The sequence below is a fragment of the Drosophila novamexicana genome, unplaced genomic scaffold, assembly GCF_003285875.2.
Source record: "Drosophila novamexicana strain 15010-1031.04,08,12 unplaced genomic scaffold, DnovRS2.1 tig00000108-arrow-pilon, whole genome shotgun sequence".
In the NCBI taxonomy this organism is placed as follows: domain Eukaryota; kingdom Metazoa; phylum Arthropoda; class Insecta; order Diptera; family Drosophilidae; genus Drosophila; species Drosophila novamexicana.
Window position 1 is genome coordinate 550,456 of NW_020824772.1, and position 226,864 is coordinate 777,319.

At 41.9% G+C, this 226,864-nt stretch overlaps 28 protein-coding genes and 1 long non-coding RNA gene across 53 annotated transcripts; 15 read left to right on the plus strand and 14 right to left on the minus strand.

Moving 5' to 3' along the window:
• The first annotated feature begins 4,391 nt into the window (after positions 1-4,391).
• LOC115771858 (insulin-like growth factor-binding protein complex acid labile subunit) lies at positions 4,392-11,155 on the plus strand. 2 transcript variants are annotated; one of them, XR_004018985.1, is made up of 3 exons: positions 4,392-6,082; positions 6,177-6,251; positions 11,016-11,155. XR_004018985.1 is itself a non-coding variant. In XM_030717738.1 (2 exons), the coding sequence occupies exons 1-2, from the start codon at positions 4,451-4,453 to the stop codon at positions 6,189-6,191; spliced, it is 1,647 nt and encodes a 548-aa protein (XP_030573598.1). In that variant the 5' UTR covers positions 4,392-4,450; the 3' UTR covers positions 6,192-6,316. The 2 variants fall into 2 exon arrangements, 1 of the variants encoding a protein (XP_030573598.1); XM_030717738.1 differs by lacking the exon at positions 11,016-11,155 and having other exon boundaries at positions 6,177-6,316.
• Positions 11,156-18,995: 7,840 nt separating this feature from the next.
• On the plus strand, positions 18,996-22,328 carry LOC115771901 (DNA polymerase iota). Of its 3 annotated transcripts, none has more exons than XM_030717787.1 (3): positions 18,996-19,065; positions 19,988-20,952; positions 21,011-22,328. In XM_030717787.1, exons 2-3 carry the CDS (start codon positions 19,996-19,998, stop codon positions 22,304-22,306), a joined length of 2,253 nt encoding a protein of 750 aa, XP_030573647.1. In that variant the 5' UTR covers positions 18,996-19,065; positions 19,988-19,995; the 3' UTR covers positions 22,307-22,328. The 3 variants fall into 3 exon arrangements, with proteins under 3 accessions (XP_030573647.1, XP_030573649.1, XP_030573648.1); XM_030717789.1 differs by lacking the exon at positions 18,996-19,065 and adding an exon at positions 19,255-19,260; XM_030717788.1 differs by lacking the exon at positions 18,996-19,065 and adding an exon at positions 19,281-19,425.
• Positions 22,329-22,931: 603 nt separating this feature from the next.
• On the minus strand, positions 22,932-25,791 carry LOC115771903 (transcriptional adapter 2B). 3 transcript variants are annotated; one of them, XM_030717790.1, is made up of 4 exons: positions 25,586-25,788; positions 24,116-24,988; positions 23,727-23,806; positions 22,932-23,656 (listed from the first exon to the last, which is right to left on the minus strand). In XM_030717790.1, the coding sequence occupies exons 1-4, from the start codon at positions 25,697-25,699 to the stop codon at positions 22,984-22,986; spliced, it is 1,740 nt and encodes a 579-aa protein (XP_030573650.1). In that variant the 5' UTR covers positions 25,700-25,788; the 3' UTR covers positions 22,932-22,983. The 3 variants fall into 3 exon arrangements, with proteins under 3 accessions (XP_030573650.1, XP_030573651.1, XP_030573652.1); XM_030717791.1 differs by lacking the exon at positions 25,586-25,788 and adding an exon at positions 25,044-25,126; XM_030717792.1 differs by having other exon boundaries at positions 23,462-23,656; positions 23,727-23,876; positions 25,586-25,791.
• A 440-nt stretch (positions 25,792-26,231) lies between these two features.
• On the minus strand, positions 26,232-29,109 carry LOC115772063 (CUE domain-containing protein 2). 2 transcript variants are annotated; one of them, XM_030718008.1, is made up of 5 exons: positions 29,009-29,109; positions 28,518-28,898; positions 28,192-28,447; positions 27,817-27,983; positions 26,232-27,758 (listed from the first exon to the last, which is right to left on the minus strand). In XM_030718008.1, the coding sequence occupies exons 2-5, from the start codon at positions 28,829-28,831 to the stop codon at positions 27,572-27,574; spliced, it is 924 nt and encodes a 307-aa protein (XP_030573868.1). In that variant the 5' UTR covers positions 28,832-28,898; positions 29,009-29,109; the 3' UTR covers positions 26,232-27,571. The 2 variants fall into 2 exon arrangements, with proteins under 2 accessions (XP_030573868.1, XP_030573869.1); XM_030718009.1 differs by having other exon boundaries at positions 28,518-28,947; positions 29,009-29,108.
• Positions 29,110-31,230: 2,121 nt separating this feature from the next.
• LOC115772050 (elongation of very long chain fatty acids protein 7) lies at positions 31,231-37,545 on the plus strand. 4 transcript variants are annotated; one of them, XM_030717990.1, is made up of 4 exons: positions 31,231-31,391; positions 36,030-36,103; positions 36,171-36,361; positions 36,431-37,545. In XM_030717990.1, exons 2-4 carry the CDS (start codon positions 36,046-36,048, stop codon positions 37,157-37,159), a joined length of 978 nt encoding a protein of 325 aa, XP_030573850.1. In that variant the 5' UTR covers positions 31,231-31,391; positions 36,030-36,045; the 3' UTR covers positions 37,160-37,545. The 4 variants fall into 4 exon arrangements, with proteins under 4 accessions (XP_030573850.1, XP_030573853.1, XP_030573851.1 ...); XM_030717993.1 differs by having other exon boundaries at positions 31,235-31,275; XM_030717991.1 differs by lacking the exon at positions 31,231-31,391 and adding an exon at positions 34,563-34,877.
• Positions 37,546-40,147: 2,602 nt separating this feature from the next.
• LOC115772102 (elongation of very long chain fatty acids protein AAEL008004) lies at positions 40,148-44,907 on the minus strand. Its single transcript, XM_030718067.1, has 4 exons — positions 44,867-44,907; positions 41,958-42,200; positions 41,306-41,871; positions 40,148-41,240 (listed from the first exon to the last, which is right to left on the minus strand). The coding sequence occupies exons 2-4, from the start codon at positions 42,016-42,018 to the stop codon at positions 40,968-40,970; spliced, it is 900 nt and encodes a 299-aa protein (XP_030573927.1). The 5' UTR covers positions 42,019-42,200; positions 44,867-44,907; the 3' UTR covers positions 40,148-40,967.
• Positions 44,908-53,787: 8,880 nt separating this feature from the next.
• Positions 53,788-65,023, plus strand: LOC115772075 (elongation of very long chain fatty acids protein 1). The gene is made up of 6 exons (XM_030718026.1): positions 53,788-54,280; positions 57,107-57,297; positions 57,372-57,452; positions 59,173-59,335; positions 59,406-59,542; positions 64,210-65,023. Exons 1-6 carry the CDS (start codon positions 54,121-54,123, stop codon positions 64,510-64,512), a joined length of 1,035 nt encoding a protein of 344 aa, XP_030573886.1. The 5' UTR covers positions 53,788-54,120; the 3' UTR covers positions 64,513-65,023.
• A 1,781-nt stretch (positions 65,024-66,804) lies between these two features.
• Positions 66,805-109,425, plus strand: LOC115757662 (dedicator of cytokinesis protein 3). The gene is made up of 13 exons (XM_030697979.1): positions 66,805-66,838; positions 88,197-88,438; positions 88,495-88,643; positions 100,732-100,852; positions 100,922-101,159; positions 101,216-102,955; positions 103,025-103,845; positions 103,907-104,016; positions 104,166-104,183; positions 104,995-105,201; positions 105,261-105,435; positions 105,726-105,947; positions 106,014-109,425. Exons 1-13 carry the CDS (start codon positions 66,805-66,807, stop codon positions 107,952-107,954), a joined length of 6,018 nt encoding a protein of 2,005 aa, XP_030553839.1. The 3' UTR covers positions 107,955-109,425.
• Positions 90,580-93,855, minus strand: LOC115757665 (innexin inx3). The gene is made up of 5 exons (XM_030697982.1): positions 93,622-93,855; positions 91,734-91,942; positions 91,213-91,673; positions 90,999-91,152; positions 90,580-90,933 (listed from the first exon to the last, which is right to left on the minus strand). The coding sequence occupies exons 1-5, from the start codon at positions 93,782-93,784 to the stop codon at positions 90,736-90,738; spliced, it is 1,185 nt and encodes a 394-aa protein (XP_030553842.1). The 5' UTR covers positions 93,785-93,855; the 3' UTR covers positions 90,580-90,735.
• Positions 109,426-109,537: 112 nt separating the features above from the next.
• On the minus strand, positions 109,538-111,778 carry LOC115757664 (replication protein A 70 kDa DNA-binding subunit). Its single transcript, XM_030697981.1, has 4 exons — positions 111,633-111,778; positions 111,327-111,571; positions 110,032-111,268; positions 109,538-109,939 (listed from the first exon to the last, which is right to left on the minus strand). The coding sequence occupies exons 1-4, from the start codon at positions 111,669-111,671 to the stop codon at positions 109,628-109,630; spliced, it is 1,833 nt and encodes a 610-aa protein (XP_030553841.1). The 5' UTR covers positions 111,672-111,778; the 3' UTR covers positions 109,538-109,627.
• A 120-nt stretch (positions 111,779-111,898) lies between these two features.
• LOC115757663 (F-box only protein 11) lies at positions 111,899-118,066 on the plus strand. Its single transcript, XM_030697980.1, has 4 exons — positions 111,899-114,767; positions 115,359-115,539; positions 115,736-116,810; positions 116,877-118,066. The coding sequence occupies exons 1-4, from the start codon at positions 112,650-112,652 to the stop codon at positions 117,004-117,006; spliced, it is 3,504 nt and encodes a 1,167-aa protein (XP_030553840.1). The 5' UTR covers positions 111,899-112,649; the 3' UTR covers positions 117,007-118,066.
• Positions 118,067-119,012: 946 nt separating this feature from the next.
• Positions 119,013-121,081, minus strand: LOC115772079 (L-asparaginase 1). Its single transcript, XM_030718032.1, has 3 exons — positions 120,893-121,081; positions 120,614-120,837; positions 119,013-120,556 (listed from the first exon to the last, which is right to left on the minus strand). The coding sequence occupies exons 1-3, from the start codon at positions 120,990-120,992 to the stop codon at positions 119,096-119,098; spliced, it is 1,785 nt and encodes a 594-aa protein (XP_030573892.1). The 5' UTR covers positions 120,993-121,081; the 3' UTR covers positions 119,013-119,095.
• A 413-nt stretch (positions 121,082-121,494) lies between these two features.
• Positions 121,495-123,721, plus strand: LOC115771793 (glycosaminoglycan xylosylkinase homolog). The gene is made up of 4 exons (XM_030717663.1): positions 121,495-122,472; positions 122,534-123,111; positions 123,171-123,371; positions 123,438-123,721. The coding sequence occupies exons 1-4, from the start codon at positions 122,194-122,196 to the stop codon at positions 123,643-123,645; spliced, it is 1,266 nt and encodes a 421-aa protein (XP_030573523.1). The 5' UTR covers positions 121,495-122,193; the 3' UTR covers positions 123,646-123,721.
• A 141-nt stretch (positions 123,722-123,862) lies between these two features.
• On the minus strand, positions 123,863-127,345 carry LOC115771792 (exosome component 10). Its single transcript, XM_030717662.1, has 5 exons — positions 126,907-127,345; positions 126,669-126,850; positions 125,191-126,598; positions 124,159-125,085; positions 123,863-124,094 (listed from the first exon to the last, which is right to left on the minus strand). The coding sequence occupies exons 1-5, from the start codon at positions 127,021-127,023 to the stop codon at positions 124,014-124,016; spliced, it is 2,715 nt and encodes a 904-aa protein (XP_030573522.1). The 5' UTR covers positions 127,024-127,345; the 3' UTR covers positions 123,863-124,013.
• A 745-nt stretch (positions 127,346-128,090) lies between these two features.
• LOC115771979 (S1 RNA-binding domain-containing protein 1) lies at positions 128,091-133,046 on the plus strand. Its single transcript, XM_030717899.1, has 11 exons — positions 128,091-128,336; positions 128,404-128,757; positions 128,820-129,251; positions 129,318-129,676; positions 129,731-130,013; positions 130,077-130,276; positions 130,334-130,523; positions 130,586-130,816; positions 132,115-132,247; positions 132,309-132,438; positions 132,511-133,046. The coding sequence occupies exons 1-11, from the start codon at positions 128,173-128,175 to the stop codon at positions 132,729-132,731; spliced, it is 2,697 nt and encodes an 898-aa protein (XP_030573759.1). The 5' UTR covers positions 128,091-128,172; the 3' UTR covers positions 132,732-133,046.
• Positions 130,835-132,122, minus strand: LOC115771980. Its single transcript, XM_030717900.1, has 2 exons — positions 131,457-132,122; positions 130,835-131,403 (listed from the first exon to the last, which is right to left on the minus strand). The coding sequence occupies exons 1-2, from the start codon at positions 132,032-132,034 to the stop codon at positions 130,899-130,901; spliced, it is 1,083 nt and encodes a 360-aa protein (XP_030573760.1). The 5' UTR covers positions 132,035-132,122; the 3' UTR covers positions 130,835-130,898.
• A 1,232-nt stretch (positions 133,047-134,278) lies between the features above and the next one.
• Positions 134,279-151,601, minus strand: LOC115771656 (AF4/FMR2 family member 4). 6 transcript variants are annotated; one of them, XR_004018973.1, is made up of 15 exons: positions 151,523-151,601; positions 150,676-151,333; positions 141,910-141,976; positions 141,800-141,853; positions 140,974-141,740; positions 139,688-140,875; positions 137,606-138,540; positions 137,159-137,545; positions 136,928-137,097; positions 136,770-136,867; positions 136,427-136,702; positions 136,227-136,364; positions 135,961-136,169; positions 134,548-134,909; positions 134,279-134,347 (listed from the first exon to the last, which is right to left on the minus strand). XR_004018973.1 is itself a non-coding variant. In XM_030717465.1 (15 exons), the coding sequence occupies exons 2-15, from the start codon at positions 150,817-150,819 to the stop codon at positions 134,834-134,836; spliced, it is 4,146 nt and encodes a 1,381-aa protein (XP_030573325.1). In that variant the 5' UTR covers positions 150,820-151,333; positions 151,523-151,601; the 3' UTR covers positions 134,446-134,833. The 6 variants fall into 6 exon arrangements, 5 of the variants coding, with proteins under 5 accessions (XP_030573324.1, XP_030573325.1, XP_030573323.1 ...); XM_030717465.1 differs by lacking the exon at positions 134,279-134,347 and having other exon boundaries at positions 134,446-134,909; positions 137,606-138,038; positions 138,402-138,540; XM_030717464.1 differs by lacking the exon at positions 134,548-134,909.
• Positions 151,602-152,671: 1,070 nt separating this feature from the next.
• Positions 152,672-153,168, plus strand: LOC115771647 (homeobox protein MOX-2). Its single transcript, XM_030717451.1, has one exon. It carries the CDS (start codon positions 152,701-152,703, stop codon positions 153,166-153,168), a length of 468 nt encoding a protein of 155 aa, XP_030573311.1. The 5' UTR covers positions 152,672-152,700.
• A 43-nt stretch (positions 153,169-153,211) lies between these two features.
• LOC115772118 (MKI67 FHA domain-interacting nucleolar phosphoprotein) lies at positions 153,212-154,551 on the minus strand. Its single transcript, XM_030718092.1, has 3 exons — positions 154,379-154,551; positions 153,975-154,319; positions 153,212-153,911 (listed from the first exon to the last, which is right to left on the minus strand). Exons 1-3 carry the CDS (start codon positions 154,472-154,474, stop codon positions 153,252-153,254), a joined length of 1,101 nt encoding a protein of 366 aa, XP_030573952.1. The 5' UTR covers positions 154,475-154,551; the 3' UTR covers positions 153,212-153,251.
• A 363-nt stretch (positions 154,552-154,914) lies between these two features.
• Positions 154,915-156,274, plus strand: LOC115772120 (diphthine methyl ester synthase). The gene is made up of 2 exons (XM_030718095.1): positions 154,915-155,244; positions 155,371-156,274. The coding sequence occupies exons 1-2, from the start codon at positions 155,110-155,112 to the stop codon at positions 156,079-156,081; spliced, it is 846 nt and encodes a 281-aa protein (XP_030573955.1). The 5' UTR covers positions 154,915-155,109; the 3' UTR covers positions 156,082-156,274.
• A 358-nt stretch (positions 156,275-156,632) lies between these two features.
• Positions 156,633-157,921, minus strand: LOC115772119 (COP9 signalosome complex subunit 6). Its single transcript, XM_030718094.1, has 2 exons — positions 157,420-157,921; positions 156,633-157,360 (listed from the first exon to the last, which is right to left on the minus strand). The coding sequence occupies exons 1-2, from the start codon at positions 157,795-157,797 to the stop codon at positions 156,716-156,718; spliced, it is 1,023 nt and encodes a 340-aa protein (XP_030573954.1). The 5' UTR covers positions 157,798-157,921; the 3' UTR covers positions 156,633-156,715.
• A 320-nt stretch (positions 157,922-158,241) lies between these two features.
• On the plus strand, positions 158,242-171,178 carry LOC115772117 (adenomatous polyposis coli protein). 3 transcript variants are annotated; one of them, XR_004019019.1, is made up of 5 exons: positions 158,242-158,572; positions 162,115-166,112; positions 166,532-166,685; positions 166,743-171,084; positions 171,151-171,171. XR_004019019.1 is itself a non-coding variant. In XM_030718090.1 (4 exons), the coding sequence occupies exons 2-4, from the start codon at positions 162,184-162,186 to the stop codon at positions 170,202-170,204; spliced, it is 7,545 nt and encodes a 2,514-aa protein (XP_030573950.1). In that variant the 5' UTR covers positions 158,242-158,572; positions 162,115-162,183; the 3' UTR covers positions 170,205-171,178. The 3 variants fall into 3 exon arrangements, 2 of the variants coding, with proteins under 2 accessions (XP_030573950.1, XP_030573951.1); XM_030718090.1 differs by having other exon boundaries at positions 166,743-171,178; XM_030718091.1 differs by lacking the exons at positions 166,532-166,685; positions 166,743-171,084; positions 171,151-171,171 and adding an exon at positions 166,410-166,522.
• Positions 171,179-171,340: 162 nt separating this feature from the next.
• Positions 171,341-172,717, plus strand: LOC115771652 (solute carrier family 41 member 1-like). The gene has a single exon (XM_030717457.1). The coding sequence runs from the start codon at positions 171,341-171,343 to the stop codon at positions 172,715-172,717; it is 1,377 nt and encodes a 458-aa protein (XP_030573317.1).
• Positions 172,718-173,018: 301 nt separating this feature from the next.
• LOC115772128 (neural Wiskott-Aldrich syndrome protein) lies at positions 173,019-180,391 on the plus strand. Of its 3 annotated transcripts, none has more exons than XM_030718108.1 (7): positions 173,019-173,048; positions 173,857-174,021; positions 178,325-178,552; positions 178,609-179,277; positions 179,348-179,527; positions 179,585-179,773; positions 179,833-180,391. In XM_030718108.1, exons 2-7 carry the CDS (start codon positions 173,881-173,883, stop codon positions 180,085-180,087), a joined length of 1,662 nt encoding a protein of 553 aa, XP_030573968.1. In that variant the 5' UTR covers positions 173,019-173,048; positions 173,857-173,880; the 3' UTR covers positions 180,088-180,391. The 3 variants fall into 3 exon arrangements, with proteins under 3 accessions (XP_030573968.1, XP_030573966.1, XP_030573967.1); XM_030718107.1 differs by lacking the exon at positions 173,019-173,048 and adding an exon at positions 173,675-173,693; XM_030718106.1 differs by lacking the exon at positions 173,019-173,048 and having other exon boundaries at positions 173,129-174,021.
• Positions 180,392-181,513: 1,122 nt separating this feature from the next.
• Positions 181,514-185,710, minus strand: LOC115771851. Its single transcript, XM_030717733.1, has 5 exons — positions 185,629-185,710; positions 185,351-185,553; positions 185,142-185,288; positions 184,853-185,079; positions 181,514-184,790 (listed from the first exon to the last, which is right to left on the minus strand). Exons 2-5 carry the CDS (start codon positions 185,525-185,527, stop codon positions 181,640-181,642), a joined length of 3,702 nt encoding a protein of 1,233 aa, XP_030573593.1. The 5' UTR covers positions 185,528-185,553; positions 185,629-185,710; the 3' UTR covers positions 181,514-181,639.
• A 423-nt stretch (positions 185,711-186,133) lies between these two features.
• LOC115771615 (DDB1- and CUL4-associated factor 10 homolog) lies at positions 186,134-188,455 on the plus strand. Of its 3 annotated transcripts, none has more exons than XM_030717390.1 (4): positions 186,140-186,214; positions 186,274-186,634; positions 186,695-187,064; positions 187,130-188,455. In XM_030717390.1, the coding sequence occupies exons 2-4, from the start codon at positions 186,330-186,332 to the stop codon at positions 188,321-188,323; spliced, it is 1,869 nt and encodes a 622-aa protein (XP_030573250.1). In that variant the 5' UTR covers positions 186,140-186,214; positions 186,274-186,329; the 3' UTR covers positions 188,324-188,455. The 3 variants fall into 3 exon arrangements, with proteins under 3 accessions (XP_030573249.1, XP_030573250.1, XP_030573251.1); XM_030717391.1 differs by having other exon boundaries at positions 186,142-186,214; positions 186,281-186,634; XM_030717389.1 differs by having other exon boundaries at positions 186,134-186,634.
• A 25-nt stretch (positions 188,456-188,480) lies between these two features.
• On the minus strand, positions 188,481-194,463 carry LOC115771614 (pre-mRNA-processing factor 39). Of its 3 annotated transcripts, none has more exons than XM_030717386.1 (8): positions 194,402-194,463; positions 194,036-194,121; positions 192,875-193,787; positions 192,576-192,811; positions 192,381-192,506; positions 190,443-190,717; positions 189,102-190,379; positions 188,481-189,040 (listed from the first exon to the last, which is right to left on the minus strand). In XM_030717386.1, exons 1-8 carry the CDS (start codon positions 194,442-194,444, stop codon positions 188,719-188,721), a joined length of 3,279 nt encoding a protein of 1,092 aa, XP_030573246.1. In that variant the 5' UTR covers positions 194,445-194,463; the 3' UTR covers positions 188,481-188,718. The 3 variants fall into 3 exon arrangements, with proteins under 3 accessions (XP_030573246.1, XP_030573248.1, XP_030573247.1); XM_030717388.1 differs by lacking the exon at positions 194,402-194,463 and adding an exon at positions 194,200-194,335 and having other exon boundaries at positions 188,482-189,040; XM_030717387.1 differs by having other exon boundaries at positions 188,483-189,037.
• A 185-nt stretch (positions 194,464-194,648) lies between these two features.
• LOC115772129 (serendipity locus protein H-1) lies at positions 194,649-197,912 on the plus strand. Its single transcript, XM_030718109.1, has 3 exons — positions 194,649-195,875; positions 195,940-197,147; positions 197,212-197,912. Exons 1-3 carry the CDS (start codon positions 194,851-194,853, stop codon positions 197,613-197,615), a joined length of 2,637 nt encoding a protein of 878 aa, XP_030573969.1. The 5' UTR covers positions 194,649-194,850; the 3' UTR covers positions 197,616-197,912.
• Positions 197,913-206,424: 8,512 nt separating this feature from the next.
• On the minus strand, positions 206,425-207,368 carry LOC115772023. Of its 3 annotated transcripts, none has more exons than XR_004019011.1 (4): positions 207,289-207,368; positions 207,069-207,233; positions 206,759-206,850; positions 206,425-206,690 (listed from the first exon to the last, which is right to left on the minus strand). It is a non-coding gene; the product is annotated as an uncharacterized LOC115772023 (long non-coding RNA). The 3 variants fall into 3 exon arrangements; XR_004019012.1 differs by having other exon boundaries at positions 206,759-206,854; XR_004019010.1 differs by having other exon boundaries at positions 206,759-207,010.
• Positions 207,369-226,864: the final 19,496 nt, after the last annotated feature.

Below are 226,864 nucleotides of genomic sequence, written 5' to 3' on the forward strand. Positions count from 1 at the left end.
CATGCTGCCTGCTGTCATTGGTCATTGGCGTAACGCGCGGGCAGCTGCTGCTGCTGCTGCTGCTGCTGCTGCTGCTGTTGCTGCTGCGTCGTCATGCTCTCTTAACTGATTTTCCAGTCTATGGGCTAAAAGGAGCAGCAGCCAGGCTGTATTCAGCTCAGCTTCAAGTTGACGATTTCATAATTCAATTTACAAGATAAGGCGTACAAACCAACCAACCAGCCAACCAGCCAGGCGACCAGCAACAGAAACAACAATAACAACAACAACAAAGCATTTTGGGGAGTGTTGTGCGCAGCAAACAAAACAAAAACACAACAATCAAAACATTAAAAAAACCTTTAAATTAATTATGCATCAGCGATTGCGTTTAAATAAAACACATATCAGTCAAATCTATTTATCAGAGATTTTCACATATTATTTCTTCTATTTTTTTTTTTTTGCTTTTCTTTTTTCACATTTGTTGTTGTCAGCAGGAACGGCGGCAGCTGTTGCAAGTTACCCATACGCCCTGTTGCACATATATGTAATACGATATATATCACAAAATGATGCGCGCTTAATAAGTCAGAAATGAGGTGCTAATTTAACTAAGATCTGATCAGAAAAAAAACACACATGATTTATAAGAACTACTCTGGCTTTTAATGTTGGCATTGAGACATAAAAGTGTGATTTCAGAGATCGAACCAATATATCATTAGGCAGCCATAGAAATGAAAGGAATGAACAGAGAGAACGTAGATCTTGAAAGATCTTTTCCTTTACAAGACATCGCACGCATCCGACTATCATATCATATATATCCTATATAAAGACACAATTGACCCAAAAACGAGTTTTTTTTATGAAAATATGGTTCAGCACAAAAGATTAACGATTGCGTATTACATTTTTTTCCAACCTTGCCTAAAGGTTTTTTAGTTCTTTCTTATTATTATTATCAAAGAAGACCTTAACAATTTCCACATAAAAAGTGCGAGTTCTTTTGTTAACTGTGCAAATACGCGAGATCCTTTAATTCCGTGCATAATTTCAAATCAGACAAGCGTTAAAAACATTTCATTATAACGCTACACAATCGGAATATTTAATGATTTAATCGGCCAACGAAATCAGCCACAACAGCAACAACAAAAAAGAGTCTGAAAGGCAACAACAACAACAACAAGAACTGCACAGGCAACACCTAAGCAGAAGCAGGAGCTGATGTTGAGGCTGCAGCCAACTGCAGACAACGTGGCTCGATTAACTGCTTCAAATTCACAGATTTTAAATTTAAAACGTAGCCACAGAGCGCAGAACATGTAAAAAACCCACAGAGAGATACACCTTACGCCCCTCTAACCCCCTCGCACCCCTTGCCAGTCAGATATAATGGCGCGAGTTTCATGTTTACAAAAAAGATTATGCAGCGCCCAACAAACGTGCTGAAGAGCTCTGGAGCTGTGTAGTTCAGTTCTTTAGCTGGAGTTCTAATTAAACAATTCGTAGAATTTCGCGTTAATTGCGAGAAAACGAGTTGAACGTGCAACAGCGTGGCAGCAACAGCAAATGCGAATGGGGCATGCGGCTTGGAGCCATTGCATTTTTGTGATTTTTTATTTTTTTTTTTTTTATGTTGTTTTTGGTGAACTGCACCTGAGAGACAGAGCTGTGACACGTCTTAAGCGCAGTGAGAAAGCTCTGAATTTTGATTAGCTGCCATTATGCCTATGATATGCCATAATTATGTGGGCAGCGGCTCTAGCTGACCCGCATCTAGCAAAGAATTCATCAAGCTCTATAATTAAACCACACGTGACAAGCCAGGCACAGCGGTAGCGGGCGCGGGAGCACTGACGGGGGACAACTAGCGAGAACTGAGGATCGCAAGCGGAGAAAACTCAATTCAAATAATCGGCAAACAAGATCGACAGATGTTCAACAAAAACCCAGAGCATGGACAACAGCACAACAATGAAGACGACAACGACTACGTCTCGGAGGCAGGAATGAAGGAGGACTGCAGAGGTCAATGGGGTGCACCGACCGTTGTCCAGATCGATCGAGCCAAAAGCCAAACCAGTCGCACGTTTCGCTGAGCAAATAACGCCCCATTTGTTGCCAAAATACTAAACTAAAGCCCTTAATCTAAACCACTTTGGGCAATGAAAGGGTACAAGCAGGAGCAGCGGCAAAGGCAGCGGCAGATCGGTCTGAGCGATCGACATTCGACAAAAGCCACGCATATTTCGCATAGCCCAGGCACACCTTTTCACAAAAGCCTCAAAAAGAGAAACGCACCAAAAAGGGAATAACCACAGCGCAACCACAAGCACCACTCAAATAAGTAAAAGTGCTCTAGACGGGAGTGCCTGACTTCAATATACCCTATACCACATTCTATTTTCCTTCTATGCGTACAGAGTAAAAAGAAACACACTTCTGTCAGTCAAGAGCACACAACGATGTCGGCTATGCTTCTTCTTCCGTTAGTTTACAAAGTATTACTAAAATAAACAAATTACTCAAATACCTTCGGTGCTCATTGTCCGATCTTCATAATATTTTCAGTGAGTCAATCTGGTATCCAATGTATGCAAGTACAGATGGCCAAGCTATACCATTTCGCGGGTAGGGAGAACCTGCATACCAAGGTTGGTATATGACTTATGCTTAAAACATCTAGTTTGAAACCCGATATTGTAATAAAAGCGTGATTTATCAAATAAAAACTATAAACACTTTTAAGTCCCTAGACGGGCGAACAATGGAACATGGCTAAATCGACTCAGCTTGTCGTCCTGATCAAGACAATATATACTTTATGGAGTCGCAGATTTGTCTTTCTGCATGTTACATACATACATTAGCAAAAAAAACCTATATACCCTTTTTAGCCAATGGGCTCAGCGTATTAAAAAGCATAGAATATGAGTATGAGGCACACACAAATGTACTCATGTGTGTGCGTGTGTGTGAGAGTGAATGTGTGTATGGGCATTGTTGGAGTACCCAAAACCCGCACGCAGTCAACGTCAACGCAACGCTACCGTCGATCATCATTCTCGTCATTGCGGCTCTCGTCATCAGTCCAGGCAGACGGACAGAGACTGAGGGACAGACTGAGAGACACTCGACGGGGCAAACGGGGCTGCGCTTGCGCGCTTATCAGCGGCGATTAATCTGCATCGCTGTTGCTGATAACGCCCTGGCGACCCTGTCGAGCTTGTAGCCCAGTGTCGAACGCATTTGTACCTCAGCAGCAGCAGCGGCAGCGGCGGCAGCCACAGCTGAAGCCTCATCATTGTTAGCCGTGCGCAGTGGCAGCCAACACTCATGTTGAAATTATGATGGCTTCTAAGTTGCGCCCCGACTCCGTTCAGGGATGGCAATGTCATGTGCACGCATGCACACACACACACACACACATGCACATACACACACATACTTATGTGGGCATATGGGCAGCTCGATCGTATCGTGGCTTAGATGTCATCTTGATGATCTATTGACGATATGTCGGCTCACAAAAGCGCAGATTTGTTCGTTCTTTTTTTAATCAGATGCTGTCAACATTTGTAAAACTTGTATCTATTAACATATTTATATATATATTATTATATATACTGACTGAAAGACTGACAGACTGATTGATGCGCTTCACAATTTTTGCAAATTCAATTGCTCTTGGGTGGACGAAGTTGCGGATTGAAATTTTAAAGAATCTTTATGAAAATTAATTTCAGAAGCGTTTTCAACTTTTTCTGTAGAAAATTCAAATCAAAGATTTCGTGAGCGACGTTTTAAGTTTTTTCCGAATGGCCTTAAACTAATTCTCAGCCCCCGACAGACGGACATGGCTAGATCGACTCGGCTATTGGTGCTGATCAAGAATATATATACTTTATGGCCTGTTACATATATTTGGATTTTGCACAAATACAATATACCCTTATACCCATTTTTAATGGGTTCAGGGTATAATTATTGTAGTAGTACATCTTAAACTTGCTTAACTTTTGAAGCATACAATATGAAAATTGATTCATTTTACTAATATCTTACACGCCGGATCTATATAGTTGGTCGCGAGTGCATTTCTTTTATTCAGCTGACAAATACCAAAAGAAAACAAAAAAATTAAATAAAATGTTCAATTCAACATTGTTGCTGACGAGCCATTTGGGTGTTCGAAGAGCTTCCCAGAGGGGAAATAATACACACGCTTGTTGTCCGGCTTATCTGGGTAAGCATATAAGTAAATGGTAAATCATCAGCCCGTCCCTCGCTCCCCGCCCTCTCTCTTACTCCATCAACACAGCTGCGCCTGGCGATAAGCCCGCAGCAGCCGTCGTCGTCCAGGTCGATCGTGACTTTAGTGCATTTAGCGCGTTTTCAAGCGTCGGTTGTAGCGCAGAATATAAATATATATAGTATCGGAAGTATCGGAAGCATTGCAGTGATGTATAAGCTATGTCTTCTGCTGCTGCTGGGAGCACAGTGCCTGCTATCAGCGCCCGTCTACGATGAAAACGAACGCCTGAATTTGAGCGCCAGCTGCCCGGACACCGTCTGTCATCTGTGGGAGCTGCAGAGCGACTATCAGCGACCACTGCGCTACGCGGGCGGCCAAGTGCCGCAATTGCAGCAACTGCTGCTGGGCAACAGTCGCATGCGTGTGCTGCCCGTGGAGCTGCTGCGACAGGCGCCCAATCTGCGCAGCCTGCTGGTGCAGAACTGCAGCGTTTACCATGTGAACAAGGAGGATTTCCAAGCGACGCCGCAGCTGAGGGAACTGCTGCTGCAGCGCAATCACATAGCACGGCTGAAGGAGCAACAGTTTGGGACACTGCAGCAGCTGCAGGTGCTTCAACTTGACCACAATATCATACAGGTTGTGCACGCCAATGCCTTTGAGGGTCTGGCGCAGTTGCAGCTACTGGGACTGCAGGGCAATGGGATCACGCAACTGATGGAGGGTGCTTTTGGAGCACTCACAAATCTCAGGCACCTCGATCTGAGTGACAATGAGATTAGACAGATCAATGGACAGACCTTTGCCGGCAATGGCAAATTACAAACGCTGCTGCTGAGTGGCAATCAGCTGGCACAGTTTGAGCCCAATTCCTTGGCAGCACTGTCCCAGTTGCGTCTGCTCGATCTGAGCAACTGTGGCCAGTTGGAAGAGCTGCATTTGCTGGGCGCTCAAAGGCTGCTGCTGGAGGGCAGCGGTGTGCGGCGCCTGATCATCGACGGCGGCGTTATCAATCTTCAGGCGGGCAAAAATACGCTGACTCAGTTGAGCATTGGCGATAAGAGCGCCGTCATCGAACTGGACCTGCATGGGAATCAGCTGAGCGGCAATGCGACATGGTCGCTCCTGCAGGGCATGTGGAATCTACAGCGTCTGGATCTGGCCAAAAACCAAATTGAATCGCTGTCTAGTGCGGACAGCCTGAGCCTGCTGCTGCCCAGTCTCACCCATCTGAACCTGGCCCACAATCAGCTACGCAGTCTGCCACCAGACACGGCGCTGCTGCCGACGCATCTGCTCCAGCTGGACATATCCTACAATCATATGCTCGCGGTGAGCGCACAAAACTTTGCAGCCCTGCCGCGCCTACAGCGTCTGCATATGGAGGGCAATCGCTTGCATCAGTTCGACCACGAAATCTTCCATCGCCAGCATCCGCATCTGCAGGAGCTGGGCATCTGCGATACCGAGGGCAGCTACAGCTTTATGCACAAGATGCTGCTCTACCTGAGCGATCGTGGCGTCCACCTGCCCGTGCACTGCCTGCACAAGCCGGACAGCAACATGGACGCCAGAGCAACGCTGGATGAGCTAGCGCAGCCGGATGCGGCACAGGCTCAAACAAGAGCGGGTGTCACCGGCATTCATCCATATTGGACGACACGTGATGTCTTGGCTTTCCTCACCCTGTTGGTGGTGTTCATCATCTTGCTGATGCAACTCTATCGCATCCTGGAGGAGGAAGGCTGGCTGCGACGCATGCAGCACTGGATCATGGGCAGGCAGCCAGCCGTGCCCAATGGCACCAGACCCGGGCGCCTCGACGAGCAGGACTCTCAAGTATGAATTGGCGTTTGATTATTTTTATTTTATTATTTTTTCTTTTTTGTTTTTGTTTTTTTTTTTTGTTTCGACTTTTGCACCCATCCAACAGAGCTCAAGTGATTAAATGTGAGAGCAAACATGCACTTAGAGAAATCTTTAGCACAAATCAATTGGCCAACACAAGGTAAATTTTTTTAAAAACATTTTTTGTTTTAAGAATAAAAATAAATAGAAAAATGTATAAAAAAAGAACAAAAATGCGCAAAAAGATATATGAATAATTGTAAATATAATTATATATTATATTATATTATAAACTATATGAACTATGTATGTAGGGAAAAAAGCTCTTTTATTATCACGACCAAAACTTTTCATGCTGGACTTTTTAGTTTTACATTTCCATTTTCGCACTGTGTACAAGCTTTATGCAAGCTGTAAATATTTTATTAAAATTTATCAACAGCAGCTTAAAAATTTCATAAAAGCCCTAAAATTATTTAAGTTATTTATTATTTCAAACATATTTTACGTGTGTTTAAGCTTTATTGCAGTCTCATGCTGTAAAGTAAAAAAAAAAAGAACAGAATTTTTGTAAGCTCAGAAACGTATTTTATTGAACTTTTGTATGCATTTTTCTACAGTGTATTTACAAAATTTCCAAGGCTCATATCTTAGTTTTATTTCTACTTTCGCACAGTGTATGATCCTTTTTAAATATGCAAGAAAAATTGTTTACACTTTAATGTAAAATCCCATTTTATTTTAGATTTATTTTGACTTTTTCGCTCAGTGTATTAACATTGCTGTTATCGGCAAGGATTTGCAATATATTTTTCAACTTTTCGCACTTATCCAAGTTTTCTGCACAGTGTATAAACTTTATTGCAGCCACATGTTGCAGAGCAGCATGTTGCCAAGCATTTCAAGCAGCATGAACTAAACGACAATTGCTGACAATTTAGCGCTAGTTAAAGTTGCATGCTGACATTGTTGTTGCCATTGCTGTTGTACTTGTTGTTGTTTGTGTAGATGTTGTTGCTGCTGCTGTGGCTGTTGTTCTTGTTGCATATTGGCATCTAGGTTTGCATATGAAATGTTGCCCCGGCACACACAAGGCAGTCGCAGAGACAAGATGCATTTGCCAGATTCGTACAAAATACGAATTTAAGTTCAAAATAATTGCACGGCATGAGGCAGAGGACAAGTCGTGTGTGCAACATGTGACTGCCTCGCGGTGGCAGCCAGTTGTTGGTGCCTCCGCCTGACCAATAACGACAACACATCCCAACACAGGAACAACTTGAACAACGACTTTTCCGCCTCCGTTGTCGCCTGCACTTGCGCGACGCTGTCTCGGACCGCCCCCTTCTGGCCAGATTTGCCTACGACATGTTTTGGGTGGAAATTGTGACCATGTTTAGAGGGTTCTGCTGGGGAACGGGCCACGGGCCACGGGCCACGGGTGCTGGGGTTCGGACTTGGGTGCCAGCGCGCACTCGCACTCAAGATTTTGATATGCCATCGCAATTTCTGAGAAATTGTATTTTGATTTATTTATAATGTTACAGCGACATGCACACATAGCACAAAATGGGACAGAGGGTTTTTGGCCAGAGGGGCGCATTGGTGGCAGCATTGCACGGCCTTGCCTCATTGCATTTGTTGTTGTTATTGTTGTAGCTGCATATTCAATTTGGATTTATTGTTTTTGTGGATGTTGTGAAATCATTTCGATTAAATTAGAAATATGCAAATTATGTGCAGCGCATTAATTATGCAAACACCCCCTACGCTTAAACACCCCCCCCCCCCCCCCCCTACCAACACACACACGCACCCACTCGCCTAATCAAGTGTAAAGTTTAGAGCGAGACAGCATTGAAATTGGCATAAGCTTCCACGCGTTTTCCTAGCGTTTTTCGCACGCTCTGTGCTAGCGTTTAGGGACGCGCGCAAAACGCGCGGCAATTAAAAAATCTTCACACCAGCGCGTTTCTTGTGGGCGTTCAAAAGTAAAGCGCGCGCGGCTTTTTCTGTATGAAAAATATTTCAACGATTTGTAAGCACAGAAGAAATAAAATCGAAAGGCAGCGATTGCAATAGTGCCACAAGCGACCAGCAACGTGCAACGTGCAACTCGCAACAAAAAACAGAGCAAGCAATGAAATTCAACGGGCGGAGGGGGCGGTCAGCGCAACAATTTACCAATCGTTCACGCGTCCAGGAGCGTCCAGTTCACAGAGCATTATTGCGTGCCACTAGAGTAGAGCCCGCAACCCGCAGCAATGCTACTCCCCGCCGCCGCCGGCTCACCCCTTTTGCCGTTTTCGGGGTGGGCGTTGCCGCGGAGGCTGTGCAAAGTGTAAATTTATGATCATGCGATTTTTATCGAATGTGAATGTGAAAAAGAGTACAACGTTTTTTGCACTTTATAAAAGAGGCAGCACACACACACACACACATACATAGAGGAGACACACAATCACAATCACATTTCGTGCCACATTTGGCGGCGCAACCACAACCAAATCCAGGCACCGCCGTTGGCCTGAACGCATTATTAATACTCGCACGCCGTCTGTCATGTTTTGTATTTAGTCAATTTTTACTTGGATTTTTTTATTGAATGGTTTTTCTTTATGTTTTTTGTATGTATTTTTTGTATTTTTATTTTTTCAATTTTTTTTATGTATTTTATTTGGCTTAGCTCGCATCGCCGCCTCCTGCTTGTGGCTCGCTTCATAAATCATGGCGCGCGTTCTTTTTTTTTTTTTGTTTTGTTGTTGTTTTCGGCTGCGTTTATCAAATTTTCGCACACTTGGCTTTGGCTGGAAAATGTGATTTTCCAAGCGTTTTATGAGACACGCCCAAAAGACAAAGTGCAACAGCAGCCGCCGGCAGCTCCCAGACATTTTGGGCCCGGGCGGCACGACGATGACACGGCGCGACCCCACGCCGACGAACGGCTAGAGCGTCAGTCAGTCAAGCAGTCAATCAGTCAGGCAGTCAGTTAGTCAGTTAGTCATTTAGTCAGCTCACACGTGGCTGGGGCTCCATTAATGCGATTATTTCAGTGCACTTTTGGCAGTCGCAAAGTTTATGGAATTATTTCCAAGTCAGTGAATGGCATACGTCCAGGGAGGGGGGCGGATGGTAAAGGGGGCTGGGTGCCGCATTAAAGACATTTTAATGGTTTGGCAGCCTCAGTAGAGACAATGGCCAATCACAAGCGATTTCCCACTGCTTGCAACATGTATCAATAATTTTTCTGTTCATTCTGCCACATATATTTCACACCATGCTTAGGCTCGAATTTGTTGTTCTAATCCTTGACAGCGTCGCTGTCTCATTAGCGCCCCACCTTCCTCTCCCGCATCCCGGCCAAGCCGCAGCAAAGTGCGCTAAGCGCTGCGTGTTGCACGTTAATCGCATTATTTACAGCAAACAGGATCAGCGGCATGACTTTTGCGTCTGAGCGGACAGGGGCCAAACTGCTTATAGCCCCTGCCCACCCCCCTTCCCACTCAAAAGTCAAGGCGACAAACACTCCCACGGGGATATCAGTGACATATGTAAAGTGTAAGCTCACCCAAGGACGTGCGACATGCGGGGGTTGAGCTACTGTCAAAGCGGCGGCGCGTGCCAGCGTGCGGTTCGTGTAATGAATATCCGCTTAGCTGGTGCTGCCCAGGATGCTGCAATAACGGGGTTGCAAGTGCGCCCAAACGTGCACCAGCCCAACAGACAGCAGCCACCCTGGCCGCTGGCCGCTGGCTGTGCCAGCCGTGCCGGGCGTGCTATGGGAAATTGATCGGGGTGACGTCCAAAATATGCCAACGTTCAGTTTCTGGCACTATTCAGAGCTGATTGACTTGCCAGCCCAGCCAGGCACAACAAAAAGGGCAATCTCTAAAACGATTTTGGTAGTGTGAGAAAAAAAAACACATTAAGAAATACTTTAAAAAATATTAATGCCGTGATTGAGTGTGCTTGACTGGGAAATGCCTGATATCGAGGCATAAATTTGGGGTTAAATACTATTATTATTGATTTTATTACATATACAACAATCATATATACCAATCCATCATATAAACAGCATTTAACATATACTGCCAGATCTGTAGGCGACCCATATCGTACAACAATTTTTGGTGTATTTATTTAATTTTTTTTAATTTCCATTAATTTAATTTAATTTTCGACCTAATACGTTTCTTATGAAATAATCAAAATATAGTCTATTTCTAAGATATAGTCAAAATCGCATCTGCTAAGATCTAAACTTCTAATACTAAACTTCTAATACTCTATATACTACTTACTAATATATAGTACAAATAGTTCCCATAGAAATTATTTAATTTTGTATAAAAAAAACACAGTTGTGCTTGCTCCAATACTCTAAGAATCCAATGCACATGGTTCTCCAAAATTTTAAAAACTACTCGATCTTGCTTTGTTTGGAAATTTATAGATTTTTATATCCCGAACTCATTGAAATTGACTAAAATGGGTATAATGTATTTGTGCAAATGTATATATCAGAGAGAAGGAAGCTTCTTCGACCCCACAATTTATATATACTTTCTCGATCAGTATCAATCGCCAAAGTAGTATGAGCGCGTCAAGCTCAGAACCTATAAGAGCTAGAACCTTTAGCTAGAAATTTTGAACCTAGGTCTGCCCAGTACCCGCGCAGTATGAGTTTGTTTTTGATAATCGATAACTTCCCCATTCCCAAGCAATCGATAAACAACGAAATCCTGTTTTTTCCACCAATGACAACTTGAACAGAATAACATTCCTTGTCTTAACTCTCGTTCCAGCGCGGAAAAATGTATGCTGCTAAATTTATTCCCCTTTTTGATCTTTTTAAAGTATATTTAAAGTACATTTTAATCAAAATGTTACCATTAAATTTCTGATTAATTTTACTTCACAGCTCTATTTCGTGATGTATCCTTCGTCGCAGTTCCTATGTAACCTTTACACTGTCGAATGTAGTTCACAATAGATAACAATTCGTGTGAATCAAGTTAGGTATATATATGTAGTGCACTCAATGATAACTTATCCATAACTAAAACTTACCTAAAATTAAATCAAATAAGCTTAAATTATTATCACGGTTCGACTCGAAGTTTCAAGGTTATTTAGGTTTGATCCTGATTTTCCAAAATTAAATTAAAATCATAAAATAATTAACTTATGTTTGCAGGATTTATACTAATAAAAAAGGGCTTACTTATTAATTATTCAACTGGTTCGTTTCCTTGTGCTTGCACTGTTTCGGTTCGAACCCGCTTTGCAGCTTGTTTTTCACAAGCTGCGCTCAGCTAATTCCTGGAGCTCAAAGAACCTTGTTGCAGTTGAACTTTTAACCCACCCGCAAAGGTAAGTCTGGCGCTTAGCTGCTTGCCTCAGTTCTGTGTTATATGATATTTTTTTCAGGTACTTTTCAACAAATTAAAGCTCATTGTTCGCCCTTGCCGCTTTTGGTGGCAGCGCAATGTCTCAGATTACAGTTCCAGTTGCAGCGCGCAGCCTCAGCATGCGATTCCCCTCAAGGTCCTGGCCAAGGACCGATCGCCCGCCCGCGTTGGCTTTGTCAGTTTTCGCATCTTTTTTATTTTTATATGTTTTTTTTTTTGTTTTTCGTAAAGCGAGTCACGTGCCACAATGACGACACTTCTGACATATCCGGCGGACCACACGCCGTCGTCAACCCCCGCTCCCCCACCCATCTCCCTTCCATTCCATCGCCCCATACTCGCTCGAAGCTGCGGGCAAGTGTCAGAGCAAAAATTAGCGCATCACGTGCGCCTGTGCCGCAATATCCTTTAACTGGCTGCGTTTGCTATCCTTATCCTTATCGCTATCGATTTCGTTTAATATGTTAATCTGTGCCGACAGCGTAGCCGTCGCCGTCCTCGTCACTGCCCCAGCTACCCCCCTCCACCGCGCCAACACGCTGTTCATTAGCTGACAACAATAGGAGTTTCTTTTTATTGGAGCACTCCGCGTTGGTAGTCCATTAAAATAGCCATACTCTTGTCCTGGCGTCCACTTAATGGCCGCCACTTTCGGGAATTTTATTTAAAACAAGTAAGAGGGCTTTTGTCGGAAGTGATTGACTAACAGATACTCTGTCACAGACCCACTAGCTGTCTTCTCTGCATTCTCGATTAACTGCGGCTCTTATTGTTCGATCTTTAAGATATTTTCAGGGCTTCAAATGGAGTATAAAAGCATGCGCAAGGGTCTAGCCCTCCCATTTTCAAATTGTGTTAAATACCCATGTCGCAAAAGCAATACTATTCGTTATATAGAAAACTGAAGAAGATGTCGTATAAAAAACTGCTAAGCTTGTTCTACGCACGATATACGAGAATATACATTTCAAGTCTCTAGCTTATGTAGTTTCCGGGATCGACGCGGTTTGACAGCCAGACTGACAAATATAGCTAGATGGAGTCAGTCCTCATTCTGATCAGAAATATATGCATCAATATTTACATTTAATGCTTTCTTCCGCCTGTTACATACATTTGCACATAACTAATATGCTCCTTTTACCCGTTTTCAATGGGTACAGGGTGTAAAATAGGAAAAGAACCAAAAACGAAATCAAATAAAAATAAAAATCAACGAGAAAGGCTTTAAATGCACCTCGCTTAAGAGACTGGGCAGCAATCGGAACGCATTAACCTGGGGAAAAACTAATTACTGGCATATCTCTGGCACTGTCTCGCTCACTCTCCCTGCGCCACCTTCTCTCTTTCTCTCTCTCTCACACACACACTCACGCTGTGTTTAATGCCTCCGTTAATTACCTTCGCTTGGGGATTTTCACCGCTTACTTGGAATTTTATGGCATTTCTGTTGAAAACGCGTGAAAAGTTCTCAAGTAGGCAAATGAATATTTGTTTTCCCAATAACGAGAGAGACAGTCGCTGTTGCTAAGGCTGTTGCCAGTGCCGTTTAAATACTCTGTGCCTTAAACAAATTTTTAAGTAGGGACTCATTATTTAATTTTTTTGACTTACTTGTAGGGCAATTGAGTTGAAACTATAGCTAACCCAAGTAACTTAGCTTAACTAAAATCAAATGTAATAAGGTTAATTACCAGGATTATTTGGTTCGCTACTCGAACCATCTCAAAGGTTTCATAGGTACGGTTTTATAGCTAACTCAATAACAAATATATAGTACTGTCTTCTGAGGCCTTCGGCTATGTACAATATCCTTATGTACATATGTATGTATATCCTTTGTGCACAGCCGAAAACCTCAAGCAAATATTTCACAGTTGGAAAAATGTTTTTTTTTTTATCCATCATAGAAAAAGTATCTAGAAATAAAAAATATTACTTGCAAATCAACAAATAGTAAATAAAAATAGAAAACTATGTATATAATATATATTAAATGGAATGGTATATATGATATAAATATACAAATCACATTACATTAGCAGAACTTATTTTTTCTATGCATACTTAAAATATTCTATTTAGTGCATTATTTATAAATTTAAATAATAATTAACTTTTACTTTTTAGAAATTTGTAATGAAAATATTTATTGATTGTCATGGCGAAAATGAAAAGGATAAGCCTCATTTTTATAGTAAAATTGTTTTCCAGGCCCGAATTTCCCCATTGTAGAAAACAAAAGCAAATTTTAATAGGGTAATTCTAAATGTGTTGATAATTTCTTAAGGTTTTGTTAAATTTTCCTAAAAGTATAGAAAATAAATATAAAAAGAATGTAAAAACAGTTCTACGCTTGAACAACATGCATACTCTTATATTGTAAAACATCTCTTTTTGAGCAAGAAAAATAGGCCAAATTTTTTATGTTCTTAGGAAAAGAGATTTTTCTTTTTTGGTTTATTTCAAGCAACCAGCTTGAGTTGAATAAATATTAAAAAATGATTTGTTATAAAATCTGTGGAATATAATGCCAGGGTGATTAACGATTAATGGCAGCTGCAGGAGGGCGTTGTTTAGTGAACAGCCAATCCCCTGCCAAATGCAAAATAGGCGCAAAAATCACAGCAACAACTGTGGTCAGGCCGCTCTCATAATGGGCAACAAGTTTTTTGTTGTTGTTGGCCGTTACAACTGGCGAGGCCAATGCGAAAGGATTGCATGTGATTGGATCTTTTCGCTGGCACTGGCCCAAGCCCAGGCTCTGGCACTGGCACTGGCACTTGCAGCAGCAGCGGCAACAAGAGCAACAACAACGAATGGAGCCCGAATTGATGCAGATGCAACGTGATGCTTGTTGGTAATAAAATTGGTGCTTAAACGAATCCACTCACAGCCATTTAGCAATATCAGACATGGCTGTAAAATTAACAGAGCAACACACAACGAACGATGCTCCAAACAACCAGCGAGGGAACGGCCCCAAGTATATCCGTGCCTGATGTTGTTGCTGCCATGTGCAATTATTTCTTTGTTGTTGCTGTTGCAATTGCCTTTTGGCCGCGCTCGCTGCGCGTTAATAATGCAGGAGGAGCTGGGGCAGCGGTTGGGCGCGCGCTTGCAAGCCAGAAAAAAAAAATGGCAGACTGGTTCCGCAAGCCCGAGCCCGAGCCCGGCCAGAGCAGACCCAAGCCAGGCCAGGCCAGCCATTGCGTCTGCAGCATCAGGCACTTAGCAACACCCACTTTAAGATCACGACAACGATGACAACAACAATAACAAGCAAGCGTTATCTAGTAGGATAGTGCTTGACCAAGAAATACCCTATAAAAGCGTCTGATGGGAGACACAGCTACTACATATCATATTATAGCAGGTGCATGAGAATAATCTGTGAGATTTACTTAAAGAGAACAGTTAATAAATCGATAGCTATCGATTTGTGCAGAGTTATCGAAAAATAAATTTAAGTGTATGGCAAACGAAAAAGTGCACAGTAAAGAAAAACGTAGCATAAGCCTAGAGTAAGTACCTTAAATTTGGAGACACTTTCTCATCTAGTATCGATGATTTATCCTACTGGGATCGATAGTTATCGCTTTTCGTGAAGCCGTGCAGAGGTATAGTAAATCTAAAATGAACATGGACTTGCCAAACAAGAATCTATACGTCAAATATATGTTTCGAGTCGGAGTTCTTAAAAAGTTGAAACATCTTTATCTGTTATGCAAACTGCAGGTATTCAGATACACATGGATAAATTTTAAAAAATACAGGGTATAACCCGTGCCAGTGCAATATGCAGCTTTCTATGTCAAATTTATTTTTTTTTTGTGTCCCAAGCCCAGCACCATGAAAACGTTTCGCTCCCAGCCCCCCTCAGCCAAGTCTGCCCAGTGCTAACTGCAGAAAAATTTATGACAAAAGCTCATGAGCTTTTGATGAACCAAACGGCGCAGTTTTATAAACACTAATCCTCTTGAAAACGACTAAAAAGGGTATGATGATTAAACGCAGCACCTCGAATGGCTGTCGGAAGTTTGGTCTGTTTCAATTTATCCATAACTTATCCCCTTTCGAGGAAATCGATAAAAATCGTTATCGAAATCCTTTTGTTTGAGCATATCTGGAAACATTTCAAAGCGAGATACAATACAACTGATATGTAGAGTCTACATCCTGTAGTATGCACAGATACCTCTCCCTGTTTTCCCCAAAAATTGTACATCTTTCCAGGTATTTACACACATTTAGATGTGTGTGTCTTTTGTGTATGTGTATGGCAATACGAATGTGTATAATGGCGGCTTAGCACTGGGTGCAGAGTATCTCTGTAGCCGAGCATACTAGACTGGAGTGCATTTACTTGTTTTATTGAGTTTTTTAAAATTCTGACAAGCGTTTTTGGGGGAGCTCTTTTTGGTCATGTGGATTGCAGTCTGAGCCGTGCACGATCGCATTAATTTATTAATTTAATGGCAAAAACGTTATGCGGCCCGCGGAGGAGAAGGGTAGAGTGTGGTAGAATGGTCGAGGGGGCGGGAGGGAGGTGGCATATTTTGAAGAACAAGTGGGAGGATGCGGAGTACCTTCAGGCGAGCAGCGCATACACACGGGGCGTTTCTAACAATTTTATGCCAGATGAGCGCCTAAATGATCGCGATCAGTTACCTGCCCCAGCCCCATCCATCCAGCAGCTGGAGCCGGGCACCAAGACCAGACACTGAGGCCCGGCAAACGTGCGTCCACTTAAACCGCAGACAATCTTCATTATGGACACTGCAGGGCACACAGCTGCAGCAGCTCCGATTCGAGATACACCCGAAGATGCTGATGGAGTCGCAGTCGCAGTCGCTGCTGCAGCGGCTGCTGCGGCTGCTGCTCATGTTGTTGTTGCTGTTGCTGTTGCCGCTGCCAGGTGAGGTGTTTATTAAGGTGTAATGCAATTTTTCATATTTCCTTTTATTTAACTCGCGCAGCGCGCGTGGGCGGAGCAACTGGAAAATTGCAATAATATGTTTGTGTATCTTTTCCTTTGGCCAGCAACAAAATGGATACACAATGCAGGCCACGGAAAAGCGGCGGCGGGAAAGCCGGCAACACGGCAAACGGGCGAAACGGCGCAAAAAGTGTGGCAACATGTTTGAGGTTTTCGCTTTTCCGACATAAATAATGGTCATAAATTGAGCATGGCCGGAGCTAAAAATTCAGTATTTATAGCCAAATGATAAAAATAAGATTTATTAACATTTTGCTGCCCCGCACTAGCCGCACACACACACACACACACACACACACGCAGTTCTCTTGCGATTTTCACACACCCCGAAAAAAAAACCAAGAACATTACAAACGGCTGTGAATGACTGCTCAATACTCTGTTCAAGTACTAAAGGCGAACCCAGGAAGCACATCACGACTCGCAATTTCGAAATTCTAAATATGTGTAAATAAATCCAATAGTTGCAGCACGAGCTATTAAGGCTTTCAGATCGAGTCTATCTTAAAGACGTATTATTTTAATCCAAACCAGGATAAAAATTTAAGGTATTTCGGGTTTAGGTTCAGCTTTTGAAGGCTGAAAAGCAAGATATTTATTTGAATTTAAATTTGAAGGAAATTTGAGCATATGAATTGTGGCTTTACAACTGCAGCCCGACTGATGTGACTTTCAAACTGTGTGCACAGACGAACTTGTGAACGTAGCCTGATCTTAAGATGCGGTCTTCAAGCTTTTGGCTGTAAACGTTACTAATATCAGTTCCAAAATTGATTTAGATATCGATTCTTATCAACGGGTAGCCCTTGGAAAACTTCGGATTTCTACAGACACGCCTAACCTTCCCTCTTGCATCTGTGAACAGGGTATTCAAATGAGCAGAGAGAATGCGGCGCTGATGCCGGGCAAGAACATCCGTTCCGCTTCGCCGTGTGGCTGATCCTGCACCCAAAGTGCACGTATAAATATTTAATTCTTTTTTTTTTAATAATTTTTGCGTTTCAGTTAACGCTTGGCTGGAAAGTTGGCGAGCAACCAACTAATTAGTTTATTTTTTTCAAATTTTTTTTTTTTTGGCTACATTGTAAATGTGCCAAGTAGCTGAGCTATTCCTTGGCTCTGGCCTTGTTTTAGAGCTCTTGGACAGCTATCAAACTGTGGACGCGCCTTTTATGGCGTTTCACAATTAGTGCAACGCAGCGCCTGCGGCAGCGGCTGTGCCACAAACAAGATTTCAATAAGAAAATCAGAAAATCAAGCAAATGTAGCAGCCAAAAGCCAAACAACAGCAACAACAACAACAACTGCGACGCACACGCAGCCTGATTTTAATCAAATTCACAGCATTGTTTGCCTGTCAAGCAGCAGGCAAAGGGCGATTATCACAGGCGCAGGACGAGCACGCCGGCGAGGACGAGCACGAGGACGAGGACGAGGACGACTAAGAAGGCGCGACGATAGCGCAAAGGCCTGCATATTGTTGGAGTTGCTGTTGCTGGCTTGTTGGGGCAAATTCCAAGCGCATTTCATACAGCACCACAGGCAAAAAAAGAAAAGAATGCTCTAGTCGGCAGTGCCCGACTAGCAGATACCCTAAACATAGCACCTTATATTACTCTATGCATATGCACATATATATATGTACACAAAACTAACACTTTATAGCACTTGGTCCCACAATATGTATGGGTAATGCATTTTTGATTACCTTCGGTGCTTATAGTCCGATCTTTAAGGAATTTGCAGGGCTTAAAACTGAAATTGTTTCTTATGTTCTTTCTCTTCAAATGGATATTTATCGAAATTATGAGTAAGGTATAAGAGAATATTTATTTCAAATATCACACCTTTAAACAGGCGACTCTGCTCGTCATTTTGATCTAGTATCATATCAGCCTCCATCTGCTTGTTACACACACTTGCCCACAGTCTTCATACTCTCGTTACCCATTCTCAATGGATTTAGGGTATTTAAATAATAATAACAGCAACCAGCCATAAGGCTGCTCCATATTGTTGCAACAAAGGCAACGGCATCGGCATCGCGCGTGACCACAGCTGCCCCCAAGCGCTGCGGAGCCCACCCACTTATCGGAGCATTGCTTTATGGCATTTTTTGCTGCTGACCGACAAACAACGCGCCTTCATCATGTAAAATAATGGAAAACTCATGAATATCATTAAGAAACAAAAAAAAAAATAAAACACCACGAACAGGCATTAAATTGTTGTAATAACAATGAAAATGCGATGAGCCGCAGATAGAGGCTTAAATTTAGATTAACCGCATTTTCAAATGTGTAACGGCGCCAGGTCAACGCTGACGTCACATGCTTTTTATATTTTTAAGTCAGCTGGCAGTCTTAGGGTGCTGCCAGATCAGTAAAAACACAACATCACATATCGCCAAACGGTCACACTCTTAACTATTGCACACAGTGAGTTCGATACGTTTGTGTGTGGAGGCATTCGATAGAACTTATCGCTACAAAATATTCGCAAACGTTGTCGAAAGTGTTGTCGATGCGTTTCGCAGCGATTAGTTTATTGTTTGTTAAAAGGTAAATAAATGCAATAAATGTTTTTTTCGTGGAAATTTTTACGCTTCTAAACATCATAACAAATAAATTGTGTGTAGTGTGCAAGCAGAACGGTTCAAATATATGATCAACTATTAACATTGAGTGACAATTTTCTCTTGCCCAGCTCGATTTACTGTATAATTTGTGCGTCATCATTGTCTTGGCTAGTGTATTGTAAATATGTGCAATATTGTTGACGAACTAAACAATTTGCCGGTGCACTGTACATCTTGTTTCGCATGTGTTTGTTTGATTAGAAAGTCGGCTGCCGATATTGTGGGTGTGAATACCGTGCGGGACGCGAGGCGCAAGCAACAGCAGCTACGAAAATTTCTCATCGTACGTCAAGGCGAACTCCGCGCTAAATAAAAAATCATAATATAATCAGCGCTCGCCGACACCCGCTGGCCTAGAGCTATGCTTTTTCCCTCTCTCTCTCTCTCTCCCTGTTTCTCTCTCTTTTGCTATCTGCCGCCTGACGGCTGCTACGCGCTCAGTGACGAAATATTCTGCTCGACGACGACGCGTCGGCACGCGTAGCTCTTTGTAAAGGTCACGGGCGGACACAGGAGGCGGGCGGCAGTTGTTGTTGCGCTTTGTTTTGTTTTGCGGCGGAAAGAACGCGAAAATACGATGATACAAAAAATGTTTGTCGGGTGAAAGCTACCGCTTAATGCTCTGTTTTTATTTTAATAACAGCTGACTCTAAGACTGTTACCGTAATGCCGTGCAACTCAAGATTTGACTAGGAAATAACAGTTTTAGCCATTTGTGGACGTGGATAGAGACATTATCTGATGCGGAGTATATGTATATGCCAAGTTTTAAACGAACTCCATATACTCTCTTTTTCATTCAAGCAACAGAGTATTAAATTCGCTTTTTGTTTTGTTGTTGTCAGGCGGCAAGATGGATTTCGCCAGCGTACTAAATAAGAGCGAACCACACCAGCGCACCATTATCCACCTGGACATGGACTATTTCTATGCTCAGGTGGAGGAGCTGCGGGAGCCCACACTGCGCAACCGCCCGTTGGCCGTTCAGCAAAAGAATTGTGTGGTCACCTGCAACTATGTGGCACGGGCGAAAGGAGTTACCAAGCTGATGGGTATCACAGAGGCGCAACGACTGTGCTCGGATCTGGTGTTGGTTAATGGCGAGGACCTGGCACCATATCGCCTAATGTCCCAAAAGATATTCGATCTGCTGCTCAACTACACGCCAGATGTGGAGAAGCTGGGATTTGATGAGAACTTTATGGATGTGACGGCGCTGGTGGATTTGCGGCAGGCTCATGCAGCCGAGGCACAGCGTAAGCCACCGATTGGACACATTTACCCGGCGGATGGCACAGCACTGACCGCATGCAGCTGTGGCTGCGCCCAGCGTCTGGCCATAGGCACGCGCATAGCCCAGGAGATACGTGACGAGCTGCATCTGCGGCTGGGCATCACCTGTTGTGCAGGCATTGCCTATAATAAGCTGCTGGCCAAGCTCGTGGGCAGTCGCCACAAGCCCAATCAGCAGACTGTACTAGTGTCCACCTATGCGGAACAGTTTATGCGGGAACTTAACGATTTGCATAGCGTCACAGGCATTGGCCAGAAAACGCAAACACTGCTGTTGGAGGCGGGCGTTTCCACTGTGGAGCAGCTGCAGCAATGCGACATGGAGTTTATGCGTAAGAAGTTCGGCTTCGAGACGGCAACCAAACTGCGCGATTTGGCATTGGGGCGCGATGGCAGCTCCGTGCGTGCAACGGGCAAACCCAAGACGATAAGCGTCGAGGATGCCTGCAAGACCATCTCGGTGCACACGGATGTGACGGACAAATTTCGCATGCTGCTCAAGCGGCTGATGGAGCAGGCAAGCAGCAACGTCTAAGTGAAAACAATTAGAAACTCATTCGTTTATCCATTTACAGGTGGCCGAAGACGGTCGTATACCTATTGCCATCAAGGTAGTTCTGCGCAAATTTGATTCCCAGAAGAAAACCAGCCATCGCGAAACCAAACAAGCTAACATATTGCCCTCCCTCTTCAAGACCTCGGTATGCCCTGGTGAGACAGGTGTTTGCAAAGTTCAGCTGGCGGATGGCGCATTAGATAAGCTACTTAAGATCATAATGCGTCTTTTTGAGCGCATTGTGGATCTGAAGAAACCCTTCAACATCACATTGATTGGCCTGGCCTTCTCCAAGTTTCAGGAACGCAAAGTTGGCTCCTCGTCTATAGCAAATTTTCTAATTAAAAAAGCTGACCTGGAGGTCCAGTCCATTACATCTCTAACGAACACGAGTCTCACTAGTCCCACGTCGGAGAGCAGTCCGACAGCAATGAGCGGCGATGAAGCCGCCTTTCGTTCGTCACCCACAACATTCAAACCAAGTGATCAGTTTTATAGGCGACGCGCGACCACAGCGTCACCGGTGCCCATGCTCTTGGACAATGGCTCCGAATCGGCGGCAACCAATTCGGATTTTAGTGATTTCTCTGAAACCGAAGTGGAGCCTTCGCCGAAAAAGAGTCGCATTGGACGTGTGCTGGTCAATAAGCGCAGTCGCCTGGCAGTAGATGCGGCGGACACGGCCGCCGATGTGGCTTCGCCGAGCAAACTACGCGTATGCGATCTGCGGCTAAATTCACGCGACAGTGAAAAGGATTTTCCCATGAGCCCCATAGCCGCGTCCACATCTGGAGCAGCTGCAGCGCCACGCTTTCGCACGATTCAGCCACCCAATACGCTGCTCAACCGCATCGATGGTAGCCTGCGTTTTATACCCACACGCACGGCAAGTCGCATGAGCTCCAATGCCAGTTCAACGGCATCATCGCCGCTGCCCTCGCCCATGGATGATACGGTTAGTGCGCCTAGCACGCCCACCATGGCGCCAGCGTTACAGGTGGCCGCACCAGCGCCCAGTGTTGCTGACAGTGGCGCGACAACAGAGGCAGCCACTGGTGATTCACTCGCAAATCTTGCCTGCCCCGCCGGTGTAGATGCGCAGGTGTTTAAGGAGCTACCCGTTGAGCTGCAGAATGAATTGATTGCCTCGTGGCGTAGTTCGTTGGTGGTAGCTGCAGCCAATGCCGTGGAGCAGGCAACAACAAGCAGTGGCAGTAGTTCAGCCAACACCGGCAGCAGTAGCGGCGGCGCCAGTGGCGCCGGCAGCACCACACAAAAGAATACCCTATATCGTTATTTCCTGAGGAACAAGTGATGTCGTGTAGATGCGTTCAACGCAAATTCTGCCTATTTTAGATTAAAAACGAACAACTTATGCATATATAATACTTTATATTTTTATAGGTTTGTGGTATTAGCATGTATTTTAAATGTAAATGTCTATAGATGAGCTGTTGATGAAATTCCCAATTTGCATTATTCAGTACATTTATTAATTCATATACACTTCATTAAATACTCACATATGTGGCCACATACATAATTGTTAAGGTGCCCTACTTAAGCTTACATTTTTAAACCTTGTTCTTTAACCATACAAACAATGCTGAACTGGAACTTTTGTATGAGCTCTCACATTTTACATTTATCGCATATTCGTTAAAAATACAAAAACAAGCGTATTCTTTGTTTAAGAAATTATGGGAATCTGTCCGCTTGACTTGATACAAGTTAAATTTAAATACAAATAGGAGTTTTGTAGTTTACCTCAAAATGGCAACAACGAAATTTGTACAAAAAAAAATTATTTATATATCAAACAATATAAAATTTGTTTAGGGCGACCTATTATCATACATTTTAACTATATAACTACATAATAAAATAAAGATTAATTTCAAGTCTTTGAAGCAGTGAATTGATTCTGTGTGTGTGTGTGTTTTCAGGGAAATGGCAACAACAGCAATAACGACGACAGTAACATCGCAAAGTTCAGTGGCTCAGCCAGCCGCATTTGATAAAAAACTTGCGCAACGAGATTTCCATGGGACTACCCAAAGATGGAGCACCGCTTAGGCATACCGTTTTCAGGGAAAGATACGTTGTGGGCGTAATGTTGTGCTTTTTGCAAACATCCAGCTCGTTGTGCGTGAGCAAATTGCTGCCCAACGGCTCTGGTAGACGCTTCAACTCATCCAACTGGCTGCGCAGTATGTAGCTCATACTGGGCGGCTGCTGCTGCTGTTGCTGCTCCTCTGTCGCACTATTGCTGCCGGCGGCGGCCTCGTTTAGCTGCGACGGCATTTTTGCGCCGCTTTGCAGCAGCTGCTGCTGATGTTGTGGGTTGCCCTTCGCTGCTGCTGTCGAGTGTGGCAGGTTCGCCTGGGCTGCCGTCATCGTAGCCGTGGAAGTCACTGCCGTCGCTGTTATTGCCGAGTCCAACGTCATCCCCTGACCCATGCCCGTGTTCAGCCCCATCGCCGCCGCCGTCGCCGTCGTCATTGTCGTCGGCAGCATCGTTGTCGTAGCTGCCGACGATGTCCGATAGCTATCCAAGTAGCTTCTGCTGGGCAATAATGCGCCGGAGCAGGTCGGGTCGCCGATGTGGTGCATGCTTCTTGGTGCGATTGAACTTGAACTTGCCTCGGCGCCGCTTAACGGTTCGCTGTAAAATACCAAGCATTAAATTTATATACATATATATGTGAATTATTTCATGGAATAGGCAGACTTACGCCTTTCTGGGATTCGCTTGAGGGGAGTGCAAGGAAGAGCTTAGCGGCCGATGACTTCCATTGTAGGGATGTGTGTTGTCCTGTGGTTAAACATTGTCTTATACAACCATTCAAACGCTGCGAGTTGGGCGCGTTGATAATACAAAGGAGCTGAATATCGTGAAAGTGAGACAAGAGACAAGGAGAACAGTTTCATTGCGTTGCGATTCAACTAACATAGCTAAGAACCAGAGCTAGAAAACAATTAAGCTACTTATTAATCGACTGTCGATCGATAAAACTACAATTTCCAGTTGCCATATTGTTTTCCAGCTCTAGCAGACACGATATTCAACTCGCCATGCATTCAAATTTGGGGGGACACGAAACAAAGAACATGGCCAACTTACTGTCTTCCCATGGCCATACGGTCCCGTTGAACGATGTGTAGCCACCGCCGCATGCTGCTCAAAGTGCCGGCAATCATCGATCTTGGTGATGCCATTATAGCGATAGCGATACAGCTCCGACTGTCTTATGCGGAGCTCCTTCTCGCGCTCCAGTGAGCCCAGCAGGCGTTCGTACTCATTGCAGGAGTAGAACTGTGCAAAGACACGAAAACGATCACGGAATTCCTTCTGCTCTTTGCTCAAGCCCGGATGCAATGCATAGTTGCGATTGCGAAAGAAATTGGACACTAGTTGATAGTCACGCACCATGCGTTTTCGGCGTGCACGCTCCCGAAGGCGACGTGTATAGATATCAACGTGCGCCAGCTTTAGCATGACATCAACTTCCACATCCTCTGAGCTGAATGTAATAGTAGAGATCAACTGTTCAGCAGTTGGATCATATTCGCGTTCAAAGCTATCACGATTGGGCATATAGCCCAGTTGAAGCGCTTCCTCGTTGCTTATCTCTAGCGGTGGCAGGCGGGCAAGTGCATTGGCGCCCAAGGGCCCAGTATCATCCTCCGTATGATCGATCAGAATAGGTCGTTGCAATTGCGCAGGCGTCCATGTGGCCTTGCCAATGGTGCCGTTAACAAACTTATTTACATACTCCTCTTTGGCATCTTCAGCGGACTTGGTTTCAATATGTTTGCTAATGTCCTCCCAGTTTCCAAAGCCATACTGTTCAATGGCATCCAGCAGACGAATCTCCTCGCGTGCCGTCCAGGCGCCTTTGCCGCGGAACACGCTCAATATGGCAGTGCCGGTGTCCATGAACTGATATGCGTGATTGTTTTGATGGGCGCCAATCTCTGCACCAGTAGCGAAGCACTAGAAGAAAAAATGCAATTAAGAACGTTGTCGTCTGTTGCTGACTGCCAAATACTCTGTTCATAATGTTAAAACAATTGGTTATGAGGTTGGTTATTCTAAGTAATCCACGAGTCGCCGAACTTTTGACTGTGACTAATAAATATCGATCTCGAAATATAAAATAATCAGTAGAATACCTGCCAAATCTGGTGACTCTGGTTGGAAAACTATTAGATATCGATTTTTTGTATCGAAAGTCTAACATTATTTCAAACGAATCTACGGAAGCATATATTCCGAGTTTCAAGTCTAGCTTGAAATGGACACCAAACCAATATATTACACTATGTGAACAGAGTATAAAAACATATTCAAACACATACACATACATATACATATATATTTTAACATTTTCGTTGCTGCATATACAAAAAACAGCTGTTCAAAAACAACATTGTGAAATCGCCCGGCTATATGTACAGTTTTAGATGCGTCAGCACAAACACACATACGGGGGCCAGCTCTTTTCGCGATGTCTGTGTCAGTGTGCGTCAATAATGTACATGTAGGTGTGGTAGCGTACACACACACACATATACATGTTCTTATACTTACTTGCAGGCACAGATCGAAATTTTCGCACTCAGCACAATGCACACGTATGCCCTGGATATCATCCTGGCAATTAGTGCAATTGTACTTTGTGAACAAGTCCGCAATTGTGGTCATTCCGACTTTAAATAGCGCTTTTTCTTGAATAAATGAATATGCGAAAAACGCACTATGCGACAGACGCCATCTTGGCCCAAGAACAGAGTTGCCATATCGCTCAAAACATGCAAGCACCCTTGTTTTGTTGGTGTGACCAGCGCAACAATAAGCGACTAGCTTGCGCGCGTAAATTAAAATATCATTTATTTTTGGTTACAATATAATATATATTTATTAAATTTCAAAATTTTAATTCGAGAGTTGCCTTTTTCTTGTAATAATCAATTTGTTGTTACGCTAATATCACAAAAATAATATATAAAACTAAAATATGAGAAATTGTTGCATAATATCAAACCGAAACCAATGAAATATATAAATACAAATTTATACATATGCATATAAATACCGATAAGTCTGTGTTTAAGCTAAAAACGAAAATAACGTAAAAATGGTAAGCAATTAGCTGAATATAAATACAACGGTGGTTACGGGAAGGAACACTTATTAAATTATACAAATTTAAATAGCGATTAAAAAGCAATTAAAGTTTGTAATGCAAATGCGTTGAATGATATACCGATGCTTAAATCTATAAAATAAGGAAATAGGAATTGCGCTGGGCTTTTAACGTCTTTTAGGAATTACAATGAAGCTTGCTAAGATAAGGTTATATTAAGATTGATTAATATTGGTTAGTTTTATACGTTGAATATGTTTTATAATATTGCTGTGTCCTTCCGAGCAGCAGCCGCTTTGGTGTGAGTGGGTTCTCAGGACGAGGACTAGTTTTTGTTTGGTTACTGTTGCTAGTTTGCTTAGACAAAAACAAAAAAAAAAAAAAAAAACTAACAAAAAAAGGATAAAATCACGATATGAGAACTTTAACATAAATCTTATGGCAAGATGTTGTACAGCTGCGTTTTAAAAACGTACACTTTACATAAACACTTCAATTCGAATACCTAAAATCATCTAAATAAGTCTATTTGAGCGCCAAATTCGTGTTGAGAGTCGCGCCTGCTTGTGGGAGAGCACACGGCTAGAAATATATTCATTTTATTATCATATATATTTGATTGATGCTTATCGAGATTCACAAGCGAGCAAGTATCTGGCAGTTGGTCGCAAAATTTGTCACAGTTCACAGTTGTCTCTATTCGATATTGATTGCGATTTTGTGGCGTAAGGAACTAAGAAATACGATCCACTCACTTACAGGCGCGACGGCAAGCATTGTCATGTGCGACAGGCAACAGCCCCAAATAAAATAGAGCCGCCTCCTTGTCACCGCAACGAAACTCATAAGTAGTTGTTGATTATAATGCCCTGGTCGGGGCGAACATAAAGAAATGCAAGAGCTTTACCTAAAACATAACTATTAACTAATTTGGTATGTAAAGTCTTTGTGTCTTTAGCCACAATTTGATTATGATAAAAATTCCATGGCGTACAGTAACCGGCTAAGCAAACTAACAACAGCAACAACAAATAACTACCAGTTAACTCACATGGGGATTCCTTGATTATTATCAACGGATCACACTTTGCGGCTGCTATATTGCTCGGCTCTTGTTGTTGTCCTGTTGTATCGTCTGTTACGTTCTGTTGTGTGGGTATTGGCAAGGAAGCATCTAAACGTTGGCTAAGCATGGCTACAACTGGCGCTAAGGCCAGACGGGGATTGTGATTGGGGCTGGGAGCGATGTTGGCTTGGTTTTGAGTCACACGAATATGCAGCTCTGTGCATAAGTTGTGCTCGGAAACATTCTGATCGCATTGGCTGCGGCTGCATCGTTCAATTCTATATGTCGTTGGTGCGGTATTATTAGGTGGTTGTGGGCTAAGTTGCTTCTTGATAAAATACTTGTGGGTTTTGTTCATCTTTAGTTACGGTTGAATCTGCTTCTTGGGTTTTTTTAACTCAGCATCTTCGTCACGCTTAACTTCAGTGTAACGCTCGCCCTTAAGAGATACAATCTTATTATCACGATAGCGCACAAGCTTGCGCGGCTCCATTTTGGGAACCACCGGCTTATACTCGCGCTGAGTGGCATTCTTGTCCACATAGGAGTACCTAAGGATCAACAGTTACGTAAGTGCAACATCACATTTAATTTTGTTACAATATTTACCTTGCTATTATGCGATTCTTCAGCTCATTGTCATCAACCACGATATTCTTCTTCATGCCCACAGTATAACTTTTGTCGGTCAGGCTCTGATTGGTCTCCTGGCGATGCAATAGAATTTGAGTAGCGCTGTCAATGTCGCCCTTGGATATTGCAATGCAATGCTTTATCTGCAAACATATTATATAATTGTACCCATTATACAATACTACTAAGCGACGCTTGATCCGATAAAGGCGTTATTCACCTACACAATTTATATTGTGTAAATTCGTTTCACATAGCCCCAAAAGGAGCTACATGAATCATATGTCCGACATACAATAGAACACGGGGCATTGGGAATTACTCTCCCATTTAAATACAATTCGAGCTCACCTCCACGTAGGCGGTGTCGGGAAACATCTCCTGCAGCACCTCAGCCTCATCCAAAAAGTAATCGCAATTGGAGCTAGAGCTGTCAGTGGAGCCTCCATCACTAGTCTCAGACAAGTGCTGAGAACGCTTGCTGCTGCCGCCACCATTGACTCCGCTGCTGCTGCTGTTATTCGAAGATAGTTCGTCCTTTTCGGAGATGGAAGAGTTGCGTGCACGCAGTTTGGACTCTGGTATAATGCTGGACAAGCTTAGGGCGCTGCAAGGCGACACACCATATATAGAGAATAAGGCAAATGAAAATGATTGAATAAAATGTTATGACTTACTGGAGCGATAAATTGACCGTGTTGTGGTTGCCTTGATTCTTTTCCATATCGGTTAGCTCGTTGGCCAGCTTGTATATCCATTCGCAAATGACGCCCTGATCAATGGTGGGGAACTCTTCAAAGTATGCGCCCATCATCTCGACAAAGCCCTCCACATCAAAGCAAGGATCCTGCGAAGCTTCCTCCAGTATAGATATGATATAGGAGAGTACAATCTCATCCACAACGCTAAAGTCGGCACCTGGTATGTGCGCACTGACGAACTGGACAAGACTCCGCTTCACCATCTCGTGTTGCTTTTCCAAATTTGTCATGGTTGCACTATTGTTTAGCTGTTTGTTTTGTTGATTTAATTTTTTTTCTTTGCTGTTCGGCAAATTTCTGTGAAGTATATATGTGTGAGTGTGTGTGTGCTATTGGTCAGCCGAGCCTAGTGGTATTTAATGCAAAATGTGTCGCTTAGTAAATTTGGTGTAAAACATTAATATCACCTGGACTTTAAGACAAACTTGAAAACCGAATACGGTTTAAATAGCGTATTTTTTGCTTGCTGCGCCTTTCTTTTGCTGCTTCTTCTTCTTCTTATTTTCAATCAATAATACTTTTGCAGCGCAATTGTGATGAATATTATCGTTATCGATAGAAAAATACCATACATAAAAAGTATCAGTATAATACCGTATATGCGTGCAAAATTTGAATTAAAATACAACAGCTATTGCAAATACCAAGGAACTTTTTGCGCTTGTTGATACGCTTTTGATAAATAAAAAGTCTCATATTCATGGCTATACTCCTTGCCGCTTTCGTCATGAAAGCTGATAAAAATATAAAACGTAGCCATTAGAGATATTGAACAGAACATATTATATATTTATATATATGATCTATACGTTGCACTGCAATGCAGTAAGTTGTGTAGAGAAATGTACAGAATATTATATTAAATATATAAGCTCGTTAAGAATAGACCGTATTGTATTTTGTATATTACAACGATATCAAGTTCGTAATTGATAATCATTTAAGAAAAAAAGTAAATCACATGCTACCCATGCGGATTTATTTCATTTAGGAGAAAACGTTTCAGATAATGAAAAGTTTCCGCAACTGGTCTACGACGGCTAACTAAATTCAATTTGGCAAATATCGATATGTTTTCCAATCATTTCCAATTTGGGCCGATAGGTATTAGCGGCAACAGTTATAAAGCCCACTATTTTGATATATTTCACAGCACTGATAACAAGGGCTAGTATTCAAATGTCTTAAAACACAAGTGAGCTTTGTCGCATGTCAGTTTAAATATATTTAACAATTATGGACTATTATGGGACACAAAACGTTCAATATAATGAGAAACCTTATTGACAAGCTGTAAAAATTACATAATAGCTGCACTCCACGTCGGCTTTCACTCAGCACATATATGATTACAATTGTTAGCTTGTTACTTGCAGGTAGAAAACTAAACCAGGTCAACGTTTTAACAAAGTCAAGGCATCGTTCTGATAAGCTCACATTAGCCGGAGCTAGCAAAATCTCGGCCAAGGAGCTGCTAAACCTGCCGCTGAACTATGTATTCGTATCAGTATTAGTTGCTCGTAGCGGTAAACTCTATCATATTAAACGATTGTAGTATTTATATTGAAGTTCAAGGTCTCAATCGCTGCTAGACAAAAGAGAATCGAGAGAATCACTAATTAAAAACCACACGAAGCGCATACCAATGATAAACATACTAAATATGTAAATGCAATTCGGTTGTGAAATATGTATTTTAAGACTAAAGACCCGGAAGACTGGTGAGCCGGTATTGGGACAATTGAATTGCCTATTTGGACTGGAGCAAATATTGGTCCATGTAGTTAGCAGTTGGGTTTTGGGAAAGCTCTGACTGTTCGATGGGCCATTTTTCCCATAAATGAAATGTGTTAACTGGTTTCGCATTTGCGTAATTTCACATAAAATACCGTAATGGAGCAGCAACATGTCATAAGAGCTGCCTTTTTAGTTCGTGCACTGACATTACAATTTGTTGCCGTGACAATGATAATAAATCAATTAAGTGGAAGCTATTTTTACGCTTCTTAGCGTTTGTGTAGATATTGTTTTTGTATATTTCGACGGGCTTTTATTTTGGATTTTGGATTTACCGGGCGATATCATCTCGATGTACAGCGCGTGACTCTTTAAAAGAGGTTAATAAACTTTTTAAAAATAAACAACAAACATTTTGCACAAAATGGCAATTCAGAAGAAAAAAAAACAGTTTTGCTTTCTTTTGGCCCGCTTAGCATTCGCATTAATTGCTTCAAACTTGACCTTACCACCAAAAATAATAAAAATGAAAAACGCAAATATAAAAAAAATAAAATAACCCTCCGCAACTCAAATCGGCAATTAACGCGACTTCGACTTGCATCAAGCCGAACAACAAAGAAACGGCAAATGGATTGACCAAGACCAAGCCGAAACCAAAGCGACAGGCCTGGGCCTGGGCTTTTGCTTTGACTGTGTGCGTGTGTGCCTGTGTCTGTGTCTGTGCCTGTGTCTCTGTCGCTGGGCCTGGCTCCACGTTCTGGCCGCTGCCAGCGCTGGCCGCGCAGCGTCGTCAGCGACGTCAACGCTTCGGCCGGCGGTTGAGCGCGCATATTTTGTTTATTTATACAGCCGAGCGTGTAGAACTCCGTATTAGTGTCTTCTTGGCGTTCGCCGTTGACGGTTTTCTCGTATCTATTTTCCCAGCATATCCAGTGTGAGTTTCTGACAGCAGCTCAGTGCTTCGTGGTGCAGTGCGTGTGAGTGTGTGCGTGCGTGTGTGTTTGTGTCCAACGGGATCATCGCAGGCAGTCAAAAAGACCAAACAAACAGGTACGGAAGTGTCTCACTTGAGTTATCGACAATAGACCAGTGTGAAAGTGAAACCTATCGATAACACATGCATAAATTAGTATTGGCCAATTGTGTGCAGCTTTTGACAGCTGGGCAGCGTCCCCAAAGCAAACAGTGTGGGCAGTGCCAAACTGGCTGCTAAATCATTCTGTCAAACTAACCTGCATTGCTGTGCACACAAAGCTGGTGATATTTGCACCGACCTGGGCTCCAGTTGGTCGACGGGGCACAGCTTGGCTGCCTTGACTAATTTGTCGTTAGTTGCAATTTTGTTGCTCTTTGCTAATGCTTCTTTATTGGTGCTTGGCTCTGGCTGTCTGATTTTTTTCTAGTTGACCTTAACCCAATGCAATGCACATAGATTAAGTGCTGAAAACTTGTCTGAGGAGCTGCTGTGCTGCTGCTTGGCTGCAGTTGCAGCTACTTGTGCTGCTGTTGCTGCAATTTTGCCAGTCAGCCAAGGCCAAGACTGACAACTTTGAGGCGGCCAAAACTAAACGCTTTGAACTTGTAATCAATAAATGGCGATTGCATTGCAGCTGCACCAAGATCAAATCTAACCAGCTACTCCGCTGCCTTCGCTCACTGCCCCGCACACACCCAACTTCATGGCTAGGCCCAAATATGGAGCATTCGCTTTCGAGCCAAATCACGTGCAATAGTCACAAAAGCTATTGACAACATGAAAAGGCCCGAATAGTCAAAATCCAATTAACGCTGCAAATATTTACTAACTAATTAAACAGTGCCTCTTTGCCGAAGACGAACCTGTTGAAAACGCAGCGTGTCGACTAAACTTTGGCCCGACAGTCAAATTAATTCGTAGTCAGTAAATACATAAATTTGGCTATATAATATATGACCGCGTGTCTGCAAAACTAAATAATTAACCTCTGCACTATCCCCAACTAACGCACAAATACACAAAACGCTTTTTGCAAAGCAATTTATGTATTTGGTTTTATTGTTGTACAATGGAGCATGTGCTCTACGAGCCTCATTTCCATACGGTGTACTCACCGTACCGTGCCTCGTAGAACCGTAGACCGTTGGCTACTACTACAATAAGGAAATCTATTAAGTCCAAGTTGAGCCAAAAAAAAAACGGCAACAAAACACATTAATATAGCTCATAATAGGTTTAGCCAAACTTGAAAATTAATGTGCAATGTATTAATGTATATATATATATATATATATATATATATATATATATATATATATATATATATATATATATATATATATATATATATATATATATAATTTTTTTCATGTGTGCATATATGTTTGTATATATTTGTGCATATGTGCAGAAATACTACAGAAGAAAAGTGAAATATATGTCCAAATAGTTTTATTTTTTGAAAGACTTCGTTTCGTTTTACTTTAAGAATTTCAGTTTCAATTTTTTAATTAAAGTTTCCAAAGGTACTTAAAAAAAAAAATAATATATATTCAAAATGAGATACTGCAGAACTTTATCTACAGCTTTGGATGAGTCATAGAACAGCAGAGGACGTCTCAGTATATACTATCCAACTGGCATTTGCGCACTTGCATCTTGTTGTTCTCTCTGTGTATATATAGTGCTATATAGAAAAGTCTGTGTCTACGAGCGATTGTTTGATTTGACTTAGCATATATGCGTGTGAAAATCTCGTTACAATGTATGCGCACACCAAACATCCGTGCCGGGGCTTAGATCTGGTGCTTTTTGGTGGTACTTTGAGTCTGAGCTTGGGGGTCACACGGCATTTGTGTGAAAAACGACAGAGGGAAAATTATACAGACAAAAAAAATCAACACATTTGTCGCCCATTGCCCTGTAATTATTTGCCCAGTGCAATTATCTAAGTGCAACTAGCGAGCTGCAGATGCAGCTGCACTAAAGATCATTTATTGCGGCGTGTGAAAAAAAAAAAAACGAAAGAATAGCTTTACCCAGATGTATTTGTATATATACGAATCAGTGCCAGCCAAACTGTGCTTGTGCGACCTTAGTTCACTTGGCTCGGTTTGTTTTTGTCAGCTGTGGCTCATATTTTTTTGTTTTTGCTGCTTCTGATTTCCCCACAATAATTAGATGTCAAGCATTTGGAGTAGCTTCAGTCTGGACACTATTTTTGACACGAGTTGTCGATGCTGCTGTAATGAAAAAACGAAAGAAAAAACATAAAATAAAAATCGAACTCAGCGATTCTGACAACGCAGCGATTTTATTGTTGTTTTAGAAAAGCAACCATTCGAGACAAATACACGCTGTTAAAGGCTACGAAATTCGCAAAATCAATTATGCATACAAATCAATTTTGCGCTGCCTGCGCTGCTGTTTTCTTCCCCGCTCCCCTACTCATCCATTATTGCTTTCATTTGTTTATATATTTATTTATTTATATATTTGAGCAGTTGGTTTTTTTTTTGTTGCTCTCAACTAATGAGGCGGAAGAGCCTAGGCATATTGACAGCTCAGACTGCACGGCCAGCGGCCTTTTGGCTTACAAAACGATGGCAAACTGTAGCAGCTCATAAGGTGCGCTTCCCAAACTGGGCAACTGGACAAGGGCAGGTGCAGTAGGTGTCAGCTGTCCAGCTGTCCAGCTGCCGAGCTGTCGAGCTGGCCGACTGTCCGTCGTTTCGCGTCACATTTTTGGTCATGATAATGCCGCGCAGCCCATTTTCCTGTCTCCAGTGTCAATCTGCTGCTGACGCTAGCAGCTCGGCCCAGCCTGGGCTTGCATACAAATCAGTTACGGCGGGGCTCAGCAGATTTGCCAGCGTCACTGGTACGCTTCGCTTCGTTCCAGGCACGGTCCGGTCCACCATAGCTGGCCTTTGGGGCTGTGAATTGTCTGGGCTGCAAATGTGGCACAGTCGTTGGCATTGCAGCGTTCGTGTAAGATCAGTTTGATAGAGTCATCAAATGTCCACAGGTGACAACAGTTTTGCAACTGTCACAGTTAGCCAGCTCTTCAGATGCTGATGCATATTGTCACAGATATATATATATAACAAGCATACGCCAGGTGTGCTGTACGAGTTTTTGGAGTTCGCGTGTCGCCCATGTGCATAAGAATTCGTTATTAGAGCAGACTTTTTGATTGATCAGCTAGGCTTTGGATAAAACGTTTAACAAAAACAACAAAAATACTAATAATTATAGTATCCCTATAGAAGTTTTACAAATTAATAAACACCAAGTTCAGTTCAATAATCGCGGAGGCCCGAGGCTGTTGAAATTCCAGCCGACAAACTGGAAATTTCCAAGAACTTACACAAAATACAAAACCAAAATTAAAAATACATAATCCAAAAACAAAATACTGGATTCAACGGCGGCCCTAGCGAGGCCGTCAACCGGAAGTGTTGGCTATGTTACGGTTCTAGGCACTAGATCAAATACGTTTACTCAAGTTAAACATAAAACAAGTTACCCAACGGGGCTCACACAAAACGAAACGTAAAGTAATTGCAAATTAATGCCTCTTAATCATTTTCTAAGCACATTCAGTTAAATAGATATGTTTGATGTGCACACAAAACAGAAACCCCCTCCCTAGCTCCAACCAAAAAAATGTGTGCTCAAATTTGTTCCGCGTGCAATTTAAATAGCAAAAAGGAATAAATCTGTATATATAATATTTAAATAAGCGAGCCATAAGCGAGTTATACAAGCAGCAGATGTTGCTATGTAAATGCTTAGAACATTGCTTTTATGTGTCGCGGTATCCGTGTGTGCGTGTGTGTGTGTGTGTGTGTGTGTGTGTGTGGGAGCCTGCGCCATCTTGAATACTAAAATCTCACATGTGTGTAGCTACACTTGGCATCTGCAAGATGAATGCCAAAGTTATACGACTTTAGTGCCAAGGCGAAAAATTCAAATCTAGCCTTGTAGAATGCCACTACACACACACACACACACACACACACACACACACACACGCACACACGAGCACACACTAATACCACAGCACAGCTTGATCAGGTCTTTCAGCCACCAAACCGCTAAAACCAAAAGCCATCAAGAAGCCGCGCGTTTTAATTATGCGAATTCTCTTATTATTGATTTTTTTTTAGTTTCATTTTAGTTTTTGTTTTTTTGTTTTTTTGTTTTTTTTTTGTTATATAGCAACTACTTGTTGCACCGGCTTGGCATTGATCAATTGAGACATTTGTATAAGTGCTTGCTGCAGCCTCTGTGTGGAAGTTGCTGGCGTCATTTATTGCTCATACGGTTTTGGGCTTGCGTCGAACACCCGCCGCCGGCAGCGGCCCCTTTTGCATATGGGATAAGCATTTTCTTTTCATTAAATAAAATATTTGCGTGCTTAACTGCATTCCTATGCCGCGCACGCTCACCTGGCGAGCATAATCAAGCACCCGGCTCCAGGCAACAGCAATAGCAACAGCTCCAACCCGTCTCCGTCTCGGAGCTAAGCCGGACGTGCGCGGCCTGTCTAAGCAGCGGTCAGCTTAGAATATTTCATTCAATAATTTGGCAACACGCTCTACAGACGTCAAGCGCCCAATTCATTAAAAAAAAAAAAAACAAAACGAAAAAACACGCTCGAGCTAACGAAAATTTCTAAATGTTTTGCGATCTCTTTTTTATTGCAGTCGAAGCTAAACTAAAATGACGACCTACATGAAGATATTCGAGGAGCGCATCTCCGGCCTGGCCAAGGGTGTGGGTAAGTGTAGCCAACTTGATCTACATATTGTTCAATTTGTATTAAGCATATAACTTTATGGGGACAGATGAAACTGTGGATAGCTGGTTTCTGATGAGCTCACCGGCTCCCGTTGTGGCTGTCGTTCTGGTTTATTTGGCATTTGTGCTTAAGATTGGGCCGGAGTACATGAAGAATCGCAAGCCAATGGATCTGAAGCGTATTATGGTCTTGTACAATGCCTTTCAGGTTTGCTACTCCATTTGGATGTGTCGCACGGTAAGTACACGTGGCGTATACTTAACAGAGACAGATTTTGAATTATATAAAACACTCTCTTGTCCACAGTCCATCAAGGAGAGCAATGTCATGGCATCGATATTATCAAAGAAATGCGAAATAAATCGCACACGCGAACAGAATTTGGCACTTTATTCGGGCGCCTGGTTCTATTTCTTTTCGAAGATCATTGATCTGCTGGACACCACGTTCTTTGTGCTGCGCAAGAAGAACAATCAGGTCTCGTTCCTGCATGTCTATCATCATACGATCACAGTGCTCTTCTCCTGGGGCTATCTGAAGTATGCGCCCGGCGAACAGGGCGTCATCATTGGCATTCTCAACTCTGGTGTGCATATCATTATGTACTTCTATTATATGGTCGCTGCGATGGGACCCCAATATCAGAAATATCTGTGGTGGAAGAAGTACATGACCAGCATTCAGCTGATTCAGTTCGTTCTCATCCTTGGCTATATGTTGACCGTCGGCGCCAAGGGCTGCAATATGCCAAAGACACTAACCTTCTTCTTTGTGGGCAACACGATCATCTTCCTCTATTTATTCGGCAATTTCTATCGCAAGACCTACAACAAGAACAAGAGCGTCGATGCCAATGGTCATGCCATACGCAATGGTGGCAGGAGCCTGAACCTGGCGCAGTCGGCGCTGCGCGCTGCCGGCGGCATGGGCTGCATGCCGATGCCCTCCAAGAACAACAACAACAACAGCAGCAGCGACTTCAAGCCCTACATCGATCTGAACAACAACAATGTGAAGCCCCTAAAGGTGGAATGAGCCATTTGGCTGTGCACGGGGCTTGGTGGGGTTTCTTTGTTTTTAGTTTAACTTTACGTTTTGTTTAGAGCAGGGCTTAAGTCTAGTGTTAAATGTTTAAACCATAACCCTAACTGTATATGAAATGATTCTGAATAATGAGCTTCTTAAATGTAGAATGTATAAAGTTTATGCCAAACAGCAGAAGATTACATCCAAATACCTAGGCGTGTAAGTGTTAGTGTGCGAGTGTGCGTGTGCCTGAGTGTGTGTATGTGTGTGAGTGTGTGCGTGTCTGTGCATTGCCCTTAGTATTGAAATGCAAGAAACTTATTGTTAATTTTTTATTCGAAATTTGATTGTTTCCAATTATATGATTTCTGAACAAAATAAAAAATCCAAATTTATTTCAACTTTTTTAAAAACTAAAGGAAAAAAATCAATTTGATTTTTTATTACTATCTCTAATGTGTTCTATGCGTTCTAAGCCATTTTGGCCTTCGAGTTCTTTCTAATCACCTGACAAACCAGTTGTCTTTCAATATATATATATGTATAATATATATTTATGATGGCCGCAGGGTTCCCCCAAGCCCCTGAAATTTGAGACTGAAAGACTGAACTGAAAATTAGCTCGTGTCAAGCGATATACTAAATTTATGCAGATCCCAACTGCTGAGTTTCTATTATTGCAGTGATTAATACCCAGACAAATCACAGGCCTTCGACTCGAAATCGACTCGCGTGCCTTATAATTATGCAATTGTTTCTTATTTTATTCGTATTTTTTTTAATCTGTCATAAAAACAGGTTCATCCAGCGATTCGCTGAGACATTATGGCGACTCTTAAGAATCACCAATTCAAAGGAAATTAAAAATTCAAATTCCTTTTATTTCATCCGATACTCAGCTACACATGGGGGCAAAGGGTATATTATTATTATTATAGCCCGATATATGTATGATGTTTAAATAGTTTCTTATTTAAAACTTTGTGCTCGAAGCGGCAAAGAGCTGTTCTGGCATGCTGTCCGATGCGAGTCCATGCCGACTAGTTATTCCAGAAATTAAAACGCGAGGGACTTAACAGAGTCGCGCACCCTTGTTCAGGCAGTATATTATACCATTAATCACCACATATGCAAATGAATTTAGAATGTTTCTCAACGAGTCGTGTCTTCCAGAGATCAAGCATACATCGATGTGTCTATCTGTCTTTTTGGTAATCTTTATATATAGATTGACAATTTGAAGGTGGAATATTTTATGCGGTTGTTATTAGAACCTGAACCTATTGAAAATTAGTGAAACGGGTATAATTGTGTTATGCTAATTGATGTAACCGCAGCAGGAGACTTCTCCATGCCCATAAAGCATATATTTGCTCTGTGTCATCGGCCGAGTCAATGAAGCTATGTCCCTCTGGCCTTAAGACAGTATACGAGCTAGAGATCTGCAATTTTGAGCGAGGGTCCTACTGTTTCACGAAAAGATCGAGATTATATTGGAACATGGAAACCTTGCCCCGTGTCCACAAAAACGATAACATCGATACTGATATCTCATTTTTTTTTACCATATCCTGAAGCTTATAGCAGCTAGGGACTCCAAATTTGGATACCTTCCACCGTTCCCTACAATATTGAAATACAATCATTTTTTAAGATATACTATAGCTTTAGTCTTTCCTATTAACGCTTATCTGATTGACACACTTAAGCTCTTCAAATCTTATCAAGATTTCAGTTGCCTGGGACTGTAAGAATTATTTATATTTTGGATTCTCAGTTTTTGTTTAATGGAATCGCCTGATTTTCATTTAAAAGCAAAGGGTCAGCAGGTCACCAGCATTTGGAATATATTGAAAAATTTGAATTCGCGTCTCATAAAAGCTGGCATACTTTGAGGCACAATTGAAAATTTATGGAAATGAGTGCGAAAATGAAATGTAAAAATGACAAGTCTTTTTATTTGTGCTCTATAACGATTTGGCAAATATATTTAATAAAATATGGCTTCACTATTATATTAATCTCGCTCAAGATTGTTTTTAATTTTTGTGGAAGATCTAAACGCAAATGTAGCCTTCAAATCTGATTCATAATTGATTCCAATTTGAAGCTATTTACTGATGAAAATCATATATAATAACAATAAATTTAAATACTCACAAAAGGCAAATTTCTCTTGCACCCGATTAATAGTCATTGAATATAATTTTCAATTAGACCAAAAGCTTTTCAATTTATAATTTGAAAAAAAAAAAAATAAATATCATCATGAATTGTTTGGGCGACCCCAAATCACGACCCTGCGCTGAAATCTGCGATAATCTAAACAAAATCAAAAGCAGACCGAAGATCGAAGAGACAAAGAGTCAAATGCGCAGACGCTAAGAGTTTGTGGTCAAGATCAAGGCCGAAAGCAGAACCGGCTCAAATGCTACTGTTGGCAGCTCTTGATGCTCAGAGATGCTGCTCGCTGCCCGTCAATTATGCTTTTAGCTTCCGCTTTGGGTTTTAAGGTTCCGTTTTTCAAACAAATTGATCAATAAAAGGTTGTGTGAAAAACCCATGGCCTGTGCGCATCAAATACTATATATGTTTATACTTATGTGTATAATATATATATATATATATATATATATATAAATATTCTCATCTTAACGGCTGTCATCCTCAAGGTGAGCTTGAAATTGGTTTATGTATAATGCCTTTTGACTGCCTTGCCGGGTTCTTAACAATGGCAATATCTGTTCTGCAATTATAATAAAATTCATGAGCTTGATAAATCTGCATGGCAAGCATCGATCGAGCTCTGGGACCTGTTCTGGCACGCCCAAAGCATTTGTCCAAACTTTTTTGTCCATGTCTTAGATAAAGATTTAATGCTTCCGGTACACTCAGCTATATCCGTATGATTTAGATAAAATTGCAATTCATGGAGCACCAGAAATTCTACGCAATGCTTAAAAATAATTCAAAAATTCTTGGTGTTTGTTTTCTTTTTTGAAAAATATGACGTATATTTCTTTGTATTTGTGGTTTCTTTTCGTTTATGCCTAAGTACTTTACATGCCAATATCTATGTATATATATAAGTGTATACTTTATTTGTATAAAATCTAAAGGCACATTTGCTTATGCCAAATGCGTATCTTAACTTATTTACACAACTAATTCCGGTTTCTTCTTATTCTTCTTCTTCTTGTATTCCTAGGGGTTTGCTTAACTTAAATCAAGGTTTTTGTTTTTTGGGCCGTAAAACATACAACTTCTTTCATTTGTGTCAAACACACATCAAACGAAGCGATGGCTGCGAAAAGCATTTAAATGTTTGCCTATTAACTCGAACCTCAACTTCTCAATATTTTCATTTGTTTTCTTCTTGTTGTTTTTTCAGTTTTTTCTTTTTTTTTGGCGACGGCGGCGGATTACTTAACAAATTAGTCAACAAAGTTGTGCATAGAACAACGCCCGCTCCATAAACTTAAGATTTAGATGGTTTAATTCCCACACTCGAAAATGAAATGTTTTGCCTGAATTTTAGAAAGTTGCCATCAAATGTGAATCGTTCTTAAATTTAGAAAATTGCAATGTTGCACATTTTCTGCAATTTTTCTAAATATAGGAAAATGAAGAACTTAGTAAAATAATTATTTTATGACGACTTTCTAAACTTTAGATAAACCATTTTTTCAGTGCATATATAAATTTTGTATGTGAGTTCCCATTACGTATTTGTGTGTTTGTGTGTGTGTGTGTGTGTGTGTGTGTGTGTGTGTGTGTGTCTGTGGTATTTTTGGAGGGGTTGGAGGGGTTAGCTGCTCTACAGCACCTTCTTTTGCTGTGCTGTATTTGTGGCTATGGCGGCATTTAGATTCTTGGCACAGCTGTCGTTGTTGTTGTTGGTAATGCTCTCCTTGTCGGCCTTGGCCTTGGCCGCTGCCTGCTTCTTCTTGTAGGACTTCTGGTAGAAGTCATTGAACAGGAAGTAGAAGAACACGGCATTGGGCAGCGTAAAGCAAACGGACCATCTCGGATAGCCGCAGTCGGTGTAGAGCAGTTGGGTTTGATGTATGAAAGCACAGCAGAATTGAATCTAAGTGGAAATAAATGGGCACGATTACATATATATACATATACACTGATCTATTTTGCACTTACCATTTGCAGATTGGTGATGTGCTTCTTCCACCACAGATACTTTTGCATTTTGGGTCCAAATGCAGACAGGAAATAGTACGAGTACATGATGATATGCACAAACGAGTTGATCCAGCCAATGAAGGTGCCATGACCGCCAGGATAATACTTGGATGTGCCCCAGCTGATCATGGGCATGACTGTGTGATGATACACATGCAGGAATGTCACCTGACGATCGTTCTTACGCAGCACAAAGAAGATCGTGTCCAGCAGCTCGGTGATCTTGGCCAGATAATAAACATAGACAACACGCGCCTCTCTGTACGCTTTCGGCGTGCGTGACCAGTCGACTGGCTGGCAGCGCCAGCTGTAATACTGCCAAATGACCACGCCCTCGTAGACCATCCAGACGCTGAGCACCACCTGAAAGAAATTGTAGACGAGCAGCGTGCGCTCCAGCTTGAAGGGCTTGCGATCCCGCATAAAACGTGGACCCCACGACAGCACAAAGTACAGATAGAAGGCCAGAATGGTCAGCAGCGGCAACGGCGATTTGATCAGGAACCAGTCATTGGTACGCGGATCTATATAAGAAAAGATAAAATATAATCAAAGAAGGTTACGTGCTTGAATCCTGCTGTCAATTCCTGTTGCCAAAAATGACACTTACCGGCCAGCTCGATGAACAGAAAGTTCCAATAGTCCGTTTGTGTTGCGTTAACGGCCGCCATTTTTAAATTTTGTGTGTCAACTTCCTCTGCTGGTTATCGTGTTTTAAAACAAACCTTTGGTGGGTTACCGGTGGGAAGAGGGGGGAGGAAGAAGTTGTTGCTGTGTGTGAAATTTAAAAATCTGCTAAGCGCGCAAGCGTCTAACACAAAATGCTCGAAGCGAACGAGTTTTGTCCAATGTTCTGCAATGGGTAGGGAGAATTCATATTGAAAATAAGTTAAGAAAAAGTGTGCGTTTTTCAAGTTCATAAATATTTAAAAATATGTTAATGGTTAATACGAAGAAGAAGAAGCAGCAGCAGCAGCAGCGACCAGTTACTTTGCCATTAACAAGATCTTTTGGGTCTTTTTGTTTTGCAGCGGCTGCTGCTGCTGTTGCTGTTGCCGAGCGGGCATGAGTTGGCCAAAAGCAAAAAAAAAACACGATAGCAGTTGACTTCTTAGTTGCGGCACGCTCAAGCGGCTAAAGATGCAAATTGAGATACAGGTACAGATACAGATACAGATACAGTGTGCTGTGTGCTGTGTGATGTGTGATGTCAACGCTTAGGGCGTGGCTATTAGACAAACGCAATGTTGGCACCAAAAACTAAAAATTAAAACACGAAAGAGTTGCTAGCTTCGACATGCCGAAGATTAAATACCCTTGAAGACAAATGGCTTAAAGCTTGAAAGATATGCGAGGAGAATTGTGAAGCTCGTATTTGTTGACGTTAACGTTGACCTTACGTTAAACTAACTCGTTAAACAGTTATATATTTGTAAAACTAAAAATTTTATCGATTCTTTCGAAAGAGTTATTATAAGGTAGCCATAGGTTGATAAGCATGGATCATATTTGTGGAGCATGGAACACATTCACATTTTCAACCAAATTTCCCTGTGGAAGTTCTATGATATCTGATCAATAGATACAAAAAGGCGGACCTATTTTTCCTGAGGGTCTATTTCCCATAGAAACAAACAGAAATACAGATGGACATATCGAATCGGCTGTTGTTGCGGATCAAGAATATATATACTCTATGCGCTCGGAGATCTTTCCTTTCAAATTTTCTTTCCTACAAATTTCATGACGAAACTAAAAAACCCTCTACGAGTGTATATAAAATATGCTCTGTATATGAAAATAAACCCTGGGCTGCTGAAAGCTGTCGCCGTTTACTTTGGGCTGTTGTTGTGCCTGCTTGGGTGTGTGTGTGTGTGTCTGTCATTGCTGTGCAATGCAAAATTATCATGTAACCGAGTAAAAGTAAATTATATTCATTATTATGAATTAAACAAGCGTAGAAAACAAGTTGCTTCACAAGATCACAAGTAATTGGGCGACGCAGCACAAATTTTGGGCATCCACAAGCTCACGTGTGGCACAGTGGCACGAAACGAGCGAAGCAGTAACAAATTGTACGTTAAATAATTAACAAAATGCAGCAACAACAAAAACCCCTCTAATAACTGTAAACTAGCTGATACAAGTGGCTACTTGAACTCCGCAAAGGCCACAATTTATCAAGCGGCTATTAAGTGGCTCGGTCTTTTGGCCATTTCCGTGACTGCGTTTTTTAGTTAGCACCAATATTCTGGGCAACTTCATCTATTTGGCTCGATCAAAATAAAATATATTTATTGTATGTTGAAGGGCAAAGCTTGACTCTAACAAGCCGCAAGCCTTAAGCCAACTGGTTTGGCTCATTTCCTGCACTGGCCGCTTGTTTGATTTTTGTTGCTGCAACAATAAACGCAGAACGAACCAGAAAATGAGCTGTGACCAAAAAAAAAAAAACCAAAAAACAAACACCTTAAAAAATAGAGGTGCTAAAAGGCCCGTGTTTGGAACGAAAAAAAAAAACCGTACTTTCGGCCCAAAAACTATGCCGCACAGAATCGGGTTTTCAAATTATCAATTTTAAGACTGACAAAAGTCAAATAAACAAATAGACGCGCAAATGAACCATCAAATTTGCGCTTGGCTAATGAACAAATGATGCCTAAGACCTTGCCATATTTGTTGGTTTTTTCGTTCGGGCCAGCCCATTCTGACCAATAGCCAGACGGCGAGACCTGTGCCTTGGTGGGAATCCACAGGCGGTTGTGTTAGCCAAAGACAAGGCATACAAATCGCTTTGCCTTGCGTTGCGCCTCCGATCATCTAGAGATTTGCGTGTGTGTGTGTGTGTGTGGTTCGCCGCATTTCCACTTGGTTAGTCATTTGTTAAAATGGGATTGAAGCTTAGCAGGGGCAGGCGGCTTCTTCTAACTGGGGCCTTGGCTACGCCTAAGGTGTGCAGCAAATTGTGTCAACAATTGCCAAATCGAAGCGACAACATTTCGTAAGAACCATGCGTCATATTTGTGGCTTAATTAGTGAGAGCTGTGTTGGGGGGTGGGGGTCAACTAAAAGTTGAATGACCTTGGTGACAACCTTTTGACACGCGTGTGCCGTTAAATTTTTGCATATGATTTACATAATAATTAGGTAAGCGCGCAACTCTAAAAAGCGCCCAGCTCCCAGTGGTGCCCCGCTGCGGCTACTTGATAAACGCATGCACTGCAGTTCCACACGAGTTCTAAAAATCTTAAAATCTTCTTTATATATATTTAAGCACTGACAAATCGGAGCACAAGCACCTGTCGCAATCGTCGCAGTTGACAGTTGCCTTCTCCAAGATTTACACTTAATTTACAGCAGCAGCAGCAGCAGCAACAACCACAACAACAGCAACAACAACAACAGTGACTGCTCTTAATGCTAACACCATGACAACTGTTTTTTCTTCTTTTTTTGTTTTTTTTTTTTTTTTAGTTTTAGTTATTTTGTATAATTATTGGTATATTAAGGGAGAGAGACCTCTGCTGGCATCCGCTACCCACGAGACTTGTACGCGTACTGAACTGCTACGCCGATTTGTGTGCTGCTATGTATAAAAATTTCGTCTATAGCTTTTGAATTTTGTTTTCGAAACTGGCCCTTGCCCCCTCCCGCTAACCAACTAGTTGTTGTTGTTGGCTTAGTGGTGGTGGTTTCTTCTTGGCTAGCTGCTGCTGCTGCTGCTGGCAATTGTTGTTGTTGTTGTTGCTGCTGTTGATGCTGCTGCTGCTGCTGTTAGTTGTCTCATCTGCTGCTTAAAGGTTCTTTTGTGTTGCCTCATTTGCTTGGAAGCTGCGTTTCATTGCGTTGTCTGGTCTTGTTTTTTTTTTTGTTTCTATTGATCGCATAATGACAACAGCCTTTTGGCAACAGCTCAGCTGGCATTTAGTTTACTGCTGGCTCTAGAGTGTTGTCAGGTTTGCCGGTTATTTCAAATAGTTGTTGACTGAATTTTAATTGATTTTGGCGCATACGTTTGCAGCATTTGTATAATAATTAATGCTTACCATAATTGTTGTTATTGGCTAAAAAATATGGTATTGGCCGAAAGAGAGCATGCAAGAACTCGGAAACATATTCTATATAATTTATATGCATACTTTATATAAATATATTCACGCATTAAGCTTTAGGTACATCTGTTATTTGGCATACCCAAACCTTGTTCCATATTTTAGCTTTAAACACTTTCTTGCTTTAGGCTCAAAAGTATTACACGCATTGACCTCTGACTAGAGCCGAGCAAGTGCTGAGTATTCAACGTGTTTAAACATGTTGTAATATCAGATTGTATTTATGAACAGGGAGAGGAAATAGAGCACAATAAAAAAGTTGAAAAACATATCTTCATGCGCTCAAGGTCAAGATTTGGCTGGCCATTGAGTTCCGTTGATTGCGGCTCTATTCAAGGAGACACCTGACCGGGTGAGACAAAAACTAAAACCAGTCGAAAAATTATTATATCATTTTGATAATTTACATATGAATTCTTAAAGCCCAGGGCGCAATTCTTGAGCACAGCACACGAGCCACACGTCGATCGCCATTACGCGCCAATGTCACTTCCGGGTCAAGTTTGAGGCAAACTTCGTATCAATATGAATTAATGGCCAATATTTGCTGATACCTAGCTGGGGCTGGGGTCACTTGAAGTTTAAATTTGGTTAACTGTGTCACCGGCAAATTGAACTTGACCCTGCCGGACCAACGGCAGATTTTTATCGTTTTTTCTTTTTATGGCCTGCAAAACTCGTCCAGTTTGGCTTCGACTGGTACCAGCTGCTGTGGGCCAAGATTGCCAATTTTACTATTAGCCGGCTTAGACAGCATGCCTACTGCTGTGAATGATAACAGCTGTTCGTCACCTATCAATAGCTAATCCTTAGTCAAATGTAAGACATTACTCATACGCAGCGTAGCGCGCAGTCTTCCGGCCGCAGCAGCATTCAACCTGATTTGTCATTTGCTTTTGTTTGCCGTGTCTCTCACAATCTCCGATCATTCGGACACACAAACACACAATGTAATCATATGCAAAAGTTTGTTGATTTGGTTTATTATCTTGCTGCAGATGTTTCCACCTCGCTGAGGAGACGACTGCCACGAGCTGTGAGTCGAGCGCCGCAAGACACGGACCACTTGCAGATTATGCTAATTTCTTCCGCAACTATTTACATATAAATATCGTCAACAAAAAACCGTTAACAATTATTATTGATTTTTAATTATTAATTGCGATTCTTTAAAAACAACAAAATAAAAAGACGCGCAATTTAATGTACACATTTCTTTGACTCTTTGTTTTGCTGCCAATTTCCAATTTGACAGTATCAAGTTCCGAGTAATTGTAAATTATTTATTAGTTAATTTCGCCTCACACACTTATTCTGCCCACAGCTTGTGATAGATTGTCATATTTGTCAAAAACTGATAAAATGCAACTCCCCAAGCCGCTTTACAAATGCCACTTTTAATTAATAAGGCTTTTATTATATTAATTACTTAAATACAGCATTAATATGTTTATTACAAGCCGTAAATGACAAGTTGTTGTAATAAAATGCTTAATGTATCGTTTAATTGCTGCTTGCGCATTTTCAGCTCCTTTGCAGCATTGTTAGCGCCATCTACAGTTCCTTGCTTTTAGCTTGGCTTTGAGCTTCCACAGATGTGACCAGATATTTTTTCAAAGTTAAGCTTGGCTTTGATTTTTTCGCTGTTCATGCTAAAGCTTTGAAACTGTTTTCGACGCCTTAAAGTCTACTAATAATATTATTCTTCACATGTCGGCACTGTTGCAATAATAATCTGCAATAAAAAGATAAAATGCCAATTAATTAATCATAGATTTCAATCATAACTAATAGGGTCCAAAGTAATCCAATTTTCAAAGTACTAAAATATTTTTATTGGCAAATTAATTATCTGCATCTTTACATCTCTGCATATTGGATAATAAATTGAAAAATATATTGAACATTTTGTCAAATGTATCTTTTGTTCTAAAAAAATGTTCTTAATATAAAATGTTTGTTTTTGAACTTCAACTTCGCACAAAACGATTTCTCAAATATAAATTTAATTTGGTACTCTATCATTAATTTAATTTATTTCTCTGACAAAATCATGTGGAAAATGACAAAAGAAAATCCTTTTACTTTCTTCACCAAATCCAAGACTTTGTCAACGTGTAACTGTAGATTGTTTCTAAATTTAAATACATATGTGTACCTTTTTGGAAAAAAAGTTATGTTTATATCCATGATATAATGTTTTTAAGAATTTAATTTTAAACTTATTTAAATGTTGTTCTCGTAACATCAAAATAAGTATCAATGTAATCTTCAAGAAATAAATTCGAAATAGTATGGGTTTGTGAAAAGTCAAGGATAAAAATTTGGACTGTCTCTTTATTTCCCTCCTTCTTTCTCTACCGTCTCTCTCTTTCGCTCTCTCTACCTCTCTCTCTCTGTCACTCTCTCTCTCTCTCTCTCCATCGACCTCTTCCTATATCTGATTTTGTTCTATCTATTTGACTTTCTCTCTTGCTCTCTCTCTCTCTTTCTCTCTCGCTCACTCGCATGTCCATAATTTCTGCCAGGCCCAGTCTTTGAAGTCCCATAACTTTGTTTAAACTACACCTATTTTAATGTGCGATACCACTTTGGTCATGGTTTGATCTCTAAATCAATAAACCGTTTAATATTATCTTCTCGTTTATCTCCCGTTATCAAATTTGGGAGTAAATATATTTAAAATACATGTAAATGTTATTTTAAGCCCTTGCCTATTATCAAGAACACCTGAGAATGTGTTTGTAAAAAGTCATTGCACTGCGAAACAGTTCTAGTCTTATTTCATATTAGTCCAGTTTTATGATGTGTACTGTGGCGCAAATTAAACTTGTTTTAAAGCACGGAAATACCGTCTGAATCTATCAAATTATATCACGCCGTTTAATAATTTAGCGTCTGGTGTTGTGGATCGCTCGAGATGGCAAATGTAGCCTCAACGCTTTTGCGGCTAATCGAAATCAGCGAAATACCGTTGAGGCTGCGTGCCCTTGTCATAAACTCGTTTAACGCATTGAAAAAAGATTAGTTAACAGAAATTAAAAAAAATCATTTAGATACTTCCGTTTCCTGATCGCAAGCAACTGCGAAAAAGCCGATAAACCTACTTACAGTTAGACGATTTTACATATTGCGCTAAATGTATAGCATTATGCAAACGTTTTGCATTTTAGTTGATTAATTTATAGTTTTATGTTTTTTAAATTCTAGTTGGCCAATTTGAGGTGAGCAGTTTGCGATTTAATGAAGAAACGCAAGAACCCAACTATGTCAAGTTCAAGCTGAAATTTTGTTTGGCCAAAGACGGCGCGTCTGACGAACTATTCTTGGACTCGCTTGCGCTGAGCTATTATTTCGAGCATATATTAAGTCAGAATCAAAAAATAAAATAAACGCTGTTCAAGTTCAAAGTCGGGGGTTAAATGTTGCCAAGAACATTTCCAGTTTGCGGCTTTACTTGTGCTAATTACACGTTAAACGGCGTTTATGTTTTTGTCTTCACTTCAACTCCAAAGTCGTAGAGACTTTATATATGTTTGAATACCCTGAACCTGTTGAAAATGGGTATAATGTCTGCAGGGTAGTGTATGTAACAGGCAATCGCAAGCAGCCCCATGAACTTTATATATTCTTGATCAGTATGAAAAGGTTCTAGCCATGTCTGCATGTCCCTCCTTCTGGCTGCACGCGCTGATCTTGGAGACCCAGATAATAGTATAACATGTGCAGAGCAAGTTTGACAAATTTCTGATATATTCGAAATTGTCAAGATCGGACTGTAAAAGTCAAAGCTGCACTTTCTGTAATGTGTGGCTGCGAGAAGATGGAGTTATGTATAGAAGGAAGCTGTGTTCAGGGTATCTCCCAGTCGGTCACTTCCACTAGATCACTTTTGCTTGCTTTTCTTGCGCTCGCTTAACACTAGCCATACTCACAGCTTGTGCGGTTGTTGCTCCGTCATGACGCGATTCATGTACTTTGACTGGCCTCAAAGTGAACGATGATGGGTACATGCATAAATATGACGTTCATTCAGACTCAGTGGCATTTGTAAGCAACGCATATAAGTATATATATTTGGTCAACTGATTAGCAGCCGGGCTTGCCACATGGCCACACGGCACTTTTGGGCAAATTAGTGAGTGTCGGGAGCTGGGCGGCCATCAATGGATCTATGGTTCGGGGATTGTGAATACCATGTGTGCTATGGCCTTTCCTAATGTCTCTACTACTACTGATTCTTTGGTCCACGCCGTTTGCATTGGGTATTGCCGAACTAACTTCTCAGCTTGTGCTATCAATTAGTACCAAAATGTTTGTGTGCTTGCCATTATATGAAAACAAACGAGAACAAACAACGTTGAGCGCTCACGACTTTTAGATTCCCTATACAAAACATATACATATATGTATATCTAGTTTCACATGTAACTATGTAACTAATACATTAAACATGATATGTAATGATCAGCCTTTGCATTAGAATCTATTTTGAAACAAATCCTTTCCAACTAAACCAGGCATAACTTTCACAAAATCCACACAAGACGCAAAAGCTGTGATAATCAAATTTAAAAAAAATCTTGTAGCATTTTGTTTATTTACCTTGTTGTTCGCAACTATTTTGCACTGTTTAGCTTAACTCGCAAAGAGTATTATAATTGATTGAGAAATGGATACGCGACAGCACAAACAAGATTTATTATGATATGATATGATGTATTAAATAATAGCTAATTCTTAGTTACGTATAGTATAAATTATATATGTACATATATTATTAATAACAAGATCCGGGTTCAAATTCTAGGCTAGAATCTGGCCAATATAAGATATTTAAGCTATAGCATGTATGGAAAATTATATATTACATATAATAATAAAATACACAATAATCATAATAGAAATAATAATAATAATAATAAAAAATATGAATTTATTAATATTAATTTTAATAATAATAATAAAAATAATAAATAATATTAATAAAAACTATTTTAATAATAATAATAATAGTAATGTAAGCAATGACAATTATAAAACTAATACTGCTTATCAGAATATTAAAATTAATTGTAATATGTAGGATTAAAAGGGATTATGAAGCATGTCTGATACCTATCAAAACAATATTATTCGATATGCACAGAATGGGCCATAATTTGTGAGCCGATAAACATTTTCAAGGTCACAATAAAGCGGTTAAGCAGCGGACTCTTTTGGCTAATACGAACTCGAAGATAAATTTACATTTATCGACATTTAACGCACAAGCCAAACGAAAATCCAATTGAATATCCTAACTGTTTCTCTGACGCTGGCAATAAAGTCGTGTAACATTGTTAACAAACTGAATCTAGTTGTTTAATTGCAAATCACTGAATAATAGCATATACATATATATATATCTGTTGATTCGATTAATAGTTGCTTATTAAATTGCCAGTCAGCAGCCAGAGGGCCTTTCGAAAAGTTTCCGTTTATCAATGAAAAAAAGCACCAGGGGTTAGCGGTCAAGTTGGATAGCCCACGCCCCCGGCACGTTGTGCTAATTTAATTAGAAATATATTGATTTCATGTGAGGTTGCTAATTAAAATTATTGCATTGATTACCTTATTTTTTATTGCTGTTGAGCAACATGCTTTTGTTATTGTTTCTCTTTTCTTTAGTCTGCTTCAATCCAGCAAGTTATTAGCCGGCTAATGACGCTGCACTTTTGGAGCATGACTTTTAGAAAGACTCTAAGCTTTGTATAGGGATATGTATATGAAATTTGGCTAGATGTGAAATTGAAATGTTTCAAACAGTTTGCAGTGCTGACAAACTGCATCACCTTGGCTATTAATCAAAGACGCGCATCTGCAACAAAATTTAATATATGCATAAACATTTTAATACACAAATCATTATTAGTTATGAGTCAAAAGCGTTTTGCCATGGGCTAAGTGGAGCTATGAGACGGCGGTAGCTAGATTGTTTCACCGCGTATATTTATCATCGATGTTGGTCAGCTGTTTTTTTGTCGACTTTTCAGCGACTTCCGACAGCCGGCATCTAACCAAGACCTAGACCTAGACCGTGAAAGCAAAATAAAAAAAAAATAGACACACACATACCGGCTATAAGTCCGGCTCATGCCAAATGAAACGAAACTCAAGCTGCGCAGAATTGATCAAGCCTTAGACTAAATCGTGCTCATTATGATAACCGTTAGCAACAGCGTCGACTGCAATGTCATCCTGCTGCCATTGAGGCACAGTTCGCTGTGGATTTGCCAACATGGCCAAAATAATCAAGTGCCAGAGGGTCAAGCGCACTTTAAAGAACCATTTTGGACAATGTTAATTTGTCAAATGAGAATCATTTTGTAATTGTCTTAACAGAGCAGTCAGTCAATTGTTGTTGCACGCGCACATCTCAATGGCATAATTAAGATTTTATTTTGTTTACACAAAATGACAACCGATTGCGACCTCGTCCATGCACGTCCGCGCCCTGCCACGAGCCACAAATACCCACATACATTTTGTTATAGATGAAGGGTCTTACGTTCTTGGTCACACGTAAAATTTTGGTTCAGAGTCCAACCTGAAAAATTTATAGATCTTAACGCATGTTGATCGATAACGAGACGCTTCTGGATGCCACTTTTATTTGTTGATCACATATTCAAATGATTTACGCCAAGGGTGTGCATAAAAAACTGGCTTGGAAACATCGAAAGTCTAAATATATATGAATGGGCAACCAGAATTTAAAATTAGACTTGAGCTAACAACAGCAACAGTCGGCGTATGGCTTATATTATACCAAATTCTTGTTTTGGTTTCACTATTTTTTTTTTTTTTTTTCTTTACAGTCTGGCATAAGAGTTGATAATTTTGGCATAATGCTTGGCATTAGACTTAACTTAGGGCAGGCATATTTTGACAACCATTTAACACATTTGAAAGTCTAAGACATTTGTTGCTTATTAAATGATATTTATGCTCATATTTCCCACTGTCATATGAAAATAATTATTGCACTAACTATCAAATTTAATGTTTAGCACAAAAACCTTTTTTTATTATTTTAATACTATATATATATATAAATAGCTGACTTTTGTTCCATAGTTTCTTAACCGTGTGCATGTGTGTTTGTATCTAATGTGAACCCGTTTTATATCTGAATACTTTTTAATCTTCGGGAAGCCTTAAGAGCATAAAATTCTGAAAATGTATATTAACTAGCAACGCAAAACCCCTTTAGGAATGTTGCACTTAAAACTCAAGACATTTTATGCACAGTCTTTGAATAGCTAATAAGTAATTAATTAGATTGTTTTATGAGTAAATGAAACAAACTACACAACTATTGCCTGGACACATGCATATGCATATGCGAGCAGCCCAGCATAGAGTTGAAAGAAAATAAATATGCATTTAACCAGTTTTGTGAGTGACAATAATTAATGTTTTTTAGTGCAAAACTCAATTCAGGCAAGCAACAAGTTTGACTTAAATGTAATTAAGCCAAACGCATTTGACCCGTTTTTCTTTTATTCAAAATACTATTTTAGTGAAACAATCTCTATGCTTATTATTATTAATATAAATATTGTCAACAATATTTTTCTTTACCATTAAATTGTATAATAAATTGATATTGAGTATACATAAATATTGAGTTAAATTTAAATAAGTTTGTATTCAACAGTTTCAATTAACATACTGTATTTAAGCTAAGGTTTTTAGGTTTTAAAGTCTCACATTGATCCAAACTAGTTTATTAAGACCATCCCCCGTTTTGCAGTGCATTGACCCATAAAAATTGCAATCTGTCCGCTCATGAGCACAACAACAACAACAACAACAAGAACAACAACATAAGCAACAACAACAACAACATATGCAAAGTTGAATGCCATTCGGAACTTGCTAAATCAGCTAACACCAGAGCGACGCTCAGTGGGCCAAGCCAAGCTGCACACACAAACACACACACACACAGTCACGAAATAAGCAGCGCTTAGAGCCGCAAACATCTACACATACACACACAAACTAACACACACACGCAAGCGTCGAATTTAACGAAACTTCCGCCGTTCTGTGTGGATGTTAACAACGTTCGTCAAGTTTTTGAGCTTAGGCCAGGCGAGCCAATCTACGAATGTGTGTATTATTGAGGGTTTGTGTGTGTGTGTGTGCGTGTGTAGACTGGGGTACATACCCGTGCCTACTTGCACAGCGCTGCCTGCGTTGGCGTCGCTGCCGGCGCTGCTGCTAAAAACTTACTTTATCTTGTGATTGCTGAGAAGTTTTAGATTCAGTTGAGCATAAACATTTCTACGGTGCGGTGGTTCAAATTGGTGGCTAACTAAAATCAGCAAATGCTAAGCAACGCGTGCTAATAACGAGACTTACAAATCAAATCAGATTCTATCAAAAAACAATAAGAAGTGCTGTGAATTTGTGCCCGTTTGGCCAAAAATAAACGAAATCTTCAAAACTAACTAACGTGGCAGCATGTCGTTTGCTCTTACCAGCTGACATTGACTAAGAGGCCTGTTAAGCGAGCAACACTCAAATAGGATACAGGATATATAAATATATATATATAAATATATATAGGAATAACTTATCGTATATAGAGTTTATATACAGTCCAACAAAATGGCTATGCAATACCACAACTACAACAGCAGCACACGCTACGAGATGGTCGTTGAGATAGCCAACATTGCATTAGATGAGTTTAAAACACATCATCTGACCCGCAACTACACGGGGCTGGTGCAGCGCTACTACCAGCTCGTCGAGGAGGATTACGGCGGTAGGTGTAAAATGCTAAAATGCTAAAATGCTTAAATGCAAATTGCAGTTAGTAGCGCCCCTTGGCCATATCAAATGTGGGCTAATAATGAAACAAAATAAAAAACAACAAAAAAAAAGTCCCTCATAAAGTTCAGCACATGCACAACTGGGTATGTCTGATGTCATTGCTAAGCCATCAAAGTGTTTGTCGAACACTCCGGGAAGTGGAAATCTTAAATGTTAGCCCATCTGGTGCACTGTCTCAATTGGCAGCTTACGCTGTAAGATCACAGCTAAGCGAAGACTCCAAAAAGCATACAACACGATGAGTTGCCAAATTTTAAATGATTTTTTTTTTTTCTTTTGCGTACAAGCAAATCGTAACAACACAAAAATTGGCAAGCCACAAATCTGCAACAACAACAACAACACGAAGCGACAATAACAAACTTCAAAAAAACCTAAAAGAAACCAAAAATGAACAACAAAAAATACTTCTAGGACAATTAAAAAAGGTTTCTTTTGTGTATTTAATGGCGACCTTGGCAATGCCAATTGTATTTTTGACAATTATTAACGTAATTAAAATGTATTTACATAGTTGAACTTAAACATTTTTTATGACGCGACCGTCGTCATTTGTTGTGTGCAGCTGAGCATGTACAGTACATACAATATGTATACATACGCATCCGTACAACAATAATAACAATAACATTTGCTGAAGATGATGCATATGCCATATGTGCTTACAATACGATTTATTTAGTCGTATACCATTTTTTTTTCTATATTTTTGGTTGGTTTTTCGTTTTCTTTTTAAAACGTGTTTAATTATACACCACACACAGACACACAATCGCACACATAGCATATTGACATTCTTGACTGCCGCGCGCGGGTGAAAAGGTCAATGGAAGGTAGTAGCAATTAAAAGCAAAGCCGACAGCGTGAGCCATGCCAAACGACATAATATACATATAAGCAATAAATGCGAATGCCAAATGCTCGAAAAGTCCGCAATAAACAGAGAATTGAGGAAAAGAAAATTTTTTAAAAACAAAAGACTTAGAACACAAACTTGACATGGACGACAATAGGAAATGTTTTGCAATAGCTAAGATGGCAAAAAAATCTAGGACACAAGCATAAGAAGCAGTAGATAAATATGCATACATATAAATTTATATATAAATAGAGATAGATATAGATATAGATGCAAGTGTAAATGGAGATATAGATATTTAAATTCGAAGATAGATGTTCAAAAGTATTTGGATACTGAGATATATATAGATGTAGTTACAGATATTGATATTGACAAAGATATATATATAAAGTTATGTATATATAGACATATAAAGATAAAGGTATCTATGTTTAATTGAGATATTGAGAATTGGAAGGATATTGAGAAAGATGAAGGAGATATAGATATCGAAAGTGATATAGAAATAGATATCAATATAGATATTGATAGTGCTATATACATACAGATACATGTTCATTTTAATTAAGAAATATATCTACTTAGACGTGATTTGGCTTTAGATGTTAATGATATATATATCGATATAGATAGTGCTATATATAAACAAACACATGTGTGACTTCGTTTAGGATATAGATCTATCTATCGTCTATAGATAATTTGGATTTTAATGTTTGTGCTATATATATATATACAGACACGTGTGTCTTTGATTAAGATAGACCTAGTCAGACGTGATTTGATTATTGTTATAGTAAGAATATATAGGCACAAACTAATTAATAAATCAGAAATCCAGACAGGGTATATAACTTTTCATTAGTTTATAATTTGTATTCAAAATGGTTTTTAGAGCTTAATAATAGATTGCATAACATTAACAGAGGAACAGAGGAACATAGCACATAACTCTTCTAATTTTCAAGAAATGCAAATTTTTTGACAAACACAAATTAAATATTTAGTTTTTACTGAGCTCCACATTATGTTAAATAAGGTGTCCAGCTCGTTAAAACTTTATGCTATGCAAATTTGTACACAAAAATGTTGCTAATTAATTTGCAGAGCAACTATTGCAAAAAGAAACAGTGCAGGCTCTTCAAAGTTCTAGAAATTTGAGTTAACAAATTGTTGACAATAAATTAAAAACCTTTGGATTCCAAGTCCATGTGCAATCAATGCCTGCGGAAAGGCCTTGCAGTGGAAAATTTCTAATCGAAATATTTGTGATTAGCTTGAGGAATTTATTCAGGAAAATTATTTATTTATGACGGAAAATTGATGGAAAAATCAATAACAGATTTGTAAATGGGGTTCACTCAAGATTCATTGTTCATAACAATCAATGACGACATTGCCGCCTAGTCGTATTAACTAAGCCAATTTAGAGTCCAGTACGGTTCCATTAAAGTGTTACCTGCAAGTCCGGTTTAAACTAATGTACTTCTTGGTTCTTGTTGCTGTTGTTGCGGCTGTATTCAAATAAAACCCTAAGTGTAAACAAGTTAATTGTCCACTTGAGCCGCTCGCATTACACCCCGAGCCGTAGTGAATAGTCAATAGAAACAAACAAACAATCAGAACCGGCATTTTGTTTAGGTTTTATTGTAGCTGGCCACGATTTCATTCATTCGTGCAAATTGGCTACTGGCTTTAAGATTAATTCTACAGATTTATAAACGTTGAGTGCAAATAATTAAATGCCATTGACTCTACAATAACACACGGAATACGTCAGCATTTGCATAAGTTGAAAGACTGAGAGATCAGAAGCGAGAACGAGAGAGAAAGATGATTTAAATTTATAATTAATATGTAATATATGTTATATATCATTTTATTGTGACTTGACAGATCCGCGTGCTGTACGCTTTCCCCTTATGGAGCATCCGCTCTTCACATTCGGCCTGGTCGCCATCTATTTATCCTGGGTGCTGGTGTTGGGTCCTTTCTTTATGCGAGACCGCAAACCCTTCCAGCTGCGCCGCACACTTGTCGTTTACAATGCCTTCCAGGTGCTGCTCAGCGGCTACATGTTCTATGAGGTAAGCTTTTGATTGCACTAGGAAGTGACTTTTGTTTTTAACAACTTTATTAACGGGTTTCTTTTATTCTACAGCATTTAATGGCAGGCTGGCTGAACTACTACAATCTGAAGTGCCAACCGGTTGACTATTCGGATGGGCCCATGTCTAAGCGGGTAGGTTTCAAGAGACTGCATACACGCGAAATTTTCGATTTTTATTAGCACACGCGTCTAATTCTGTGCTACCTATAAAAATTAATAGGTGCGCTCACTCTTATTAGCTTAACATTTGCTACCCCGAACCCATTAACTAAGTTTAAAACAGGCAGAAGCAAAGTTATCTTTGATCCCATAAAATATATATATATATTCTTGAGCAGGACGCCTTTTCAGAGAATGTGGCGATCTCAGATACAACAAAAGCGAAAGCCTGTTACTTGTAATGAAAATTCTTCTATGCCGTACGCAAATCTTGTTAATCTCTTTCCATTTTCATAATATGGCTTTCGAAGCATATCACCTCAAAATTATTAGAGCTAGAGCTCTAGCTTCACAAATTTTGGTGTACAGTTTCTTAAATAAAATATGTAATTGTTTAGATAGCTTTGCCCTCAAAAAGAGGAAAGCTCATTTCTTAAAGCAGATCCTTGCGCTTTGTTATATACGCACATTTGGTTGGCATATTTAATCCATGCGAGTTTCATAAAGATCGAAGCACCGAGGTTAGGCAAGACTGCATTTCTTAGAAATCGTGTCTGTCTGAAAGAAGAAGAAGAAGCACAATGGCTAGACAAAGTTCGCTTAACGCTGTTTGCAGGGTATCTGCTGGTCGTGCACTGCCGACTCGAGCACTTTTACTTGTTATATCTTTGCTGTCTGCGCAGCAGTTCGTTGCCTCTGGATGAATCATTGGCCACGTTCGTTTTCAAGTTCAGGCACAGACAGTACAAAAAGCGATTTTTGGCCAGTCATTTGGTCAGTTGTTTTTTTTTTTTTGTTCATATTTTTGTTGCCAACATTAGCTTAATTATGGCTTCTGGCGCTGCCACAAAGCAGCTGCCAAAGTCGAGTAGGGCCAAATTGAATGTGCGTTTTGGTTCTTGCTAATCAACGCGCAATTTGTTACGCCTGTCGATCTTATTGTTTGCACAGAAAGCTCTCAAGCTATTCAATTTGTGTGGCGTAAAAGCATTTAAATAAATAATTGGTTAATAAGCATTTAAAGCTTAAATGCATAATTTGGCACCAATTTTGTAAGGCTTAAAACCTAAATGGCGAAGTTAGGCTGAACTAAAAAGTGCAACAACCCAAACAAAATCGGAGAAAAAAACAAAAAAAGCACATAAATTTACATAGCTGTTGGAAACCAAGGTTGTGCATTTTTATGGTGCTTAGCAGTCGAAGTAAACCACATTTGTCAAAAATATAATCAAACACTTTAGGCCCAGTTTGGCCTCTTGTTTGAGCCGCAAATCAATGAGCTGCGAAACTCATAAAATTCGATATTGGCCATAAAGCAGGCGCATATTAACACAAACCCAAAGATCCGCTGCTCGAAGAGCATAATCCTCCACACTCTGATATATTTCACATCCGCCAGGGAAAAATCATGACAAAGAAAACAGTCCATAAACTGAAGGTCAAGTGCTGGTTGCCATAAATTTTCAGCTGCGGCGCTGTTGACACCTATCGTAAAGCTTGTTTACATTGCGCATACGCCGTGTGGCCCGCACAAAATGTGACAACGCAGCGAAATGCTTGAAATGGAAATTGTTTGCCAATGTCATCAACAAGTTTGGCCACGCTTCAAGAATCGCTGACCAATACGACCTTGCCGCCAGCTAACGCCCAGCTCTCTGCCTTTCTCACTCTCTCACTCTCTCTTTCTTTATAGATGCTGAATCTGTGCTACATTTATTATCTATCCAAGCTAACAGAGTTCGCCGACACCGTGTTCTTTGTGCTGCGCAAGAAATCATCGCAAATCACCTGGCTGCATGTCTATCATCATTCGGTGACGCCGCTGGAGACCTGGGTGCTGGTCAAGTTCCTGGCAGGTGCGTTAAGATAAATAATAATAAATAAATTCCGTACAGACTTGACTTAGTTTCAATTTGATTTACATAGGCGGCAATGCGACATTCCCCAATCTGCTGAACAACTTTGTGCATGTGTGCATGTACTTCTACTACATGATGTCCGCCATGGGACCGGAGTATGCCAAATTTTTGTGGTGGAAGAAATACATGACGGAGCTGCAGATCGTAAGTGTCGCCAAGTCATCATTACCAGAATAAAATCTGTTCCAGCATACCATATAGTTGGCTAGCTGCCACGCGAATCTACATAGAAACTTGTTTAGAAGTTTGTCTTGGTCGAAATATATATATTATATATATGTATATAGTTAACTAAGGCTCCGGCAGAGCCCATTGGCAAACCTGTTAGACCTGACCGCCGTCACATAAAATGGTATTAAACGTGCTGGATATACCTATTGCCAAAAACCCCAAAAACCAAAAAAAAGAAACATGTTACTTAATGCTTCTAACTGTGTCTTGCAACTGGCCAGGCCAAGTCACACTCAGCTGCAAGTGGAAGTGGTTTGTGTTTAACACACACACACGCACACACAGTCAGACAGGCAGACAGCCAGCGACTCAGTCAACGCTTCAGCCAAAGGCCAAGTTGGCAGATTTTCAGTTTGTCTTTTGTTTTTTTTTGTTTTTTTGCGGCTTACATAATTTGTGTCCGTTATGGACATCGGCTTTAAGCACTTGGGGTTCATTGCGCCGCTTGTCACTTTCTTAGCTGGCCTCAAAACGCCCCACGAACTGTGTTCTACGACCTGTTTATTGGACACGACAACTAGTTAATGTTTTAATGTAATAACTAACCAAAATATCTAACTATGCTGACCCGTCAAGTGGGTTTTTGTTTTCGTTTTCGTTGTTGTTGGTGTTGTTGTTGTTAATTAAAGCTCGATTTTACTTTCAGCTTTAGTTTTAGATTTCAATTGGCTGCTTGTCTTTCCGTTTTCTCAGTGGCGATGGCATTTGCGCCACTCCACTGATTTTCCATGCAGTCTTCCAATGTGTGTGTGTATGTGTGTGTGCACACACATGGTATGTATTCGTCGGTAAATACGTTTTCATTGCAGTATTTCAATGTTGCGAAATTCTTGAAACGCATAAAACTTGTCGAGTTTAGTTAGTTCTGCTACTGTTGTTATTTGTAAGTTGTTGTTATTATTGTCGCTGGCCTGCTTCTAAGTATTGTCTGTGTGTGTCTTGCCTTGGGGCTCACTGGGCTACACAGTTGAGTTGTCAAACGTTCGGTCACTTTGTACGCGTCTCGTAGTCATTGAAGATCGGCTCGTCTCTGATCTTGAGAACACGACACGCAACATAATTCGGAAATATGCATGCAAAATTCACGATCACAGACTCCTCGAATATATTAATATTTAAAAATGTATAAGTATATTTGAATTTTTTTCTGTTTTATTTTCACTATCTTAAAAAAAGCATTGCTTTATATTTGCTTTACATTTTTTTCAAAATAATTCCATTCTGTTTTCCTCCTTCTCCAAAACGATATTAGTCTCTTCTCGTGTTGACTCGTGTCACGCTCCCAACTCTAATGTATATGCATGCAAAATGCACATTAGACGCGCGGCTATATATGCTCGTCTAGATACATATAGATGTACGCCTCATGTATAAACTTCACTTGATTCTTTGAGCGCAGTTGACATTTTTTTTTGTTTAATGACACGGCAATCAAATGCAATATGCATAAGCAGATAAACATGGGCGCATCAGGCGCATAATTTAGCTGCCGCAGCTCTCTGTTGTTGCAGCAGCAGCAGCAGCAGCAGCTCTTCTTGTTGTTATTAGACACAAAAGCAGCCGCAACAATATCAACAATATTATGAATAGCACAAACACACAGTCTAATTTGGCAAGAGACGAACAAGTTTAAGTTCCAATTAGCCAATGCTGGTCACTGCCGCTGCCGCTTCGGCTGCGGCTGCCACAGCGCCTGCTGTTGCCCGCTTTTGTTGCAACATCCTTGCATTTTGGTTGCTGCGCCAATTCCACAAATTGCCACATTTTCGCGCGCTCCGATCCGACCAGTTTCGATTACATTATCTTTGGCTTGGCATTCGCCATTTGCTGTTTTAGCCGTTGTTCCGTTTTGCGGCAATGAATGTGCCTCGTGCTCGCGCTCGTTCGTCGCGTTCACTTTTATGCGCCGCCGCAGCGAACTTGTTGTCTATGTTGTCTATGAGTGTTGAGTGTCTATGTCGACGACAGCCAGCGCCAGTGAGCCATAGCCACAGCCACTCCATCCATGTGTGTGTGTGTGTGTGTGTGTCTGTGTGTATTTATGGGTAAAAGTTGACCGGCAAATTGCCGCTTTCGGTTTCCAGGCGCCTGTTTTGCCCGTTTGCTAATCCCAACACTCGTTCACATTACAAGTGCAACTGCATATTTTCCAACTGCCGGCAACGTCTACCACACTACTGCCCCACACTAGACCTCTCGATTGCGCAACCAATTGTGCAGATGGCGCCGGCGTCGTCGTCGTCGTCGTCGTCGCAGCTGCCACAGTGGTATTCAAATCTGCATCTGTTAAACAATTGTTTTAATACTTAAATTCATTTCTTGGCCAATGCACCAAATTGCATTCGCAACAATTCTTACACGTTGCCCAAAAACATATCAGATCAGTTCCATAATCATAGCCTGGCTATATCATTAGTAAAACACACCTCTGCAAATTATGCAAGAATTCGCATAATACACAACCATTAAAAATGGATAAGACGGGGTATGCTGCAGTTGTGCAAGTGGCACTTCTGGATACACACGCCACTTCTAATTGCCTGATCCGGGGTATTTGCTAGTCGGGCTAGCCATCTCTGTAGATTCCTCCAAATATGGCATATCAAGGTACTTGACTTTTTCTATATGCATCAAAGAACCTGAATTCACACTCTAACTCAAAAAAGTATATCTTCTCTAAGTGCTTAGGGAACTGATCAAGAAGGTTACTGGTTCAAATCCAGCAGTTCGGAAAATAACTCATAAATATATCCTATATTCATATACATATTCATAGTAATAATAATTATACTAATAATAATGCTAATATAAAATAATAATACAATTAATGTTATTATTATTCGTTCTTTAATAAAATGAATATAGGGTATATTAGATGCTAAAACAAAATGCATCGACTATGTGACAGCCTTTGTCCATAACTGCAAATGATGTCAAGCACTTGCAGATTTAATTAAGTTTAATAATACTTATGTTAAGCTCTTAAACTACAGAGCTAAATTCAAAATTGAAAATTTAACAAATGAAAACTTGAAAGCTATAGAAAATACTACACAGCTATAGGAAAACTTTGGGGCCGACAATATTGAAGGCGTTTCCATTGTTTTTTTTTTAATAGCTGCTTCCGATTTCACAGAGGCCATCAGTTGGCTCTAGTAATATGTTTGACTTCTTAACTCTGCGCACAATAGCAACCACTTACATCCACCGTGCACTCAGATGCACTTGTACAAACAGACACACACACACACACTGAAACACACACACATGTGGCTGCAATTGCGTGTGTAATGGAGCGCTTAAGCGTTGACGTTTGCTTTCAACGTTCAAATGCGACCAATACTGCATTTGGCCAAAAACGAGTGGCTTTTTGGCCAGCCAACTCTTGGTCCACTGTGTGTGCGTGTGTGTGTGTATGGCTGCTCGTGTGGATCGTGTTGTTGGCTCAGTGACTTTGCAGCGTTTGGCATGGCTGTGTTAATGGAAACTTGCAGCGCTTGGTTGACCAACATGTTGCTCGTTGTTTGTAGGTCACAAAAAGCGCAAGTTGCCAACTAGCTGAAAACAAGACAGTAACAAAAACAAAATAACTAAATAAATAATAAGAATAATAGAAAAAATCAAAAACAAATAAGTGGGCGTTCGCAGCGTGGGCGTGTGCAGTCGCATTGGGCGAGGTGATGCCCGGCCATTAGCAAATTGAAATCTGAAAAATACATAAATTGCCAACCATTAATATTCATAACAATATCGATAATCGCAATCTGAATTATGGCTTGCATAAAGCGCACACTTATGGGGTGTCGCAAAAAAGGTCAATGAGAGCAGCAATCAAAAGACTTAGACAACGAACTTGTTAGCCGCAGACAGACAGCGAAGCGTGCAAACCAGTCAAAGTCAGCGCCAGACAAACAGGCAGCAATACACTGGGCTCTATATACTAGAAGCCATGCCTATATGACATTACAGTTATTATGGCAAATTGCAGTCTGTGTGTTTATAATGCACATATTCGTACACTCACAGAAAAACACCATTAAAAATTCTAGTGTTATCGTAACACACAGCTTGCATGCCTGTAAATGTAAAAACTTCTCAACGGAATTCTCCAATTCTCCACTCCAATTCTCTCTGATAACTGATAACTAACAAAAATTTTCTCAAAACTCTTGACTTTTCTCCAAGTGTATGTTGGCCTGGCAACAGGCAAACAACAGAAGCTGCGCTAGTAAACGCTTTTTGATTACCTTGCCACGCTCAAGGGTGATTACGGCCCATGAGCGCGTAATTTGCCATTTGATTTGCGGGCAATTAAAATATTCTGCGCCTGGCCACACTTCAGGGCTTACATTTAATTTCTTTATAGTTTTACGTTTTTTCTTTTGTTTCCTTCCGTTGTCGGTTCCGCTGCTAACCACGCCCCCAACTTAACTTAATGCCAGCCCTTGAACATATTCCCAGTATTGAAAACCAGACAATTTCTAAACAATTCGCACGAAATTCTCTTCCTAGCCATATATTTATTTATATTATTAATCTGAATTACACATTTACAATTGTTGCTTGCTTCCTCTTTACAGGCGCAGTTTGTGCTTTGCATTGTGCATACCACACGAGCGCTCTTCAGCAATCAGTGCCAGTTCTCCAAGTTTATCTCGGCGCTTCTGCTGCTGAATGCATCCATATTCTTCTGCCTCTTCATGAACTTCTATATGCAGAGCTACCGGAAGTCCAAGGCTCAGCAGCAGCAGCAGCAGCAGCAGCTGGCGGCGGGAGCGTTAAGCTCGAAAGCTGATGGCAACAACAACAACAACAGCGCACTACAACAGGATAAGCAGCAGCAACAGGAGCAGATCCTGGCGCACAAATTGAAGGCCCACTAGGCGACTATTGCGACAAAAAATAGAGAGAAAAAAATGCTTCCAAGCGCTGCTCGCTTGCTAAAAGCTGTAAAATACGATAGAAATTGGTGTTGGTTCACAAGGCGGGCAGCTCGCCAATTTGGAAGTCGTTTTTGGTACAAAGGTTTTACTTTAATTCAAATGGGGAGCCATAAATGTGTTTAGCTAGAACTGCAAAAAATGCCCAAAAAAAAAAAACAAAAACATAAAAGAAAAAAGAAAGAGAATAAAAAATCGAATGCTTAGCCAGCATAGATTTTGATTTTCTGCCAGGGGTTATGCAATATAGTGTAAATAGAAAGATAAATATATGTCTGGGTTTAATTTTGTTGCACCTACTGACCATATAGATAACTTTGCTTGATTGCTTGTCAATGTATCTTAGATAACTAAAGTAGAACTGGGTCAATTTTTACGATCTTAAGCATAAGTTTAAGTCATTTAATTTTAGAACCTCGAAAATGCGCGCCGCTAACAAATAGATACATAAATATATGTATATATATACATATTTATATATATATAAATATATATTTATATTTATATATATATAAATATATATATATATATCGAATTTTGCCCAGTTTGGCAAACGTAACTCTTAAGTGTTAATTGTAATGTGTAATATGTGAGTTTTGTAAATAGATTTTGTAAATGTTAAATGTTAAATATTTGTAGCCGCTAAGCATAGCCTAAGCCAACTAGTCTTAGTTACAAAATGCGAACGAACAAACAGAGCAATAATAAAAGTTAAGACAAATATAAAAGAATAACAAACCGCGAGCACATTCATTTGCTTGCTTTGCCCGTTTAAATGGGCAAAGACAGAGACGCTTACCAAAAAAAATAACAAAAAAACTAAAAAGCGTGTTACACAATCAACTTAAATATTTGAAATTTTTTCAAAAATTCCTTTTATTTATTAAAATTTAATCAAATACAAATAATATTTGCCCAAAAATCGTAATGGGTTTGTGTCCACGCTTGGGCCATCATTGTTCGGTTCTGTTCTTCGCTGTATTAGCGCAGCCAACTTCACAGCTAAGCAAGTCTATCAACTTACAACCCGAATCACCAGGTGGCGCTGTATTGCAACCACCCAAATTATACTATAAAAACTTTTACAGCCATCAGCACTTTAAGTTTGCCGCCAGGTGTCGCCCGGTGCTTAAGTTTCTTGTAATTTCCGCTCGGTAACACAAAAGCAATTTTAAACTTTAGCAGTCCACTATGTTAATTTGCCAGTCTGTAATTTAACAGTAACATCAGCAGTTGTTAGCGATGTTATCGAAGTATCTTCATACTCTGTAAAAAAATCATTGTTTTATTGCGATTGAGATTATGAACAGATTAGTCAGTCTATCAGCAAATAATATTATATTGAACGAATTCATTCCTTGACATCTATAAAATCAACAGTTCAGACCTGTTGCTAAACGGATATGTAGCTGGCAATTAAACAGCAAAGGGTATCTAACAGTCACCAAGCTATGTCAACAGTGGCATTCTGTCTTGTTTTAACAGCTGGCTGTTAGTCTTATTGGACAGCTGCGCGAGTGCGGTTGTGAGAGAGAGCTCGGTTGGCGATTGTATTTGTGCGAAAAGAAAAAAAAGCGAAATACAATAAATTGAATTAAAAGGCGAGGCAAGTGCAGGTCAGCACATTCGATGAATATTATTTATTAGGGCAAAGGCGAACAAATTCCAAGAAAAAAAACTCCGAACCAAAAATTAATATTGATTTTTGTGGCGTGCACAAAAAAAAATCAGAAAAAAGGCGACAAAAAGCAACCACTTCATCTTCCAATAAGAGCCAAGATTATCTGTTGGTCTTGTTGAGAAATTTGCCAATTCCGCGACCACAACAACAGCAACAACAACAATGTAGACGCGTTTGTTGCCGTCGCTAGTAAGTGTTATTAACTAAGTCGAGTGTCAGTGTCGTTGTTAAAGTGCGAGCGAGAGCGAGCGACAAATGCAATAACAACAACGCCAAAGACAACAAAAGCAAAAGTTCAACACTGTGTCTGTGGTTGTGCGTGCGTGTGTGTGTGTGTGTGTGTGTATTTGAGAAGATGCAAAAGGCACACAAGAAAATGTGTTCAGCAAATTCAAATTGTCATTGAAAGTTGCTCGCAAAAAGCATAAAAAAAAATAAATAAATAAAAGGCGACCTAACCGGCAGGACGGCAGCGTTTTGGGAGTGGCCTTGAACTGCGCCTTAGCCATATTCCAATTGGATTGCGACCAACAAAAAAAATATATAAATACGCTATGTGGATACCATCGAACAACAAATACGGCGTCGGTGAGTAAAACAGTTCAAAAATTGCGTGTGCTTGTGTGCGTGTGTGTGTGTGTGTGTGTGTGTGTGTGTGTGTGTGTGTATGTGGCTGTCGCATCCCTCGCTTTTGGCCAAGGCCCAACAACACCCCCTGAGCCGGTGTAACGGAGGTTTTGCAAAGCGGGGGGGTCGGTGCGGTGCGCTGTGATGCGTCACGTGCACGCTTACAACGCTTTGTTGTTATTGTTGCTTTGTAGCTGTTGTTGCTGTTGTAGCCATGCGTTGATTCACCGTTTTTTCCGCGAAACAGCGTGCAGCATCACAGACAGACACCCCCCAGCAGCAACAACAACAACAACAATCACCTCCAGCCACCCACTGTAGCGGCGTGCCGGAAAGGCGGAAAAGCGATTTTTCTACTTATTTTTATAGCATGCCCGCTGCCGCTGCTGTTGCCGCTTTCGTCCTCTTCTTCTTGCCATTTCTTTAGGCTTCTTATTCGCTGGCAGCGACGAAACTCAAAGAGATTTCTGTTTGTTGTTGTTCATGCTGTTGTTGCTGTTGTTGCTGTTGCTGCTGCGTTTTGATGTGTTTATGTTTTCATTTGTCCGTTACCCGCCCCGCCCCGCTGTCCGCCGCCCGTGTGCAATTGGCATCAAGCTCTCACTCGCGTTGCCAATTGTGTTGTGCGCCAGGTGTTGCCAATTTAAATGCCGCTGTAATTACCTAGCAACTGGCAACGTTGTTGCGGCTGCCACTGTAATCGTGACACTGGCGTCGTACAATAAACTTGTTTTGATAAGACTCGACTCTATGTACTGCCAGCAAATAAAAATGTATCTTTTCCTTTTCATACTCTACGCAGGGGTATTCTAATGTTGCTACGAAATATGTAACTGCATAATAAATGTGCTATAAAGTATCAAATGCTGAACCGCTCTGAACACTGGCCAATAACTTTTTTTTTAATACATGTGTATAAAAAAAGGTCTTTTGTTGTTTTTCTTAAATTTTAATACGAAAACTGAGCCTGTCAATCATGTTATCTGCTTGAAAACAATTAAACAATATTTAACTTTTTATGTACGCACAAAGTTTATGATCAAAATCTTATTGGACTTTCATATAATATAGCACCCATAGAAAACACTTAAATCTTTTTATCCTAACAAAACTCTTTACTTAGACTGCACCTAATATTTTGGAGAGTATTGTTCAGCATCTTGTTACAAATATTTTGGAGACAATCGGCCAAGGACTGAGCTGTATCAATGTTTAGTTTGGACTTAGATCGGAATACTATATAGTTAAATTTTCTAATAGAATATGTGCAAGGAAGGGTATTTCAACTTCGGCATTTCGCAGACACAGTTCTTTTTCAGTTTTCACAAAGCTTGCTTGCAAGTAGGTTGTTTTTGTTGCTGTTTAAGTCGTTTTAGTTGTTATTGTTGTGTTTTCTCCGCACTCCATTTGTCTGTTTTATTTTCACATTATCAACGCACAACGCGTCATACTTTTCGCTTCATTGGCAGCGCTTTACAAATGACAATTGCCTCGAAAGAAGTTGCCCCCGAAGCTGCCTCCGAAGCTAACCCGAAGCTGCCACTGAAGCTGCAGGCTGGTCAGTAGCTTCACTTCCGTCTGCGCATTGTGCCAGATAAGCGTAAGCCTGTCATCTATATTTGCTTTGCCGCTGCTGCTGCTCTAGTTTCCACTTTGCAAGCATCTGCTGCTGATTTGTGACATGGCAGCCGGTCAAAGTTTACTCAAATCAATCAGTCAGCCGTCAGCTACGGCGTTCGGGTGGGGAGATCATCGACCAATGTAAACGCCATTAGCGGCTGGCACAGCCCAGCGAGCAACGCCCTAACCTTGCACAACAAACAGCCGCAGTGACTGCGGAACTGACTGTCATCCGACACGTGCTGGTCCGTTGCAAATTTTAGCTTTCGATGCCTAGGCAATGGCTTCATTAACATCCGCATGGCGCAAGTCCAGGCCCGTCCAGGCACAGACCCTGGCCCGGCACACGTTCTTTGTCTGCTTTTGGAAGTTATTGCCAGCATTGTCAGGGCAACCAATCAGAGATTTTTAATACCCTGTACCAACTGAGTAACTGAAATGAGGGTATAATAAACTATGGCAAACAAGTGCAGCAAGCGAATGAAAGCACCTAATTTCGCATGTCAAAAACAAGCAGCTAAGGAATATTTTAATTTTTGTTTATATTTATATGCCAACCTCCCATATAGTGGATTTTTCATATGGGAATATTTTAATTTGTATTTGTAAGACCTGAAATGTCTATAAGGATTAAAAGGATAAAAACAACATTTATAGAAGAATACAAAAGTTTTAACTTAAATAAACTTCCAACTTTTACATAAAACAAAAAACATACATAAACTTCCAACATACATAAAAGTCGAAGGTAATATTTTATTTTATTTTATTTTAAATAAAAGTAAAAGTTAAAAATTAAAGTAAATATATTTTGGCTATATCCTTTTAAAAACTTAATCAAATTATATTTATATATATTTTTTTATTTAAATATCAATTCAATTCATACTATTTAACATTTATTTAAAAGATGAAAAACAAATATTTAAATCTTTAAAAAAAAATATAATATTCAATCGGGTTCAATTTGTATTCTGAAAAGTGATAAGACTTGCAGTTCCTAATGTACATACAAATATTTGTAATTTGGAGCTGTTTGCAGGGCATCTTTAAGTCGTGCACACTCAGCTAGAGACATTTCTTCTGCTCGCTCTCAATTACGCAGTTAGTCGGAGACAGTTTTGGGTGGTTGCATGCAACTGAAGCTGCTGGCGGCATTGTAGATGGAACTTGGTAGCTGGTAGCTGGGCCATGCGGGCAGTTTCACTTGTGCGCAGCGAATTGGCACAGGCCGCAGCCACTGAAAACTCTTGGCGCAACTTTGCCAAAAAACCAACATAAAAAAAAAAAACGAAATACAAAAAATTTGTAGACAGGCGCAGGCCGGATGTTGCCGATGCCTTTTCCAGTGAATTCCGTTGTTGTTGCCGCTTGCTGCTGCTGCTGCTGCTGTTACTCCAATAGGGGGCAAATTCGTTTTCAACTTTAATTTAATATTCATTTTATGCATTTGGCCACTGGCTGTTGTGTGTGTGTGTGCGTGTGTGTGTGTTTTGAGTCAGCGCACAAATTTGTGCAGCGTTTCCTTTTCGTTATGCAAACACAGATACACCGATGTGTGTGTGTGTGTGTGTATGAGTGCGCATTAAATTGATTCATATTCATTGTTTAATATGCTTGGCGGCAACTTTGTGTTGCTACGCCCTACCTCGACCCCCGCAACCTACAAGCCCAACCCTAACCCTCACCCTCGCCCATGCCCATGCCCATTGCCTCATCCATCCGTTCAACGACCCATCTGTACTTTGGCTTCAATTCGGCATTTGCCTAAAAATTATTTGTCTTTAACGATGTATTTATGATTTGTGCCATCCTACTTACGACTGTCTATGATTAACTACGCACACACACGCACACACAGGCACCCACACGCACACACATTTATCACACTTCCGATTTGTGGCGCATTATCAGTCACTTTGCCGGATGAGGCACGTTTCTGTCGTGGCTCTCTCCGCTTCTGCTTTACGCATTTATGTAAATGCAGTCCAAGAACTGATATGCATTTATGCCCTATACGTTTCTATGAGCCACAGTTCTACCTTGCCTCGCTTCGGCCCCACAACGTCTGATAAATGTCTGGGCGATAAGACAGGCAAGCGCTTATAAAACCATAAACAAAATAGATATGTGTCCAAATACGGGAATGCACGACTAGAAGCGCGCGTTAGCCCAGCTAACATCTAAAGATTTCATCTATATAACAAACACGCAAGCACAAGCTTCCCTTGGTCCGACACACGGGAGGTCTTGATTAACTTCGGTACTTGAAGTCCGATCTTTATCAAATTTTGAGAGTTTTGATATAGCATACAAAAGAGTGCATATACCAAAGCCTACGGCTATATCTTAATTAATTCCTGATATTCTCGATTTGCTCATACTCTATGAGAACTTGAAAACTTTAGCTTCGTCAACTTCTGCATGTCGCATCATGTGCACCAAGCCATTATACCCTTTTAATGTAATTTTCAGTGGGGTCAGGGTATACATACTATAAAAAATATGAACTACATTATAATTTAGATAAGCCACGATTATACACACATAATTTATTTTACTATACATGATTTCTACGACTCATACGCATGTGTACACAAATAATTAACAAGTAAATTGCACTTCGCTTCTGCTCGGTGCCATAAAAACTGTCAACAATTCCGGGTTTTTGATAACCAATTGCTAATTCGGGGGGATCTTGCCAACTGGCCACAATCCAAACTGATTTCACGCTCAAATTTGTGGGCTTATTCCATAAATAAATGTGCATTCAAAACTGAGCAAACATTTTGATTGCCAATTGAAATATTTATCATGCGGTCTTCCGCATTTGATTTTTATATTATGCAAATATTAAATAAACATATGCATATATTTAATAGGCTGCATATTTTTCATTGTGCGATGCACTCAATTAAAGTCCATAATATTGGCAGGCGTTTAAAAAACATGCTGAAAAGTTGCCGCCGACTAGCAGATGCCCTGCCCATTTTTGATAGTGCATAATAATAATAATAATAATTACTTCTTAACCCAAAATAATAGAAATAGAATCTTTAAAGGGCCAAAAAATGAACTGATTGAACTTGTATATGCAATAGTTGATCCCAATTAATACAATATAAGCAAGCTATATTACTATGAATCTAACAAACCATTTTCCGTCTATTTTCCGCCCCTTGCAGTGAATTTTAGTTTTGGAAAAAGGTTAAAGGTAGTTCGGCTTAAGCACAACGGTTTTAAAAACAATATTTTCCACCAATTTTTCGCCCATACGGGTGGATTTATTAAAAACGTAATCTAGCTAACGTAAAGCTGGGCTATTTTTGAGCTTAAGCTCTGTCTGTCAATGCAAGCATCAGTTTCTATAAGCATTTTCTTTTGTTAAAAAACAACTTATTTATATACCAAACAAATATACCCTCTGAGCATAGGGTATAGAACTGCATATTGCTCGTTTCAGCAGCATGCTAACACGTTCTCATATAAGTTCTGCCTGAGTATGTGTTCGCATGCATATTTGTGCACGTGTGTGTGTGTGTGTGTGTGTGTGTGTGTGTGTGTGTGTGTGTGTGTGTGTGTGTGTGTGTGTGTTTGTGTGTGTGTGTGTGCTCGTGTGCCTGTAGGAAAACATGATGTCAGATGCAGTAATGAAAAGCTGCTCGTCAACCAGAGAATGGAGAACGTTGAGCAAGAATTTAACATTTGATTTGCTGTATACTCAACGGGAGAGAAAAAGTAGCTCACAACTGTTTTGTTAAAGTATTGCGCATTCCGTGGCCAACTCCAGCATTTAGTGCGTCGTCTAATGACATCTGATTGACATTGAGGCCACGTTTCCTGTGGGCGTAGCTTGCATCAATGGATTGATATATGAAACGCAGCTAGATAACTTTATGCCCAGCGTAATGTTTTTTATTCGTCATTTCAACTTTCAACACTTCGCTTGTTTATAAGTGCGTCGAAAAGTATCTTCAGCATGTGCAATACCCTACTAAATGTGTGCGAATGGGTTCGGCATAGCTTTTAATCACTTTTTGTTATACTCTGTGCGCTGAGCCCCTCTGGTAGCTGCTTGACCCATTTACCAGCTCCCTTTAGACTAGAACAATGCCCCGCCCTTGCCACATGACTAAACTGTGTGCCAAACAACACAATTAATTAATTAAATTCTTGAGCCCTCGGCGCGCACAAGGGTCAAGTGTGAAGATTCTCCTTTGTGGCTTGCCAGCTCCCAATGCTATTATTCGCATGCCCTGCATTGTATACCCTTTATACTGACAACCTTTCGGCTATGCTTGACTGCCTTGGCATGAGCCGTTTTTCTGGCCTACTCAATTTTTTAATCATATTTTTATATACAGTTGATGGTTTATTTAAAACACAAGGTTCATAGGAGAACCATTAAAAATAACCCAGTCATAAAAATGTGCATTCCAAACAAACGGCAGGTTGCCGGTCCAAATTTCATTATATTCCGTTTTTAGATTTGTTTATTTACTTTGTTATATTACTCACCAAGGCAAGGGCAATAATAATAAATTTTAAGTAACAAAGAAATTTCAAATGAATTGGTTTTGACAAAAATAATAGAAATTGTTCTTTTGTTTTGTTTGTTTTGTCATATGTCGGACTAGAAGTTTAGAGATCAAACTCCGTGAAGACACCATTTGTTTTAGTTTAAATTAAAAAGTATGTGTTTTTTTTTTGTAATATGTTAAAACAGAAGTTGTTTGTGCAATATATTAAATAACGCGAGGTGACAATACCTTTTATAAACATAAAGTTGACACGACTTGCATTTGCAAAATTATTCATTTGATTCAATATGTCACCGCGTAATTTCCTTTAGATTATATATATTCATATAAAGATGTCCATATATTCATATTCATTTGATTATACATTCATAATCTTTTTCATATTGCCAGGCATATTCATGTTCATGTTCTAGTTGACACCTTTACCTTTACATTTGCATACCTATTCATATTCATGTTAATTGAAATACATATTCACATTAATTTATATATTCATACTCATAAGAATATTGTAATTTTATATCTACCTTTCATTTTACCACTAGAATGCAAGCCAAGATAGAATATTAAGTGCATATATAAATGAAAAGTATTTCTCACAAAGAAAAGGGTATCCATGCATCGGGTTTGCTTATAGTTTATTTTGTTCTGGATTTAATCCATTTGATGACGTTGCGGCAAAAACTGACGTACAAGATGCCTTTTGCTATTTTGTTTTCAGAAAGAGAGACAGGGAGATAGAGAGAGAGAGAGAGAACCTGGGCTGGCATTCAAATCTGATCACCGATTTTTTAGTCGAAATTCATGTCCAAATCTTACCCCAAGATTCCTATATAGACATGGGTCAAAAATTACCACCCCCATAACTCGGTCAAATCTCATCCGATTTCCACGAAGTTAGGCTTTTTCTTCATGGTTTTCCCTCTAGATTAATCTGCCATTCAAATCTGAACACCGATTTTTTAGTCGAAATTCATGTCCAAATCTTACCCCAAGATTTGTATATAGACATGGGTAAAAAATTACCACCCCCATAACTCGGTCAAATCTCATCCGATTTTCACGAAGCTTGGCGTTTTCTTCATGGTTTTCCCTCTAGATTAATCTGGCATTCAAATCTCGACACCGATTTTTTAGTCGAAATTCATGTCCAAATCTTACCCCAAGATTCCTATATAGACATGGGTCAAAAATTACCACCCCCATAACTCGGTCAAATCTCATCCGATTTCCACGAAGTTAGGCTTTTTCTTCATGGTTTTCCCTCTAGATTAATCTGCCATTCAAATCTGAACACCGATTTTTTAGTCGAAATTCATGTCCAAATCTTACCCCAAGATTTGTATATAGACATGGGTAAAAAATTACCACCCCCATAACTCGGTCAAATCTCATCCGATTTTCACGAAGCTTGGCGTTTTCTTCATGGTTTTCCCTCTAGATTAATCTGGCATTCAAATCTCGACACCGATTTTTTAGTCGAAATTCATGTCCAAATCTTACCCCAAGATTCCTATATAGACATGGGTCAAAAATTACCACCCCCATAACTCGGTCAAATCTCATCCGATTTCCACGAAGTTAGGCGTTTTCTTCATGGTTTTCCCTCTAGATTAATCTGGCATTCAAATCTGATCACCGATTTTTTAGTCGAAATTCATGTCCAAATCTTACCCCAAGATTCGTATATAGACATGGGTCAAAAATTACCACCCCCATAACTCGGTCAAATCTCATCCGATTTCCACGAAGTTAGGCGTTTTCTTCATGGTTTTCCCTCTAGATTAATCTGTCATTCAAATCTGAACACCGATTTTTTAGTCGAAATTCATGCCCAAATCTTACCCCAAGATTCGTTCGTATATAGACATGGGTCAAAAATTACCACCCCCATAACTCGGTCAAATCTCATCCGATTTCCACGAAGTTAGGCGTTTTCTTCATGGTTTTCCCTCTAGATTAATCTGGCATTCAAATCTGATCACCGATTTTTTAGTCGAAATTCATGTCCAAATCTTACCCCAAGATTCGTATATAGACATGGGTCAAAAATTACCACCCCCATAACTCGGTCAAATCTCATCCGATTTCCACGAAGTTAGGCGTTTTCTTCATGGTTTTCCCTCTAGATTAATCTGGCATTCAAATCTGATCACCGATTTTTTAGTCGAAATTCATGTCCAAATCTTACCCCAAGATTCGTATATAGACATGGGTCAAAAATTACCACCCCCATAACTCGGTCAAATCTCATCCGATTTCCACGAAGTTAGGCGTTTTCTTCATGGTTTTCCCTCTAGATTAATCTGGCATTCAAATCTCGACACCGATTTTTTAGTCGAAATTCATGTCCAAATCTTACCCCAAGATTCGTATATAGACATGGGTCAAAAATTACCACCCCCATAACTCGGTCAAATCTCATCCGATTTCCACGAAGTTAGGCGTTTTCTTCATGGTTTTCCCTCTAGATTAATCTGGCATTCAAATCTGATCACCGATTTTTTAGTCGAAATTCATGTCCAAATCTTACCCCAAGATTCGTATATAGACATGGGTCAAAAATTACCACCCCCATAACTCGGTCAAATCTCATCCGATTTCCACGAAGTTAGGCGTTTTCTTCATGGTTTTCCCTCTAGATTAATCTGTCATTCAAATCTGAACACCGATTTTTTAGTCGAAATTCATGTCCAAATCTTACCCCAAGATTCCTATATAGACATGGGTCAAAAATTACCACCCCCATAAATCGGTCAAATCTCATCCGATTTCCACGAAGTTTGGCTTTTTCTTCATGGTTTTCCCTCTAGATTAATCTGGCATTCAAATCTGAACACCGATTTTTTAGTCGAAATTCATGTCCAAATCTTACCCCAAGATTTGTATATAGACATGGGTCGAAAATTACCACCCCCATAACTCGGTCAAATCTCATCCGATTTTCACGAAGTTTGGCGTTTTCTTCATGGTTTTCCCTCTAGATTAATCTGGCATTCAAATCTGATCACCGATTTTTTAGTCGAAATTCATGTCCAAATCTTACCCCAAGATTCGTATATAGACATGGGTCAAAAATTACCACCCCCATAACTCGGTCAAATCTCATCCGATTTTCACGAAGTGTCGATTTTTCTTCATGGTTTTCCCTCTAGATTAATCTGGCATTCAAATCTCGACACCGATTTTTTAGTCGAAATTCATGTCCAAATCTTACCCCAAGATTCCTATATAGACATGGGTCAAAAATTACCACCCCCATAACTCGGTCAAATCTCATCCGATTTCCACGAAGTTTGGCTTTTTCTTCATGGTTTTCCCTCTAGATTAATCTGGCATTCAAATCTGAACACCGATTTTTTAGTCGAAATTCATGTCCAAATCTTACCCCAAGATTCCTATATAGACATGGGTCAAAAATTACCACCCCCATAACTCGGTCAAATCTCATCCGATTTCCACGAAGTTTGGCTTTTTCTTCATGGTTTTCCCTCTAGATTAATCTGGCATTCAAATCTGAACACCGATTTTTTAGTCGAAATTCATGTCCAAATCTTACCCCAAGATTCCTATATAGACATGGGTCAAAAATTACCACCCCCATAACTCGGTCAAATCTCATCCGATTTCAACGAAGTTTGGCGTTTTCTTCATGGTTTTCCCTCTAGATTAATCTGGCATTCAAATCTGATCACCGATTTTTTAGTCGAAATTCATGTCCAAATCTTACACCAGTTACCTATATAGACATGGGTCAAAAATTTCCACCCCCATAACTCGGTCAAATCTCATCCGATTTCCACGAAGTTGGGCGTTTTCTTCATGGTTTTCCCTCTAGATTAATCTGGCATTCAAATCTGATCACCGATTTTTTAGTCGAAATTCATGTCCAAATCTTACCCCAAGATTCCTATATAGACATGGGTCAAAAATTACCACCCCCATAACTCGGTCAAATCTCATCCGATTTCCACGAAGTTTGGCTTTTTCTTCATGGTTTTCCCTCTAGATTAATCTGGCATTCAAATCTGAACACCGAGTTTTTAGTCGAAATTCATGTCCAAATCTTACCCCAAGATTTGTATATAGACATGGGTCGAAAATTACCACCCCCATAACTCGGTCAAATCTCATCCGATTTTCACGAAGTTTGGCGTTTTCTTCATGGTTTTCCCTCTAGATTAATCTGTCATTCAAATCTGAACACCGATTTTTTAGTCGAAATTCATGCCCAAATCTTACCCCAAGATTCGTTCGTATATAGACATGGGTCAAAAATTACCACCCCCATAACTCGGTCAAATCTCATCCGATTTTCACGAAGTGTGGATTTTTCTTCATGGTTTTCCCTCTAGATTAATCTGGCATTCAAATCTCGACACCGATTTTTTAGTCGAAATTCATGTCCAAATCTTACCCCAAGATTCCTATATAGACATGGGTCAAAAATTACCACCCCCATAACTCGGTCAAATCTCATCCGATTTCCACGAAGTTTGGCTTTTTCTTCATGGTTTTCCCTCTAGATTAATCTGGCATTCAAATCTGAACACCGATTTTTTAGTCGAAATTCATGTCCAAATCTTACCCCAAGATTTGTATATAGACATGGGTCGAAAATTACCACCCCCATAACTCGGTCAAATCTCATCCGATTTTCACGAAGTTTGGCGTTTTCTTCATGGGTTTCCCTCTAGATTAATCTGGCATTCAAATCTGATCACCGATTTTTTAGTCGAAATTCATGTCCAAATCTTACCCCAAGATTCGTATATAGACATGGGTCAAAAATTACCACCCCCATAACTCGGTCAAATCTCATCCGATTTTCACGAAGTGTGGATTTTTCTTCATGGTTTTCCCTCTAGATTAATCTGGCATTCAAATCTCGACACCGATTTTTTAGTCGAAATTCATGTCCAAATCTTACCCCAAGATTCCTATATAGACATGGGTCAAAAATTACCACCCCCATAACTCGGTCAAATCTCATCCGATTTCCACGAAGTTTGGCTTTTTCTTCATGGTTTTCCCTCTAGATTAATCTGGCATTCAAATCTGAACACCGATTTTTTAGTCGAAATTCATGTCCAAATCTTACCCCAAGATTCCTATATAGACATGGGTCAAAAATTACCACCCCCATAACTCGGTCAAATCTCATCCGATTTCCACGAAGTTTGGCTTTTTCTTCATGGTTTTCCCTCTAGATTAATCTGGCATTCAAATCTGAACACCGATTTTTTAGTCGAAATTCATGTCCAAATCTTACCCCAAGATTCCTATATAGACATGGGTCAAAAATTACCACCCCCATAACTCGGTCAAATCTCATCCGATTTCAACGAAGTTTGGCGTTTTCTTCATGGTTTTCCCTCTAGATTAATCTGGCATTCAAATCTGATCACCGATTTTTTAGTCGAAATTCATGTCCAAATCTTACACCAGTTACCTATATAGACATGGGTCAAAAATTTCCACCCCCATAACTCGGTCAAATCTCATCCGATTTCCACGAAGTTGGGCGTTTTCTTCATGGTTTTCCCTCTAGATTAATCTGGCATTCAAATCTGATCACCGATTTTTTAGTCGAAATTCATGTCCAAATCTTACACCAGTTACCTATATAGACATGGGTCAAAAATTACCACCCCCATAACTCGGTCAAATCTTATCCGATTTCCACGAAGTTTGGCTTTTTCTTCATGGTTTTCCCTCTAGATTAATCTGGAATTTAAATCTGAACACCGATTTTTTAGTCGAAATTCATGTCCAAATCTTACCCCAAGATTCGTATATAGACATGGGTCAAAAATTACCACCCCCATAACTCGGTCAAATCTCATCCGATTTTCACGAAGTGTGGATTTTTCTTCATGGTTTTCCCTCTAGATTAATCTGGCATTCAAATCTCGACACCGATTTTTTAGTCGAAATTCATGTCCAAATCTTACCCCAAGATTCCTATATAGACATGGGTCAAAAATTACCACCCCCATAACTCGGTCAAATCTCATCCGATTTCCACGAAGTTTGGCTTTTTCTTCATGGTTTTCCCTCTAGATTAATCTCGCATTCAAATCTGAACACAGATTTTTTAGTCGAAATTCATGTCCAAATCTTACCCCAAGATTTGTATATAGACATGGGTCGAAAATTACCACCCCCATAACTCGGTCAAATCTCATCCGATTTTCACGAAGTTTGGCGTTTTCTTCATGGTTTTCCCTCTAGATTAATCTGGCATTCAAATCTGATCACCGATTTTTTAGTCGAAATTCATGTCCAAATCTTACCCCAAGATTCGTATATAGACATGGGTCAAAAATTACCACCCCCATAACTCGGTCAAATCTCATCCGATTTCCACGCAGTTAGGCTTTTTCTTCATGGTTTTCCCTCTAGATTAATCTGCCATTCAAATCTGAACACCGATTTTTTAGTCGAAATTCATGTCCAAATCTTACCCCAAGATTCGTATATAGACATGGGTCAAAAATTACCACCCCCATAACTCGGTCAAATCTCATCCGATTTTCACGAAGTGTGGATTTTTCTTCATGGTTTTCCCTCAAGATTAATCTGGCATTCAAATCTCGACACCGATTTTTTAGTCGAAATTCATGTCCAAATCTTACCCCAAGATTCCTATATAGACATGGGTCAAAAATTACCACCCCCATAACTCGGTCAAATCTCATCCGATTTCCACGAAGTTTGGCTTTTTCTTCATGGTTTTCCCTCTAGATTAATCTGGCATTCAAATCTGAACACCGATTTTTTAGTCGAAATTCATGTCCAAATCTTACCCCAAGATTCCTATATAGACATGGGTCAAAAATTACCACCTCCATAACTCGGTCAAATCTCATACGATTTCCACAAAGTTTGGCTTTTTCTTCATGGTTTTCCCTCTAGATTAATCTGGCATTCAAATCTGAACACCGATTTTTTAGTCGAAATTCATGTCCAAATCTTACCCCAAGATTCCTATATAGACATGGGTCAAAAATTACCACCCCCATAACTCGGTCAAATCTCATCCGATTTCAACGAAGTTTGGCGTTTTCTTCATGGTTTTCCCTCTAGATTAATCTAGCATTCAAATCTGATCACCGATTTTTTAGTCGAAATTCATGTCCAAATCTTACACCAGTTACCTATATAGACATGGGTCAAAAATTACCACCCCCATAACTCGGTCAAATCTCATCCGATTTCCACGAAGTTGGGCGTTTTCTTCATGGTTTTCCCTCTAGATTAATCTGGCATTCAAATCTGATCACCGATTTTTTAGTCGAAATTCATGTCCAAATCTTACACCAGTTACCTATATAGACATGGGTCAAAAATTACCACCCCCATAACTCGGTCAAATCTTATCCGATTTCCACGAAGTTTGGCTTTTTCTTCATGGTTTTCCCTCTAGATTAATCTGGCATTTAAATCTGAACACCGATTTTTTAGTCGAAATTCATGTCCAAATCTTACCCCAAGATTCGTATATAGACATGGGTCAAAAATTACCACCCCCATAACTCGGTCAAATCTCATCCGATTTTCACGAAGTGTGGATTTTTCTTCATGGTTTTCCCTTTAGATTAATCTGGCATTCAAATCTGAACACCGATTTTTTAGTCGAAATTCATGTTCAAATCTTACCCCAAGATTCGTATATAGACATGGGGCAAAAATTACCACCCCCATAGCTCGGTCAAATCTCATCCGATTTTCACGAAGTGTGGATTTTTCTTCATGGTTTTCCCTCTAGATTAATCTGGCATTCAAATCTCGACACCGATTTTTTAGTCGAAATTCATGTCCAAATCTTACCCCAAGATTCCTATATAGACATGGGTCAAAAATTACCACCCCCATAACTCGGTCAAATCTCATCCGATTTCCACGAGGTGTGGATTTTTCTTCATGGTTTTCCCTCTAGATTAATCTGGCATTCAAATCTAGACACCGATTTTTTAGTCGAAATTCATGTCCAAATCTTACCCCAAGATTCCTATATAGACATGGGTCAAAAATTACCACCCCCATAACTCGGTCAAATCTCATCCGATTTCCACGAAGTTTGGCTTTTTCTTCATGGTTTTCCCTCTAGATTAATCTGGCATTCAAATCTGAACACCGATTTTTTAGTCGAAATTCATGTCCAAATCTTACCCCAAGATTTGTATATAGACATGGGTCAAAAATTACCACCCCCATAACTCGGTCAAATCTCATCCGATTTTCACGAAGTTTGGCGTTTTCTTCATGGTTTTCCCTCTAGATTAATCTGGCATTCAAATCTGATCACCGATTTTTTAGTCGAAATTCATGTCCAAATCTTACCCCAAGATTCGTATATAGACATGGGTCAAAAATTACCACCCCCATAACTCGGTCAAATCTCATCCGATTTCCACGAAGTTAGGCTTTTTCTTCATGGTTTTCCCTCTAGATTAATCTGCCATTCAAATCTGAACACCGATTTTTTAGTCGAAATTCATGTCCAAATCTTACCCCAAGATTCGTATATAGATATGGGTCAAAAATTACCACCCCCATAACTCGGTCAAATCTCATCCGATTTCCACGAAGTTAGGCTTTTTCTTCATGGTTTTCCCTCTAGATTAATCTGGCATTCAAATCTCGACACCGATTTTTTAGTCGAAATTCATGTCCGAATCTTACCCCAAGATTCCTATATAGACATGGGTCAAAAATTACCACCCCCATAACTCGGTCAAATCTCATCCGATTTCCACGAAGTTTGGCTTTTTCTTCATGGTTTTCCCTCTAGATTAATCTGGCATTCAAATCTGAACACCGATTTTTTAGTCGAAATTCATGTCCAAATCTTACCCCAAGATTCCTATAGACATGGGTCAAAAATTACCACCCCCATAACTCGGTCAAATCTCATCCGATTTCCACGAAGTTTGGCTTTTTCTTCATGGTTTTCCCTCTAGATTAATCTGGCATTTAAATCTGAACACCGATTTTTTAGTCGAAATTCATGTCCAAATCTTACACCAGTTACCTATATAGACATGGGTCAAAAATTACCACCCCCATAACTCGGTCAAATCTCATCCGATTTTCACGAAGTTTGGCGTTTTCTTCATGGTTTTCCCTCTAGATTAATCTGGCATTCAAATCTGATCACCGATTTTTTAGTCGAAATTCATGTCCAAATCTTACACCAGTTACCTATATAGACATGGGTCAAAAATTACCACCCCCATAACTCGGTCAAATCTCATCCGATTTCCACGAAGTTTGGCTTTTTCTTCATGGTTTTCCCTCTAGATTAATCTGCCATTCAAATCTGAACACCGATTTTTTAGTCGAAATTCATGTCCAAATCTTACCCCAAGATTTGTATATAGACATGGGTCAAAAATTACCACCCCCATAACTCGGTCAAATCTCATCCGATTTTCACGAAGTTTGGCGTTTTCTTCATGGTTTTCCCTCTAGATTAATCTGGCATTCAAATCTGATCACCGTTTTTTTAGTCGAAATTCATGTCCAAATCTTACCCCAAGATTCGTATATAGACATGGGTCAAAAATTACCACCCCCATAACTCGGTCAAATCTCATCCGATTTCCACGAAGTTAGGCTTTTTCTTCATGGTTTTCCCTCTAGATTAATCTGCCATTCAAATCTGAACACCGATTTTTTAGTCGAAATTCATGTCCAAATCTTACCCCAAGATTCGTATATAGATATGGGTCAAAAATTACCACCCCCATAACTCGGTCAAATCTCATCCGATTTCCACGAAGTTAGGCTTTTTCTTCATGGTTTTCCCTCTAGATTAATCTGGCATTCAAATCTCGACACCGATTTTTTAGTCGAAATTCATGTCCGAATCTTACCCCAAGATTCCTATATAGACATGGGTCAAAAATTACCACCCCCATAACTCGGTCAAATCTCATCCGATTTCCACGAAGTTTGGCTTTTTCTTCATGGTTTTCCCTCTAGATTAATCTGGCATTCAAATCTGAACACCGATTTTTTAGTCGAAATTCATGTCCAAATCTTACCCCAAGATTCCTATATAGACATGGGTCAAAAATTACCACCCCCATAACTCGGTCAAATCTCATCCGATTTCCACGAAGTTTGGCTTTTTCTTCATGGTTTTCCCTCTAGATTAATCTGGCATTTAAATCTGAACACCGATTTTTTAGTCGAAATTCATGTCCAAATCTTACACCAGTTACCTATATAGACATGGGTCAAAAATTACCACCCCCATAACTCGGTCAAATCTCATCCGATTTTCACGAAGTTTGGCGTTTTCTTCATGGTTTTCCCTCTAGATTAATCTGGCATTCAAATCTGATCACCGATTTTTTAGTCGAAATTCATGTCCAAATCTTACACCAGTTACCTATATAGACATGGGTCAAAAATTACCACCCCCATAACTCGGTCAAATCTCATCCGATTTCCACGAAGTTTGGCTTTTTCTTCATGGTTTTCCCTCTAGATTAATCTGCCATTCAAATCTGAACACCGATTTTTTAGTCGAAATTCATGTCCAAATCTTACCGCAAGATTTGTATATAGACATGGGTCAAAAATTACCACCCCCATAACTCGGTCAAATCTCATCCGATTTTCACGAAGTGTGGATTTTTCTTCATGGTTTTCCCTTTAGATTAATCTGGCATTCAAATCTGAACACCGATTTTTTAGTCGAAATTCATGTCCAAATCTTACCCCAAGATTCGTATATAGACATGGGTCAAAAATTACCACCCCCATAACTCGGTCAAATCTCATCCGATTTTCACGAAGTGTGGATATTTCTTCATGGTTTTCCCTCTAGATTAATCTGGCATTCATATCTGATCACCGATTTTTTAGTCGAAATTCATGTCCAAATCTTACCCCAAGATTCCTATATAGACATGGGTCAAAAATTACCACCCCCATAACTCGGTGAAATCTCATCCGATTTCCACGAAGTTAGGCTTTTTCTTCATGGTTTTCCCTCTAGATTAATCTGCCATTCAAATCTGAACACCGATTTTTTAGTCGAAATTCATGTCCAAATCTTACCCCAAGATTTGTATATAGACATGGGTCAAAAATTACCACCCCCATAACTCGGTCAAATCTCATCCGATTTTCACGAAGTTTGGCTTTTTCTTCATGGTTTGCCCTCTAGATTAATCCGGCATTCAAATCTGAACACCGATTTTTTAGTCGAAATTCATGTCCAAATCTTACCCCAAGATTCCTATATAGACATGGGTCAAAAATTACCACCCCCATAACTCGGTCAAATCTCATCCGATTTCCACGAAGTTTGGCTTTTTCTTCATGGGTTTCCCTCTAGATTAATCTGGCATTCAAATCTGAACACCGATTTTTTAGTCGAAATTCATGTCCAAATCTTACCCCAAGATTCCTATATAGACATGGGTCAAAAATTACCACCCCCATAACTCGGTCAAATCTCATCCGATTTCAACGAAGTTTGGCGTTTTCTTCATGGTTTTCCCTCTAGATTAATGTGGCATTCAAATCTGATCACCGATTTTTTAGTCGAAATTCATGTCCAAATCTTACACCAGTTACCTATATAGACATGGGTCAAAAATAACCACCCCCATAACTCGGTCAAATCTCATCCGATTTCCACGAAGTTTGGCGTTTTCTTCATGGTTTTCCCTCTAGATTAATCTGGCATTCAAATCTGATCACCGATTTTTTAGTCGAAATTCATGTCCAAATCTTACACCAGTTACCTATATAGACATGGGTCAAAAATTACCACCCCCATAACTCGGTCAAATCTCATCCGATTTCCACGAAGTTTGGCTTTTTCTTCATGGTTTTCCCTCTAGATTAATCTGCCATTCAAATCTGAACACCGATTTTTTAGTCGAAATTCATGTCCAAATCTTACCGCAAGATTTGTATATAGACATGGGTCAAAAATTACCACCCCCATAACTCGGTCAAATCTCATCCGATTTTGACGAAGCTTGGCTTTTTCTTCATGGTTTTCCCTCTAGATTAATCTGGCATTTAAATCTGAACACCGATTTTTTAGTCGAAATTCATGTCCAAATCTTACCCCAAGATTCGTATATAGACATGGGTCAAAAATTACCACCCCCATAACTCGGTCAAATCTCATACGATTTTCACGAAGTGTGGATTTTTCTTCATGGTTTTCCCTTTAGATTAATCCGGCATTCAAATGTGAACACCGATTTTTTAGTCGAAATTCATGTCCAAATCTTACCCCAAGATTCGTATATAGACATGGGTCAAAATTTACCACCCCATAACTCGGTCAAATCTCATCCGATTTTCACGAAGTTTGGCTTTTTCTTCATGGTTTTCCCTCTAGATTAATCTGGCATTCAAATCTCGACACCGATTTTTTAGTCGAAATTCGTGTCCAAATCTTACCCCAAGATTCGTATATAGACATGGGTCAAAATTTACCACCCCCATAACTCGGTCAAATCTCATCCGATTTTCACGAAGTTTGGCTTTTTCTTCATGGTTTTCCCTCTAGATTAATCTGGCATTCAAATCTCGACACCGATTTTTTAGTCGAAATTCATGTCCAAATCTTACCCCAAGATTCCCATATAGACATGGGTCAAAAATTACCACCCCCATAACTCGGTCAAATCTCATCCGATTTCCACGAAGTTTGGCTTTTTCTTCATGGTTTTCCATGCTTTGAGCGCATGTGCATGCATGAGGCACTCATTGCGCTAATGCAGCCAGCTCTTTTATTTAATATAAAATTATTTTCCAACTGCCGCTGCCGTTGGCTCTTCTTGCGTTTTCTTCATTTTTGTTTTTGCGTCCACTTGGCTTAACGACTTTTTTATTTAAATACGTTTTGTTGACATTGCGGACTTGTTGGACTGTCTTGCTCGTTCTATCCCTCTCTCTTTGCTCTTTGCTCTCCCCATCTCTTCTCTTTATCTTGTGTGCTTTGTTGTTGGTGAACAAAGTGAAACTCTGGCAAATCCCATTTGTTGTGGACCTGAAGTACTTTATCAAAAGCGCAATTAAAGGGCAACGGTAATTATCTGCCCTACCCTCTACTCCCCTTTCCAGTCTTACATGCGTTGGCGCCATTCTCAACTATTTCAGGCTATGAAATGTTAAAATTTTTTCCGCATTTTCATTAAATGCGCGTTGATGTCTAAGCGCCGGCTAAAAAATGCTCATTAGAATTATGCACGGCTCTAAAGCCGGATGCTTGTGGGTGGGTGGATGGGTTGTTATATATAAAGTGTATGTGTGTGTGTGTGTATGTATATATATGTACAAATGAAGTCGTCGTAGGGCGGGGCGGGGCCAGTCCGACGCCTGTCTAATGTGACTGACCTAAATAGTGCGACGGTTGGCACTGTGCCTGCCTGTAACTGCCACAGCGTATGTCTAAGAGTGTGTGTGTGTGTGTGTATGTGTAGTGTGTGTGTCTGCATTATGTGTGTGGTGTGTGTGCTCATTTGCTTGAGTGTTTGCTTGCGCAAGTTGAAGTGCCGCAAGCCCAAGCTTAAATCCAAGCGTCCCTCCCTCGCTGCCGCATCCATTTAAATTATAAAATTTTAGCTATTTAGCAGCTTGAAATCCATTTAAATCCGGCGGCGACTCCAGCCACAGGCGGCTCCAGCCAGTTGCAAAAGTAACGCGGCAGCCACGAAAATGCTGAAGCAGGAAGACGCAGACGAAGACGCGGCAATCATAATGCAAAGCAGCAACAGCCACAACATAAGCTACAATCTAATGTTGCTCGATCAAAAAATACCCTGTGTCCTAACACATACTCGTATTGAATCACAAACAGACAAAACGCGTTTCACAAGCAAAATCGAACATTTTCAGCCATGTTTACAAAACTCGACAAAAATAGATTTCATTACGATTTCAGTATACCCAAATTCTTGAGCTTATAGAAAGTTTTTTTATTACTTCACCATTTTTACATCATTTAATTGTTAAGTGCGGAAACATATACCACAAATGAAGAGAATTTTTCAGCTCATTATATCATTAAAAATTAACAAGAATTCAATCGGATTAAATCAAAGCTTAAGGACCTCAAAAACCGACAGACACATGGATCAACAGTTTGATTAAGCTCGACGTTCTGCTCAAACTATCTTTATAAGAACGGAAGTTTCGTTGATTTTGCAATTGTATTTTATTATACCCGCTTTCACTCACATTTTAAAGGGTACGTGGTATAACCGCAGCAACAGCAGCAGGAAGCAGTTTGCCCATTTTCATCGCATTGAAGCATTTCATTTGACAGACAGTCAGACAGACAGACAGGCAGACAGCCATATAGCACTTACATACATTCAAGTATGCCCCCCCCCCCCCCCCCCTCCCTCCATGACTATTCTACACTGCCCGCTCTCTACGCTCTGTCTTATGCCTGGTTGTGCGTTTTATTAGCTCCTTTCGTTGATATGCTAAGGCCGTGCTCGCTCGTTTGTCTTTCAGCGCGCGCAAACACACACACGCACACTAGCACACATATACATATACACACACCTACAACCCGCTTCCCTGGTAGCGGAGAGCAACATGCTCTTGCGGCGCCGACCGGACTCCAGTGCGTGTCTCGCATTTGTAATTGGCTGGCATGGCGGCCACGTTGCGGATTTATATGTCTACTTATCAGCAGCTTCCCTGGCCGAAGCTTCAGCTCCGGCTCCAGCTTTGGCTTCAGCTGAAACGTTCGCTCTTTATTGTTCATTGGTTGCAAGCAAAGTGTTCAATTGCTGGCGTGCCCAAGTGCCAAGTGCTGCTTGTGGCATTTGTTGTTGTTGTGTTATTGTTGCTGCTGCTGCTGCTCCTGGCTGGCTGGCTGGCTGGCTGGCAGCTCTTTGAGAGACATACACCCCCTATATGCATGAGTATTTTGTTTCCAAAGCCATTTGCCTATTTATAGTTGAAGTATTTATTGTTGTTGTGCCACTCGTGGCATGCTCAAGTAGCCACTCATGGAGGCACTTTAATTGCCTGCAATCGCCTGACTGTTGCCTGGCGTCTTCCGCCCCATCTCTGGCAATGTCATGGCCAACTGGCGCAACTGGTTGTTACCATCGCATCTAAGATTTATTCCAGCTCATTCTCCATTTGTTTTTTTCCAGCCATACACAACTGGCATGGCGACGTGCGCTTCGGCCTGCCCCTGGATGTGGGCGACTCTGTGGATATTGTCGAGGAGTGCAGGCACTGGTTTCGCGGCTCCTGTCCGCGCAGATCACGTGCCGTTGGCATCTTTCCCAAGACCTACATACACATCAAGGATCTGTCGAAAATCGATCCTGTCGTTGCCGAGTGCACCCAAGTGCTGCGCGAATGGTCAGAGATCTGGAAGCGCCTCTATGTGGTAAGTGTCTGTGGATAAATGTTGGATCATTATTTAAATGGCACTTCCCCGGACAGGATCGCGAGGCGTACAAGTTTCAGACGCTGCGCAAAGTAATGTACTCCATTTTGGAGAGTCGTCGCGAGCTTCTAGGCGCGACCATGACACAGGATCAAACGACTGAGCTGCAAATGGTTGTGGTCTCCAAAATTGATTGGGGCAATCGGTAAGTCAGAGAGCTAACATTATTCAAAGATATGACTAACATTATAGTATCGCCAAAATATAATTTAAACAAATTTGTATGCATTTAATTCAAAAATCTCAAAATTCCATTGGAAATAAGTTCTACCAGAAATTAGCATTTTTTCGACAGTGAAATAACCTTAGTCTCGGCTATAATATGCAAACGACCTCTGTACTAGGCCTATAGAGTAACGAGGAACTCTGAGATTTCAGCTGCTATCAAATTTTAGGTTCAATCCGGGGTTTCAAGATCAACATTTCCAGTTCCCGCTTAGTAACACAAACTCAACTGGTTCCGTAAACTTATATAAATATGCCAAACACATACATATTTCTCATTGTTTTAAAAAGTCAAGCAATACTTAGATACTCGTGATTGTATATATATATATATATATATATATATATATATATATATATATATATATATACATAATTATGCAATATTTTAGTTAAGCTGAGTCAAGGCAAATTTCACTTACGTCATGCTTCTTAAAATTTGTATTTAATCTATATGTATATCCTAAAATAGTACATTTAAAGGGCATATTTTAAGAGGGGCTCTATGATACTGGGTAATGCCTTTTCCTTATGTTGCCCAATTCTGATAAGTCATTGATAAACAAAGAATTATTTATAAATACATATATCGAAATGAGTTTTTTCTCCAAAATATCGATCGTAACAGACATATTTGTGCAGATAATTTTAAATTAAACAAGATCGTCTTAATGAAATAAATTGCAAGATCTTCATAGGTAGATGTCTTCTTTTAATTGCATACCCAGATGTTAAATGTTATGAAAATCATCAGATAATCGCCTTCGATAGAACAAATTCCTAGAGGCAAGCCCACAGATTATAAAGTTTCCTATATCAAAAAAAAAAAAAAATAATAAAACATACTCCTAGCTATTCCTGAGTTAAATTAAAGAAACAAGTTAGCCAATGGATTGTTAAATTCCAAGAATTCTAAGCACGCCCACAGATTAAAAAGTATTCTCAGTCTCTCTGGTATGAGATAGATGGGAACCCCTCTTTTCGAAAATATGTTAGTCTTAAGCTTTTCAAACTGAAAACGTATCAAAAATTAGACTGAAATTGAATAGACTCGTATTACATATTTATTACAATTTAAAACTTAGATAGTTTGTTTTCTTTTTATGTAAAATGTGTTCTTTTCTAGCAATAATCACAATAATTTTGTTATAAACAAAATTGCTTAAAATTACATACATATGTGTGTGTGTGTGTGTGTGTGTATACTAAACGTTAAGACAAAAATAGCGAGAGCATTTTGCTTTTGTTTTCATATTTTTTGTTGTTGTTGTTCTTGTTGTTGTATAATTCGATTACTACAATTTAGTTGCAAGTATGTCTCATCTGTGTACATATATAGATCATATATATATATATATATATATATGTAGATCAACGTTTCGTGAGCTGCGATCTTGGCTTGATCAAAGAGCAAAAAACTATAGAGCTAAGCGGTAAACTAAATTGTATATATTTAAATGGCGCATCATTGTTAACTTTACTACGGATACAATTTTGTATTGGGTAGTAGTATAAGCATATATCGGATAATTCATATTCATTATCGTTTCACAAATCCAACCTACAAATTGCACGGTCTGCCTGTGTGTGTGTGTGTGTGTGTGTGTGTGTGTGTGTGTGCGTGTGTTTGAGTGTCTCTCTCTATCTCTCTCTTTCTCTCATTTAACTTGCACTTTCTCATACTCTCTCTCTCTCTCTCTCTCTCTCTCTAAGTGTGTGTCTAAGGGCTTTTGTTTTATATAGGCGTAAAAATTTTGCTAAAGAATTCTTTTTGTTTTTATATTTGTTTCGTTTTGTTTTTTTATCTGACGTTTCCTCAAATTCCATGTTTCCACTTAAAAACAGTCTTAGAGATGTACATACATATGTTATATATATTATATTAGAAAGCCTAAACGCCTAGAACACCTACTACGAAAAAAACACCTTCGAATTGGTCACATCTCTGGCTACAAAATATTATTGAGAAATCATTGAAATTTTATATTAGCGCCAAATAGTTGCTATAGCGCCTATGTCTCGGTCTCCTTGCCGCCGAACAGCTCGGCGGGCGGATAAATTGAATGGCTAATGGGATTCATTTCCAGCGTCGAGGGGGCAGAGGGTGTGCGTGAGGCGGCCATCAGGCTGCATAACTGTTGCAGCATATCGCCATATGATCGTGTGCTCAGATTCTGGCTAAGGAAGTGCAGGATCAAGAAGTCGCCAATCTGCAGCAAAAAACAACAAAGGGATTTAACATATCTATAGCACGCAGTTTATAGTCGCAACGCACCTCCAAACTCCGCACTAGTCCGGCAATTTCCTTGCGCTGACCTGAGCGATAGGAGCGCTTGATGATCGTCTCGCGTGTGGTGGGCATCATGATAACCACCAGGGAATAGAGCACAGCCACGCCCGAAATTGTGGCCAATATAATGAACCAGAACCTGTTTCATTAAGAACTCTATTAAAAAACATTCTTGATTTGGTTTTGTGACTGATCTTACCACAGGAATATATAGATCTTCTCATTGAGTATATTCAGAGCTAGCACACAGAGTGTATCGTGTTTCTGTAGGGAACCACTTGGACCAAACTTACGGAATGTACACTTGGTCAGCCTTGGAAAGATCTCAATCATGGGATCGAAACGCATATTCTGATCCATATTGGAGAACTTGACGACATCCGTACCATAGGACATAAAAGCACCGCCCAGAAACTTATCCACCATAAAGATATTGACGATCACATTGACAAAGTTCAGCACCTCGCAGAAGAAATACGCAAACGAGTAGCCATTGTGCGTGTTGAGACTTTCCATAAAGTATTTAATGATGCGATCCTGTCGATCCTTTCGATAGTCCTCCGGCACTGAGATCATGCCGCGCAAGCCATCAGTTATCATGCGTATTTTACCATCCTCCATATTCTTCCAAATCCAATGGGGCACATAAAACATAAGACCCTAAAATATAGAACGCATTTAGTCAACATACAATGAAGGTCTTAGGACACGCAGAGTTACCTGAAAGAACAGCACAAAGGGCACCCACTGATAGTAGCTATGATAGCGCTTCTCCTGGCCATACTCATTGCCCAGACCGTGGCCGGCGACATCGGTGCCAATTTGCCTATGCTGCTGACCGGGTATCGTGAAGGTATATGTTATCCAGCAGAATGTGTTGATCACATGCATGGGTATCGAGCCATCGTTGATGCAGCTAATCGGATCACCTGCAAGTGCATATTAATGATATATAAGTAGGCAGCTGGAAAAGAACTTTCCAGGTTCAAGTCCCACACTAGTCATGTGTTATATAATAATAATATGAATTAGTTGTTTGTGCTATGCAAATCGGGGATTTGAACCGGTGACCTCCCTCTGTGTACATATAAATCAAATGCACTTGTATTCCTCATTCCATTTCATTTGAGTGCAGTCAAATGTCGTTCATCAACGTCAAGTGGCATTAAGCCAATCTAAATCTGTAACCCTGGTCATAGGAATGTTCTCTATGAGCGCTGACAACCTGATGATGGGTGTGCCGGACCAGCTAGAACCATGCGCGTGCTTTCCTTCCCCCCCCCCCTTTCACTCTCTCTCTCTCTCTCTCTCTCTCTCTCTCTCTCTCTCTCTCTCTTTTGCTCTTGCGTAAACAACTAGCTAATGTAATGAAGGGGGGGGGGGGGGGGGGGGGGGGGCCCGGTGCGCAGTGCTTTTTGGTTTCTATGAAGTTTCCTAGAACTCAATTGTCAATATTTATATTGGCACCATATACGTTTGGAGCGCTTCTTTTAAATGCACAAACATTGGCTCTGGCTGCGTCTTTTGGCCATAAATCAACTCCGCAAACGGGCTCAGACGTGCTGTTGTGGCTGGCCACACGAAAAAGCTTGTTGTCTGGCTTGTTTCATTTATTTCGGACCGCTACATGGATCTTCACACAGCCACGACACGCAACCACCCGCTGTGACTCACATTGTACTCATTTGACTCATTCGAGTCATTTGAGTGTTCGTCTGAAATCTGATGTACGTGCCACAGGCATTTGCGGACCATTGAGTATTGGGCAAGCGCAAATGAGTTTCAAAATTCAATAAGCACTAAGGTGCTTTCTACTCTACTTACAAAAGGCAAGCAGGGTATATTGGGTATATTAGGCAATGACGTTTGAGTCTTGTTTTAATATGCAATAGTTTGTGTTAAGGTTTTGTTGGCACACAGTTTTTAAAGTTTTTGAGCTATGATTTTCTACGAACATTTTCCAGAGTCAAGCTAAATATGCTGCCTTCTCCAAGCCCGATCTTAGGGCAAACACCTCTATCTACCACTGTTTTTAAGTTTGAGTTTCAGAATCATGAATGCCATAAAAAAAATTATTTCATAATATTTCCTAACTGAGAACAGAATATTGTGTAGTCATGAAATACCAAGCACAATATTTTTACTTCAATTTTCAGCTGTTTTTACACTAGGTACAGAATATCTCTCAGTGTTAGGATATGAACTACCTGCTTTATACTCTGCTCTGTTTAGCTGCTTTTACAGTGGGTACGGATCGTAGTTGGTAAGATCGTAAAATATTAACTAGCAGCTGTCTTTCCTTCTGTTTTCAGCTGTTTTCACACTGGGTACATATCATTCTCAGTGTTAAGATCTGAACTATCTTCTATATATTCTTCTGTCCTCAGTGTCTTTAATATTGGGTACAAAGTATGGCGCCGTCGTGTATTGCCGCACTCAGTCTTTTTAGTTCTCTTGTTAACCCTTTCCGCTGCTTTAGCGCTTTTGGTGTAATTGTATGCACAAATATGGCCAAATGCATGGCTAACACATTTGCATAGACTGCACTAATTTTCACAGGTATCGAATCGCGTCGTGCTTAAGAAAATAACAAAACAAAATCACTTACCAATCAAATTGTTGGCCGTAACAATAATGCAACAGGTGAAAAGTATGGCTGTGGTAATCCTATAATGACAGCGAAAGACCATATTATCGATGACCGCCTTGTCCAGCAGATAGCGTATCTTGATGAAGCTGGACACAGCCGAGACCATGCCAAAGACTGCCATGATTCTAGCTGCTTCTTCTTCTTCTACTTCGGATTGTTATTGCTAATTGATGTTGTTGTTGTTGTTCCTAACTAAGCTGTAAATAAGAGAAAACATTTATGTTTATAGTTGCCTATTATGCAATTAGACGCTGTCAACAGGCTGTAATGTGGAAATTTATATGGTGTAACTGTGTGTTATATGGTGTATGTGTGTGTATATCTGTGTGTGTGTGTGTGCGCGTCTAAGTTCTGCGTTATCTGGCACAACACACAACGTGACATATTTGAAATGATGATGCACGACTACAGCACACATTTCCGCTGGCTGCCTCTTATCGGCATACTACAAGCCGCACTTACAATTAGGTAAGTGTTCGCTCTCTCTTTGCGTCTGAGGCCCGAAAGTCAGGCATAGATAGATCTGTTTTTTTTTTTTTCGTTTCCTTAACTATTTATTTATTTTGTGGCACAATCTAATCTAATCTTTGTCTTTTGTGCACACACACACACACACAAGTTGAATGGCCTCAAAGCGAGTCTTGGGCCACCAGCAGAACCGGTAAATTGTGGCTCTGGTTAAAGCTTTTGTCAACCCACGCATAAATTTCACTTTGGGGCAAGTCTGTTTATATGTCTCTCTATATATATATATATATGTATATATATATACAAATCTCTCTGTGCACACACTTGAAAGTCAAAACTTTTGTATAGTCCTCAGCTATATACATACTTATGAGCTAACGACTTGAATTCGATCATATAAGATCGAGATCAGGTTCTGTTTGGCTTTTGTTTTCTTTTTTTTTTCATTTCTTTCCCATTTTTTTTTTTTTGAGTTTCTTAGCTACAAAATTCTTTGGCGCTTTTGTTTATATGCAAATTTTGTCGTGTTTGTTGCTGTTGTTTTAAATTCGAGCTGTGTGTCTTTCATTTCAGCAGCGCATATCGCATAAATCTCCAATACACACACAAACACACACATACGCACACACATAGAGTCGTCTCTGTCGCACACACGCTGCAATTAAAGTCAAAATGTATCTGCATCTGCGCAGCGGCCGCGGCAGCTACTCCTTTTTTTTCAAAATGCAGCAGCTTCTGCCTTCAGCACTGAGCATTGAAAGTTACACATAATGCTTCATGCCCTGCACACACACACACCATACACAGAGGGAGAGAGAGAGAGAGAGCCAGGCACTTCATTTCAACTTCAATTCTTTTACTGCTGCTGCTGCTGCGGCTGCTTTTTTCATTTTTTTTTCGATAAATTTTTCAAAAAACTGGTTTTTAGGTATTTTCTTTTTTTTCTGTGCGAGAGCGAGAGGCTTCCAAGTTCGGCTCGGGTCGGGTCGGTTAGTGTATTGCCACTGTTGCGCTTTGCTGCCGTTTTTTTCTTCATTTTTGTAGTTTTTTTGCGCTACCAAGATTAGCTTAGCCTGGTTGCAGCTTTTTGGGCCGCTATTCTTGAAAGTGATTCCTTTGCTGCTGCCAATTTGGCATTTCGCGTACAAATTTATGGCCACTTTTGACACATTCAAGAAACTTGTTTTAAACGCGTTGCGGCCCATTAAGTTCTTGGCCTTTATTATTGTTAATATTTATTGTTGTTTCGAGTTTTTACACTTTGTTGCAAATTGTGTTTGGGCTATTCGCTCACACGCACACACACACACACAATCGCCTCAGCTGTGTTGGCTGCATTTGTAATTGCATATGTATCTGTATCTACAACTGTGTATGTGCGTGTGTGTGTATGTTTTTTTTGTGTGTAATGTAAAACTGCAGCTTGATGTTTGGCTGTGATTACCGTTTTCTAAATATGTGCAGCTGCGCTCAGCGGCGTTCCAAAACCTACTGAATCTGAGCCGAAACGCTGCCAGGTTCGAGCAGCAGCAGCAGCAGCTACACACACAGATACGCGCTGTCTCTCTAGAGCTCAGATACACCCCCTCTCTCGCACTCTCTGGCTCTGGTGCTCTCTCATCGCTCTCTCACTCTCGTCTCTCTGGGAACCAGTTGCTTGATCGCAATCGCCGACTGGTTCCGGCTCATGTCTTGGAAATTACGCTCAGATTGCATTTGCACGGCCTGGTTACCTGGGCGCAGTATCGGCCACCACCTCCAGGTAGAGCGCTTGCATCGCTTATTTATTTAGCCCGGCATTAGAGCAGGCAAATGGCATTCAACGTTGATTTACTTACTTGCTTAACCCCAGACCATGACAACATACATACATACATTCATATGCATATACATATATCTGGATCGAAAGTTATCTTGCCTCGCTCCACATTGTCAGCGACAGCCGATTCAAAATTTATTGCTTCATAAGAAACCTGCTGCTGCGACTGCGCCCACTGCCGCAGCGCTGCGTACAACTCTATCGGTTCTGGCTTGGATCAGGGCCTGGTTTTGGTTCTGGCCGCAGCTAAAGCACATTATCTGAACGCAACGTTAGCCGAAAAAAACGGACAGGGTTTGTTAAGCCATTGAATACCCTTTGCGGCACGATTAGCACAGCTTAAGCAACTCATAAAATTTAACTGGACTTAATCTATCTTTATCATCTGCAACCAGACCCTGACTTTATTCAGATTCATTAGATTCGATTTCTATGTTGTTTATTTCTCAAGTCACGAGTAAATCATAATTTTCATTCATTCAAAAACGTGAACAATCACTCAAAAAATTGTTCTTTTTATGGCAATGAATATTGTATTCAATGTCCAGTATAAAATCGCACTACCAAGGCAGTTCTTGATAGATTACTTATTTAAGTCATTAAGATCAATTTGACAACTGAAAAATATAAATCTGGGCTCGAATCCAAGGCTATTAGATATGCTGTGCTGTCTCAGTTAAAAGGACTCTTCAGTGCTCTTTAAATATTATGGTAATATTTTGCAAGCATGGCGTATACTAATATTATAAATATTTTAGAGCATAAATCTAATTAAATGGTTTAGATTCAATTTGATCTAATTTGTGTGCATTTATTACCCATCTACATTTTTTTGAGACTAGTTGCCTTCGAGGAAACTAGAAAAATATCAAAATTCTTCTTAGTCGACATATCCTTGTAGAGTACATTAGAGTTTTGTTATGAAATGTATATAAGTAGACATTTCTGGCTATTAATTTATATATATTTTTGATCGGTATCAACAGCCAAGTGTGACTTGTCGCTGTTTCAATGCAAGCTAGTCTCTCAGCTCTAAGCCCTATGTCATGAAACCTTTCGTCTTGCTGATTCCAACAGTATATATGTCTGAAGCGGCAGGATTGGATGTTATCCTGGATGCTATCCGAAAATTATGAAAATAAACAACTTTTCGGGTTTTCAACTTATCAGGGCAAATATCGGCATTAATCAGTTTTACTAGGCTTCTTACGTATAGGCAAGGTCTTATCAACACCTTAGCATTATATCATATAGTTCTATTGTTTAGGAAAATGTTCAGTTTTTCTCAATATCTTGACCGAAGTTAGCAAATACGAAATCTACAATTCTAAAGGCATATCTGCAAGTCCTATGAGCTGTTGGTCTTCAAGAATATATGTATTTAAGCTGCCCGTACTTTGATGATCTTACTAAGATCTGGAGATCTTATAGGCATGTTAAGCCCAGAATTAAACTGTTTTTGATACCTTAGTCATCATTTTGAAGAGCATTTATGTTTCGAGCCATGTTGCCTAGACTTTGTTGCCTTCGTGCCTGCTCAAGTGCGATTGACCAAGTGCGTCTGTGCGGACGTCGCGCTCTCCAGAGTTAAAGTGTGTCGCTGGGCTGTCGACTCACACACGCACACACACACCATACACTCACACACGCTCACGCACATCTAGTGCAATTTGCATGCCGAGAACTAGTGGAGCCGGCTAGAGCAAAAAAGACGACCAACTTGTTGCCAGGCGTAAATGCCCAACGCCTGCTCCACCTTTTGGTTAACCCCTTTGCTGCTGCTGCTGCTGTAGCGGCAACTTGTTGGCCAGATGACTCAGCCGTTTCGGGTTGGCTTTGGTCGCTTTGGACCCTGCCATAATGAAATGGCATTTCGTAATGGCTGCTGTTGCATGTCCTGGTCCGATCGCTTGTTGTTTGTTTATTGTCTGTGGCTGTTGCCCGTTGCCTGCCACAAGTTGCCTGTGCTGGTTTCTATAGCTGCTTGAAAATGTATCTCACAGCTACACACCTTTTATAAAGACATTAAATACGAGATATATGGCATGTGTGATTGTGATAAAAATGTATCTGTTACTGCTGCGACCTGTAGATGCAGATACAATGCCCAACAACGTGTTGCCCTTGTTGTTGTTGTCGTTGTTGTTGTTGCTTCTTGTGGTTGACAGCGCTGCTGCTGCTTATCGATGTGTAAATAATTAATTTTTTTCTCTCTCTGTATCGCCTTTGCAACGCCTTGTCTGCTTCTTCTACAGCTTCGAGCTGTATCTGCTTTCGTATCATATCTTCAATAGAATTTTCAACACTTTAAATTGGAATTGGTTCTCTACGCTGCATGACGCCTAATTAAACAACAAATTTGTGAATTTATTAAGATAAAAATTATAAATCACGCACTCACACGCACACACACACAGGCCAAGCATCTTTTTTTTTTAGATACTTTTGCTTGTTCACCTGTTGAGCTGCGTTGCGGGACTTAATTAAAAACAATTTAAAGGGTTTATTACGCGCTTGGCTACCGTATGTATCGCTCGTTCAGTCAGCAGTCGGTGGCAGTTCGGGGCAGTTCGGGGCAGCTCGGGGCAGCTCGGGGCAGCTCGGGCAGCTCGGCGCAGCCAACGGGCGCAACTGCACACGCGCGCGCCTCGCTTTTTGCTCCTCTCATATTTTGGTATCCATGAGATACATTTTGAGGCGCAAGGCATTTCTTTTGGTCACGTCAACTGCACACAGCTACCCAGTTGCCAGTTGCCCAGTTTAAGGCGTAACAGAGGTGGCCCAACGCACACACACGCACACACACACACACACACAGCTATGCCAAAGAGCGCTCTGCTCTTGACCGGTTCCAGTTCCAAAATGGAAACCACATTGTTTTTTTCACTCTTAAACACTGGCAACTCTCTCGCACTGGCCGCCACTCTGGCGCTCTCGCACACTCTCACTCTTCCGCTCTCTGCCAGCAGCATGACGAAGAAGAAGAAGAACAACAACAACGACAAAGTCGTTTAGGCCTCGTTAACAAAAAAAAACGGCTTCTTGAGCTGCTCTGGCCAACGCGTTGGAAGACTCGCCTAGACACGCTCGCTCACTTGCCATCTCTCTCGCTCCGGCGTCTCGCTCGCTGCGTAAGCCAGGTAGAAAACTCAAGCGTAGCCGAGGTAGCAACATCGTCGACGACGTCGGCAACATATTGCTGATGACGTTGGATGGGCTCTCGCTGCCGCCGCTGCCGCTGCTGCTGCTGCTTTAGCTGCTGTGGCTGGCAGGTTAAGTCGCGTATGCGCCACCGGAATGCCGTGAACCCATTACCTGTGCCTGTGCCTGTTGCTGGTGAATGTGTCTGTGCCTCGTTGGCTGGCCCGGTCGAGTCGGCTTGGCCGCAAGACGGGCAGCTACTTTGTAAGCCAAATTTATGCGTCATATCATGCGGATCCAATGGCAATGCGAGAGAACTTTAACTTTAACGTTAACGCCGATCGTCCAATGTAAATTTCTCTCGGCTTTTTGTTTTTCCTTTTATTTTTTGGTTTATTTTTTTTTAGCCCGAAATAGAAACTGGAAGCTGTTAACACGTTAGAACCTAATTTATAAGGCTAGCGGAGTTGTTGTTATTAAGATTACAATCTTAATTTTAGGTTGACATATTCTTTTTGAACGAAATGTATTCGAAATAAGTAGACCCTTGAAATATGATGAAATTGAAACATTTCAGAAATGACCCAGTTGACCTTTTAGATTGGAAGGTGATTTTATATATAATTTGTTTGATCTAGGATCGTGGGGCCTATAAGAATAGATAGGCATGTAAGCAAACCTGCAAAAGAAGACATATTCCAATATGTAGCACACACATTTTGCGTCTTATAATCACTTTACATAGATATTCTCCAGTATTTATATGTTTTCTCACAAAACTGCCAAACACTGATCATGCGTAACTTTCGAAATCACCTAGTGTGAACAAAATTAAGAGTCTTGAGCTATCTTTGCAGCACACCTTTTGTTATTACCTTTAATGTGCCTCTCGTTTTATGGTACCCATTCACCAAGTGTAAAGAGTATATCGGGCTTGTGCAATGCTCATCTTATTGTCCGTCTGTCTGCCCAAGCGTTGAGCGAATCGATCGAACCACAGCTGTCCGTCCGTTTGTCTGACTGTCCGGCTAGATCTTGGCTGGATTCCATATAGAAAAGACTATAAACACTCAAGTTTACCAAAAGTGCATTGCTCATACATATAGCTGTGCAGAGGAAAGAAGAAACACATATGTATAGGAAAAGATTTAAACTTCGAATAGGAACATAGGGTATCTCCTAGTCAACTCGCCTCTCGACTGGAGCGAGTATTGGACAGCGGGTTGCACCCGGCTGCAGCGTTCTAAGATGTTATTTTTGGGAACGATCTTTGATTAATGATCCTCAGTGGAGCCGTATGGCGCTGACTGACCAAATTGAATTAAAGTCGTTGGCGTACCACTCGGCTCCAATGTGGCAATTAATAATGAATGCGTCAAAGTCATTTAAGCTCCGATAGTTGCCCAAATAAACGCAGCTGGTTTGCATGCGGTGTTCTCCCCCAGCGACTGCTTCCTCCCCACCCACTGTGGATTCATTTTCTGATTACATATCAAGCAGCTCGGAACGTGACTAAGTGGCAAAGTTATTTTAGCTGTTCCCATTTGATTATATTGTCGCCTCACCTATCGTTTGTCAGCGACATTACACTCACCCAATTTTTGATTAATCTTTGATCTTTGATCTTGAATCTGTTGTAGCAAACTGGGTCTCGATCTGGTGCCGCGCGTGGGTCCTTTGGCCGTCGATCCGCATGGCATTGGCATAGTGAAGCTCTACAATGTGCATGTGAGCAGCGCGGATAATGCCAAGGCCTCTTCGGTAAGTAGCTAGGGGCATAATCAGGCAGAACTTCGATTTAATGCCCAACTACCATTCACTTTCTCGCAGAGCCGCGGCACGCTGCGAAGGAAGACCCAGCGCAAGATACTCAGCCATCATTTGTACTTTTGCATGCGAGATTTCGGACATCGGATTGGCGGCGATGATGCGGAGGTTTATTTCTTTTTGTACGATGGCAATCGCATGCGCCCGGTATCCGAGCGTTTTCTCGTCAAGATTTCCAAAGATGGTTTCTCCAATTACATTGAGAAGCTGCACAGCAATTGCAGCGTCTTCACAGATCTGGGTAAATGTTGCCCAACTGCAGCCAGTTGCAGCTCGTCTAACTCTGTATCTTTGCAGGCGCCGCTGATCTCAACGAGGAACTGCACTTGGTAGCCGTCGTTATGCGCGTGGGCAAAATAATACAATCAGATTCCATAAAGAAGACTGAAAAGAACAGCTCCTGCCTGACCGGACCCACCTATCGTCGTCCTTTCGGTGTGGGCGTGCTCTCCCTGGCGGACATATGTCAGTTTGACAGCAACCTGGAGCAGCAGTCCACGGAGGAGCGCGAGTATAGCTTTAAGCTATACCAGAGCGAGGAGAAGGATTTCCATGTGCTGCCCGAGCTGATTATCAAGAAATCCAGTGGCAAATATTCACCCATACAGCCGGGCAATCAGAGCACCCAGGGCATTGTCGTCTCACTGAAGCTGCTGCACGGCGGCTTGGGGCAGGCGCGGCAGGAGCAGCCGCTGCTCTTTCAGGGCACCACAATTACACGGAAAATGGGCTTTCCCGATGTCATCATGCCGGGCGATGTACGCAACGATCTCTTCCTCACGCTGGAACGCGCCGAATTCGAGCGCGGCGGCAAGAATACGGGCAAAAATATACTGGTCACCGTTGTGGTCCTGGATGTGGCGGGCAATGTGCTCGGGGACTGTTTGTGGGGCGCCTCCGGCATGGATGCACTGCCGCAATACCGCTCGATGATATTGTATCATCAAAACGCGCCCAGCTGGAATGAGATGCTGCGCCTGAGCGTGCCCATCGATAAGTTTGCCACCGCCCATGTGCGCTTCGAGTTCCGGCACTGTTCGACGCGTGAGAAATCGGAGCCCAAATTGTTTGCATTCAGCTTTGCCCGCCTCATGGACACCAGCGGCGCCACACTGGGCGACGGCCTGCACGAGCTGTACGTGTACAAGTGCGAGGATCCCGCCAAGTTGCAAGCGGCCAGCTATTTGCGGTTGCAGTGCCGCCCCAGAGATGCGCAGGCTAAACTGGATTGCGGTGGCTGCTTTAGTCGCAGCTCCAAGGAGGTCTTTGTTCTGCGCTCACTGCTCTGCTCCACCAAATTGACGCAAAATGCAGATCTGCTGTCGCTGCTGCAGTGGCGCGCACATCCCGACACCATACAGGACTCACTGACCGGAGTGCTTCGGCTGAACGATGAGGAGCTGGTCAAATTTCTTCAAGATGTGCTCGATGCGCTCTTTGCCATGTTCTCCAACGAGGAGGGCAACAGCACACAGCACTCGGGCCTGGTCTTCCATGTGCTTGTTAGCATCTTCAGCCTCCTGCAGAGCAACAAGTTCCAACATTTTCGGCCCGTCATGAATGAATATATCGAGAATCATTTTGCCGCGGCGCTGGTCTACAAGGGTCTCATCACCTCCGTCGAGCATATGGCTGTGTTCATGACCAAGGCCGAGCATCCGGATCCCTTTCAGAAGTGCTTCGGCTCGCTAGAGTATATATTTAAACTACTGATTCAATCGCGTCGTTTGTTCGCACGCGCCACTGGTGGTCAGTATGAGGACTCCTTCAGGCGGGATCTGCACTCGCTGTTCACGGCGCTGAACGGGATGTTGGCAGTGCCGTCGTACGATGTCATCATACCCACCCAGGAGGCGCTGCTGGCCTCGACGGGCGTTGTGCTCGAACAGCTTAAGGATACGCTGCCCGCACCCGAGTTGGGCATGCTGGCGCGCAATATGCTGGATGCCATACCGCGCGGTGCGCCCATACGGCTCATACAGGCCAAGCTGCAGGCTGTCAAGGATCTGGTTTCGGGCGAGCTCTTCCATGAGGATGGTAAGTTTTGCTTTGCCTGTGTTCTGGCCCTGACTAGAAGAGCTAACCGAATCCTTTAACCTCTTTTAGATTCCCGCACCGTTGTCCTTTCGGTTGCCTGCAAGCACCTGCGCATGCATCTCAGCCGACGCGATGAACTGCGTCTCTGCGCCGAAATTCTCTCGGAGATTCTCACCCAGCTGTATGAGCTGCAGCGCGAGCAGCGCGACAAGGTGACCAATACGCTGCAGCATGACCTGGACTCGCTGTGCAAGAACATTCTGGGCATGCTGATACGCACCATTAGCATCATAATGGAGGGTTCCAATCCGAATCTGCCACAGCTGGTGGCCTGCCTGTTGGGTCTGCTGCAGCTGCTGGACGAGACGCACTACAAACGCTACTGGGACGAGCTAACGCCCAACAAGGATCCGCGCGATCTGAAGGATTTTCTAAGCAAATCGCTGCTGGTCTATGAGGAGCTGCTAACCCAGGATTGGCTCGTCTTTCCCACCGACTGGCTGATCATGAAGCTCGCCGCAAACGATGTGCTGCGCAAGTCGCTCGAAGAGTTTGCCAAGCCGCTAGTCTATCGTTTCCTCGGACCGCAGGCCTTTGACTCACAGCTCTGGTGGAGCTACTTCAGCCTGGCGGTCACATTTCTCACCCAGCCCTCGCTGCAGCTGGAACAGTACAGAGAGCCGAAGCGTCTGAAGATCTTGCACTCACACGGCGATATGCGCGTCCTGATGGGATTTCAGATACTCAGCATGTGGTCGCAACTAGGCGAACAGAAACTACACTTCATACCTTCAATGGTGGGCCCATTCCTGGAGGTAACCCTCGTGCCCGAGCCAGCGCTGCGTAAAGCCACTCTCTCGGTCTTCTATGACATGATGCAGTGCGAACAGGTAAGTGTGTGGTTCCTACGTCCTGTCATCCTGAAATCTAATCCTTCCTTTAATCCTACAGGCTGCACGTGGCTCCTTTCGTCTGGTGGAGAGCGAGCTCATCGACAAGCTGGATCTGCTTATAAGCGAGAACAAGGGCGACGATGAGTATCGCGAGCTCTTTAGCACCATGTAAGTACTCCCAGCCATATACCATATATGTATATATCTACTCGTTAATGTTTGTTCCAATATGTATATATATATATATATATATAAATAAATGTCTGTATAAATGTCTCACCTCAATCACTCATTGCAATCGCCATCCATATAAAAAGGGAACATCTCAGCTTGGTGTAAGTTCAACTCGCATATTTTTTGCCTTTGTCGTAGAAACTCCTTTTGTTAAACATAGATATACTATATGACGCTTATGCCTACATTAAATATTGATTTTCTTTTTTGTATTCCTCTTTATTACCTTGTAGAAATAATTATAATTTTGTGTCATGCTTTAAAGAAGACATTTCCAAACCCTTCAGGCAAATACATCAGTGTAAATAAGCCGATCCATCTGTCTGCTTCTACGTAAGCTAGTCAACCAGCTTCCATTACAAAATCTCTAAAAAATTGAATTTTTGCTTTAAAATCTTTTCCGAAAGCTACACAGCTTGTCTGCATAATTTATGATCCCGATAAATCAATTCTGAATACACATTAGTTTATTTACAAAGTAGAAGTATTAAATTGTTTGCAATAATTTTCCAAAAATCATATTACATATTATATATAGCTACTATGTACATATATATAGCTACTGTAGGTAGACAACCAGTCATTCATTCTTTCTAGAATTCTTTATAGAACTCACAAGCACATATATAACCCACTGACTGTGGCTTCAAGTTTGTGTTCAAGGCACTGCATAAAAACTTAATGAATATGTGTTTTTGCAATTTTGCTAATTCCACACGCAGCTGTGGAAAATTGGCGGAAACGGTTGTATTTGGGTTTCAAGTATAAAATATGTCTGCAAGGGTATCTAGTCTTCGGCAATGCGAAGATATCAATTTTTACTCACTTTAAGTTCCTTTTATAAAATCAAAAACCCAAAACTGCCGATTGGAAACGTTTTTAACATAACTATCTAATTTTCCGACCAACTAGTTTGCTGGAGAAGGTGCAAACGGAAAATCCGAATTGGAAGGATGCGGGCACTGCCTTCATAGCCTCCGTCACCCGCTTACTGGAGCGACTCCTGGACTATCGCAGCGTGATGCAGGGCGAGGAGAATCGGGACAAACGCATGACCTGCACCGTCAATTTACTCAACTTTTACAAAAACGAAATCAATCGCAAGGAGATGTATCTTAGGTACGTTCACTCAGTCCAAGTCAATCAAAAGCAATCATAATCAAATATACTACCAACAGATACATCTACAAGCTGCACAATCTGCATCTACAGGCGGAGAACTACACGGAGGCGGGCTATACGCTCAAACTGTATGCCTCCATGCTGAGCTGGGATCGCGAAACCCAAAGCTTTGCGCCTTTTGATAACAGCGGGCAGCCGGAGTGGCAGCGCAAGGAGCGACTGTATCACGAGGTAAGCGAAAAGCAGCTACAAGTATAAGTTGGGCATTCTCTCAACACATAAAAATGCTTGAGCTGGTTAACGGATTGACTGACTGACAATAAAGGCACTTAATAGATACATGTTCCAGCAGTTTTGCAAATTCAACACACAACTGTGGAAATTTCGCGAAAATTGGTTGTATGCAATTATTTTAATTACCAATAAATAAATTTAATTAATTGAAATCTTGGAAACGGAAAGGAGGGATAATACTAGTTATATGCATATACATAAATACATAATCTCTTTTCCTCTTGCAGATACTCAAGTACTTTGACAAGGGCAAATGTTGGGAGAAGGGCATTCCATTGTGCAAGGAGCTGGCACAGCTCTATGAGACGCGCCGCTTTGACTACAACAAGCTGAGCGACATCCTCATTCTGGAGGCCAAGTTCTTTCAGAATATATTGACGCAGCTGCGTCCGGAGCCGGAATACTTTCGCGTTGGTTTCTATGGCATGGGCCTGCCACTCTTTGTGCGGGTAAGCATTTGGTCTGTTTGGTTAATAGTTCGTTTTTATTAAGCCGCCGCCAACAAACTTTCGCAGAACAAACAGTTCGTCTATCGCGGTCTGGAATACGAGCGCATTGGCGCCTTTACGCAGCGCCTGCAAACGGAGTTTCCCAGCGCACAGATACTGGCCAACAATAGTCCGCCGGAGGCTTCTATACTGAATGCACCCGAGCAGTATATACAGATCAGCAATGTGCGGCCGGTGGGCGATGCGCAGGCTCTCAAGACAGCGATGGTGCCCGTGCCGGAGAAGATAGCCCGTTTCTATGAGGTGAACGATGTGACGCGCTTCATCTACGATCGACCCATGTACAAGGGACCCATTGACAAGGATAACGAGTTCAAGTCGCTGTGGATTGAGCGCACCACGCTGGACATTGCCAGTGCATTGCCAGGCATTTTGCGCTGGTTCGAGGTCAAGCAGAAGTCCGTGCAGGAGCTAACGCCGGTGGAGTATGCATGCGAGATAATCAACAATGCGGGCAAGGAGCTGGCTGATCTAATTGTACAGTATAAGCGTGATCCAAAACGCAATATCAATCCCTTCTCAATGCGGCTGCAGGGCACCATCGATGCCAATGTCATGGGCGGTATCAGTAAGTATCAGGAGGCCTTCTTCTCGGAGCAGTTTCTCAAATCACCGCAAGGTGCTGGCCAGCAGGCCAACGTGCAGCGGCTCAAGATTCTAATACTGGAGCAGATACAAATTCTGGAGCAGGCACTGGAGCTGCACGGACAGCTAGCACCCGCCGGCGTACAACCGCTGCACAACCGCCTGCTGGAACGCTTCTCCCAGCTGAAGCAGAGCCTCTCCGGCATGGGGCGGCTCAAGCGTCAGCCCTCGGAGAGCATTGTGAATACACCACTGCCACCGCTGCCCACGGAGCAGCGTTCAGCTGCCCAGCAGCTGGCCGGTGGCCAGCCGAATGCCAACTATGTGTATGAGCTGGATGAGATATATACGCGACCCGGCGACACGTTGCGCCCGGTGGAAACAATGAATTCCTATCAGACGCTCAGCAAGGAGAGCCTCAGCATACAGCTGCCACTCGCTGAGCAAGGCGATGCGCCGCCCGTGCCCAATCGGCCGCGTTCACAGAACTTTGTAACAACAAGCAACGGCGCCATGGACAGTCCGGAGGTGCCACCCAAGCGTCAGCCAGCTAACAGCTCACCCAGTGCACCGCCGTTGCCGCCGCGTGGCATTACGCCGGACAAACGTGCCTCAAATCCGTTGATCTTCAACGATTTTGGCGGCGGCATGGCAGATGCCGCGGCGCGCCGTCACTCGGCCCAGCAGCAGCAGCACGGCCAAAAGTACTCCGTGGTCGACATTAGCTTCGATGATCCCGAAGCGGATCAGCAGCCGCACTCGCTGCCTCATAATCTGCAGGAAGCCGGCAACCATTTGAACGTTTGCTTTGCTCCCAACGATTTTCGTGACTCGGGCATCTCCACCACCAGTTCGCGTGAGCTCAATCAGCTAAATAATCTGAGCGAGGAGTCATCCAGCATATCGATGAGCACCGTGCATCATCGTGAGCACTGTCGCATCAGCTCCAATGGCAGTCTGGATGTGCACATGCATGCGTCCGCCATGAATATAACGCAACGGGACAGTTCCACCAGCTCGTTTGATGTTGAGGATATACCCGTGCCGCCGCCTCCCATACCGCCCAAATCACTTGGCGTGGCAGCAAACGGAGTAGGCGGCATTGGTCTAACCAGCGACGAGGCACACTCACCCAACACACATCCATCGCTCAATCATTCCATAAACAATCACAATCATCTACACAACAATCAGCTACAGCAGAATGGCGACAGCGTTGGCGTTGGCGTTGGCGTCGGCTCGCCGGAGCATCAGCCCAACGGCAATGGCCTGGCAGGTAGCCTGCTCGCTGCGCCGGCGTCTACGGCTGTGGAGGCGGCCACAGCTGCAGCCAGTCATCCACACGATGGCGGCACTTTTTGAGTTACAATATGTCGCTGCCATCATCCACCCGATCAGCCGCATCAACCACACAAACCATCCTCGTCCACATCGACCTCGGACAGCACGGCCACGGAGACGGCCACCGAGAGCAGCGACTCTAGCGCCTCCACAGAATCGTTGACACCACCAACACCACCGCCAGCACCACCACCACCGCCGCCAAATACATCAGCCATGTACAATCATTTCCATGCGACACACAGTCATGTGCATGCCCCAACGCCTGGGCCGTCGGCGCACTACTGCCAGGATTGCCTGTCATCGCCGTCACCGACGCCCACAATTATTACGGAGCAGGCCCAGGTACATGCCACGCCGGCGACTGCGCCGCTGCCGCACATTGAGCACTGCTCCTGTGGGCTCAGCTTTTCGGTGCAGGCACATGCAAACTCCACGCTGGAGCGGCACACCTATGGCTACCAATTGGAGCAGCAGCACAGCTGCCAGCATCATCATCATCAGCATCAGCATCATCATCAGCAGCAGCCGCAGGTGCCATCAGTCCATGCCCACGCCCAGACGGACTGCGTCTACGAGCCACGCTGATTTGAATGAAATCCAACTGAGTTACCCGCAGAGAGTGAGGATTAGTTTCTTATATGATAACAAGTATTGTGTCGATATTAATATACATTAATCATTAATCATTATTATTTTTAATTTTTAATTTAATTTTAATTACATGCTTGGTGCCAAATGTTCGCTGCAAATCCAAAGCGCAAGTTGTAAAAATAGGTTGCTACACGAAATTTATAATTTAATTACAAATTTTTATTAAATATATATCAGTAAGGATTATGTTATAATTGTATATCCAGAAAAGGGGGAATTGTCGCTAAAGTTACTAAGCCGCAGCAATAAAATAAATAAACTATATGTAAGCTACAACAGTTTCTAGATCTAAGCAAATAAAGATCAAATTTCTATAAATATCTATATATATATACATACATATATCGCATATGGAAAATCAAAACTCTAAACCAAAATATTCAACGCTAATCAAAATGATCAAGCAAAATTTACACAAACACACACACACACCGACGAAATGTGCAATGCAGTTTTTACTTTAACAATTAAAAAAAAACACAATTATACATATTTAGCGAAAAGATATATAATACATATATATGTATAAACAATCAACATACATAAAGCCTCATGCGTTTTCAAGTTTTGTACATTTTCTAAATATATAAGCATAAAGTCCCTCTATTAACGTAAGAATTATCAGTGCATATACTCATATTTATAAAGACAACTAAAGAAAATAACAAATTCAACAATTTTAATAGTTGAAAAGCATGCTAGTCAACAACAATGAAATCTTTTGATATATATACCTATATACATATACCCAATGTACTCCTTCAAACGCGCATATAGAGTATAAAAAAATATGAATTTACTAGAAATCAATAAAATATCAATCATTTACACATGAATACACTTTTCAGCGCGCAGAGCTTCTAATTTTACCACGGAGAAAGATAAAACAGTTTGGTAAGGTCCTAAAATAAAAAAAAAGACGATATATGTATTTAGTTTCATTAATATATTTCCAATCATATTCGGTATGTATAATAATTAAGCTTAATTAATCAACTTATCGCTAATGTTTGGGTATGTGCGCAGCACGTGGGAAGGATCTAATGGGCAGGTCCAATGCCTGTCATTTCCTTGAGCTCTTTGATTAGATGCTTGTTGTATTCCTTGTAATTGATGGGGCTCATCGATTGAACAGTTAGCTTGTTGCGCGTCATGTCGCCGTACATTTCATTTTTGCAGCGCAATTTGAAAATGTATGATGAGAAATTAATGTCGGCAAACATTTTCTCAGCGGCAGCTGGATCGTTCTCCAAAGCCTCACCAACTTCCTGAGCGTTGTGCTTGAGCAGCTGTTCGCCCGTCTCGCTGAAACAGGTCACCCAGCGGTTCGATGTCCAATCGCCAATGCTCATCTGTAACCCAAAATATTTAATATTAAAACGTTGAATTAAGCTATATATATATATATATATATATATATATATATATAGAATAGGGCACTCACATTAATCAGCAAGCGATACTTGAAGTTGGGAAATGCTGCATTGCAGCGCTCGCAGCGGTACTGGCCATTGCCCTCATCGACAACCTTTTTGTTGCAATCCGCTTGCGGGCACGCCTTGTAGAAGGCATTCTCCTGTTTAACAATGTGCACAACTGCCTTGCATTGGAAGTAGTCCGGTTTGTCACCTGACCCAAGATTGCGCAGGCGAGCATCCTTGAGCGTTACCCAGTCAGTACTGAAGCTTCCACCGCCAGTGCGAGCGGAGACCATATTGCTTATATTATCACCGCCACCGTTGTCAAACCAGCCGCGCAGCTTATGCGCCTCCGGTATATCCGGATTAATTTTAAGAATGGAGCCACCGCCCATGCTGAGACTTTTGCCGCCATTGAATTCATTGATGCGCGAACCCTTGACCAGGATGACTGGCTGCACATGTCCATCGAAATTGACGGCTTCATCGCCCCATAGCGTAAGAGTGACAGCAGCATTGCTCATGTCCACCAAAGTAAGTTCGCGTTTTTTAAACTCCTTATTGGTCGTACGCGAAGTAAAGGTCTGCAGTTCGCCCACGTCCTTGCAAATGCCAATTGTATCAACGGCCTCCTTGTTTTCCATGTTTGCCACTTGCGAAATGGGCACCAGATCGAACTTAATTTCGGGTATGCCGCCATTGTCCTCATCATCGCATGGCTGCACCATTGTCTCGTTGGTGAAAGTCATCTCGTAGTCATTTTTCAGCTGTGAATACTGCTTGTTGGCCGGCTTAAGCTGGCACTTGGAAAAGAAATAGACATTGTCCACCTCGATAAGATCATAGAACTTATCACACTGCTCTTTAAAGGCAGTGGCACGAATTTCGCCGGATTCGTCCATTAAATCCATGCTAAAAAGTTTGCCCTCGCCGCGCGCATTACTCCAGGTCCGTATGGCCGTCTTCGAAGTAACGCGTGCCTTGATAACCCATTTGTTCTGATACGGACTCAGACTGGAAATGGGATGTGTGAGGCTGGAGTTCAGTGTTCCGTTCAACGTGCTATTCATTGTGTGGTTATTATTATTGTTGTTGTTGTTGTATGACTGTTCCTTTTTCACTGGCACACTTGCCGCAACGGCAGCTGGCTTTGGAGCGGTGTCCTGTTTGGCCGCATTCTCGTAGGTAACAGGGTCACCTATTTTGGATTTTACTTCATCGCCCGAGTTAAGCACAGTCAGCTCGGTAACAATGAGCACACGTCTAAGAGGAACACATGATAAGCCTAACATTATCATCCAAAATTAAAAATACAACTTACTTCCCGGAGCCTTCTTTGCCCACCATGGAGGTCATGTATTTATCCAGACGCACAATGGTGTTCTCATTGAGCAGTCCCCTGTTCTGCATTTCATTCAATTGGCTTGCTAACATGGCATAGCTATTGTAATATTTGCCATCAGACATAAGCAGCCGATAACGTTCCTGATCCGAATTGGTATTAATTCGCTTGATGCCCAAAATTTGCAGCACCGGCTGCGACACATCCTCGCCATTCATAATGCGCTGCAAGCAACGGCAAATCAATTATTGCGTCTTACAACACAAAGAATCTATAAATATTTACCGCAATGACGCCTGTGCTAAGACTTGCAATCGGTGCCATTATAAGCTTTAAACAAAACTGATTTTTTGCCAAAAATTAATTATTGGTGAATTTCACAAAGGCGGCGCAATTCCAAGGTGAGTGATGCCCGAAGTGGCGGGAATAGTAATGTAAAGAACTGTATTCAATGATTTTATCGATGTAACGCAGGGCTCTTCAACTAGCGACGGAAATACAACTCTGTTCTGTAATGTCTATCGATGGCTTATTGACCGCAGAGCTATCGAAAAGTCATCGTAGGCTGAACTGCAGGCCTGTCGTGCTCGTTTCTGTCGTACCTGCTTGGTTTGCAAATTAATAAATTTTGCTAATCGTGCGGATTTGCAATCACATATGGCAACAAAGTTGCCAGAAAACTAATCAAAAGTGCAACTGATGAAAAAGTGTGTGAAAATAAGGAAAAAAACTTTATGAAATTTTCAGCTGCCAATACGAAGCAAGGCACAAAGAGCAAACAAAAGAAACAATGAGCGAGCGAAACAGCAGGCGCCAGTGTGATAGCTAGTGCAACTCTTCTTTCCAAATAAAACAAAACAAATGAGAAACAAAGGATAGAAACCCCGAAAAACTCCGCACACACACACGCACACCAATACATACAATAGGAAGAAAAGCAGATGATGAAGCAGGCAAAAAACTGGCCGATTAACGACAATAAAGTTAATAACAAATGCACGACTATAAACTCCTATTTTTATAAATCAGATTGAACAAAAACTAACTGTGAACAGAGTGCTTAGTTTGCAGCAATGCATGCGAACTGCAAGTGAAAGGAGAAAATCCGTTGTCATCGGCTAATAAAACTGTTTCTCTGGCTGTGTCTGTGTCTGTGCATGTGCATCTGTGTGTGTGTGTGCGCGTTTGCAAGTGTGAGTGAGTGTGGAATTGGGTTTGGGGTTGGTAAATTGTGAAAAGTGTTAAACGCCACAAGACTTTTCCCCCGCACTCCTCCCGGACCAAGAATTTCAATTTAAAAAAATGCCCAGCGCCTCGTTCACATCATCGCGCACCTATGTGCGCCGCTCCAGACGAAAAGGAGCCAATCGAATTGCCATGCCAAATCGCCCCACTGGCAATATAATGGATCCAATGCTGCAGCAGTCTGTGCATGCCCAGCAAAACAGTGCCGCAACCACAAGCACAGCCTCCGTGGCAGCATCAGCAGCTGGAAGTAGCAATAGCTCAAACAATAGCAATAGCAATAACAATAATGCAGCTCCTGGCAGCGGCAACTCCACGGAGTACTTCGACAGCGGCCAGTCGACGAGTAGTGCCGCTGGGGGCAGCAGCAGCAATGGTGCAACCGGACCCTCCGCTGGTCTCAATCAAAATCAGAGCATGAGTAATATCTACAATGCTGTGCAGATTATGGACACCTCCGACGGCAACTCTGCTCTGGCCAGCACCTCGTCGGCCGCCGGTCCAAGCAACAGCAGCAGCAACAGCCTCACCTGCAACTCAAACTTTCCCAGCACATCGGCTGCCAGTCAGAATAGCAGCGTCTCCTCCTGCCATCAGTCGCCATATGATCTGCGTCGCAAGATATCCGCTGTGAACAACCACGACCAATGGTGCTCCACAGGCACCAGCGCTGGCCAATCGATGGCCATAATGGTTGGTCCAGCCAGCAGTTCGCCACCTCTATTAAATCCTAGCACATCACCTGCCAGCAGCTCTTCAGCTTCAAGCTCGTCATCAGCCTCGTCGTCGTCATCGCCATCGGCCATTGTGCAGGCACCATCAACCAGCGCCACCTTTCCCGTAAACAATGCGCCCACAACAGGTGCAACGCTTGCCCAGCCGCCGAATGTGCATAGTTCTGTGCCGCAGCAGCAACATTGCGGTGCGCTTCCAGTGGGCGGTGCAGCAGCGGTCATTGAGGAGAATAATTATATGTTGCCGGCACGCAAACGGTCGCGACGCCTTTACACGCAGAGCGGGGAGGCCGACACGGCGGCAATGCCCAGCATGGAAGCGGGCAGTGGCGGTAGTGCAGCGAGCGGAGGTGGACCCACGGCCGCCCAATATCTGCAGTATGAATTGGCAGATGAGGTGCTTCTGGCCATTTTCTCTTACCTGCTGGAACAGGATCTATGCCGACTGGCACTGGTGTGCAAACGATTCAATACCATTGCCAACGACACGGAATTGTGGAAGCGTCTCTATCAGTCTGTCTTCGAGTACGATTTACCGCTGTTTAATCCGGAGCTGTGTAAATTTGTCTTTGAGAAGCCTGAGGAATCTGAATTTGCCAATCCCTGGAAGGAGAGCTTCCGTCAGCTCTATCGTGGCGTTCATGTTCGTCCTGGCCATCAGGACAGACGGCAACCGGGTCGCAGCATTGTCTTCTTTAATACCATACAAGCAGCTCTTGATTATCCCGAGGAGCGTGCCGCTGCAGCCTTTGCCTCGGGCTCCAATGCCGGCGCTGGCGCTGGTAATCTCAATGCTGGTCTTTCAAACACCAGTAGCGCCGGCAGCGGAGGAACCGCCAGCGTCAATGCCCTGGCCAACATATACGAGGAGAATGTGCCGCCAGCGGAGCATCCAGGTCCACTGATCTTCCTGCATGCCGGCCACTACAAAGGAGAATATCTATTTATTGACTCCGACGTGGCACTCGTAGGGGCGGCGCCCGGCAACGTGGCCGAATCTGTGGTGCTCGAACGAGAGGCCGGCTCCACTGTGATGTTTGTGGAGGGCGCCAAATACGCCTATGTAGGCTATCTGACGCTCAAATTTTCCCCTGAGGTCACGTCCACGGTGTCGCATCACAAGCACTACTGCCTGGACATCGGTGAGAACTGCTCGCCAACGGTGGACAACTGCATCATACGCTCCACGTCTGTGGTCGGTGCCGCTGTCTGCGTTGGTGGCGTCAGTGCCAATCCCGTCATACGCAACTGTGACATCAGCGACTGCGAGAATGTCGGCCTCTACGTGACGGACTATGCCCAGGGCACCTACGAGCACAACGAGATCAGCCGCAATGCCTTGGCCGGCATTTGGGTGAAGAACTTCGCCAGCCCCATAATGCGTGAGAATCACATACATCATGGCCGCGATGTGGGCATATTCACCTTTGAGAATGGCATGGTAAGTGCTAAATGATTATAATATTTTATATGAGTTATGCTAACGAAAAGTGCTCAGTCGGAAGTGCTCGACTAGAGGATACCCACATCCTATTGCCGAGCTGGCATTGTAAGCATGAATATTTCTATATTTATCTATATGCAAACACACAAATATGTACACACACACGAGCAGGCACCCCATTTACTGCGCACTTCCGCCAGTTTTTCAATTTTGGTGGGGGAAATGCTGAGAAGGGGTCTCGAAAAGTAAAATGTACGTACGAGCACCTACATACCAAGTTGAGCTCTGAAATTCTTGGACCTTTGCCGAAAACTTCATGTCCCAAAACCTATGCAGAGAATATTGATAAAATCTGATTTCATGTCTCTAACCTGTTACCCATTTTCAATTTAATTTAACAGGGTATTAAGGTACCAGGTAACAGGGTGTTTCAACTCAAGCAAGTCTCAGTCATGGTCATATGCCAAGCTTTATATTTAGTCTACAGCTTGCTACCTAACTCTCATCTTATGCCGCAACCTAACTTTAAGCTACACCTGAAAATAGGTTCGGTCATGGTCGTAACTACATTGATTGCTATCATTTCAGGGCTATTTTGAGAAGAACGATATACACAACAATCGCATTGCCGGTTTTGAGGTCAAGGCTGGCGCCAATCCCACGGTGGTCAAATGTGAGATACATCATGGACAGACGGGAGGCATCTATGTGCATGAGAATGGACTGGGACAGTTTATTGAAAATCGAATACACTCGAATAATTTTGCAGGTAAATATACAAATAATATACGATCAAAATACAGGTGAAAGCCTTATAACTAGCGATAGTTGGGCTACAGAAACTAAAAGATTTATAAAGAACACATTGAGATACATGGAAATATAGCATTAATTTAGGAGCTCTAGACTTAACTTTAGTACGAAGCTTAAGTTTGGCTATCTAATCAATTATTTTTTATATACAGGCGTGTGGATAACATCGAACAGCAATCCCACCATACGCAAGAACGAAATCTATAATGGTCATCAGGGTGGCGTCTATATCTTCGGCGAGGGTCGCGGCCTCATTGAGCACAACAACATCTATGGGAATGCATTGGCTGGTATTCAGATACGGACGAACAGCGATCCGATTGTGCGGCACAACAAGATTCATCATGGCCAGCATGGCGGCATTTATGTGCACGAGAAGGGTCAGGGTCTGATTGAGGAGAATGAGGTTTACTCCAATACATTGGCTGGCGTGTGGATAACAACGGGCAGCACGCCAGTGCTGCGACGTAATCGCATTCACTCCGGCAAGCAAGTGGGCGTCTATTTCTATGATAATGGGCATGGCAAGCTGGAGGATAACGACATCTTTAACCATCTGTATTCGGGTGTGCAGATACGCACTGGCAGCAATCCGGTGATACGTGGCAACAAGATCTGGGGCGGCCAGAATGGCGGCGTGCTGGTCTACAATGGCGGACTGGGTCTGCTCGAGCAGAATGAGATTTTTGACAATGCCATGGCCGGCGTATGGATAAAAACCGACTCGAATCCCACGCTCAAACGGAACAAGATCTACGATGGACGCGATGGCGGCATATGCATATTCAATGGCGGCAAGGGTATACTCGAGGAGAACGACATATTTCGTAATACGCAGGCGGGCGTCCTGATCTCAACGCAATCGCATCCGATACTGCGACGCAATCGAATCTATGACGGACAAGCGGCTGGCGTAGAGATAACCAATAACGCAACAGCTACGCTAGAGCACAATCAAATATTCAAGAATAAATTCGGTGGCCTGTGCCTGGCCAGCGGTGTGCAGCCAATTACGCGCGGCAATAACATATTCAACAACGAGGATGAGGTGGAGAAGGCCGTATCCAGCGGCCAGTGCCTGTATAAGATAAGCAGCTATACATCCTTTCCCATGCATGACTTTTATCGCTGCCAGACTTGCAATACAACGGATCGGAATGCTATATGCGTGAATTGCATAAAGAATTGTCATGCAGGACATGATGTTGAATTTATACGACACGATCGGTGAGACATTTATTGAATTATATATGTACCATACATCATTTAATTGCCTGTTGTTTATTTGTGTAGTTTCTTTTGTGACTGCGGTGCCGGCACCCTGTCCAATCAGTGTCAGCTGCAGGGCGAGCCCACGCAGGACACGGACACGCTCTATGACTCGGCAGCACCCATGGAATCGCACACACTGATGGTTAACTAGGGCATCGGCAGCAGCAACATCGTCATCGTCAGCAAAAACACACTAATGGTATTTTATGTTTTCAATTAAGCTTACAAGCTCTCAACTGTTTAGACTTTAAGACGCGCTCGGTAAAAAAAAAAAACAAAAAACAACTCCCACACACGTGTTGCTGTACATATTCACTGAAACACACTCGCTCACAATAATACAATTGATTGTATATAAATAATAATTAATCTGCGTTCAAAATTTAACTCAATGTGCAATTTAGTTTAAACTAATTCAAAATACAATTTATGGAAATGCTTCGCTTCTCCCAATATCCCACACAAACTGTCACAACGAAACAAAATACAATTTCAAAATATTGCATTTCTTTTTGTACGAGAAACGAGAAACTTGATTAAACGAAGAAACGAGCATATGATTTAGGGCTGATAAACAATGATATAAGAAACCTAAAAACCCAGTGAAGAAATCGATTTTGTAATGTAGCTAAGTAGAGTTTTTTTTTTTTGGAAATTCCAATTTAAACTAAAAACTAAAGCGAAATGAAATGTATTTTAAGCCGTTGACAAACGACAAAACCACTACAACAACAATTCGAAAAGCAATTTTAAGTATTAATAACATGTTAGATGAACGAACAGCAGCCGCTTTTTGCTTTAGCAACAAAACTAACAAGCATACAAATATATAGATATATGTATACATTTATATAACTAACTATACATAAATACAGTTTACAGAATCAAAAGCGTTTAATAAGCATCAAAAATAATGAGCAATATTTCATGTCTAAATGTCAAATTTATAGCGTAAAGCATAACGAATATATTTGTGTCATTTTAGCCACTTAAGCTTCAACATAAAACAGTACTGTTTCGGTTTGCGGGAAGTATTCAGAGTATTCGAATAATGCAAACTCATTATTTTACCTATAAACGTTAATACTAAGTAGCATTATACATGAGTATATATATATATATATATATATACACAAATATCGCGTATGTTTTGTAGCAATACAAAGCAACTAGTTTTTTTATATTTTATACATATGCGCAGCGTAGATGAGTTTTTTATTGCAAATAATTTGTGCGTTTAAAATTTTTTTTCTTATTAAGAACCTAACTAGTTTTGTTTTTCTATTAATTTTTTTTATATGTTGCCAATATGTTTATTTATGTTACAATTTGCGATTCGCTTGTTTTTACATAACACAAATATGAATAATTGAAGAACAATTTAAATTTAACAAACAAAAAAAAAAAGATGAAAAAAAAACAAATCATATACATAAAATACATATATGCTATACATACATACTTTACTTATCTAAATTTAGGCAAAAACAAAAACACACACACACAAACACATACAATCGCAAACACACACACACACATATTTCAAGTATATAAGCGTATTAACTAACAAAACACAAAACATAAAATAATAATAGCGTTGTGCATACTATTATATACACACACATGTATTTGAATTTCGATGTAAGCAAAAGCAACGACAATTTTGAATTGTAAAACATGCACACACTCAGACACACACGCACACACACACACACACACACACCACACACAAACACCACACCTATATTATGTAGAAATGAATTTTAATGTGTTACCTACGCATCGTCGTCGTCATCGTCGTCGTCGTTGTCGTCGCCATTGACTTGGACTCACAGACAACAAACTAATTATACATATACCAGGTATAAGCTAAAATTATATTTGAAATTATTTCACATAAAAGAAAACAAAAGAAAAACAAATATCTTTTTACCAAAAGTGTAAACCAGTTTTGAGCCTAACCGGTTCGACAAACCGGAATTCCAATTTGATTTTTATGATGAACCAGTTGCCAAAAAGCATCATAGCATTTAACCTTGTTTAGGAGGAATTTCATACAATTTTTGAAAATATAAGACTACCTGATGTAGTTACCAGCTATAGAAAGTGAGCCCAAAGGCAGGGAGTTGGTTCGAACTGCGCAAGGAACAGACACCATTTTTTTTAGGAAATGCTCTGTACAAATCCAATCAAGTTGCCGTATTTGGCCATTTAATTATTCGACTTTTAATACATGGAATTTAATTCTGTTTGCTTGCACATAACATGGCCACAATGTCACAATGATTGCCTACCTTGGCATATTGTATAGGCCCCAGGCCGAGCGAGTCCTTAATACTGGGATTCTCATAAAAGGGCAACAGATACCTTACCACGTCTGTTTTGCCTAGCTGGCAGGCATGATGAAGCGCTGATCGACCGGTGCCATCGACTACATCTAGATTTGCGCCCGCCAAGCGATAGGACTCTAGACGTTCGATTCGGTCATGCTCGGTCAGGGCGCGCAATTGCTCTGCCAACTCCACTGATTCTTCCGGCAGCACGGCGCCCTTCTTTAGCAATAATTGAATAATCTCATGATTATCCGAATCGATGGCTTCGTGCAGTGGCGTCCGATTGAATCGATCGGTCAGGTCCACGGGACAACCCTCTGCCAGCAGGCACTTGACGCTGTCTAGTTTTCCCAGAAAACAGGCCAGATGCAGTGCAGTACGTCCCTCGGTATTGGTATCGCTGAGGTTGGCACCGTATTGTCGCAGATTTTTTAACTTAACCACATCGTCTTCCCTGACGGCTGCCTCGACAAGTGCCGGAAAGAATATGGAGCACATTTGATGCCGCTCGTTGGACATGGATAAATGCAATGTGCGTGCCACGCCCTCAATGAAGTCAATATCGTTTATTTTTGCCACTTTGTTGGTGGTCATCTCGCCGCGCAAGCTTACCTCCATCATTTTTTTTTTATTGCAAAAGTCCCATTCCCTTTTGCCCAGCACATAGGCTAACTTTGTTAACGCAGCCTCCTGTGTCATATCACAGCCCGAGATCACGCCCGTTTCCATCCAAGTGCCCGCCACGTTAATGGGAGAAACTGAGCCCTTTGGACATTGCGATATATTAACAATCAGGACTCCACGCTTGATGGCCTTGCAAATCTCATCCATGAGCTCGTCATCGTTGCTGGGTAAATTACCGACGCCAAAGCTCTGTATAACAACGCCCTTCATGGGCTCGCTGAGGAAGGCTCGCACTACCGCTGCATTGATGCCTGGATAGATGCGCAGCAATCCCACATTCGTCTCCAACTCTGTGTGCAGCGAGAAGGTGCCCAGATTACAGGATCTAAATATTTTGCGGCCATTAATTTCGATATTTGCGGCAATTGTTCCGAGAAACGGATGATTGGGCGATTCGAATGCATGAAATGAGTCCGGGTTAGCCTTTGTGCTGCGGCAGCCACGCAACACCCGACCACCAAAAACGATCAACACCTCGGGAATGTTATAGTTGCCCGCCAGCAGCAACGACCCAATAAAGTTGTCCCGTCCATCTGTTCGTATGTCGAAGATGGGTAACTGGGCGCCCGTAACCACAACGGGCTTACCCAAATTCTCCAGCAAAAAAGCCAGCGCAGAGGCCGTATAGGCCATGGTGTCAGTCCCATGCAGTATAACGAAACCATCATATCGGTGGTAGGCGTCCTGCAAATAAAAGTGCGCTTTAGTTGAGCTTTGGGTTGGAATTGGGTTAATGCGTACGCCCACGTCGTTGGCTATGCGTTGCCAGTCCTTCGTGTTCATGCAGCAGGAGTCCGTTATCGACGTATATTCATCTATATCATACAGCACACGCAATTCGCCTTCAACTGATGGCAACACCAGCCACTGATCTCCATTTTCGTTGGACTGCTCGTAGGTTTTATCGTGGCAGTAGGGATATTCGCGCAGTCGGTTGAATAACTCATTTTTGATGGTCATCAAGACTAAAAATTTGTTTGTTTTCTTTAAATTTGCAGCAATTATAATTTTGTCACATACCGCCCGCATCATTGCGTAGCATGCCAATAGAACCTCCGGTGTAGATGACATGCACACGCGCTTCCTTTTTTGAGCTGCACATACATGTGACGCTTGCCATCTTTCCCAACTGCCACGGAACTCTAGCTAAAAAAGTTATCTAAATGTTTGGTTGAAAACTTAACGTCACAAATTTTACAAGGCAACTGACATAGTTTCAAAACAACAAATTTAAGGCTTTCCGTTAAGCTTAAATAGGTGGCATTGCCAGATGCACACAAACAGAAGAGAACAGCGAATGTTTATGCTATTACCAACTGTTACTTTATGAAATTCCAACTTACATATGTTAAGGCATTTGAAAGAATTTTGAGCTGTTGAAATATTTAGCAATAATTGTTCGCATTGAAGATTATTATTTTAACTATTCGCTTATACAAAGTACAAGAAGTATAGTTTTGATTGCTGTTAATAACAGGTTACAAATGTTAATATAAGCAAATTTTCTGTTAAGCCACATTTGCGCCTAGCTGCCGAACAGACTATGGTGTGACCGTATTTATAAACATGTTAGATCTGTAAACACACATATGTGTGTGCACACATGTAAACAAATGGGGCAGCGTTGAAAGCGGCATTCGCATGTGCCGGGGCCAAACAAATAATTTAAAAGAACAGCGGCATATATTTTGGCATTGATTTACAACTGCGTGAAAGCGTCAGGCAATATTAAAATGAGTTCGCTAGTTGCCTGCAGAGAACAGCGAGTGTGTGTATACAAATTGTTAAGATCATTGGGCGCGTTTAGGATCGCTGTCAAACGGCAATGGTGACGTCACGTGCTACTTCTTTTCTTGAGTAACGCACCTGCACAGACTTGAACCTATGCCATGAGGCCGTAGTTCAGGTCTCCAGGATTCTATTTGGATAACTAAAAGGAAAACATTCGCATACCATGATTCGAAGTCGACCAACTTGCTGACATATAATTAAGATATAAAACAACAATTTGCGGCATGTCATTAATTAATTAGAGCAACAACAATGGACTGATGCGAACAGTTGTTGCCAATGTCTGCCAAAAAACAAAACAAAAAGAAAATTAAAAAGAAAAGAACGAAGCATGCAACAGCAACATAAACAGCCCAGTGGCAACAAAGGCAGCAACAAATTATTTGCTACAATTGAGCAATTTGCTAGCTCTTCGTTACATATAGGCAATATTAAAAATAAAGTACGAGCGCCCAGCGAAAAGGCAAGAGCACATCACCTGGTCGCCCCGCCCAGAGTGCAGCTAATCGACTAGGAATCCCGTTTAGAAGATGAACAAACGCGGCATCATCATTTTGTGCATCATTGCCACGCTGCTGTGCATTGGTCTCGGCGCCAACTTCTACTTCATGTACTACCTCAATGCCGAGGAGGGGCAGCTGGCGAGCGTGCGTGCCCTGGAGAACATGATCCGGCACAAGATACGCCACCTGAAGCCGGCCTATCTGAATCGCAATCCGCGCTTTTTTATGTTTCGCAACAAACTGCTGAAGAACTACAAACAGTCAGCATACGAGAATGCCAGCGTCCTCTGGGAAATTGCCAATTGGGTGAGTTTGCTCTTTATATACTAATATTTAGAGTTACTCAAGTCTTTTTAATTGCTTGTAGTGGCCGCACGAAAACGAGATATATCCATTGTATGACTCCTCCATGGGTCAGCTGCTGAAAACGCTGCGGGAGGAGCCCATAACACGAGCCAGCAACCTGGCACGCGGCACACAGCTGAAGCTGCTGTTGCGTCTCAGCCAGCAACAGAAGGTGATCTTCAAGCCACAATGGTATCCGCGCGACATTGTGATCGAGGGAGTCGTTTACAGTGGAAAAGATCGTCATGTGGCAGAAGTGTATGCATTCTATTTGGGCGCTGTATTGGATCTACGCTGGACGCCTATTGTAGTGGGTCGTGTGGTGAATCTCAAGGATGAGATCTATGCACATGGCGATCAAGAGCTACAGAATACAATTAAAATTGAAGTGGACGATGAGGGCAAAGAGACATATTGTTTGTATGGCAAATGCCACTATTGCAACGAGGAGGAGACCATCTGCGGCGATGAGCAGCATAACATTGAAGGCGTCATCATTTACATCGTGCCTGGTACGTTAGCTAAACGCCGCTCGCCCTGGCAGCGCACCTACAAGGAGGATAAACGTGCCGTCTGGGAGGATGACATGACCTACTGCAAGTAGGCAGAGACTCATCGAGTTAATATCGATTCTAGTTCAACTTATTTGTAATTTGCAGAGCGCTCAAAAACAAAATGGAAACTATTCGCCTGCTGGACCTCATAGATGTGGCCATTTTCGACTATCTCATACAGAATGGGGATCGTCATCATTATGAAACACGGGAGGAGCGCGTAGTGCTCATCGACAACGGCAAGTCATTTGGTAATCCCTATAAGGATCATCTGGATATTCTGGCACCGCTCTATCAGTGCTGTCTGTAAGTTATAACTGGGTAATCCTTGAGCTTATTGTCTAAGTGGGTATTTGTTTTTATTTTTTTAAGCATACGTAAATCCACCTGGGATCGCTTGCAGGTATTTTCCGGCGGCGTACTAACCGAAATAGTTGATCGCCTATCCAAACAGGATGCTCTCTATCCGCTCATCACAGACAAGCACAAACGTGGCGTTGAACGAAGATTACTTGTTGTATTTGCTGTTGTGGAGTACTGCATGGATAAGGAGGGTGACAAGATGTTTAAAACGCTCTAGTTCTAGTACCTATTAGATAAGGCCTAGGTTGTTATTAGTTTTAGTAAGCAGCTTGCCAAATCAAGTGCCAAAATATGCGCATCAATCATAGATTATGACAGTGAACGAGTTCTGAAAATATCTAGAGATTGATTATGTATCGACTACTTCTCCAGACCAATTGAAATAATAGTTTATATGCACAATATTGTTTAATTTCTTGTCACACTTCATTGTAACTATTAGTTTTATTTATAGTTAAGATTGTTGCCTAGTATAAACAGAATACAAATTGAAAGAAAAACAAAACTAAATATTCTCTGAGTGTAGTTTCCTTTACTACATATGTCGGTCTGATGATCGGGTCGAAATGTTAACATTTCTCTCATTTACTTTTTTCGCTCTTTATTAATTTTGCTGAAAGTAAACAGTTTATTAAACTGTTTATTGTTGCGATTGTTGTGTCGACTCTGCAATAGATCAAACAAAATGAATACAAATTTTTATTTTAGTTTACAATCATTTAAAACCTACCTTGCCGCGCATTTGAGATTTGATCTCTGTGCTCTGTGCACGTTTAGCGCCGCCTTGAAATTGTCGAAAGTCCACATTTTTATAGTCAAAGTTTTGTGCCGTTGCGGTATTGGTAGGCAGCTGCACGGGTTTATTGGAGCTCTGTGCCTGCATGCGTGCTTTGGCCTTAAAACGCTTATTTTTCTCTTGGCGTTTCTGCTGGCGCCTACTTAGAGCAGGAGTGGGATTTTCCGTAGCACTCTTCTCGATGGGCACTTCGATCACTGCATCATCGTCACTATCCTCTCCGTTTGGGGTTTGGTCAATGGCAGGCATTGGCTCACTCTTAATTTTTGGTTTTGGGCCTGACACGGACGCACTGGGCTTCTCTTCATTTTTATTGCGTTTAGCCAAGCTGGGTTGTTCCGCTGTAGGCTGATGTTTACGTTTCAGCTGTTCTTTCAGTGGTAATTTATATATGGGATCCTCATCTACTTTTGTAGTGCTTTCCAACTTGATGTTTACTGGCGCAGGCTCTGCGGGGCACAGGCGTCGCTTCAGCAGCTCATTGTTCTCCTTAGCGGTCTGCTCTATTTTCTGCTGTTGCATAAGCGGCAAAATAGCCATGTAGCGCTTGTAAGGCATACGCAATGTCTGACTCTCCTTGCGAGCGCACAACCAACGCAACTGCTCCTCTTGTGTTGATGCCGTTTGTCTTTTGAACAAGGAGAGAGTCGGCGCAACCAAGGGCACCGAAGGTGCTTCAAGTTTCGGTTTGCTAGGACGCTGTAATTTGCCCGACCCGTTTCGCCCAAGAAGTGTGGGCAAATCATCGCGTGTCTCCTCCTGGTGCGAAAAGTCATGCGGACAGTTCAGTTTGCTGTTATAATCCTTGTTCGTTGTTTGTAAAAGAACGGATCCAGTGATGTTGGAGGCCTCTAATAGGGGCTGCAAATAGTCAAAGAATACAGAAGGATGGGGTAAAGTGAATGGCAGACTTTCATGGGCATGCAGCGACGCCACTTTCGGGAGGATTAGAACTGGAAGACTTACTTTAACAAGTGGTTGTTCGCGCGCACGTAGCACGATCTGATGCAGTGTGTGGAGTTGCTGGCGCACCAGTGGCGGAATAGGATTGCAACAGGCCAATATGCCTTGCATTTCACGGGGCAAACTCTCGGCAATCTGAAGCATCATGTGATTAGGCAACACATAGCCATAGCTCTCATCCTCCTGGCGTGCGGTCGCATCGCGCCACAGAAAGATGCCGCGGAGTGCACATAATTGGCGATTGTCAAAGGAGCGCTTCGTCTTACGCACCAAATCCAGATGTGAATCTGGACCAATGTGCGGCTTGGTGTAGCGCTTCTTACAAACTTCCGTGCTCATCTGATAAACCATGCGCAAAGCCTGCGGTTGTCCTTGCTCTGCTTGGAGCAAATCGTTTGTGAGACGCTCGTACACATAGATGAGGTAGTGTGTGTCCTGGCGCGCATAATCAATCAGTTTCTGAGGCAGTGGGCGCATACGCCAGTCTGCCAGTTGCAGGCTTTTATCCACATCGAGATCAAGGTAATGTTTCAGTAAAAATGCCAGCGATAGACGCGCCATATTTAAAGCTTTTGCAGCTCGATGCGTATCAAACATGTTAACAATATACAGGGAGAGATCGCGTTGCAGCCACTCGATATCTAAATCACCACCGTGCAATATCTTTAGTACCTTGGGATCGGTAAGCACAAGATTCAGGATGTGCATGTCCTCGCGCAACGTCAATGTATCGAATATATAGTCTTTTGTGCGCGTCGACATTTGCACCAGACAAGTGATGCCCATAAATGTACGATACGAGTGATGCTCCACATCGATAGCTATTTGCGGCGCCTGACGCAATTCTTCTAGAGCCTGCTTCAGTGTTTCCACATTGTCCACTAGCATCAGTTCGGTTTGGGCTGGTGGCGCCGGCAACAGCGGCTTTTGCTTCTGCAGCTGCTCCTTGGGCGGCTCGAACTTCAGCAGCTCAAACTCATACGGATGGAGAAAAGACACTACGTTCCCTGCATCATCATATTCTGGCAGTAGTGCCAAAGGCTTCAACGAATTGGGTTTCTCCTTAAGACGAGGCTTAAAAGGGTTTTGTGCGCTATTGTCTACAGGCACCTTAAACTGCATCTGCGGCCGCATAATATTCTGCGCTGTAAACAGACGTGCCGAGACCATGCTGCGAGAGGGTGTGCCCGGAGCTGTGCTGTAGCGATTCCAGCTACCAGCACGAGGTGTTTCTTTTGTTATTGTTGATGTTGCGGGCCTTGATGTGGATTGAACATCGACTTGGGTTTCGACTACCATGTGTGGATTGCCGCGTCGTAGACCGCTTATAATGTCTAGATTTGTGGTGATACGCTCGAATAGAATATCATTACATTCCTGCACCATTTCCAGCTGCTCGTCGCCCTGACGCCTATGTGTGTGTGTGTGTTAAAAAGTTGTGAAATTACGTTTGGATATCTCTAAATAAAATTGCTGCGCACCGTTTAATATCCCCTGAAATATTCTCCGTCTTTAAAACCTTGTTAATCAGGCCCAGCACTCGCTGTGACTGCTCCTCCAACATGCGTGCATAGCCCGGGTAACTCAGATAAAGCGAACGCGCTGCACCCTGGGGAAACGCATTACAGTTGCGTGTGGCAGCTACAACATTGCGATAGGCCTCCTGAAAGACGAGATATAGGGGAGTTATCGTGGTTAATATATGCTGCATACACTTACCGTGGTAAAGCTGATCAAGTCTATGGGCTCTGAGCTGGTTTGGGCATTGACATCCATTTCGGGTCCTGTCGACTCCTCTGGTTGAGTCGGATTGTTTTGCTTTGGCGGCTGCGGCATTGTGTTTGTGTGTAATTATTTACAGTTATTCTATATTTTTGTTCTGAATGGTCTTGGAATTGCGGACTTCTTTGATGTTGTTCTCTTGTTGGTCCAGTGATTGGTTGGGTACAAAAATGTGCGTTTCTTCTTCTTCCGAAAGAATTGAAAACACCGATAATTTAGGGTTGTCAATACTACTACCAGCGGCAAAATTTTAGCAACTCATTGAAATCAAAGACTATTAAAAACGCTCCAATTCGAGCTGGCCATTCAATTTTACAGCGAAAAATATTATAAAAAATTGAATGAGAGATTGGAATGATTTCGACAACATATTCGACCGCATCATGTTTTTAATCTGTCAACTGGCAGACCTGGCTATTGTTATCGTCCGGCAATTAAAAATCGAAAGTATCGAAAATCGAAAAATCGCTCAATACTGTATACAGTTATTCAACACTGATTCCAAGCAGTGGAATGATCAACATAAGGTGTGTTTAGATTTTATTATTTTTCTAAAAAACCGGCTGATCGATTTGTTTGGAATTATTGCGTAAAGCTTCCTTAAGCATGTATCTTCAAGTTGGTATACCGTGCATTGAGGGTCATTATCCCTAAGAAAAGATATTAGGGTTCAAGTGCAAGAGTAGTTTTTTACGGTCATTTTATTTGGGGTTAGCAACGAGGTTGCTGCACTGTGTTACAAATATCTTAAGAACGTATTGATCGATTTTTATAAATTTTTCAAGATTGGTTAGTCGAAACGAGAGGCTTTAATCGTGGTTATGAAGTTTTCTGGGCCATTATCTCTGAAATAAGATATTTCAGGAATGGTGGAAATTTAATCTTTCAACCCGTTGGTTTACTAATATTATAAGCTGAAATTCAAAAACAAATTTATTTTCTGTATTTACATTTTTTTTTATTTCGTGCCTAACAACATAAATAAATACATTTCAAAGTGACCGATTCCTTTTCCGATACCAAGTACCAAAACTCGATGCTAAGTCAACGCCGCTAATTTGACGTACTTTAATTTGGCGCTCATTTGAGTAAATGAGTACTTCGTGTAACGATAACTGCAAGTGTGCGCTCGCATCGAATATCGATACCAAAGTCAGCAGCAATAAAAACTCGCTTGTTGATTTATTTATATGTCTAGCTAACATGTCTTCAAGACCGCGACGTCTGGCAGCTAAAAAATCGGTTATTATTGAGATATCCGACTCGGAAGATGATCCCGCTGGAGCTGAAGAGAATGATGAATACAGGCCAACAGAGACACGACGTCGTTTTATAGATCGTGCTGCAGCATTAGTAGCATCTGGCTCGTAAGCCTTTGCATATTTAAACAACATTTGATAAACAATATAAATTAACTATTTATATCAACATTAGGGATACAAGAAAACGTAAAACGGAGCCCGAAAGCAGTGTCTGCAAAGACGACGCACCAGCAAAGAAAAAGCGCGCGAAAAAGGACAAGGAGAATGCAATTCCCAATCAAAGCAGTGATGTGAACGAAGCAGCCGTAGAACAGCCTTTATCAATAGCATCAGAGCTAGATGGAGGCGCACATAGCCTAATTCCAGTCACTTCTAGTACCTCTACGGGTCGCAGCTCTTTCTGGGAGCGACGCAAAGTCTGGAACATACATGAACTCTTAGCCGAGACAGAACAAATCCAACCCACAGCGGCACGGAACATTGTTCAGCTCTTCGAGAATGAGAATACCATTCCATTTATATGCCGGTATATTTTAAATATAGGTTTTCTTGATATATATATCATGGTATTTATGTGTCCATCATTAGCTATCGACGGGATTTGGTGGATCACATAACACCTGATCGATTGCGCGACATACGAAACACTTACACTGAGATTGTGGATCTGCGCAAGAAGGCAGAGAACATCGTCAATCAGCTGGAGCGCGAGAATGTGCTCAATACGGAAATACGCGAGGAGCTGATGTGCGCTAAGACCAATGAAGAACTTGAATTCTTGTATGCACCTTATAAACCGGCTAGCAAGGGCACTTTGGCAGAGCGGGCCAAGGCTTTGGGACTGCAACAATATGCTGATGCCTTACTGTATGGAACAGCGCCAAAGGTGCATCTATTCTCGGTTGTTGACCCGACCAACAAGGACTTGGCCACAGAGGAGCAGGTAAAGGTGGGAATATGCAACATTATTATACACAACATAAGCAAGAACACAAGGATTCTGGAGGAACTACGACGGATGTAAGAACAGAACAAGAGCTGGACACATCTACATACCCTCTAAAATCTTAATTTTTTAATTGCCAGACAAAACGTGCAGCGTATTGTGCTCAAGTGCAGCAAAGCTAAAAAGACGACAGTCTCAAAGGCGGCGGCTGACAATAAAGCTGCTTCTAGTGGCATTGCGGACAAGAAGATGGACAGTTCCAAATTCGAGAACTATTTTAATTTTCAATGCGATATAAAGACAATTAAGCCACATCAAACCCTGGCTATTAATCGAGGCGAAAAGCATAAATTTCTGTCAGTAAAAGTGGAGACTAGCAATTATTTAAAGAATGATCTCATGCGTTTTATATCGCAAGAGTACATGTCCGAAGGTCTACAGTATCCTTTGCGTCAGGAGGTATTCAATCGCGCACTGGAAGAGTGCTACACAAAGAAATGTAAGCTACAGAACAACATTAAGCAACAATTGTAATAAGAAAACTTTTTGCTAGTACAACCGCTGCTCTGCCGACAGGTACGGGCCGAACTTAAGGAAAGGGCTACCCGGGCAGCCATTGAAGTTTTTGGGAAAAATTTAAAGCAACTGTTGCTGATGTCGCCGTTGAAAGGTGAACGGATATTGGGCATTGATCCCGGCTATATTAATGGCTGTAAACTGGCGCTTATATCGGAGACAGCCGATGTGCTGGAAACAGGAGTCGTTTATCCGCATGGACGACATGCCAATCGAAAGGAAGCCGAGCAAAAGCTGGTGCAGCTTCTTAGCAAATACAAGTAATTCGCTTATTTCGTATAATTATGTGATTTATCATTAAATTGTCTTTTGATATATTATAGTTGTGGCGTTATTGCTCTTGGAAACGGCACTGCCTGCCGCGACACAGAGATGTGGCTGACATCTCTCTTCCAGGCAGGCATTTTGGACAGTCGCAGCATTCGCTATAGTATTGTAAATGAGAATGGCGCCTCCATTTACTCGTGCAGCGATGTGGCCAGCAAAGAGTTTCCCAAGATGGATATGAATGAAATTAGCGCAGGTTTTTAGGGCAAAAAAATGTCCACCATGACAAATTCATAATCTTAAATCGTTTTAGTGTCCATTGCACGTCGTCTGAATGATCCGCTAAGTGAGTACGTGAAGATTGAGCCACGCCACTTGGGCGTTGGCATGTATCAGCACGACGTGAACGAGAAAACGCTTACAGAAACACTCAACGATGTTGTCTCCGAGTGTGTAAGCTATGTGGGCGTGGATCTAAACACAGCCAGCCTCAGTGTGCTAAAGTAGGTATCATAGACCCCAGTAATCTATATCTATGTGTTCACGTAATTATTTTATAATGCAGACACATTGCTGGCCTCTCTGAGAAGAAAGCCGAGAAGATCATTGAATATCGCAACAAAAAGGGGCCGTTTCAGTCGCGCAAGGATCTGCTCGCTGTACGCAGCATAGGAGAAAAGACTTTTGTTCAATGCGCAGGTTTCGTTCGCATCGAACCGCTCAGCGTAGGTGGAAAGATAACTAATCCGCTCGACTGCACCTGGGTGCATCCGGAAAGCTACAAATTGGCGGAAGCGTAAGTTACACAAAGTATCTTTCATTTTGCCAGAAAGAAGAAAGGAAATGCGTAAATTCGGCACATTTACAAATTTTTCAAACTAATTTAAATCCTCATTTAACTTGTCTAACTCGGCCTGCTGCATTGAGGTGTCACTGTGCTTCTCCATATGTCCACTATCGCTAGATTCCAGTTGAGCCGTAGTTTCTGTGTGATGCAGCACCAGCTTAACATCTTTTTTGCGACGATCGCATCCCTGACACCAGCAGGGCAGATACGGCTCCAGTGGATTTTTGTTTCGGCAACGCTTGCAGGTGCAGTGTTCGGTACCAGCGCGTTTAAAGCTCTCGAAGTCGCGTTCATCGCGCAGCAGGGCCAAATAGTCATCGATGGAGTGCTCCTGGGCGGCATCGATTAGCTGTGCCCAGGTCTTGTACTTGCGCACCACCTCAAAAAAGTAATCGTAGAGATTTTGTATAGTTTGCAACACAGTTTCCAGATTCATTAGATACGGACTGTCCACCGTGCGGTCCAGCTTGTCCAAACGGTTACGCAGCTCAGGCATGGCGTCACGTATGACCAAAACAGCTGCAGCCAGCTCAGCGCTGCAGAATGCAAAGATAAGCTAATGACATTTTGAATGTATAACATAGTTTACTTGGATTGCTTGATAGCATTATGGGCCTTTTGAAATTCGCAGAGCGCGCGCGTTTCTGCCATCTGGCTTAGGTACTCTGGATAGATCTTTATGCCACAAGCAGATCCAATCAGCAGGCGACGGCGTATGGACTGATAACGCATTTGTTTGGCCATCTCTACTTGCAGCGTCTTGGCCTCTGCCAGCTGACCCTCTAGATTCGCAAATAGTTTTTCAATGAGCAGTATCTGCTGATGCACACACTGCTCCAGACGGAAATCGCAACGTGTGTAAATAGTCTGACAGTGATCAAAACTTGGCATAAGGAAATTAGCTGGAATGGTGGCACCGCGACATGGCGGCGGCAATGGACGACGCCTGTAACGTTCCGGCGGATAATCCCAGCAGGGGCCGAAACGTGCATCCGCTGTCATGGCCATTGGAGACTTCCAGCAGGGCATATTACTCTTCGGGATCCCATAATTGGGACTTTTGCCACAAGCAATAAATCGAATCTTGGGCAACTTTTGTGCCGGCGGATAATTCCACCGCTCTAGGTATAACTTCTTGAGCTCACTGATCTTCATTTTGGGCGACATATTTGATCAAGAATTTGAGAATGTTCCTCTATGCAATATGTACGAAATTGAAAACTATAATAATTTCGTTGGTCTTACAGCATTTTACAGGAATGTGAGTTAAAACTCTCGGACATTGGCAAGGCTAGCTTTATGCAGCGCATCAAGGAGTTCAGCAAGTCGCAGCACAATCTCGAACAGCTTGCCGAGCAGCACAAGCTGCACATGGAACGCGTAAGCACGGTTGTACCTATATCATTAATGATCGTCCTCTAATTCCGCTTGCTGCTTTCAGTTAAAGTTTGTGCTCTTTGCCCTTCAGCGCGAGCTGCTGCAGGATTACCGCGTCGATCTGGACAAACGGCCGTTGTTCAAGCAAGGTCTAACCCGCTTGGATGAGCTCAGCATAGGTGATGTGGTCACAGGTAAGTTATTACATCCAAAATAAACTATAATATAACTTACAAATAATAACTGCTGCTCAAACTCTTCACTAGGCGCAGTCACCAATGTAACGCACTTTGGCGCCTTCGTGGACATTGGCGTGGAACGCGATGGTCTCATACATAGAAGCCACATGAATAATTGTGATCTTAGCATTGGGGATCGCATAATTGCCTCCGTGCTAAAGGTGGACGTGCAGCGACGGCAGTTGGGCTTGCGTTTGGAAAACATGCTGCAAGAAACGGATACATCCTTTACTTTGAAAACCGAGTAAAAACCAAAACACGATTGGCGCAGTTTTTTTTTTTAGTTTTTAATGAATTTCTTTTCATGTGAATGGTTGTTACCTTAACCATACATTCTTGTATGTCTAAATAATATGTATGTCTATATAATTAGCACTTAATTGTCTCATCAAGCGCCTTCATTAAACGAAATTTTGTTTTCATTTTCTAGAAATTTTGGTTTACAAATGGGGTTTGTTTCTGCGCAGTGATTAAATAAAATATATACATATTCTTCATAAGCAGCATAAGTTTTGGGTATTCTTTTTTTTCCAAATATTTTGTTTCATTTTTCAATTTATTGCCGTTTCAATAGAATTGTTAAAAATAATTATAAACAATTGTTATACAGTTTACATTTACATAATTACACAATATAATATATATTAAAAAATACACATACGTATGTAGTCAAAGTTATTGTATTTCGTTTTATTTTTAATTCTTATGTGTGATTCATTCTCGATTCTTTTAATTTCATATTCTAACTACGTGGACTTGTCGCGTAATCAACCAATTGTTGTCATATAAATAAATATATTTATATATGTATTTGCAACCGTACAAAATATTGGAGAAACATACTTATCGCAAAAGGCCAATCGAGCAAATTATATATATATATAACCTTTCCGACATAATTCGCTGTTGTTGTTATTAATGTTATTGCATATAGAAAAAGTGTTTTAATAATTTATTTTTATCATTTATAATGATAGCATAGGTAATGATGTAAGTTTCTTTTGTTTTTTGTTTTTGTTTTTTTTTAAATAATAAGTATTCTTGATGTGAATAAGCAGGGATACAGCACAAATCGCCGTTCAGCAGAGTCCATTGCCAAATAATAGAACAAAGGTAATGTTAGGAGCTTTAGCGGTTTCTTTAAGACTTCTAATAACAATTTAGGTGAAAGCTAGGGGTTAGGACTTGACTGGCAGGGTTAGGCTCTCAGCAAAAGTGCCCGCAATCATTATGCGATATATAGTTAACATGCTATATATTAGATTATAAGCCCGACGTGGGTTGAATTTCATATTTAAAAACCAAATAATTGGGCTGTAAATGTTTTTCGAACTTTTTAGTACTCCGTTGAACGAACGTTTTGTGTATAGGATCCAAAGACCCTTAACAACTTGCGATTACAAATAGTCATCATCATCAATCATGATTATCATCATCATGTTTTATGTAGCTTAAGAAATGTACATTAATTCTGTATTATTGGCAGACTGTTTTGGGCGCCGCACGGCACAGCCGCAAAGCGCGAGTGTTTTTTTTTTTTAGTTAGTCTCTAATCCCCCCTCCCCGAATCCCTTGCTCATTGTCATCTAGTGATCATCTAGTCCCCCTCCATGTGAGTGATGCATTGGTGTGCGAGTTGTGTGTGTGGTGTTTTGTGTTGTGGCAATTGGAGTATTTTATCATTGACATGGGCTGCATTAAACAGAGAAATAAGCATAAATTAAAGATTTATGAATAAGTTTTCTATTTGATTTTTATGGTTGCGGCACTTACCAATTGCCAAAGTGTTTTTTTGTGTATAGTTAAAATGATGAAAATCAATAGCGAAACGAAAATGCGTAATTATTTCTTTTTCTTCTCTTTTCTGCAAGTGAAAATCAAATTTGATATTAATACAAATTATACACAAGTTAAAAAAAATCATATATATGCATAGTTGAAATATAAATAAAAAGAATATAATCAGAATATATATATATATATGTATAAATACAGCCAAACTATACAAACTGGACAGTTTACAATAACGTTAAAACATTGAAATTTTGCATTTGACTTGCTCACATTTGGGGCGAGCCATTTTTAAGGACTGATTCTCTATAGATTGCTTGTTCTTGCAGTTTGTTGCTGGTGTTGTTTTATTGTTGTTCTTGTTGTTGTTGTTGTTGGCTCCAATGTGCAATTGTTGCTTGTGATTACTGTTGTGGAGGGGTTTGTTGTTGTTTTTGTGGCTTCACTAATCGAAAAATGTGACAAAAATTGCATTCTTATATTTAGCTTTTGAAATAGGAGAGCAATTGCCGCCAGGGCGCCAGACAACAGCAGGTGCCATCGAACCATCTGTAAAAATTTAAGAATTCTTCTTTTTGGTTTTTGCCATTTTGCTTGCTTGATATGAAAAATAACGCAACAGAACAGGGTATATGCTGAAAACAAGCAGCATTTGCATATGAGTTGTCCACATGGTTAGCATGACTCTTATATATTCTATAAATCAGTTGTTGTTTATGTTGTATGTATATGAGAGTGTGTGAAATATGTTTGTCTAACAGTTAGGCCAAAATTACATTGTTTTTGAAACAGCAACATTAGGGTATGAGTGTGTGTGTGTGTGTTTGTGTATGTGCGCGCGCATACGACTCAAAGAGCTCTATTTATATTAATTGAATTGTCATACTACAACTAGTTACATTAAAATGTATTCGCTTTATAAACGACTTTACCGATTTAGATGTATATTTAGAATGCGTTTAGGCAAGGTATAAACAGTAAACGTTACTACATTTGAACCACATTAGTGTTTTTTTTCATCTAAATTTTTTGTTTAAAGCCAAAACTGTTGTTTGCTACGAGTGCTACAAAATCTTATTTCTGTTACAGTTTTTTTTTGTTATACTAGGCGAAACTTTTCTTTCTTAAACTCCTAATAAATGTTCTATTCACGAGTTTTCACAGTAAGTTGTGTGGCTTTAAAGAAAACAGACTTAATTACAAAAGCAAACAAATTGTTATATTAACTAATTAGATAAGGCTTCTTACAGTTTTAAATGCCTACGCGCATCAATTTAGACTGAATTAATTCTTGTTGGGTTTTTATTTTGATCTAATTTGGATTAAAGCTTCTGCATGGTCTGATAATTATAATATCGATAGGGTCATACGCCTTGGACACACGAATAGGGCAAAGCGTAACAAGAAAACTTTTAAAACACAGGACGGTTTGTATTTACATAAATATTTGTTGAGTTAGTTAGAGGACTAGCCGACAAACACAACAATTAACAAAGCAACACAAGCGGAGGAGAGTAACAACACAGAAAAAATGTAAAGTAAAAAACACAAATAAACAAGAATATAACTTTTAAGAAAGGGCGTTAAACCACACAAGCTGAGAAAACTCCCATTACGCGTCAGCCAATGTCGTGCTGGGCATTGCCGCTAGAGGAGGAGTTCCTGGCGCGCTGTTGTTGACTATACCTGCTGTTGGTTGACGGCTGTGGCTGCTGCTGCTGATGAGTATTAATACTTTGCGGCGTTGTGGGCATGCTGCCTGTGCCCACAGGGAATGTGTCCGCGTCCTCCTCAAGCGTTGGCGGGGCTGCCTGCTGACATTGCAGCTCCAATGGCTGCTGATCGGTGAGCAGTTTGGCGGTTAAAATGTTTACATAAGCCTCGTAGCGACGGAGCTGATAAATAAATACATTAGTTGATAGCTCGGCCAAACTGTTGCCGTCAGGACTCACCTCATATTGCAAGTACGCCTCCTTCTCCTTGTGATTCTGCAGCGGCAAACCTTTGCTGGGCACAGGCGTCTTTTGATGCTCCTTCAGTTCATGCTTTAATTGGGTAACTTGTAACTCATGCGAGTCAAGCTGCTCCTTCTGGATATTTTTAAACAAACGAATAATTAAATCAAATTATAAAATACAAACGTTTCACCCACCATTAACAGTTTTGTTTGTGCACTGGGCAACAGCGGACGCTGGAAACGCTTTTGACTACCCACACCGCCTTCTAGAGGTGGCGCCGAAAACGCTGCGCACACATAGTTGATGGTCTCTACCCAGGAGTGCAGCTCCTTGGAGTCGCTGGTCTGAAATAGATACTCGGCCTGATCGGCTGTTTGCAGCCGGAACACATGTTGCTTCTTAGTGTAGTCGTTGGCCATGGTGGCCAGTGCGTGATGTATGCGTATCGCATTATGCAAATTGTCGGACATCTGGAAAGGAAAACAGACGAAAGGGTTAAGTTGAGATGAAACTGACTACACCCACTGTCCAACTCACTTGACTTTTACGAAAGCCGTGCTCGTCCTTGTGCAGATATAAAACAAGATCGCGCAGCGTTATAAAAAACATTTTCCAAGAGCGTTTGCCAAACGGTGCTATAAAAGAAATCAAATCTATCTTGATTTTTTTAGATTGGGATATAATTGGAAACGCACTCTTCTTGAAACTAGTATCGTAGCAGCACTTGCGCATCACATAGCCCTTTTTGTACTCCACCGCCGTGGCCGATTCAGGTGCATCCAGGAAAGGATTCTGACTAACGCCAGTCAGTGCGGTACTGTTATTGGCGCGCTGCTGTTGCTGCTGCTCCCCGGTTTCTTCATCGCTAAAAGCAGAGCAGAGCTTTAATTGGGATAGGCGGCTAAATAATTTATTCATTTGCTTACAGAGCCCATTCCAGTGGCTTGGTTTTGATGGCCTGATACAAATACTTGAGCACATCCTTCGGAAAGTTTTCGCCATCGTTGAGATCGGCCAAATTGTCAACGAATTCGGCACAGCTCATCTTGCGATTCATGTTTTGACCATGTAGATCTGTGTTGAGCAGCATAATGGCGCATGTTAGAGTGTGCACTGCGTCCTGTGAGTTAAATGTGCCGGGATTGCAGTCCAGGAAACGCTTCGAGAAATGTACCAGCACGCGTTCACGCTCCTGTGTCTCGCCAGATAGCGAGAATTGCTGCAGAAATTCACGCAGCGCCAGATCCAAAGATTTCTTTTCAAAATTAAAATGCTTTAAATACTCATCAGCTACAGCGCGGCTAAAGTCGTTGCTGCAAACAGAACAGGACATTACGTTTGGTCCTCAAATTAATATCAAAAGAGCAACTAACTTTTTGCTAAGATGCCGCGACACGTCGCTCTTCTTGAAACCATCGAGACAGTACAGTCTTTTGGCCAGGCGTATGGCCGAGGGCATATCCACGGCTTTGGGCGAGTAGTGATACGAGTGCAGTGACTCAACATCGCTGCCATCATCCGAAACGGGCGGCGATCCATCACGCGCCCCAATCGCTGTAAGCGGCTCCTCTGTTAGTGTGGTGCCATCCTCTTCAGATCGTGTTGCATTGCTGGTGTTGCTATTATCCATGCCGCGCACCTGAATGACCAGCTTGTGCTCGGAAGGATCTCGATCACGTTCCCGCTGCTGTTGCTGGGCGCGCAACTGTTGCTTCAGCTGCTGCTGTTGTTGGCGCTGCTGGGCTGCCGCATCCGAGACGAGTATGGTGGAGTCAGAGTCGCTGGGATCGCTAAGTACCATGCCGCCTAAAATATCGCGAGAACTCAATAAGTTATCGTCGTCTTGATAGTCGGGACTAGAGATATTTGATATGGCCTCTGAGACGCTCTGATCGTTGCCAAAACCACCACCACCACCACCACCATTAGCACCATTAGCACCACCACCATTAGGGCAGCCCAACAGACCCGGCACAAAAACAGTTGGCTGTTCCCGCTGCTGCTGTTGCTGTAGCTGATTTTGCTGTAGCTGCTGCTGTGCGCTTTTCGAGCCTGACGAGGACATAACGGACGAGGACACCGACGTGGGCGACGCCGGACTGCCGGCTGCCGAATGCTGTGGCGATGAGCTAATGGAGCTTGAATGTGAATTTGAATGCGATTGCTGACCGTAGTATTGCTGCTGCTGCTGTTGTTGCTGCTGCTGCTGTTGTTGCTGTTGCTGCTGTTGCTGCTGCTGCAACTGCTGCAACTGATGCGGCTGCAGTGGCGCATTGTAAGTCCAAACGATGCGATCGCGATTCGATGCCTGCATTGAAAGAGCATTAATTAGAAATAGGTCAAGTGGTATGCTTCTTAAAACTAAAAATGTATATAGTTTATGCATATATATATTATATAGTCGATTTGTTTAATTTCCATATGCCGTTGCCCAATCTGAGAGGACCCTCAATAATTGCCAAGTGTAGCCGTTTGTGTGTATGTGTAAGAGTATCTGTGTGTCAGTAAGCGTTAGTTTTGTCTACATACAAACGTGTGGCACAAGTGCAGGCAACAAAGCATACAAAATTTGCAAATGATAAACGCAGTAAGTCACATTAATTCAGAGCATGCCATGCTTAACAAATGGCAACCTTTTTGCGTAAAATATAGTTTAATTTGTTGCTGCAGCCGCCGCTTGTTGTAGCTGTTGTTGTTGTTGTTGTTGCCGTTGCTGGTGACAATTCGTTGCTCTCATTGTTATTGTTATTGTTGTTGCACGGCTCACTTTCGTTGTTGTTCAGCGCCGACGAGTTGTTCTTAATCGTTGAAGCAGTTGTCGTTGATGTTGTCGTTGACTGGAAAGCGCGTTTTTTGTTTTTTGTTTTTTGTCAAGAATTTGAGCATTGATTGAAAAAGTTTAGGTAAAATACGAATCAACAGAGAAAACGAAAGGAAGGAAAGAAAGAAGAAACACAAGTAAGAGTAAGATAAACAAGATAGAAGTTGTTAATTGTTGTAGAGTGGGAAAGTAAATCGTAAATCGTAACGAGTAACGAGTAAATAGTAAAGAGTAACAAGTAACGAGAGTAAGTAAAGTGACTACACAGTAATAGAGAACATTTTGTATAATGGATTACTGTGTATGCAAAATACAGCGGATGGTACATATTAAATATGTATATTATGATGGATTTGAACAGTACTACGTGGTTAGATCAAGTATTCCTAAGTATATTAAGTAAACCAACCATAGCTAGTTATACACAACAGTCATTACACTACAAAATCACTTTAAAAAGAGTATATACTACAGGCAATGTGACACTGTGCGTGTTCTGGGGCTGGAAGTTCTCAGCTATTTCTGTTTATATGTTGTATTTTTGGCTATATTTAGGCCTGCATATTAGGCCTCTCTATAGCTATTTACAGTTATTAGCTTGGGCTAACTCAAGGTCCATTGATCCAACGCTTACCTGCGAATCTTCTGAATCGTGACGCGTATCCAGCAGCGTATTCAATGAGCTATTCACATCCTCATCAATATCAATGGGTATCACAGCCGCAATGCCCTCGCGCTGTACCTGCTGCAGATGATCTTCAGACTTGCTGGTGCGAAAGCCTGCAGCGTCACACTTGCGCACCACGTGACCATTGTGGCGACGCACCACAACGGCCCCAACGCCAGCGGCAGCATTACTTGACTCGGCCGCCAGTGAGCTGGGCTCCGGGCTGGTGGGCACCGAGCTGGCCGTCTCCTTATCAATTAGAGGCGTCGACAACGAAATTGGCGATGTTGGCACTGAGAAGGAGGTCTCATCCTGACCCAGGCCCAAAACCGCCTCGCTTTTAACCGTGCCAGATGAGTTGGATGTGGACGCGGAATAGCCAGCGGTCACACGTGCAGCACAATCAACGGCATCGCGATTCCGCTGTTGCTGTTGTTGCCGCATCACGCTACGCTGTTTAAGCATACGCATACGCTGCTTGGTTGAACCGGAACCGGAGCCAAGTGAATTTGTAGAGTATTCCTCATCGCCGGCATCGTTGTCCTCCTCATCATAGTCATCATCATCGTCTTCATCAACCAAACACTGGCGATCGCTGTCGTCCTCGTCACCGCGACCCAAACCACTCTGGTACGTTTCGATGTTTGTGATGTCGTAATGTGTTTGATCTTCTTCGCGTTCATCCTGATCCGCCTCCAGCTCATCTTCGTTTTGGTAGTACTCATAGCGCTGTTGTTGTTGTTGTTGTTGCTGCTGATGCTGCTGCTGTCGATAGCGCTGTTGTTGTTGCTGTTGCTGCTGACGTTGCTGCTGGCGCTTATTGTCCCCATAGTCCGTAGTGGCATCCTCATCGCGCTCCAGCTCCTCGCACATTAACAAAGTGTCATTGGTCAGCGAATCCCGACGATTGTAGCTGTTGTTGATGCTGTCGCGTTCCTGTTGCTGCTGCTGCTGTTGTTGTTGCTGCTGCTGTTGCTGCTGGCCACGTTGAAGCCTTGCCTCACGTTTATTGGAATCCGAGCTAGCCGTATTAGTTGGCGAATCCACCGATGAAGAAGATGTGGGCGAAGACTCGCCGGAGGCACGCGGTGCTAAGGCGCCATTGGCACGCGCATTCGCCAGATTGCGTTTCGGAAAATCCCGCAGACTGTCCACCTAAAAGCAAATTAAAAATGTTAATAGATGCGGATGAGGAGGGCTTGATGTCGAGAACCATTTGCCGGGTTAAATTCTGGTTTGCCCTTGGGCATTACCTTCTTGGCTTGAGCCGTTAGCAAATTGCTGGATTGGGGAGTTCTTGATAGATTCAATATTAAATCACCGGTCATCATATAAGCCTCAAAGCGTGGCGCCTTTGCCGGCTGCGGCGGTGCCGAGTTCGGTTCCTGCTCTGGCTCGCGTTCCGTGTGGCGTTGCCGGGAAACAGCTGGACTCCCGCTGTAACTGTTCGAGTGCTGTAGCGGCTGCAAGCTGTTGCCGTTAGCCGCTTTCGTTGGTATTTGGGAGGGGCGCGGTCGCTTATGCTGCGGCGACTGCACTTGTGGCACTGGCTTTTGGGCGGCGGCTTTCAGCGCCTGTGGAATGCGTGAAGGGCGAAACGTGGGCGAGGTAGCGCCGCTGACAGCTGCAGTGGGTGATGTGGCAATGTTACTGTTGCTAATGCTCGTTGTAATTGTGGTGGATTCCACCATTTGAATCTTGGTCGAGCTGGCGGAAGAATTGCGGCTGTGCGTGTAAATTGAGGTTGTAGTGGACGCTGCGGCAATTGACGTTATCGCTGTTGTAGTTGGCGAATTCTGACGCAACGATGGCAAATGCGTGGGCGACTTATAACGCAATGCTGGCGAACCAGCATTAGTGGGCGTGGTTCCGCCCTTCTGATGCTGGCGCTGATGCTTGGGAGAGGCAGCGTTCGGGCTGCTGCTGTAATCGTAGATATTGACGGGAGATTCAATGTCCACGTAATGCGGACTCTGCGTATTAGCCAACTGTTCTTTAATGCGCGCCTTGAGCTTGGGATCTGTCACAAAAAAAAAGAAGTGAAACAATTGTTGGGCTATTTTTGTGCTTGTCACTTGCCTCGTTTCAGTTCCAAGGTTACTAAGTTCTCCGATAGACGCAAACATTTAAGCACTGTCAATTAAATTAAAGATTAATAAGTAGATAGCTATAGATAACACTTAAGTTACCTTCTTTTGTAGTGTGACGATGCACGTCGATGCCATTGACCTTCAATATAACATCGCCCGCTTCGACCTGCAAAGTAGAAAAAAAAGCGAATTGTTTCAAATATATTTATCGAAATTTTGCGACATTTTAATAGTTTCCCGTTAAGAAGCGAGCCGAAATGGGACTCCAAAAGTATTATTGATTTTCCTTTCTATTTTTTTGTTTGTTTTTTGATTGCTCGGAAGCGACGGTACACGCGGATATATCAGTCCAACTTGTCGGCGCTTGTAAACTATTTTTAATTCTTATTTTGCTTCGCATCAACGTGTCAACAACAACGAAAACAAGCGAATCAGAATTGGCGCCTTATTCGCCTGTTCTGACGTCAAAAGATTGTTCACCAGGGTGGTACGCACTTCTATAGTCAAGGCAAGGCACATAGCTTATACCATAAATTTGATAAACATGCTGCTTAAAATATGAGCCACTAAATCCAAAAAGGAAAATCGGAGCGCATCGCTCCTCGAGCTAAATGCAAACGAGAAATTGCTTTTATTGCATAATTAATGGCGCGCAAGTGCTTTTATTTGTAGTCGATTTATAATTTATGCATACGCGTGTAAGTTGCGACACTTTCGCTTCTTTTGTCTGTCTTCTTAAAAAAGTATTTGGCTCGCAGCGATGCAAGTAAATAAACATAAAAATTTCACTAATTTATGCGGTATATGCACGTTTCATTCACAATAGTCGACAGATGAGCGCAGAGTTGCATGAAGCTCTTGCCTGCGTCTGGTCTGCACAGCAAAGAGAGCGCAGTCAGTAAACGCTGCGACGAAGAGAGCGAATGCAGCGCGCTGCTATAAAAGGCAACGTCATTGAAATGCTGATAAAAAATTAAATTCAAGTCCCTTGGTTAGCGGGAAACAAACATGTGCATGTGTGTCTGTGTGTGCATTTACGTAATTTTGTTTGGAAAAAAGCGAAACTACAACAAGCAAAGAGATAAATTAATGTCCAACATACCTATTGCAAATTTAGTGTTAAGAAGGAGCTCTGCGCGATCTAACACACACACACACACACATTAGCCTACAGTTTGTGTGCGTTGCGTTTAAAATCTCATTAATGGTTTATGCTAATCTCATCGTTTGTAATTTTGTGTAATTAAACATTTATGCATACAGTAAAATGCGCCAATAACACTTCAAGCAATTGTTTGAAGTTTTTCGCTTTGTAACTTGGCAGCACACACACATACACATATTGTTGCCGTTAGCCAACACATCACTTTCTTATAGATCGCTGGATCTTTCGCTAAAATTGAGATATGCATGCATGCACATATGCTTGTATGTTTACGTATAATTTGTTTGCAAATTGATTTGATTTCACGACGCTCAACCTTCTTCATTTTCTTCCCGGCGCTCAGTCACGTTTTTATCGATGATGTCTACTTCGTGTAATCGTGTAACGCTAAACTAAATACCAAGTTTGTTGTTGATTAGGCGTGTTCAATTGGCTTAAGAGAGTCGTGCTGCTCTCGCAAGAGAAAATACATATGTATGTATGTACATCAAGTACATGCTTGCATTGAGCAATTAAAGCAATTGACAATTCTTCAATCGCAATCAATAAAACATTAATAAATAAGTTGTTCATAATTGTTGGTGGTATTTTCAGTATTTAAAGGTTATATAGCAAACGCGTTTAAATCAAATTTAATCGCCGTAAACACTGATAACGTCTAGAGTTGAGGCGCCTTGAATCGATTAAATATTCACGCCAGGTTTTTGTTATCTACTCCCACATAAAAACTTAATGCCCCAATTAGTGTTAAAAGCATTGGCTTAATATTATAGATATATTAATATTTATTTCGGCTGCTTTGTTTTATGGCAGTTGTCTCTTCTTGAACTCATATTCAATGAAGCTTATTTGTTGATTGCAAATCAGTTTATTGTGCCAGCAATATCAATTAACAATAGCAACAACTGTACGCCCACCCAATCACAACCTGGCGGGCTGGCAGGCTGGCAGCCAGGTATGCAGGTAAACAAGCCAATGATTTGATTGTATTAGTGTCAGCGCAATGCCATCCATGACGACGTTGGCGACATGGCGTTGACCTAGTCAAGTACGAAGCAGTGCGGCACGAGCATTGCCTTCACCGTTATGCGAAGGCATTGGGGCGGCTAACAGTGGCTGCAAATATAGTTGAACGGGCGTCGTGCTTAATGTCGTGACACGGACACATACAACCTAAAACGTGCGCTTACTTAACTCTTTGGGAAAAACTGGCAAAATTAAAATAATTATTGATCATATTTTTATCAAACACACGAAAGACGATTGAAATTCGCATTTCCTGATTTTTTTTTTAAATAAAAATATTTTAGTGACCTGTTTTTATGTTTACTAACCCTATGTAATGTTAAAAGCGTGAGGTTCTCGAAAAAGCTATACGGCAACCCTTAGTACACATACCTTTGTGTTGTTAGATGAAAAAGCCGACACGCGTTCATCTCTAACAGAACAAAAACAAAAACACTTTCTTACTCGTCACCTCAGTCAGTCGTTTGAAAAAGAGACATGAAATTTATAGAAAATCAATGTTGGGTTAAAAAACAAGGCTTTGCATAGGCGTTAAATCGACTTGCGAGTGCTGGCAATGCCACCTGCCCCAATCAGCCATAGAGTGGCGTACTATCTACAAAAGGTAAGCAAACACAAACAGGGCAACGCTGTGTTTAAGTGGGCTACGAGCTGGATAGCTGCGGTTCAGTCAATTTTAAACTGTTATTAGACTAATAGCTTTGCCACTTCGCTTGAACGTACTTGTTTTTCGCTAGCTGTTGTTTTGCGGTGTTGCCATGCGACACAGCAGCAGCGGCGTCTCCTTTCTCTTTCACTTGTGCTCATAGCGTGAACTATTGTGAATAGAGTGACCACTGCACAGTCACAGAGCTGTCTGTCATTTATCATCATGCTTGTCAAGCACAGCAGTCTATATGTGTCAGTTTGTCAGTCTGCAGTGACGTTTCATTTAAATACGCTGCATATATTGTTTACTCTATTTTGCTTGAGCGTATATCTGCCTAATTCGATAACAGCAGCATCGCGCGTTCGTTTATTCGCATTCATTCAAAATGTTTAACACGTGTATGTATTTGAACGACCTTGCCAGCAATCCGAACTGTCCATTGTGTGCTCCCTTTCATTTAAAATGCCAGCGAATAAACACAAATTTCGTTTTATTAATACACTTTCCGTTCATAGGTGTGTAGTTGTGCAACCGGCAAAGGAACGGAAGTCACAAATGGAGTTATCGCACCGCTTTCGTTCTGCTTAATTATGTCAATTTGAGTGTCGGTTTCCCCCTTCTTAGCATGATGTTAATTCTGACGCGGTTTTATGTGTACATTTCTGTTTCACACAAATCTGTTTGCGAAGATTCGAATTGAGTTATTAACGCGTTTAGCGCTCCAGTGAACTTAGTAAATATGCACATTTAAAGATATAAAATACCATTACCGTAATTTGTTATTTAAATAAACCGTTTCGCTATGCTCTAGAACAAGTTTTTTGCGAAATTTCTAACTGTGCATTCTCATGTACATATGTATGTACATACAATGGCATTTGAGTTGGCTTTCAATTTTAACGACAATTTCACAGCTGCTTAACTTTTTGCCTATTTTAGTGTGAGACGCAGAAATAAAACTAAAAATAACAGCCGAGGCTGAGGAATTAGCACGAATCGTAACCCCTTCCTCCAACGGCCGCGCAATGTGACCTGTATTTGCATTTGTGCAAAGCGTAAACTACAGCACGAGCAAACCACCCAGAAAAATGTTTTTAAACAAAGCAAGAAGAAGAAAAAACAAGTTTATTTTTGGTGCCCGTTTTGCTATTGATTTGCGTTCGCATACAAATTCGCGACTGCACTGCATATTGTACATGCCCAAATAGCTAACCAGGGCACTAGAGGTGGGGGGATAATCCAGTCGACTTCGCCAATCAGGTAGGTAGCCGGCCGGCTCGTCGGCCACTTTGCGTCTAATTGAGCATTCTTAAAGCGGCAAGCAGAGGGAGCGCGAACAAAGAAAACAAGAGACAACAATAACATAGACACACACATGCACGTGAAAAGAACTCAAGACGGATGACAACTACAAGTGCTGCCACTCAATTTGCAGCCAAGTGGCAACACCGTCAGACAAAGTGCAGCCATTTATACAGACATACATACACATGTACATTAAGTGCATTATAAACATACGTGCATACATACATATATGCAGTTAGTGTTTGGTAGAGTCTTTTGCACCGCTTGAACGCACACAAACAAACACATCTTTAATAGAATGCTCAGATTTAGCGCAAAGTTTACTGCACACTGCGCTTTCTTCGGCTGCTTTTTGCTAGCCGAGTGCCTGCCTGTGCCTTATGCACTCATTGTTCTAACTTATTATTTCGTAAATGCTTGTTGTTATTGTTGTTGTTGCGCTGTTCGCTGTGCCGTGGCGTGCAACGAACCGCAGCATGCGCTCAACGCCGCCAACAAGCTCTCCAAAGGCCACCCCCCACTCAGCTTACCTCACACTTTAGTCTACTTCACCCGTTGAGCTGCCATTAAAAACTAACTTAATAAACGCGCGCAATTTTTTTTTTTCTACTTTTGTAATTCAATTAAAGCGAATTTACTTTAGTGTGTGCACTTTTGACTTCCAACCCAACCAAAGAAAACTGAGAAACGACAAACTCTCTTGTTCATACGCGGACCGTTGACATTTATCGAAATGGCAAAATGTCGCGTGCACGTTGCTTTTGTCGTACCGTGTCGTGACCTACCCACAAACTCGTGTGCTACGCACGTTGAACCCAAAAACGACAGTTTGTTCAAATTTGTTGTTTCTGTAGCAAACTGAGCTTCACTTTATATTTAATGACAATTTTCTGTATGTGTGAAGATATATATGTATGTACTATACACGGGGCAGCAGACGCCCGTTTGCAATGCTGACCAAACCATGCTTAAATGTATGTGTGTGGTTGTTTGCAAAAGTTGCACTTAGATAAAAAAAAATCAATATAGCCTTGTGCTTTTCTTTTGTTCCTTTTGTTTGCCCGCCTGTCTGCGGCAATTAATTTCTTTTCAGACATCACAATAACAAAAGTCGTTAGTCACTTCCAGTTAAAGTCTAATTAAGCTTAGCGTTAGAATTTTGCAAGACCGAGGGGCAGACGCATACACACATACATACAAAAGATGACAGACAATCGTAAAAAGGGGCTGGGCAAGGAAGTGGGTGGGGAAGAATGTAGCCACAAAAATATGCAACCATGTGCGTTCAGCGGGAAATGTGAATGATTAAAGCTGTTAATGCGTCTTTTGGACCAGTTTGGAATGAGCGCGCGCACACACACACACACACGCGCACATACACAGCCATGTGCATACATATGTAATTGAAATGTGAACTGTTCTCGTTCTGAAACTGGTCTCTTTTTAAGCCACAGACAGCTTGTAGGTAGAAATTAAAAAGCAATTTAGCTAAGACCAGAAACAAATTCACCAAAATGTAGAAGAACCCAGAATTTGATTAATGACGACTCTGTATGCATGTTTGTATTTACGCATAAGCCTGTGTGTGTGTGTGTACATAAGTTGATATTATAATGAAAATAATATACATTTATGCACATGCAGGTGCGATTATTTATAGAAAACAAAATCACTCAAATGGAAATAACATTTGATACGGCAAACAGATTACAAGTTCTTCAGTTTTCTGTATTTAATGTAATTAATACAAATTTGTCGTTGATTGTCGGATCAAATTGTATACAAACAAAAACAAGCAAACACATAGAGAGCGCCTCATAACTGCCAACTTACAATAATAACAATAAACTGAATATAATGCAATAGACAAAAACGTACAGGAGCTTTTAGAATTTATGTACAACAATTGGTACATTTTCATGTAATATATAATGGGACTAATATGTGTCTTATTATTAGAATTATGCAACAAAGCTCAGAAAATATGAAGTGCGATGTTTTTACAAGATGTGGCAACCCTCTCAATCTCAATGTTCACAAACACATACATGCATATGTTAATATTTACACATTTGGACCGTATTACCAACTCCTGTTATTTTAAAAGCTTCTTACATAGTCTCGCATGTTTTGCATTGAAATTACAAATAGGTATCGTTTTAATTTATCATTAAACCATCGCTTAAATCACGATCCAGCAGATAGCTCATATTTATACATTGACTTTATACAAGCGAATGCTTACATACATATTTACATGTACTGCACATAGTGTGAGATTCACAGCCCATTGAAAAAATATTGCGCACCCAGAACAACTGAAACAGACACAGCAAAAGGCAATAAACGTAAAGACGTCGAACGAGATAGACGACAAAAATAAAAACAACAACAGCAATAGCATCCCCTCTGAAAGCAACAACAAGTTGTAAGCGAAAGCGATAATAACAAATTGAAAAAGTGCGTGCCGCTGCGTGTGTGTGTCTGTGTGCGTGTATGTATGGGTATGAGTAAATGTCAGTGTGATTACAACGCCGGCAACGAAGTCGGCGAGTTGGTTGCTCTGTTAGCGTCGACGTCGACGTCGACGCTGTCAACAGACTGCAGGCCACGTTGCGGCTGCTATGCTGTTGTTGTTGTTGCTGTCATTGTCACTGTTGCTGCGACTGGCTGACAACTTTTTTATACGTGCATATATTTTTCTCTTTTTAATCATTTGTCAAATTACTTAATATTTTAATTTAAAATTCCAAACACGTTTTTTGCACTCGACTCTTTGTCTCTGTGTTCCTTAACTCTTTCAAACTTTTCTCCTGTTGTTTTAGTCGTGCGAATACATTTATTTTTAATAACCAAAAAGACGCGCTCGAAAAGTCAAAAGCAATAACAATAATCGTGTACAAACATTATGTTGCTTGTTTGTCTTATTGTCGTCTTCGGTTTTTATTTTCTTTTTACATTTGCTAAGTCTGATAACTATACACTTGTGTGCACGTGTGTGTGTGTGTGTCTGTTGGTGTCGTGTCTGTGTGTGAGTGCGACTTATTTTTATAATTTTGTCTTCGCTTTGCTTTTTATAGCTGCGCTTTCTGCTTGTTGTTGTTGTTGTTTTCTGCTGTTGTTGTGATTGTTCAATTACTTTGCATTTCTTTTGAAAACCAAACTGTTTCAACGTACTTTGTGCATTTGAAGTTGCGTTTAAAATGTGCGACACGTTCGGTACCGTCTAATACAACTCCCGGTACGTGGACATATCCCCAACGAATCATTTCCGATTTGTGTTTGGGATTTTCAACACACATTTTTAGTAATGACCTCTTGAGGGAATTAAAATGAAGCATACAACATATATATTTTTTTCTATTTTGTGCGTAAGTTTCTTAGATAAGGAAGTCATTAAACTTATGGGCAAATGTGCGTATGATATTAAAACTTCCAGAACTTAGAATATTTCATTTAACATAGATTTTCAACGCCCTTTACAACTTTTCTATAGCATTTAATTTTAATATAGCTTATTTTTCATATATAAATATATAATCACGAATTTGTTTAAAATTTATTAAACTATAAAACGTTGACCTTCGACTCGTAGAGATCATAAAAAAAGGATATCCTGTGAGACAAACCCTTTATAAAAAACCAAAAGTGATTGCTATTTTTTTATTATGCAAAATCTGATACGCAAATCACACATTTTTTAGTTACGAATCCAATTCGAAGAGTAATTAAAGCTAAGAATAACGCATTTGATAAGAAAAAGTTGCGCTGCACAGGCCCAAGATAAAAGATACTTCAAAGATATCGTCTAACAGAATTAATTTTTCATTTTCAACAACGAAACTGTTGATTAACCTCATATCTAGCTCGCTTATCATAAGGAGAGGATTCTCTCAAGAATATCAAATACTAAATAATTTTTTATATATTATGCAATAGTATTTTCAGGCACATCTTTTGCGTCACGATTGTACAATGCAAATGATTTATTGGCTTTCAGATTTATTAAAATGGAAATGGAAACTTAAATAAATATAGAAAAATGAATTGCCAATTCTCGCATTTTATTTTATACTGGCTGTGCACACACCCAGACACACATTCATGTATGTTTATATTTTTTATTAAATTGAAATCGAAATGAGCAAATGGGCAATTCATGGGAATTTCAATAACAAAAGTAAATAGAAGTGAAACCCAAACGAAAATTGATACATAGCGGTAGTTCTGTGTGTCTGTCTGTGTGTGTGTGTGTGGTACACACTATGGAGCTGTCACTGCGCCCGGCTAGTCAGTGCCAGCGCCCCCAATAAAATGGCAAGTGACACGATGACATCACAGTGGGCGTTATTGAAGATGGGCAACGCCGATGACTGCGTCGAGGTCGCGATTCGCGTTCCGCGACTTCTGGCAACTTTTTGCCTGCAAAATTGAGTGCTTTTCACAGTCACACACACACACACAGACTCAGAAAGTCATCAAACGTAAAAAATGCGCTTATCAACAGCGGCAAATGCGACAAAAAGGGGGTGGTGCACGGCATATTCACTACTTGAGTCCCTTATGCTAACTCGGTGGTTGATGAAGTCATAGGGCAGTCTCAAATGAGAATACGGCAACGCCAAGTAGGATACGAGAGTTTGCGGCAAAAGGCGATAGAGTGCAGTCTTGGCGTGGTTAACCAGAGGAAAGAGTGTGTACATATGCGAGGATTACTTACCGCACCACAATCGGCGGCCGGCGAATTCTCAACAATGTCGTAGATGACATGCGGCGGTCCAGTTGTGCCGAGCAGCGAAAACCCGAAACCGGAATGCTGCTCACTGCGACTGCGGCGCAGCACCACTTTCAATTCCTCGGTCATTGCGCGACGCTGACGTTGTCGCCCACTGCTGCTGCTGCTGCTGCTGCCGCTCCCTGTGCGGGTGTGAGTGTGTGTTGCTGCTGTTTTCGTTGTTGTTGTTGCTGCTGCTGCAATTTGCTGAACACCTGGAACTGCTGACCGCTGCTTACTGCGGTATTTCTTCTTTGACTTTTATTTAATTTGCCAATGTGTTTGACGCTCTCGTCATTTGCACTTTGTTTTAATATTTGTAGCGTTCTTCTCTCTCGTAATGCTTGACTGAAGTTTTGGGCTTGGCTGTCGCTGCCGCCACTTCACAACTTCTTTGCGCACTCATTTACAATTGCTTTTATTTCACTTACACGCAGGCATAAACGCACACATAAACACGCACGCAAACACAGACACAAACACACACACACACACATGTACAACTTAAAAATTGACTGCTAGTTTGTTGATCATATTTAACAATTCAATTGCTGCCCAGGCTATAGCGCAGCTTTCTTTTAACGCAATTTTTCAGCTGCCGCATCTGCAAACACAAAAACTTGTTAAAGATTTTCGGTGTTTTTTTTTTTTAGAGATTTTTTCTCTCTCTACTTTCAACACTTCGCCGCAGTCGCTGCTGCTCTGCTGCCACTTCTGCGGCATGTAGTTTAATTTGCCATTGCGGCGCGCGTTTGTACATTATTTTGTGCTATTAACATAAGGGCTAACTTACTTTGCATTAATTTAATTAATTAATTTTCGAAAAAAAAAGCTGATGCGGATGCGCGACTCGCGAACCGAACACCACGGACGCCTTTCTGTTGTTGTTTCAGTCTATCGATGTTTAATAGCCGCATTCGTTTACATTCACCTAGGTATGAGAGTGCATATCGAATGGTGTACTCACTCGATTTCTTATACATGGGAGCATTTTCATATTATCGCATGTCAGCAGGCACTAATTAAAAGGGGTCAGAAAGTATACAATTTAAAAAAGGTATAGCAAAAAGCCATAGTAATTTATTTCTAATTAATGGGGGCAAATCAAAAATTGATACTCAAGAACAGATATTAATTTATTTTTTATTTACTTATATCAGTTTTTAAAGAGCAATAGTCCACTCTATAAATGGCGTTGCCAGATGTTGTCTGTTGTTTGGCGGTTGGGTTGCGAGTTTAAAATTCAAATATGTCACTAAGTGCCGAGATTATTATTTTATCAACTTAACTTTAAAAAAAATGGTAGATTTTTATTATGTATATTGACAATTGCAGAATAATGATGACATCAGGTTGCAGGCAAACTAATAGACAAGTTGCGGTCAGTGGGTAAAGTTGAGGATGTGGATATCCGCGCCGTAGCACAACCAAATGATGCGCAAAAACTAAAAAGCGCGTGCAATTGACAGTCAGTCATCTACTATATAAAACCCCAACTGACGATCGACTTTTACGAGCGATATTAAAATTTTAGAGTTCTTCAAAGCGCACAAAGCACTTGACTCATGTTTGTTTGTAGACCTAGAACCACACACATGCGCGCTGCAGCTACTTCCGTTTCTAGTCAGTTTTCTTTGTTTTGTTTTTGAGATCAGCGAGCTGGTCATCCGAGTCTTAGAAAAACAACAACATAGTTTGTGGGTGTCACAAGCGCTCAAAGGCAAAGCAGAGCACGCGACGTTACGGCTGGTTGGTCGAGCCGGCGGGTGTGGGGAGCTGTGTGTCCAGATGTTGCGCACAATTATCATATCAGCAGCACATCATTTACATTTAAGTGGAAAAACAGATTGAGCCAATCGGCTGCGGAGAGTGAGAGCCAATCGGCGGCTAGCAGAAAAGTTGTTTTAAGAGGCATCTTCATGTGGCCGAGCGTTCAGTATTAATTAGAGTGTGCGCCCAGAAGGAACTCCAATGAAGAACTGCAGCGCCAGCAACACGGATCCGTCCGTTTTCTACGTGAATGACACAAAAGTTTGGCCCAACTACGACGGCTATGCGGACTATGATTACAATTATGAGCAGAGCAATGCATCCAGCTATGAGGATTATGGGAAAACGATCTGGAGCCATGCCGCGGCCAATGATTGCCAAGCCCTGCAATTAACAGGTAGCGCAACCACACCCACAACGACACCAACGCAGCCGATCGCCACAGCACCCATCGCTCAGCGCAAGGAACGCACTGCGTTTACGAAAGCCCAACTCAAGCAACTGGAGGCTGAATTTTGCTACTCCAATTATTTAACCCGGCTGCGTCGCTACGAAATTGCCGTCGCCCTGGAGCTGACCGAGCGCCAGGTGAAGGTTTGGTTTCAAAATCGACGCATGAAATGCAAGCGCATCAAACTTGAGTTGTCCGGATCCACAAAAGCACATTAGTTTAAATTTAAAAGAAAAAAAAAAGAATTATTTTTTATACAACGTTTTGTTTACTTAACTATTATGGTAAAAATATACTATAGTTACTTCTTCATCTTCTTGGCAACCTTCTTTTGCAGCGGCTTGGCCAACTGCTTGGCCGCGGCCAGCTGCAGCGTTTTCGTGGCCGCCTTTTTGTTCACTTTGGACGCTGCAGCGGTCTTCTTTTTCTGCACACCACCCGTGCCGGGTTTGCGTTTGAGCAGCTCAGACTGGCGCTCAGCGCTAGTGTTTTTCTTAAGCGACTTTTTAGCTGCCGGTTTTGGCTGCAGCTCTTCCTCCACCTCATCATCGTCATCGTCGTCGTCGTCATCATCTTCAGCGTCGTCGCTATCATCTTCAGCGCTGTTCAGCTCCTGTTCAGTATCATCGTCACTTGCATCAACATAGTCCTCATCATCCGAGTCTTCGTTGATGGTGTTGCCCAGCAGATCTGCCAGTTCCAGCTCTTTTTCCGGCGCTTTCTGTTTGCTACTGTTGGAAGGTTTCGCTTTCTGTTCCGTCACCTTTGATTTTTTGACAGGTTCGACAATGAAATTGGAAAAGTCAAGTCCCAAATGCTTAAATTTATCTTGCATCTTCTTTAGTTTTTTGATGCCCAAAACAGTGCGTTTCTGGCAGGCACTTTCGTTCCAATCGTTTTGTTTCTTGACACTGCGTTGCGTAGCTTTGGTTACATCCGAAACATAAATCTCTTTGCCAGCCTAGAAAACAAACAAACAAACAATATTATATACAATTTATATTCAATCTTCAGCCGTGCTTACCTTATTTGTGACTTTTTTCACCGTTTTCTTGAAGTAATTGAATTTTTGCTGCTCGGGCGGTATATACGAGGCCTTGACCACTTTCTGAAACATCAGGTAGTTGTCCATCGTATCTGCCGCTACTTTCGCCACCTCCGGATATTCGAACTCAACAAATGCGAATCCTTTGCTACCGCCGGTGCGCTCGGAACGCGCAAGGCGCACACGCGTTACATGCCCGAATTGCTTGAAATATTGACGTAATTGCTGCTCAAAGAAGCCATGTGGCAAATGTTTGATGAACACCACACCGCGCTCCTGCTGCGCCTTTGGCTGCGGCTTGGCGTGGTTCAGTTTCTTCTTCAACTGCAAAAATGGTGTCGCATACAGTTTGGGCACCGTTACTTGGAGAGACTTTAACTCACCTGGCCGGAAATTACGGTTTTATTTTGGTCGGGCGATTTGGACGGTGTCACTTGTTTTTGCATCTTAAAGGGCTTGGGTTTCTTTACTGGCGGCATCTTGACGTTTACTATTACTTAATAAACAAACACTAGAATAGGATGAGACAAATTTTAAAGCTGCAGCCGCACGTGGAATATACAGCAATAAATCGGCTGATTCGATAACGATAGTTAGCCAATGCTGGAAAATATAGTAAGCAAATTCAAACATTTTTTTAGTATTTATTTGAGTGCATAAATGTTAACAAGGGCAGTCTTGCTAGAACAATTCAGCGAATCCGCTAAACGCCATGACGAGCATACGCACAAAACTGCAAAAACGAGGGTATTTTAATAAAAAAGTGAATCAACAAAGTATAACTGTTGTTATAATTATAAATTATTATTATTTTATACATTTTAATCCCAGTGCTAGTGTGACCAGCTTATACAAGTATATCTTTCCGAAGCGCACTTAAATCAAATTGGAAAATGACGCACATGGCAACACTGTAAATCAGATGTTAGTGCAATCGCGTCGTCCGCGCGTGAAGAAGCAACAAGCGAGGTGCAAATCTAATATAACGGGCACGTGTCGGTTTCCATCCATAGCGCTTAAATAAATTTACACATATATATACTTGCAAACAAAAAAAAAAAACAAATACTCACAAGATAAACAATTGTAAATTGCGCACAAATAACAAGACAGAATGTTCTATCTAATTGGACTCGGTCTGGGCGATATCAAGGATATCACAGTGAAAGGCCTTGAAATTGTAAAGCAATGTAGTCGTGTGTACCTGGAAATGTATACCTCAATTCTGGGCTGCAGCCTTGAGGATATGGTGAGTAGGGACAACTGTGCGTGAGGCGCAAATATTAAATCTGTATATACATATGCGTTAAATATTCGGTTTTTTGGTTTTTCATTGTTGTTTTTTTCTTTCTGTATTGTTGTTGTTGTTGTTTAGCAAGAGTTCTATGGACGTCCCTTGCTGCTGGCTGACCGTGACCTGGTGGAACAGGGCGCCGATGAGATATTGGCTGGCGCTGGTGAGACGGACGTCGCCCTGCTTGTTGTGGGCGACCCTTTTGGCGCCACAACGCACACAGATTTCATTTTGCGCGCCAAGGAGAAAAACATACCCTATAAGGTTATACATAATGCGTCCATTATGAATGCCATTGGCTGTTGTGGCCTGCAGCTGTACAAATTCGGTGAAACTGTCTCTATACCGTATTGGGATGAGACATGGAAGCCGGATAGCTTTTACGATAAGATTAAGCTGAATCGCCTGCACAATATGCACACGCTCTGTCTGCTGGACATTAAGGTTAAGGAGCCCACCCCCGAGTCGCTGATGCGCAAACGCAAGGAGTACATGCCCCCGCGTTTTATGAGCGTCGCCGAAGCCGCACAACAGCTGCTGACCATTGTTGAGAAGAAGGATGCTCTGGAGCGGAATACAGTGCTAAATGAGCAGTCGCTGTGCGTGGGACTGGCACGCGTTGGCCAGGATACGCAACAGATTGTTGTTAGCACCCTGCACGGTATGCGTGCCACCGATCTGGGCGGCCCGCTGCACTCACTGATCATACCCGCCAAGGAGATGCATCCGCTGGAAGTGGAGTTTTTGCAGCAATACGCTGCCAACATCAAATTGGACGATTATAATCATTAGAGAATGGCCCACCGCATGAACTTTATGTATTTAAGTGTTTAGGACACATTGAATTGAATTTAAGTAGCTTGAAGCTCTATGAAGGATGAGTAAGATGAGAAAGTGATATGCATACGTATGTGGTTTCCCCCTGCTTAGTTCCAACTGTGTGTAGTTTGCAAACAATAATAAAAAATCGAATTATCAACAGAACATAGTGGTGTTCTAGCTGGCGATATTCAATTTATCTAGCGAGTTTTTCCATATGGTTTTTTACAATAAGAGATTTTAATGAGATTTATCTCTTTTAATTGATTAGAAAAAGTTTCTATTGTAGTTATATGATAACGCGGTCTGATAACAGATTGCTCAAAACATCAAAATTAAGGATCTTTGAAAAGTTGTATGTGTTTTAAGATTTAAAACAGAGATTAGTTACCTAGAAAGGGACGTACCATGGGACAGCTATGACTATATCGATCTGGCTCAAGGGTATGCATACTTCGTGGGGTCGTGGCTGTCTTCTAAGCGTGTCACATTTGGTTAACTATACCAGGAAATTGACAAGGAACAACTGCTTGACATTGTGGTGTTTTTCATTTAATCGGCAGCAATTCAGAATATATATAAAATAAATATCTCTCCACATATCCGCTTAGGGATAGAGGCCACGCATGCGCCGCGATGAGCCCTGGCGATCGTAAAGCATATTAAATTTGTTGACAAACTGATGCATGTCGTTGCAGCCCTTGGTCAGCGTGCCCAAGTAGCTGATCAGGCCCACATCGTTGCATTGTGTGTAGAGCTCCTCCTGGAAGGCGGGCACCTGCATTATGGGCAGACGATGGCACAAGGCATACGCCTCACGCAATATTTCCTGGTTCGCCTTTAGCTTGCCCGCCTCGACATCTTTGATGTATTGCAAAACGATTTTAATGCGCGTATTTAACATTTTAATGGCGCTGTCCTGGGCAACCAAATGCTCGGCGACCACGCTCTTTTCGCCCGACTCGTTTGTGGTCATGCGTGCCACATGATCCACACCAATGCGTTCGGCCTCCTCGGTGGCCAGTGTATAGGTAAGCGGAACAAATAGCATGGTGGCCTCGCCGTCGACCAGATCGATTAGCGATTCGAATAGCTTAACAGGCAGCTGGTCCACGCTACGTGGCAACGGGTTCAACTGCAGCATGATGGGACATTCATTAATCTCGGCTATTTGTTTTTGAATCTTTATGTCGCTCGCAGTGGGACTGTCGCCCGTTGTATACCAGCCAATGAAGTCCAGATCGCTGAACACCTGCAAACCACAAGTACTTATGAGCTGGCCACTATTTGGATTAAGTTAAACGAACTAACCTGCTTGTACTGCTGCTCCTTCTTGTTATAATAGTCCTTGTTGATGATTGTCTCCTCCGCAATTTCATCGGTTTTGAGCTCAAACGAATTCATTACCTCGATATTGCGGCCCTTTTGTTTGCCTATCAGTGCGCCATACACTTGACGCGACTCGCAGTGCTGTGCCCGGAAACGTGTCCAATGCTCCGATATATTCATTATGACCAATGGATGCAATGAAATTGTTACCGACGCAATTGTACCAGACGCAGCCATAATATTGCCTTTGATTTGAGGTTGTTTGTTGCTAGCAGCATCGCCAGCGGCCGAAGTTGCTGCCGCTGAGGATGATGTGCTCGGCTTGGCGGTTAGGTCAACATCAACGTCCATTTGTTCCATGCTGTCACTGTGGGAGATTTGCGAACACGAAAAAGAAATTACAAATGATTTGCAATTTAGTCTATTTTGTGTTTGCTGTTTTATATAGAATTTATCGACTAGCCGCCACCGCTTATCGAGTTACGATAACGATATAACAATTTAGATACGTTTCTTTGTCCTATTTGTGCGCTATTTCGTCTTATTTTATATAAATGCAATTTGTTGTTCATATATTTGAATTATGTATTTATTTTATGGAAATAATCATTTACTCTAAGAAATGACTCTAGATCCAAAGGAGCTTACGCAAAGTAGCTGATTAGTTTATTATTACTTGCAACACCACTAGGGCTTGCTTAAAATATGCGCTATTCTATAAAACAATCCTATCAAAATAAAAACAGTAACCTGAAAAGTATTTTAAATATAGTCATTTTTCTGAAAACTGTCATTTTGAGCCACTGTTAAATTTAAAATTCGAGTCAGTCTTTAGTATTTTTTGTCTCAAGTGTTCGCTGTCAATAACAGTTCGACAAAATGTTAAGTTGCAATCGTTTTGTATAGTCCATCACTAGTTCATCACCAATAAGATTTGGCTGTGCCACGGATAACCGCTGAGTACGGACGGTTGTCGTAAAACAAAAAATATACGTGCGCTATTATTTGTTTTATCGCGAAATGTGTAAGAATTATAAATAAATGCAATCGCTCAAAGTAAACATTTAAGATAAAGCATGAAATGTGTCTAATCAAGGCAGCAGCTGTTACGAGCCACTAAGAACTTTTGGTCAAGGTATGCACTAAACTTGTCGCTGTGTGGGAGACTCAATAAAATCTTCTTTTTATGTATGTGACAAAACCTACAAGATTATTCGAAACACTAAATGTTTTTAGACGCTTTGTCGCTCTTATGGCAGTCTTAATTATAAGTATATCATTAAAGCGAATGAAGAGTTTGACAAGTTTTCAAGTTTTTAGCGTTTTTCGTTTGCGTTCATCTTTCCTTTTACAGGAAAAATCAATAAAATCCAATTGGCGCGCGTGTACATGTGCGTGTTTGAGTGTGTGCGAGCGGCTGCGCCGTGTGTGGGTGTGTGCCTGTGCATCTGTATTGTCTTTTCAAGCTGCAGGCTCCTTTATCACATACTTTCGACGTGTGCGTACCGCTGCAATGTCTTTGTTGTTGTTGTTGTTGCTATTGTAGGTGCTGTTAAGTGAATGTGGCACAGCTAATTGATAATTTTTCAATTCTATTTAGTAATTTTTTCCCGCTCTTATTGACCATAATTAATCACTTTGTCTATGTCTGCATTCGCATTGTGGTTGCATTCGCAAATTAACTGTTAAATGTGTGCATGTGTATGCGTATGTACACATACATACATATGTATGTTCATGTATTTATTTATTATGCATGCTCTGGGGGTTTCGCCTGTCGCTGTTGTATTTTTATTGTGTTGGTCGAAAGACCGACGAGAGTCACAAAATAGATAAACTACTTGCATAGTTAAAGTATTTAGTTTCCCTTTTACTTTGCTTCCATTTACATAATCATGATCTCTGCTTGCAAAAAGAAAACTGGACAAGACGAAAATTAAAAGAAAACAACAACAGCAAAGGCGAACGACGTTCATTAAAATAACACATACCTACATACATACATACATACTGGCATGCGCACACATACATACATACATGTACGTTCATATTTATGGGAACGAGCGCGTACTTTTATTATGCCATGAAGGGTACTTTAGCATTGTCTTCGAACGTGTAACGCCTTGAACGAGGCATTGGCGATTATGAGATTTTATATGCAGTTTTTATTAGTAATACAGTGGATCCTCACAAAATAAAATGCATTAATAACAGATCTGATTCTAATTGGAAAAACACAAACCAACAACATTTGAATATTGTTAAAAATGCTAATAGTATTTATAGTTGTTATTGTCGAACAATATTGACAATATCTAATATATGAGTAATATCTTAATCAACCTATATATATACTAGTTGTTTCGTAATTTAGATAGAAGCATTTTCCAAAAATATATTTGTCATATTTATAATACAAAGTGCGTTTTCAACCCAAAATCAAAATTTTTTGATCATAAAAATAATATTTTACTTATTATTTTTCGATAGCATATGTTCTTTATAAATATATGCTCATTTTGTATTTTTTAATGAAGGATTATCATTCGGATAAATATATTTAAATCATTTAGTATAATAGGCAAGGGCATTTAATGTTCAGCCTGCTTGCGAGATCTTTGGTTTCGTGCTGTTTTTTTTTTTTTTTTGCGCACACTTCCATTATATCTCTTTAATGTCTGTTGCCTGCCCATCTCATTGCTCAGTCTTCAATCGTATACTACTTGGGCGATAGTTCTGCTGTTTGGATTTTCGGTATGCAAAATGTGTGCCAAGCCAAAACGTCTCTTCCTTTTGTGGTCTGCATGTATGTTTGCATATGTGTGTGTATATGAATGTATATATGCGTGTATCTGTAGCTGGTCGGTTAATGACATGCAAGACAGCGGGAGTTGCGCCGGGCTAGACAAGTGACGCATTCGAATTCTTTCTGATACTTGCCAACAATAAGTGCAAATATAATACATACATACATATGTACATATGTATGTAAGCATGTACAACTATGTACACTTGCATGGGCTTTGACTAATTGATGAACTGTTGATTCATTCGGCATGCTAAAATGCCGGCTATGTACGTAATGTGCACATACACATGTACATTACGTATGGGAATGTGCTCCATTTATCATACCCAGCCAACTAATCAGAGAGCGTTGCTTATCAGACTGCTCCGAATTTGTTTAGCTGCGTATTATATTTCAGAAAGGGGTGCACATGGATTGAGTAAGCACTTTGGGACTAAGCATTCGTTGGCAAATGTACGTCATTTCGAGGCCTTTGTCCATAAATGATTTCCAGTTCTTATTGGCGCCTTTAAACCAGAATCACCTTCTAACTTGAGGTTAATTTAAATTCTGGCTTTCTTAATTTGAGTTGATGAAATACTTATTATATTTGATATACAAATACTTTATTTATTTCTATGTACCAATTTAAATGGATTTTTTAAAATGTGTATAATTTTCTAGCTATTTCATGCCATGCAATTCTGATATTGTCCAATTGGAGCGTTTTGCGAATTCGATTCTGTTGAGTTTGCCAATTGGAGCCTAAAGCATTTGATTTGTAGGATTGTCCCAATTCACAGACTGCAGTTCATTTGTGAGAATATTCATCGTAACCATGTCATAGATCAAAGCACACACACTTTTTCAGATATATATATGTATATATATGTATATATATTCATGTGTATACGCACATATCCAATTATACGGCGCATGCGCCGCTTCCATAAGAAATGCAGCTCCCAATTGCACAGCGCATAACTCAACGGCAGCTCAAATGAAAAATATAACAGCAGCAGCAACAACAACAACAACAATGAAATTAAGCAGCTGAAAACGCATCTGTATCTTTTTCATGCACTGGAAATTCCGCAAAGACGACGCCGATCCGCTAACTTTCTAAAAAAAAAATACATGCAGCGCGAGCTAATCATGATCATAATGATTGTATTAGTAGTACAAGGTAACATAATCAGAGGGTATATTAAACTAAAGATCCATTTAGTAATTGACTAATAGTTATCAATGTAACACATTCCGTTATCTTGCCTTTCTATGCGATTTTCAATAAGCTAAGTAATGCCGACGGCTCTTGATGTTGTACTTGTAAGTTAAGTAAAGTTCGAGTGAGAGAGAAAGAGAGTTATAAATACTACTAAAAACGATATAAAAATCGCATAAGTATTTAAAGCCATACTTGCCATGAGAATCGCCTAGAAGGACGAAAAGCAACAGTGCAGCTTTTCTTATTATTGGGGACCTACTGTAGCAGAAACAAGGTTTGTCTCAAAAGTTCAAAGGGAATTACAACAAACCAGTTTTATTGCGCTGCATTCATAGTTGCATAAGTTAATCCTATTAGGAAAAGGGTATCTGGTAGCCGATGCCCATTTGAGCTCAAAGTTGTAGCCGTTTATTACCTGTTATAGACCGCAGACTTGACTTTACACCTGATATTCTGATGCGTCGACTGTTGCTGCATTTGCCAGCGTCTCGCTCAAGGGCCCAACTTGGCCAACTGGTGGTGGGCAGAGTATATACTATATATATATGTATGTACATATATGTATTTGTAGATATAAATAGAAGTGCGCCGACTCGACGCCCAGCTGATCAGCCAACTCATCTTGCAATTTATAACCAACGCCTCTCACTCGTAATTGCAGGGCATGGCGCATTGACTCTCTGGCATATTTGGCTCTAAAAAGCAAACCAAATCCAGTTGAGCTGCGATCATGTTGCAGCCAACGCTGACGCCAGAGCTGGAGGATGGCGGCGGTCAGGACAGCATTGTTCTGGGCATGGCTAGCGTTTGCCTAGACGACACCGATGTAGATGTGGATGTGGACGTGGATGTCGATGCCGATGTGGAAGTGGACGTGGATGCGGTTCCCGATCGTAAGCCACATTTCTTGGACTATGATGCCGCAGTGCCGCCAGATTACGAGGACAACTATGGCTATAGAACCGCCGCTGGGGAGCAGCTGAAAATGGATAAGAAATTCGAGCGTGATGGCGAGATTAGCGACTATGAGCTGGCAGCCAGTGGCTATACCAAGAAAGAGTTCACCCAGGACGATAATACGCTGCACTTTACGCAAAGCAGCGGCGCAGCCGGCAGCGCCAAGAAGCCAGCCAAGCACTTTCTGGACGAGAATCCCATACCGCCTGACTATATGCTGGCGCAGGAGCTGCGCGAGCATCGCAGCCTGGATCGCAATTTTGAGCGGCAGTCGGCGCAGCAGCAACAGCAACAGGAGCTTTTGCCAGCGCAGCGTCTGGGCTCACCAGCTGAAGGAGCAACTACATCAGCTGCATCAAGTGGAACAAGCGGCGCAAGTCGCGTTTCACGCAGCAAGGAGCCCTCGTATACGCTCTCTCGATTTCTGGATGCGGATGCGGCGCCGCCGCCGTTGCCCCGCCTGCCTAAAGGTGCCGCCTGGACGAGCACAAGCGATGTGGATGCCACGCTCGGCGCCAAGGTCGAATGCGTCTACTCGCTGCTCTCCATGCTGGGCTCCAATGATCCGCTGGAAATGTCCAAAAAGTTTCTCGAGCTCTCCGGCAACAGTCAGAGCTGTGCAACGTTGCGTCGCTCCGGCTGCATGCCGCTGCTGGTGCAGATGATGCATGCGCCGGACAATGAGCAGGAGGTGCGCAAATGCGCCAGCCTTGCGCTGCACAATGTGGTGCACAGCCATCCGGACGAGAAGGCGGGCAGGCGTGAGGCCAAAGTGTTACGCCTGCTAGATCAGATTGTGGACTATTGCAGTTTCCTTAAGACGCTGCTGCAGAGCGGCGGCGAGGCCATAGCCGATGACTCCGATCGTCATCCTTTGGCGGCCATTTCGTCCCTGATGAAGGTCAGCTTCGATGAGGAGCATCGTCATGCGATGTGCGAACTGGGCGCACTGCAGGTAATACCCAATCTGGTGCATTTGGATCATGCTGTGCACGGACCGAAACCGGAGGATCAGTGCTGCAATTCGCTGCGCCGTTACGCGCTAATGGCACTTACCAATCTCACATTTGGCGATGAGAACAATAAGGCGCTGCTCTGTGGCCAGAAGCAGTTTATGGAGGCGCTGGTCGCCCAGTTGGACACAAGCGGACCCGACGATCTGCTCCAGGTGACGGCCAGTGTGCTGCGCAATCTCTCCTGGCGCGCCGACAGCAACATGAAGGCGGTGCTCAATGAGATTGGAACCGTGACTGCCCTGGCCAAGGCCGCCATGCGCAACAAGAGCGAGAATACACTAAAGGCCATACTCTCGGCATTGTGGAATCTTTCGGCGCACTGCAGCACCAACAAGGCGGAATTCTGTGCTGTTGAGGGCGCACTCGCCTTTCTCGTCGGCATGCTCAGCTATGAGGGACCCAGCAAGACCCTAAAGATTATCGAGAATGCTGGTGGAATTTTGCGTAATGTTTCCAGTCACATTGCCGTCTGTGAGCCCTATCGCCAGATCTTGCGCCAGCACAATTGCCTGGCCATACTGTTGCAGCAGCTCAAGTCGGAGAGCCTGACGGTGGTGAGCAACTCGTGCGGTACATTGTGGAATCTATCGGCACGCTGTCCGGAAGATCAGAAGTTTTTGTGGGACAATGGCGCAGTGCCGATGCTGCGCTCGTTGATACACTCCAAGCATACCATGATCTCGGAGGGCAGCTCCTCGGCGCTGAAAAATCTGCTAAATTTTCGGCCCGCTGTACAGAATCAGGATCAGTTAGATCCGATTGCCCGCTCCATGGGCCTCAAGCAGCTGCCCACGCTGAAGGCGCGCAAGCAAAAGGCCCTGCAGCAGGAGCTGGGCGAACGACATGCAGAGACCTGTGAAAACCTGGAGAGCAACACCGGCAGCAGCATTAGCGCCAGCAAGACGCGTCGCCATCCAGCTCCCACACGCTTGTCGCGCTCCGCCCTGCTGACTAAGAGCGAGAGCCGTGACTCTGTCTATTCGGCCAAGTCGGACACGGCCTATGAGCACTTGATGCGCTCCGATGCCGCACAGCGACAGGGCAACTTTGAGCTGGAGCTGGAGCACGATGCGGAGGCCACGGAGGAGCAGCCTATTGATTATTCTGCCAAATATAGTGAAGGTGCTGCCAACAGCAGCAAGACAACAACATATCAGGAAACGGATTTAGATCAGCCAACAGATTTCAGTCTGCGCTATGCGGAAAATCAACTGGAGGCCGATTTAAAGTCAACCACGAGCTGTGCGCCGGCTGCCAAGGCAGCAACGGGCGAGGGGCAAGAGATACTGCTCATTCTGGATGACAGCGTCAAGTGTTATCAGACCGAGGATACGCCCTATGTCATATCGAATGCGGCATCTGTCACGGATTTGCGACAGGCGGCCAAAGCGGAAGCGGAAACATCGCCGCCTGCTGAAGCCACCATCAAGCCCAGCGGGGCGGAGAATGAGGCGACGGTACCGCAAGCGCCCATCAAGCAATCATCCGCAAAGCTGTCCTCTGCTCTGGCATCCGGCTCCTATACACCCGAGAAGCCCATCAACTACTGCGAGGAGGGCACGCCCGGCTACTTTAGTCGCTACGATTCGCTCAGCAGCCTGGACGAACCGAGAAAATCTGCATCAAAAGCAGCCAAGCCCGTCAAGCTGGAGGAACAGCAAGCGCAACCGGAGCTGCAGCAGCAGCAGCAACAGCAGGAGGAGGAGCAGCCAATACTGGCCAAGCCCAATTCGGCCCTGGAGACGCCGTTAATGTTCTCCCGGCGCAGCTCCATGGACTCGCTGGATGTGGATGTGGCCAATTGTGATGACAAGAGTTCGGTGGTCAGTGATTTTAGTCGTCTGGCCAGCGGTGTCATCTCACCCTCAGAGCTGCCTGACTCGCCCACGCAAAGCATGCCGCAATCGCCCAGGCGCAGCAGCATGGCAGGCGCAAGTGCTGTCCTGCCAACTGGCGGGAACGATCAGCGACCCCTGCGCAGCGTCTTCGAGGATGATCTGAGCAAATTCAATGTGGAGCACACGCCTGCACAGTTCTCTGGCGCGACCAGCCTGAGCAATCTGAGCATTGCGGATGATGATAAGCCCCTGTGCGTGGTTGATGTCGAGGACAACGATGTCGAGAAGGAGGATGAGCTGCTTCTGGCCAGCTGCATCAATATGGGCATGCAACGCGCTGCGGTCGTGAGCACAGCTGGAGCTGGAGCTGCAAGTGCCACAACGACAGCAGCAGCCACTGGCGAAGAGACCACGCGTAGCTACTGTACCGAGGACACGCCCGCGCTGCTCTCCAAGGTGGGCAGCAATACCAATCTCTCTGCCATATCCATTAGCTCGACAGCCGAAACGCAGCCGCAACGCTGTTCGCTCAATCTCTCCGACGATGTCTCTTCCAATGCCTCTGATTGTGGTGGCGGTGGTGGCGCTGCGGCCGTGCTGCAGCAGTGCATTCGGGATGGCATGCAGAAACACAATCCTGTTCCAGTTGCCGCCTTGAATGCGGATCCCATTGCCATGCTGCGCAGAGGCGGCAATATGCTGCCCCCCTATTTGCCCGTCAGTGATGAGATGAGCAAATATCTGGTGGAGGATAGTCCCTGCAATTTCTCTGTCGTCTCCGGTTTGTCCAATCTGACTGTGGGCTCTAGTCTCGTCGGACCTGCGGTGCAGCTAAAGGAAACAGCTGGGTAAGCAAGTCATGAACGTGTTTTTTTATCTTTGACTTAAGTTTTTGAAGCAATCACATTAATTATAAACAGTCAAGACCGATATCGCAAAATCCTCCGACCTAGTTAGAAAACAGAATTTCAAGCTCCATTCTTTTCGCTATGTAAAATTTACTGAGGACATGTTTCTTTAATTTGTGGAATATCCACAGGACTCTAGGGTTTTTTTTATATATTTAAAATTAATAATTTCATGTTTCCACCGATTTATGTTAATCCACGCATACGGGTGGAAAATGGTTAAATGACCTTTGAAAGGCTTTTGTTTTTATCTGATCGAATTCAAAGATTTCTAAATCAAAAGGATTTTGGAAAAGCCACTCCGTGAAATACGAGTTCTTGTACCCGAGCATATATCTAAAGATCTTTGTTGTTAACAGTATTGCCGAGGCGACTGCGGCAAAGGCAGGCAGCCAGGCGGCAGCCGTGGCGCCCCAAAAAGAAGAGAATACCAGACGTCCGCCGCATTGGCAGGATGACTCGCTGAGCTCTCTGTCCATAGACTCCGAGGATGATACCAATTTGCTGAGTCAAGTAAGTGCAGCGGGTTCACATAGTATGTACATAAATTAATTAATTACTTTTGCACAGGCTATTGCCGCCGGCTGCAATAGACCCAAGTCGAATCTTGGCTTCAGCACGAGCGCAACGAGCAGCAAGCGATCCAGTTCGCTGTGCTCCTCAACGCAGCCCATAGCCATCAATGCCGCCACCTCGGCGTGCTCGCTGAATTCGGCGATTAGTGCGCGCAAGACGGTGCAACAGGAATCCTACAGCTCGGTGGACTCCAGCGACTCGAATGACAATCAGTCGAAGTCGCTGTTCGAGCTGTGCATACTAAATGGCATGTATAAGTCCAAAGAGCCGGGAAAAACGCAACAGCTGCAGCAATTGCAGCAGCTGGGCAGCTCCTCGGCACAGTCCAATCCCAATCTCAAGCAGTTTGATTCGCTGCCCGTGCAGTTGCCAGTGCAACCGAGGCGCCAGCGTCAGCATCATCATCATCACCATCACCAGCATCAGCGGGAACGGGAGCGTGAGCGCAAGGATGAGAAGCTGCTGCTGGAGTGCATCAATACGGGCATATCCAAGAAAATCAATGCCGTGCCAAAAAACGCGCAAGCTACGTCTGCAGCTGCATTGGAACCGTGTCACCCAATGGCGGCTACTACATCAGCAAGTGCCAACAGCACAGCAGCTCCAGACGTAGAGCAGAAAACGCACGCAATATCAATCCCACACAGCAGCCAATTGCCCAAACAGAGCAGCCTGCCCAACCACGGCATCGACACCGACACAGACGCAGCAAAAAGTCCAGCTCCAAGTCCAGAGATCGCGAGCACGATCGCTCACATGACCGTTATTGGGTCTAAGCTGGCGGAGAACGATGCGGATCGCTCCAGCGACGAGTCGAATCAGTCGTTTATACTGGACACCACAGTTCGACTGGATGAAATTTCGGATGCCAGCAGGCAACGCATCAATGCCAGCTGCAGTTCGGACAAGCATAAGGATCCCGATCTAATGCTTAAGTCAGTGGAGCGGCTCACACTAGAGTTTGTGACCTCCGCGGAGCAATTGCGCACGGGCAATCACAGTCACAGTCAGAGTCACAGTCAGAGCAACAATCACAGTCACAGCCAGAGTAACAACACCTGGAACGAGCACACCTGTCCCAATGATGTTTCCTTTCCCAGCATTAGCCAAACGGCGCCAGTGCTGGGCTCGCTCAGCCTTGATGATGATGATGCTGACGGAAATGATGCGGATACCACACAGGCACCGGATCTGCATGAATTCGCCGAGATTACGCCCACCAATGAGACGCATATGCCGAGCTCATTGGGATTGGTTAACGGCGAGGCAGCTGCAGCGGGCTTGACGCAGACGCAGCCCAACTCCCTGGAAAGCCACACTCTAACCGAAACCTTGATTGAGGAGCAGCAGCAGAGTCTATCTTCCGGCCTGAATTTCCAGCTGGGCGGTCAAGTGCTGAGCGCTGCAGTGCGCAGCTGCGAGCAGCAGCAGCGATTGCTCCTGTTCAATGGCACCAGCGCCTCCATGATGACCAATTCCACAATGATTGCGTACGAGGCGCGCGCTCTGGCCGAGAATCTGCAGCAGCTGCAGGCGTGTGACCATGACGATGCCATCAACCATGATGACAGCACAGCACAGCAGTTAACGTTCAGTATCAATGGCAGCCTGGATTTGGACAATGTGCGCCCGCCTTCTGGCATGGAATCGCTGAACTCTGCCTGCAACACGCAGCCGAGCTCGTTGCGGTTGGCTTTGCCCAGCAAATCACCCAGATTTGCGCGTAAGGCGTTTCCAGCTGGTCTGATGGCCAGGCGTGCGCTTGGTCAGTTGGCGGGCAGCGCTGAGAGCGTGAACTCCAGCTGTAACCTGCTGGATAACATAAAGCCGCCATCGCTTATGGATGAGCTGCTGGACTCCATGATCAGCGTAGACAGCATACAGTCCGAGGTGGCGGATGCCGATCAGGACTGCAGCATGGCTACAACCATATCGGTTTCCAACTACGAGACGGCCGCTTGTGACGATCAAACGCTCACATTGACCATGCTTCAAAGCTGTTGTGACTACGATGACGAGGAGGATGCCACCATGAACGAGGACTTTAGCTCGGCGGAGTCAACGCCCAAGCAGGGCTCCACGCCCTCGCCAAATCGTCGCACACTAACGCCCAAGCAAAAGCGTCGCCTGGCCAAGGATCGCTACAAGACGTACACCATCACGAGCAGCGCTCTAGACGCGGCGGAGGCAAATGAAACATTGCGTATTGAGATTGAGGAGTCTGTGCAGTCGTCGGCAGCGCCAGCGACAGCATCGCCACGGCTCAATGGCAGGCGACGCGGCAGTGCCGAGCGCTACAAGACCCAGCTCATCGAATGTCCGCGCCAGCTGCTGCTCTTGCAGGATGATTGCGCCAGCGAGCAGCTGTCCTCCATGCGCGCCATGATGCAGCAGTTCACCTACATCACAGACATCAACATTGCCCAGCCCAGTCAGCCGGAGGAGGAGACGCCCGCTGCGTTGGATGATCCGCCTAGTTGTGAGGGCGATCAGAACTCGGAAACGGAATCCTGTCATGGTCGCGGCCAGTCACCGCCAGTGGCAGCGGCACAGCCCAAGCCGCTAACGCTCAAGAGAGCGACACCGCCGCCTGCTCTGGAGCCGGCCGCGGCTGTCAAGGTGGTGCGTGGACGCAAGAAGCCCGCCTACATCTCGCCCTACAGCATGCAAAGTCAGCGCAATAGCAGCGCAGCCGCCGCCGCCGCTGCCGCTGCTGCTAAGAACAAGACAAAGACGCTCTCGCCGACCATAGCCAAGCGCAATGCTTTACCCGGCACACGGCTGCCGGCCAAAAAGAAGACAACTCCGCCACCTGCAGCTACGCGTCTGGAACGCCAGGGCACTTTTGTCAAGGATGAGCCCACAAATATGGACGCACAGGTGCCCATTGTGGAGGCAGTGAGTCCCACGCAGCGCGCCTCTAAGCTGCCCACAAAGCGTGCCACACCAACAACAACAACAACAAAAGCAGCTTCACCCAAGCGCGTCATAGCCAAAGCCAAAGCAGCGCCTCGCGTGCTGCCAACCCAGCAACGTGCCAATACCAATATACGCCTGGCCAGCGCCAAGGCGGCCGCCGCCTCACGCGTAGCCGCCCAAGCGTCGCGGGTGTCAAGCACAACGCCGCCCTCGCGCAGCAATTCCAATTTGAATGGCGGCAGTGCAGCCGCTGCTGCGGCGGCGGCGGTCAAGATTAATCAAGCGCAAAGTCGCATAGCCAACATTTGGAAGCGTGTGGATGAGGCCAAAACCAAAACGAAGATCAAGCCAACAACCAATCTGAAGACGCAGCAAACGAAATCTTCCAATACGTTGAACGGCACAGCCGCGCGTCCCATGGTGCTGCGCAGCTCCACATTCGACAACACGCCGCCAGATGCTGGCACGGTCAGTCAAGCAGCCGGAGCAGCAGCTGCCGCCCGATCCCGGCTGCCCGTTGGAGGTGCGCGCAAATAGAACCGAACGCACAAAGCGAATCCCGTCTTGCATTTTCGCGTGAATAGCAGATAAACGGAATCAAGGAATGTTTATTATATATTTAATTATATATCTTACAAACCTATATAGTCTTGATATATATATATATCTCCTATACTACTTCATTTAGCGGGTAGCTAGATTTGTTAAGCCTAGAAACTATATCTAATTCAATTCACAGTCAGAAACGAAGAGCCTAAAACGCGTTGAAATCATCTCCATGTTCGTGTGTAGCCAAATGTATTGCATTAAAATAATAATAAATTAGATATTACTTCGGGCCTTTTCAGATGTGTACAACCTATATAGAGCATAGATATCCCATATACCTACGAAACATATATCATACAATACGATATTCAAAGTTGTAATATTTATCAATATTAATTATAGCAGGTATATAAGGTCTATGTATGTTGGGGCTTCTTATTCAAATGGGCCAAAATTAATCAAAAAAAAACAAAAAAAAAATATAAATTTTATACACATAGTGAGCGTATTAGCCAGTCGGCTTCCTTTCTGCAAACCAAATATTATTTTGAGAATGATTATTGTAACACATTTGTAGTCATTGCTTTTTAATTATCATAATGTTATAAATCTTTATTTTTTAAGCGTATTTGTATCTCGTTTTTAGCCGCTTTCGAGACATGGCGATATTTAGTTTAGCTTTGATTTAAGCCGATTTAAATTTCTAATAACATATTAATAAAAACGAAATGTTTTTCAACAAAAACAATTCATTCAAATTTTGCATGAAACTTTACCAATTTTTACAAGCAAAAGGAACTCGCATTAAATTCATTATATACATTTAAATTTCCCGATTTCAATCTTTGAGCCCATTTTCACCCAAGAGGTATGGATTATGATGGAATATGAACAAAGGCTCTTTGGAAAGGAGTTACCTACAATACAATTTCAGCTTCCTAGTTCTTACGGATTGCGGTGATCATCAATCAGTCAGTTAGTCCGTCAGTCAGTCAACCAGTCAGTCGTCAGTCAGTTGGGAATAACATCAAGCAATGTAAGCTCTGGATTTCGAGTGCTCTGAGAGAACAAAACTTTCGATTTTTTTCAATTTAGTTTTAGTTTTTTTGTGGAATTTGGGGCAAATGGTTTTGACAGGCATCGATCGGCCGATAGGTTTGCCAATTGAAATTCCAGCTCTTGCGGCTGATTCATCCAATTTGAATGGAGGATCCGTCGAAGAGGATGCCGATTATGTGTATAGGGAGCCCTGGTACGCGACTCTTGGCCAGATACTTATACCGTTTATCATGGCCAGCATGGGCACCATCACGGCTGGCGTAATGCTGGGTAAGGTGGAAAACTGGACCGTTTACAAGGAGATGAACGAACTGTTTGTCCTGGTGCCCGGATTGTGCGGTCTCAAGGGCAATCTGGATATGTGCGTGGCGGCACGACTGTGCACCCAATCCGCCATGGGGAATATGCGCCAGAAATCGGATATACGCAAAATAGTTATTGGCAATTTGGCCGTGGTTCAGGTGCAGGCCATAGTGTGCTCACTGTTCCTGGTCATCTTTACGGTGGTGCTCAAATCCATTATTGGGCGCACGCTAATGGTCCAGAATCTTTTGACGCTGGCAGCTTCAGCCATTATTACGGCATCTACATCCTGCATAATACTGGACACGATGCTGCTGCTGATTATATTGTTCTCGCAGCGATATCGCTTCAATCCCGATTACATGGCCACGCCCATTGTGGCCTCCATTGGCGATGTGACGTCCATTAGCTTGCTGTCATTCACAGCCGGATTTCTGTACGAGATGGATAAGAGCTCCAGTTGGGTTAACATACTGATTCTTGGATCGTACGTGGCGATACTGCTGCCATTAATGGTCATTCTGGTGTGGCATAATGTCTATACGCGACCGGTGCTGTTCTACGGCTGGATATCTGTGATTGGGGCACTGTGCATTAGCGAGTTTTCTGGATTTGTGCTCGGCTCATCAGCGGAACAATATCGAGGATTTGCCGTCTTCTCTCCTATCATCAATGGGAGCGGTGGCAACCTGGGATCCGTCCAGGCGAACAATATGAGTTCCTTGCTCTACCAGCGCAGCGGAGTGCTTGGCACATTGCCGGAAGGCACGCGAATTTGTGAGTCGCCACATCGTGTACTTTGCTATGGCACAATATATTCGCGTGTTTCCCGGATTGTCATTGCCATTTCGCTACCCTGTAATTTAATGCAAGTTTATCTGGCCGACTACATTTACACGCTGAATTCAAACGTACATATAGTGTTTGTGGCCGCATTTGTTTTAGCAAGCTTATTGCAATTGCTGATCCTTTTGTGGACCGCACACTTGCTGGTGCATATGCTCTGGTACTGTAAAATCGATCCGGATACCTCGGCCATACCATTTTTGACTGCCTTTGGAGATAGTCTGGGAACGGGCCTTTTAGCGGTCATGTTTTACATATTACATTTCACTCGGTATTCCTATCGGACGAACTAATTTCCGTGAATACAAATCCATTCACATAAATGTATATAGATGCACGTGAAAAAGTAGATTAAACAGATAATTAAGACAGAAAAACGTATAATACTTTTAAATTAACGGCAATGCTCACGCGGGTTTTTCAATTCGCGGCTTGGTAGCCCTGCACACAGTGTTATCGATAACGATAGCTTGAATATAAAATCGGCCTTATCGAAGCGCAGGCAACTCTTAAGCAATTTTCTATTTTCAGTTTGCGGTCACACTGTGCTGGTATTTTAAGATTTTTATTAAAATAAAAAAAAACAAGCTATCCAAAGGCAGCGAAAAGCAGCAACAGCAACGAGTGAGCCAAAGTGACAAACAAACAAAATACGTGAAAAAAAATAAAACAAAAAAATCAATAATTATTATTGTGCGCAATATGCAGCCACGCTAAAAGACCTTGAGAAACAAGGGAGTGAACTGGGCTTGTGCTGCTGTCTGGCAGATTTTCAAGCGTCTATTTACATTGCCACCCCACCTGGAGCAGACAGGTGTTGTTGTTGTTGTCTGTGCTGCTGCTGTCATCGATATTGTCATTGACATCTTCAGTTAGCTGCGCAGCGTCGCGTTTTATCGCAGGCCAAAAGTGAACCCCTTGTGTATTTGTTAAATAACTTTCAACGCACACACACACACGCACACACAAATGTAGATACATTCGTAGCTAATCAGTTGCCAAAGATAACAGCCAGAGCGCACTTAGCCAGGCCAAAGCTAAAGCCAGTGACAGCTACAGCGACAGCGACAGCGCCAGCGCCTTTGCCCACGTTTTGTACGCAGCTGGCCAACTGACTGGGCCAACTGTGACTCAACTTTGGCGTTAACAGCCGCTGCCTCTGCCTCTGCCGCTGCCTCGTTGCCAGCGCCCCAATATTACAATAGTCTCGAGTCTCTGTTAGCGTTTGCGGTCGCTGCTGCTGCTGCATCTTTTATTCATAATCAAAAAGTAAACCATAAATTCAGTTGACCAAAATTGTTGCCTTAACTGTGATTTGTTTTATTTGGGCCTCACTGTGTTTGTGCTTATTCAATTAATACATTTGTCTCGTTTCGCCGTTATTGTGTGAGTTATTTTTTTAATAAATGCATTCATAATATACGTTACACAGCACAGCCGTTGCGCCGCCGCATAAATGATTAGTACGAGCAGCATGAGGTCACAGGAGGGTCAACAGGCAGCCGGGCTGCCGCGACCCAAAAACAATGCGTCCAGCACACAGCTGACCCAGGATGAGAACGATGCGGTCTTTAGGCTACTGGGACGCAAGTGTCAGGTAAGTCAATTGATAAATACGGATACGGATATATACATATGGGCACCAAATATTGTTATTTATACGTTAAGTATATGATTAATTCCGTCTGATTAATGTTGCAAATTCGTAAAACACTTTCGACAAGCGTTGGCGATAGTCGTTTTTTTCTGCATTTTAGTGCGTCACTCACACACACACACGCACGCACGCACACACATACGCATATGTAACTACAGTGCGCCTTCTTTAAGACAAACTTTCATTTTATTTTGTTTGAAATCAGACTAAATGTGAACTAAAAGCGTTAACAACAGGCATACAAATTTCAAATACTTCGAGAAATTCAAAAACTATAAGGACTTTTTCTGATTTTTGAGCTTTTTCAGGAATTACTTTGTTAACTATATTGTGTATTTTTGTAGGTTTTCTAGCCAGATTTCTAAGCTACCCCATAAACTATTTAAATACATATCTTGATCAGCATCGGTTTGTCAGCCAGCTCATATATATATAAATATATATAGCTGACTTACGAACTATCAATGGCAAGCTTGTACGAAAATCTCTTGATCTGCAGCAAATTGCCATTATTCCTTATTTTCCTCGATACATTATGAGACATGGTTATGTATTGCAACAAAGTATATCTATATTGTTAAAATTATTCAAAAGATCTGCCCTGTCGTTCTGTAGTTAACTATATCGAGGTTGTACGTCATTTGATGTTCAGCCTAATGAAGCATTTCCTGCGCGGAGGCACTAGCTCAAGTAACACCTAATGATCGTATGCGCTGTGTCAATAAAATGATCCATAGGAACCTTGGTAACATTAGATTCGTTGTTCATCGAATTTGCAATTCATAAGATAGATATCGCTGAATTTTTGTTATCAGAAATTGATTTGGAACTTAGGTCTACAATGAATCGCCCAAAGACATATTTTCAAAACCGTCTTTTTTATTCGCACCGAAAAATATTGAGGAGAGGCGAAAACAAACACAAGCACATGCTTAAAGTATTCAAAAAGTTGATAAGCTTTTGCAATTGATAAACTCCATAGAACAAATACTGGTCAGACTTATCTTATCGTACATCCGATACGTTCCATAACCAATGCCAAAGGCAATTACAGATAGCAAACTTGGGGCCTTAAAGAACGCTTTGAATCATGGTAATAAAAAGCACACAGCAATTTCTCACTACACTCTAAATATGATGCGATCCATATCTGGCTAGCTATGTATTTAATTATAATGCTCACACGATATGTAAAAGTTGTTGTTTCTTGTTTTAATTGTAATTCACGCTTTGCTAATTTTCGACTTTCCATTGACAAACATTTAAAATGCTTTTGAACTCAGAAAAAAAGAAAAACACGCCAAAACAAGTAGATCTGGCTTGGTGTAAGAGTGCCCAACTGACGGATACCCTGTAACAAACAACATTTTAAAATATCTTGCCTTAGTTTAGGGAAAAGAGTCTGAAAACAAGCAGATTTTCTCTTGTTGACAAGGTTTTACGCGTTTATACCCTGTACTCATTTCTAGAGCATTGTTTCGGTTTTACAAAACAGAAAGTTTCTTAAGAAATGAATTTTGCAAATTTTAATTTTAATAAAATTTAATAATTTTAGTCGAGAAGACTAGAGAACTCTAATTTTTTCTTAAAATTGCCAGCATATTATAGTTTGGTACTAAAATTTTCTGTGTGGTATTTGTCTCAAAATATACATGTAGAACGGGTTGCATATACTTATATAATAACATTCCATTTTGGAATAGTGTATATGTATATGTCTATGTCTATGTATATGTATATGTATATGTCTATGTCTATGTATATGTATATGTATATGAATATGTATATGTATATGTATATCGAGGTGGCAACTTGTTAATTTTGTCTCATTTGGCAAAACCCCCCCCTCCCCCCCTCTTCACATTTTAGTGGGTGCCGTGTATAAAATAATATCAGCGCTATGTTATTTACAGAACACGCCCATCTCGCCCCTTTAAAAGCTGTTTGTGGTTAATGACACAGCTGCAGTTGCAGCGGGCGTCGACGTCGACTGCAGCTGCGACGTCAGCGTGTGTGATAACGCTAAGGCCGAGCAGAATTACCTCACAGTCTTGTTGTTGATGCAGCTCTTGTTATTATTATTGTTGTTGTTGTTGTTGCGGGCCATTTGTCGCTCGATTGTTTGCATTTATTTTGTATAAACTTATTTCACGCATTTTTCTGTACGTTGGCCAACTGTGGCAACTGGACTTTCTAATTGCTGTTTTGTCTTTTGTCTGTTTTCGTTGTTGCTATTGCCGTTTTGCAGACGCTGCTGCTCTCGTTATTGTTGTTGTTGCTCTAGCTGGGCTTTTAATGCGCTCCATTGCTCCCTTGCCCTCCTCACACACACACGCGCGCGCACGCACACCACAGCGACTTAGCAAAGCTGCGCTGTGACGGCCAGTTATTTTTGTTATTGTCGCTTGTTGTTGCCATCGATTTTTATGCCTTGGCAACAACAACAACAACAACAACAGCAACAAGCTTGTCTTATGTAGTATGCACATAGAAGGCAAGACATCATTTTACAATGCTACTTATGTCCACACACACACACTTAAACATACTCACACACACACACATTTACAGCTGCGCTTAAACATCAATAAAAATTCAAATATGTTCACAATTTCGCACTTTACGCCGCGTGGGCAACACATCAACGTCAACATCTCTTTCATCTCAAACCAGCAGAGGTAAAGAGAGAGACAGAGAGAGAGAGACAGTGTTGTTCAGCTCAAATGAGCTGCCATTAGCTGCTAATGTAACCCATATTACATCACATTTAGCTGCACTCTTTCTATAACTAACATATCGTATCGTCAGTGCCCATGGGACAAGTGCAATCAACCATTTTTGGCCAAATGTCAAGTGTTTTGGCCATGGCCGGCTAAGCCCATTAGAAATAGCAGTCTTAAAACATAAAACCTATGTTTTAGATTAAATTCAATTTCCATATGTATATTATTGACACGAAGCAATTGAAATTTAACTAACAGAATGCATTTCACGTTGTTTCAGTTTTTAACAGCCATTTAACATTGAAGACCAGCCTTTAACAGACAATTTACATTATATGTTAGTTACTAGAAGCCACAAACTTTAAATTCGCTTGCAAATTAGAACGCATCAGTTTCAGAGTGGATTATAAGATTAAAAGTAGCAGATGCCAAGGGCATTACTCTCTATGCATAAAAGGGAAAATTGTACTTTCCAAGTTTTTAAGTACATGTTTAACAGTCTTCTAACATATAAGCGCACTGTATTCTTACACCTGATTTACATAACATGCCCATGTAACAGAGCGTCCGTTCTTAACATCAGCTCATTAAATTAATATGCCCCATACGACATAATGAACTTTGGGCTTCAAATTGGCAGCTAAATTTTCTCTCCAGCAGAAACCTTAACAATATACATTTTTGTTTACAGCTTAAATAAACAACTGTTGCAAATGCAGATATTTTATTGGCATAATAAACAAATAGAAATCACCTTGAGAGGCAAAGGGTTTTTAATATGCTTTCCATTATCTTCTCATCCGCATTATATTTAAGATCTTTTGTTTGGTTTTTAGAAACTGTTGAAAGTTTTCATGGCGATTGATTCAATGATGATGCGAGGCACTGGCGCCGCTTAAGCTTGTTTTTAAACAAAAATATATATAGGCACTTTTGGCAAGGATTTTAATTGCGGCAGTTTTGTGGCCCTTGGCGTTGCGGCTGTCGCCAGCATTTCCTGCGCTGCCAAATAGTAATAAAATGAAGAAAAACGCAGTCTTAAATCACCACAAATATCATTTCCGTTGCGCACAGACAGAATAACGCAGTGCGCATTGTGCAAGTCCGCACAAAACTAGCTTCCCCCAGCTCCAATGGAGTCCATGGCGGCTATCAATTTGTGGCCCTACGTGCTGGGCATCCCAAGCGTACAAGCGCTGCAGATGCAGCCAGCCAACTCGCATGATATGCTAATGTGTAGTGAATGTGGCTAATCGGTATTCAAATAAGCAGCGTATGGCCAAAGACCTGGTCTACGACAAACCAAGTGCCGGAGCGCGAAACTGAAAGTCAGATGAGTTTCTCAACTCAATCGCGACGGTTCACAGTCTTTGGCCGCTAAATTCAAATGAGGCGCAAACTAAAGGTGGGGCTGCCACGATTAGATAATAGATAGACTTTGTTTTTTGCTTGTGGGATTAGGGACTGTCCTAATATTTGGTAACCGATCAAATGCTAATCAAATTGCTACATCTTTACAGACCTTAAACACTGCCGTTGTGCAAATCTACAAGACGGAGGGCAATGCGCACTCGCACTGGAAGAAAAAGCACACAGGCGTCGTTTGCTTTGTCAAGGATAGCGCCATACGATCCTATTTTTTGCGCGCCTACTGCCTGATCAAAAACGAACTGATTTGGGAGCATGAGATATACGATGGCATGCAGATTGTCAAATCGCGTCCCTTTCTGCTCACCTTCGAGGGCAGCGTATGTGGTCCAATAAACCAAGAAATTGCAGAAACTTATCTTGTACTCTTTTCTAGGACGGCAACGTTGGCTTAAACTTTATCTCGGAGGATGAGTGCGATTCGTTCTTTCGCGTCCTGGACGCCACAATAGAAACCCGAAATCGCAAGCGTCTGGAGAAGCGCAATAGGCAAAAGTCCCAACAAGCTCCCAATGCGCCAATGCCGCCTGTGTCACGAGAGCCAACGCGTCCGCCCTCCATTATAGGCAAGAGCCCCATGCCGACGACAACGACGACGACAGTAGATAGCGGTGCCGTGCAGCTGCGCAACAATAAAATCAACTCGGTAACGCTGACACCGGCGCCCGCGCAGCCACCAACCAAAAACTTCTTGTCGAGCAACTTTGGACTGAGCGGTTCGGCGGGCAAGGATAAGAAACGCAAGGTGACCAAAGCAGATATTAGCCAACCGACGAATTTTGTGCATATCAGCCATGTGGGCTGGGATGCGAACAAGGGCTTCGATTTGACGGGCAATGAGAGCGATGAGATGCTGACCAAGTTCTTTGCCAAGGCTGGCGTCTCCGAGTCCCAGCTAAACGATCGAGATACACGCGCCTTCATCTATGACTTTATACAGAGCAATAATGTGCTGGCCTCGGTCAAGCAGGAGGAGATTGAATCGCCCACAGAGCCAACGCCGCATATGCCGCCACCGGTGCCGAGTCGTCATCATCCTCATCATGTATGTGACACTCACTCACACTCACCACATTTGTATTCCAATTAACACTAAATTGAATTTTTCTCCGCAGTCACAGAATGGCAACCAAAGATCTGCACCGCCGCCTCCACCGGTGCGACAGCCGCCGCCACCATTGCCAACGACGGCACCGGGAGCAGCACGCGCGCCACCGCCACCCAGCAGACCGCCACCCATCAATGCGGCTCCACCGCCACCGCCACCACCAACGGTCTGTCCGCCCGCAGCAGCGGTAAGTTATGATCGAAAATGTATTCCAATTCTTGAAACTAATGGCATTGCTGTACAGCCGCCCCCACCACCGCCACCACCTCCTGCGGCTGCGCCACCTCCTCCACCGCCACCACCACCCATGGCCGTGGCGGAAGTGCCGATTATTGCGTCAACGCAACCAACGGCTCAGGCCAGCAAAATTGCACCCGAAGTGGACACGCGCAATGCGCTTATGGATGCCATACGGAAGGGCAAGTCGCTTAAGGTGAGTGCAACACGGTTTCATTTTTTGAGGAATCATAATAACCATAATTGCCGTTCCAGCCGGTGGAGCCAGTAGCTACAAGTAGCAATAGTGTTGATCCGCGCAACGATCTATTGGGTCAGATACGTGAGGGCTTCACCTTGAAGCCAGTGACTGAACGTAAACTACCTGAACAGCGGATCAGTGATGGTAGCGCTGGTGCTACCGATGCCCTGGCCGATGCACTGCGTCGTGCACTTGCGGCACGTGGCACAGTCATGCATTCAGACGACGAGGAGAGTAGCACATCCTCGGACAACGATTGGTCCGAATAGATTAACAACTAAGCGGCCATTAGAGATGATTGTTGGCAAACACATTATTCCAAATATAAGCAATAATTTAATTTGTGCTTTGGCATTTTGATTTATCGCCAGATAAATCACTGTAAATACTGTTTAGTGAATTTTTCATACCTCTTTAATTTAATTTTTCTAAAAACTGTTAAACAACAACAAAATACGCAAATTTATTAACACAAGAAAAAGTAACGAAAATAATTATGATTGCATAATAACGATTTTTTTCCACTACAAATTCACATATGCAAATATTTCCTTTTAATTGCTCAAAAAGAAAAGAAATTCATAATCAAAAATGATTTAAAATTAAAACCAAAACAACAATATTTATGTACATACATATGAATATGTATCCACAACAATAAACCTAAAATATATATCTGTATGTGCTTAACTTGTTCAGAGATGTGCCAAAAAGAAAAACAACTATTAATATGCCCCTGTCAATACACAAAAACACAACCCGAAGCAAAAGTCTGTATATAAGACCTAAGATATATTTTCTGAAAATATGCTTAACTAAACTAGTTAGTCGCGGCCCATTTGAAGTTGTTTTATAAAACTTGAACCATGCGTAAGCCTAGACAAATGCGCGAACTGAGGTTTTTTCAAAATCAGCAAGATAATAACTAAATGTGAATGAATATATATGTTTTATTCAATTTAATAACAATACTAATAAACATAAAATTGTAATCCAAAAAAATTAAAATATTGCAATTGCGACCCCTAACTGACTAATCGAAATTGCAAATTTATTAACATTTATTATAAAATTTTTTGCTCAAAACCATAAAAAATTCAATTATTAGCTAAATTGATATATAATAATGGTGTATAATATAATATATCCAGACCATAAGGCTTCCTAATCTTCTTCGAAAGAAAGTAATCCCCAGTTGTTTTTCTGAACCCACAACTAAAGGAATTTCGAACTATTAACTAAACTGATTCCAAGTATTAATGCTTTTAGTTAAAGTGCATTAAATGCAAATTTTTGTAGTCATTTCTTTAAACAATACACACACGTGTTGAAATTAGAATAATTTTTTTTTGAACACTTGAGAGGTCGATGGTCATGTTGTATTAATGAATCGTTAATCTGTATGTGTGTGTCAACGAGTCGAAAAAGAGTTTTGTGCGATTTGTGTATTTAAATAAGTACATCTACGTACATGTATTCTATATATATATATAGTTTTACATACATATATATTCTATAGTATTATATAAGCCATTAATTTATGTAATTTACGTAAATAAAGTTGTGTATATCTAACTTAAACTAATTGCCGCTTTATATGCATTATTTTATTCGAATTTTGGTAAAGTATATATTTATATATATATATATATATATATTAGTATTATGTATATATATATACATAATACGAGTATTATGCGTTTAGGTTAAGGATTCAGCATGGAATATATGTATTACATATGTACAAAGTGGGTCGATTTATGGCCTCTATAATTGTGAACGTATGTTTATGCTTAACTAAGTTAGGAATTATTATCTAGCTTATGGTATAGGGTTTTCCTGAGCCACATTCGCATCGTCATTGAGCTCCCGTTCAATGTTGGCATTATTATTATTTTCGGCTATTTCATTGATATTCGAATCATCGTTGACTGCCAATCGCGGCTGCTGCGGTGGTTGCAGCTGCTCCTGCTCCTGCTGTACTTGCTCCAACTGCTGCTGCTGTTGCTCATTGATGCGATTCTCAGTCTCTTCGTTGGCGCTGCGCTCGTCTTCAGCGAGCGCCTCAATGCAGGCTCTTGTGGTTGATGCTTCTGTATTCGCCTCATTCACCTGCTGCATTTGAACACTTGCAGACAGTTCATGGTTCAGCACATTCTGTTGTTCCTCAGCGCAAGTGTAGTTCGATGAGCTGGCAAAGAATGGCTGCGCCAGCGTTTCATTGTCCTTTGGCGCGCTTAGCGTCACAACTGGACAAGTGTTTTGCTCCTCGCTATTTACGTTTTTCTTAGTTGCTTCTGGCTGAGATAGCTCCTGGCCGTTGTCTCCGCTCGCCTCGTTGTTACCTTCCATTAGCTGTTCATCTACCTGACTACAAACGCTGGTGATGACAAAATTAAAAAGTGCCGCACTGGCTGATTCCTGTTGCGGCTCCGTATCTGCACTCTCAGAAGTCAATTGTGGCACTTTTGACTCATCTTGCGGCTCCAAAACACTGTGCTCCGTCGCTAGGGCAGGCTCCGACTCCTGTAACATATCCTGGGGCTCTATTTGTGCAGTTTCTGACTTGCTTTGCGTCTCTGCAAGATTTTGTTTCTCTAATGCGCTGGTTGTTGGCTCCTGCACCAAATTTTGTGCCGCTCCTGAAATTATTTCTGTTCGCGGCTCCACTGGCAATATTTCCGTGTGCACCACACCCTCTGTCTCCATTGGCAGCATTTCTGGCTGCGGCTCTATTGTCATCATATCTGATTGCGGATCCACGGGCAATATTTCCGACGTACTTTGCGCTTCTGGAGCCGAGCTCTTACTTGGACTTTGCTCCTCCAATGGCGGCAGCTCAATTTCACGATAAATGCGCTCCTCCGGCTCCTCGTACGTGTCCATGTTTTCCTCCTCAGCTTCATCCGCAGACGAAGCGCTCCCATCATCATCATCATCCTCGTCGCTGTCCTCACTCTCGTGCAACCCATTGTAATGTATGTTGTCAGCTTCGCTGCCATTGATATCGACATCGGAGATATGCAAATCCTTCTCCTGCTTAATAATCACATTACTGAGATCCAGACTGTTTATATAGGCAGACTCTTCGTCTATTTTCTCATTGTGGTTGATCTCATTTGATTTTTCAGCTCCGTGCTGTTCTGCTTCTTGTTCGCCTTGCTCACTCAATTCCTGCTCATCCGCATAGCCACGGTTCAGTGGCTCCGGCTTGATGGCAGCCGCATTGAAGGGTACCGAGGCGCCACTTTCCACTGCCACAATTTGTGGTAGTTGCAGTTCAGCTGGCGGTAGATTTGAAGAAGATGCAACCTCACGTGGCACGCCACCGCCGGTGCTTTTACGTGCTGTGGACTTGGTTGCAGTTTTCTTGGCAGGCTTTGTTAGTTTCTCTATATGACCTTCATTGGGCAATGCTTCCACAGCGCTCTCTGGGGGCATTGCCTCCTCTGCCATGACCACACCGCTGGCTATATGCGTTATTTGCATTATTCGATCTAGCTCTAAGCGATTCGGTTTTACATCTTCCAGCTCTGCCGTCGCTGTTGGCGCCTCTTGGTTTAATTCACTGTAGTTGCCCCCTAGCTGGAGCATAGGTATGCTCGTCATAACAGTGGCCTGCGGTTCGTACTCGACCTGTGGCACACAGTCACCCGTATAGTTGTCATCCAAACGCTCCTGCTTAACGGACACGATTGCGCTGCCTGCAGCTTCTACTGTTTCTTCGGTTGGAGGTTCATCGAGTGCTGTAGCCGGTGGCGTCGCTTTGTCGCCAACTTCGGACTCCTTATTACGCTCCTTATGCTTTCGTTTCTTTTTCTTTTTAGCACTTTTTGACAGCACCTCGTTGTCATCATCATCTACGATGGATGAGTTAAGCTGCCCATGATTTTTGGTTATCTTCAGCTTTAGCTTGAGCGGCTCTTGTTTGATTTGTACGCCATCGCTGCTGGTCATTGGCTGCTTCTCATAAGATTCATCAAAAGGCTCCTGCTTTACAGACACAATTGGTGCAATTGCTGCTGGATTGGCACTGCCACTGGCAGCATCCTCATCGCTGTCATCATTGCCTGCATCTGCGTGGAAATCATCACAGGCAGGTGGGTCGTCATCTGGCTCGCTTTCGGGCTGCTCGAATGCAAGCGGCGGTCCGGTATCATCGATGTGCACCTCCGGCTCATGTTTAATACTAACAAGCGTGCTCATTGTATTTTTTAGCAGCTGATCGACGCGCTTCAAATACTTTTTAGATGACACACGATCACTGCTTCGGCCCATCGAGTTGGACACAGACGAGGCGCGCAATAGCGGGGATGCTAAGCGTTCGAGTACTACCACTGGTTGCATGTCTCCCGCCTGAGTGTATTCGATGGACGAGTGATTATTATCCTCGGCATCCACATCGTTTTCATTCTTGATGCTCATCTGTGCTTCATTGTCAGCTGCCTCGGGCATTATATGCTTGGAGTGATTCAAATAAATCTTAGCACAGTGCGGTGCATGGCGCATATAGGCGATTTCACTGTTGAGCAGACGACTGCAGCCACCACATTGGCGTGTGCGCCGGGCACAAGGATGTGTATTATAAAAGTAATTTGTTAGAAACGTTTTCCTGCAAAGTGGGCACTCGCGGTCAAGCACCAGCAATTCGATGGGCGTGGGCAATGTGTGCTCCCGCAGATGTCGCGTATAGGCATAGTTATTTGCAACGCTTGCATCGCACAGCGGACACTGGTATGGCGTCTTGGAAAGCTTATGCCAGAGCTGATGAGCTTTGATATCGCTGAGACTGTGGTGACTTTGATTGCAGGCAGTACAAGTGTAGCGCAATACAGTGGGCACATGTGTTGTCGTCTTGTGCTCCTCGACCAGCTCCTTGTTCTCAAAGCGTTCGCCGCACACGCTGCAACTTGCCTTGCGGGCTTTCTTCGCGGGGATGGTAAATTTGACAAGCTCTGTGGGCTCTTCCTTGCTGCGCATGAAAATAATACATTTTTAAGATTAGGATTTATGTTGTTCGCATAAATTGCTTACACTTCAGTTTTGCTCGGAGCCAGCTGTTGGTGCTGCAGGCGCAGCTTCTTCCGCCAGTTGAATGGCTCATTTTTGACGGCATCCAACGCAATATTCATCGTAGTGGACTTTGCGCTGGTGCTGGGAGCTGCTAACGCAGGGTCCTCCGTTTTACGTTTACGCCCACGCTTCGCAGGTGTAGCGACTGTTAGCGGCTCCTTTTTAAATATCGGCTTGACGTCCAAAATCTGTGAATGGGACATAATTCGGTGATAGTTCGGTATGATTATGGACTGGTGGTACTGCTTACCTTTTGTGTATCCACTTCTTTGAGGCCCAGTAGCTTCCGCGTTTGATTGTTTGTGGCGAAACACATTTCTCGAAACTCATAGAAATCATTGATTTTATCTACGCATAGACTGCACATTGTCTGCGGCATTTTATCGTCCTGTGTCACCTGCAAATTGGGTGTTGTTTTCTAAACCACGCCACGCCCTTTAATTGATATATGTGCCTTACCACGAAGCCGACCAGTTCTAAGACCTTTTGGCTCAAACTGGGCTCGTCCAGGTCTATAACATCGCTTTCATTGGGTAGTATTGGCACCTTGGACGGATTATCGATGCCACACAGACGACAGATCTTGTACAAGTTCGCCTTGAGAGCCGCATCAATCTTGAAAGCGAAGCGCTCCATAATGATGTCGCGGTTTGTTTGACTTTCTGCTTAAGTGCTTATGCTACATATTTACTGTTTAACTTGCAGCAAAAGTGTTCATTTTTTTGTTTATTACCCACCAAAACAAGTGTGGCCAGGCAACGATTTGTGGCATAAGTACGGTCACTCTTGCCAGGGCTGCAGTGGAAGCAGCGAAGCAGGTTTAAGGATATAAATAAGTCAGTGGTAATAAGAGATATTGGTAATGCAGTTAGTATAAGCCTTAAAAAATTAATAACAAAAGAGATAAAAAAGTACGTAGAATAAAGCGTATTGCCATTTTATTAGAATGCCTGAGGGCGCTCAGCAAAATTATAGATATTAGATGCAAAGTTGCAGACATATTTTGACTTTCCTTAAATTTTAACTTAAGTTTATTTAACAATTTAAATTGTGCGGTAAGTGCGATATATTTCGTGCCAATTATCAAATCCATTCAAGCATTTAAGTTAAAAGTGCCAGTTTAAACCAGTCACAATCAGGGTCAGGGCTGCCACATGTTTATGTTAATCTGAAACCGTACAGAACTTATAAATGTAATAAAGCTGGCCTTTGTTAGGGGGGGAAATTTTGTTAATAAATTATTTATAAAATGCAATTGGGTTTAATTAAATTGTGCGCAAAATCAAATTGAATTGAATGTGATTCGATGTTTCGCAGTCACCGGTAACAGATTTACCGATATTGACATCTCTACTCTGTCGTAAAAATTTTGTATACACAAGCCAACAGATCTCCTAAAGGAGCAACGAGCTAAACGGATTGTGCACAGAATAACACCATGGATCAGTATCTGAGTCGGCGAGAGAGTTGCTGGCTGCACCAGCATAAGCACACGGGCGATGAGAACTTACTGATGCGTCGCATTTACAGCTCGATGGGCATGTTTAACAGTTACCATTCCAATTGTAAACCTGGCACGGCCGGACAGGACACTGGTGCCATATTTAATCTGGAGTTTAATGCCGATGGCAACATAGTTGTTGCGGCCACGGAGCGCAAGTGCGTCCTGGTCTTTGATGCAATCACACAAAAGGAAATCTTCAAAATACCAGATGCGCACACAGACAGTGTCAATTGCATTAAGTGAGTATCCTTAGCTTTGAGCATCGTTTTCAGCAGTGCTTGTTATAATTTTGTTTATAGATTTTATGATGATCGTCTGTTTGCCACTGGCTCGGATGACTTCACAGTGGCCTTGTGGGATCTGCGCAATATGAAGGAAAAGCTGCGCGTCCTGCACGGTCATTCGAATTGGGTGAAAAACATTGAGTACTCCTCAAAGGACAACCTGCTTGTTACCTCTGGCTTTGATGGCAGCATATTTACATGGGACATCAAATCGCAGACAGAGCAGGGCCTTATCTCACAACGTGTCTTTCATGCCAGTGGTCTGATGCGCTGTCGCATCTCACCAGCAGGCGATAAGCTTGTCTTGTGCACCAGCAGCGGTTATATAATGATCGTGCATCACTTGGATCTGACCACATTGCACAAGGATCTGTGTGGATTTAGGGTGAGTGACCATCTCGTTTAACATCTCCAGCTGTACTAACTGGCAACTATGTGTACCCTTGATAGCCTGGCATCTATAGACTTATGCAGCTGGGCGACCAGTATATACCTCAGGCCGCTAAATACGATCATGTATTTTCAAGGCACCAGAAAAAGAATCGCGTGGAGCTCGTTACTGATTTTCCCGAGCAAAACGATGCTGAAATGATAATGGCGCTGCAGATACATCCACAATGCCGCTGCATGCTGACGCGTAATGTGAGCTGCGATGAACAGAGCGAATGGACGTGCATACATGATATTAACGAGGAGCCCGAACCGATTGATGACGATAACGATGACGAGGACGAGCCCTTGACAAAGAAGAAGCGCACACTACTGCCACAGGCCAGTGACACAGACCAAGATGAGTCCGATCAGCGTTCACATGCACGGTCTCAAGTACGCCGCATCTTTTATCCACGCAGAGTAAATGGCACCATGTCGTTGGTCAGCGCGCGCTCCGATAGCTTCATACCAGACATCTGGGCGGCTGAGGTGACAGTGCAGGAGCGCGCCATACGCCAAAGTCGTGCACGCAACTCCACCAATCATGTCAGCGGCTATAACTTTGTGTACGCCATCAGTAGCGGGGTGTTGCCACTGCGCTCCTCGTTGGCCAGTCGCCTGCTGAGTGGTGCGGCACGTACCCGCGTTGCAGCGGGAGGAGAGCCAACAGATGCTCCAACCACAGAGACACATGGCAGTCGCAGCAGTAGTAGCAGCAGCAGCAGCAGTAGTAGTAGCAGCAGTAGCAGCGGGAGCGGCAGCAGCAGTAATGAGACCACCACCAGCCTTGAGCTTGGCATACCTTTGCGCATGCGACCGCTCAGCAACATCTCTGCCGCTGCAGTGGCATCGTCGGGCGAGAATGCTGCACATACCATATTGGTGAATGCCAAAAAGCTGCTCTACTATGCCTCCGAGACGAACAATAAGCCTGGCTTTATCAAGGAGCCGGGCTTTTCCGCCGATGGCCGCATCATTTGCTCGCCTTATGCCAACGGTGTACGTCTGCTTGGGTACCAGGCTGACTGCAGCGACTATCCCAGTCAGCTGATGCTGGACCAGGTCAAGCATAATCCACGACAGCTGGTGGAATTGGCCAACATTATTGAGCATCAGGATGTGGTGCTGTGTGCCAAGTTTAGTCCACGGGAACCACTACTAGTGACTGGCTGCAATGGTGGCGAGGTGGCCTGGTATCGACCATGCCTCTAAGAGCGCCAAAGCTTGCTGCAAATCTGTAAATTTGTTTTATTTTTAGCTCCAGACACGTTTACTATTTACGCGAAAACAACAATAGTAATAATAATTGCCAATAAATTGTAAAACCAAAAGCAATTAGAGTGAACCGATTAAATTAATATCCTTTATTAATATTGTATAGAATTTGAATTTGTATTGGTTTTGTGAGGTTTGTTGTGGGCGTGGCTGTTGCACATTATATTCACATATGTATTTAAGCACTTAGATGCTACATATTCTTTTATGTATTTTAAGAATCAATTATAAAATTACAAATATCTTTACACTAGAGTTCAACGGAGCTTACGCTGACACTACCAAAAGCTGTGCAGATGCGGGGAATGACCGACTGCTAGACTGTCTTAGTATTAGTAGTAGTTGCCATAGCCGCTCCACTGGCCATAATTGTAGCCGGCACCACCGGCGCTGGCGCCCCCACCAGAACCATAACCACCGCCCCATTGATTATAGTAGGAGTCATAGGATTGCTGCTGCTGCGGCGGATAGGCACCGCCGCTCTGCTGTGCATAATAGGCGCCCGAGTTAACAGAATTGTAGTTGTAGTTGGCATTGGCTGCCGTCGAGCCCCCATTGTTGTACGCAGCTGGTGCGGCAGATGAGCCACTGGAGGCAGCGGCGTTTTCCTTGGCGTTTGTAGAGTTCTTGCGACTGGGACTACTGTCATTGCTGCTAAGGGATAAGGAAAGAAAAAAATTAGTTTCTATTTAGTTTGTGCTCAGTCTAGTCGTACCTTTTCTTCGCTTCGCTGGCCTTGCTCAGTGCCAGTTGAAGCGCCCGTTGCGCATCCTGCAGTCCCTTGGCAGTGCTACCGAAATCCTCAAGAAACTCGACTTTGCGCTGTGCAAAAAGCACCTTCTGATCTGGCTCAATGTCAGCGCGTGACATAAACTTGTCCATAATCTGTACCACTTCCTGTTCAACAACTTGTGGCCGCTGCAAGCACAAATCAATCATTTGTAGGGCAACGCGTGTGTTGGCAGGATCGCGCTCTAACGCCTGCTGCAGTGCAGCCAGGCCAGCATCTAGATCATTGCAGATCTTATTAAGAAATCGGGCATATTTGATGGCCAAGCTGCCGGCAATGGCTTTGTTCTTGCTGTGCTCTATGTAATGCTTGTATAGCTCACGGGCTTTGTCTAGGGAGCCGCGACGTCGCTCCACGTTGATGCGGCGATAGGCAATCTGTAAGAGATTTGGACAACGCTGCTCTATGCGCTCCAGCACTTCGGCGGCGCCATCAAAATTCAGCTGGCACTCCTCGAAAGCGGCCCACATTAAATGCAGACTGGGCTTCTCTGGATGATGGATGCGACAAGCGCGCCGATAGACATCGCGTGTGATATCCAATATACTTTGACTTTGGTCATTCAGTGACTCCAGATAGCGCAGCATCTTTAGCCAGAACTCATCGTACAAAGCGCAGGCGATGAGACAACGTTCAAAGAGTACCAAAATGCGTTCCCGATCACCCTTTTCGATCTCAAAGTCAAGATAATCTTTCCAGTTTTTGAGCTGTGCACGTTCCAGTGGCTTTACATGGAAATACGGACGCTTGATGCCCTCTTCGAAGGACCAGCGGGCAGTGACCGCACTGACCGTCAATTTGTGCAGCTTGCGGCGCGCCGAAATGGCCTTGTCCTTGATGGCAGTTATCTCCTCCTCGCTTAGCGTGCTGAGATCGCTGAAATCTATGGGCGCCGTCTTCGATGCGACCGCGGATGATGACTCGCTTACGGTCAAATCGGTTGTAGTTGCTGATTCATCAGGCGTTTCACTAGTATCTTTGGGTGACTTACCACCAGTCGCTTCCTTATGCTTCGCATCGCGATCGCGATCACGTTCGCGCTCAACTTTCGAATCCTTTGAACTGGCGCTGTCGCGGCGACTTTTGGACGATGACTTTGAAGATTTGTTTAGCTGGCGTTCGTGCCATTCTTTGCGCAAACGCAACAACTCCTCGTTGCTAAGCGTGGCAGTTATTGCATGTTGATTTATGATATCCTGAAAGCTGTAAAGGGAGTCCGATTATAATAGTCTATTTAATATTAAAAAAATCGACCCAAACACTTACTTGTCAAAGTGGCCATTGTAGCCCTGGGTGGGTATGGTGAGTAGACGATCATAGATCTGGACGACGCGCTGATAACGTTTGGATTCGTTCTCCCAGCGTATGTACGCATCCCAGAGCTTGTCGGAGCGAAACTCCAGGCCGCACGCCTGTACAGCTCGCTCGTATTGGCTGCGAATAAATTGTTCCTCGTCGCCATGATGCGACTTGATGTGCATCAGATAATGTATCCACAGATCCACCGACAAGGGTATAGCTTCCAGACCGCGCTCAAATACCTACGTTTTTGATTTTTGTATTTTTTTTTTAAACAAAGTTTTTTTTTTTTGTTTTTTGAAACGGTTTCAGGTTTTTGATTGTTGAACGTAGAGAAGAAATAGAAATGTTTACAAAGATTTGAAAAATACTTGAACAGGTTCCGGACTTAACACTTAAAAACTAACTCGGATTGTTCTTGTTATTGTAATTGTAGTGTACCTTAGATGCTAACTTAAGCAGCTTAAATATGCCTAATTAACAATACATAAATACATAAGTAATATAGACACACACACAAAATATAACACACGTTTTTTTAAAAAGTATTTTAGTTTTTTTTTTTTGCACAGTGAGACTTAAAAATTTCATTTAAACGCCATTTGTACTTACTTACGGCTTCACGAGAGAACGTGTTGTAGGAGTTGAAGGAGTTGTATGGTGATAACGATAACGATAACGTGCGAAGTAGAGCAGAGAAGTTGATAAACGAACAGGCGACTAACTAGTCGAATGCGTGGGGTTGGGCTTACTTTTATTTTTATATTTTTCTAAAACAACGTACGTTGTGGAATACATCGTATTTGATGTGTAACTGCGTCCATTTCGTATGACCCACAATATAACTAGTAAAACTAGACCGATAATCGTAAGTGATGTGTTAAAACAATAGTGAGCTTTTCTATCTAAAGTAACAGCTAAGTGACCACACATAGACAACATGAAAATGATGTAAAAGACACACACAAAAAAGGACGACCATTTAGATCCCAGGCCTACGATTGAGTAATCCAAAGGTTATGCGGGCAATTCGAAGGTCAAGGAAGTACTAAGATTTTAAGAGTGTTTGCTCAAAATCTAAAAAATTCCAGAGTTTGAAATTGTTCAAAAATCTGTAGCGACATTTCAGCACTAGCTAAGGGTATCTCTTAGTTCGACACTCCCCATTAGATACCTCATTAATTTATCCTCCAATATTATTAATTAAATTTATTATAAAGTAGTTTTAAAGGGATTTTCAAATTTTTGAATATTAACAATTAAAATACAATTTTTAATCGAATGTATTATATTCATGAATTTAATTTTATGAACCAAAAGAAAATTCAGTTTATAATATTCGTCATAGTTTAAATATAACGTGTTATATTCATATACTCTATACATTTTTAATTTTAAAGCAGGGCTTTAAGAAATCAAAATCACCTGTAAAAAGAAGCATTTTTATAGTCAATGCTCTTCATAATGCCAGTTTTCAACAGGGCGACTCCGATTTACATTTAGAAAATGTATTCAACACTATAATTTACGAGATTTCAAGATTTGATGAGGTAAGACACCTTTCGGATCACTATATTGAGCGTGCAATGTTAACACATTACAGCATAACCAGTGGATTGGGCAATCGGGATCCTGTCCTATGCTGAGACTGACCCTGACCTGACCTCTGACTAAAGGAGATGGATCAGTTGTGTTCTATATTATCTTGTTTGTTTTACTCTTTCTGCAATTTAGTTTGTTTTGTTTTGGTAATCGTTGCTTTTATTGAATGTAGATTTTTTTATTCAGTTATAATAAATTGCATTATAACAAATATGAAATATCAATTGTCGTAATCGTAATAGTAAGCATAAAACAAAGAATCGCAAAGTTGTTTAATTGCATTGAATTGTGTGGGGTACTCACCTTATAACAGTTGGCCTTAATGCCCTTGCGCTTCTCATAATCCGCATACTTGCGCCAATAGCCATAACAGTAGGGATAATGCGACAGGAATGTGTCGTAGGCATCGCGCGCCGCCTCAGCATCGGACTAAAATTAAAGGTTAGCGAATTACAGGTTTATTAGTGAGTCTAAAGATGAGGATATGTGTGTTCCAACCTCGCTGTCCACGTATTGGAGCAAATATGTCCAGCCTGTAAAGTCGGATGCATCGTCTTGGACGACACGCCAATATTTATCGAGATCGGGCAACTTTTTCCGTTCTTTATCTTTTTCCTTCTCTTTATCTTTGTCCTTCTCCTTCTCTTTGTCCTTTTCCTTTTCTTTGTCTTTATCACGCTCTTTTTCCCTTTTTTGGCTATCCCTTTCCTTTTCCTTGTCTTTGTGCTCAGCATCTGTTTGAGAAATTTATAGATTTAAAAACAGTTTTTTTCTTCATCTATTATCACTTCTCCCACCTTCATCAACTCTGGGTCGCTTCTCTGAGGGCGGCGCATCGTTACTCTCTGAGGTTGGACTGCCGGGATTATATTGTTCAGTTTGTTTGACTTTTGTGTTCGTTTCGCTGTTACTTTGCTGCGGCTCGTCATCAATTTTGTCCTGTTTCTCATTCGCATCTCTGCCTGCTTTACGCTTCCCGCTTCCTTTTGACTCGTTATTGTTGTTGTTGTTGTGCGTGGGTAATTCATCTTCGGATATGACCTCGGCATCGGCGGGCAGCTCTGCACGCTGTGGAGCTGGCAGCTCCTCATCGGATACCTCTTCGGCATCATTGATCTCCGGTTTGGTGGGTGGCGGTAGTTCATCTTCTGAAATTATTTCCGTGTTTACAATTGTCGCATTGCTTGTGTCCATATCATGGTCGATTTCATCGCCTAAGCTCTCGGCCATGGCATGATGCGAGCTAGAATCTTCAGATGAGTTGTGTTTGCCATCAGCGGGCTGCAGTGCCTCTGACACATTTGACTCAAAGTTAGCTTTTTTTGTGTTGGTCTCGCTCTCATCATTGCCGCCCACAGACGGCAAACTGTTGGCATTATCGCCAGCCAAGGAGGCCAAAAGCGAGGTATCCACACCTTCTTCGGTTCGACTCTCTTTGACTTCATCGCTGGTTTCTGAATGCTGATCGGCAACAGCACCAAAGGGAAATGAAGAGCTCTTCTCATCTACGCCGGCGGTTGTTTCGGCTGTGGCCAACATTTCCACATCGTCGTCTAGATTTTGCTGCAGCTGCGCAAGCTCATCATATTGAATCTCCTCAATGACAGCAGTAACTGGTGCTTCTGTTCTAGCGTGCTCCAGTTCCTCCTCATCGGTCTGCACCATAGCTGGCTGGTTATTGACTTCGTTTTCCTCCTCGGGATCGCTTAACTGAAAGAGAAGAACTATTCTTAGATAAATCTGTCGTCCAATGAGCTTGCATTAGCTGCCTCTCGAACTGTTCTTCTGGTTTGATTTATCAGTTGGCCCTTGCAAAGAATCACGTGGAAGCCATCATTTGCAGACGGAACAACGCCACATCCGCATGAAGATGCATGTTTTTCATCAAATAAAAACCGTACAGAAAATTGTTTGGGCAAGCATATGTATGTGTATGTGTGTGTGGGTGAGATACTGACCTGCGCTTGCCGCTTGGATGTGCGACGCGTCGTGCGCGATGGCGCTGGTGTGGTTGCCACCGGTCTGCCGGAGCGTGTGCGCCGCGCTAAAAAGTGTAGAATAAATTATTGAAACACTTATGATAAAGTAACCACGTATCTGTACATAAATTGTATATATGTACATATGTATGCGTAAGCAGGGCTCTGCACAATGTGGTGGGTTTTTACGTATGCACCGCGTGATGTTCACGTTTTTTCAACATAAAAATGCTTTACAGCTGCTGAAATATTTACGCTGAGCACGAAATAACAAAAAGGCAATATGATTTATACTTCACAGCGCACTGCAATCCAGTAAATTGCATGTTTTTCCTCTTATTTTACCTGAATTTTCTATCACAACGTTTTCGTCTTGTTCAGACGCCATTTTTGTATTTGTGGCACACGCAATGTGGTCACACTATTACAAAACTGGTAACAACAACAGTGTGGCTGTAGCGATTTAAGCAAAAATGCTTCATGCTTTATATAAGAGCAGGCTATCGATAAATATCGCGGGTGCAACCCTTAGCCGCAAAGGCGTCGCGTCTTACAACACTGTTTGTCAAAATGGCGACTTAAGAATTCATAGCGTGACAAAAACAAAGCGCATTTCACAATATTTTTGGTGTTTTTGTGCAATATTTAATCGTTTTATCGTACAAAACCAACCGAAATGTGCAAATTAACAGTGCTGTGACTGCAAACAATAAACCAGTGTATGAAATTGACCGACGTCAGCGCTAGAAATTAAGAAACGCCGACCGCATAACCTTTACGTGTCGCAGTTGCGAATGGAGTGTAAAGGAAAAGTAAAGAGAATGAAAGAAGAGGCGCCAAGCAAAAAATTGCCGCCTAAATTATATGGCGGCGACTATGCGGCTAATGCAAGCACACCCACCAAAGCAGCCCACGATGAGATACTCAGCTCCCTGCTGCGCATTAATAATTTTGACTCCATATCGAGCATTAAGGACGAATCACTGGACATTGATCTGTCCGCTTGCGTGACAATCAGCTCCGCGAGCTTCATCAACGGCAACAGCCTCTCCTCAACGGACTTCTGGCGTGTGTTAGACGAGAGCGCCCAAAATAACACTGAGCTCAATTTGTCTGCCGACGTTAGCCGTGATGAGCTGACCGCCCCCAGTCCCAGTGCAAGTCCCAGTGTAGCCAACGTGGCGAACCTATCAAATGGCAGCGCCAATGACAATACCAATTCGGAGTTTAATGTTACGTTTTTGCGGCCGGAGCCGCCAAATGCGTTTACCAATTCGCCCTTTAAAAAGATAACAACGACGCCAGTGAAGGTGCCGTCACCTGACCAAATGCAGGTGCAGCCACAGCAGCCGCAGCGGAAGACCCGGCTGCCAGCGGCCACAGCGCTGCGCTTGCAGGTATTCAAGGAAGAGCCGGCAGTGGAGAAAACCGCACCAATGCAGGCCGCAAAAACACAGGTGTTGACCAAAGTGGAGCTTTGTGAGACGGAACACATGCCCCATGCGTTTACCATATTCCAACAACAGCAGCCGAATGAAATGCCGCCACCAGCAACGCCTCTGGAGCACAGTGCGAAATTGGAGGTGGAAGCGCCCCCGCCGCCACTCTACAAGTGCCTAGACTGCAATGGCTTGGTGCTGGATAATCAGCAGCTGGTGAGCACACACAAGGCAGCCGCGCACCGTTTGCGTATTACCTACAATTGCACCGAATGTCAGCGTGAGTTCGAGCTGCTGGCGGGCCTGAAGAAGCACCTGAAGACGCATCGCAGTGAGGGTCGTAAGGATACCTGGAAAAAATGCCCCGACTGCGGCAAATGGTAAGTCCAAAACATCGGTCAATCATTTGAGCAAACATCAATGAAAACATTTTCAAATTTTCAGCTTAAAACTGGGCAGCATGTGGATGCATCGCAAGATACACAGCGACAACAAGAAGTACCAGTGCGATATCTGTGGCCAGAAGTTTGTGCAAAAGATCAATCTGACGCATCATGCGCGCATTCATTCCTCGGAGAAACCGTACGAATGCCCCGAATGCCAGAAAAGATTTCAGGAGCGCTCGCATCTGCAGCGCCATCAGAAATATCATGCCCAGACGCGCTCCTATCGCTGCGAGAAATGCGGCAAAATGTACAAAACCGAACGCTGTCTAAAGGTGCACAACTTAGTGCATCTGGAGCAGCGTCCATTTGCCTGCACCGTGTGCGACAAGAGCTTCATTAGCAACTCCAAACTGAAGCAGCACTCGAACATTCATACAGGCATGCGGCCCTTTAAGTGCAACTATTGTCCACGTGACTTTACCAACTTCCCCAACTGGCTGAAGCATACGCGACGTCGCCATAAAGTGGATCACAAGACTGGTGAGCATCTCGAGAACATTCCCTCCTACTGCTCCAAGAAATCTACGACAACGAAGGCGCAGAAAGCAGCCGCCGCCGCCGCTGCAGCTGCAGCAGCAGCTGCATCAGCGACTGCAGAGGATCCACTGGGAAAAGCTGATGTAGAAGCTCAGCCCAGCAGCGAGGGAGCCAAGGCGCCAGTTAGCAACGCGTCCGCAACAGGAGTTAAGCAGACACGCAAAAAGAAGCAACCGCAACAAGCTACCCTGGCCGCTTTGGGCATCACATTGCCAGCGGGCACAGCACTGCAGCAGGTGCACCCACCGGCGGACCGAAAGTTGTCAACTGCTGCGATGGCACAGCTGCCGCCACCGTCGCCATCAGTTTCGTCTGCACCTCCCAAGCAATTGAAGGCCAAGCGCGAACGCAAACAGCTGGCGCCGAAGCAGTTGCAACAAAAGCCACCGCCAGGCACAGCCGCGACCGTAGCAGTGCCGCAAATAAAGAAGGAGCCGTTGCAGACACAGGGGCCGTTTCTGGATTTGCACGGCCTCAGCTTGACGTCAGCTGAAGAGCTAATTATGGAGCAGGCGCTGGAGATGGAAGAGTGCGGTCTATATGACGCGCCCGTTGTCAGCACAGACATGGGAACCTCTGACAATGCCATCTCCTCTGAGGCAGCCGCCGCTCTGCACTTTCAAATAAAAAACGAATTACCCGATGAACTGCTACCTGACGACGATTTCTGTAAGTCCTTTAGTTAAAAATTCCATATAAATTATATATTAAAGTGCCATTTTTGCTCTTACAGTGCCTCATAAGCCGACCAATGGCAATCGTTTAGCCTGTCCCTCGCTCGAATCATCACCGTTCTCTTCGCCCGCATCCATGGAACTGGCAGCGGTCTCCACCAGCAGCACAACCTGCTCGACATCAACGCATGTGAACACTGGTCGCACCACCAACTACTATCTGCCTGCCTTTACACTAAATGCGCAAGGCAAACTGGCCAGTTGCACGAGCACTGGAGCTGCCATCAACAGTTCTGGACCCACCACGGTTTCGGTGGTGAATATGCCCTTGTTGGTGCACTCGAATCAAATGTTACCCTCGGTGGATACACTGCTGTTTACTTCGCAGCCAGGCAATCGATTCTTCTCCGGCAAGCCAGCCGCTGGCTCACAAGCTACGGCGGCGACGCCTCATATGACATGATCGCAAGACGGCTGTTAGGCCGTCGTCAACGTTTCAACGATCTCCTGTGTCTTAATTAAGCTAGGGTTTGCGACCACATCCGCTTTGCCAGAGTAAAAGGCAATGATTCGGATTATCTTGAGTATAGTCCTTACAAATTTAAGATAGATACGACGCTATGTTTATTTTAGTAATAGACCGTAAGCAATCTTCTATATAGAGCTAAGCAACAATGTACATAGAACTACACACGCAGACATATGTATATATATAGAAATGCACATGTGTGACAGGACTATATATATATATGTATATTATGATTTACCACCAATACATTTATTATTTCTACGCTTAACACCAATTACAATAAAAAACAAAACAATAAAATTCATATATATATATTTCTAGTAAACATCTGCTCAGTTCTACTGTGCTTCTCTCAAACTGCTTGTCAAACTGTGCGAGTTTACCAGTTGCTACAAAACTGTGTGCACTGCAGATTGCATTCGCTTGAGAGTATTCTTTGTATATTTTACTCGTGGTTCGCCCTGTTGTTATTGCATCACCAGCCCGCCTGTGCGCCGTTCAAATGGACACATATCAAAGGCAAGCGAAGCACTTAAACGTTTTGCCTCCGGTTGGGGTGGTTTTTGCGTGGCTCAGGGTGCCGTGGGGTGGGCACAGTGGCAATGTGGCTTTGCCTGTGCCCTGAGCCTTAGCCTCTGCGTGGCTAATACGACGCACGACTTAACAGTTCAAACGATTCCTAAACAACACAGAATATATATCTTTTTATATACATACGCTTTGCTACAGGTCATTTCAGCCTGAGCCTCCATAGAAATGTTGTGGCAACGGTTGCACTGGGTGGGCTTTGTGGTTTTTCTTTCTTCAATTGAAATAAATAAAAATATATATTTTTAATTCATTCAATTGCAATATGTAATAATATATAATAGAAACAACTTTATGTACCTTTTTTTAATGTGTTTCATAATTACAGGGTATAACTTTCCTTTAGAGCAAGAGCGACGTGTTTTCTCTAAGACCTTATTTCGTAAGGAATTGCATATACACTTTATTGACATTATAAATTGTTTAATGATTGATAGAAAATAAAATTAGTATATGAACAGCTTTACTACGTTTTAGACCTTGAACAAAATTATATCAAAATTGGGAAACTAAAAGTTCTATCATCGTGTTAGATAATTGTCTCACTATAACAATTATTTAAATTGTATTATTAACTATAATTAATGCATCCACTGTTGACACATTATTTAAGTTAATGATGAAGATCCCGTTGTATGTTCAGATCAGCTACAGCAGAGAACGAGCGTTGTGGTTGAGCGGGAGGGGTAATTCATATGTGCACTGCGCTCACGTCATTGGTCGTAACATATTTTATCCCGTTACCTTAGTCGTGAGTGGTGTGAGAGTAAGAGTTATACAAGTTGCGTTCTCTTTGGTTGTTAATGTATTAGTGCTAAGGCCGGCGCGAGCCTAATGAGACAATTTAGTTTGTGTAAGCTTCTGTTATTGATCGTTCGTGTTCCCTGTGCGTGTGTATAAAATCGTTTTCTAGCGAAGTTACATTGTGTTAAATGCTATTAGTAATTAAAAACTGCTATATATCAGTCTTCTACACATTAAAGGTAGACTTTAAAACAGTATAAATTAGTATATTTGTAGTCGTTGAGTTTTGTAACAAAACAAAATTGGCGCGCAGTTCAGCTTGAAAGCCAGAGAGAGAGAGAGAGAGAGAGAGAGAGATCACAAGAAGTATTAGTCGTTAACAGCCGAGTATGCATTTTTACAGAGTGTTAAACTTTTGTCTCTTGTTATGTAAACGCACAATATGTAGCATATGCGTGATCAGATCGGATAATTAGAAGAAACTTAATAGGATTGATTATAATTGCCCCAGACTTTAAAAAATTATTAAATATTTTCTATTAAGCACGCAACTAAACAATGATTATGTGTATTGACGGGATTTGGTCTAGTCTTTTGTAGGTTGTTAGTTAAATACTTTATTTTACAATAATAACAAAAATTTCGATCGAAATGAGTTCGTAGAGAACTACATAGGAAATCTTTTCATTTTTATGGGGCCTACTAAAGTTTTCTTGAGACACTTGTGGCAGCACATGGAAATACCCAAATTAAATTGATATATGTGGGGAACAAATATAATTTGAACCCAAATGCTACAAACATCGTTTTACATGCTATATACATATGTTTATGGCAAATCTGTCGAGCTGCTTGCCATATTAATGAAATATTTAGGGTTGAGCAATTTGAAAAGCATAAAATTATTATGGCATGTGTCATACACGAAGTAGTTGAACCCTTTCATGTGGACAATCCACCCCGCCCCGCCACAATCCATGCAGCAAACGGTAGCATCAGCGGGTGTGAAGGGGTTGGCGCACAAAGGCAACAGCAATGTTGCTGACAATGTCGCGACAACAGAAATGACAGCATAATAATAATAAAAAGAAACAGTGAGTGTGTATATGTGTGTGTGAGTGTGTGTTGTGGTGTGGGTGTTGGTAGCTGTGAGGCATTGGCAACAGCAGCAGCAACAACCACAGAAATATCGAAGAGCATAAATAACTTTGCACAGACGTGTGGCATGTATTTGCGTATATATATATATGTGTGTGTGTGTGAGGAAAATGGCAACGAGCGAGTTACAGTTACACAACAACAAGAACAACAACAATGATGATGATGAGCAACGGCACAAGTGAAGGCGCCTGGCGTCTGTTTGCCAACGTTTTTGGCGCGTTTTGTAAATATTTACACATGTAGCAGTTACCTGTGATTGTTACCTATGTGTGGATGAACGGACGCCGCTGTTTATATGTAAATACATGTATAACGAGGGCAACTCAATGCGTTTGCAAAATACTGCTACTTTAGTCTATTATTATTATATTTTTATTACAAATTATATTTGTATACCCTGAACCCACAACAGATATGTAAAAAGGGTATAATGTTTTTGTGAACATGTATGTAACAAAGGAAGCATCTCCAACTATTAAGTATACATATACTTGATCAGCATCAATAGCCGGGTCGATCTTGTCATGTCCGTCCATATATGTGAACGCGTCACTCTCAGAACCTATAAGATCTAGAGTCGTAAAATTATGAACGTAGTTCCTAATAGTGCCTGCACAGCCCAAGTTTGTTTCCAATTATCGATAGCTTGCCCGCTTTCTAGAAATTGGTAGTATCTACATATATCGAAATCCTACTTTGAGAGCAAACCTCAGGTACCTTTTGGAATAGTTGTTGAAATAGCTTTCATTGTTTAGCCACCTTTTACACCTCTGGTCAAGGAAGCAGGTTCAGTGTATCACCTAGTCGTCCGACTCCCTAATATACCGTCTTATTTGCTTAAACATTAACATTAACATTAACATTAACATTAACATTAACATTAACATTACCATAACCATTAACATTAACCCTATGAATCGTTATTTGTTTATTTCTTTAGAAGAGCCAAAAAATATGAAACCAACAAATTTTAATAAATATGAATAAAAAAGTAAATAACCAACAAACCGGACCGATAATATTAGTGTTTTAACTACAAAAGGTTAGTCAACTCAATTGTTAATATTGGCCTTAGGCAGTCGAACTATGGCTTGCCTCTAAATCATATTAATGGATATCAATAAATACGATGTTTCGAATCTTCGAATCTTTGTTTTCTATCTATAAGATTGATTGTATCCTCATCCCCAGCATAAGTTTCTGCACGAATGCAAGAACTTTAATTGAATTAAAGGTATTGCTGTCGCGCATATTGAACTTAAATTTCTTATGATAAATAAATATTTGTATTATTATTATTGAGCCAACCCCTGGCAAGAGCTTAAAAATGTACGGAATTTGTTATTTGGTTGAGCAGGTGCATGCCATCCGATGGCAGGTGGAAGTATCAGTATTTACAGGTGGGCGGCGACATGTTTGTTAAAGACTTTAAGGCAAATGCCGTTGTCTGCCACCCAGGCGTTGTTATTTATTATGGCTTGCCGATATTTTAATTAAGTTTATAATGATTGCTGCTGAAACATACGTGAATTCTACAGCATAAGTGGGCGTCGCCTGTGGGTGTGGGCGTGACATTAGCGCCTCCCCATTTAGAGCTGGTTGCCCGTTTGCTATTGTCCTCGTCGTTGTCTACACAAAATCAAAGCCAACAAAAAGCAATAACACACCAGGCACGTGACTTGTTTACCATATTGAATTATTTGTCTATACGGTTTAAATGTGCCAGTGCACAAGCCACACAAGACACACAAGACACACAAACACGGAAAACTCAAAACACGGCTCTATATCCTTGCCATACTTGCGCGTAGAACAGCCACAACTTTCCCTGTGCCCTTTGCAAAAATTGAAATTATTACGGAAATATTGTTTGACATTGCCATGTTTTTTTTTTTTGTCTCCTTCCAGTTGCCAGTTACGTGCGTGGGCGTGGGTCATGCCTCATACGGTTATCCAAAACTCAATCAGATGCAAGAAATGTTGAAACGTGTAAGTGCCACGAACTCTGAGCTCTATGTCTTATCAATAGTTTAAATCGTTAGTGCTTTTAGTTTGGTTTTATTATTTATGCTTTGATTTATATACTTATCAATTTGTTTTATTTATGTCTGTATTCATTTTATACTTTCCATTTTGTCAATAGCTTAAATATGGTGAGCTTAAAAGTTTTGAGTTTGCCGAAATACAAATTAATCTTTTTTATGTACTTTTTTGTATTTGTTTAGATTTCTTCCTATAGTAGAGGTAGAGGTATTATATTGATTCCAAAGTTGAAACGACTTTCTCCAATATAAAGGCCGCCTTCTCTTCTAATTGAACTGAAGTCTATGAAACTTACTTGAATTTATAAGATTCGAGTAGATGGGCATAAGTAGGGAATAAGGAATAAGGAAAAATCAGTTAGAATCGGATCATAAACAAAAAACTTGAATTCTCATAGCTGCGGATGGACATTCCATAATCGCCGAGACACGTTGACATTAAGCTTCTATGTTGTGCTTTGAAAATAAGTTTGAGTCTGATCGTACGAACTCAGAACTTTTCCCATCAACCTTAGACCCCTTATTAGTTGAATTTAAAGAAATATTTTTCGAAATGAGTTTGAAGCTGATTGGATGTTAAACAAAAAGCTTTCATTCAGACAACATCACAAAATCTATGATTCAAATTTTCCACCAGATTGAATTGTGCGAAACGCATTTTGCATTTTCATAAAGATTCTTAAAAATTAATTTTAACCTGAAACTTCATCCACGAAATGTTTGACCCCCATTTTCACTAAGTGACAAATTGATTTAGCAAAAAGTTAGAAACTGTGCTCAAATTAAGATCTTTGAAAATTAGTTTGTCAGTCAGTTGGTCACTCGGCCAATCAGTTTTTGGTCACCTTAAATGTATTTGAAGGAGATTAATGGATGAGTTCAAAGCGAGTACATTTTAATTATTGGTTAGAATTTTGGTATGCGTTTGTTGTGTGTTCCATATTCGATAATATATTGTGGATATCTTAGGGTCAACGGCATTCAGATGAATATTTGAACAATTGAAAGAGGTTTGTTTTTACATGCACCTCTTGTGGTTGTTAAGAGTCTAAGGCAGCTCGTTGAAAAGCTACAATTTTTTTTTATATGCTCGTCTTGCATCATTTTTCATTTTTCATGGCATACATAAAAGATTTTTGCATATATTTCACACAGTCAACTGACGACGTTTTTATTTCTTTTTATTTTTTGCTCAGTGCATAAATCAATTTATCAATTTCAAAGTTGCTCCGTTGCTTTTGAATAGTTGTTGTTGTTGTTGTTGTTATTTTTGTCGCTTTGGCGAGTTTGTAAACGTTTGTCAAAATGTTTTTACTTTTTGCCACTGCGACCACGCCCACGCCAACGCCAACGCCAACGCCCACGTCTGTGTCAACAACAGCAGCCACAACAAAAAAAATTGCAAATGCATTTTCCGCGAAACGCATAAAATGCATTTCAGTGGTGGTTGGCCGGGTGGTGCGGGGTGTGTGGGTCGTTTGATAGAAACCGCCCTCCAATTCATTTGTCATTTTGTCACATTAACGCAATGGAAATGCAATATGCTAATGTCAAATTTTATGAATGAAAGAAAAATTATTTGCCTTGCAGATGCACTTGGAATAAATATTAAAATAGCCATAAGGAAACAGAGAGAGGGAGAGAGAATAAGTGAAAACGGGGAAAGGGAGATGAAAATATCTGGATAGTTTCTTAGTTTCAAATTGTGTATTCGTCTTTGTAAAAGCTGAATAACTGAATACTCACAAAATGGTTAAGGTTCATTCATTCACATAATAAAGCTTCTGATAAACTCATATTACGAGGAATTTTATTGAAAAATAAATAAAAATGTGAAAGCATTCACAGAAAAACAAACAAGTACTATTCAAAGCGACGCACGACTGGGATACACATATGTATATGTATGTGTACATAAGCCATGGACGGAACAGAGCAACAGGACATGGCCCTGAGCGACCAGTCAGTTAATACTTGTAAAGAATATGCATACATCTAGCATAGGATCGAAGAGAAGTCTCTTTCCGCCCAATTTTCAATGCGTTCAGAGTATAATGAGTAGCAATTTAATCTGCTAAAAAGTTGGCTCTTCAACAAAATCGGTTTCTTTGCATTGATTACACCAGTTCACAGCTGTTTCCCAAAGGTACACAAGCACGAAAGGCCTTTAACCAAAACCCGGCAAACCCCCACCGAGCAACCACCAACCACCAACCACCCAACTCAACCACCAGCCACAAGGCACCAGGCAGCAGTCTTAGCCTGGTGCAGACAATTAACGTTTCATATGGCACGCATTTAAGTTTTGCATTCTAAGTGAGTCGCAAATCTCCAAAAGCTAAAACTCAAAGCTAACTTTTGTGAGTGTGTGTGTGTGTGTGTGTGTGTTGAAATATGGAAGTGAAATCAGCTTTTCATTAACCCATAAAGCGCAGCGCAGCGAAGGGACACAAATTGAGAGGCAGCTCCTACGGTTGGCAGCCAAAAAGTTTTGAAGGACGACATTTCTATTCATTAGCCGCAGCAGCACAACTGCAAACATACACATTACCACACACCCAAACACATACACACACACACACACCCATACCAACACAGACAGACAGATATAAGATTTGGTACGAAGGGCGCATTGATTTGGTGTCGCTCGGTATCCACTTTGAGGCACAAAATGGCGCACGCTTTATTAGCTTGATGAAAAGTTAAGAAAACTTTTGGCCAGACGACTTAGCCGGCAAATGATAAGCCGGCAACCGGCATGTGAGAAAATCCTTCTATTGACTTTGTCTGCGCTGTGCACTTGGCATATATGCCAAGTATGTGTGTGAGCGTTTCCATACATCTGCATAATATTAATAGTTTTAAATAAAACATTTAAATACAGTTAAAACGTATTGTTTCTGTATTTTTCTGTATTAGCCAGTCGCTTACAGCCGAAATAAACAGCACTTAGCCAGCAGCTAACAGTCATCTGCTAATAGCCACTGTTAACAGCAACAAGCGTTAACCTTTCCATGCAGTAAAATAAACCTACTTGTATCATGCCTCTAAGCGCTAACATCGCTGCTAAAATGAACAGCCGGCAATTGAATATAACAGAGCTCGCTTGCTCATAACATGCTGTTAGCTACCCCTCCCCCAAGCGGGGCAATGTTCGAAAAGGGACAATGCAGGGGTTTCTGTACTGTTGACTAACATTAACAGACAGCGCAGTGTGCTGCGCTGTTATGTTATGGCTAACGCTATGTTACAGTCCACTTACTGCTGGGATAAAATTGAAACTGTTAGCTGATGCTGTAAATACGTACTGTAGTAGTAGGCACTGAGATATGAGAAATGTATTGTTATAATATATTATTTAACAAATTTTTGTTTTTTGGACTTAGCTTACCGGAAATAACAATCTTCGGCACAGCTGCCGACTGCCTGCTAGAACATATCTGGCAAAGCAGAACATTTTCAATGCAAGAACATAAATCAACAAAATATTATTAAAGTACATTAGCAAATTGATAATAAAAGATATAAATACATAAATGCTGAAAGTTCCTTTCCATCTTGCTGAATCTGAGATTCGAGTTTCTCGAGCTGCACTTATATTTTTTCAATGCCATATTTTTTGGGCAACTTTTTTAAATGCCTTGCTTTGTAATTACAGACACGTGGGGGTGTCTTGAGTGAGAGTGTAATAAAAATAAATAAACGCCTTCAGGTCTGGTGCAGATTTCATTTTTCGGCTACAAATGGCAGTCATTAGGCCGGGGAATTGCTTTTCGTTTTGAGTGGCAGCTTTAAAATGATTGCCAAATGGCAAATGAAATTTGAAGCCTTTTTATTTAAATATAAGTATACATATATATATATATATATTTAGAGACTCGTATACTATATGTGAGGTGAAATGAAGTCACTGGCAATGCGCTTAATTTGCCGCACAATGCACAAATGCCAAATGCCGGCAAAGTAAAAGGACGAAAACGCGAGCTCTTGAATGAATTCAGGCGCAAACGGGCGAGAGGGGGAATTGTGGCGGGGCAAATATAGAGAAATTGTTTTGGCACAAGAAGTGCATAAAAATGACAGTGCCTTGTGTACTCGTTTACTCGCAATTGAGTGCACAAAAGTTTTCATAAATTGCATCAATTTGCAGTTGCGGAGGGATGAAAAATATAGCTAGGGGGTGGGGGTGGGGCTGGGGGTGGTAAGCGCGGGCAGACATACTTCCTGTTCTCATTCTGTTTTGCATGCGAAAGGTAAAAGCTTGTTGATTTTCTTGATGCCTGCTCTGAAAAGTCTCCGCCGCACAGACACATGCAGAAAAGGAAATCCTGTTGCGCCCTTGCGCGGCATATTATTTTTTATGATTTGATTTGGCCTTTTTTGCTCCTCTTTTTTTTCTTACTCTCCTACTTCTTCTTATATATTTTTTATGTCGCTTTACTGCCGCCCATCGCTGCAAATGAAGTCTAAAATGCTGTTGATTGTGTATTGAATTACTGAGAACGCTGCGCCGCATCCAATACAATGTGAAATCATGCTTACAACTTGATTGAACTCATCAGCAAAGCATCCAGTCGGCCCAGACTCCACCCCCAGCCCCAGCTCCAACCCGCTTTATGTACATTTGCAACGTTCTTGCTTGTGTATAATAAATGTGAGCAATTTAATAATATCAAAGGAAACAGCGCTTGCGATTATTGTCTTGAGTACGTGTGCACCGCGCCTAACTTTAATTGATTGCATTAGTATACAATTACGCGCAGTTATAGTATGCACTTCTTTGTGCGTATTTAGCTATGCATAGTTCAATTAAAACTGGCTGCGGTTTCATTAGCTTTCGCTTGATACTCACATATCCTTGGCAATTAGCGTTAGCGGTTAAGGGTGGCAAGTGTGAAAGCGGCAAAGGACATTCTTGAAGCTAAGGAATCGAGTATTTACTGTGCCTGCAACAGATGAGGTATGCATTGTAGCTTGTATTTAAGAGTCAAATGTTACTGTTTTTTACTAAAAAGATCTGTGAAAAGTGAATGCATTAATCAACATATATATATAGTTAAATATATACAAACAAGACAAAAAAGTAAAGCTTCAACGTAAGCAGGCATTTTAGTTCAGTTTGGGCCTTGAACCTAGAGCCTGTTTGCCCTGTTGGCTTCGCTGTATTCCATTATTATTTATGTGCCTATACGAAATTAAATTGACAGGTAATTTGATTTGTTTTTTGGCTTATTAAATTAGTTTTGCTGCCAGACAGGCTCGAGGCGCTCAGCAAATGAGCAGCGGCAAGGCTAATAAGCCCTGACCCAGGACACGGACCAATTTGATTGATTGCCTGGTGTCGCCAAACTACTTACATGCTATTATTTATGTTATTTAGTTGTATGTTATTTTTTTTTCATTGAATAAAATTTCCAAATTAACATAGCCTGGCTTGGGGTCTGCTTAAATATAAATAAGACTCATTTTGCGCTGCCGCGCTAAATATGCCCATGGCCCACGCTGTGGCACATAAGTCTTAGGGGCCGCAGCAGCAGGCGCATCAGCATGTGGCACGTAGTATGTGTGTGTGTATATGTGTGTGTGCTGTGCTCGAGAGCAAAGTGATGCGATTATCTGGCGCAGCGAAGAAAAATGTACTACTAAATCTATGAAAAGTCAACGGGGCAGTAAGTGCGACGTGGCAGGTCGCGGTGGCACGTGCCAAAGCGACTCGCATTTAAAGGGTGTGTGAGCTGCGAGTACATGCGAGCACAAATATCCTTCTGAGTGTGTGTCTGTGTGTGTGCGCGAGTGTGTGTGTGCACTTCTGAGCACTCTGCCAGGACAGGCAGCAGATAATGCTCGAATGACAATTAGTTTTTCTCAGTGGCTGCCACTTGACAGCTTAAAATATCATTTACTAATTAAAAACGTATTAGATAACTCTTGACAACGATTTGCAATTCTTCCCTGTAAAAAAACGTTTAACACAGTGGGGTATATATGCTATAATGCTTGTTAGAATTATCACAGAGGAGTTGTTAGTTATATGCATGAGCATATGAAAATTATACCTTATCGGAACTGTTTGTCCTAAATGATTGAGTGATTGACTGATTGATGAACAATGCACAGCTCAAGAGCTACACGTTTTCGCACTAGCTACGTTTTGTGATTGTTTCTTGATAAACTCGTTTCGCAAGTGTGAAAAATGCGTAAGTCCGATTTAAATTGTTTGAGACGTGCTTCACGGTTCAGTGGAAAAAGGGTGGATAGTTGGGCTTTCGTTTGATTGCCTTATAAAATAATTGACTTGTGTCAAGTCTTTTCTTTGGGTGGAAATGGATAGAAAAAATTTCAATAAAATGAGCAGTTATCAGTTAGTTAATTATAAAATAATAAGTAGTAAATAAATAATAACAAAAAAAGTGTTAATCAAGTAAAAGTTATTTATTATATATACGATAAAATAGGTATTCAATAATCTAATCGATAAAAGGATCTGTTTATAATGCCTTGAACTTAAAGTTTGCCTTTTTTTGCCTTCAAGGTCTAGAGTTTTGCTTTGAACCCTTTCAATTATGGTAACTGACAGTCGAGCGGATTTTTGCGTTCACACATTTTGTGACACTGCAATTTCCGTTTAGCTACTTATGTATCAGCTAGAAGGTAAATGGAGCCATGCAATTTGTATGGCATTGACAGGCAGCGAAACGTTTCGCATGTCGCGTTGGTCAAGTAGTAATTTCCGCTGCTTCTTGGTCATTAAGGGCTTACTTTGTGGATGCTAATTAAGACCTGTGCTTGATTGCAACTCAATTAACGCGTGACATTTGCATGCAATTAGCGGTTGCATTGACTAAAGTCCTGTCGGCATTCTAGCTGCTCATTTCCAACCGAACAGGTGCTAAATGGCAAAGTTGAAGACCTTTTTCTTAACAACAAGAAGCTACACAAGCTTGAAACAATTCGTTGGCACTTACATTATTATTCGTATTTTGGGAATTCCCCCAAAAAAACTTCAATTGAACGGGGCGGCAAACTTTGTCGCTGCCTTAAATGGTTATGGGAACATTTCGTTGCGTTCAGTTGGCGTTTTATTGCGCCAAATCTTCGGGCGAAGTGCGAGCTTATAATGGCAATGCCAGATGTCCGCTAAAATTTGTTTTGGGGGTTTTTCGCCATTTTGTTGGCAGTAGGTGTTTGCGGGTTGCGAGGCATTCATCATTTTTCGACCGCCGTTTCCGTTTCCGGCTCGCACCGATTTCTGTTGTAGGTGTGAATGCTGCCGTTTTCACCCCGCCTCCCCTTCCCCTCTGCTGCGCGTGTGGGCTACAACTTTTTATAAACCTTAAGTGGAAAACTTTTATTTAATACCCAAAGCAGTTGGCACGGCCTCTGCCAGTTGTTTGCATTGTTGTTGCTCTTGCTGTTTGTATTGTATTGTTTATGCCACCAATTCGATTGCCTTCTGTCTGCTTTGAAATTTCAAAAAAATATGTAGGCCGCACAAGTGACTTCTCCCTTTGGCCGTTTCACGTCAGGCAAAAAGTTGGTCTAAACGATTTTAACGCCTTTTTCACTTTTTTTTTGTATTATTTTTTAAACTTTTGTGAAGCGGCGCGCGGCATTAACAGCCTGAAAGTATGCAATAAAAATTGTCAAACAAATAAATGCTTGTAGTACAGTGAGGACTCGCTGCGAAAGGCCAAAGCTGATTTGTGAGAATGTGAAAAATATTGCATTTCTTGTAGTTCGGTAATAAATAAATTTGATTTACAGCCGGGTTCGATTTGACGGATTAAGGCTAACTAAACCTGGGCTTATGGATTTGGAAAACTTGGTTAAAGGCCGATTTGTAAACTATTCCCACTAGTAAATTCTAATATATATTATATAATTTACAATATTTTAGTTAACAAGCCTCCACTGTAGATTGCCGCAAGTATTAAATTGGGAATAACATTGAGCCCCGTACAACATTTTGTTATATTGTTTTGTCAGTAATTGTTTATATTTTTATTTCAGTTGAAATCCGAGTTTTTGAATTCTTACATATTTATTTTAATGTGACAGTCGGGAGTATGGCAACATCTATTGAACTACAGCTGGGTGATAAGGGGGGAAGGGCCAGAAGTCAACCTGGCTGCGGCAATCAACGTGCGACAGCAAACAAGTTTATTTTTTTATTAATATTAATTTCTATGTACATAAATTTTGTTGTCGTCCGCGTTAGCCACATTTTTCGACAGGCTTCGCTGCATTTTAATTTGACATGCTGGTGCTCTGGTGGTTCACAACCAGAAGTGAAAGTTGCTGTCAAACTGTGCTACAATGGAAAATGTTGCAGGTGCGTGGACGCGGATGTTGGAAAGTGTTTTTCAGGAATTTTAGCTGCATAGCTATTATTTTAATTATACTAAAATGTTGAAACACGTTAATAATGTAAATGTAAAACTACGAATCACTTGGTTGCCTTTTTAAATAAAGGAAAGGGCATGCAAAAATTCGTTGCGCCGCTTGCAAAATATTTCTTCAACTCAATGTTTCGTTAGTTTATTTATTTTTTTTTTTGAATCTCGTTGTAAATTTTAATTTATTTATGTTCTATATCTATTTGTTTTTGTTGTTTGCTAGCGATTCGTCCTAGCTGTGAGGACATGTGCATTTCTCATGACGAACTGTATAAATTTTACCGCCAACTGCTGCCCGTTGCCCGTTTCCCTTAGCCCGTTGCCCCTGCTGCTGCTGTTGGTGGTGTACATTTCAAGCCAAGGGTAACACCTTTTTGCTGTCATGCTGATTAAGGGGGTTGCTTGTCGGTTGTCGGTTGTATCTGCGCGGATTTTCCATACGCTGAACCCACTGAAAATGGGTAAAAAGGGCATAATGTTTTTATGCAAAGGTATGTAACCGAAAGCGGAAGCTCCCATACCCGTAATATATATAAATACAGTAATAGCTAAAAACATGATTCTTAAATATGTATATATATCTTCTCCTATAACATAAGCCTATCATTTGTTTCGATATTTCCTCCAATTTTTATAATATCAATAAAAACGGATTTTGAGACATTTTTTGTATACTTTCCCCATTCCCTTCAAGCAAAAAAATCTATTTGTTAAAGATCGGACTTTAGGCGCCGATACCATTAAATATTACATTTGTGTACGTGTTTTTGTATATAGTTAGATAAAATATTTGTAAAACCTGCTAGGCGCAGGCTTTAGGGTATCGCCTAGTCGGGCTCATCTTATTCGAGACCTCTTATTTTATTTTTTCTGTCGTATTTATAACACATAAAAAATAGAGTTTTTGTTTATTTTTTTTTGCATTTTTTGACGCTCTAGTTTGAATTTATTTAACTGAAAATTGTTAGAGAAATAAAAACTGGTTTGTTTCACTTTTTGTGGCACGCAGCGTTCAGCACGAGGCGCGTCCCGTTTGCTTATGGTGATTGATTTGTTTTGCACCGTTTTAGATTGAAATATTTTGCGACGGGTAAGGGGCCGTATTCAATTTGGGCATTTAAAGTTTGATATGATTTTCACATGATATGTATTAGTTTGAATTGTTTCTCCTAGGCGCTGCAGACAGCATAATCCTTAAAGCCTTTTGACAATATTGTATGAGGCTTTAATTCTCTGTTGTCAGGCTGTGTCGTTTAAATATATAAACGGTTTCGTCCACTTAACCATCAATAATTCTGAATAATACATAATTAGCAAGATTAACTAATGGTGTGCTGAGCCTATGCTGCGATTCCTGAGGCTGCTTTTGATAGCCAAAAGCTGCTGAAAGCCAACAGAATTTAAATCAGTTCCACTGACTTTTGTTTATGACCCAGATGATCCGCTTGTCAAAGCATCAAACGTTAGATTTTCCAGCACACGTTGCGTATGCGTAATCAAAATGTTTTGCCTGGCAAATTGAAAACATAAACACTTGGCTGGGCAGTGAGCCGGGCTATGAGCCGGATAGTCGGCCAGACTATTTTCCGGCCTTTGCTGCGTGTTGAGAACGTGTCATGTCTAATAACCAAACAGATGCTGCCCAAATAAACAGCACAATTTCGAGCAATCGGCCAGGCTCTATGTGGATGATTGGGCGTGTTAAGGATAGGGGATCTCTTCTTTTATACACAGTTCACAAAGTAAAAATAGGATATTGGTTATTTGAAATGTTTGTCTTGCTTGCAAAATGGCACGTGTACTTTCTTTTCGTTTATATTCGCGTCAGATAAAGTGTTCAAATTGTTGGCCCGCGCTCTAGAGTCAAATAATTGGCGGAAATACTATTAAAGACCTCATCTGTGGAACGATCCAAATATATTGCTGCCACACAACATGTAAAACTAAGTATTTGTCAAAGTGGCATTAAATGCTTTAACTGATTTTCAATTGTAAATAGAGTATTGCGTAGTCGACTTCACTCGACTCCATTCCATAAAATCAGGCTTTCGATTGTTTTTTAGTAGTTATTGACATTTTAATTTTAATATATTTATTATTATTATTACTATTAGTATAATTATTATTATTATTATTATTATTATTATTATTATTATTATTATTATTATTATTATTATTATTATTATTATTATTATTATTATTATTATTATTATTATTATTATTATTATTATTATTATATTATTATTATTATTGTCATTATTTTTTATCATTATATATTTTTACGATCCTTGATTTCTCGATTTCTCGATTGCCTGATTAACTTAGATCTTCAATTTAGCTAACACTTTAATAAGCTATAAAACTAAAGTTGAACTAATCAATCAAAGTAACTGAGTTGAAGAAATTTAAGAAATATTGCACTACATTGAATTAAGCGGCGCCTTTGCTCATTTGTTGAATTTATGTGCGGCACTTAAACTGAATTGACAGTCGATGGCCAAGGCCAAAGGCAAGGGGAGTGGCTCTGGGGAGTGGCATAGGCCATTGGCTGGACCAAGACAAAAGGCAATACTAGCTCCGGCCAGACCAAAGCTCATAAACAATGCGGCCAATTTACATGCATTGGGCCGACACACGCATTGTATGTATGTGTGTGTGTGAGTGCGAGTGAGTGTGTGTAAGCGCTATGGCCATGTTGTTGTTGTGTTGGAAATAAAAAATTGTCCCTTTTGTTGCATATAAAAACAATGGCCCTAAGAACTCGAAATCAATTTCAAACGTTTTAGCCAAAGCCAATTGATTTATGTGTTTGAGTGAATGTGCGTGTATGTGCGAGCTTGTGTGTGTGTGTGAGTGTGTGTACACTGTACATATGTGTGCTCATTGTGTGTTTGCCCTGAACTAAGGCACCGAAAGCTCATACAACTGGGCAGCTGGCTGAATTGTGGATTGCGCCAGAGCTGAAGGCCAAAAAGTTTGACCCAAAACAATTAACACTGTCCAACAAAAGTCAGTGGCTGGCATAGTAAGTAGCATTGAAGGCATTTACTTACACTTGAGAAACTTTTTATTGCTTCCAAGCAATTTAAATTTAATCTCGAATAACAAAGCCAACAGCACCAATTGCAGCTACTGAAAAACTGAACCAAATGACAGAATTTTCTACTGGTAATTGAATAAAAACAACGCGCAATGCGCAAAGTAAACAAGGCGCAAAGGCGCTGGCCAAGTCGAGCCTCTGTCTGGCATATGGGTCAACATTGGCTTTGGCCGCCCTTCGTTTCCCTTTCCTGTTTTTCATTTCTCTTGGGTCGCCCTTGTGGTTTGTTGCGTTTGATTTGACACATCTCGTAATGCAATGGAGCATGAAATAAATGAAGAGCCAGTCGCAAGTCGCATCCTTCAGCTGTACCAAAGGGCCAAATCAAGCCCATGTCGGCCGGGAGCGAATGCTTTGCCAACACCCCGTCCCCCAACCAGCGACCACTCACCCGCTCATCCAGGCATTCTGGTTTCGCATCCGGGACATCTTCGACATTTTTACGCTTTTTATTCAGTTGACTGCATAAACATTCTCGCTACGCATTTTAAATGCTGTTGCCGCTTAGCTTTTGTTTTGCCAGCCATTGGCTATAAAATTGAATTGAAAATGGTCAAGAAAAATTGGCTTCTAACTATAACTGCATAATGACTAAAACTAAGGCTGAAAAGCTAAACTAAAATTGTCAGTATATTGGTTTAAGGTTTGAGCCAACGCCTCGCCTCAAGACTTGGCCTTTGAACTTGGTTTTACGAAACTCTCCTTAAATTAAATAATTTTGTTTATAGTTTTAGTATTTTCATTTCAATAAGCTGCAAAATCAATATTCAATAAAAATTTGCTTAAATAAATTTGTATTTAATTTATATTTTTAACATTGGATTGGCTTGTCTTTAGGCTCGACCAGGTCATAATAAATTTGGGAATTCCCGGCTCAAGTTGGATGCCTTTTTAATATTTCCATTGCTAATGTGCATGAAAGTAAATTATGTAGATATTTAGCTCATTTGCATTATTTAATGTATGCATGCAATATCTTCAGTTTCCAAGTGCATCCTCTACATAGTATAACCCTTTCTTGGCAAAGGGTGCAAGCGTCAAGTATTAAACTAGAGCTGAGTTAGGCATGCGAAAAGCGGTTGCTTAAAGCTGATTTTTCAGTTACGCTCTCTGGTTTTGGCTTGGGCTCAACTTGTTGCCCTTGTTAGCAGTTTATGGCCCTCGAGCGTTGCTCATTATTGCAAATTTGAAGCAACATGGAGGGGATCATGGCCAGAACTTTGGCATCAAGTTTGATTTGTTTACACATGCGCCTTGTTTTCGTTAGCTGGGGGAATGTTTTGCTGGCAGCTAACAAGTTGTAAATTAAGCTAAAAATGTATGTTTTGGCAAATGTGCCAAAGAGTGGAACTTCAAGCGAGGCGAGGCAGAGGGGACAGCCACAACTTGGCCACACACACGTATGCATGCACACACACACACACGCACACACTGGGATATGTACGTATTCATGTAAATGAGAGAAAAAACCGCAGAGCCAAACGCTCTAACAAGCGACAGTAATCAGTGTTACAACAACAACAACAGCAACAGCAGCAGCAGCAACAACAGCAACTTTTTAAGGACTGTTTGGGCTCTGCTGCACTTGCAACACACACGAAATTACATGCACAGGAGCTGAAACAATGACAGACTCTGGCTAGTTCTGGCAAGCCGCTCATCATCAACATTCGTACTCATCATTGGGGGCGTGGTCAGAGTCAGTCGACCCAATTTCTGGGAAAACAATGGACGTGCAAACTGTAGAAATGTAAAAACGTAAAAAAACAAGACTGCTCTATCGGGAGTGACTGACTCGAGGATACCCTATATCCAGCATCGAGAGAGTCTGCTTATTATTCCCTCAGATTCACGCTATAGACTATGGATGTATAACAAAAAAACAAAAAAATGGAGCTTGTTATATTACATGAGAGTTAAATATAGTGTCGAATTCTATCTTCTGTCTGCCTGATTAAAACGTTTGCACAGAACCTCTTTACTCTATTTCATTGGGTTCAGGGTATAAAAAAAACAAGAATAACAAAAAATTCGCTTCAAGCCAAAACCCACTTGAAATGCCTTGTCGCGAGCGTCTGGACGGGCAGCATGCCAAATGTTTTATCTATGAGGAATGTGTTTACCACTGGAACACTGGCCAATGTCGTTGTCCGCCTCAGTTGCCGTTCGCTCATTTGGCAAGGGCGACAAAATAAGTGAAAGTTTATTGCCTTTTGCTACTCGCGCCCTGTGTAAGCTGGTGTAAAGTGGTCGAGGAAAATCAATAAAATGCAATTGGAAATCAAATGACCCATATAACCAGGCCCGGGCTCCAATCGTGCTGTTCCCAAACGCTCCTTTGGGTGGGCGCAAGGAGTTGCATGCGCGCGCCTGTGGCTGTGGCGTAATTGTGCCAAATTATAAATTATTTCGCATTTGCAATGGAGCAAACGATGCGCTAAGGGTCAGGACCAGGGGGCGGTGACTTGGCTCGCCTGCAATTAATTTTGTGCAGCGCCAATTGAATGCTGAGAATGGAGCTCTAGCCCTGGCTTGAGGGCCAAAGGCTAAGCGCATAATTTAAATTTTTAATTAACAGTCAAATAAATTGTGCTGGTGTAGAGCCACTGATTTTATGGCCAAAGTGCTCATTAAATTAACGGCAATTTGCTGCCATAGACAAGATTGGCGCCAAGGTGTAGCAGCAGAACCGGTAAAAGCCAATCGAATTCTTTTGATTATTTACGTGGCATCTAGAAACTTCGTTTCCAGCAAAAATCTAAGTCATTTTAATTGCGGTGTCGCATTATTGCCATTTTGATGGCGGAAAATGCAGTCATGCACCATTTATTTCAAAAAGCAGACAACTTTACAACACTGACATTTGCTATCGGCATGCAATCATTTATCGATTGTTCGATTTATTCGAATACCCATGATACCTGCTAGTAGTAAAAGTTGGTTGTGCTGGTCACACTGCACGCAATGAAAAGTCCAAATAAAGTCCCTTTTGAATGAAGCAGTGGGAAATTGTCCATGCACGCGAAATAAAAGAAAAATTACAAGCAGTTTTAATGCGTGTATATACATATGTTGTTGCTAGCACGCGCAGTTAATACTTGGAATACATATACATGTATAAAAAGCAATTGAGAACATCCTGCAGTCTGCTTTGCCAGCCTTGGTCACATTAAAAGCTAATTTTTTGGCCATGCTAATTGATTGTATTTTTTAAAACCTGAGCTACCTACATTGGGCGCGCATTTAGAGCTAATTCTATTAAAATTTCTTGCTAATTAGCAGTCCAGTTTGTAGTCCTATGCCAGGAAAAACATATTGAAATCCTTTGTCTGCGGAATTTAGTTGCAAGTCAAAGGAAATGCAACTTAATTAGTTAAATGCACGCAGTATTACACGCTGCATGACATGCATACTATCGAAGTTTGTCGAGGCTTATTGTCAGCCACGGGGCGTGCATCCGACTGTGTTGCTCAATTCCAGTTCAGTGTTGATAAATAAGTGTTAATAACCAAGTTTATGAGCGTGGCTTATATGCCTATTAGAGTGCATTTGAGGGAAGAAATGGGTGTGACATTAAGAAAAAAAACTGAAACCAAAGTGCAACATCAAAGTAATGCAAGCTGTATGAAGCACAAATGGAATTGAATTTCTTATCAGTTGGCGCATTCGCTTTTTTTACGCGCGACATGTGGCAGAGCCATGTGCTTGCCAGCGGGCTGTGCTGCTGCTTCGGCAAAAACATTCAATTAGTTTGATTTACACATCTGAGGCAATGCAACCTGCCCCCACAGTCTCTCCATCTCCGTCTGGCTCCTGCTCCCTCTCGCGCTCTCTGACGCTCGCTTTGTGCCTTTGTGCGACTGTTGGCATTTCCGTTTCCGCTGTTTAACAAGCAACTTTTGGCATCAACAGCAATAACAACAACAACAACAACAACAACAAACACGTGAAGCGTTGGAGCAGCCGCTGCCAAAAACTTGTTCGGCTTTGCGTGCCAAAAAATGCGGCGCTTGGAGCCGCTTAAGGCAGTCAGCATGAGGAATAGGCAATGTTGCCTCCCCAGTTGCCCCCACTACTGCTGTTGATGCTGCTTCTGTTGATGCTGCTGCTGCTGCTGCTGCTGTTGACGCCTGCCGGAAACAGTTTGCTGCGCGCTGTCTCAATATTAGTTTGGACGGCAGCAAAACGCTTCCGGCAGCCAAATGGCAACGTTGCCTGTTGTTGATTTCGTTTGCCCGTTACACTGATGCCGCTGCAGTCTCGTCCGATGATTTTTCAATTTGCATTTGACACAGCGGCAGAATGTCAAAGACTAAATTGAAATGGCAAAGGCTGCTCGGCTACAGCCCCCCCCCTCCACAAAGGAGTGCACGGCTCGAATTGAAACTTATAATCGTATGCAGTGCACACAGGGCTCATGGAGCCCAGAGCCAAGACTGACATGGGCAGCATCTTTGGATTTCAAGATTTTCAATTAGGTAATTGACAGGCGAGTGTTTTGAGTACGAAAAGGAGGTTGGGTTCGGCAAGTTTAAAGCCATAGCAGTCATGGAACGTGGCTCAACTGTAAACTACATGGCGTGTCATATGTAAGTGGCCCATTTAATATGGTCAAAGTTATTTCCAAAATTAAATGCAAGCCAAAGTGCACAGCAGCATTTCATGGGTAAAAGAGTCGGCTGCGGGTAGGGAATTGGTTAAGGGCTGAGGAAAGCTAAGGAAATGGAAATGCGTCGAGTTCGCATGTCAACTTCATTTGTTGAATGACATAAGTTATCAACGAAATTGCAGTGAAACTGACCTCGAGCAAATTGCTCTGGCGCCCCTTTATCTTGCGTATGGTAAACCTCACTTACACACGCAAGCACACATACCCACACACGCACATAGTTACACAAAGAATAAATACGAAGGACGAAGCGATTCATTCCATTCCATTTCACTTACACACAGGCAACCAATAAGCTGCACGTCACAACGTCTGTTCGTTGAGTATATGTATGTGTATGTGTGTATGTGTGTGTGTGTGTGTGTGTGTGTGTGTGTGTCTGTGTTTGGTTTCATTTCAATCTTTTGCCACTTAACAAATGCACACCCATTTTTCCCTAGAGAGAAAGCGTTGCAGGCAAGTGCATAAGTTTAATTTTATTATACGAAAACAATGCAACAATTGTTGCAGTCAACTAACACACAAACACGCACACACACACACACACACACACACACACACACACACATGCACATACATATACAAATACATATGTATTTACTATGCCAACTGTTGTCAGAAGTAGTACAACAATAGCTGTGCAACAATATGGCAATTTGTAAAACGGATTTGGCTCTGCATTTAGAAGCCAATAAAAGAAAGTTAGCAGGAAAAACTTTGAGGGTAAGGGGCAAGTGGCGGAAGATCTTTTATTGGAAGCAGCTGAGATGTGTACAAACAGGCATTCAGTTGAAAAGAACATCTGATAGTAGGTGCCTTCGAGAAAGGAGTTTAGATTGTAAACTGCTTAAAATAGAAAGAATCGAGTTATTTGAATAGATTTTATAATTGAACGTTTATTGAATTTTTGGTCATTTGTCAACCGAATAAACTGCTACAAATGCAGGAATTACTTTGAAGAAATTAACAAAAAATTTAATTGGTAGATTTAAATAGTTTCCCAATAGAAAAATCGCTTTAACTTTTGACCAAGTTGCGAACGTTTCAACCTTCTGACTTTAAGGCTAAACATATAGATATGTGTAATATGGTTGGAGAAGTTTCAAATCAATTTTTGGTAAAATAATTTTTAAATATCACCAATATTTGGTTTAGTTCAGATTATCTGATGCAATTAAATATTTTAGTTAAATCCTTCCCAAACAGCCTTGATGACCCCTTAGATAAATAGATAAAATGTAAAAGCTTGATTACGCTAAGGTCTGATCGCTTTGCTTTTGACATGCTTAATGCGTTTGTATCATCGAATTGGTCTTTATATTGTTCTTAGTTTTGGCCATAAATTATTTATTTATATTATCGATTTGCTACCTATATGAAGATAGTTTCTTTGAATTTCGAATGGGTAACGTAATAAATCGGTTCCGCAGTCATTAAATTGAAAGAAACGAATCTCTGCTCTTTGTTTTTGCTAGCCATTGCTTATTGCGCATTATACGAGTTATTTTTCATGTCACTTTAATTGGGCAGGGCACGCGGTTTGCTTCGTTGACGTTGTCTCTGGTGTGGGCCACAGCCCTGCTGCAAGTGGCAGTGGCAGTCCCAGTGGCAGTGGCAGTGGCAACAGCAGCAGCAGCAGCAGCAGTCGCCTTCGTTTTTCATTCGTAATTTGCCATAAAATAAGCATAAATTGGATCAATTTACCAAAAGCTCAGTTACAAATGCGCAGCAAAAGGCAGTCGGGAATGCAATATACAGTTACAGTAAGTATTCCAGCGCTTTCTAGACTACTCAAATATTGTGGGACGGATTGGGGGAGGGGCGGTGGTCTTCATATTCAGCCCGCCCATCAACGACTGCTGCAGTGCATTGTAATGACCACACCAATAGAACCAGGGAGGATCTAAAGCCGAAGGAGCAACTGTGCTGACAGTGCTGTGGTCGCTGTCTCCGGCTGTCTCTCTCCGTGCACGCCGAGTGTCACGTGCACTGAATCCGAAGCCCTCGGTTGCATTTCACTTGATGCTCATGATGCCCACGATAGCGCTGTCATTTTCATTCGCCTGCTCGTCGTGGTTGTCGTTGTCTTTGTCTGCGCTCTGCTTAATGTCAACTCTTGGCATTTCGTCTTAGCAGCCACATAAAAAATTCAATTTATGATGAAGTTGCTTTGGAGTTTCTTGCTTTCAGCCCTTTACTGCTGGCCACGCAGATTTCAAGAAAAAAAAAAAAACCTTTTGCATACTTGGTTTCATTTACAAGTAGTTTAGCAAAATTTTGTACATTATGCATTTGGCGACACGTTGACAGGAAATCTGAGATGAAATAGTTGCTGGCTCGCTGCTTGCTGGGTCAACCTCATTTGCCACATTCGTGCCATCGGGTTTTGGTTCGATCCCTTCATCACATTTTGCCTCTACTCTTAATTAATTGCTTGAGATTATAACTGTTGAGAGAAACACCAATATATATTGCACGAAATTCTTTGTAAAAAAACTGAAACTACTCAGGCTACTTTTTGAAAGACCCTGTCCTGCTGACTGAGAGTTAATTGAATTAAAACTAGAAAGTAATGATATCTTTGGCACGCCGAAGATTTTATATCCTTGTAGACATTGCCCTTTGGCATCGTGAAACTCGTAAGTGCTAAGTTTGATAAAATTATCTTGGAAAACAGAATATTTTTCCATACTGTCGATTGGTTCAAGGCAGCTATTTGATATATGGTCCGATGTTGATGGGATTTTGTATATATTTAGAAAGAACAGTGAAACCTCTAGTTAAGTCGAGTTTCGTCAAGAGTTATACTTAATTTTTGCCCGTTCTTTCCTATGACAACTATATGATATAGTAGCCCGATCCGGCCGGTTTCCACATATGGACTGTCTGCAGCAAACAGACGGACCTTTGCAAAGTTTGAATACGATCTTACAAAATGGGAGACTAGTTATAAGTATAATAAGAAAGATTGTTGTGTACTTTATGGGGTCGGAGATGTCTTCTTCTATGCGTTACATATTTCATGACTAAATTATAATACAAGGGTATAAGAAAGGTGACAATTGGCTTAGTGGGTAAAATAGTAATATTTGAAAATGAGTCTTTTTTTTTTTTTTTAAATCTTTTTCCTTCGGGCTTAGGGTTGGATTTTGTTTGGAAAACTGTTTCGGTTGAGAGTTCGGTTCATATTGACTAAAAAAACGAGCTGGATCGCATTAATCCGCTTTCAGCTGTACGTTTCAGCTGAATTGTTAGCGAAAATGTTATCTTTTACTGAAAAGCATAATTTCGTTTATGTTGAGGGCCATTTGTCAAATTGCTGGGTCACGCTTCCTGCCAGAGCGTGTTCCTTGCATGTGAATATTCGCATTTACTGGCCAAAAGCCGTGCCGTCAGTTGGTCCATTACATTTGGTAGCTGCCTTGCTGCATGTTCATAATGCGGTTGCACATTTGGTTTTTAATAATTTTAAATTTCGCTGCTATCGGCCACAAGCCACACACACATACACACGCACAGACACAACACCTACGTGTAGCCATGCTTCCTGCTCAATATTGCCGGAGCTGGCAAATTTTTGAAAACGCGACCGACACACATTTCGGTTGTTTGTCCCAGACTAGAGTTTTATGATGTTGTTTTCTTCGCATTTCGGTTTATTTATGCAGTCATGTATGCGATGTGCACCAGCAAATGTGTTTGTTGGCCATTGCATTGCATTAACTATATAATTTTCGTTGCCAAAATCAACATGTGGCACTAGCCATGTCCATGTACGTCCATGTACTGGGTCCATTCTATGAAATAAAGCGCCAGGCGGGTGCCCATTATTGAGCTATGTCCCAAAAGCCATGCACACAGAGACCAGTTCCAGTTGGAGCACCCATTGCCTCAGTGCACGATAAATGAATTTGTTTAGTTGAGTCGCGTCGGTTTTGAGCGTCATTCATAAAGACCCCACTCGCCCATACTCCATCGAAAATATCGTATTCATATTTTAATTAAATTAACATTTTGTTGAAATTCTAAGCTGAATGTGCCACCAAATATGCTTTCAATGGCCGTGTACAGAGAAATGTGATGCAAGTGCTTAACGAGCTGGCCCTTCGCTCTCTACGCAATCTCATATTAAAACGCATTTAAGGAATATATGTATGTATATTTAGACGTGCCTTTTAGAGATGCATCAGACCATGCAGCCTACATGCAAATGTATTTGCCCGGTCTGGGCAAATGGAAAAATATGGAATTACATTTGTACATGAGTTAAACATACAACATCATTTTGTTGAGCATGTTTCGACTTGCTCTGAAAGTTTGCTAATATATTTACGGAATACACGTAAAATGAGTTCTCAAATTTTAGTTCAATTTAGTTTAATTAAGTCTTATCTTGGGCATCTTAAATATATTATATTCCAAAATGTATATCAAGCTCAAGACAATCTACAATTTACGAATATTAATTATGTTATTTCACTAATTTTTCTTAGTTAAGCTTGAAATAGTTTAAGCTTGTGCATCTTGAATAGCAGCTTAGATCATAAATCGATAGTACACATAAGATAACAGCACTGTCGGTAATATTTGACTGAGAGATACCCTGTATTCTGAGCTGAGCTGCTACTTTGCTTATCTCCATTTGTTGTAAAATTTATGGTTAATTAAATTCTGTTTCGAACATATAACATACTACTAAGAATATAGCTTTAAATATAATTTGAGGCATCTGGGCAGGTATCCTAAAGCAAATTATTGATTTTAGTATGCCAAGCGAGACAGACAGAAGCTTGCCTTAATCTTCCTACGGGTTATTCAGGAAGGGTTTACTCTCTGATTTTGACATATTATAATTATCGATGTAATAAATATTCGAATGAGTGCAAATGATCTGCTTAAAGTATTTTAAGTATTAAGTATTTTTCAAGAGTTTTGTATTGGTCTTGCACCTTGGGCTATAAAATATATTCTCATGTTACCGAGATCGATTCATTTGACTACACATACTATAATTGTATCCGCCACTCAGAGCCAACTCACTTGAGAGCTTACCAAATTTGCCAGGGCAATGTAAAATTTATTTCCTGCCTTGCCGCAGGCAGTCGACATTGAAAAACAACCAAAAAACATTAGCTTGGTTCGGTTTGCTGAAAAAGGGCAATATTCGCATTTAGGCACCCACCTGACCGTGGAGCCGAAACTGGTTATGTGTGTGTTTGTGTGTTTGTGTGTGTGTTGGAGCTCTGTCAGTTGTAGCAATTTGAAGTTTACAGGGTCACTGGGGAGCCTGGCAGACCATAAAGGACGAAGACAACAAAAACTTAAAGACAATGCTAGCCGAACACTACAAAAACCTAATCTGCTCAACAACTTACTTTCGTTAGTGGTTGTGTGTGGGTGTGTGTGGGTGTGCTGTGTGTGTGAACGTACTCAGTATTGTCCTGGGCATTGCTGACTGGTTTCGATTGGAAGACGACAGGCGACAAGTTTGCCAATAAAACCAATGCAGCCGACACACTTAAGTATGAACAAATAACAAACTAAATAAAATGCCAAGGATATCAGCTGGGGGGCTGTTCAGTTGGCGGAGTCGAGCGCAACAGCAACAACAGTCAGAACAACAACCGCAACAACAATAACGATTAAAGTGGGGCTCGAAATGTGGTTGGGTGTGTGGGTGGGGTTTGTTTGGGCTATATGAAAATCAACTTTTGCTTGGCATGCAAAAATTGTTACTTAATTTTTGTTGGCTTTTTCATTTTTTTGCTCGGTTTTTTTTTTGTTTTTTTGCATGCAGCATCAAAGTTTTTGCTACTTGAAAATGTGAAGCAGATAAAAATAATGGAAAAGTTTTGCTCGCTTTTTGTACGAATCCAATAGCAAGCCCGAGAAGCGGCAAGGGGCCCAAAGAAATACGAAATATAACGAATCCGCGTAGGAGTACGAGTGGGAGTACGTGTGGCGGTATTAGGCTAGGGGTTCTCTCCCCTCCACTGCCTTCCCAGCGCACAGCAAACTGCAGCAGCTGCAGCGACTTAAGGTGCTACCTACTTAAAGTTTGGATTTAGCTTATTTAAGCTTCTACTGCTGAAGCTGGGCGTGCGGAAAGAGGGGGTGGGGCTGGGTGGCGGCTGGTTGGCGGAGCGGCAGGCACTGACACCTTGGTTACAAGGCCATTTTATTTATTATACCCAGAAGCTTGGCAATCGGGCAAGGCTGCGGAGCATGGCGTACACTTCAGTTGTCAGCCTGGTTACTTATACACTTCCAGGAGATATTCCATGTATTTGATTAAGTTTGATCAAGGCATATATAGAAGCGTGTATTAATTACTTAATTGAACATTAGTTTATACAGTCATGTCTGATTGTAGCTTAGAAAACTTTAGTCAAGCTAAGTGAACATTAGAGAAAAAGTCAATGGGTTAATACTCAAATAAAGCTCGGCTTCAAAATTTTAAAGCTTAGCAAAACTTGTGCTCTCTCTATATATAAAGGTAATCCGTTTTAAATCTACAATTAAGTAAATACAAGACTCAAGCTAAGTACGCAGATTAAGATATATTTTGCTCAAATTGAAAGCATTTAATGCTTATTTGACGAGTGTGAATTCCAAATATATTATATTCGGTGCAAAATTTTTAAAATTCTGTTAATTTTTCGAATTGTTTCATGAGCTTTCAAAAATTTGTATGCTTTATTTTTAATATTTAGTGCTAAAGTGTTATGTATATAATTATTAATATTATTCGATAAGCTTTTGTCGTGAAAATTATACATATATATATATAGTGTAGGATTTAGAAAGTAGTTTTTTTCTAATTGTACACAAGGGTTTTAAATGTTTTAAAGTGCTGCTTTGCTTAAAACTCTTGCATGCTTTTAATCTAGAAACGTCGAAATTTTTGAAAAAATTCCAACTTTGAATACTTATACAAGCTATTTTGATATTTGTTGGCAAAAGTGCAACACGGATCAAAACTGCAGCTCAGATCAAATTGTTTCATGTAGAAGCGAGAAGCGTTCGTAAGCCTGCCACATAGTCGGGGCAACATACAATGCTGAGTGACTGTAAATTCTGACAAATTCCAGTTACGTTAATCCTCTGGCGTCCAAACATAAAAGCAGCCATTGTGAATGTGAATGCTGTTCAATCCGGCAGCAGAAAACTTGGGCAACAATGCAAATGCAACGCTGCGGCGCACACTGAAAGTGTGTTTGTGTTCGTGTGTGTGTGCTATATATGTGCATGTTTTATATATGTGTGTGTGTGTGTGTGCATTGTATGTGTGGTGTGTGTGTGCATCTAATAAGCCTTTAACAATGCGCACACGAGGTGTTAATGCCGCCACTTTGGCTTCAGTTACGTCTGCGGCACTGAGGCACTCAGAGTTCGTTGCCTACTTTTGGGAGTTGCACTAACTCAACAGCTACCTTGCCACCCTTCGGTTTGCCCCTGGTGGTAGCTGTGATTTATTTACCGTTGAAATTATCTTGTTTTGCGGTTTGATGCATCGCATTGCCAAAGTAACTTTATTTTGCACTCGAAACCTTTTTGCACTCTGCTCGCCGCGCAGCTATATAAAAATTTACGTTTCGGCCTGTTGTTTTTCCTTTTTTTTTTATTTTCTTTTAGTTTTTTGGCTTTGCTAACTTTTTAACTAACGTCGACTTGAGTGAAAATTGACTCAACGTTGTGCGAGCTGCTTTGCCTGTGGTCGGGGCTTCTGCTGTAGGCGGTTGGAGTTTTTTTTCTACCCTTGCATGAAAGTTCTTCTTTTTCGTTCTCTTTTTCTTTTTTTGTTAGACAATCAATATTTGCGCCTGTGTGGGCCATACTGGGGGCGGGGCAGAAGGCAACAACTTAGCCAACTGTTTATCTATCTAGCTACAGTTTTGAAGTTTTAGTGTGCTGGGTTTGCGAACCTCGAGCTGCGAGCCGGAGCGCTAAGCACCACACTTTAGCTTAATTGGCAACCACGCGAATTGTGTACATTTTTAAGTAAGAGTTAATATTGGAGAGCAGCAGGACGCTGTTGCAACTTTTGAGGCTTTAGTTTATTGCAATTTGACACTTGAGCTTTCTGTGTGCCCGGCTGCCTGGTTGCCCCGACTGCCCGTGGTCTGCATTCAATCCACCTGAGTGCTGGGTAAATAGATGCACCGCCACGAAAGCTTTTCCGGTTCTATTTGTGTTGTAGTGTGTGTAGTGTGTGTAGTGTGCTGTGTTGTGTGGCTTAGCTAGGCAAGTCCGACTGTTGGGCAATGCCACAGACATGGAAAACCAATATCAAAGCCAACCACATATCACAGTCACAACACTCTGCACACACACACACACACACACACACATACGTACACATTGGTTAGCCTGGCTAAAAGTTGTGGATCAGCGACAGCCATGTTTAATTTTTTGTTTTAATAGCTAATAGCTGTGCGTATGTGTGCGCCTGTGTGTGTGCTTGTGTCTATGCTTATCGAGCG

What these genes read in the sequence shown, in the direction of transcription:
- LOC115771858 (XM_030717738.1), top strand. Translation starts at nt 4,451, where the DNA reads ATGTATAAGCTATGTCTTCTGCTGCTGCTGGGAGCACAGTGCCTGCTA.
- LOC115771901 (XM_030717787.1), top strand. Translation starts at nt 19,996, where the DNA reads ATGGATTTCGCCAGCGTACTAAATAAGAGCGAACCACACCAGCGCACC. An exon ending in TCAAGCGGCTGATGGAGCAG is followed by an intron (nt 20,953 to 21,010) that starts GCAAGCAGCAAC and finishes ATCCATTTACAG; the next exon opens with GTGGCCGAAGACGGTCGTAT.
- LOC115771903 (XM_030717790.1), bottom strand. Translation starts at nt 25,699, where the DNA reads ATGACCACAATTGCGGACTTGTTCACAAAGTACAATTGCACTAATTGC. An exon ending in CGTATGGCCATGGGAAGACA is followed by an intron (nt 23,807 to 24,115) that starts GTAAGTTGGCCA and finishes GTTTAACCACAG; the next exon opens with GACAACACACATCCCTACAA. An exon ending in CAAGCGAATCCCAGAAAGGC is followed by an intron (nt 23,657 to 23,726) that starts GTAAGTCTGCCT and finishes GGTATTTTACAG; the next exon opens with CGAACCGTTAAGCGGCGCCG.
- LOC115772063 (XM_030718008.1), bottom strand. Translation starts at nt 28,831, where the DNA reads ATGACAAATTTGGAAAAGCAACACGAGATGGTGAAGCGGAGTCTTGTC. An exon ending in CCGACACCGCCTACGTGGAG is followed by an intron (nt 27,984 to 28,191) that starts GTGAGCTCGAAT and finishes ATATGTTTGCAG; the next exon opens with ATAAAGCATTGCATTGCAAT. An exon ending in AAGAATCGCATAATAGCAAG is followed by an intron (nt 27,759 to 27,816) that starts GTAAATATTGTA and finishes GTTGATCCTTAG; the next exon opens with GTACTCCTATGTGGACAAGA.
- LOC115772050 (XM_030717990.1), top strand. Translation starts at nt 36,046, where the DNA reads ATGACGACCTACATGAAGATATTCGAGGAGCGCATCTCCGGCCTGGCC. An exon ending in CGGCCTGGCCAAGGGTGTGG is followed by an intron (nt 36,104 to 36,170) that starts GTAAGTGTAGCC and finishes TTATGGGGACAG; the next exon opens with ATGAAACTGTGGATAGCTGG. An exon ending in CCATTTGGATGTGTCGCACG is followed by an intron (nt 36,362 to 36,430) that starts GTAAGTACACGT and finishes TCTTGTCCACAG; the next exon opens with TCCATCAAGGAGAGCAATGT.
- LOC115772102 (XM_030718067.1), bottom strand. Translation starts at nt 42,018, where the DNA reads ATGGCGGCCGTTAACGCAACACAAACGGACTATTGGAACTTTCTGTTC. An exon ending in TCTGTTCATCGAGCTGGCCG is followed by an intron (nt 41,872 to 41,957) that starts GTAAGTGTCATT and finishes TTTCTTATATAG; the next exon opens with ATCCGCGTACCAATGACTGG. An exon ending in ACATCACCAATCTGCAAATG is followed by an intron (nt 41,241 to 41,305) that starts GTAAGTGCAAAA and finishes ATTTCCACTTAG; the next exon opens with ATTCAATTCTGCTGTGCTTT.
- LOC115772075 (XM_030718026.1), top strand. Translation starts at nt 54,121, where the DNA reads ATGGCTATGCAATACCACAACTACAACAGCAGCACACGCTACGAGATG. An exon ending in GCGGCTACATGTTCTATGAG is followed by an intron (nt 57,298 to 57,371) that starts GTAAGCTTTTGA and finishes TTTATTCTACAG; the next exon opens with CATTTAATGGCAGGCTGGCT. An exon ending in GCTGGTCAAGTTCCTGGCAG is followed by an intron (nt 59,336 to 59,405) that starts GTGCGTTAAGAT and finishes TGATTTACATAG; the next exon opens with GCGGCAATGCGACATTCCCC.
- LOC115757662 (XM_030697979.1), top strand. Translation starts at nt 66,805, where the DNA reads ATGTGGATACCATCGAACAACAAATACGGCGTCG. An exon ending in AGGAGCGACTGTATCACGAG is followed by an intron (nt 105,436 to 105,725) that starts GTAAGCGAAAAG and finishes TTCCTCTTGCAG; the next exon opens with ATACTCAAGTACTTTGACAA. An exon ending in GCCTGCCACTCTTTGTGCGG is followed by an intron (nt 105,948 to 106,013) that starts GTAAGCATTTGG and finishes AAACTTTCGCAG; the next exon opens with AACAAACAGTTCGTCTATCG.
- LOC115757665 (XM_030697982.1), bottom strand. Translation starts at nt 93,784, where the DNA reads ATGGCAGTCTTTGGCATGGTCTCGGCTGTGTCCAGCTTCATCAAGATA. An exon ending in AAGATCTATATATTCCTGTG is followed by an intron (nt 91,153 to 91,212) that starts GTAAGATCAGTC and finishes TTAATGAAACAG; the next exon opens with GTTCTGGTTCATTATATTGG. An exon ending in GACTAGTGCGGAGTTTGGAG is followed by an intron (nt 90,934 to 90,998) that starts GTGCGTTGCGAC and finishes TTTTTGCTGCAG; the next exon opens with ATTGGCGACTTCTTGATCCT.
- LOC115757664 (XM_030697981.1), bottom strand. Translation starts at nt 111,671, where the DNA reads ATGGCACCGATTGCAAGTCTTAGCACAGGCGTCATTGCG. An exon ending in TTAGCACAGGCGTCATTGCG is followed by an intron (nt 111,572 to 111,632) that starts GTAAATATTTAT and finishes CGTTGCTTGCAG; the next exon opens with CGCATTATGAATGGCGAGGA. An exon ending in GGCAAAGAAGGCTCCGGGAA is followed by an intron (nt 111,269 to 111,326) that starts GTAAGTTGTATT and finishes TGTTCCTCTTAG; the next exon opens with ACGTGTGCTCATTGTTACCG.
- LOC115757663 (XM_030697980.1), top strand. Translation starts at nt 112,650, where the DNA reads ATGCCCAGCGCCTCGTTCACATCATCGCGCACCTATGTGCGCCGCTCC. An exon ending in ACACTCGAATAATTTTGCAG is followed by an intron (nt 115,540 to 115,735) that starts GTAAATATACAA and finishes TTTTATATACAG; the next exon opens with GCGTGTGGATAACATCGAAC. An exon ending in GAATTTATACGACACGATCG is followed by an intron (nt 116,811 to 116,876) that starts GTGAGACATTTA and finishes TTATTTGTGTAG; the next exon opens with TTTCTTTTGTGACTGCGGTG.
- LOC115772079 (XM_030718032.1), bottom strand. Translation starts at nt 120,992, where the DNA reads ATGGCAAGCGTCACATGTATGTGCAGCTCAAAAAAGGAAGCGCGTGTG. An exon ending in GCTACGCAATGATGCGGGCG is followed by an intron (nt 120,838 to 120,892) that starts GTATGTGACAAA and finishes ACAAATTTTTAG; the next exon opens with TCTTGATGACCATCAAAAAT. An exon ending in GCATAGCCAACGACGTGGGC is followed by an intron (nt 120,557 to 120,613) that starts GTACGCATTAAC and finishes TTTTATTTGCAG; the next exon opens with GACGCCTACCACCGATATGA.
- LOC115771793 (XM_030717663.1), top strand. Translation starts at nt 122,194, where the DNA reads ATGAACAAACGCGGCATCATCATTTTGTGCATCATTGCCACGCTGCTG. An exon ending in GATGACATGACCTACTGCAA is followed by an intron (nt 123,112 to 123,170) that starts GTAGGCAGAGAC and finishes TGTAATTTGCAG; the next exon opens with AGCGCTCAAAAACAAAATGG. An exon ending in CCGCTCTATCAGTGCTGTCT is followed by an intron (nt 123,372 to 123,437) that starts GTAAGTTATAAC and finishes TATTTTTTTAAG; the next exon opens with CATACGTAAATCCACCTGGG.
- LOC115771792 (XM_030717662.1), bottom strand. Translation starts at nt 127,023, where the DNA reads ATGCCGCAGCCGCCAAAGCAAAACAATCCGACTCAACCAGAGGAGTCG. An exon ending in ATTTCAGGGGATATTAAACG is followed by an intron (nt 126,599 to 126,668) that starts GTGCGCAGCAAT and finishes ACACACACATAG; the next exon opens with GCGTCAGGGCGACGAGCAGC. An exon ending in AATCTCAAATGCGCGGCAAG is followed by an intron (nt 124,095 to 124,158) that starts GTAGGTTTTAAA and finishes GATCTATTGCAG; the next exon opens with AGTCGACACAACAATCGCAA.
- LOC115771979 (XM_030717899.1), top strand. Translation starts at nt 128,173, where the DNA reads ATGTCTTCAAGACCGCGACGTCTGGCAGCTAAAAAATCGGTTATTATT. An exon ending in TATGAATGAAATTAGCGCAG is followed by an intron (nt 130,277 to 130,333) that starts GTTTTTAGGGCA and finishes AAATCGTTTTAG; the next exon opens with TGTCCATTGCACGTCGTCTG. An exon ending in ACAAGCTGCACATGGAACGC is followed by an intron (nt 132,248 to 132,308) that starts GTAAGCACGGTT and finishes TGCTGCTTTCAG; the next exon opens with TTAAAGTTTGTGCTCTTTGC.
- LOC115771980 (XM_030717900.1), bottom strand. Translation starts at nt 132,034, where the DNA reads ATGTCGCCCAAAATGAAGATCAGTGAGCTCAAGAAGTTATACCTAGAG. An exon ending in AATGCTATCAAGCAATCCAA is followed by an intron (nt 131,404 to 131,456) that starts GTAAACTATGTT and finishes TGCATTCTGCAG; the next exon opens with CGCTGAGCTGGCTGCAGCTG.
- LOC115771656 (XM_030717461.1), bottom strand. Translation starts at nt 150,819, where the DNA reads ATGACCGAGGAATTGAAAGTGGTGCTGCGCCGCAGTCGCAGTGAGCAG. An exon ending in AACCTTGGAACTGAAACGAG is followed by an intron (nt 141,741 to 141,799) that starts GCAAGTGACAAG and finishes TTTTTGTGACAG; the next exon opens with ATCCCAAGCTCAAGGCGCGC. An exon ending in CGATACTAGTTTCAAGAAGA is followed by an intron (nt 136,868 to 136,927) that starts GTGCGTTTCCAA and finishes TTTCTTTTATAG; the next exon opens with CACCGTTTGGCAAACGCTCT.
- LOC115771647 (XM_030717451.1), top strand. Translation starts at nt 152,701, where the DNA reads ATGAAGAACTGCAGCGCCAGCAACACGGATCCGTCCGTTTTCTACGTG.
- LOC115772118 (XM_030718092.1), bottom strand. Translation starts at nt 154,474, where the DNA reads ATGCCGCCAGTAAAGAAACCCAAGCCCTTTAAGATGCAAAAACAAGTG. An exon ending in AAACCGTAATTTCCGGCCAG is followed by an intron (nt 154,320 to 154,378) that starts GTGAGTTAAAGT and finishes CCATTTTTGCAG; the next exon opens with TTGAAGAAGAAACTGAACCA. An exon ending in TGAAAAAAGTCACAAATAAG is followed by an intron (nt 153,912 to 153,974) that starts GTAAGCACGGCT and finishes TTTGTTTTCTAG; the next exon opens with GCTGGCAAAGAGATTTATGT.
- LOC115772120 (XM_030718095.1), top strand. Translation starts at nt 155,110, where the DNA reads ATGTTCTATCTAATTGGACTCGGTCTGGGCGATATCAAGGATATCACA. An exon ending in GCTGCAGCCTTGAGGATATG is followed by an intron (nt 155,245 to 155,370) that starts GTGAGTAGGGAC and finishes GTTGTTGTTTAG; the next exon opens with CAAGAGTTCTATGGACGTCC.
- LOC115772119 (XM_030718094.1), bottom strand. Translation starts at nt 157,797, where the DNA reads ATGGAACAAATGGACGTTGATGTTGACCTAACCGCCAAGCCGAGCACA. An exon ending in AGGAGCAGCAGTACAAGCAG is followed by an intron (nt 157,361 to 157,419) that starts GTTAGTTCGTTT and finishes TGTGGTTTGCAG; the next exon opens with GTGTTCAGCGATCTGGACTT.
- LOC115772117 (XM_030718090.1), top strand. Translation starts at nt 162,184, where the DNA reads ATGTTGCAGCCAACGCTGACGCCAGAGCTGGAGGATGGCGGCGGTCAG. An exon ending in CAGCTAAAGGAAACAGCTGG is followed by an intron (nt 166,113 to 166,531) that starts GTAAGCAAGTCA and finishes TGTTGTTAACAG; the next exon opens with TATTGCCGAGGCGACTGCGG. An exon ending in ATACCAATTTGCTGAGTCAA is followed by an intron (nt 166,686 to 166,742) that starts GTAAGTGCAGCG and finishes ACTTTTGCACAG; the next exon opens with GCTATTGCCGCCGGCTGCAA.
- LOC115771652 (XM_030717457.1), top strand. Translation starts at nt 171,341, where the DNA reads ATGGTTTTGACAGGCATCGATCGGCCGATAGGTTTGCCAATTGAAATT.
- LOC115772128 (XM_030718108.1), top strand. Translation starts at nt 173,881, where the DNA reads ATGATTAGTACGAGCAGCATGAGGTCACAGGAGGGTCAACAGGCAGCC. An exon ending in GTCGTCATCATCCTCATCAT is followed by an intron (nt 179,278 to 179,347) that starts GTATGTGACACT and finishes TTTTCTCCGCAG; the next exon opens with TCACAGAATGGCAACCAAAG. An exon ending in TCTGTCCGCCCGCAGCAGCG is followed by an intron (nt 179,528 to 179,584) that starts GTAAGTTATGAT and finishes ATTGCTGTACAG; the next exon opens with CCGCCCCCACCACCGCCACC.
- LOC115771851 (XM_030717733.1), bottom strand. Translation starts at nt 185,527, where the DNA reads ATGGAGCGCTTCGCTTTCAAGATTGATGCGGCTCTCAAGGCGAACTTG. An exon ending in AAGAAGTGGATACACAAAAG is followed by an intron (nt 185,080 to 185,141) that starts GTAAGCAGTACC and finishes TCCCATTCACAG; the next exon opens with ATTTTGGACGTCAAGCCGAT. An exon ending in GCTCCGAGCAAAACTGAAGT is followed by an intron (nt 184,791 to 184,852) that starts GTAAGCAATTTA and finishes TTTCATGCGCAG; the next exon opens with CAAGGAAGAGCCCACAGAGC.
- LOC115771615 (XM_030717389.1), top strand. Translation starts at nt 186,330, where the DNA reads ATGGATCAGTATCTGAGTCGGCGAGAGAGTTGCTGGCTGCACCAGCAT. An exon ending in GACAGTGTCAATTGCATTAA is followed by an intron (nt 186,635 to 186,694) that starts GTGAGTATCCTT and finishes TTTTGTTTATAG; the next exon opens with ATTTTATGATGATCGTCTGT. An exon ending in AGGATCTGTGTGGATTTAGG is followed by an intron (nt 187,065 to 187,129) that starts GTGAGTGACCAT and finishes TACCCTTGATAG; the next exon opens with CCTGGCATCTATAGACTTAT.
- LOC115771614 (XM_030717386.1), bottom strand. Translation starts at nt 194,444, where the DNA reads ATGGCGTCTGAACAAGACGAAAACGTTGTGATAGAAAATTCAG. An exon ending in GCGACCCAGAGTTGATGAAG is followed by an intron (nt 192,812 to 192,874) that starts GTGGGAGAAGTG and finishes TTTCTCAAACAG; the next exon opens with ATGCTGAGCACAAAGACAAG. An exon ending in TACAATGGCCACTTTGACAA is followed by an intron (nt 190,380 to 190,442) that starts GTAAGTGTTTGG and finishes CTCCCTTTACAG; the next exon opens with CTTTCAGGATATCATAAATC.
- LOC115772129 (XM_030718109.1), top strand. Translation starts at nt 194,851, where the DNA reads ATGGAGTGTAAAGGAAAAGTAAAGAGAATGAAAGAAGAGGCGCCAAGC. An exon ending in TGCCCCGACTGCGGCAAATG is followed by an intron (nt 195,876 to 195,939) that starts GTAAGTCCAAAA and finishes TCAAATTTTCAG; the next exon opens with CTTAAAACTGGGCAGCATGT. An exon ending in GCTACCTGACGACGATTTCT is followed by an intron (nt 197,148 to 197,211) that starts GTAAGTCCTTTA and finishes TTGCTCTTACAG; the next exon opens with TGCCTCATAAGCCGACCAAT.